This window comes from Natrix helvetica, assembly GCF_964273705.1.
Source record: "Natrix helvetica genome assembly, chromosome: 3".
Lineage (NCBI taxonomy): Eukaryota > Metazoa > Chordata > Lepidosauria > Squamata > Natricidae > Natrix > Natrix helvetica.
Genome location: NC_138549.1, coordinates 35824251 through 36112608, shown reverse-complemented (window position 1 = coordinate 36112608; position 288358 = coordinate 35824251). Strand labels below are relative to the sequence as shown.

Below are 288358 nucleotides of genomic sequence, written 5' to 3'. Positions count from 1 at the left end.
CCTCTAATCTTCCAGTTTCAAATGGATTGAACAAAAACTTACAATAGTCTGCTGCTTATCTGTTAACGATGATTAAGGAGGTTAGGGCGGATCTCTCCACACCGGCACTTCAGCCGCTCTTCTTTCGCTTAACTCTTTCCTCCCAGAGCCCATTCGGCAAAAGGGCAGACAGCCAGCAGCTGTTTCATGCCCCCCCTCCGCTCCCCGGCTCCTGGGGTGAGGCTGGAAACATCCCCGCCAGCTGCCGCCAAGTCTGGGGGATTCCAGCAAGCCGCCCTGTGGCAGGAGACCCCTCCAGGGCCCCCTGTACTCCTGAAAGGAGCCCACCGGGGGGACGAGCAGCGGACAACACGTCCGTCACCTACAGGAACCGGAAGTGATCATAGCACTCTTTCTAAAGTCTCATCTTTAGTTGACAAATTTCAGGGAGCAATTCAAGTATCTTGTACTAATGGAGTTAGAAGAAAATTATACAAATGAATCATTTTTTTGAAGCTACATATGTACATCTATCTTTTGGAAAACAGAAGCTGTGAATTCCTAGTACAGAGAGAAATGTAAGAATGCAACTTCTCATATTCTAGAATAAATCCAAAGAGAGAGTCAGATCATGTCTTCTTTCTCTTTTGCAGTTTCAGGATGCTATTTCCTAATGGAATGATAGAATGCAGGGACAACAAATCAAAACTGTTTCACAGAGAAAGCAATTCGTATCAGGTAAACCAGGATCAATTCACTTACATCTGGGCCTATCTTGTTCCTAAAATGTACTCAGAGTTATTTTAAGTGGGAGGATTATGACAGGATTAAGAAGAGTTAAATTTCCCTTACGAAGCAGAGCTTCTCTGAAAGTGCTATTTGCATAATAATTTGAATTGCCATTTGCAATACCACAATTAATCTTACTTTTAGTTCTTTCCCCCTTCTAAACTTTTGAATTGGGTTTTTCTTTCTCTAAACAGCTTCAGAGAATTTGCTAGATTCAAAATGTTCAGTGGAATTTAATGGAATTCCTGGTTCCATGTTAACTGTTACAGGAATCAATTCAGGATATAAATATGAGCTGACTCTAGCTACTTAGCTATATTTTCTGTCTATACAGAACATGCTGAAAACATGAAATTATTCATAATTTGATAAATTACTGACTTGTGTAACCCTAGGTTACTAATATAAAATTCTTCTTGTCCTCATCTCTCCCCCCTATCATTGTTGATTAAATAAATGTTTCATAGCATTTACCTAAAGGAATACCGTAACAGCTAATTATACAGACACAGTCCAAGTTTGGATTCAAGGAAAAAGCAATTTGATCACAATTTGCAAGGCTAGAAAAGATAACCATAGAAACATGTTTACCTCTTGATCTGCTGCATATACAGACATGTTAATTGGGTGATCAAATATGGTGATACATATTAACTGTGCCAGAGATATAATTTCTATTGTTCCTCTTCATCTGAGATATATATTATAGGTAACCTGCGGAAGGAAAGATGGACATGCAATTATTCTGCACTAGCGTGAATATTAAATTCAGTAATTTTGATGACTCAATGAACAACATAATTTATTTTCAATAATTGATTGACGCAAAATCATACATATTATTTACTGTTCCCTATTTTCTGATAAACATACAAAGGACATGTTGAAGAACATATGAAATATAATCATGAATACTATTACTCTTAAGAAAGGAAGGCTCATGAAGGCAAAAGTGCCCAGGGGCCACAAAATTCAAAATGTAGCCCTACCCAAGCAGGTGCTATAAAATGGAGAGCTCCAGGCTTATTTTTCTCAATCATTCATTATTGTGCTGCACTTGATTCGTGACATCCTTAGTATCATTAATTTGGGATATATCTCTGGCTCATGATATTAATGTAATGGGATGTAGGAATGACCTTGAGAGGGGGGAAGAGATGATGCTTAGAGAGTGAGAAACAAGAAAGAGAGGAGCCTGCAGTTGCTTAAGGAAGAAATTTTGAAGGACCCGCTGTAATTGATCAAGCTGTAAAAAGAAGTTGGTGGTTTATACTTTGAGACTTGCAAACCTACCTTACAATAAAGTAGAATCTGATTGTGTTTCCTGTCTAGTTTATCTGGGAGGGTTGACAGTTAATGAAGAAAGCAACTACCGGTAATATGATATATAAAAGGTATTGAGCAGTTGGGAAAAGAATTATAAATATCTTGATTGTAATTGTTGTTATTCCCAGCATCTTTAGATGTAAAATAATAGCCGTTTTATTCTTCTATGGCCACTTAAGTTAGCATTGGGTTTGTTTGTTTTTTGGATAGAAAATAGAGAAGTAGGTTTTGTTCAACTTGGAAATTAAACGACTTCTAGAATCTGAAAAAAGACTGCACAGAGTAGCTAAATTTTAATTGGCATTCCAGGCAATGCAGTCCAAAAATGGAGGTGGTGGGTGGGGTGAAGAATATTAAATTAATATTAGCAAAAAATAAATAATGTATGTAATTCATATCAACTAATGAGTTGACTACTAAACACCCAGTCAGTGGAATAATCAGTAGCAAGTGTGAACATTTATATAACACTCTTATACATAACCTCTTGTACACAGAAACATGCCTTCTCTCTCATTATGCATCAATGTACATTTAATAAGCAAAGTAGTTATCTGTACTCCCTGCCAGAAAATTATCTGTAAATTTTTGGTTTCTCACAATGGAAAAACAGATCATTTCAGATAGAGTACTAGGAAGGGGTGAAAAGCTAGCCTATTTTTTCCTCATCTTGACTTTTCCACTTGTTAAATTGAAGTGCTGTTCACCCATCCTTAGATTGACAGAAGACCATGCTGGCATGAAATTTGCTTTTATTGCCTTTATTCTATGAAACCAGCTAGGGTGATAATGATGGAGGAAGAGGAGGAGAAGCAGAAAGAGGAGGAGAAGGAGAAGAAGAAGAAGGAATTTCCAGGGACAGAAATCTCCAAGAAAGATTTTCCTCCCCCCGCCCCCCCAAATATTTTTATGAATTAAATACACAAAATAAACAATAAAATTGCAAAGAAAGAAAGAAAAAGTTGAAACAAAAGCAAAAACCATATATGGCATATAGTCATAAACACACACACATGTATAAAAGTTGTAAAATAAACATTTCAATAAATAGAAGAAATGATTCATTTTGATCATCCATTTTCAATCTATATCAATAGGTTATTGGTTTGTAAATTGCTTATAACTTCAGTTCTGCAGTCTACTTGATAGCTGGGCCATAAGTTTATCTTCCTAATAAAGATCAATAAATCTTTCAGCTGTAAGTATGGTACTGAAAATCAACTTTCTTGGTCCAGATAGGATTAGGTTACAAGTTGCTTGGGTAAGTGTCCTTCATTCACACACTCTCCCCAGCATGTTTATGCTCACACTGAAGTGTCCACCTGCACATCCCCATACAACCTTCCCAGGGGTGGGTTCTGGATTCTTTTACTGCTGGTTCGCTCAGGGATGCGCTTTGGGTGCACGCACTTGATGCATGCGCATGCATGCGCAGTAGTGAAAAAATGCTTTTGCGCATGTGCAGAACAAAAAACAAGATGGCGGTGCCTATGGCACTGCTGATAAAACTAGTTCAGGGGCGTGGGCAGTTGAGTTACTAACTACTCAGCTGAACCAGTCAGAACCAGTAGGAACCCACCTCTGAACCTTCCCAATGCATGCAGCCCCCCCTCCAATGCCCTCTTCTACTCCTACTGATTTCTCGCACACTCCCATGATGCTTTCTAATTTGTACCACACCCCTGGACATCCTCCCTGACCCACAATGCACCTCTTGATCACTCCATTTACTTTTTCTGATTTGTGCTGTACCACTTATGATTCATTATGCACTCCCCAGCATCAATCTGGATTGGTCTCTTTCACTCAGTCCTAGGAAGAAGTAATCCATGGCAAACCACATTCAAAATCTTTCCAAGTAAACTTCAGGGATTTTTTCCAGGAAATCTAGAAGTCAAGATTAATACACAAATACCCACAAAAAAGCCTCCTAAGAATGTTGGAAAACTTTGGTGGAGAATATTAGTGTTAAAAGCATTTGGAGACAGCAATTTGTCTAACCCAGCATTAGTTTGACATTGTCAAAATATAGTTTGGAAGTTTTTGAAGGGCTTTTACTTCTCTTTTGAAGTCTTTTGACTTTTAATAGTTTACTGTTTAAACATATACATAATGAATGAGAATATTGTAATCCTATATAATAATGGAGAGTCCCCAATATTACATATTGCTTGCTTGCTTAGTAGTTAAGCACAGGTTTAATAGGAAATGGGAATCAATGCATGTATGTGATTGTTTCATTCAGTTTTGATTTTACATTTAAAATGGTACACCAATAAAGTTTCAAGGCTGACATTTACAGAGTTTTAAGAAATCATATTTTACCCTGCATTAGACACATAAATTAATAAACTTTCAGTTCTTGCTTTACCTCATACTTTATTTTTTGGCACATATTTAGTTCTCTAAAGGATTATTTAATCACGACTGTTAATCTCCAGCAAGGGGGGGGGAGAAGAGTTTCAGCTGAAGAAATAAAATACGTTCTTTTTAATATGTTTAAATACTAGATTTAATCTGATTATGATTATAACTTGATTCTCAAAGCAAGGGACAAAGGATGCAAAAAACAACAAAAGGCCTATATTTTTGTGCTACAGACAGAAATAATTAAACATGATATTCCAAATTCTTTGTAACATGAACAAAATCCACTTCATTCATTTGAACTGCAAGTTAATTATATAGCTTTGCAGCACACACTGTATGTTGGCTAGCTTTCAAAAGGAATATTAGTAACAAATAATACAAGTGAGAAATACAGATATTGACCTATTTTTCTTCTTCTTCAAAATAACTGTGAGAAAGCATTTACTCAAACTGACAATGTGACATTGCATAGCCAAATAAAGTTACTATTTATGCTTTGAGGAAAGGCAACAGAGAATCCTGCAGTTTTGCATTCTGCTGGGATACACATCAACACCTCCAATCACTTCTACCCATTGAGTTCAGATGAGGAAGGTTTTTAAAGTAAACAACTCCCCTTGCTAAACTTATAAATAATTTAACCACTAATTGTATATGCATCTAACTAGAGTTAAATCCTACTGAATTCAGTGTTCCCAAGAATATATAGCTAATTATAATTTGAGTCAGGAGAATCACACACACACACACACACACACACACACACACCTAAATTTATGTAGCAAACCGTTTTATAATTCAAGAAGTACACTGGTTAAAACTATATAGAAATTCCCGTTGGGCATTTTGTAATAGTTGAGGTTTAGTTTTTGCCACCTCCATTTTCAGATGAAGCTCATAAATTCTGAATCATCTTACCTGCTTGAGTAGGCTACAAATATCTTTGTGCAACCAAGAATCACATAAAGCCCTCTTATGAAGAATTTATGGGTGCGTTTTCCCTCTGTCTCCACCCTTTTTAATGGAGAATAACCATACTGGAAATATGTATGAGGTTGGAAACAACCTCATATGACTCAAAATCCTAAATAATAAGCAATAAAGAAGGAAGATCCCAAAAATGGCATCTTGAAATAATTCACAAACAAGCTGAGAAACAAAAAGAAGATATATAGTATAGGAAACAAAAGAGAAACTAATAACAAAGGAGGAGTCTAAAGGATAACTAAAACCTATAGGTGGAATCAAAAAGGCTGAAATTCAGAGATAAATCTGATTTGACGCTTTCAAAATACATATAGTAAAAAAAAATTGGATTGTCTAAAATAAAATATTGCAGTAAATGACTGTTAATTTATTGTGCAGAGAAGTAGTAATAGAAAGTAAGGAGAAAGAAAAACTACTTAATATATTCTTTATGAGACAGCGAGCTATTTTTAATATTTCTGAGGAAAGGATATTAATACACCTCAACGATGATAAATGAAAAAAAACAACACCTTAAATCAAAATGTCAAGTCTGTAGGGACAGGTGAATCAGTTGCTAGGCTTTGGAGTAGTGGTGGAACTTTTTTTAAAAAGACTAGTGATATAATGAAAAACCAGACAACAGAAACAAAATCCCAACATTCAAAAAGAAGAAGAAAGAAGATGGAAGAGAATAAAGAACAGTCAGTTTGATGTTTGCACTCTGCAAGGTTCCAAAACAGATTGTCAAGTAGCAGGTTTGTTTGTATTTAGAAAAGGATGTCGTTATAAGGAGGGAACAAAGATTTGTCAAAAACAAGGTACACACAAACACGTAAATAAAAATATTAATTTCTACAGTATAGGCTATGTGTGGTGTGGTGTGCGTGTGTATGAAAACCAGTTTATTTCAATGTGTGATTGGATTTGATAAATTACACATATATTTTAGCAGTGCTTGGCAGCCATCACAGTGTATGAAGGAGAAAGAAGAGGCAGGTATTTAACCCCAGCAGCTAATGTCTCCCTCTCCCACCTCTCAGTGCAGTTGACTTGGAAGAGGAATTGCTGGTGATGACAAGCACAGAATTCAGTAGAGATGAGGAATTCAAATATTTCTTCTTTGCATAATCCTGCTCTGATTCTGTCACTCCTTCTATGTTTTACAAAATGCGACTTCTATAATAAATGTGTTCATTCATCCTTACTTTTCCTTGAGGAAACCTGAGTTGATGTGTTGCAGAATGGCAGTGGAGGTGGTGTGGCTATGGGCATAGTAAGTACTCATTGTTTACTTGCTATCTATTATATATGAGTAATGCAGGACTATGGCATCATAAACATAGCACCAGCAGTTGTGATACCTGCTTTTCTTGCAATGGGTACTCAACTATAGCTACCAAATAACTTAATCGGATTGGAGATTGCGTCTAGTACCATACTAAATATTCTTATTATACAGGTAGTCCTCAACTTATGACCACAATTGAGGTGAAAATTTATGTCGTTAAGTGAAAAAATTGTTAACTGAATTTATCCCATTTTACGACTTATCTTGCCACATTTGTTAAGTGAAACACTGCAGTTGTTAAATTAGTAACATGGTTGTTAAAGGAATCTGAGTTCTCCATTGACTTTGCTTGTCAGAAGGTCACAAAATGATTCCTGAATACTGCAACCGTCATCTATATGAGTCAGTTGTCAAGCATTTGAATGTAAATCACATGACCATTGAGATGCTGCAATGGTCATAAGTGTGAAATATGGTAATAAATCACTATTTTCAGTGCGGTTGTAACTTCAACAGTCACTAAATGAACTGTTGTAAATTGAGGACTCTCTTTACTTCAGGTAGATGATTACATTTTCAAACAACTCTTTGACTTTAACTTATATACTTTTTTAGACTATTCACTGCAGCTCTACCCTTGGTCTGTAATGTTGAGGCTGATCATATTTCCTGGAGCTTAATGTAAATTTCAATTAATCTTATTTCTAGGCAAACCATGATACCTGTGGGAAATTATATCTTGTAAAAAAGTAAGGATCTTGTAAGCTCCATTTTTAATACTAGAATTTAGTGACCTCACCTTTTATAAACAACATTAGAATGCATAATACTAGAATGAAATCTGAAAGCAATTAGTCCTAATGTTACAGAGTTATTTTATTTTTAATTGCTTTTCTTCAGATTATGCATATCTTGTAGCTTGCTCCCTTTTCTTTTGCTGTCTTTATTTCTCACTATCTTTTTTACTTGCTGGATATGAATATGAAAGAAGTGTGGGGATATTGTATTTCAATAATAATAAAACATTTTAATCAAGTTTTTAGTGTTAAAAGTGTCACATAATTTGAATCCAGCAATTGTTGGGATTTGTTTAAAAACTTCTCAAATTAGTTTTGTATACAAAACTGATTCATTAAAAAAAACCACAGCACTTTTAATCTCACAGATGAGCTCAACCTATTATAATTATATTTTGTGAGTGTACTAGTTGTCTAACAGCAGAGAAATTTAATTCATCTTGAAACTTTTTACCAAAATTAGGAAACTTATCCCTGGAAGTTTAATAGAAAGTCCAGAATCTGAAGTTTTTTAAAAAATGAAACCTGAATTTTGAATTTAAAAAAATAAATAAATTAAAAACCCAATTCATTTTCTCAGGGTCATAATCTGGAAGGACAAACAGATAAATTGGTTAGTTCATCTGAAAAAGTTTGCAATATTTCAAAGGAGGCTCCCTACAGACATCTTAAACTTCTCAAAGCCAGCAGTCCTTTCTGATAGAAAAGGTACCTTTTTTCCCCAAGAGGCAACTGGACTTTCTGGTTTTGCTTTGAAGATGTTTTCGCTTCTCATCCAAGCAGTTTCTTCAGCTTCTTCAGAGGTGAAGATGCTTCTTGGATGAGAAGTCTAAGTCTTCAAAGAAAAACCAGACAGTCTAGTTGCCTCTTGGAAAAGAAAAGAAAAAGCACCTTTTGGGACAACCATGACCTGGATGACTGAGAATCTCCATAGATTTTCTGATACAAAGCTCGCGCGTTAAATCCCAGTATGTCCTCCTGATCAGCGCATCAGAAGCCTTTTATGCAAATCACAGGTACCTGTTTGACTTCCTCTCTGTACTCAGCGTTGAAAAGAAAACACCCCCCCCCCCCACGCTCCATTTATATTACCCAGGATTTTGTCTTCGCTCGAGCCTTCATCCTCGAACCCAAAGACACTTTCTTTTTAGATCCTCCCTTTTCTCCTCCTCCCGGGGGAGGTCACGGATGTTTGGGAAAATATGTAGGTCAGTGGAGCATTTCCTGCACTTCTGCAAAAACAAGAGAAGCGGGAAGGCACCGTCGGGTGGGAGCCCTCCTTCAGCCGCCAACCCTCGGCAACTTTCTCTCTTGCCGCGCAAGGAAGCGAAGCCTACTTTATTTATTTATTGGGTTGGTCGGTTCCCGGACCGTGGGAGGCGATCCGACGGCGCTTTTTATGCCCGCGGTGACCCATTTCGTCGCTTGCGTCTCGCCCCGCGGCTCTCGCTCGTCTCCGGCTAGAGATTCCGGCTGATATTTTCCCAAGCAGCGGCCGCGGCCGCGAGCACCAGGGAACCTCCCGCTCCAAGCCTCCCCCGCCCTACTACATTAAGATCCCCGCGCTTCCCATTCCCGCTGGAAGCACGCAGGCCACGCGCGAGCGAGCAAGCGCGCGAGGCCCCCCGGATGATTTGAGGGGAGCCGGGAAGCGCCCAACTGCGCCCAGCCGTCCTTACTCCCTCCCGACTAAGGGTGGGAGCGCCTGAGACGCCGCTGGGAGAATGTCCCCTTCGGGTCGCCGGGACAGCAAGTTTCAAGGCAAAACGCAGCTGCTGGAATCGGTGCGCCTGCAACTTAATGCTCTCCGAGAAGCCTGCGTTACCGGGAGCAGCAGAAACAGCAGCGGACGCCACCGCCACCCTCCGGTGTCCAGCGTCCTCCTCGGGAGGCTCGCGGCCGTTTGCGCGTCTTTCCCGAGCTTCTCTTTCCGTCCCTCACGGGACTGCGCTGCCGGCGCTGGGAGGAAGCCGGAGCCCGGCATGCTGCGTTCCCTCACACCATGAGAAACAGCGGCCGCAGAAGTAGCCGCGGCGACAAGTCCGAGTTCAAAAAAGCACCGGAGCCTCATTTCCCCGACGCCTTGGCGTGCGCCAGAGAGCGTTTACCCGGCCTTTGGCAAGAGGGAACGAGCCGCAGAAGCTCAGGGGACAGTGGCCGTATCAAACTCGAGAGCGGCGGGAAGGACAGCCCGCGCACCCTGGTCGCCACCGCGGATAGCAGCAGCAGCAGCGGTAGCAGCGGCGTTTGGCGCCTCCTGGGCACACGTGCCCACCTCTCCTCCCGGCACGGGCACCTCAGGTAAGCCGCGCAGGCGGCGCTTGGCACAGTGACACAGATAAACAATCGCCCTGGCGGCTCCCGGGACCTTTGGTCCGCTTTTTTCCGATCATAAGCATGGGGGGGGGGGACTCTGTCAGGGGACAATTGCAGGGTGCACCGCCATCCCGGATGCCCACCACCCGCCTTCCCATCGCATCTCCCCTGCAGAGTGGACCAAGAATTGTTCTAGTTTGGAGATTGCCTTTGACTGTTAGCTCAGAAATAATAAGATGTTGATAGCTAGATCCTGGAGGATGCATAAGGAACCCCAGTATTGTTGACTCATTTGACGGGGTGGCGTAAGGTCACCTGCCTTGAGCAGAGGGTTGGACTAGAAGAGTACTTTTCTATCCCTATGATTCTACTTCTATTTATATGTGCAAAACTCGAACCAACAAGTGTAGAGATTGAAAATTAACTGAATTGCTCATTTGAGTTAGTTGATAGCTTTTCTTTCCACGCTGTTCTTTAATGCAAGGCTAATGCCAGTTTTGGATTACATATTGCAATTTTAAATGTAACTCTTTTAAAAAGATGATATTCAGGTGATAAAAAAGCTTTAGGTTGTGAGACTTAAAAGATCTCTCTGTATTTATTTATTTTTTTTGCAAATCCAGTATTGGCCAATAGTTATCTAGTGTTTCAGATGCATTATATCCACCACAGCAGCCATGTAATGCAGACCAGTACTGTTAATGTTATTATTATGGAGAATTTGAGTCAGAGATAAAGTGGGAATGAAGAACTTCCTTTTTTTAGCCTTTGTGACCACCAATGTTCTGAAATCAAATTCAATCAAATTAGGAACAATATAATATTTGAAAGCTATGGCTGATTCAGTAGTGCCATTAAGATCAAGTGAACTTTCCTTCCTTTTCATAGTAACAAATAAGGAACAGGTTTTTTAAAAGGCTGATAAAAGTAGATATTTTTTAAATTACAGATAAGATATTCCAAGTATTAACTGTTAAAAAAGAATAAACGTATTACTGACATTATCCATCGTGTTTATTAGAATTAAAGTAGTAGCATAGATTTGAAAAATTGATATATACTCATGATTGAATTGTTGAAACTTTACCTTTAAGCCTGTTTTGGATAACATTTCTGAAAGATAAAAGCCCATACATACCAGGCTAAATTCAGTATTTCATGAATAAACTTTAGCTTACACAATACGACTGACTTACCTTTGCTCTTCTCTTTTCCTACATAAGTCCTTTCAAAGGCTCTCCCAGTGCTTTGGAGCATATTTGGCACACAAAGAGGAAGCCTGTTTCAGTTGCAAAAGTGTTTTGCAGAAATTGAGACAACCAATTATTATTTGTATCTATATGCCAGTCGCTGGAACTATGGCATTAGATAATAGGTAATGTTTCTGATTCATTGCATCTCTTTCTAGGAGAAAGATTTTGTGAACTTACTATCCAAAGATAAATTTAAGCATTTCTTCTTGTGATTAGTTACCATAAATTCTGTGCCAATGTTATGAATAACATGAAGATGAACTACCAATATTCTCTTATAATCATAGGGTTGAAAGAGAACTTGGAGATCTTCTAGTCCAACTTCCTGGCCGGTCAGGAATCTTCATACCATGTTGGGCAAATGGCTGGCTGGTCTTTTCTTGAAAATCTCCAGTGATAGATAGAGCACCCACAATTTCAGGAGGCAGCCTGTTCCATTACTTAAGAGTTGTCACAGTTAGGAAACTCTGATATCTTGAACTTGATTCAAGTTTGGATTTTTTCACTATAAAGCTTTCTTCCATTGGTTTTTGTCTTACCTTCAGATGTCAGAAAATCAATCAGTTCCCTTTTCCCTGTGATATCCTTTCATGTATCAGAAGTGTGCTATCATGTCTCTCCTAACATTCTCTTCTTTAAACTAACATACCAAGTTCCTTTACTTGCTGTTCATAGGATTTGACATCAGGCACCTTACTGTCTTTGTTTGACTTCTCTGAACTGTTTATATTTCCTCAGCATCTTTTTGTATAATGATGGCATCTTTTTTTATACATTTCAGAAGTTTTCTATGAATAGGTTCAAGATCTAATATTGAATCAACAAAGGGCATGTATGGTATCAGATCATTATTTGTTGTTCAGACTGGAAGAGATATGTGGATGGCTAGAGCAGGGGTCTCCAACCTTGGCATCTGTAAGACTTGTGAACTTCAACTCCCAGAACTCTGGGACTTGAAGTCTGCAAGTCTTAAAGTTACCAAGGTTGGAGACCTCTGGGCTAGAGAATTCTGGAAATTGAAGTCCACGCAACTTAAAGTTGTCAAGTTGAAAAACACTGATTTAAATACTGTTGCCTTCTTTATGAGGCAATAGCATGTTCAGCTTGCTGTGTTCTGTGGTTTTTAATTTATGTTAAGAGATATTAAAATTACATTTCCCAATGTAGAAACCTCTAGCTTTCTTTAAGTTCAAGTCTCATCAACAACCAGTTGGCCTATATATTTGTTTATGAAAAATTAAGTTTTGCAAATGGCTCGAATAATATGTATTTATATGATATAAATAGTACATTAATGTGATTAAAGGTAAATTACTTTTATAAGAAAGAAAATATTGTATATTACAACTCTATGCAATATATCATACATATTGAAATATTTGCAATATAGTATTTATTTTGGAAGGTCTTATTTTACATAGTATATCTAAAGCCAGTCTACAAAATGCAATTGCTTAAGCTGTAACCCTTGAACACTTTTCCAAAGTATAACCCACAAAATTTAATGAGTCAATTTACTTTCGACTAGACCTGCATAGATTTGCACTGTAAAACCTCTAACCCTACTACTAGTACAAAGCTTTACTGAACTCACTGGTACTTACTTCTCAAAGGGTAGAAATAGATTTTAGAAGAATCATTTTATTTCAGCAGCATGCAGTATAGGTTTTGATATTTGGAGTCTTTTATGTTTGGAGTAGGTGGTGCGATAGCTCAGTGGTTAAAGATGCTAAGCTTGTCAGCTGGAAAGCTGACAGTCCGGGTTTGAGATATGAGCGCTATGCAAGGGGTAAGATCCCATTCTTGTCCCAGCTCCTGCCCACTTAGCAATTTGTAAGCATGAAAATGTGAGTAGATAAATAGATACCACTTTGGTGGGAAGATAACAGTGTGTTCTGTGCACTTTGGCGTATAATCAAGTTAGCTACATGACCACGGAAATGTCTTGCTGACTCCCTTGGCTAAGAAACCAACCCCTAGAGTTGGAAACAACTGGACAGAGGAAACCTTTACCTTTACATATATTTGGAGTACAGGACAATAATAATAAAATCAAAGAAAATATTTCTACCAAATATTCAGAGTTTAGAAAATTTTGAAATCAAAGCTAAATGGTGGAAACATCATTAAAGCAATTAATACCTATTATTCCATATGCAGCAGGAATGGATCCAGATGCAACTTAGTAATGTGGATTGGAAGATGAGTAAAGTAATGAAAGTGCACAATGCTTTGCAACCAAAAATTGATATTGATCATATCTATTTGCCTAGAGCTTATATGAGAAACAAACTATGGAGGAAGAGAAGAATGGTCTGAATGAGCCAAAAACTCTTATTGAAGAAGTCAATCAAGGAAGGCTCTTGAAAACAGGAAAGGTGAAAGCTGAATATAGAAAAGAGACAACTGAAAACTGATTTGTTAATTGGAAGAACAAGCCAAATGTTTAGTCAATACTTGAAAGATGTAGAAAGAAAAGCCAATAAAAACCAAGCGTGGAATTGTTTAAGATGAGAAGTGCTAAAGAAAGAAATTGAAGCTTTTATTAAAGTGGCTCAAGAAAAAACTTTGCTAATAAATTGCATGGATGAAAATTCATACTATGACGCACAACAGCAAATGTTGCCTTTGTAGTAAAACACATGAAACAATTGATTATTTGATGAATGACTACAGTAAAATTTCACAAGCTGATTACAAGCATCATCATGACAGAACTGCCAGAATTATTCACTGGAAATGTTGCCAGTCGTTTGGATTTGAAGGTAGGAAAAACTACTGGGACCATCAAGTTGAAAAGGTTTTGGAAAATGAGCAGGTTAATACCTTGTGGGCCTTTAAGATTCAAACAGAACTGGCATCTTATTCAAAACATGCCTGATATAAGAGTCATTGAAAACAAAGTCTGTTTAATTGTTGTTGCTGGGACTGGGACTCACAGATTTAAACTGAATATTTATGAAAATATAAATCCATTGTATAGCAATTGTGGTTGGAGCCCTCAAAGCAATATTTAAAGTATTTTCTTAATATCTGGAAATATTGAATTATCATACCTGAACATCCGAATTTTCAAAAAAAGCTACCCTGCTTGGACCTGTTTATATTCTTAAATGCTACCTTAATAATTTTTAGGTCCTTGGTTTGGACTTGAATTTTCATTACATTTCTACCAGTCCTACATTGTGAATTTAACTGAACATAAACCAGGTGTGGTGGTCCGAGTGGTTATCATCATACTGGGTGCCATAACAAAAAAATTGGATGGCACTTAGAAAATATGCACATTGGCAACATTTCCATATTACAAAAGGCCACATTTTGGATCTGCATATATGTATATGCTGATACGTTATGACATCCTACTTTGTTGGGAAGAACTTGATGTGTGTGAAGGCCAAGAGCAGTTAAAAAACTGGTAGCTGTGATTTTATGATTTCACAATTTTGTTTATGTAATAGTAAATCACCACCAATCAATTGCAAAAGGCAGCTTTCCGTGCGGTAATACCTTTAATACAATCAAACAACAATATTTGTCTATTGCAGATCCTCGAGAAGGTGTCAATAGGTGGATAAAATTCCAAATTTAATATAAATATCTCACTGACTGTGCAATGAACCATAATCATAGTAATAATTGCACAGGCTGATTACAAACAATGCCATGACAATGAGCAACAATGGTGCTTTGGAATATCTGCAAGAAATAATAATAATAATAATAATAATAATAATAATAATAATAATAATAATAATAATTTGAATTTATTAGCCGCTCCCTTTCCAGACAGGACTCGGGGCGGCGTACAATGGAGCATATAGAACATAAAACATGTGTACAAACACATAAACATACATATATACCAAGACACACATGCACGGAGGAGGTAACAAATTACAACATTTAGACAGTTAAAAATCACCATTAAAATACCCCAATTGTAAGAAACCCAATGTACAATTAAAATTTAAAATTTAAAAAGACAGTCAGGAGGAGTAAGAAAAATTACGGTTGAGCCAGGCCAGATAATTGAAAGAGGTGGGTCTTCAGCTGTACACGGAAGGAGCGGAGATCGGAAGTAATCCTGATGTCACGGGGGAGGTCATTCCACAGGGCTGGGCCCATCACAGAGAAGGTAGTATTTGCTTGGACTTCCAGTCCAGTTCCAGACTGACCAGTTCAGAAAGCTCTTTCCAGACTTAAACTTTTTCAATTTAAAAACAAGGGACTGAGTTTATATGACTCCTGGATTAGGGGGAGTCCTGGAATAATCCTTCAATATCCTCGATACAGGGTTGGTCTGCAAGGAGAGACTGGAGCACTGCTCTAAAGTAACTGGGTGAGTTGACCATAAGCTGAGAGATGGACTGGAATTATTTTGTTGTTGAAAAAGCAGCCATTTTGGAATTTAGTTTTCAAACAGACAGTAGGTCATGGCTTTCACTACTCAAATACTTTATTTAATTATTATCTTTACTTAGCTAAAAGAGATTCTTTTCAGTCATAGCCTGTTACTCTTTTTGAAGATCTGCATTATTTTGGGACATTGTTATTATTGAATGAAGAAGAGAAGGGTTGCTGGAGCTGAGCTAAAATAAAGAACTGTGGACTATTTTTTTCTTTCTAATGTTGATGGAAAAATGTAAAGATTTTAAAAGTTATGGTTTTATTTTGTTATTTTCATGAATTTGCCATTTGAGATTGTTAGTTTGCAATTTAGGATTGTTTGTTGTGGTTGGCTGAAATCTTCCAATTTTAATGGGTTCTGATTAGCCAAGTGATACCAGCTGATCTACAAAAAAGATTTATTCTTTGACCACAAGAAGGGGCAAAAAAAACCCACCCAGATGATGATGAAGCGACATCAAAGCCAGAAGGAAATTGCAAAAATTATTTTGGAGAACTATTTTAAAACAACAGTTCACTTTATAAATCAATTATATTCCAAAGATGTCATGAAAGAGGAGCAAGACAAACAAATTACTCAAGTAATTGAAAGAAGATGAGTAATCAAGAGATGCAGCCAAATGCAGAAAGTTATCAAACCAATAAGGCTACTGCACAAGTAGTTGACCATATAAAGAATTTAGGTGTAATTTTGGGATATAAATCTGACACCAACAGTGCCCACTTTGAAGATGGTTTAATTACAAGTCCCCCAATGCATTTGAAAAATACATTTGCCTGTAAGCAAGAACTGTTGGAACTAAAAAACAGGCAAAATAACAGAAAATGAAGTGCTCTGGGACTTTGTAGTTCATAGAAACACCTACAACAATTGTCAATAAGAAAGACAAAAAAATCGGAACAGCAGACATGGCAATACCTGGAGACAGCAGAATAGAAGAGAAAGTACTGGGGAAAAAATAACAGAATACAGAATAAAAATATAACAACTGTAGCAAAATAAAGCAAAGATAATACCAATAGTAATAGGTGCCTTGGGTGCAATCATCTGGAATACCACTTGAACATCATTAGCATTGATAAAATTACCGTCAATTGCAAATTGTAGCTTTGCTTGGAACAGCCTACATCCTTGCAATGATAACTTTAATAAAACTCAATAGATGGATAAAAATGCCACATCTAGTCTAAACATCTGTCCAGTGTGAGAGATTTAATGGGAAGGAAGCAAACATTATTTATTTATTTTTTTAAATAACATTTTCTGTGTACTCAAAGTGTTTTTGACCCATTAATAATTTAGGGCAGATTAATTAATTAATGTCCTTTGCATATTAATCTGCTTTAGCTGATCTCAATGGAAAAATATCTCAATGGAAATAAGGGTTTCTTTCATTGTTACTAAAGACTATACAAATACTGTTGTATATTAGTTTCATTATCCTGAAACACAAAAAAATAATATGATAAGGTTCAGATAGGGAAATGGCAACTAGGAATCTTTATAGATCTAAAATTCTGGAATTTCAGGGATAAAGAAGAGAAACACACCCCAGTGGGTGTGCTCATAATGGCGGGTGCTCATAATTACTACTCAGGGAAAAATGGATAGATCATAGAAGACAGGTGAGGTTCATGGGATCATTCTTAATAAATATTTCACAAAAATCAATTGTGTGGACACTTAATTGCAGTTTCGTAAACTACCTAAGCTTACATACAACATAACGAGAAAGAATATTAATGTATGTCCAGTCTCTATTTATGTGTTGATTTTCCTTTTTAAATGAGAAAGAAAAGCTGTTGTTGAAAACAGGAAATAGAAAAGTAATTTCACATGATTGTTTTCAATGATAAGGTACATTATTAAAGATGTTTACTTACTTCAGAGCACCTTCCACAATAAGTGGATTATGACTCCCTTAGTATTCATGCAATTGGTATGATTCCTAAAATCCAACCCTAAAATCCACCATTGTAATGGTATGACTATATGTATATAGCTATAGCTATATAATGTTTGCTGGGAGAAATATCAACAACCTTAGATATGCAGATGATACCACTCTAATGACAGAAAGTGAAGAGGAACTAAAGAGCCTCCTGATGCGGGTGAAGAAGGAGAGTGCAAAAGTTGGCTAGAAACTCAACATTAAGAAAACTAAGATGATGGAATCTGGGCCTCTCGACTCCTGGCAAATAGATGGGGACAAAATGGAGGTAGTGACAGATGTTATTTTCCTGGGCTCCAAGTTCACCGCAGATGGGGACTGCAGCCAAGAAATTAAAAGACGCTTGCTCCCAGGGAGGAAAGCTATGGCAAATCTAGACAGCATACTAAAAAGCAGAGGCATTACCCTGCCAACAAAAGTGTGTATGGTCAAGGCTATGGTTTTCCCAGTTGCAATGTATGGCTGTGAAAGTTGGACCATAAGAAAGGCTGAGCGCCAAAGAATTGGGGCCTTTGAACTATGATGCTGGAGAAAACTCCTAGAAGTCCCTTGGACTGCAAGGCGATCAAACCGATCAGTCCTAGAGGAGATCAACCCTGACTGCTCTTTAGAAGGCCAAATCCTTAAGATTAAATTCAAATACTTTGGTCACCTAATGAGAAGGAAGGACTCCTTGGAGAAGAGCCTAATGCCGGGAAAGATTGAGGGCAAAAGAAGAAGGGGGCGACAGAGAATGAGGTGGCTGGCTGGAGTCACTGAAGCAGTAGGTGTGAGCTTAAATGGACTCCAGGGGATGGTAGGGGACAGGAAGGCCTGGGGGAACGTTGTCCATGGGGTTGTGATGGGTTGGACAAGACTTCGCAACTAACAACAACAACAACAACATAATGTGCAACCAGTACAAAGCAAGCATGGATTAGGTAGCTGTTATGCTAGGAGCGTGGATGCTGCCTTGTACATAGTGAGATTATTAATCCATCAAGATCACTTCTACTTGCACTATTGTGAAGCAACTTCCTACTAAGCATTTCTTTTCCATCCTACTTCAAGATAAACTGCCTTGAAACTATGCCCCTTTGACTGTAAAACATTTTACATTCAAACATGTGCTGTATCAATGAACTATAATTTTCCCACCCATTTACTGTATATCTCATGTAGTACAAGTTACTCAAAGTCACGAATACACATAATGGCTGTTGAATTTTATCTTGGTACTCACTTTGAGATAGAATTGAAAATTCCAGAATGTTGCCTCAGGACTATTCTTTGATGGAAAAAAGGTACATGACTTGGTGTTTTAGGCCTTTGTGGTTTTAGTCTTAATTTTTCACATTGCCTTATTTCTGTCTCCTACATATGTAGTCCTCAATTTACAACTGTAATTGAGTTCAAAATTGCAGTCATGTCATGTTGGTCATTAATTGGGTTATCATATGACCAACCCAATTTTGTGTTCTTCTTTTTGCAGCAGGTGCCAGAAATCAAAAATAAATGCTGGTTTTCTAGCAAAAAACATTTAAAATTGTGGTTACTTGAACACAGGATTTTTCCAATGGCTGTAAATGTGGGCTGAATGCAATCGCATGACTCTGGGTGTGTGTGGCTGTCAGAACTTTGAATCTAGTGTGAAAGTACCTTTTGGGGGTCTGTTGTAACTTTGAACAGTTGCTAAGTAACAGGTTGTATGGTATAGGATTTCCTGTATCATACGCTGGGAAATTGCATGTTGATAGTGTTCTATAGTCACTTGGATTGTGTTTATTAAATACTTTTTTTATCTGAATGAATTTTATAAGCTTCTGCATTCAACTTCCAGTGCCCAGTTTCATCATGGGACCTCCAGGCTGAAAAATGTACAGTAAGAAACAAAATAAAAGTGGTCTTCAGTGAAAAAAAAGTTAGAAAAAGAATGAGACAAATAAGACTTCCTTGTTTGATCTCCAGATTTGCATCAAAAGAATTTAATTCTAATATTTCTTATCAATCCACAGAAATAGTGAGACCTGAATATTAATTACTCATACTTTTCAGATTTCAAATCAGCTTCTGGTTTTACTTTAAGAGAAATTCTATGGAAGAAATTGTTGACTACCACTATCAACATAAGAAGACTTCTTTACCTAATCATATTCTTTACAGTAACATCAGCCGGGGGTTAAATGCAGTGTGAAGACGATTAATTGATTTATTTCTCTAGTCCCACTAATTTTTAATTTTTATATAAATTTAGTGATCTCATATTTTAACGTGGGTTCATCCATTGGCCAAGAGGCCAATCTTTCTTGATGCCGATGATACAATCATCCTCTTTGCTCAGTCATAGGGCTGAGAAGAGTCTTAAAAGAACTCACACTCTACTATGAAAACTAGATACTAGCTAATTAATTACAAGAAAACAAAAGCTATAACCCTTACTAGAAAAGTATAAAAAAGCATAATGACCACAAAATATATAATCCGGACCTTTCACTATTTAGGCATAACCTTTCATGCAACTGTGAGATGAAAAGTACATCTAGTTATCTATCTCAAGTGGAGTCATAGAGTTATTCCCTTGTATTTATTTAGGATAGATACTATGAAATCCTTTATTTGAAAAGTCTCCGCCCGTGTAACTCTCCAGCAATTGACTTAGAATTAGAATAACTTTATTGTCACTTTAAATGTACACTAATTGACATATATTAAAATAAAATTTCGTTGCATGCAGCTCTCAAAGGGTCACCACCTCCAATATTCACTATACAAACATGACAAATAAATAAATACATATTTATACACCTACATACCCACATATATTATATGACACCAAGAAACAACACACTCTAGCTTGTTTAACATAAACACAGTCTAACCAGAGGTAGTATTCAGCAGGTTCTGACCAGTTCTGGAGAACTGGTAGCGGAAATTTTGAGTAGTTCAGAGAACTGGTAAATATCACCTCTGACTGGCCCCACCCCCATCTATTCTCTGTCTCCTGAGTCCCAGCTGATTGGGAGGAAATGGGGATTTTGCAGTAACATTTCCCTGGAGTAGGGAGGCAATGGAGATTTTACAGTATCCTTCCCCTGCCACCAAGCCACGCCCACAGAAAGGTAGTAAATTTTTTTTGAATCCCATCACTGAGTCTAACCTACAATCAGTCCTCGCATTTACAACCGTTGCAGCATCCCCACAGTCACATGATCAAAATTCAAATGCTTGGCAACCAGCATGTATTTATGATGGTTGCAGCATTGTGGCTCATGTGTTCACCATTTGCAACAGTGGTGGGTTACAGGTGGTACGCCCCGGTATGGGCGTACTGGAGCCTGCCCAGAGCACCGGATACCGTTCTGGTATGATGCTCCAGAGGGCCCACCCGCCTGCCCGAGCTCCTTACCAGTCTTTTAAGTCTTTGGCGCTTCCATGCACAGCGCCTGCACTCCACTCCGCTGAGCAGCTGGAGCATCGCGGAGGCTAGCAGAGGCGCTAAGATGCATGTGTGCGCTGTGCGTGTGTGCACGTTGCTGTGTGAGTCCATGTCGATGACGTCGGTATGTTTGGAACGGGATCTGGAACCCACCACTGATTTGCAACCTTCCCAGCCAGCTTCTAATAAGCAAAGATCAGTGGGAGAAACCAGGTTTACCGAATGACTGCATGATTCACTTAACAATTGCAGTGATTTACTTTAAAACTATGGCAAAAAAGGACATAAAAGCAGGCGTGACTCACTTAACTGTCTTGCTTAGCAATGAAAATTCTGGGCTCAATTTTGGCCAGAACTACCTGTATTGAATTACTTTTCAAAATACACTGGCAAATAACCAGTCACTGCGAAGGACCTTTGGCCACACTTTGAGAAATCCTGTATTAGATTAATGTTATTCATTCCATAGCTAGAATTTTTTGTTGCAGCTCTCAAAAAATTAATCTCAGTATTTGACACATTGGAACCCTTGCCAAATTCATGGCACCACCACTGTTACATGTCCCATTTTGTTCCTTCTGTTACATTTTACTACATTTGTTTTATTACATTTTATGGACCATTTTAAAATACAGTTTGTAATAAGCAACATTTTACCTTACTCTGCAACAGTTTTAATTATAGGTTACAGCTGAGGGACATGTTTTGAATATTTCACGGAGGTCACACCTTCTGTTTTGATTATTTCCTATGTATTTTATTTCTTTTATTGTTCACTGTATTATAATTTTCTGCCACTTTGGTTGGTAAACAATAAAATAAAATGTTAATTACTTAGCAGTTACCATTACAAACTATATAGTCTGCTGTTTAGATCATTGGAAGCTTTTCAAAGAAGATGAGTTCATTTTTTAAACAGTGCAATACAGTAGCTATAACTTCAGTTGTATTGTTGTCATGGTAATACATTGGTCAAGCTTGAAATGGGAAAATATTCTTACTGTGTTATGCTTTCTGGAAGCAAGATATGAAGAAAAATACATAATTGCTATTTGACTTCTGTAAAAAAACTGTTTTCCTGTTTATCAGTGATGTCAGTCAATGACACACAGTTCTTTGTTTAGGAAGGGACATTTTTGCCTACAATATTTGTCCACCCTGGATGGAATTGATAGCTGCAATTCAGAAATCTAGATTATGGGAGGGCGTTGCTTGGTGTATATGTGATTAGTCAGGAGTGTCTAATTTGTAATATTTCTAATTGTAATCTTTTAAATATTGGTGATTTTTCTGGATTCATAAATATCAAATAATATTTTTCTGTCAAATGATTATTGCTGAATAGAAGCAGGATATTGGATGAGACACAAAATTATACCAACTCCGTTATCTTCCTGGGAGACCAGAAAAAAGGCCAGTATGCGACAATCCTGCAGTGACACACATTGCATTGATTATTTAGATGAAAAGGATAAAATGGATTGTAACATGGAATCCATTAAGGGATGGCATGATGAATTATATTTTTATATGTCTTCCAAAGTCACAAAGCTGTGAGATGGGCGTCTCCATAAATGGCTTAAATAGAATAAAATAAATAACTTTATTTCTGGTACAAATGGGGTATAACAGAAAGAAAGGCTAAATTCTATGTTTCTTCTTGGATGAATCTGCCTTCTCCTTTTTGGACAAGATGCTAAGATGTGGAGTGGTGTGCCCAGAAGCCAGTATCTTAATCATGTATTATAAATAATTCTGTTTGGGAAATGCCTAAGATCAGGGTCTATCCTACAAATCAAATAAGAACAACACATGTTAAGTGTAACATTAAGTAATGCCAAACTTTATGTTATGAAATGTTCAAGAGAGAGACTGACAGACATCGAGAGAGCAAAGTTTACTCCAAATCCTATTCAAGTATAGGTGGTCCTAGATGAGTCTTGGCAAAACTTTTCATCATCTAGTGCCGAAACAGGATTGCGTGCATGCCCAAAACCAGAATAAACATGCGCCGAGCAATTGCTCTTCTGGTTTCCAGCGCTCATGCGCACCTGAAGACCAGCTGTTCGGCTCGCCGGAACCCAGAAGAGCAACGGGTGACAGCTCGCAGACCTGGAGAGATGGCTCTGCATGCCACTTCTGGCACACATGCCATATATTCACCATCACGTTCCTAGGTTAATGAATGCTTCTTAAGTTAAACTTACAGCAGTGCTGAACAAATGGTACTTACAACTGGTCTTCAAAGTCCTGTCTGTTGCAGCATTCCCATGGTCACACACCATGATCTGAATACCTCTGGATTTCTAGCCATTGCACTGTCATGAAATCAAGATTTGCAACCTTCCTTGCTGGCTTCCCACAAGCAAGTTAATGAGGAAACCATTAGGAAGTCACAGTCATGTGAGGTCTTCACATAACAATTTTCATCATTTGCTTAACAACAGTAACCAGGGATTTTCTAAAACTTCCATCACTAAGTGGCCTAGTTATGGGACATCATACTTATATTCATTTTGCTTAGTGATGGAAATTCTAGTTCAGCCCAGTCCTGTTCAGTCCAATCAAATCAACAAACTTAAAGTCTCTGAAACTGACCTCCTGTGGGATAAAAAAAAAATATCCCGACAATTTTAACCAAACCCATATAGGTACCTTATGGTTGATATCTAACACATATCCAGCACACTTTCCTCCTTCTACATTCCCCATAACAACAACCCTGTAAGGTGGGTTGGGCTGAGAGAGTGTATGGCCCAAAGTCACACAGATGGCTTTCATGGTTATGGTAGGACTTGAACTCACACTCTCCTGCTTTCTAACTGGTGCCTTAACCATTACTCCAAACTGGCTCCCAGATCAACTTGCTGTGTGTGGATTGTATGTTGTTATAAGACTGATAAAGTTGTAACATTATATATTAATTTAGTATTGTAGTTTTTTCATTGTTCTTGTGATTATTTGCTTTTTACCATGGGCAAATTGCTTTATTGTATACTGTTATAAGGAGCCAAAATTTGCTGCAATCACACATGTGATAAATGTATAGAATTTTTCATAACTTATCAGCAAAATTCCAAAATTGCAAACATAATAGTAATTCCTGCAGTGTGCTTTACAGCAAGCTTTTGTGTCACAAAAAGTACACCATGTGTGCTATATTTATTTATGTTACATTTAGTTTAATGAATGATCCTGGAAGTGAAAGTATTCATTTTAAGAAAAGAATTATTGTATGTTTGTTATATTAAATTATTGTATGTTTGTTAAATTTGCATAATTTAGTCCTGGCTTATATAATGTGTAATAGCTCTAAGCATATTTTGTGACCTAAACAAAAAGCGGGCAACTGTGGCTCCATGTTTACTTGGGAATTGCACCAAGGCACTGGCATAACAGGACTTTGATGTCATGTCAGGACTTCCATGATCAGATAATGCCAGTTAGCTTTAGGGAAGCTAATGACTTGTTGCATAGAACAAAACCACTCAGTTTTTAATTAAATTGATTTTTAAAATAATATGTGTACGTCTCTGAAAATGAGAAATACATCTTTATTTCTTGAAGTTTATTGATCTGTAGAGTAATGAACAAAATATTCCATTTTCAACAAATTTATACTACATACCAACACATTCACTGATAAAGTGTGTGGGGGGGGGAGGTATTTGTGTGATCATCCACACACTTCTAATCTTTCTGACTTCTCTCTCCTAGCTTTGCATATATGCATATACATATTTATATGAATGTGCATGCACATTAATTTGATCTCAGAAGACTTCCTTTAAAACATTTCCTTTAAAAACATTTAAATTACATGACAAACAGTCTCTTAATAATCAGCCTTAGTTACCAAATCTGCTGAATCCAGATAGAATATAATAATAGGTTTACGAGGTTTACTTTTGATTTATATTTTAAAGTGAATTTTCAGTATATTTGGACAGATTTCTGTTGCTATCTAAATCTAATTTTACACACTAACATTTTGGGTAATATTGATGGCCTTTTTATTTGATGATAATATATCTTCCTGAGTATCTGAAAATATTCAGAGTAACATTAACAATAAATAATAAGATAAACATAACTCTCCATATTTTTAGCCATTGCCGTTTCTGCTTAACCAAGATTGTCTGCCTTTCCTTTCCTTTTAAAAGATAAACCTGAATTAAAAAGAAATCTGGTAACACAAGGCTCACTTCAGGAAACACACTGAAGGAAAAAGCTTCCTTCTTTCTGCCACTCACACAGTGGTCTGCACACAAATAAAATGAAATTATGAAATAATATACAAGCTAAACATAACTTTGCAAGAATGGCCTAAAAGGTTCAAGTACCTACAGGTGAAACTCGAAAAATTAGAATATCGTGCAAAAGTTCATTTATTTCAGTAATGCAACTTAAAAGGTGAAACTAATATATGAGATAACTCATTATATGCAAAGCAAGACGGTTCAAGCCGTGATTTGTCATAATTGTGATGATTATGGCTTACAGCTCATGAAAACCCCAAATCCACCATCTCAGAAAATTAGAATATTACATGCAATCAATAAAACAAGGATTGTACATAGAACAATATCGGACCTCTGAAAAGTATAAGCATGCATATATACTCAGTACTCTTTTCGGCCCCTTTTGCAGCAATTACTGCCTCAATGTGGTGTGGCATGGAAGGTATCAGACTGTGGCACTGCTGAGGTGTTATGGAAGACCAGGATGCCTCAATAGCGGCCTTCAGCTCTTCTGCATTGTTCGGTCTCATGTCTCTCATCTTTCTCTCTGCAATGCCCCATAGATTCTCTATGGGGTTTAGGTCAGGCGAGTTTGCTGGCCAGTCAAGCACAGTGATCCCACGGTCATTGAACCAGGTTTTGGTGATTTTGGCAGTGTGGGCAGGTGCCAAGTCTTGCTGGAAAATGAAGTCAGCATCCCCATAAAGCTCGTCTGCAAAGGAAGCATGAAGTGCTCCAAAATCTCCTGGTAGATGGCTGCGTTGAGGGAGGCGGGGCTGACGTCGCTACAACACGACATGCAATCTTGGTGCTCCAGGATTGCTGTCGATATCTCTGCTGCTGGATGGTCCTTTTTGGACCTAAACCATCCCGAAGAGACGGTGATAGAGAAGGGCACGTCCTGCGGATCTCAGGGGCATCGCAAAGCCTTTGATTGATCCAGGAGAAGCTCTTTCCTCCAGCTACAAGAGAAGCAACCATTGAAGCTGCACAAGGTTGGGACAGAACCCTGAAACGGAAGCAGAGCAGGAGAGAGAGTGTGTCGAAATTGGTGTGGTGGCTCTTGATGCACTGACTCCAGACTCTGTCCACTCCTTGTGAAAGTCCCCAACACTTTTGAATGGCCTTTTCCTGACAATCCTCTCCAGGCTCCGGTCATCCCTGCTGCTTGTGCACCTTTTTTTCCCACCTTTTCCCTTCCACATAACTTTCTATTAATGTGCTTTGATACAGCACTTTGGGAACATCTAACTTCTTTTGCCATTTCCTTTTGAGGCTTTCCCTCCTTATGGAGGGTGTCAATGATGGTTTCCTGCCAACTGTCAGGTCAGCTGTCTTTCCCATGATTGTGATTCCTACTGAACCAGACTGAGAGACCATTTAAAGGCTCAGGAACTCTTTGCAGGTGTTATGGCTTAATTAGCTGATTAGAGTGGGACACTTTGAGCCTAGAATATTGCATCTTTTCACAATATTCTAATTTTCTGAGATTGTGGATTTGGGGTTTTCATGAGCTGTAAGACAAAATCATCACAATTATGACAAATATTTGCTTTGCATGTAATGAATCTACCTCATATATTAGTTTCACCTTTTAAGTTGCATTACTGAAATAAATGAACTTTTGCACGATATTCTAATTTTTTGAGTTTCACCTGTACTTCCAAAGGCCAACTGAGGAGCTGTGAATCCCACTACAGGTCAAATCCATTAGAAGGCTAAAATTATCTTAACTTAAATTGTGCGATATGAGAGGGTCTTACCATCTGATTATTTTGTCCTTTCCCTCCTTATTGCTCAGGAATCTAGGGAGGTATCTAGGTGAGCTGCTTCTAATGTTATCTTGTAGTTCTGGACTTTAAAAATGCTTCATTCTCTTTTGTGTAAGTAACAATTTATGCATATCACGGTTAAGGTAATCTTTCATACTTTATACAAAAGCTTTCTTGGAATACTTTTTGTTTCTATACATGTCCACACTTGTTGAACATAGTTTGTTTTCTGTTTCCCAACAATGGTATCTGGCAGATAGGGAAACCAATGTAAAATATGCACGGATTGATGGATAAAATTGCAATGTTGACTGATTATTGATTAGTTCAGACTTGGTGTGGTGTTAATCTTTATTGGGGTTTTTTTTTTGTTCTTCTTCCAGAATAATCATAAACCAAATCAGATTTTAATGTAATCATATTTCAAAGAAATATTGGGAAGTATCCCAAGAGACAATCAATATTAATTATATAAGGAAAACATGTGTTACGAATATCAGAGCTTACACTACAGTATAGGAATTCCCTGTGTAACATTGAAGGGAAGTTAATTTTGTCTTTTTTATATAAATTCTTGGTTTCTTTCTAGCAATAAAAATAACTTTGCTTTTTCTCTAAGCAATATCATATGCTAAATAGTAAAGGAATAGTAAGATCATCAACAAGAAAAAAACAAGTAATAGGAATTTTGTCTAATCTGAGAAAGCCTGTCTTTACCAAATCACAGATTAGGTAAAGTGCAACATTTTAAAGGCATATGTTAAAGTAAATTCAAACTTTGGATGTGCTACAGGCCTTATGCAGAGTTAAAATCTGTAAATGGTTAATTTAACTACAGTTAACTTAATAGCAATAGTACTTAGGCTTATATACTACTGCACAGTGCTTTACAGCACTCTCTTAGCCAGGGGTGTCAAACTCAAGGCCTGGGTCTGGCCTGCACGGTATTATAGATCTGGCTCGCAAGACCACCCTGGAAACAGTGAAGGACCGGCCCGCAGTGCCTCTGCCAGCAAAAACAGAGCTCGGAAGGGCTGCGTGTGGCCCTCCTGAGCTCCATTTTCACTGGCAGAGGGTTGCAGGAGGCCGTCACACCTGGACATGGAGCTATATCACTTATTTGAAGGACTGGAAATAATTAAGCATTTCTGAAAATTAAAGTTGTTATCCTGCAAGCTGTATACTATTACGGTATATTCTGTGGTCAATATACTGATCAGTTTTTTGTATGTATGTGCATTCATGAAAATAAATATATGATTAGTTTGGAGTTCTACTGTCTAGACCCTATTCTTTTAGTACACTATTTATTTATTGTTATTTATTTGTATCCTGTCTTTATTATTTTTACAAATAACTCGAGGTTGTGAACATGTCTACATACCTTCTTCCTCTTATACATATAAAATAGGAATTTTAAAAAATAGGCTAACTACTTCTTTTTATATGTGACACAGCTACTTATGCCTGTCTTCTGGAAGTCCTGCTCCTTCAGTAGAGATAACTCAGTCATGTGTTAACAGTGTGCATTCTGTAATCCAAGTAAAACATCTGGTTTGACAGTATAGTTTATGGTTTGACACAGCCAGTCTTCCTCCAACATTTTGCAATATCCTTATTTTAATCCTTGATCTTTTATTTGGCAAAATGTAGTTAGTTAGTTATTATTATCATTGATACCTTTGGTTTGATTCTTGTTGGAACCATTTGTCCTCAGGACAAAAACTTATTCCAAAAGGAAAAAGCATACATTAAAGGTATTCTGATTTTGATATTGTGGATTTATTTAAGAAATAATAAAGATTACAGGGTCATTAAAAGGAAAAAAATACTTTTTAAGTTAAATACATTTGTTTAATAAATAATAAATCATTTCATTTTTTAAAAATCCAGCATGATACAAGAACTTGTGAAATAAGATTTTCCCCATTTGTACTAGCCTTGATTTCAAACTACCGTATTTTTCGGAGTATAAGACGTACTGGAGTATAAGACGCACCACAATTTTGAAGAGGCAAATTAAAAAAAAACTTTTTGCACTCTGCAGACCTCCCAAAAACGGTCCTTTTTTTTGTGAAAATGGCCCCATTTGTTTTTCAAAAAAGGGCATGAATAGCCTATAGGAGGCTTGTAGAGTGCTCCTGGGAGGGTGGCTCCCCCCAAATGAGCAAAAACCAGCCCATTTTTCATGAAAACAGGCCCAATTTTTGTCAAAGAAAGGGCATGCATAGCCTTTAGGAGGCTTATAGAGTGCTCCTGGGGGCTGGGGGGGGGGGGGGAAATTGAGCAAAAAAACAGCCCGTTTTTGCTCATTTCTGCCCTACCCAGCCACCAGGAGCACTCTATAGGCCTCCTAAAGGCTATGCATGGCCATTTTGGTGAAGGGAGCAGGGTTTCGGGAAGCAAAAATGCTGTATTGAATGTATAAGACACACACAGATTTTCAACCTCTTTTTTGAGAGAAAAAGGTGCATCTTAAACTCCCCAAAATACGGTATTCATTTAACAATGATTGAAAGTAAAGTTGGAAAAATGTTAAAATATGAAGTTTTTGTACCATTTTTATAACATGTGTTTGAAGATTGCTCTATGCCTGATAGTGATGATTATTTTCTTACAATAAAGCATAAAACCAGTTTAATGTGGTCACAAAAACTAAGATAAACATATTAAGAGATATATAGTTAATACAACTAATATCAAACTATATACAGATGGGCATAAATCAGCCAGTAAATATTTCCAGTCTTAAATCCAAAATTTAGATCCAATAATTGCTGTGTTACAGCAATTATGGTAGCATAGCAGAACCCTACTTTTAAATATTTTTGGAGGGCTAGTTGCTAATGAAGAAAACAAGAGTTCATTTGACCTAAATGATTAATTAACAAGGGTGTCATTAGATGCGGATGCCAGATGACACAAAGGGAAGCACAACAACGCATGAAATATTATGACCCAACACAGGGATATTACCTTGATCCAATACAGGAACTTTAAACTTTCCTTCTAAAACCCTAGGTAGCAGAATACTGTGCTAAGCAAAATAGATTGATTGATGTTAAAGAGAATGTAGAAACTTACTACACAGGCCACTTTACAAAGGTGAGGAACTTTACTCCTATATCTTCTATATCCTATATCTTCTAGATCAGTGGTTCTCAACCTTCCCAATGCCACAACCCTTTAATACAGTTTCTCATGTTGTGGTGACCCCCAACCATAAAATTGGTGTCTCGGTTCCTAAGACCATCGAAAATATGTGTTTTCCGATGGTCTTAGGCGACCCCTGTGAAAGGGTTATTCGACCCCCAAAGGAGTTCCGACCCACAGGTTGAGAACCACTGTTCTAGATTCAAGTGAAGAACAGGTTGCTTTAGAGCCGCGGTGATGCAGTGGTTAGAGTGCAGTACTGCAGGCTGCTTCTGCTGACTGCCGACTGCCTGCAATTTGGCAGTTCAAATCTCACAGGGCTCAAGGTTGGCTCAGCCTTCTATCCTTCTGAGGTCGGTAAAATGGGGGTGTATCCCCAGATTGTTGGGGCAATATGCTGACTCTGTAAAATTAGAGAGGGCTGTCAAGCACTGTAAAGCAGGATATAAGTCTAACGGCTATTGCTATCAGTAAAGTAGCTTTCTTAAATCTCAGTGACAGTAACCATTGTGGTGAGAAACCAACATGATTTAAATGGTTTGGGAGGAAAATGAAGATATGATTGAATGGAACAGATAATAACCTCAAAAGATAATGTATGAAATGTTGTTCGGATGTGGGAGAAGCAAGGATAGTTTATAAGGGTAGAAAGAAAGGTATGGCGAAGCATAATGAATGGTGTTGGGATAAATTAGATTTAGCTATATTTTCTTTTCTTTCCCTCCAAGTTTCTTTTGCCCACTGTTTTTACTTTTATTTTTACTTGGCGTAACATTCTTTATCATGAAACATAACAGTGTGATAGATTTCCACTATATGTATACACGATTAATTAGATTAATTAATTGGGGATTTTGCAGTAACCTTCCCCTGGAGTGGAGTGGGAATGGAGATTTTGCAGTATCCTTCCCCTGCCACGCCCATCAAGCCATGCCACATCCACCAGGCCATGCCCAAAGAACCGGTAGTAAAAAAATTTGAATCCCACCACTGCCTCTGACCCTGTTTCCCCCTCCTCCCAAGATGTGTCAGCTGTCTTGGTAATAACCAGAGTGCTGATGTGATTTCATCTTCTGGTATTAGAGGTTCCTGCAAACAGAGACTACCTTCTGATATAGCTCAGATTTTGACATCTTCTCCAACTGCATTTTAACATCTGAGGGCAAAGTGATTCAAAGTGAGCTGCTTTGATAACAGAGTTCAAAGAAAATAGGTATTTATCTACAGGGTATAATGGAACAATTAAAAAAAAAAAGTGTCTCAGGGCATCCAGAGGAGCAGTCAGTGCTATCAAACATAGCTGATCTGACATGTCCACTACATGATTGAAGCCATATCCCTTTTTGGTCATAAACGGATTAATGCTTTGATTGCTTAGGCATACTTGCCATTTTTTATACCGTTGACACATCTCTAGACTTGCAGCTGATTCATTTTTGACAAAGTGGGATGAAAATAGTTGGGATAGCATACCATTTATAGTACATATATAACATGCCAACTTTTAGTTCTATGCATTCAGGAGTTTCATTACAATAAGGTTTTGAAATATTCCTCTGGTATCTCTTTTAATGTAGAAATAGCAGTACAGCATCATCCTAAGTATTGAGCAAAGAATCCAAATTTTGCTGCTATGTGCAATGTAAAAATAAAAATGTTTAAAAACAAATCTTTCCTTTTTTAGACTGTTCAGTCTCTGCATTCTGTGTAGTTTAGTTTAGTTTGGTCTATATGTATAATTTGTCTAAACATTTTATTTTTATCATAATCTCTGTATCTCTTCATAAAACTGTCTATAATTTAAGAAACATGTTTTAAAACACTTTTTCAAATGCTTCTCTAAGGACAGACCTTCTATTGCTGTGTGGGCGAACCTTTTCGTCACCAAGTGCCGAAACGGGAGCGTCAGCTCTTCTGATTTCTAATGCGTGCATGCACACTGGCCACGTGGTGTCTGGTTTCTGGTGCACATGCAATGACTAGCTGGCCGGTGCGTATGCAGAAATCAAAACAGCAGCCGCCCGGTGTGCATGCGTGTGTCAGCTGGTCTTCGGGAATTTTGCAGCATGCACGCACCGGAAACCAGAAGAACAACTGCCTGGCGCGTGCATGCTCTCCGGGCGGTTGTTTTTCCGGTTTCTGGCGCTCTCTCACATACGTGAAGACCAGCTGGGCAGCAACAGGCGACGGCTCGTGTGCCTGGAGAAATGGCTCTCTCCACTTCCGGCACGCGTACCATAGGTTCACTATCCCAGTTCTATAGAATAAAGCAGGGTCTATTGGTTCTCATTGCAGAGAAAAACACACAGATCAAGCAGTCTTGTTGATTACAATCTGGAGGTGGTTGTTGATTACCTTTTATGATGATTTTTTTTTTAAAAAATTCCCAATCTAATCTATAGCCCTGGGATTTATGACCATTTCAGATTCAAATCATAATTTGTTCTGACCCTGTTTAATCTTTTCAGTGTCAACTAGATGTTACCATCTTATTGCTATGTAGGCAGAATGTATTTCTGAACTATTAGATCATGCCTGGAAATGATAAACTATATTGCTACAGTTTAAGTCAGTGTTTCTCAAACTTGGTGACTTTAAGTCCTGTGGACTTCAACTCCCAGAATTCCCCAGCCAGCTATGCTGGCTGGGGGATTCTGGGAGTTGAAGTCCACAGGACTTAAAGTTGCCAAGTTTGAGAAACACTGGTTTAAGTGGTTGAGTATACATGCAAAACATATTTTATTCATAATGCATCAGAAGAATTAACATTGCATGTCTTGTCAAATATCCTGTCGTGAATTAACCTGCATAATATTTTCTTCATGGCCGGCTTTGATTTTAATATTCCTGTTTGATCTCATATTGTAATATATTTTAACTATCCCTCTAGCTGTAGTTTCTGTTTTTATTTCATCTCTTTTATTTGTTTCTAATATTTTTTTGGGGGGACCTCTGGCTATCATTTATAATCATTTAGTTTTAGATTTATTGCTTTTTAATAATTGATTATCTTAAACCTGTTGTATATGTGAAAACTATATGGATAGATGAAGACTCATGGAAACAATAGATTTTCTAATTTTATCTTTTAGAAAACTAAATGAACATAAAGATCCTGCATGATGTCAATGCCTTAATTTAAAACTTAACTCACGTATGTTATAGTTATCTACCAAATCGAATTTATGTCAATGAAGAATCAAGCATCACTTTTAAGTTGAACTTTAAGAAAAAAATTTGACATAGTAATTTTGAAACTTTACCAGAGAAAATACTGGAATTATTTCAAATGCAATAAAGTAGAATAATTTTTAATTTGTTACCTCCTGTGCTACAGGACAGTGTATATCTAAAAATAATAATGAGAAGTTGTAAAGAGGTTGTGCTTATTGACAATATACTGAGATATATTTGTTTCTGGTGGAAGGATAAACTGAATTCAACATTTCCTGATAGAATTTGATTTAAGGATGTAGCAAATGTGGATTAAAACTATGAAAACAAACATTTGTTGGACAATTGTTCTGAAGAGCACTGATGACTTACAAGTAAAATAAGAGAGGCCACCCCTCTGTCTGCTGTCCATCTATCCATGAGTTATCCTGCCTCTACTGATACTACTGTGGCTTGCCACCAAATTGTGATTTCTGGATTCTGGGTAGACAGGACAGTTTAATTCAATCATTTAGAAAGACATAATATTTTATTAAGTTACCCAATATTTTTGGGTCAGTGTTTCTAAATCATTATTTCTCTGGCTATGTCTGCCAGGAGAGATGTAGTAGAGATGTAGTATTAGTGAAAAACACTTTCACTGGAAATTCTTTGGTGTGAAATATTTATGTATTTGTTTGTTTATTTATTTATTTTTCGTTTTTCTAAACTGCCCCTCTCCCTTAAATAAGAATAAATTATTGCAGCAAAAAAGGTCATAAAAGAAGGTGCAACTGAATAACCACGTTGCTGATCGACAAGTCTTGTCCTAACCGTGGTCATAACTTGAAGACTACCTGTAATTTATTAAAATTAAAGAGGAATGGATCTAGCATGTTCTTGAATGTCCATGTTCTGCAACACATGTGAAATTAGGTGCTTGTTTCTTTGTATGTTTGTTTATCAAACATCTCAATCACAGAGAGGCTCTGTATGTATTCCTATAGTTATTTGGAAATGAATATAATGAGCAAAAATTTTGGTGCATGAGCTTTCATCAAGCTTTATACCCTTCTCGTAACCATTTCACAGGCTGCTATTCTTGTTTTTGTATTAGTGTAAAAGCTAAACCTGTACCACGTTAATGAAATATATCATCAAAGACAATCTTCATAGAGTCTTCATTGCTGCAATGAACTCAGGAAGTGTTGACTGCAAAACAACCATTACAATTGCATCACAAGAACAGTGTTGCCCAACTGACCTACTTTTTCTCTTGTGTTCAGAAGGTTGTTTGCCATTACTGGATGGGGATAGGCATACTTTGAAGTGTACAGATGGTTATCTTTATTCATATTCGTTTACCATGTTTGCTACTCTCTTTTTGGTAAAAGCTTAATTAGAAGATAAGAAAACTATTCCATTTTCCACAAACCTGACTTCACAGCTTTATTTATATTTTAATCCTTTGTATTAGAGAATGTTTTAAAATATAGAGTTTATACAACTGCAACTAATAAATATATACAGTATTATTAAATATACAGTTACAGAAGTAGATGTCCTTGTGGAAAGCAGCCAGCTGTATTTTTGACTATACAAAATTGGAAATAGAAAAAAATGATAACATAAATGAAATAATATAAAACAGGCAAGTCTTTCCTAAACTAAAGAGATCTAATATTTCAATCAGTCAACAAAGACCCAAATTTGGACCCACTTGATTTTAATCAAAAGGCTAGTTCTTTCTTCAAAGAGTTCCAATGCCATTGGCAAAAGGATAAAAACAAGCAGGATTTTTATCAGAATATCTGCTTGCTTGTCCAGGTCTTACATTGGTATCACCGTCTGTGAAAGCACTACATTATAAATCACTTTATTTACTACTAACTAATATTCAGAAATAATAATTGCCATTTAGTATTTCAAAATAATTATATTTCAATCACAATCAAATATTTCAAAATATTTCAGTGGAAAATATAAACATGTTTTTTTTGTTTAGTTAGGTAATATTTTTTGCCACATGCACAACTCCTTGGGGATGTAAGAAGTAATACAGAAACGTTTTTTTTTCATGTGGATGGGAGTCTACTACATGGTTGGGATAAACAAGTTGTTAAGCCAAGTACTTGGGAAACAAATGTGTTACTAAAACACACAGTGGCTGAAATTTATTCTAACAGATGATGCAGAAATAAGGTGATATATAGGCTAGTTTAGATTGAAAGAAATGTCATCATAACTATATTTGGTTTGGATTGTTGAAAATACAGGTAATCCTCAACGTATGACCACAGTTGAACCCAAAATTCATGTTGCTAAGTGAGACAGTTGTTAAATGAATTTTGCCCATTTTAAGACCTTTTTTTGCCACATCTGTTAAGTGAATCACTTGTAGCTGTTAAGTTATAACATGGTTGTTAAGTGAATCTGGCTTCCCCATTGACTATACTTGTTAGAAAGTCGCAAAACATCATCCCAGGATACTGTAACCATCATAAATATGAGTCAGTTGCCAAGCCTCCAGATTTTGCTCACATGACCATGGGGATCTACAATAGTTGTAAGTGTGAAAAACAGTCATGAATCACTTTTTTCAGTGATGATGTAACTTCGAACGGTCACTAAATGAACTAGTGTAAGTCGAGGATACCTGTATATACCTGTAGATATATATTGGATTGTTGGGCTGGCAATAGTGAAATCATTTTGTGAATCTCTGATGGCATGGTCAGTTTGGATGTAAGCAAGAGCCCAGGAAAATTTTGAAGCTGATTTGCTGCATTATGAATGAGTGCTTTGATTTTTTTTTTTTTTAGCAGAACAAATCCTCAATTTATGAATAATTAAATTGTTAATTATTAGATATTATAAGACCTTATGTATTTGCTTGTTTGCATCTATCTGAAAACAACAAAGTATCCCAATAAACAATTATACTTACGTTAACGTTTTTGAGGTGTCTTAATTGTGTAGGAGAGCCAGTTTGGTGTAGAGGTTGAAGGCACGGGGATGAAAAATGGAAGAGCATGAGTTCTATTGTTACCTTAAACTTGAAGCTAACTGTGTAATTTAGGGTCAGTAACTCTCTCTGACTTGTAGGAAGAAGGCAATGGCAAATCACTTCCAAAAACATTGTATGGACTTGTATCTTATGTTGAATATGCAAGAGCTGATTCCTCCCCAGGGTCTCATACTGCATGTTTTCACTTCTGTAATGCTATTTTGCAAGTAGCCTTTGCATTGGAACTTTGGGGAAAAGTTACATTCTATATGCATCAAGATATTTCTGGGGCATTCTTCCAAAACCATGGATGGATGGATGGATGGATGGATGGATGGATGGATGGATGGATGGATGGATGGATGGATGGAAATTATTGTTCAGAAATGGCTGTAATGTGACTAAAACAAGAAAACAAGAGTACTGATTGATGATTCCTAGAGCTACTGACTTAAATATAGTGTCACAATAAATTAAGTTATGGCACATTTATTTTGTTTGAAATACAAGCATAAAGGAAATCTAGTGAAATTACATATTGAAATTATTCGTAATTCTTTCAACAGAAAACGCTGTTCAGACAATCTGATGGATGAGGATGAGAAAGACAGGGCAAAGAGGTAAGTAGCCAGTTTTTTGGGAAATGTATTTGTATATTTAACATAGTTTTTTAAGGAAGAAAAACAGCAAGAAGCAAAGAAACCTGGTAGTACAAATATCTATAATTGTTTTCTGCTTTTCTTTTTTGCATTTTTGCATTGAACATGGGTATGTGAGAAATGCAGGATTCTTTCCTTCATATGTTAGCTTTAGGAATTTGAATTTACAACACTAGGGCATACTTTCAACCAAAGCAGTTTTGTTCTCTTAGCACTCTGTTGTCTTTTAGTTTACGTATATCATTCTAATGTAAAGAATTAATTTTCTTAAGAACAGATCACAGTAATAAATAAACATGAGTGATTCCATGTCTACTAACAATTTAATTCTGTTCATAGGGCTTCACGTAATAAGTCTGAAAAGAAGAGACGTGACCAGTTCAATGTTCTCATTAAGGAACTCAGCTCAATGCTTCCTGGAAACACACGTAAAATGGACAAAACAACAGTTCTTGAAAAAGTCATTGGCTTTCTCCAGAAACATAATGGTAATTCTTGTGTTATCTTTAAAACTAACAATGACTCTATTTCAGTGATGGCAAAGCTTTCTTGGCTTGCGTGCCAAAAGCAGGCAGAGTGCAGGGGGTTCATGCGCGGGCGTGCCACACCCATAATTCTATGCGCACAACCACAGCGCACACGCCTGCATGCACGACCAGCATTCCCCCTATTTTTGGTGTGCTTTTTTTGCCCTCCCCAGGCTCCAGAGGCTTTATAGGAGCCTGGGGAGGATGAAAACAGCCCCCCCGCCCCCCCAAGAGGCCATCCAGAGGTTTCAGGAGCTTCCCTGAAGCCTCTGGAGCACGAAAAACCAGCCCTACCGGCAAACCGGTAGTTTGGGAACGGACTTCCAGTTTGTCCTTATTTGTCCTTAGAGCCAGCTCTAAAACCAGCTCTATGAGCAACCCAGAAGTGACTTCTGGTTTGCTTGTAGGGTCATTTTTTGCCCTCCGGAGCCTTCAGGGAAGCCTCCTGAGGGCTCCGGAGGGCTAAAACTGGCCCTACGAGCAAACTGGAAGTCCGTCCTTAAAGTTCCGGTTTGCCCATAGGGCTGGTTTTTCGCACTCCGGAGGCTTCAGGGAAACCTCCGGAGGGTGAAAAGTGGCTTCAAACGAAGGCTAAAGTCAGCTGGCCAGCGTGTGCACGTGCGCTGGCCAGGTGACAGGGCAAGCCTTGCATGCCCTGACAAATGGCTCCGCTGGCCACCTGTGGGATGCGTGCCATAGGTTTCCCATCATGGCTCTGTTGAGTTGTCTCAATATCCATTGCTTTGTAATTAAGAGTTGAATGTAAATCATTTACTGCAACAGGTTGTTATTTAGCTGAAAACAACTATTTTCCTTTGAAATCAGTTTGAGATCTTTTAGTTTCTAATTGCTCTGCTTTGAAACACTTCATTAACATCAGGGTATCTAAAACTTAAGATGGGTTAAATTTTAAATGTTTTACAATTGTTCTATTATTTAAATTATTTAAAAAACACATTTTAACAAACCCCCATTTAGCCAATTTGCCAGAAATAAGAATTTAAGCAAATATGAATCATGGGAAGTTTGAGAGAGTTATAGCCTGCAACTCTCCACTGTTTTTAAAAAAGATTCTGAAAATACCTTTGACACTTGGTAAAGGCCACACACATTAATGAAAATAACAGTCGCAGCGGGAGTGGAAGTTTGATTGTCCCATATAGTAATCTCCCATTTAGTTAAACTAATTAATTAATGAAAATATCAGGATGTGCAAGGAATCTGATGGGTACAAAACATGCTGTGTGTAATCCTTTTGGAAATACATGGCTTTGATATAAAGCCAAAATATGAATTATTAATTATAATTATTATATATTTACAGTAATTACATTCCAGGGATCCTTCACAAATGATAGGGGACAATATGTTTTTAAAAACAAATAATATGTAAGTGAAAGTATTGACTTTCCATTGAAAGATATAGCGATAGATAGATGGATGGATGGATAGATAGATAGATAGATAGATAGATAGATGATAGATAGATAGATAGATAGATAGATAGATAGATAGATAGATAGATATAGTTCTTTGGAAGATAATAGCTTTTCCATGTGTCTTTCAAAATATGTGTACTTACCTGTGTTATATGTTTAATGTGTATAAAGATATGCAGTACCCAACAATTATAACAGGATCAAGATCAAATAATGAAAATCAAATAATCGAAATGCAACACAATGTCCTAGAATATTACCCCATGTGTGGCAGGTATTAATAAACACCCAGAATTTAATTTAAGAAAGTTTTTATCATTATAATAAACTTCAGGTTTGAAAGGTTGATGAAAGAGAATAAAGATCACTCTGTGTGATTTTCTCCTTTAAGGGGAAGTAAAGAAAAAAATGAGACTTTGTATGTTAAAAGATAAAATTGTATATTGTGGAAACCAAGGGCCACTTTAAAGAGAAGATACATTCTGCAAATTAATCATTCTGCAATTGAACTCAAAATCCTTCTCTTTGTAAATTCCTTATAGAAGTCAAGATAAACTTGTTAAATAAATCTTATAGCAGTTGTGCTGTGGCCTAGTCATTAGTGGATTTATAATAAGATATTTTAATTTGTTTAGAATTTTCAGCACAGACAGAACTTTGTGATATTCATCAGGAATGGAAGCCCTCTTTTCTCAGCAATGAAGAATTCACTCAACTGATGTTGGAGGTGAAAATTGCAATTTTTACAAAACTTTGAATATGAATGGTTTTCTAAAGAAATGTCCCCTCCAGATATGTTGACTTCAACAGAGTTATCAGTGGTGGCTTTTGAATTGATCAGCATGTCTGGAATATTTCCAGTTTTGGAATATTTCATTCAAAAAATTTGATGGTATTCTATAAGATGGATATTTCAATCTGTAACTATAATTGTTGATGGATCTCTGTAAAAGACAAATAACTAAAAAGCTATTATCTATGCATGCCAAGTAATTATATAAAATGATTGACAAGAAGAGAAAACGAAATATAAACTACCTGTAGTCCTTGGGTCATAATTGCAACTGGGAAGGACATTTCTTGTCACAATATAGTCATAATACACAATTTTACATGACCATATTGGCTATTTATAGAATATCTATCTGTTATATAAACCTTTTGGGGTAGGTAGAAATAAATAAATGCTCCAAAGAGCTCACATTTTAGCTTGAAGGAATAGGCAGTTTATAATTGAGGTTTGGATATAAATTGTGTACAGGCCGCATATAGTTTACATGTATTTTGGATCAATTCATAAAATCTGTCCAAAATCTCTTTTTCTTCATAGTCTCTGGAATTCACATATCTGGCTTCTATGCCATATTCAAAGTCTTCTGTAACTTCCTGTTCTCAATAGCAATACAAGCATCATCATTTTATTACCTCTTTTAGAGAATTACCATACTTTTTTCCCTGTAGGCACTGGATGGGTTTGTTATAGCAGTTACCACTGATGGAAGCATCATGTATGTTTCTGATAGCATCACACCTCTTCTTGGGCACTTGCCGGTGAGTGGTTCAAATACATTCATTTTGTATCTTACTTACCGTGCACTAACACTCTCAAAGGGACTCTTTAAAAAGCCATAAATATTGTTAAGTGCCATCATGAAATTTATTTTGACCAATTTAAGAAAAATTAGTAGATAAAATCTTGGACAGGAATTTGCCTTTTATGTGTATTCAATGTCGTGATTCATGTAAAAGAGATGGAGTGTGCATTAGAATGCCATAACTCTGATTAAATCTCTTTGCTGTCCTCTTGTGACTATGTAGAATTTTGCAATCCAAACTTGGAAGCGCTTTGAAAAGAGGCAACATTATGGAACTGTTATTAGAAAGGAATGTGACATCTGAGGGTGTATGCAAGGATTTTGAAAAACTAAACATTCTATACTAGGAGTGAAAAAAAATGTGATAATGTAATTCTGACAATTAAATTACTAAAGGCACAGACTATTCCAAGTGGATGAGAAACTGGAAATATGATTACACAGGAAATCGAGAGATAAGATTTAAAAGAGTATAAAATGAAAAATGAGGCAAGAATACAGTAGAGTTGCCCAGATTTGTTAGACTTGTCTCAGGAAAGCTAAAGTCCAAAATGACAGAAAATTCCTGAGGCAACCTAACAAAAATACTTCTTTGACTTTGATTCAATGCCATGAAAAAACAAAGGAAGACTTGGTGTGCCAATGTGTTAAATAAGATACATCAATTATCTCCCTTTTGGCTGTGCCTTCTCCCATTACTTTTCTATACAGGAAAAGTAAAAGTAAGAAGGAACTTACAGCCCAGAATAAGTAAGGAGATGCTACTTCAAGTTTCCAGGCACAGATGAATTATATCCCAGAGTGATAATGGCGTTTTCTGGAGTTGTTAAGGATTTTTGGAGAACAGGTGAGATGTGAGAAGATGGATACAAGCAAATGTTCTTGTTGTTCGTTTAAGAATAAGAGATGGACTTGGAAGTCTGCTGTCAATATTAACCAGATTCAGAAAAGTTTCATCATTTCTGAAATTTAGGGAGACAATCACCTTGATCATGAAATCAAATTATCCATTTTGGTTATTGCCTATATATAGGATAAAAGCAGATTTGATGTAAAAATTAAAAATTTAATATTTTCAAAATGATTGCAAAGAATGGGGATGCCTATTTTCTATCTTCGTTTTAATAGAGTTTTGTCATTTTACAGTCTGAAGTCATGGATCAAAATTTGTTAAAATTCCTCCCTGAACAAGAACATTCCGATATTTTTAAAATATTATCCTCTCATATGCTTCTAATGGATACTGTTTCATCGGATTATCTAAAATGTGAGTGATTTAAAAAAGTTTGTAAATAACTTTTTAAATTGGCTTAAAATATTGTGATCAATGCAAAATGAAATAAGACAATAAAGAAGGAGTTGATTAGCCATTTAACTTTTAATTTTCAAATTAAAGATATCTGTAGGCAATATTTCCATCTGTACAATTTAACACAATTATAACTTAAAATGGAATTGATTTCAGCTATAGTAATTGTAGTCTTAGAGAAATTAGACATGTTAATAAAATACTTTATGATTATATATTGAATTCCTTTAATATGACTCTTCTCAAAGTCTCAAAATTTATGTTTCTTTAGTACAAAATGATTTTTGAAACAAAATATTATAAGAAAAATATTATATGGGAAATAGATAAAGGTTTCACTATAACAAGTGTAGATTTTAAAATTTATTTTTTATTTTTGAAAACGAGACATTGCAAAGAAAAGGGAAATGCCTTTTACATTCCATTGCTTTTCATTATCTTTAAGTCTGTGTGATTTATTTCATAAAATGATACTGAATAATGGGAAAAGTGTTAATCTCAATTCTTGATTTAAATATGCATGAGAAATATCTATTTATAGTTCTGAACAACCTAGATTCATGCAAAGCTTCATCAAAACTTTGAGATATGAATCTTGTGCATCACTGAATTCATTGGGGGGTTTTCTTTTTGTGTAATTATATAACTCATAAGAAACTGTATAATTAACAAATAATGATTATTTCACTAATGTCTTGTAGTATTTTATTTAAATTTTAGGTAATGAGGATTTAGAATTTTATTGCCATCTTCTACGAGGAAGTCCGAATCCAAAGGATTTTCCAACATATGAATACATAAAATTTGTAGGGAATTTTCTATCTTACAATCATGGTAAGAACTTTTCAGTTCTATAGGAAGAAATTATGACCACATTTACATGGTGAAATATAATTCTAAAAAGAAACTATTTTAAAAATACTTAAAAGGTATTAAAAAAGATGACTTGCTGACTTTCAGTGCTTGGATTAAAAATGTTTCAGAGGTCAGCATTAACATTACTGGCACAACAAAGAATATTTTCTAAATGCAATTAGCATTTCATAGTTCAAATTGAAATTCCTAACATTTTGCTAAGGAAGCAAAAAATATTGAGCTTTATAGGAATTAATTCAAAATGCATATGGTTATGGCTGGAACTCACCCTGCAGATCAAAACAGATAGTCCATTGGCCACATGATCTTCTTTAATCAAACAGTATTTTCTACATGCTGTCCATGTCATTCCTCAAGGACATCTTTCTTTCATCTGCTTCAGACATCTAACATTCTTTTAGTCATAATTTAAATGCAGGAAAAATTAACAATTTCTCAGAATAACCCATTAATTAATCTTGTTTGGGGAGCACTTTTGCTGCATTACTATTAGTCTTCTCATTGTTCCTATCACCCATCTCCTCCCACTTATGACTGCATGACTGTAACTTTGTTGCTTGTATCCTTACAATTTATATTGATATTGTTTCCTGATTACTTATTTGCACCCTATGACTATCATTAAGTGTTGTACCTTATGATTCTTGATGAATGTATCTTGTCTTTTTATGTACACTGAGAGCATATGCACCAAAGACAAATTCCTTATGTGTCCAATCACACTTGGCCAATAAAGAATTCTATTCTATTGTGTTCAGTTTTTTGAATCTGTCATATTTGTATAATTAGCAGCTCAGTAAAAACTCATTTTCCGACATTGGCATTCACAGCAAAGTCTAGCTATCATATTTATCTTTTATTCAATATTTTTCTTCCATTATTTTTCTTCTTAGGAATCATATGTTCTCTGTCTTCTGGTCTAGAATGCACAATTAACCATTTTAAAATTACTGACATCTTTCTATTAGAAATCTGTATCTTCCATTCTCATTTTATGAGAGAAGTAAATTCCTCCATACTACATCTTTTCTCCTTTCTTTACATCAATGATTATTGCCCAATAAACATATAGTAACTGAAAACCCCCATGTAAAAGGGCCACAAATACTTCTTGCTAAATTGCCTTCATGTAATTATTGTTTATCTTCTATTCATTTATTTATTAAAATGCACCTAAGGTGTAGTAGTGGCAGTACCTACCAGATTTCAAATGGCCAAGTTGGATAGGAGGTCAAATACTAGAACTGGAAATCATTAATATCAGGGCTATAGGCAAGATTGGGAAGTTAATGAAGCATCCCAGAATAAGGCAAACTATACTGTTCCTGAAAAAACAAGATGAACATGTCAGTATACTGAATATCAGAAGTCAAGTTCAGCTTGAGAGCAATTTTATCTTTCAGATGTCAGAATTAGAATTAGAACCAACATAGTTGGCACCAGCAGGATAATTTCCTAGTTTTTCCTCTGGTTTATTTATTTATTGGCATTTTATTGATTTCTGTTTATTCTTTACACAAAAAATGTGATCTTTATCTAATTAAGTTGCATTAGTATTAATTGGTAAAATAGTGGCTTACTAATTTTAAATTGGTAAGAGAAAAGGATTGCTCATTTTAAAAGCTGCTGTTGGACATTTCAAAAGATTTTGGATAAGAACCATCTATCCAAAATATGCACTGATGAGAACATAGATGTCCTGTTTATGACTAATGACTCATCATGATAGAAGCCTATAAATGCCTGTCCTTCCTAGAGAATATATTAAAAGGCAAGACAGGCATTTTTGAGTCACATATCTCCTGAAACATTCCAGTTAGTCCTTAACATTTAAAATGTGCTGCAAGTCGAAATAAAACTTTATGATTGGTAAATTGGTGAAGGTTGAACTTTGTGGATTACATATGAAATAAATGACACCTCCTAGCCAAGCCCCCCAAGATAAAACAGGGAATTTAGAAATGACCCAAACAGGGCCATTGCATGGTGTTTTGGAATAGCAAATTAGTACCTTTCCAATTACAGTACTATTCTGATTCAGTTGACTTATTTTCACAGCCGAATCTCACTTTTCCTGTCCACATTAGAAGACACGGGGCATTTACTATCTTAGCACACGGCCTAGCTTTCTTATATATACATTCATGCATGCATGCATGCATGCAGCCAGAAAAGTGCATTCAGATATAATGATGTGGGATGTTCCATATTAGTACATTTCATGTGTATAAAAGAGTTAGCTAAATTTGCCAGAAAGGCATAATCCTTTGCCTTCTAATTTTCTTATCCAGTGCCTCTATCTGACTGTCACAGTGCTGAAGAAGCTGTTCCTAGGGGTTACAGAACACCACAAGGAAAACAAATCTGTTTTGTTGCTACTGTTCGGCTGGCCACGCCTCAGCTTTTAAAGGCAAGTTTGTCTGTCTTAGAATCTTACCAATAACATTGATATCTAGGATTGTGCATGCCTTGGAAATGATTGAGAAGAAATACTGCAGATCATTTCTAATGAGAGAATTAGCTCAGCACTTCTTCCTTTCGTTAAAGCAGCCTGAAAGATGTGGCAACATTTTGAAAGTTATCTTGATACTGCCTAGCAATTCTGGAAGTTGTAGTACCAGCCTCCCTACAGAAAACCAAAGCAGGGAAGGCTGATATATATGCTCCTGAATGGAAATAAATATAAATACAGGGAGTGTTAAAAGGAAAACAAGTTATTATCTGCAGATGCTATTTCCAATCAAATTATGAACATTGTTTGGCTTTTTCTCTTAGAGATTACTTTTTTCTTACATATGTCGCTGCAATTAATTAAGTCCTTTGTCCAATATTTTTGCATGTATAGGCAAAACCAGAAATTAGTTTTGACTATGATCAAGTATGCAAAAGAAATTTTTTTAATGCAATACATTAATTAGGTCAATAGGAATAAGACTCCTATTGGAGAATAATCTTTACTTGGTCATAATGTATAGCAAGACATTTTTCATGCATTCAGTCAACTCCTTTAATTTTAGCTGAGTTAAGTTGTATACCATAAAAGAAAAGGGATTGCGTCAGCATTTATCTTCTACAGGGTCTGCTAGGTTGTGTGTGGGGATGTGAGTGCTTCAGTTAAGCAGATCTGGCAGATCTGGCATGCTGTAAACAAAATGCAAACCTAGAATACTTTCCACTTCACAATGGAATTTCTTCTTCTTTTGTTGCTCTTGAGTCCGATAATTGGTTTTTTTTAGCCTTTTATTGTCATTCTTTCCTGTGCTTTAAGGAATGAATGGAATGGGAGGAAAGGCACTACTACCACTTAACAGAATTTAATTCTAATGTAGGAAATGTGCATAGTTGAAGAATCTTTAGAGGAATTCACTTCAAGACACAGTTTGGAATGGAAATTTTTATTTCTGGATCACAGGTTAGTATAAACTGTGCCCCCTCCCCTGATTATTGTTGTTGACATGAATTAAGTTTTATAAAGTGGTGTTTGTTCTATAAATAATTGCATAATGGCATAAGTTATTAAAATAATCATTAAATCGACATAAATTAATTTTTGTAATTTTGGAAGTATATGGTGTATATTGAATGGGCTATTTGTATACATCAGTGATTCCCAAAGTGTGCGCCGCGGCTCCCTGGGGAGCCGCGCTATCATCATAAGGGCGCCGTGAAATATTCAATTAATACCTGCGCCCGCTGGGTCTAACGCTGACGTCCCTCTCGGGCTTTGGAGGGAAGCTTCTGCAAAAGCCCGGGCATGACAAGTTTCCCAGGCTGAAATTTGCCGAGCTGTACGCGCGCGCCTGATTTCCACGGTGTGGAGCAGCGGCGAGATTCTGGGCGGCGAGCGATGATTCCGGGGGGCATCAGTGGGGGGGGGCAGGGTCCCCCCCACGTTCCTCATCTTCCCGGATGGCCCCTGGAATCATCGCTCGCCACCCAGAATCTCGCCGCTGCTCCACGCCGTGGAAAACAGGCCCGTGCGCACAGCTCGGCAAATTAAAGCCTGGGAGACTTGTTGCCACTCGCCTTTGCAGAAGCTTCCCTCCGAAGCGTTCCGAGGGAGGGCTGTAAACTTCCCTCTGAAGTCTTGGGAAGTTCTGAGAAGTCCCCCAAGGCAAAACGCCGCTGCCAGGTAGCTAAAAGTACGTCTCTGATTCGTCTCTGTCAGTCTCTCTCTGATTCCCTCTCTCACTCCCTCTCTCTGTTCCTCTCTCTGTCTGTCTGTCTCACTCACACACACACACACACACACACAGAGGGAGTGAGGGAGGGAATCAGGGAGGGAATCAGAGAGAGACTGACAGACAGACAGACACACACACACACAGAGAGGGGGAGGGAGGGAGAGAAAGATAGACAGACAGAGAGAGAGACACACACAGAGTGAGTGATTAAGTGAATGAGTGAGAGACAGACACACCCACATACACAGAGTGACAGAGAGAGAGGAAGGGAGGGGAGAGAGACAGAGGGAGAGACAGACACACACACACACACACACACACACACAGAGTGAGTGAGAGACAGACAGACACACACACACACACAGAGTGACAGAGATGGGGGAAGGAGGAGAGAGAGACAGAGATACAGAGAGAGAGAGAGACAGATAGACACCCAGAGAAAATGATACAGGGAGACAGAGACAGAGAGGGAGGGAGGGAGAGAGAGACAAAGAGCCAGAGAGAGAGAGAGAAAGAAAAAGAAAAAAGAAAGAAAATGGGAGAGAGAGATGAAAGAAAGAAAGAAAAACAACATATGACCACAATTGAGCCCAAAATTTTGGTTGCTAAGCAAGAGCGGCTCTCCAAATAAATTTCAATCGTGGTTTTGGCGAGATTTGGCTCAGTTGAAAAAAAGGGTTGCCCACCACTGGGCTAGTGTGGTGGTTAAGTTACTTTTCAAAAGCTATTTTTCTGATCCAAGATTTGAGAAGTTGTGCAGCGAACAACAAGCCCATCCATCCCATTAATAATTTTAAATCATTAAACGATGTTCAATAAATTGTGAATTTAAAGCTCGTGTTTAATTTATTTTTCAATTAACCTAACCTTAACGAACTAAAAAGTAGATTTCCAAATCCTTAAAAAGTCAAAAATTAAAAAAAATCGGATGTACCTATTAAGGGAGCCGCGGAAAAAATCTGAAGTGTTATGGGAGCCGCAAACCGAAAAAGATTGGGAACCTCTGGTATACATTGATATAAAGTGGAATATATATTGTAAAAAAATTAACCAATGTGGTTGCATTGGACTTTTAGTCAGACAATATGCAGAATATAGATATATACTGAATTCCTAAAGTTCATGCAAAAACTAGAATCAAGAAAAATTTAAAAACAATATAATTCTGTATTCATAAGGGTATATTTTCTTAAATAAACAAAGAAATCACATTGAATTGAATTTTCCAAGGTAATCTAATTAGGAGAAACATGGGACCAAGTATTTGCTACTTAAACTTACTCATATAAGAAGCCTATCTTTCAAAAGCTGCTCTTTAGAACTGGGCACCCTCCAAAATTGTATTCTTTTATTTATTTTGAACATTTATAAGGTTGCCAACTGGGTAGGCAGAAAATGATGCAAAAGATTTGTCAGAGGAAGGCAGATTGTAAAAAAATTAGCTCCCACTTTAATTTTGATTAATTATAACTTTCAGTTTTGACCCAGGTAGTACTGCATAGTCTTAATAATGGAACCATTATTAATTTATATGCATCCTGTTTTTAATGAGTTATATCTAGAATATGGTAGTCTCAAAATTGTATATGAGATTGTTACGTATACTCTTAATGTTCGGTTTTAAAATCAACAACCACAACCAAAAAACCCTTACCACACATTTTCTTGTCTTTCAATGTGTGATATCAAATTATATAGACAGGGTATATGATAGCCTTTGAGACATGGCTATCATTCTATCAGTACTTTCACCAATCTATTGCAGTAGTGTTGCCTAAAACTATTTACATTGTTTTTTCCTTATCACTGTATTTTTCTTTTTAAAATTCAACCTGGAATTTAGTTGTTTTTGTTTGATACCAGTCTTGTACAGTAGCTTGTATTGCTCCCAGTCATAAATTAGTTAACTTTTTCCCACTGATTTTGCTTTTAACTCCTCTGCTTTTTTTCCTTATTCCAATATTTAAAAATGATTTGGTAAGATTTTTGCAAGGTATTTGTATATATTCTTCCTGTCTTCTGATAGGTGTGTCATTGCTTCCTGTCACAGCAATGACACACCTATCCCTTTGAGTTAGTTGTGCTTCTGTATGTTGGAATTTTCTCTGTTGGACCACAGAACTCAAATGCTGTTCTTCATATTTGCAAAACGCAAACAAAATTATTTATCTTTAATACAGAGCCCCACCAATTATAGGATATTTGCCTTTTGAAGTGCTGGGGACTTCTGGATATGATTACTATCATATAGATGACTTGCAGCTCTTGGCACGATGCCATGAACATTGTGAGTATTGCTTTCCTGTGGGCATGAGAATCCAAGGAGACAGCTGTTGCCCTGTGTTGTATTAAAAATAAAAAAACAGGTGGTGAGTGGATGTCAATGTAAATCTGTATTCTATGAAACTTTACATAATATTTACAAAATTATGCAGATATTAAATATCTGTAATTTGGAATTTAAGGAGTATTGTTGGAAAAGCGATTACGGTATTTAAGACAAGTGATTGAGATAATGTGAGTTAATTTTGGCTACACTTTATTCTTCATTCATTTTATTAAATCTCAGAAGCAATAGGCATAAAATACTACAGATATAGCACTTGGCAATTACTAATTAGCAAAACCTCAAATGCAGAAAAGCTAATTTGTAAAACTGAACATTGCCCACTCCTTGTAATATTAATCCTAAATCTGCGGGTCAGGCTTAAGTCAATTGGTCTATACTATCTGTCTAAAATTCAGTTAAAACCTTTCAATTTGACAAGTTAGATTTGTGCTTCATTCTCCTCTGTTAGAAAGAAAACCTAAGGCCCAATTCCTTCTCATTTAATAAATCACAGACATCAGCATGCAAGCAGTTTTCCTTTTACTGCTGCTACATTATCAAATTTTGCTTACATTCTCAAAGCAAAAGAAAATATAAAATAATAACAAATATGTAATATAAATTATAATAGAGCAATAAAACTCAGCTACTCTCAAAGATTATGATTGAACAAATAGTTCACACATTTTGCACACTAATAATGCAATTAAATTATAGTATAAGTTGTACAGGATTTTTATTCATTTGGGGAACATACTGGAGATAGAAATCTATAAGCACATCCTACTTAAAATGTTCCTATCAGCTTGATAATCCATATAATCATGTAATCAAATAAATTTATGTACTTTAAATATTTAGATATTATGCATTATTTCACTTTTAGCAAGAGAATTCTTGTATCCTTATAGAAATTTGAGAGTGCTGGGGAATTCATAAATCTCCCAGAATAATTTTTAACTGACATATTTGAAATTTTTGCAATTTTCTTTCTATCCACCAATAGTGATGCAATTTGGCAAAGGGAAATCTTGCTGCTATCGATTTCTGACCAAAGGACAGCAATGGATCTGGCTACAAACGCATTACTATATCACCTACCATCAATGGAACTCAAAACCAGAATTCATTGTGTGCACCCATACAGTATTGAGGTATGGAAAATCAATTAACATGCTATCAGGAGAGTAAGAAGCTCTAGCTTAAGGGCCACTCAATCTAGAATAATGTCTGTCTGTTTCTCTAAATCATGGGTGTCAAACTTGCCATGTCATGTTGCTGTCACGTGACATTTCACAACATTTTCCCCAGTCACGGAGCTGGGGTGGGCGTGTCCTGCACATGACGCATCCAACATGTGGGCCGCCAGTTTGAACCCCTGTTCTAAATGATATGGAAAACTGCAGCCAATACTTTGAGTTTTCAGGAATTATAAATAAACATAATAATTAACTTTAATAAGTTATTTGCTATAATATTTTATGTTACTTCATTTAATAATTGTAAAATAAATCGTAAATGACTTTAATAAGATATTTGGCTTCTCTGTGGCAGTAATAGAAATGAAAAAGTTAAAAGTGGTATAGTGACTGCTTCTTAAATCTATGAAATAATTCAAAAAGTTCTGAGAGTAGGCAGAGAAATAACTATTAGAAATGTAACAAATTGTGTCTTTTCAGTTTTCTGGTAAAATAGCTAGATGAGGATAATCTTGTTGATTGCATTTAGCGTGTGGTGTGACACTGGAAATAACAGCCGGGTTGGCTCAAAATAGGGAATAAAAATAGGAATTCTAATGTTTATTATGAACTGAACATAGTGACATGTTAACTGGATTCCAAAGAAAATATCAAAGTTAAATCTGACGGTACACTGTCTGTTTGGAAAGTAGAGCAGCTTTGTAGTTTATATAATACATTTGGAGCAGCCTGTTGTAGAAATATGGCCAGTGACAGCAGAAAGCAACCCATATCATCAAATTTTATGTATTAGTTATATGTACTTATGAAACTTGTAGTTATGGATCTAAAGAACCAGTAATGGTCTCCAAAGCTATGTTCTTTGCCTGAAACCTAGTCCTATCAAGGTATACGCTGTGATTAGAGACAATATTTTCTTTTTATTTTGCATATTTGGATAAACTTATTGCAGATATAAAATGTAATCCATTATACATGTTTGAATTAGATAAAACTTCATGTTTTAATTACATAATACATTCAGGTTTCATGTAATAAATAATTTATTACATGCATTAGAGCTTGAAAATGATAGAATGGATATAATTCCCCATGGAAAATTATAATGTTCAATCAGTTATGCAGATGTTCGAGTGGAAAGGCAGCAAAATCTGATTTTAGAAGATGCACCTACAGATATCATCTCTTCAATATTAAAGGTATAACAGCCTACCTTTTTTTTTCATCAGCAGTTATAAAGTATTTGGACTGGATTAATGTGAATTTATGTACATGCACAAAATTTTTCTCCAATGTTTTGGCCCAAATGTTTTTTTTTAGTTTAACTCTCAAATTTTAGGTAATTTTTGAATGATATTGTATTATATTAGTTGGTGCGATGAATCAGCAATTAAGATGCTAGGCTCATTGGCTGGAAAGGGTTTGCATGATGGGGTGAGCACCTGTTTTTGCCTAGCTCCTGCCCACCTGGCAGTTAGAAAGCATGCAAATGCACGTAGATAAATAGGTGCCACTTCTGTGGAGAGGAAAAAGTGCTCCACAACATCATGCTGGCTACATGACTCGGGAAACACCTTCTGACAGCACTAGCTCATAATCTCCAAATGGACATGAGCCTATACTTGACAATGACTAGTGAAGTTAAATCCCCAGGGACAACTTCCCTTTCTTGTATTACATTATCTAGAGAAAAATCAGAGCAATGAATGAAGTTACATGTTGACTGCAGCTAGTGCTACATAATTTAGATAATATACAAGTGGGGCTACTGTTGTGGAAGACAGTGGGAAGGAAGTGGAGAAGAAAGTTTGTGGTTGTGAGAAGATCCTAACTTTAACCCTACTCCAGGCTTTGTGCAGGTCTGCCTAGGAATTTACAGTTTTCAAAATTATATTTTTATCCCTGAAAAGTGCAAAAAATGCTTTTCTGAAATTCATGTGGTTTTTTCATCTTGGGTTTGCCAACCAACTTGGGGCTTGACTACTGTAACTTGCAGTGACCTATTGTATTTTGATACATACCTGTTGTGTATTCATCTTTTCATCTCGAAGAAGCATGTTGGAATGCTTGAAATGCAAAGGGAGGATTGATTCTGGGGTCACTCTTGTTTGTGTTCATGGGACATATGGAGCTCCATATGCACTTCTGAAAGGCTACAGAAGTGTTGTGTTCAAAAGAATATGTGACTAATACTTTCTTCCTTTGTACACTCTTTCAAGGTTTTTCTGTCCACATTTATACTTAGCATGATAAATATTTTTGCTTTATTTTCAAGGACAATGTCCCAGATTTGAATCCTCAACAGCATTTTAAATCACTTCAATTAGACACAACGTTACTCAACAGCCAGATATTTTCTATGTCTTCTCATGGTTTACACAAATCTTTGCCTTCATCCTTGCCTGAAATGTCATGTAAGTTATGGTTTTTCTCAAAATGCTAATTTGGAGTGAAGAACTGAAATGTATTATTTGACCCAGTATAGGATAAATTATAAATATTATAATATAATTTGTATAAAAGAAAATTGAAAGATTAAACCAAGATAATATAATGGGTATCATGATAATTTTTTAAATTATTATTTTATATAACATTGACTACCACTGGCCATCATAATGTCATATCAAATCTACTCCTACTAATAATCACTTGGCCCTTATGATTAGATTGCCTGTTTTTTGCCTATATTCAGCTACATTGTTTCCATAAAGCCATCTAGTAAATTGAAAGGTTTGAACCAAGTCAACAGTTCAGAATGAAATATTTGGATGAACAGTATCCCTCAGAATGTTGCTTCAATAAATGCTAACCTATTTGCATTGTAAAGCTATGATAATATAGTAGTAGAAAAAAACCATGTGAAACATTTGGTTCAAATATTTTAAGTTGAATATTATTACAAAAATTTGGATTAGTTTTTAAAATTTATCTTACCCTGAACACCCTCCAAAAGAAAGCTTAATGAAAAGACCCGAAACACACAAGAAGATATTTTATTCTATTGTAACCAAAAATATGATTATAAACACTCAGTCCCTACCTATGATATTATTACAACTGTCTTTCTTTCTAATTCGTGTCTTCTGTATCAATTGGTCAAAATTCAAAAATCCACCCTTACTTTCACATTTATTTAGAACTTTGCGGATAAATGAACCCAAAGCTGCAAATAAATAAAGCACACAAGAAGATATTTTATTCTATTGTAATCAAAAATATGATTATAAACACTCAGTCCCTACCTATGATATTATTACAACTGTCTTTCTTTCTAATTCGTGTCTTCTGTATCAATTGGTCAAAATTCAAAAATCCACCCTTTCACATTTATTTAGAACTTTGCGGATAAATGAACCCAAAGCTGCAAATAAATAAAGCAAAAGAATGAATAAGGTTTCAAGCTAGTTCTTAGAGATTTACAAAGTAACCTTAAACTACTTATCCAGCATGCCTTTAAGAAGCACTATTTTAAAATACCTGTTATTTTAAAAAGGCCATGCAAGTTGCCAGACCATTAAAGTAATAGTTATACAGAAGCTGCATTTTACAGAAAAAGTTTTTAAAAGTCTGTTAAATTCAGGCCTTGAGGTGAGATGGATGGCAAATAAATCTAATAAATAATAAAATTATAAATAAATAAATAATGAATACTGGCCATGTAAGTAATCCAGAATCACTTGGATAAGTTGCAGTTATAGAAATTGAATTAATTGTTATTCATTAATCAATGAATTATAACAATAGCAACAACACTTAGACTTATATACTGCTTCATGGTGCTTTACAGCACTCTCTGAGTGGTTTATACTGTAAATGTCAGCATATTGCCACTAACAATCTGGGTTCTCATTTCACTGACCTTATAAAGATGGAAGCTGAGTCAATTTGAACTGGCCAGGATTGAATTGATGGATGTGGGCAGAGTTAGCTTGCAATACTGCATTCTAACCACTGTGCCACCATGGCACACGTTCAGTTCTGTTGTGAATGTATGTCTTCTCATCCAGCAGTGAACAAGAAGAAACCAAGTACATCCTTATTCTCAGTTCAGCATAAAACCATAAATATATTTTAAAAAGCAAATGGCATGATTTATCCTGTGATAACATCCGTAATGCATTTTGCTACACAAGATATTTTTTAAAAATAGGTATAAAAAGGCAGAACCAAGGAGCTAGGGATAACTCAATCAGATTGCTTGATCAATGTGGTCTATTTGCTGTATAGCTGGCTATGTAAGGGATGTAGATGTATGTAAAAACATTAAATATTGTCATTTAATGATGATTTACTATGAATATATCTTACAGCCACAGTAACAAAGCCTATCCTGGAGTCTTCCACATTGCAAATATCGCAGCAGAACTTACCAAAACAGAGGTCTAACCTACCTGCTACAGCTGAAGTAAGGCGTAACAATAAATGTATATATTTCTATTGACATTTTAAGATATATTTTTAGAGTTTACATATGAAGAAAAATCTGCTCCAAACAAGGAGGAAGCATAAAATGTATGTGAAATTTTTATTTTTAATTGAATTTGCAAGATTATGTAACAACAGTTTTATTCACACTGTTTTTTTGGCAAGAAGTAATTCTCTGAGCATGCCCTGCCCTTTAAACCAACTCATTTTGCTACACCTAGGAGTTTTATTTTCCATTGGTTTCCCCAGTGCTAAATGGATAGAAACATCTGGACATCAAGATCTCTGCTGCTAACATTATGTAATGGAACTCATGAACACAAAGTGAACAATTAGACAAATGTATCACTGATCATCAATTAGAAAAAGGACTCACTGGAGAAGAGCTAGTTCTACTTTCAAGAAAAAGGAACAAAACTTACATATTTCAGTATTAAATATTATTTTCCTATTTATCTTTTTTTTAAAAAAAGCCACTCTAAAACAGACTCAACTCTCTATGCCAGAAGTAACAAGTTGAATGATTCTGGCAACAGAAATCTCTATGTAGACCAGTGTTCCTTAATCCTGAAAGCTCTAAAACAGGTGGATTTCAGCCTGGGGAATTCTGGGAGTTGATGTCCACTAATCTCAAGATTGAAACACTGATGTTCATCCAGGAGTGCTAAAATGCCCTGCGCTGTTCTGCTCTGTCCTGTCCATGTAACAGCTGGGGTATCATTCTCTACCCCAGCTGTAATAAGGCAATACAATGGAGACAAGTCGGGCTCCAACAACATGCTAATGCAGCACTGAGTTTGGAGCCTAGCTGTCCTTCGAGCCCAAGGGAGAACACTCTGCACAGCTGAGCTTGATAAACCCAGGCCCACGCTGGCCCATTCCTTCCCAAGAAGTACTCTAAGTCCCCCCAAAATGATTGCATGTTTGAGATCCATGGCTTTCATGATATTGACCAAACCTAGTAAAAAGAGACTCAGAAATCTTTATTTCTTGCTTAAGCTCTCTGCCCAGTTTACTACGTTCCAAACCATCAAGAACCAACTTGAGCAGCGGACTCGTGTACTACAAGCCAACATTCAGTGGCAGCAAGAAGAGCTGCAGAAAATCCAAGAACAGCTCTGCCTGGTACAAGATTCTAGTACACAGGTAAGCAGAACACCCCAAAGTATATATTATTTAAACACATTATTTTATCCAGCAAATTGCAATTACTGAATTGAAAATATGCAGAAGACTTATCACAAGATTATTCGATGGATGGACAAACACACACACACACACACACACACACACACACACACACTGCATATGTATGTATGTATGTATGTATGTATGTATGTATGTATGTATGTGTGTGTGTGTGTGTTACAACCCCTGGTATGCCCAAATATGGGAGGGAACTCACTACTCCCCCTTCCTGTCTATTGGCTCACTGCAGGAGACCATCCAGGCAGAAAACCATATTTTTAATGTTGCCTTTTTATATTTGTGTTGTATTTGTGCTGATAAATAAAGGGAGACTAGTATAGATCTATTTCAAGCTATTTAGCTCTCATCAGCTAGCCATACCCTTACTGGGATTCGAACCTGGGCTGTATTACATATTAGGCAGATGTATTAGCCACTAAGCCACAGGCTCTCCTCCTTATCAGCTGAGCCAGGGAAATAGGTATGTATTTGTGTTACAACCCCTGGTATGTCCACATATGGGAGGGAACTCACTACTCCCCCTTTCTGTCTATCAGCTCACTGCAGGAGACCATCCAGGCAGAAAACCATATTTTTAATGTTGCCTTTTTATATTTGTGTTGTATTTGTGTTGGATCTATACTAGTCTCCCTTTATTTATTTATCAGCACACATACAACACACACACACACATACACAGCTTATATATATTATTTATAATTTCAGGGAAGAAACATTTACTGATAAATTTCTAATAAAGCCTATATATTTCATCAGATTTTGAATATTCCATTACATTAGTTCCTATAATATTCTAATGTTTGATCTTAAAGATTTTTGCATGCCATAATTATGCACAAAGGGTTTTTATCCCAGGGCTATCTAGAGCTTCACTTTACTAGAGATTTGCAATTTCTTAATTATGAATTATTCATAATTATCTGTTTTAGAATAAATAGAAAATGCTTCATAATAGAGAACAATATATTGAAATTTAAACCAGAACTTGATTTAGAATAAGATATTTCATGTGTTCTCAAGGAAAAACCCTTTGTTCTAGCCTCAGATGTGCAATAATACAATTTCCTATGCAATTCTAATACTTAATTTGATAATAATAAGAAAACTGCTGATAAATACTAGATTAGGCTTGCTATTTATTTATTTAAGAAAATTTATACGTAATAACAACAACCCCGAGGCATTTATCAAACTTGGTACCGTGACTTTTGCTGTGGTCATGAGACCTGACCCTGGCTCAGTGTAACATGACTCTGGGATGGGAATTGAAAGTCTGAGGTTCCCACAGTTTTGCAGGTATGTGAAGACTCCATTCCCCTCCTCCCTTTCTCCTTTATTCAGCAGTCAAGAGTGAAAAACAGGCAGGTTAGCTCAGAATAAGCTCTATCTATGCTTCTAGGCTCAGTATGAAGGAGAAATCAAAACATGTCACTTAACTCCTCGAAATAAAAAAAAAAGTTTGTGGCAGAGCCACTGCACCTGATTATGACTTTATACTGTTCTAGGATAAGAAAACTGTGAGAACCTCGGAAGAGATTCAAGATAATTGTCATTCTTCTGGCAATTTAACATCGCCCTTGAGCAATTCTTCTGTGCTCTCACCATCTTTGGCGATAGCACCATCTCCTGCTATTTCACAGGATAGCAGCCTCCAGCACAGCCTTACAGAGCTGGGCCATGATCAACAACTAAGGTAAAAGAAATGCAGTAAGCTTGTGGCTTTCTTTTTTTAAGACAGATATCCATCTTTATTTGCAATAGTATAGTTACAAATTTTATGAGAGGTTTAGATTATTACTGTAACAGACATATAGACATGCATGCATAACCTACCCTGCTATTTTGTTTCATGGTAAGCAATATTACGCAGAGCACAGAAAAGCTATACATTTTTAAAAAGTTATGCCGCAGGTTAAAATCATAAATATGTAGAAAGTTATATTCTTTTATCAGGAAGGTTTTTTTAAAACAAAATAATAAAAACTAAGAAGAAATTACATGAGGTCACGTTGGTCGATGATCTCTGGAGGGCCAGAGATAGAGGTTATTCCTCTATCCTGGTCCTATTAGATCTCTCAGCGGCTTTTGATACCATCGACCATGGTATCCTACTGCGCCGGCTGGAGGGGATGGGAGTCGGAGGCACTGTTTTGCGGTGGTTCGGCTCCTACCTCTCCGGCCGGATGCAATATGTGTTGACAGGGGGGCAGAGATCGACCCTGAGGCCACTCTCTTGTGGAGTGCCGCAGGGGTTGGTCCTCTCGCCCCTTCTGTTCAATGCATATGTGAAGCCGCTGGGCGAGATCATCCGTGGTTTTGGGGTTGAATACCATCTGTACGCTGACGACACCCAGCTGTACATTTCAACCCCAAGCCACCCCAACGAGGCTGTCGAAGTGATGTCCCGGTGTTTGGAAGCCGTCGGGGTCTGGATGGGGGACAACAGACTCAAACTCAACCCCTCCAAGACTGAGTGGCTGTGGCTACCGGCACCTCGGTTCAGCCAGCTGATTCCATTGCTGGCCATAGGGGACGAGCGATTGCCCCCTGTGGAACGGGCGCGCAATTTGGGCGTCCTCCTAGATGCCCGGCTGTCAATGGATGACCATGTGGCAGCCGTGGCAAGGGGGGCATTCCACCAGGTTCGCCTGGTGCGCCAATTGCGCCCCCTACTGGACCGGGATGCCCTACGCACAGTCACTCATGCGCTGGTCACGTCTCGCCTAGACTACTGTAACGCTCTCTACATGGGGCTTCCCTTGGGACGCGCCCGGAGACTGCAGCTAGTCCAGAACGCGGCCGCGCGGGTTGTCATGGGGAGTTCCAGATACTCCCACGTAACACCACTCCTGCGCGAGCTGCACTGGCTACCTGTGGTTTTCCGGGTGCGTTTCAAGGTTCTGATTACCATCTTTAAAGCGCTCCATGGCACAGGACCTAGTTACTTGCGGGATCGCATCCTCCCACATACATCCCTGCGGCCAATCCGCTATCACAGGGAGGGGCTTCTCCAGGTGCCGTCCACTAGGCAATGCCAGCGGGCGGCGCCAAGGAGTAGGGCCTTCTCTGTGATGGGCCCAACCCTCTGGAATGAACTCCCCCCCGATATTAGAACCACCACAGACTTCCGCTCCTTCCGACAAAAATTGAAGACTCACCTGTTTCGACTAGCTGGCCTGGCATAATTATAATTATAACTGTTACAACTGTTACCTCCTGGAAATATATTCTCATCTGGTATTTTAAGGGTATGGTTTTAAATTTAATTGATTTTAGGTCTTTTAGAACCATATTTATTCTTCTGTACAGCTCTTTTAATTTTTTAACCTCCTCCATATGTATATTTATATCTATATTTATATCTGTATTTAGTATTTGTTATTTGCTGTGTGGACTGTACACCGCCCCGAGTCCTTTTTGGGAGAGGGGGCGGTCTAGAAATGCGAAGAATAAATAAAAAATAAATAAATTCACAGTGCTCTGTTTCGCATGACTGATTAATGTTGAGATATTAACCTTCTGACTGTCTAACATGCAAATCCCTCCTTCCTTCCTCTGTTCAATTTATTTGTTCTGGCATTAAATATGTTCTTTAATTTCTGGTTGTCTAGACTGCTACTTAGTCAACCTGTTCAGCCAATGGTGCCTGGATCCTGTCATGTAAGGATAACAGATGTTGATGCAGCTGGACACAGTGAAAAGTATGTCTCCTGAAACTGTTGGTGGGGGAAGTTTCAAAATATATGAGAGAAACAGCATTCACCATTAAATCATGAATCTACATGAATCTACATATAATTTAGTGGTGCCACATAGACTAAACAAACAGTAACTATGGAACAACAGTTTTAGTCCTTATGCAGTCCCTGCTATACATTAGACATTGTTATCCATGGTTCTGTGTATGCATGTCCTCTGTTGCTAAAAAGACACCAGCCCTCAGAATCCAAAGGAAACATTTTAATGGGTCTGCAAAATTTGGAGAATTTTGTTTTTATATGCTTGTGCAAAATGGTGACAGGTTTTTCCTTATGCTTAAAATGATTTTTTCTTGTCTTGATGACAGTGGTTTGGTTATCACGGCTTGCTTATTGGACTGTAACCCCAATAAATAATGACAGCTATTTGTATAGTTCACGTCCTCCCGCTTCCCCCATTAAACTTTCACATCTCAATTCTGCAGGTAGACTATTTTTTTCCTATTCAAGTCATGTAGCAATCTCTGTTTTGTGTGTAAGCTGATTCCGTGATACTTAGAATATAGAAATATATGTGTTGCCATAATAGGACTGTACCACTAGTAATTTTTTCCATGTCTTTTACTCAGTATTGACTTGTGGCAAATACCTGGACAAGTCCCTGCAGTTTTCTTGTCAGCATTTCCAGAAGTGGTTTGTCATTACCCTCTTCTTCCTAGGAATGACAAAGAGTGACTGGGCCATAGGATTTCATGCCTAAGGGAGGACCAAAACTCACAGACTCCTGGTTTCTACAGTTATGGTCCACTTCATGGTCTTTGCCACATGATTAATGGATGTCACATGATGAATGGGAGGCAGGGCTGAGATGGTTGTCATGAATTCACATTTTAGCGAAATTTAAAGAGTTGAGGTCCACGTTTAAGCAGAACAATATATCCAGGCAAGATGTAAATTCTAATAGAACAAAATCAAGACCATCAAAGATTGGATTCATAATGATGAAGCTCATGGCTCAGGAGAACTTCAAGTAAAACTGCTACAGAGTCATCCAGCAAATGCAAATATTGCTTAGCAACAGGCTTATCAAATGTAGTCACTAACAGAGCTGCAGTTCCAGTTAGGAAATGAAACCTTTGTACATCTTTCATCCAGCATATGGCTTTCTCACAACTGAAGGCTTATGTAGAAAACATGGGCTTCATAGGATGTATTATCCAGGATATAGTAATATCTAAACTTCTGGAGAAAATAGCTCTCTCCTACTGATACATCCGCAACAAATCTTCTTTAGTCATTTGAAGATGTTTTTCTTTAATTTTCTTTGTAATGTCCAAATCCTCAATTTCTAATTTAAATACAATTCCATAGTTTCCAACTCTTCTATCTCTGAATGGGAGAAGCAGAGGTCATCTTATTAGCACCAAAACAAAAGTAGCATAACATTAAATCAGTTTCTGACTTCACAACATTGCTGTAATCCCTGCTTAGCTTCTGTCATGCTGGGACACCCATCAAAAGGATTTTAGATACGCAGACTCTTCATGAAGAGTAGAAATGAATAGGGTTGGTTGCTTAATGCTTCATATTTTCATCTGTTGTTCTAATCAATAAAATTTAGATTTTGCTGTACAGAGTTTTTTTTTTACTGAAAATCGCAAGACTGTTTATTTCATAGGTATTTTCAAAAAATACAATCTTGCCAAGGTTTGGAAGCACAAACTTCTAGCAACGGTACACCAGTGGTGCTTATGAGACAACCAGGATTACATCCGGGATTCTCTGGAGTACTATCATCTCAACCCTCATCTTTGCAATCTATGCATCAACATCTTCCACAGCAATGCTACCTTCAGGTGGGCTGGAACAAATAAATTTTGATGTAAATCTGACTTAAATGTCCTTTTAGCTGGAGGGGCAACAGAAACCTCGCTTAAGAAAAAGTAATAAAAGTTTCTTCATTGTTCTTTATATAGCAATGAAGGGAATTTATTTCTCAGTTGCAAAAATTGATTTTGGCCATTAGCATTTAGCATTTAGACTTATATGCCGCTTCACAGTGCTTTACAGTCTTCTCTAAGCGGTTTACAGAGTCAGCATATTGCCTCCAACAATCTGGGTTCTCATCTTACCAACCTCAAAAGGACGGAAGGCTGAATCAACCTGGTGAGATTAAAACTGCTGGCAATCAGCAGTCAGCAGAATTAGCCTGCAATACTGTATTCTAACAACTGTGCCCCCACAGCTAGAATTACTTATTAGTTACTGACTTAGTTACTGACATCCGATTAGTTTCTGACATCAACATCTACCAGTACATAGATATTTGGGGGGGGCATGTTCCTACTGTACAGGAAGGCCTTGACTTACAACAGTTCCTTTAGTGACTGTTCAAAGTTACAACAGCACTGAAACAAGTGATGTATGACTGTTTTTCACACTTATGACCATTGTAGCATTCCCATGGTCACATGATCAAAATTCAGATGCTTGGCAACTGACTCATTTATGACGGTTGCTGTGTCCCAGGGGTCGTGTGATCCCCTTTTGTGACCTTCTGACAACCTAAGTCAATAGGAAAGCCAGATTCACTTAATTGTATTACGAACTTAACAACTGCAGTGATTCACTTAAAAACTGTGAGAAGAAAGGTTATACAATGGGGCAAAATTCACTTAACAAATGTTTCATTTAGCAATAAAAATTTTGGGCTCAATTGTGACGTAAGTCAAGGACTACCTATATATGCAGGAAAAACATCCTAGCTTTTAAAAATAATTCCTATAGCAGACTTATTGCAAATACAATTTCTTGATTTACATTATATATCTATTTTATACCATATTGAACCCCAGGTTTTATTTATATTCATTGTCATTTGATTTGATATTATGCCTGATTGCATTTAGGGCCTTTCTTGACCTACTGTATATCTTTTTTTGTTTTTAGTAAGGTACAAATGGAGGTTTTTTTATTGCATCAACACAATCACATTTAAATTAGTCTTTCATATTAATCTTTAAACTATCTCCATCAATAATGTATTCCAATTGCTATATTGTGATGTTTGCATTCTGAAGGATCCTTTCTTTGGTCAACATATTACTATAGGTGCTGATTCTATTGTAATCAAAATATTTATTATCTTCAGATAAAATATGATACATGTAGAAAAATTCATAATTATTGCCTGTACTATGATATTCATAATGACTGCCAGCCAAAATCCCTAACACATTGCAGTTAACTTTGAATCATATTAAAACTTTGTAAAATTTAAGTATTGTTTCACCAAAATGTTAACAAAATGTTCAGATAATTCTGCAGTTTATATATGCAGTTTAAATGATAACGGAACTCAACCATCCCATAATAACTCTCATCAATCAATTAAGCAAAGTTTTCTTACCAAATAAAAATGAACAGAAATCAAAAATCTAAGTTTTTCAAGACTAATCCACACACTTACTATCTATATTCCCTAATACCATCTTTCTGCTAAAGCTATCTAATTTTGTAGTCTAGCATACAAGGAGGATAATTTGGAATGTTTTTTGATAAAACAACAGTACGGTATGTCTACAGAAATGTTATATCATCCAAAGGATATCTGCAAATGCCCTTTGAGCCAAATTATTAAGAGTGTAATTTGTGAACTTCCTCTTTCACATATGCATGTAGCTTTTTGTTATGTTTATAGGAGATATAGGAGTTGTTTTTCATTCTTATTGATTGATGCAAGGATTAAGAAAAACCCTCTTAGGTAACTTACTCTAATTAAAGTTTTTCTTTGATATTATGTATTTTGTTTTCTGAGCTCCTGCTGTTCAAACTCTCTCTCCTTTATATTTAAAGATTTCAACTGATTTAAAATAGTTTCATTTTGAAGTACATTTACTTACTGTATTCTACTAATAGTTCAAAATTTTAGCATGAGAGCAAAAAGAAGGGCATTCTCTATTAGACATATTTCAAATGTTTCTAAACATAGAAGGAAGCTAACTGTAAATTAGAATTTCAGAACTGTATATAGCTATTTTTTATGTACATCATACAAGCATCAATATGTTTATTTTTCATATTTCTTAATCACCCACCTCCCTCAGTTTGTTATCTGGAACAAACTGTTTTCCAGGGCGCTGCTCTGGAGAGTCCAAAGAAGGGTTAAACACAGCCAATCTGCCCAGAACTGAATTGAAACTTTAAGCCACGCCTCTGGTGCCGACTCTCCTCAGATTTTTTCAATTCAGCTAGCCCAGTGGACGCTTTAAGATTTTCTCCAGTTCTAAGATTGATTCCTTGGACTCTCCAGAGGAAGAATAATTTTTAAAACAGCATATTTAAGGATTTTTAGAGCAGGCTGGTGAGTTTAAATTTAAGTTTGTTTTTTTCCCTTTTTAATTGGGTTTTTCTCACCCTTTTGGCTCTCCTGGAGTCCGGGGCTTTGCTCTGGCTCCTAGAAGCCGCAGGCAGCTGTTGGGGGAAGCGCGTGGGTCGGAGTGCCGACGCCAGCGCTGTTGGGGCACCCCTACTGGGGGCCGATTCCCGCTGGAAGCCCTCTGTTGCAATTTGTGCTTCTAGCAAGTCAAATTGCTGCGTGGGCTTTCAGGGCAGCCATTTTGGCTTCTTCCCTCTTTAAATTTGGTGCGAAAAGCTCCGGTGAGTTCCGGCCGCCATTTTGGATTGCGCAATCTTCCGGCTTTACTTTTAAAAGTTTTTTGCCGCAGCTGCCTGGTGCCTGGCTCTTTGCAGGAGCCGCGTGGAGTCAGACTTGCCCGGTGTGACCGGCGACCTGGGCCCCAATCCAAGCAAGTGATAGCGGCGTGGGATCGTGGCCTGCTGGGTCGCCTCCTTTACTCTCCTGCAGGTGCTGGGAGCGAATTCTGCTCGCGCCTAAGAAATTCCAAGCTACTTCAGGCCTTGCAGTTTCTCTGTCTCCTCAGGAGCATCGTGCTACGGTGGGCTTTCTGGAGGTGGTGAGTGGTGGTTTTCCCATCCCCCTACTGCCCCAACCAGTGATTGTTACCATGGCAGATCAGGCCCCTGAGACTTCTGAGGGTGTCTCTTCCAGAGCCCCTGTAAGACAGGTCGGGAAAGCTGCCAGGGAGGCCATTAGAGGGAATAAGCCTTACTCCAGGCATGGCCCCAAGCAGGGCTCAGGCCTAGACAAAGATGCATTAAGGCGACAGAAGGCCTTAGAAAAACAGGTTTCCAAAGCCCAACAGCAGGCCCAATCTTCCCTTTCGGTGTCTCCTGGGGAGCCCTCCAGGGAAATTCCTCCAGCCCAGGGAGGCCCCATTTCTGATAGTGAAGAGGAAGGGGATTCCTTGGCCATGGCAACTTCTCCAGGCCATTCCATGGCTGATCAGGCTGATCTCTTTGCCTGTCCCTCTGATATGGAGGAGGGACCAGCTCCAATGGGGCCCTTAGCCCCTCAACAGCCGATCCCCGGGCCCACTCAAAGGGTTCGCCCCATTGAGGACCAAGGGCCTAACCTATCCACTGAAATGCAGGAAATAATTAACAGGGCCATTTCCCAGGGCATTGAGGCAGGCATGCGAAAAGGTGGCAAGCGCACTCGCAAGACCCACCATTTGCAACCCCAGGAGGATTCCAGAGAGATGACTCCTAGCCTTCCACCTCCGTCCCTGCATTCTTCAGTGGCCTCCGATGAGTCAGACTGGGAGGAAGAAGAGGATTTTCTTCCTAGGCAGGAAGCTGAATTCTCTGGGGATGAGGCAAGCCCCGCCAAAAAGCCGGCCTTTTCAGGCTTATTTAATTTGGATAATTTCAAAACCATTTTAGATAAGGCTAAGATCTCAACTCACATGGGGTCCACCCCCCCAGCTCGGGTGGTTGTAGACCCTGATGATCTATCTGGGGATCTCTTTGAGGAACCCATTTCGGTCCAGGAAATAGTTCCTGTACCCAAGATGTTCCTCAATTTAGTTCAAAGACAGTGGGCGCAGCCAGCTACCATGGCTACCCCCAGCAGCCATGACAAGAAGCTATATACGGTGGATGCCAGCCTGGAGGAGCTGCTCAAGCTCCCTCCTATCGATCCCCCTGTAGCGGCTCTTACCTCCTCTTCTGTGCTCCCTCCTGACCTGTTGGAGGGGCTCAAGGCTGAGGACAAGAGAACCGAAACTGCTTGTCACAAGACCCATCAGGCAGCTGCATGGGCCATTAAGTCCTCCGCTTCAGCCTCCTTTTTCTCCAGGGCGGCTCTCCTGTGGCTGAGGCAGTTGTTGAGGAAGATACCTGCCAAGGACGTTAAAGTCAGGCAGGATATCAATAAAATCATGGCAGCCACAGAGTACACTGCTGATGCCACTCTGAATGCTGCTAAGTTTGCCTCACGTGCCCTAGCGTCTAATGTTACTTCCAGACGCCTCCTGTGGCTTAGGCACTGGAATGTGGATATGCGCTCCAAATGGAAGCTTGTTACTGCCCCGTTTAAAGGGGACAAGCTGTTTGGTGAGGTCCTTGATCCAGTCCTTGTGGAAAACAAGGACAAAAAGAAAATGATGCCATCAGTCACCAAAAAGCCTGATCGTAAAGGTCCTGGCTCTTACAGGAGGCAGGCCTTTCGGAACAATGAGCCCTCGACCAGCTCCGCCCCCTATCATCGGGCGTATCCCCAGCAGAGTGAGCGGTCTCAGGACCGTCAGTCCTTTCGAGACAGAGGTCGCCAGCAGCCCTTCTCCAAGCGGCCATTTCGGGGGGGCTCCGGCTCCCGACCCTTTAGGAGGTATAAATTACCATCACAGGTCAGCTCCCATAGGAGGGCGGTTGCAGTTGTTCCACGCCAAATGGGAGCAGACCATGTCGGACCAGTGGGTTCTTCAAACGGTCCGCATGGGTCTCACTTTAGAATTCTGGTCCCCCCCTCCCCGCCACTTCATCCGGTGTCCAGTTCCCTCAGGGTTAGTCAAAAGATCCCTCATGGAACAGGAGATAAGGCACCTCAAGGAGATCAGGGCCATAGAACCTGTCCCAGCAGGCCAGGAAGGAAGAGGGTTTTACTCCATCCTGTTTCTGGTCCCCAAAAACTCAGGAGGGTGGAGGCGGATATTAGATCTAAAGAGGTTCAATCACCACGTGACATATCGCAGGTTCAAAATGCAGTCCCTCCAGTCCATCTTGGGGTGCATCAGGCCAGGCGATATACTAACGTCCATAGACCTCAAAGAGGCCTACCTCCACATCCCTATCCGCAAAGCCCACCGCAAGTTCCTGAGGTTCTCTTATGCGGGCCTCCATTACCAGTACCGGGCAATGCCATTCGGCCTGTCATCGGCGCCCAGGACATTCACAAAGGTTCTCGCAGCTGTGGCGGCTTTTCTACGGTCACGTCCGGTCAGACTCCACTGTTACCTAGACGATGTTCTCATTCTGTCATCATCGCATCAACAAGCTGTCAGCGACCTAGAACACACCATGCAGGCGCTCCGGGACCACGGGTTCACCATCAACCTGGAAAAAAGTCATCTCGTTCCCACGACCAGACTGAAGCATCTAGGGGCCGTCATCGACACCACCTCGTGCACGGTATCCCTGTCTCCGGAAAGGGTGGCCAGCCTTCGGGAGATGGTCGTTCAGGTGCAGCAGTCACGTCTAGTCAAGGTGGTTCAGCTCTCACAGCTCCTCGGCAAGATGATCTCGTGCCTGTCAATCGTGCCTTGGGCGAGACTTCACTCCCGTCCCCTTCAGTGGCTCCTGCTTCCATATCAAAGAACAAACGAAAGCAGCTCAACAAGACTGATTCCAGTTCCAGCAGAGGTACGTCGCTCTCTAAAGTGGTGGTTGTCTCCGGCCCTGTTAAAGGGGTCGCCATTCAAGGAGCCATCAGGCTCACCATCACAACGGATGCCAGCCTGTTCGGTTGGGGGGCCCACTGCCACAACCAGCTCGCACAGGGCAGGTGGTCCCCTTCCGAAGCCACTCACAGCATCAACTGGCTGGAGCTGAGGGCAGTCAGGCTTGCGCTGAAGCGCTTCCAGAGCACCGTTCAGGGCCACCACGTGCGCATCATGACAGACAATGTCGCCACCAAGGCGCACATCAATCGACGGGGGAACGCGCTCCAGATCCCTGATGAAGGAGGCGGAGCTCTTGGGTCGATGGGCGGAGAGGTATCTCCTTTCTCTTCAGGCGGAGCACATCTCGGGCACGAGCAACACCCAGGCGGACTGGCTGAGCAGATCCACAGTCGACCACTCGGAGTGGCGTCTACATCCGCTGCTGTTCCAGCAACTGTACCAGAGGTTCGGCCTCCCGCTGGTGGACCTGTTCGCCACCGCAGCCAACGCGCATCTTCCGCGGTTCTTCACAAGGTTCCACGACCCGAGGGCGGAAGGAGTCAACGCGCTGCACGGCCCGTGGCCGAAAGGTCTGCTTTACGCTTTTCCCCCGCTACCTCTTCTTCCCAGAGTCATCAGGAAGATCCTAGCAGAGGAGGCGGAGGTGCTGTTGGTAGCACCGTACTGGCCCAGGAGAACCTGGTTTGCAGACTTGGTGAGTCTTTCGATCACACCACCGTGGCGGATTCCTCCACAGGACATCTCTCTCAGCCAGGGGGCCCTTCAACATCCAGAACCCCAGTGGCTGCAGCTGGCCGTCTGGCACTTGAGAGGGATCTCCTAAGCAGAGGCAAGTTGTCAGACAAGGTGATTGGCACCATCCAAGCGTCACGACGGCAGTCCACGACGCGCATCTACGACGCCACTTGGAAATCCTTCGCCAGCTGGTGCACGGCTCATGGTACGTCTGCGCCCCTTGCTTCGGTTCCTGTCATCCTGGACTTCCTGCAGGAAGGTTTGGACAAGAGCCTGGCACCTAACACTCTGAGGCGCCAGGCGGCAGCCCTGTCAACCATCCTCTCAGTTGAGGGCTACGCATCTCTTGGCCGGAATCCGACCATCCGCAGTTTCCTCAGGGGAGCGACCAACCTGAGACCCCCAGTGGTCCACAGATACCCATCTTGGGATCTCAATGTAGTGTTGCGGTCCCTCATCGGGCCCCCGTTTGAGCCCATTAAGACGGCCAGTCTCAGACACCTCACATTCAAGACGGTTTTTCTGGTCGCTATCATGTCTGCTCGTCGCATATCGGAACTGGCTGCCTTGTCAGTCAGAGAGGACTTGTGTCTCATTCGTAACGACAGAGTAATCCTGAGGCTGGACCCTTCCTTCATTCCGAAGGTCAATTCCTGGTTTCATCGGGCGCAGGAGGTGGTCCTTCCGGATTTTTGTCCGCATCCTCGGCACCCGAGGGAAAAGCGCTGGCACATGCTGGATGTGCGCAGGACTATTCGCAGATACATCAAGCGCACGGCCAGTTTTCGGAAATCCGAATCTCTATTCGTCTCCTTTCAACCAGCTTCTCAAGGCAAGAAGGTCTCTTCATCTACCATCGGCGGATGGCTGCGAGCCTGCATTGCGCTTGCCCACGTTTTACAGTCCGTTCCTGTGCCTCGCAATATCACAGCACATTCGACTAGAAGCGCCGCCACCACAGCGGCCTGGTCTACACAGGCACCGATTGAAGAGATCTGCAAGGCGGCCACCTGGACTTCTCTGTCTCCATTTGTCCGAAATTACAAACTGGACAGTTTTGCATCGGCGGAAGAGGCCTTTGGGAGGCGTGTTCTTCAGGGCATCCATACCAGCGGAGCGACCCTGATGGCTGAGCCTTCCCGCCCTAGTGACAGTTAGCTTGGGCATGTCCCTTCTTTGGACTCTCCAGAGCAGCGCCCTGGAAAATGACCATTGTCTTACCTGAAGGGTCCTTTTCAGGGCGCTGCAACGGAGAGTCCACCCCGCCCTGGGGTCTATTCTCCGCTGGTGTTTGTGAAGTCACAGTGTTGTTTGTTGTTCTGTTATTGTTGTTGGACTATTTTTGACTTGTTCCATATTAGACTTCCAGTTGAAGTTTCAGCGCGCAACTGTTCCACGTCTTCATTGAATAAATCTGAGGAGAGTCGGCACCAGAGGCGTGGCTTAAAGTTTCAATTCAGTTCTGGGCAGATTGGCTGTGTTTAACCCTTCTTTGGACTCTCCGTTGCAGCGCCCTGAAAAGGACCCTTCAGGTAAGACAATGGTCATTTTAATGTGACTATTGTGCAGGAAAATGGGCAGTGTACATGAGGTCATTATTTCTAAATCTGACTTTAGCACATTGTCTTTGCCAAGTGCACTTCCTTTTGTTTAATACATCATAATAACTTCCCTGTTCCTTTTGTTTTTTCCTTTTGTTACATGGGAACTCCCAGTATGATGACTTGATTTGTTTTTGATACTATAGCCAGTTACCTGGTATTTAAAATAAGTTATTTTTTCATGGTGAACTTAATGTAGGAGATGATATGAACCCACTTTAACAGTAATAGTCTATTAATAGATGCTATCCATCACTGGGCAGAAAACACGTCTAGTTTTTATAACAACTTTGAAAGTTTAATATGAGAAATATAGGTAGTAAGGCCCAAGAACTCAGTTGGACTGATTTTCCAAATGTACATGCACTTGAAAATGCAATTAAACTGAAATATTAATGCCAAACAAGTTCGTCTTAGAAAGATTTGAAATTGTTGCAAAATATAATAGAAAACTATGTTTGTACAAAATAGAATTTAAGAGAGAATCCTTGATTAATTAGCTGTTTACTGTCCAAGCCATTGATTAAATCAAAGAATTTCAATTTAATTAAGCCTTTGGTCTATAATTATATCAAACCTGGACCATGATTAGTATAGTTGAATTGATTAAAAAAAATCACACATTTTGCAATAAAAATTGAGTTATTTTTGACTTATTGAACCATTTTTAACTGCATTACATTTTGTTTCTTATGTATAGGTACCACCGGCAGACTCTTTGCACAGGGAGCAAGCAGATTCTCTGCCTGCGACTCCCTACTCTCTACAGGAAGGAGGTATCGAGTACCACCACATGCCAATGAAGCACCAACCTGCTGCTAGAAGTACCATGAGCTTATCTGAAAATTTAAATGTGCAACATCGGCAATAGATTCTGCCTTCTCTGTCAATGCACACTTAACTTTGTTAGTGGGAGGGAAATGTTTGTGTTATAAAGAATACTAGGACCTTGGTGAAATAGTGCAATAAAATGGAAAGGGAACATTTTGCAGGTATTTGCACTATTTTGTAGTTATGCTATGAAATAATAAGACTGTGGTGTTTTGGATTCCATTTACAAAGAGTGTTTCACAGTTATGTGGGAGCATGAATGTAGCACCTGTTTGCAACATCTGAATGGAACTGTGTCTTTTCCTAGGAAAAATGTACCTAATTTAAGGTTTTTCATACCCTAAACACTCATGTTTAGAAGAGCAACAAAGATGATTAGGGGACTGGAGACTAAAACATATGAAGAACAGTTGCAGGAACTGGGTATGTTTAGCTTAAGAGAAAGAAGGACTAGGGGAGACATGATAGCAGTGTTCCAATATCTCAGGGGTTGCCACAAAGAAGAGGGAGTCAAACTATTTCCCAAGGCACCTGAGGGTAGAACAAGAAGCAATGGGTGGAAACTAATCAAGGAGAGAAGCAACTTAGAACTGAGGAGAAATTTCCTGACAGTTAGAACAATTAATCAGTGGAACAGCTTGCCTCCAGAAGTTGTGAATGCCCCAACACTGGAAGTCTTTAAGAAGATGTTGGATAGCCATTTGTTTGAAATGGTATAGGGTTTCCTACCTAGGCAGGGGGTTGGACTAGAAGACCTCCAAGGTCCCTTCCAACTCTACTATTGTATTGTATTGTATTGTATGTGTTGCTACACATACTCTTAACACTTTGGTAGATGGTGTTTAAAATGCTGCACAGCAATAAGGAACACTAATACTAATATGTACCATTACTTTGACACTGGGGCACTAACTGGTACATTTTTCCTAGATGACTCAGTTGGATAGTTTGGGCAGAAAGTGTTCTGACTTCTCTAGAAAAATCAAGAAGCGGGAAAAACACTTGGCTTTCATTATTTTTGATCATTTAAAATGAAAACCATGGGTTAGAAAAATATATTCAGATTTTATTTTTTATTATGACTAATTGTTAATTGTTTTGCACAACTGCACAACGAGCATAACTTGGCACTTTGACTTAGGAAAATTCCTGTTTCAGCGGCCAAATAAGCAGTGAGATAGATCATGCTGTCACTTCTTTAGAACAATCAACACATCTTTAGTCTGTACCCTTTGGACTCATAAATTGCAAGTATTAAACTTGTTATCGTCACCCCACCCAATGTTTCTACTGTCAAGGAATTACAATGGATAGCTTCCTATTCATTTAGTATAATATAAACAGTTAACCTAAGCACAATCATGCAACTATTTATTCCAACATAAAATCACGCTGTCCAAACTCTTTATATTTTTCTCTCATAATGGAAGAGTTTCTTCGCTAGTCACAGAACAAGCATTGGAAGAATATGCACTGTGTCACAGCCCATTAAGTGGAAAAATGCTGCAACTCTATTACATATCTATTTCATGATTATATTTAAGGTGGAATTTTTCCTGAAAGCGTTGCACTTTGTATGCTTTACATTAATGTTTCTAAGAGATATTTTATGTTATTATAGAATAAGTAGTGTAAAAATGTTGTTGTTAAAAAAACCAAAACTGACCAATTTCTATATAAAATAAAAGTATATGAGAATATGTGGAGATTATTTTGTGTATGGAAGATGAACTGCTCTTAGTTTTTTTGTAACAATTTTTATTAGAGTTTGCAAATACAAAGACTAATACAAATGGAGAAAAATATAAAAATTAAAGAAGAGAGAAAGAGAAATAAAGAGATAGAAAAAAGAAAATAAAAAGGAAAAAACAAAGATATATAAAAGATGACTCCTTCTTTCTCCAGTAATATAAATAACTTCAGTAACTTACCATATTTTTCAGAGTATAAGACGCACCTGTTTTCCTCAAAAAAGAGGCTGAAAATCTGGGTGCGTCTTATACATTGAATACAGCATTTTTTTGCTTCCCAAAGCCCCGCCCCCTTCACCAAAATGGCTGTGCATACCCTTATGGAGATTTTCAGAGAGCTCCTGTGGGCTAGGAAGGGCAAAAAGGAAGCCCAGCAGCACTCTATAAGCCTCCGTAAGGCTATACATGCAAGCTTTTTGTCAAAAAATGGGCCCGTTTTCATGCAAAACAGGATGTTTTTTGCTTGGTTTTGCCCCCACCCCCAGGAGCTCCCTGCAAGCCCCCCCAAGGCTATTCATGCCTTTAAAAAAGGGCCCATTTTCATGTAAAACGGGCCATTTTGGGGAGGTTTGCAGAGTGCAAAAACTTTTTTTTTCCTTTTGGAAAGCTCTTTAACTGATTGATGAGAATTATATTGATAAAGTGCTGTGCCAGCAGAAACAAAGCCTTAGGTGCTGCAGATTGTTAGCGATTTTCTTCTTCAGCAAAGGGATAAATGCACCTGGAAACATCTACCTACTCTCTCTCCCTACCTACCTACTGTATTTCTCTCTCTCTCTTTCTCTCTATCCCTCTATCTACCTACTCTCTCTCCCTGCCTATCTACTGTATTTCTCTCTCTCTCTCTCTCTCTCTCTCTCTCTCTCTCTCTCTCTCTCTCTCTCTCTCTCTCTCTCTCTCTCTCTCTCTCTCTCTCTGTCCCCCCCTTCTATCTACCTATGTACCTACCTACTCTCTCTCTCTCCCTATCTACTGTATTTCTCTCTCCCTCCCTCCCCCTCTATCTACCTATGTACCTACTCTCTCTCTCCCTACCTATCTAATGTATTTCTCTCCCTCTATTTCTCTCTCTCTCTCCCTCTACCTACCAACCTACCTACTCTCTCTCTCCCCCCCTACCTATCTACTGTATTTCTTTCCCTCTCTATTTCTCTCTCTCTATCCGTCTACCTATCTACTGTATTTTTCTCTCTCTTTCTATTACTCTCTCTCTATCCCTCTACCTACCTACCTATCTACCCTCTCTCCCTACCTACCCTCTCCCTTCCTCCCTACTGTATTTCTCTCTCTCTCTATCTACCTACCTACCTACTCTCTCTCTCCCTCTCTACCTACTGTATTTCTCTCTCTTTCTCTCCCTCTATCCCTCTATCTACCTACCTACTTTAAAAAAAAATTGCCTCTTCAAAACCTTGGTGCATCTTATACTCCAGTGCATCTTATACTCCGAAAAATACGGTAACTTCAGGTCTTCTTTCCGTATCTCATCCCTTAGTAATAATCAAATTATAAAAGCCATTTTTTCAGTTCTAATCGGCAAAAGTCTATTAAAAGCTACCAGAAATAGTAGTATATATTTTAATAAACCTATTTTATATTCCAATTTATTACTTTATCATCTAAGTGATGAACTCTTTTTAGAATTCTCATTTTTAAACTTTTTTGTGGGTGAGAATTTAGATATAGCAAGACAGTTTCAGAGTTATAGGTTTAATACACGTGTCGACAGTATGCTCTTGATAAGACATATGCTCTGATCAGAAACATAAGACTGCCAAACCAGCCTGTGATTTGTTGTAACTTAGCCATTGCCTATGGCTTCCATCCTTTGTATTCCTTTTCTCAGTCTTTTCCCTTGAGACAAGTAGCAGCATTCAAAGTATTGTATTCAGCAAGGTTAATTAAGTTAACTATTCAGTGTGTAGTACAACATGTACAGTATGTAGGAAATGCAGGGGCTCATTTACCAAGTATTAACTTACTAAGGCATATAGGAAATATTCCTCTGTAGCTTTTCCCCCATATAATCAGGATAATTATCCTACACTTCTATTGTTTACAGATAACTCAGTTATACATATTCAATGCTATTTAAATGTCTGATATTTAGAGGCCAATAGGATAATACAGGTTGTTTTCGTTAACAACAACTTGTTCAGCGACCATTCAAAGTTGCAGTGCCACTGAATGAGTGATAGCCTGAATAGTCTTCAAAGTTCCAGCCCCCCCTACGGTCATGTGATTGTGATCTGAGCACTTGGCTTGCACTTATGATAGTTGCAGCATTCACCAGTCACGTGATACAACTTTTCTTACTGGCTTCTCACAAGAAAAGTGATTGGGGAAGCCAGCAGAGAAAGTTGGAAGGTGGTCCTGCCAGTATTTCTCCAGGGATCTCACACTTTGTGCTACAATATGCCCTCTCCAGACCCATGCACTCCAGACTCATGCACTTTTGCAGCACTGCAGCACTTCCTCCTAAGCCTGCATGCACTCGTGCGGTGCCAGAGAATTTCCTGATTCACTTTGGAATACTCATCCATTCTCAGACCACTCAGGACTTGCAACTTCCAGCCAGCTTCCCCATTGACTTTGCTTAGAGCAGGGGTGTCCAAACTTGGGAACTTTAAGACTTGTGGACTTCAACTCCCAGAATTCCCCAGCCAGCCAGGCTGGCTGGGGAATTCTGGGAGTTGAAGTCCACATGCCTTAAAGTTCCCAAGTTTGGACACCCCTGGCTTAGAGGAAGCCTGCAGGAATTTGCAAATCATAATTACTTGAAGTTCTTGCTTAATGATTCATGATTTTTGGTTGGCAATAGGGACTGCCAGGATTGCTCTCACTAAGCAATGTGGTCAGGTAACATCATGCTTTATGATTGTAGCGCTTAGCAACAGAAATTCTGATTGCAATTACCATTGTTAAGTGAAGACTACTTGTAGGTTTAATCAAATTATATTATTTTTTCTATTTAATGCTTAAGGTCATGATCAAAACTTTATCTATTCTCACGATGTTGCTATGGATGCAAAATAGCTTGTTGCTACAAATGGTATACCTTGAAAATAGCCAAGTTTCTCAAAATGTAGCATTACAGCAAACCTTGCCCTTTAAGATTAGTTACTGGAGAGTTCCTGTACATACCATGGTGAGCTGACACCTTGCTGGCTTTTGTTGGTTAGCAAGATAGCTTTTCCAAGGTGCCGCTGGATCCTAACTGGCATAATTTCTCCAGAACAAAGGAAATGTAACTGAGATTATCCATGTGGTTCTGGATATGAGCAGACTGGATACTGCTATTTTAAAATGCCTATAGGTAATATGGCTTATAATCGGGATTAAGCTCATACTCAAAGCAGCCTTCATGGATATTAAATTATATCAAGCCTTATAACTTAATCATGTTTTTGATTGGGGGGATTGCATATGAAGACTCTTCAGACTGGCAAGGTTTTATTGTATTCATTGTTTGAGTTTCCACCTCCTTAAAAAACTATGGTGTAAATTTGATTTTAAAAGTTTTAGAACTATATTATATTTGGAGCAAAAAAGAACTTTGGAGATAGATTTTGAAAGTTGGTAATGGATTAAGGGGCTAGAGGGAGTTGGAATTATAATTCTGAATTATTTAGAATATATTTTCTCAATGGAAAATAGATTGCTTTAATTTTTTTTAATGATAAGGAGACCTTGAAGGCTGGACACACTAGAACCAGAGGATAAAGAATTGAAATTAGGGCATTTTAGTTAATAGAATGGATCAAATGATTAAAAAATTGACAGAGTTTATTCTAATGAAGTTGTAAAACAACTGTGAGTTGCAATGGATGTCTATGAAATTAATATGAAGATTATTTAAATGTAATACAAATGGATGAGATAGATGAATCATTCTTCAAAGGAGATGAACAGCCATTAAACCAGGAATCTGATCTGGTTTTTTTTTTATTCTGAATAGAGCTCTGCTAAGATTTGGAAGGATTTTTTTTTAAGTGACGAAGAATAATTTTACTTATTGATATAAAAGAAATGTGTAAGTTTTGAAGGATTTTTGCTTTGAAACACAGATGAGCAGCACACTGAAACTTTAAAAAGAAAGTTATAAAGAATAATTCTAAAAATTAGAAAAGATGCATAAACTTATTCAAACACGTTTAAAATGGTTGCCCTTATTGGACTTTTGCTGACAAAGATAGATTTATGTACCATTTGGATCTTATTTTCCTTATCTAAGAGATGAGACATGGGGAGAAGAGAGATTATGTTTTATTCAGAGATAGTGGTAAATTATTAAAATTATTTTTACCTGCTGGGATGAAGTTTTTTCTTTTTTCTTTCTCTTTTCCTTTCTCCTTTTTTTAAAAATACACCACCTCGTTTTTATATTTTTCTGTTTGTATTTTTTGTAGTTTGTATTGACTTTTACTCTCTTCATGTATAATTCTTAATAAAAAATATTTGAAAAAGAATCTTAGGTCCAATAATCTGTAATCAATAAAATTATTTTGAAACTCTGTTTTTCCCCCTGGCTGAACTACTTCTCTTCATGTTCACATGAAACCCAGTTTATCATCTGGCTTTATCTTATTCCTATGTAACAAATCAGAGTAGACTGCTGTAACACAGTGGTTCTCAATCTGTGGTCTGCGGACACCTGGGGGGGAGGGCATGATGTCATCATGGCCGCAAAGCTTTGAAGAAATTTTATTATTTAAACCATGATATAAGTTTTGGGGGTCTGCGGCCATGGTCCATGGCCACAAAAGGGATTTAAAGGGGGTTGAGAACCCTGCTGTAACACATTCTATACTGCCCTTAAAGAGCATCAGGAAGATTCAGCTGGTGCAGAGTATAACTGTGCAGGCAGTTATGTGTGGCTACAGGATGGCATCTCTGTAGCATCTCTGGATAGCATCTCTGCTCCTTCAGCTGCACTTAAGGTGGGGAGGGGAAGCAGGCTTATACATGCTTATCTGAAAACAAGCCACATTAAAACTTTTGAAACTCACTTCAGAGTAGGTTTGCAAAGAAGAAACTGATACTTTATTAAATGTGTATGCCACCCATCTCACTATTACAGCAGCTCTGGGCAATTACAGAATAATCTTGTCTACTTCAAGGTGCTATGCAAGGAAAAGGCACATGGAAGTACAAATCTGTTTACTTCTAAAAAAGCATACAGGGGAGGTATTTGTAATGGATACTGCTCCTTATTTAGGATGTTGGTTTTATTCAGGGGTGAAATCAACTTACCTTCGCTACCGGTTTGCAAATGTGAGCATTGTTAGGGTGTAACCAACAAGTTGGGTAGACAATATATTGCACAAGGCATGTTATGTATCTTTAAGAGAGGAGCTCTGCTAATTAGTAGATTACAGCCTTTAAATTGCAGCTGATGTTGTTGCTCTCTCTCTCTCTCTCTCTCTCTTGATTGCTGTATGATAACTGCTGCCTAACTGTTACTACTGTTGCTACTACTTACTGTGTGTAAGTTATTTGCTACTTGTATCCAAGTTATCTTGGTAGTATTGGACTGTTTTTTCTGTGTATGACTTTTTGGCTGTGTTTATGGATTTTGCTATATTCTTCAAAAAGTAAAGATTTATTTTGTTACTTTACTATCCATTATTCAGTGTGGTTGCTTTATCTATCGCACGCTGCGTATACTTTACAGGGTTGCTCTGTTATAACCTCGACCTGGGGTTCATTGCTAGTGCTTAATCGCACCAGTACCTAACAAGCATGCGTGCAGGACCTTCTGCGCATGCGCAGAGCGTCAAAAACAGGACATGATGATGTCTGGACGGGTGGGTGGAGCCTCTCTTTGCCACCGCTACCAGTTTGCCCAAACCAGATAGAACCAGCTGAATTGCACCACTGGTTTTATTTCATGTATTCTATCTGCTTTACTTTCCTCCATCAACATTGGAATATGATTCTTGAAATCGTACTCAGTATTGGAATGTAAAGTTTTTTCATCTCTACTGTAAACACACAATAAAGTAAACACATATAATTAGTCTTTTTGACACACAGTATATGTATTGGGTATAAAATATTTTTAATATACACTATGCTATGTCAGGAATGCTGAAATAATCATACTGCTATTATTCTGAAATACTGGCAGCTACAAAGTGATTCCAAATAGAAAGGATTTTAAATCAACAAGTTGCACATCCATTGTATTTAAATTGTTATTTGTAGATGTTCTTCCTCCTGTGGATGCCCAAGAAAAAAATAAAATGAGATTATATTCCTGTTTAACAAGCTATCATTTGACGTGCAGATGTCAAATGTTACCAGGCAAAAGAATACATGGTGGTCTGCAGAATTAATACAGTATTACATTTTTCTCAGCACTTCATTAGTCATGCTGGCTGGTCTATGGTAATTAAAAGTCCCGAATATCTGGGAATTCCCAGACTGGCTTATCTCTTATTTAAATTTGATTTCTTCTCAGGCAGGATCTTTCCTTCTAATTGCAAAAGACTGCAAAATCCCACACTAAGCCATTTTTTTAATTCCCAAAATGGGAAATCAGAACAAACAGTTGAAGATTGAGAAGCAACGTGTGAGAGTAGAGAATAAAAAGGCGGTTTTACATGATATACAATTGGCTTGGGTCCTCTTCGTTCCTCTTTTTCTCACCCAACCTCAATCGAGAATTTTTCAATGGGAGAAGGATACAGTTTACAACTTTTTATTCTGTTTTAAGAATATTTAAAAGCCAATCGAGTCTCTTGCCTTAGCAAAAACCCAATTGCTACCGTATCTCCAGGACTAATGTATCCTTTCTTCTTTTCACTGCCTCTTATGAACATTTATAATTTCCACTTAACCGCGGAAAACAAAAAAATGGATAAAACTGCAGGTCGCCCGTCCAAACAAACAATCCACCCCTCAACATCCGCCTTTTAACCCGGAAGCTAGCTATTCTTTTCGTTGCTCTTTTTCGATCTCTATGATACTTCCGGTTTCTGTGATTTCCTCCCATAATTCCTGTGGCTCTTCCTTTCCGAGCTTGTCCTAAGCAGGGTGAGTAGCCGTAATGTGGGTTTTGGTTGTTATCCGACTCCATCCGTAGCGGTGGACCTTTTTAGGGCCGGAGTTCCGAGCCATCCTGGCTGTTGGAATGATATCGCTCACGGAGGGCTGCATGTTTTCGCGCTGACGTTGAAAGATTCCCCATAAGTGCCCGAAATGTTTTTCTCTCTCTCGCAATGCCGGCCTTCACGCAGGGCCGTTTCGCTTGAATGTGTGAAAATAGAGATGATTGGAAGCAACAGGAATGGCTAATATAAAACAGGCTGGGAGGCAGATATTGCTCTATAATATATGTGTATTATTCTAAAGAAGTCCCTAGGAAGATATATAGAAAGTGTCAAAAATCCCAGGCTGTAAGCCACATCATCTTTTTGCCCACCTAATGCTTTGACATGGGCAAAAATATGATTCTCATCTTTAGTACTAATGAATAAAATTGCATTCAAAAAGTTTTAACTCATCGCCCAAATATGAATCGTGGATCAGTGTATTCTTGTCCGTAGACGTAGACTCACTTGTTGGGAATCACTTCCATGATGGACTGTTTCTCCAGTGCATCAGCCATTTGTGCTCTCCTTTAGCTGCTGTGTAAAAAGCCCAGGATGTGCTTTGTAGCTAAATTCTAAGTTGTAATGCTTCCCCCCTAAGTAATACCTCGACATACTGTAGCTGTAGAGAACTGCACCATTGAATGCTATTCTAGAGTTTTGCTGAGATAGGATTTCTTAGGCAGTATTTGGGTCCATAGGATATACCAATTATCAGTTGTATCTTAGTTGCAACAGTTATTGATAGAACAATACTCAGTACCCCAAGATTTGAAGGGACTGAATGCAGTGCTATGACAGAGATTCTGTGATGGACATTGTTAAGGTCTCTAAACTTATTTTGCCACTATTTTTAGTCCCATAGCTGTCTTTCAAATTGTTATTGGATGAGCTCCCGTCAATTTGTCCCAGCTCCTGCCCATCTAGCATTTCAAAATCGTGGGAATGCAAGTAGATAAATAAGTATGGTACCACTTCCTTGGGCATCCCCTGGGCAATGGTGATCTCATCGGCTAATCCTTTCAACCTGGAAGTGCCTTGGAAAAAGGTACTTCCGACACGAATGTAGTAGTAGTTAGATACTTCATATTCTAATGAAATAATTGTGTAATTGGTGTAAATGAAAGTATATTGGACAAAAAACTAACATTGCCTGTACACTTGTTCAAAAGGAATATTGCCCCAAACTGCTTTTGAGTTCTCCCAAAATTTGGGATCAGATTTTGTAGATGACATATGATTGCTGTGTGTGCGTGTGCGCGCATTGTGTGAAACTTGATGTTATGCTATTCTACAAAAGTCTGTACAATATTCTATTTTTGTTGCATGTTGTAAACAGATGGCCCCTGCAAAGAAAGGTGGTGAAAAGAAGAAAGGCCGATCAGCCATCAATGAGGTGGTTACTCGAGAATATACTATAAATATTCACAAAAGGATCCATGGCGTGTGAGTGGTTTTTCCTCTGTTTTAATTTTGATCAGACTGTTTTAATTTTCCAGTAGAGTGGAGGGAGGGGTCACTGAAGGGTTATTACAGCCTGATTGGTCCATTTGACTGAGAGAAAACTTCTTAGCCTTCGGCTTCTCCCGTTGGCTCCCAGTTTCCTCTCAGTCAACAAGGTCCAAAAGACTCAAATTTGGTTCCCAGTGATTGTGAGTACTAAATTTAAAAAAATTAATTGGTTCAATTGGACACTCTAAATCAAACAAATTGCTTCGTAAAATAGAGCTGGCCCAATAGGACAAGCTATCGCAGTCCTAAATAGGCAGGGAAAGCAGCGCGGAGCAAAGCTCTTCCCACCTTACTCCCTGCGGGCTCTTTTCCCCCCCGACTGATTCCTGGTGACTCGGGCGTGCCGGGGGGCTTGCAGCTCATTTATCCTCCCCCGAGACGATTCCTTGCCTTGAAGCCGCAGCGCCGGCGGCCCTTTGCCGCGCGTGAAGACCGGCAGTCATTAAACGAGACCGCGCCGTCTCTACCGAGTCGGCGGTGCCCTCGGCGGCGGCGCGGGAACGAGACCGGAGCGCCAGCGGCTATTGCCGGGCGTGAAGACCGGCGGAAGTAGCTAAAGGGCCGAGATCACTTGCCTTTTTAAACGGCGAGCCCTACAAAGTGCGGGGGAGGCAAGCGGCAAGCTCGGGCGCCATTTTAAACGGCCGCTCGAGAAGAAGACCAGCAAGCCTCAGCGGCGGCCATTTTGAACACGTGTTGGGCCTAGCCCTTCCACCCTCTACCGAGCCTCCGTCATTATTCAAAGCTCAAGTTGAGAGTTTCTCCCAGCAAGAGGCTTCTAACTGCGACTGCTTCTTCTTCTATAATCATCGGAGCACGTGAGTGGGGCGATGGCAGCGAGATCTGAGGCAGTTCAAACCGCAACTCCCCAGGCCCAGGAAGATAAGTCAGGCCCCACTGCCCCAGCCAGGCCTCGTGTTTCTAGGCCTTCTGCGGAGGATCGCCCCTCCAGAACCCTACAAAGGGATGAGCTTAGGCGTTCCAGGGCAATCGAGAAAGCGATTGAGAGGGCAGAAAAGAAGAAGGTCAGGGATCCCAGACCTAGATCTAGATCTCCCAGACCTGAGGCTCATAGTCATTCCCCTTCTGTCAACAGGGGGTTCAGCCCTTCCTCTCCCTCTTCCTCTTCATCCAGATCTGTTAGGAGTGAAAAACGGGGGGCTTCTCCCCCTCCCCCAACTTCCCCTGGGACAGGGGGCTTGGATAGAAATGATCCTTTAGAGGGCCCCTCTGCAGGCCCCTCCCGTGGTAGGAGATCCCACAGGGATTCAATTCCTCATGACTATGATTCTGATTATGACGAGGAGGATCTAGAACACCTCCCTGAAAATCTAAAAAGATTAATTTCTGCAGCCATTTCTAGGGGAATAGCTCAAAGAGACAGACCTTCCCGGCATAATAGGATTACTCCGTTCAGCAGGGCCAGGTCTAGGAATTCTTCCCCCTCCCTCATGAGCGAGGTCTCTTCTAGGGGGGAGGCCGGTCGTCAAGACGACTGGGGTTTCTCTGAGGAAGAGGATGCGGCCACTGATCAGCCCACCTCTTCTAACTTATTCATTCAGGCCATGTTTAAACCCCTACTGAAGAAGGCTAGGAGAACCACCAAGGTGGGCACAGGGGACCCCACAGTGCCCCCGCCCAGGGATCCAGACATGGTGATGTTCTCAAACACGGCCACCAACAAGGAGGAGATCCCTGCTCCTCCTCTGTTCTTGGAGGTGGCCACCAGTCAGTGGGCCCGACCTTCGAATTTTTCCCCTCCTGGCAGCAATGATAGGCGGGCTTATAATATGGAGAAGGCCTTTTTACAGGCAATTCAACTTCCGGCTATAGACCAACCCATAGCTGCCCTGGTCTCATCCTCCCCGGTGGTCTCCGGGGATGCTGCGGACAAACTTAAGCCGGAGGATAAGAGGGCGGAGCTTACCCTGCGGAAAAATTATAAGGCTTCCGCTTGGGCAATGCGAGCGGCGGCTGCCGCCTCGTATTTTAATCGCACAACAGTGATGTGGCTCCGCCAACTCCAGGATCGTATCCCGATCCAGGATGATCGAATCCATCAAGATCTGACCAAAATTATGGCGGCCTGCCAGTATTCGGCCGACGCGACCTTGGATGCCATGCGTTTTGGCTCCAGCGCCTTGGCCACCTCTGTGGCCTCACGCCGGCTCCTTTGGCTTAGAAATTGGCAGATCGATAATAAAGCCAAATGGGATTTGATAGCTGCCCCCTTCACGGGTCCAAATTTGTTTGGGTCTGCCCTAGACCCAATTCTAGTGGAGAATAAGGAAAAGAAAAAGGTAATGCCTACTTCCACTAAGAAATCCGAGACACGCAGTCACCCATATCGCAGGCCTCCTTTCAGAAACTATGACAGGGACCAGGAGTCCCGTTTCCAACAGTACAGGCAGGATAGGCCATTCAATAGACAAGGCTTCCAAGACCGCTCCAGATACCAGTCTCAGTCCAAGCGGCCCTTTCGCGGGGGGGGCGGCCGCCCCTTCCGCAGAGGGAAATGACTCAAATCCGAGTCATCCCATAGGCAGCCGCCTGGCATTATATGCGGACAAGTGGGACCAGATTACAACAGACGGTTGGGTCCGGGCGACCATTCGCCACGGCCTAAGGTTAGAGTTCCTCTCCTATCCCCCGAGGCGCTTCAAAGTTTTCTCCCCATCCCGGGATCCGGAACGCCGTCATCTCATGGACCTCGCCGTTTCACACCTTCTGGAAATCAGAGCGGTGGAGGTCGTTCCGGAAACGGAGAGGGGGCGGGGCTACTATTCAAATCTATTTGTAGTCCCGAAGGTCTCGGGGGGTTGGAGGGCTATTCTCGACCTGAAACGCCTGAATCAGTATCTAGTTTACAGGCGCTTCAAGATGGCCTCCCTAAAATCAATCTTGCAGGGCATTCGAAAGGGGGATTACATGGCCTCGGTAGACCTGACGGAGGCCTACCTACACATCCCCATCCTTCGGTCTCACCGTCAATTTCTGAGATTTTCCCACAAAGGCAGACACTATCAGTACCGGGCCCTGCCATTCGGCCTGGCCTCGGCCCCTCGGACGTTCACCAAAGTCCTGGCGGCACTGGCCGCTTACCTGAGATCCATCCCAGTCAGGCTCCAGTGTTACCTGGACGACGTCTTGGTGCAGGCAGGGTCTCTTCCCAGGGCCAGGGCAGACCTCCAGCTGACCATCCAATGGCTCCAGACACTAGGCTTCTCAGTGAATTTCCCCAAGAGCCATCTATCCCCATCCAGACAGATTCTGCACCTAGGGACAGTGATAGATTCCCAGTCGGGGTGGGTCCGCCTGTCCCCAGACCGCTTAGACAGTCTGACGCAGTTGATCAGGTCAATCAGGACAAAAAGGTCCGTTTCCACCCTGACATTATCACGACTCCTGGGGAAGATGGTATCCTGCATAGGGATAGTTCCCTGGGCCCGCCTGCATCTGCGTCCCCTTCAGTGGGCCTTAATACCAGCCCAAAGGAGAATGTTGAGCAACTCTCTACGACCGCTTCGCTTAACGTCGGAAGTGAGACGCTCGCTCAAGTGGTGGATGTCCCCAGCATTGCGACAGGGGGCCTCTATTTGGGAGCCGGAGAGAGTACAAGTCACGACGGACGCGAGCCTTTACGGCTGGGGGGCCGTGATGGGGTCCAACATGGCCCAGGGACGTTGGACTGCCTCGGACCTCAGACACAATATAAATTGGCTCGAACTCAAGGCCGCGAGACTGGCCCTCCGGACTTTCAACCGCCAGCTACAGGGGCGACATGTCCTACTACTTACGGACAATGTAGCGACGAAAGCTCATGTAAATCGGCAAGGCGGGACTCACTCCCGAGCCCTCTGGCGGGAGGCACAGACATTAGGCCTATGGGCGGAGAGACACTTGGCCTCCATTATGGCAGAACATATTGCGGGGACGTCCAATCACCAGGCAGACTGGTTGAGCCGGGCGACTCTGGACAACGGCGAGTGGCAGCTAGATCCAGAGTTGTTTCGAAAGATCTGCCTCAGGTTCGGCAACCCCCTTGTGGACCTGTTTGCCTCCCCCAGCAACACGCAGCTGCCGAGATTTTTCACCAGATTCCAGACCCCAGCTGCAGAAGGAGCGGATGCTCTCAGGACCCGGTGGCCTCCGGGTCTCCTCTACGCCTTCCCTCCCCTTCCCCTCATTCCCAGAACCATTCGGAAGGTAGTCACAGAGAGGGCTTCCGTCATTCTGTTAGCCCCATATTGGCCGAGGAGACCATGGTTTGCGGACCTGGTCCAGCTCTCGGTCGTAGATCCCTGGAGAATTCCACCGGAAGAGGTAGTCTTGTATCAGGGGGTCTTAGTTCACCCAGAGCCGCAGTGGCTGCATCTGACCGCGTGGCTCTTGAGAGGGGATTGCTGAAACGGAGGAAGCTGTCATCGGGGGTCATAGCCACCTTAGAGGCAGCTAGGAAACCGTCCACAGTGAGGATCTATAACGCCACCTGGTCGGCCTTCGCGAAGTGGTGTAGCCCCAGGGGGGTGGATCCAGCCAGGGCCACGGTTCCAGACGTTCTAGAATTTCTTCAAAAAGGATTAGAGGATGGGTTGTCCCATAATACCCTCAGGCGACAGGTAGCGGCCCTATCCACTATATTGGGAGGGGAGGGTCCCTCTACCCTCTCTCGCTCTCCGTTGGTGAAGAGGTTCCTTAAAGGGGCGGCCAACATCCGTCCGCCTCCGGTCCATAGGTTCCCTACATGGGACCTTACCATCGTCCTGAAGGCACTGACGGGGTCTCCCTTTGAACCGCTCAGGTCGGTCCACATGCGCCTCCTATCACTGAAGGTAGTATTTTTAGTGGCCATTACATCGGCCAGGCGTATCTCTGAGCTGGGGGCCCTTTCTGTTAGAAGCGACCTTTGCATGATTCACCAGGACAGGGTGGTATTGCGTTTAGATCCTTCGTTCATACCGAAGGTCAATACTATTTTTCATAGGGCCCAGGAAATTGTCCTACCAAATTTTTGCCCCAATCCAACAAGGGAGAGAGAACAGGCGTGGCATCGGTTGGATGTACGCAGGGCCCTCCGTATTTATCTGAAACGGACGGAAGGCATTCGTAAGACCGAGGCGTTGTTTGTCTCGTTTCACCCAGGTTCCCTAGGCAATAAGGTCTCGTCCTCAACTATTGGGAGGTGGATCAGGTTGGCCATCGTTGAGGCCTATGGAGCCTCAGGCAAATCTCCCCCGTCGGGGATTACGGCTCACTCTACTCGTAGTGCGGCCTCCTCAGCGGCCTGGGCCACAAGGGCGCCCTTCGAGGACATCTGTCGCGCGGCCACCTGGGCCTCCCCTACTCCTTTCATAAGACACTACCGCCTGGACGCTTATGCCTCGGCTGAGGCATCCTTTGGGCGGAGGGTTCTCCAGCGGGTGGTGGCCGATCCTCCCCCTGAGACCCAGTCTCCCCTCCCTGGGACGTAGCGTGGGTATGTCCCTTCAGTGACCCCTCCCTCCACTCTACTGGAAAAAGAACGTTGGTCTTACCTGAACGTTTTTTTCGGGAGAGTGGAGGGAGGGGTCACTCTCCCACCCTAGTTAGATAGACAGGGTCTGGGAGGGGTAGGATCGGGTGGCCCGGGGCGGCTTTCCCTTGTCTTCTTACATCATGCAGACGCTGACCTGACATCGCGGAAACTGGGAGCCAACGGGAGAAGCCGAAGGCTAAGAAGTTTTCTCTCAGTCAAATGGACCAATCAGGCTGTAATAACCCTTCAGTGACCCCTCCCTCCACTCTCCCGAAAAAAACGTTCAGGTAAGACCAACGTTCTTTTTCAGCATTTTGTTAATTCCCTTTTGAAATAGCTTTAATATTTTAAATTCAGAAATAGATCAGTGATTGCTAAGGTTGGTTCATAAGATGTACTTATTGGATTTATTTGAAGAGAAATAAGAATGTAGAATGGCACAGATATTAGAAGCACTTAGTCCCACAGGGCCAGTTAAATTTCTGGGGTATTATGGACTGGCTCAGTAAAAGCCCTGAAAGGTGGTATTTAGTATTGCCATAATCTCTCCAATTTATAGAAAAGCCTGAAATGAAAATATTGGCCCGCCAGCTGTAATATTTTTTATCAGATATGACATCACTATTGTCAAAGTGCTGCTACCAAGCTTGTAGTTTGAGAGCCCTCTAGAGCTTCCTGAATTTGCCCTTTTTTGCCCTGTTTAGGGCAAAATACCTTTTTAGAACACTAAAGTTTCTGAATTTTGCTGCTGCAAATTGTTTCTAAAACATAACAAAAGTATCGTCGTCACAATGAAGGTGACAAGATTCTGCGCACTTGCATTAAAGATTTGCCGGAACCTGATGAACAATCCATTATAACCATTGTATACAATTAATGCACTAAATCTTTTGATATTATGTTATGTTCTAGTACCTGATAACTATAGGCCTTCACAATATGACTAATATTACATTATAGCTTAGTCTGTCCTCTTGTTTACATGCAACTAATAGATAGGCTGTCAAATTATGATTTCAGCATAGATTTTATTTGTTATTTCTTACTATTTTTTTCTAGAACTTTTAATTAGATACTCATTTTTAATTTACTGGTCTTTGTAATAAATATTTGAATATACCAAAAGTATGTAATAGTGAATGTAATAGTTTTTTTTTAAAAAAATAGAGATTTATAGATTTATATCCATTATATTCAGGCTGTACAAGCATTTTCAAAAACTGACTGGATGTGTTAGAAAGAATGAATCACCCTTTACAGCTTTAAAGCAGCTGTGTCTTAGCATGTATAATTGCTTCAAAGTCTGCTTCTGCTTTGTGTGTGTGAAGGCAGCTGTGTGCATTCACAATGAAAATATTGAATGTAGATTCGCACATATAGCTGTGTGAAAAGATATGTATGAAATGTTCCTTTGAATGTGCATACCTTTTATATTATTTAAAGCTGATGTGAAAATATAAAAGCAGAACCTCTGACTCGATGGCACAGTCTTTATTTATTTTTGTACTCTTAGGGGCTTCAAGAAACGGGCTCCTCGTGCTCTTAAGGAGATTCGAAAATTTGCCATGAAGGAAATGGGTACTCCTGATGTACGCATTGATACCCGTTTGAACAAGGCTGTCTGGACAAAAGGAATAAGGTATCATCAGATTGTTTTCCTTGATCAAGGTGCTCTCCTGTTCTTTGCTCAGTGCAAAGGAATACTCAATGTTTGCACAAGTAAGACTGGGTATGATGAGAGGCATTCAACTACTAAACTGGCTGGTGAAATTTTTTTAGAACTGGTAAGGAAGAAAGCCATGGCCAACCACTTCTGAAAAAACCTTACCAAGAAAAAGGACTTATCCATAGAGACTCTGAATATTGCACATGATTGAAGGGTAAAAAAGAAACTATACTATGTTATTTGTTGGTTTTTTCATCCTTTCACACAAATGCAAGGCTCTTCCTAATATAATACTTTTATTTATCATTTTTTCTCCATAACCCTATGGAGTAGGGTAGATTGAGAATGACTGGTGCTTCTTAATGTACAGCTAGTCCTCTAGTTGCAACATTTCATTTAATGATTGTTCAGTTAAAGCGGCACTGAAAAAAGTGACATGACTTTTTTTCACACTTACAACCATTGCAAGCCTCCCCATGGTCACATGATCAAAATTCAGATGCTTGACAACTGACTCACATTTATGACAGTTGCAATGTCCTGGAATCATGTGGTCTGCTTTTGCGACTTTCTGGCAAGCAAAGTCAATGGGGAATCCAGATTCACTTAACAACCATGTTAGTAACTTAACCAACGCAATGATTCACTTAACTGTAGAAAGAAAAGTGGTAAAATGGGGCAGTCACTTTATAAATGTTTCACTTAGCAACACAAATTTTGGGGTCAATTATGGGTCATAACTCAAGGCCTATCTGTTCTAATAATCAGATGCAGTTATAAATCCAAGTGATTGAGGTCATTCTCTTGAAGAATATAAGTCACAGGTGGTCCTTGCATACTGTCTTTTTTAATGACTGCTGGAAATTACAATAATCTAAAACACAAACTCCAGCTTTGTGATCAATCCTTACATTTACTTGCATCACAGAATTACTACCAGATGGATTTGTAACAGGCTGACAAGCTACTCAATGAATAGTCCTACATCTATATGGAGGGAAGGAACCTTGTGGGGTACCACAAGGTTCCGTTTTAGGCCCAGTACTTTTCAATATCTTCATAAATGACTTAGATGACAAAGGGGAACTCATCAAATTTTCAGATAACACTAAGCTGGCAGGAATAGCCAACACTCCAGAAGACAAGCTCAGGATCCAAAAAGACTTGAACAATGAGCCTTATCCAGCAACATGAAATGTAATGTGGAGAAAAACAACATTATACACTTAGGCAGGAAAGACCCAAGGTGTAAGCACAGGTTAGGTGAAATCTGACTCAAAAACAGTAACTGTGAGAGGGACCTTGGAGTCCTAGTGGATGATCACTTAAACATGATTTAGTAGTGTGCCGCAGCAGCCAAAAACGCTACTACGATCCTTGGTTGTCTAAACAGAGGCATAAAATCAAAAGCATGTGAAGTATTAATACTGCTTTATAAATCCTTAGTAAGATCACACTTGGAATACTGCATCCCATTTTGCTCACATTTTGCTACAAAAAATATGTTGTGATTTTGGAAACAATGCAAAGTTGATTAAAAGCCTCAAGATAAAAACATGAACGGCTGCAGGAATTGGGTGTGGCCAGTCTAGAGAAAGAAGGACTAGGGGTGACACGATAGCAATGTTTCAGTATTTGAGGGGTTGCCACAAACAAGAGGAGTCAATTTATTTTCCAAAGCAGCAGAAGGCAAGACAAGAAACAATGGATGGAAACTAGTCAAGGAGAGCAGCAACCTGGAATTAAGGAGAAACTTCCTAATAGAATAATTAACCAGTGGAACAGCTTGCCTTCAGAAGTTGTACGTGCTTCATCACTGGAGGTTTCTAAGAAGAGACTGGATAGCCACTTGTTTTCCTATTTGAGCAGGGAGTTGGACTAGACGACCTCCAAGGTCTCTTCCAGCTCTCTTCTGATTGATTGATCAGTCTGTGGTCATGTGAGTGCCGTTTGTATGCTTCACGTCAGGCTTTCTACTAACAGTTATGCGGATATTACAATTACAGTTTATAATATGTTTATTGTAAGAATTACAATCGTGATGTCTCGCATAATGACCAAACAGGAAGTGGTGTAACCCTACCATTACTAGCTGATTTTCTGCTTAGCAACAGTGCTTAGTGGAGTTACCAGTTTAAATTGTAATTAAGCCAGGACTGCTTTAATTAACATTACTTTAAATAAACCCAGCAGCTTTATTTAGAAATAAAGCTAAATTTTTACGTTGGAGTTTTTTACTTAAAAATAAAAGTAAAAAAAATACTGCTATTATACATAACGTGCCTACCTTTTAGAGAGCAAAGTACTAGCATAAAAGAAAGAAAAAACATGCTTCTAAACGTTGCAAATATTTTACAGGAATGTTCCTTATCGTATCAGAGTACGCTTATCCCGAAAGCGCAATGAAGATGAAGATTCACCCAATAAGTTGTATACACTGGTTACTTATGTGCCAGTCACCACCTTCAAAGGTAAATTGTATTCTATATTAAAAGAGATCCATATTTCTTTAAATGTGATTGTACCAGTGCTTAGAAGTAATTGCACCATTTTCAAGAAAAACAAGTTACATATATAATTGCACGTTACCCTGTTTCCCCGAAAATAAGACCTCCCCCGATAATAAGCCCAATCGGACTTTTGAGCGCATGCGCTACAATAAGCCTTCTCCTGAAAATATTGCAACACAGCAGCAGCCATGAAGTGACGATGTTCACCGCCTCCTGCACCTCAAACATAAAACCTCCCTGAAAATAAGGCCAAGTATTTATTTTGGAGGGCAGTTCAAAAGAAAATAAGACCCTGTCTTATTTTCAGGGAAACACAGTATATTATATTAGTACAGGTAACTTTCAATTTACAACAATTGAGCCCAACTAAGGGAGCTTTGCCCCATTTTATGACATTTCTTGCCACTGTTGTTAAAGTCAATACCATAGTTAAATGAATCTGGCTTCCCCTTTGATTTTGCTTATCAAAAGGTTGCAAAAGGTGATCATGTGATCTTGTGACACCACAGCAGTCATAAATATGAATTAGTGGGACTGCTACAAAGGTCATAAGTGTGAAAAATGGTCATGTCACTTTCAGTGTCGTAACTTTGTACGATCACTAAATAGAACTGTTGTAAATTGAGGACTAGTATATTCAGCTCTCAATAACTTATGGTTTGTCTTTTTTTCCTTTGCAGGTCTACAGACTGTTAATGTAGATGAAAACTAAGCTTTTATTACAATAAAAATACTAAATTGGTATTAAACATTTTGCAATCAGATTACTCTGGGTTACTGATCAGCAATTGAATTCCACAATTGCTCAAAAGTGAAATAAGACTTCCAATTGCCTGGTAGGTCAGTGTTTCTGGATAATTCTAATGACATGAAGAAAAACAAGGGCAACATTGTCTTCTTTCTTGGAATGTGATATATGAGAAGCCAAATTTTATAATGACCTCTTGTCAGATAGTGAAACAAAGTGAGAGCTTTTTCACACTTCCTGTTTTTCTTGCAAAACAATTTCCCTTGCAAGCTCTGGAATGAAATAAATGTATTGGACAATTATAGAACATGTCAAGATTGGAGGAAAATAAATATAATGCCCCCCTTCAGATCAACAGTTAAGACTGCAAGAATTTCGCAATGAAGATGCTGTTGGCAGGAATCTCTTTCTCCCCCCCCCCCCCCCCGTTGGGTAGAGAGAAAAAGAGATTGTATGTAAGTTTCCAAACAAGTTCCAATGATGATTTATTGCTTCCTTTTGTTTATACAATATTTACCTGATCAGGTAGTGCATCAGATTTGCAGTCCATAGAGTGGTAGTACCAAGCAAGCATTTAATTTTTGTTTTTGTTTTTTTAAAAATGGGGGATTCTAGAAGTAAACTGAACTTCTTAAGTCATCAATTTTACCCCTTGAAAATGACTGACTTGACCAAAACAGGCCTTTTTCCAGTTTTCCTTTGGAGTACACCTGGCATTCCTGTGCTAGACGGGTATCTAAAGGCCTTTTTGGAAGAAAACAAAATGAGTAAGGTAACCACCATACATCATAATTTGAAACTTTTCCAATCATACTCTCTTCTAAATTGCCTAATGCATTCACATGACACTTAAAATGGGAGTAATCTGAAAAGCAACAGATACAAAAATCTTTTATTGAAAAGTGCACACACAGAAAAAAGAAAGTCATAGTTCATGTACATAGAACATTGAAAGCAAGACATACAAACTTTGATTCAAATATATTAATAGTTTCAATTACCAGCATTGAAACAAGCATTAGTGCAAAAAAGGCAACAATTCATAAAACCTGTAGTTGGCCAAAGTTGTCAACAGGGAGTTGTTTTATTTTTACTTTTTGGTAGAATTGCTTAAATAGCTCAGCATCTTTTTCAAAGTGAAGATGGGAGTTTTAAATTACATTCAAAAATAAAACAGATGGTCTCCTTACCACGAAACCACATTTTAAGTTATGTTTTGGCTTTAAAGCTCCCCAAGAGTATTAAATATTTGTGTTGGTCCAAAAGCCCTAAAATTACATTATGTATTTTGAAAGTACATAACTGTTGCTTGCTACTGTACATTTGGCTGCTCAGTTTCACTTCGTGACGGCTGGCTTGCACCACTTGATTTGGAGTTACACTGGGTCAGCTTTGCAGTCTCTAGTTTTTGTTTCAATTCTAAGGATTTCTCAAAGAAATTGACCAAGGATTGTTCAGTTAATAGGGAAGCCAAGATTTGTTCAAAAGAAACAATCCAGTCTCCTGCTGCAGGTGAGGGCACATTCTTTGAGATCTTCAAAGTGTCTGTAAAAACTTGATCCTGCTCTGAAGTAGATGCCTCCGTCTGGAAATCCTCACTGAAATCATCGGAGCCTGAGCTGCTGCTTCTTTGGCCAACTTCTCCAATCTGAAGTAACAATGTAGTCACCGTAGCAATAGCTTGATACAACTCATTTTCTTCAGGATCTTCATGGAACATGCTGTACAAGGTCTTACAAAACTGGATAAATTCTCGCTACAAAGGGAGATGACATCAAAATAATGCAATTTTAGTGGCTTATTTTCCAAAATATGTAGCGTATTAAAGCTTCTTTAATGGAAGTTCAATCTTCCATGTTTGTTTTCCCATCTGCCTAAGAAAAGACTTCAACTTGACTACTTTAGTGTTCATCATTCGTGTTATTCTAAGGAGGGACTATGGAGATAGCATTAAAGCAATATCTTAATATTTTCCTTGGGGTTATAAGAAAGCATTTTAGCTAAGTTGTTATCTCAAGTGTATGAATGTTGAAGATAAAGTGTTGAAAGAAAAATCACCCAGATTGGCACAAATGGATGTAGCAAAGGGGAAATGCTGCAACATTCTGGGGGAGTAAAGTTGGGAATTGTAGCAGTGCAGCTCTTCACCTCTTAGCATAGATTAATACTACGGTCTGGCATCTTCTGTTTCACATTACTAGTAGAAATCTATAGGCTGAGTTAACTGAATCTTTGTTTGCCTCCTTAGAATCAAAAGTAATGCATATTACAATTCATCTTGTACCTGGCTCATTTTAGGTAGTTCTTTTTCACCCTTGGTATCTTTTTCTTTGGCTAAATCCTTCAGCATCTGTTTCAACTGCTTCTGATAATCTATGCCATCACCTAGGTAATAGATATATATGATGAAGTGAACATAAAAAAGTAACATTGAATGACACTGGACAAATGTTTTTTTTACTTTTCTTATTCAGAAATGTCAACTGTATTGTCTCTGAAACAAGTCAGTGAAATTGCTTTTGGAATCTAAATTCATTACAGCCATTGCTGCTATGACTTCATATCTTATGGCAGCAAACCTTATTAATTTGTTAAAATTTAGATCCTACCTTATGCTCATGAGCTTAAGTATGCAATATTCCCTCCCATCTTCCTCCATAACAAGAAGTTTGACTACAGGCTAGTTCCTGAACATGGGTCTCACCATTCCTATCCCCAGCTTAGCCAACACATTTTACTATTCATTTTATTATCATAATTACAGAAAAAAAATTCGTATTTGGAATTAGATTACTTACTGTTTGATTTTCCAATTACTAGTGGCCTTGAAGTTGATAACAAAGAATTCTTTAGTGGTGACTGACTGTCCCTTTCATTTTCTGTGAGAGCTATAATGGCAAAGTTATGCTATTGTTACATTTAGCAGAATGTATTGAATTAAATCATAGAACCATATGAAATCTGATTCAATTCCCCCTCAACTGTCCAGGCGACATTCAGATACACAGCTCTCAGGGAAAGTTGCGTCAGATGTCTCTACTAATCAGACAAGTGAGTTTGTGGGGTTCTTTCCTTTAAAACGCATACACATTAAATGCCGCCCTAGGAGTCTTGTGTGGCCATGCCACAAGCATAAAATCTTGGGACCTGATTAAAAGGTTTAATGCTCATGAGATTTAGGATTGCAAATCCATTGCTAAAAAGCCTGCTTTTTAATCATTTTCTGGTCAGAAAGATGTTTTATAGAGGAGAGAGCACAATGGGTATGCCAAGATTGATCATTTAGCAAAATCACTCCCAAGAGCTAAGTGTACAAAAATTCTAAAGGTCAGGCTAAGAGCAAGAATGTGAATTTTGAATCCAGGTGTTCAAGAAAGATTTGATAACAATAGATTGGTACTGTTGTTTAACCAGAATCAATTTAGCTAATTAATAGGTATTAGAGGAATTTCTGATAACACTATAAGGTACAGAATTGGAAGTGAACAGATTTAAAGAGTTCACAATTTTCTTTTTCCAATCTGCTCCAATGACAGTTATATACAGATGAAGTAAGCTAAACCAAAAGGAAAGGATATTAAATGTAGCTTGAAAATTCTTACCAGGAGGAATATGTAATCTGTACAACAGTTTAATTTTTTCATTCATTTCTCCATTGTACATAATATCTGTAGGAGGAAGAAAGTATACCAGAGACTTGACTTCCTTTCTCTTTAAGCATAACAAACTTGTAATTTATGTGAAAAATTATAATAAGGAAAAGGTCTGTATTTAAACTTCAATTAAAAATTCAATCATTTACAATTCTGTGCTGATAGTATTTGAAAACAGTTAAGTTTATTATAGAACCGTGATGGCAAACCTGTGGCACGTGTGCCACAGATGGCACACAGAGCCATTTGTTAGGGCACATAAGGCATTGTCCTGTCAGCTGCAGCGCACACACGTGCGCTGGCCAGCTAATTTCGGCCTTCTTTTGAGGCCGTTTTTTGCCCTCTGTAGGCTTCCTTGAAGCCTCTGGAGTGCGAAAAATTGGCCCTAAGGGAAGTTTGGAAAGGACTTCCGGTTTGCTCGTAGGGCTGTTTTTCGCCCTCTGTAGCCTTCGGGAGGCTTCCCTGAAAGCTCTGGAGGGCAAAAACAGCCCTATGGCCAAACCAGAAGTCACTTATTTTTTGTCTATGGCATATGCATCTTTTGTGCAACAACCCAATGGCATTTGCACTGATTAGATACAGTACATAACTTTCCTGAAATCTTGCTGCAGTAGAAAATCAGTATAAATTGAATACCCACCTAAGCAGCTAACAAATGCTTTGAATTCAATCAGATGGTCCATGTTTTCATCCAAAAGGCGGAATGTTCTTTCTGCTAGAACCTGAGTATGTTCACCACATATCCAAGGTGAAACAAGTTTTAAGAGGTTAGTAAATTGCTGAGAATCAATTCTATATTGCTCAGCATAGGGTCTACTTGGATCATGACGCTGAATTACAACAGCACTATTCCATTCCCAGTAACAGCTTATTAAATGCTCTTTCTGGAAAAAAAAAAGAACAAATATTAGAATGAAAATTTTATCCAGGAAGATTTTAGTAGTGGGCAACTGCATATTCATTTGTTTATATGAACATTTGCATAATGTCAACATTACATATTGCTCTTAGTGCATACAAACTTAACTGCTCAATATATCTGGTAGACAGGAAAAAAATACATGTCTATTTTAATTTCAATAATTTTTTATAATATTAAATGTCCTGGGACTCAAGTATTTTTAGTTCTTATCATTGGCAGGTTAACATAATAACAACATGGACACTATTATACTGTTAGAGCTTGGAAAAGCATGGTATCTTTGCAATGTGTGTTACAGAAGAATGAAATAAAAGTGTAACCAGGTTAGTATTTGGTGGTGGCACCCTTCTTTTGCTACTCTATGCTCTTAGCTATATTCTTATTTCAGAAATAGATTTCTTTTCTGTGTCATAATTTGCCAAAAAGAAACATAATTTATTTGTATTGTAACAACATCTTGAAAAGATATGATCAAAATCTAATTCAAGAATTCTTAGATTTTTGGAAAAACTAAAATCTAAAGTACCTAGATGCCATTAAAATATTGCAAAACATTACACCTTTATTGATCTTTTTTAAATATTTTTTTAATTTTAAAAAACACAACACATCCTTCTTTACATATTGTAGAAAGTGTATCGGTTACAAAAAGGCTTTCGTGCATCTCTTCCACAGTCAACAAACAATTCATATTAACTCAAGTATTTTAACTCAAGATATTTATACATGTTACCATCATCATACCTCCATTTTCATTTCACTATAATTGTTTAAACGTCCTTCATCATAAAATATACCAAGATTTAATACATAGCGACATACTGGCATTTCATTTACTATTTCTAAAATCCTCCAATAACACTGAATCCTTATGTCCTATTCTAGCTAAACACCCATAATATTTAACAACAAAATTTTTTAATCCTCCTTTCCAAATCACTGTTTACAATTTACATCCAGTTTCCTTATGTTGTACCCATACCTCTATATACATTGTTATCATTATCCCTCTTTTATTTAACTATATCCTGCATCATAACATTTCCCCCCTAGTAATCAAGACTTAATTGTATCTAACTCAGTTCTTTTTTATTAACCTTTATATATAATCCAAAAGGATTTCTAATCTTCCTTTCATGGGTAACATTCAATATTCATATCCAATTATTACTTATCATAGTACTACACATTGTATACATTATTATCATTATCAATTATTTATTTAACTATATTGTCACTAAATTTCAGTAAGTTTAACTAGTTTTAAATTATACTCTTCCATCTATCAATCTTTCCAGTAGCAAAACAGTCTCATATCTTCTGCCATTTGTGGTGTCAGTCCTCTAATCATCTCCTTAATCAACTTTGTATGGACTCCTTAGCAACTCCTTGCTTCTAAAATCTCTCATGTAATTTCAATGCCCTTCTGTTTCCTTAATCAGTTTATCTTTGATTGTTTGTAGTGTTATCAATGATATTGCTAATAAAATTTCTCTCTTTAAATCCATAAATTCATTTGTTTTTTCTTCTTCTGTATCTTGCCATCTGGGGTAGATCCCCCCCCATTTAATTCCTCTTTCAGTATTCCACTCTTTCCATTTTCAGAGACAAACATCTCCAGCTTCTTCATCATATTTTGCTGTTAGATGCTCTAAGTCTTCCAACTTCTTCTCTATCCTCTCATATGTGTTTGATAATTTCTGTATTTCTGAGAATATCTTTTGCAGACTTAAAATTTCATTCTGTTGTTGAAATTGTGCCATTATCTCCAGCTAACAAACACTGCTGCTCTAGCTTGGAAGGTTTTAACAAGATTAAGCATAGATTCACAATAACGTTTTATTTTCACCTTTCTCTGGTTAAAGATATACTTCAAAGGGACATCTGTATGCTTTTCTTATTATCACTCTCTATAAACAAGCAGTGAGATCTTGGAGTGCCAAGCCAGGATAATCAGTGAGAAAAGTAAGAGTGTTTCGTTTCCAATACACAAACCTCCAGCTTCCGAGTAGCAGTGTCATTGTTGCAATTTTCTTTGTTTCTTTTTTGTATTTCAAGTTTTAAAAAAAGTCCGATTCTTGAATGAGTTAGAACACCCACAGTAATGAAAGACGAGAATTTTAGTCCATAGGTTACAAAGAATAATTTAAAAAAATAGAAGAAAACTTAATCCATTCGTTTTAAAAGGCTTGCATAAATTCCATCCATGAAGATAGCATTTAAAAATACAATCCACTGTCCAAAACCATTCCAAATTTAATTCTGCCGCTTATTTCTTCTGTTCTCCAATTTAAATTAATTTTAGGTTTTTTATAGGTGGTATTTTAAAACAGTAAAAATTCCTCACCAGCTGGAAACACTTTCTCTTTGCGTATCCTTCCGTTTTGGAGCCGCCCCGACTTCATCAGCCTAATGGCTGGATTCTTTGTCGCTGGCTTGAAGAACTTCTCTTGGATTGATCAGGGACTTTGCAATGTCCCTGAGATCAGCAAGACGTATTCTTCCTGTTCACTGTCTCTGCGGGACGGTTTAGGTCCGTTTGGACCACCCAGCAGCAAAAGTATCGACGGCGATCTCAGCGCATTGAGATTGCATGTCGTCTCGTCACGACATTGGCTCCTTCTCCCCCATTACACCTTTATTGATCTTTGAATATAAACTATACACAATATCTATCTGATTATTCATCTAATCTAATCTAATGCAAAACTTTTCTGAAAAAGGTGCATACCTTAAATAAATCATATAGTTCCTCCAAATCTTCTGGAATAATAGAAACATCTGGAATAACCACTCTGAGCTAAAGAGAAAACAGGAGTATTTTTATCAGAAGGCATACAAAAGGCATACAAAAAAACCTGTTGAGCTAAATGCTCCCAAATCTGCCTCATCTGAAGTATTTTTGCCTACTTTTCATCGTTTGAGCATAAAGACAAAAGAACACATTTGCATTCCATTCAGTAACATCCGAAGAGTCATAAGTTGCACACCTGTGCTTCAGTTGCTTTGTATTTCAAAATGCATTTTTTTGTTTCTTTAGAAATTATTTTTAAATGTCTTATACTTCTTTAAAGTTTAAAACTAAGATTTAAAAAACTTACCACATTCTGTTTAGTGGTTTCTTCATGACACTGGAGTACACGGATCCTGTGTTTGTACCGCATATGCTCAATCTGTTCTACAGAATGGTCTCCAAATTTCTACAACAAGAAAAGGTGTTCTTTATTTGAAATGTTGAATACTTCAAAATTCCAATTAAAATCACTACCTGGTACGTTGGACACTACCTCATATGAATCCCGTATTAGATCTGCTATTTCTGTTATAGGACAAGGTTCCATATCATCGCTGAAAAAGGCATGTTGGTTCCCAATTGGTGGCAAAGGGCTTTCCTCATTTTTAACATGATCTAGAAATCTAAAATAGAGATATATTTAAATCTACTGTCAAATATGCAATGTGATGCAAACCTTTATTCCTCCCTGCATATTCTGACATGCTCTCATTTTTCTGTCAAAAAAAATCATACTGAACTTAATGCATCTCTTTATACAATAGGACTTAGATTTCCTTAACAATGAAGAAAGCTTATTTTCAAGCAGTGCCAAGAGAATTTCTAGAAGAAACAGTGTTTGGGGCTGAAAACAGTTCAGCCCAGCAGTGAGTTATTACACATCCTATTAAACATTCCTGTCTGTTGCTCTGTCTTGCTGAAGAAATCTATTAATGTCAATAAAGCAACAGATGAATTAAACCGGCAGTTTAAACTATTAGGATATCAACCTTAGATAAAACAATCAGAACCTGAAGAGTACCTGCTAAGAATCATCAAAGCATGCCCGTCATCTTTGCTGCTGCACAGTTCCACAGCATTGGCTTCGAGAACAGCTAAGCCCAATTGGAAAATGGCCTTTATCCCATCAAAGAAGAAACAGTCTACAACGTTAACAGCACTTTCAAGGGGCATGATACTAAGGAAAAGTGTTAAGAACCATGACAAAGAAACGGAAGCTAGTGTGGAGAGGTCTTTAAAATGTTCAGCTAATTCAGGAAGTCTCTCTCTGATTAACTCTTCAAATACTGACTGGTCCACTTGAGCACCTGTAAAAATCACAGCAAGCCAGGTTACTCAAGGTGGAAGGAATCTGCTACTTTAGCTTTATTTAAAATACAATTCACAATGTAAGACAATTAAAAATAAATCTAGTTTACCACTACCTATACAAAAATGCTGCTTCTATGAATTTAAGCTTGGAACATCATTTGAGTTCTCAAGCATTTTAGCCTATTACAGCCTTGGGGGGGGGGGGGGAATATGGGATGCCAAGTACTGGAAGGAAGGGTATTCTGTAGAATTACTTTCACTTTAAACATCACAATATAATTAAATATAATACTTTTTTAAAGATGTCCACTAAATGGTAACGCTGCTCCGAAGAAAAAGACCCCAGAGTACATTTCACCCCTACTCTGATTATTTTTCAGAAAGCCTTAAAAACTTGGCTGTTGTCGCAGGACTTGGAATGTGGTGTTTGCAGATACCATGTTTCCCTGAAAATAAGACCAGGTTTTATATTTTGGGGGCTCCAAAATAAGCATTAGGACTTATTTTTGGGAAAACACGATATCAGGGTGATCAGCCCGGCTGGGCGCCCTGTGCCCAGCGCGCACACAAGAGGCAACACATGCATGGACCAATGGTATCCAGGAGCAGCTGCAGGCAACTTGGTCAGCGCACTCTGGGGCTGTGCAGCTTATTTTTGGGGTAGGGCTTATAATTAGGAACACTAAAAATTAAGCTAGGCTTATTTTCGGGGTAGGTCTTATTTTTGGGGAAACACGATCTTTTCTTAGAGGGAGTGGATTTGTCCAAATGCACAGTTTTCTGGCTCTTTTTCTTGTTTTAACTTGATGTAAACTACACAGTAGTTTTGGAATTGTGGGGCCTCTAAATCTCAGAAATAAATTAATCTCCAAAACAATAATAAATAAATAAATAAAAAGATCACTGATGACAAATAGCAATAACAAAGAGAAAGAAAGAGAAAGCAACTCACCAATTACCCGGTGATTAAAATAATCTGGGAGCATCCTTTCACAAACTGATACAAGGAGCCAAAAAGCTTCCTCTTCTTTAGCATATAGCAGTAAAACTGAGGTCAATATATTCATGGACTATTAGGAAGCAAGGGGGAGGGGAAATATAAGTGACTTTGGTATTACACATCCTGATTATTATATCATTATGTATTGATTATTAAATATCCTGTATATATCAGTGTTTAAATCAAAGATACTGGTTTCCACAGAAAAAATGTAAGTGTGACTATGGTAAAACTGAAGTTTGGTTGTGTTTTTGGCATGCTGGCAAAACTGTTCTAACAGCAGAAAAACCTATATGAAGCAGAGTTAGGATTAGGATAGGTAAAGTAGCCCGCTTTATTGTATTAAAAAGTATTACTAGCCCTTAACTGAACAAGCAAGAGGGATAATAGAGGTCAACAGACTCGCAATTCTCAAGCAAAGAAAAGTCATTTAAAAGTTAATGTTATAAGAAAACTTTACCTGGCAATACCCAATTTTGGGGTTTCTGTGTGCATAAGCTGTTAAGACCCTTCTCAATGCAGCTATGCCTGTTTCACTTTGGAAGGCTGGGTGTTCAGGTAGGGAACGATGCAAGTCGCGCTCTATTTCCTCTGTCGCTATGCAATACATACCCATGGACATTTCCACTAAATCTTCATAGTAACCAGGATGTGAATACAGATCAGACATAGCATCTGACCCAGGAATAAATGAAAAATGGATACTTTAGCAATACAAACTCAGTTAGATAAATGTTTATTTCTTCACAAATATGAGGTGATTTCTCTTGTTAACACCTATAAAAACTAAGTTTAACTGTAGCCCGCATGCAACATACTGCAGGGTGATAAATAAATCACCCTTAATCAGTATATTGGAAAAATCCTAATTTAAATATTCAAATCTCACAACCTACTAATCAATTACTTGGGCCAAGTATAACATCTCTGCAGTTTCTAGTGTATAACGTAATATTTTGGTATTCAATCTTTAAACCAGTGTTAAACCATATAAATTGTACTGTTATAGCAAATATAGAAGTAAATATATTTATTATATTGCATAAAAGAATAGCCGGCATTTAAATGTTTACACACTGCTAAATCAACTAAAAATGTAGCATTTTCTTATGCTGAAATATAATCTTTTTATACATTAGATCAGGGATGCCTGCAGATCCAGCACATGGGGTGCTTAAATCTGGCCCACAGGACTGGCCTGGAAATATCAAAGGACTGCCCCGTGATGCTTCTGCCAGCCAAAACGGGCCATGGGAGGGGGGGGGGGCATATCCAGAAATGGCCCAGCAGAGAGCTGTTGGAGACTATGGAGGCCAAAAATGTGTTCCATGGGGGCCTCATTGGGCGTCCACTCAGCCTGTTTTCGGCTGGCAGAGTGCTGCAGGAGGCCGTGGAGGTCAAAAACAGGCCTCGCAGGAACCTCATGGGGGCTTCGCACAGCTCATTTTTGGCCAGCAGAGTGCTGCAGGAGGACTTGATTGGACTGGATTACAATTATGTGGCCTTACGTAAATCCCTAATCTGGATAGAAAACAAGCAACATCCTATATTAATACTACAATTTAATGCCAGATTTTATATACTGTAGGTCCATTTAATCTATAATCAATAATCTATAATTGATAGCCATTTTTATTTATCCTTGTGGAAATTTACCTCTACTGTTAGATCTTGTATTATCATGTTATTTATGCTATTGTATTTTTATTATTAGTTGAATAATAAAAATACAATAATATAAATAGCCTTTCTGCCTGGAAAAACAATTTACTATTAAACAATAGGGTATAAATTTAGAAATAAAAAGTTTAGTGGAATATGAAGAATATGTAATAAATGTAGTAATATCTGGTAGAAGAGATAGGTAAATGTTTATAATAAAGAACTGGAAAGAAAGAAGAGAAGGTGCTCTCGAGCCCGTGCAAACACCCATCATGACCATGCCCGTATATGGCCCTCCAAGGTCAAACAAACCCTGATGCGGCCCTCAATAAAATCAAGTTTGACACCCCTGCATTAGATAGTCGATTCCTTCTTCTTTTTGATCCTATTCTTCTAACCAGCACAGAAAAACAGACATCTCCTTGTGCTTTTCCTTTCTTATATGATGAAATGACATCCTTGGGGGAATAGTGAACAAGTGAATTCTCACCTGAGAAAATGAGCCATAGTTTGCCTCGTAATGATTCTGGGATTCCCATAGCAACCAGTTTCCTAATTTTCTCTGTTCGAAACATACAAACAGTTCGGCCATACTCAGCAAAATGATCATCCCACAGCCTCTCTTTTATTTGCTCTCTAGACTAAAAGCAAAGGATATAAATTTTATATATATTGTTGGGAAATAGCTTCTCATTCTAAAAAGCAGTTTTATTTAATACAGAAGACAGTATGAAAAAAAAGGAAATGGATTAAATCCTCTTAATTTGATCAATATATAAGATTATAATGGAATGATATGTACAATCTGGCTGTCATTTAGAAAGACTGAAAGAAATCCCCTATCATTTTACATGAAACACAGCTGGCAAAAATCAATGAAACCATTGATTCCATTTGGTTCCGTTTCATTTTTTTCAATACGAGCTTGACTGGAGGAAAACCAATTGATTTTTACAAAGCTAATACATGCAATACAATATTGCTGTAATTAACAGAAAATTACAATCATTAAAATTATTATAAAAATTTGAATAAATTAGTTAATAACTGTAAATGATTGGAAACATTATCAATTAATCTCTTATTTCTAATCTCTAATTTCAATTAATGGATCCATTATATGAATTTGCTAAACTTTTTGAAAATTCTGGGTTCTAAAGATGAATGATAAACCACAGTGTAGTTTATAATTAATGATAAACTTAACAATTGAGTAAATACTATATGGGTATTTATTCATATGTATATACCGGTATGTGTATTATGTGTATAATTGAAAGGCACAACGAGTACACCATGCCTCTGTTCATGACTTTCATTGATTACAAAAAGGCATTTGATTTCGTGTTTCCACTAAACACTACCAACGTGTTGACACTACTTACATAAACTTACTTCAATCAATATAGGAAAAAGCAATAGTGACAATTTGCCTTAATGAGTTTAATGTGGAAATCAACGCAGAATAAGGTGTATGACAATGTGATACAATATCACCTATCCTTTTCTCAGCCGGCCTTGAAGAAGTATTTTGCAAAGTAGACTGGGCAAAAGATAAAATAAAAATCAATGGCATCTATTTAAATCATTTCAGATTTGCAGATGATGTTGTTCTCTTCTCACAAGATCCAGAAGAGCTACGAAGAGTTACAAAGACACATACAAGAGCTGCACAAAACAGAGGGACCATTTGGCTTAAAAATAAACATGAAACAGAGCCAGGTAATATTTAATAAAGTCATCAAAGAAAGAAAAAAATTGTATCTGGAGAAGAACTAGACATAGGAGACAACTACATATACCTTGGCTAACATATCGCAATAGAAGGTGATACAATGAAGGAAATTAAACTGTTAAACTGTTAAATGTGATTGGCAGGCATTCGGCAAGCTAAGCTTAATTTTCAAGAACAACCACCCCTACGTCCGAAAAGAAAAGTTTGCAATCATTGTGTGCTACCTGCTCTAACATATGCCAGTGAAACATGGACACTAACTTCACAATCTATACAAAAGCTACGAGTGGCGCAAAGAGCCATGAAAATATACATGCTCGGCATTACAAGACAAGACAGAAAGACCTGCACACAAGCACCCCATTTCCATGAAGATAAAGTTTCCAGAGTCTGTCAGGGCGACAAGTGTTTAAGCGAATTGCTTTCAACTGCCCTAACACTTGATGTGTTTGAGCTTGCAAATTTTGCAATCTGATGGAGATTGTAAACTTTGTCTGAATGGAAATGGGGCGCTTGAAAATGGAGCTTCTGTTCAGCAAAGACCTTGAGGAAAGGCCTTTCCTGGCAAAACAAGAGCTCCAGAGCGACATGCGCTTCCTCCAGCGGCTCCGTTCTTGGCAGCAAAGGCTTTTTGAAAATATGGCAAAAGGCTTTGCAAGCAGAGGGATAGCTTCAATGTTTCAGGCCTTCCCTCCATTTGAAAGCCTTTTGCTGCAGTTCTCATCCAGGCCTCCATTTGCAGAAAACAAAGGCCTAAAGTACCGTGAGATCATGCAAATCAATAGCTGAAGTTCTCGCGCTGCTAATCTAGTGTGATCTTGTGGTACTTTAGGCCTCCATTCTCTGTGTACACACCAAAGGTGAAGAAAGTGAAGGCTCTCTAAATCTTTGCAAAGTGAATATCCACAGGCCTAGTCCCCATGGAGATCTGGTGTAGGGGCAGGGGGGAATAGGCAGGGCAAATGTTGCAGAGCCTCTGTGAGTCATTCATAAGAGGGAACAACTGCAGTGGTGCTGCAACATTCGTAGTTTTGGGATTTGTTTGTAAACACTAGGGGGCGCTTATCACAAAATTTCGAACATTTGCTAAGCAAACGCTCCTAACCCATGAATTACCTGTACAGCTCATATATTTACTCCAATTTGCAGATGCAGGAGTATGACTGATAGAGGAAAAGGAAATAATTAGGAAAACCCTTTAACTTTTTTGGGGGGGGGGAGGATAAAAGAATTTCATCAAACTAAAAACTATTCAATGTAATAGAATCGTGTTTAAAATATATTAGTAAATATGATAATAAGCAGTAGCTATTACTGATAAATATTTTCCAAAGATAGCTTCCAAAAATCTTCCAACATACCATTCTGAACTCAAGGCCATCCATTCCAGAAGGGTGAAATGCTGAACTCAGAGCTTCTGTATTCGGCAGGTGTCTTCTGTTTCTGTCATTTTCACATTTATTATTACTCTGAGAAGCTGTTCCAAATGCCTCCAATTCGTAGTCAGAATGTATTACATGAGAGTTGTGCTGCGTAAATATAAAAAATAATAGACAATTCTGTATCACACCAAACAATCTAGATCTAGTTGAATGCTCCTAATATAGTCATTAATATATTTTCTTGCAATATGACAAGAATTATTCAGTTACTGAATGATAAAGTTCACATTAACTGGATGTAATCTTTGCATAAAATGAACAAACAGTAAACATAGATATTAGTTTACTCCGCTATCTTTTTGGATGTTATTCTCAAATAATTACTTTCATCAACTGCAGTATTTTCAACTTCAGGGAATGTTACAATTATACCATGTTTCTCTGAAAATATGACCTGTCCTGACAACGCCTTGCCACATTTTTCGCGTGGGCAAAAATATAAGCCCACCCCAGAAAATAAGCCCCCTGGACAAACTTGGCCGCTGAATCTTCCAGCAGCGGCCGCTCTAGGAGTGCGCTCCATGGTTGTGAGCTGGCTGCTGGAAGACTCTCTGTCCGGAAGACTCTCTGTCCAGCAGCGGGCCCACAACCACAGAGCGCACTCCTAGAGCGGCCGCTGCTGGAAGACTCGGCAGCCAAGTTTTGGAGTTTGGAAGCCGGAGAAGAAGTTATGCTCGGAGCGCGGCAGCAGTGGTGCCCTGGCCCTGCAGATAGAGCTAGGCCAGGGTATGGTGAGGCTGGGAGGCATGCTTGCTGGGGGCGGAACAGGCACTCGGGCAATCCCCCTCTCCAGCCGGGCAGAGCTCCATGCACTGACCTAGGGGGTATCCCTAATGTGCCAAGCCGCGGGAGCTGGGGAATGGGAAGAGCGCCACGTGCTTTGGTGCCTTAGGGATACCCCTTAGGTCAGTGCATGGAGCTCTGCCCAGCTGGAGAGGGGGTTTGCCGGGTGGCTGCTCGTGAGGGCGGTCACCTCATGGCTGCTTCGCCTCTGAGGCTGTGCCCGACTCTTTGGGAGCCAGTTCGCAAGGGAGCAGCTGCCCAGCAACCCCAAAACAATAACCCCTCCCCCTAAAATAAGTCCAAGGCCATATTTCGTGGGGCAAAAGAAAATAAGACCCTGTCTTATTTTGTGGAAAACACGGTATATATTTTATAGTGCAATACCAAATCAATATAATGCAATTGCTGAATCACATTAAGATACGATTTGCTTAAGAAACCATAAGAACTAGGTCCATAATCATGTAAGAACAAAACGAAAAAGCTTTTCATGTAACATGCAAATTCTATCAATATGAGCAAATGTAGAGCTCCACTATCAATTATTATTCTGAATATAATCTAAGTATAATACATTAGTTGGAAATAAATAAAAGATGGAATCATCTTGCAAATTCTTCTCTGATCCCACTTTGAATACTACAGTGAAACCTCTGGTCACGATGGTCATCCTTTCCAGGACTTCGGTCGGCACCCGATTTGGTCTTGACTGGAAGCAAGACTGACTGTGCATGCGCACACAAAAAAAAAGGCGCGGAAGGGGAAATCACTGCGGCAGAGAAAATCACTGCGGCTGTGATTGATCGCCATCCAGTGATATGTTCGTGAACAGAGTGAAACATTTAGCTGATTTTTTGGTCGACACCCAATTTGGTGGTCAGAAGCATTCGTGACCCAAGGTTCCACTGTACATCTGGAAAGTCAGCAACTTTAAATTGTAGTATATAATCCTTATTTTAAACAACAATGCTACAACATATTTCTATTACTATTATAACTACAACTACTACAACAAGTACTACTATTAAGTTTTTTTTTTTTACTTTATTAAGTTTTTATCAATGAGCCAAAAATAGAATAAGTTGAACAAGAACTACCATATCTTTGCTTTTCAAAGCATTCTGGAGCACAAGGTTATTTGCCTTCACTTGTTTCAGTCTTAAGCATAGATTTTCCACCAGAGTATCCCTGTCCTTCAATTCAATGAACTGAAAAGCTGTCTTGCTTTTTACACTAATAATGATGGGATTGGGTAGAAGACTTGTGTCCTCCATTTTCTCGATACTAGCAACCTGTGAACAAAAATTATCCACAAAAGTGAGGAAAAAGTTCTGATATTGATGTACCAACATACCCAAAGCTATTGTTTCATTCTAGAAATGCAAATGCAAACATTATTTAAGATTGTAATCTGCAGTATGAACTGAATTTGTTACGCTTTTATAATGAATAAATAAATCACAACTGATGCTAGCATTTTAGCAAAAATGTTTCATCTTCACGATAGTTATTAGTTTTTATTTGGAAATTGCATTAATGTAAGTAATTGTGAAATGACTTATTACATTGATTGGGATAAATAGGTATACCTCTAAGAATTTCCCCCTCCCACACGGATACTTTAATTAATGGTCAAAGTATTTCAACTTATGGATCATATTAATTTAATTAATTTAATTTAATTTATTAAACTTCTAGACCGCCCCCGCTCCCCGAAGGGACTCGGGGCGGTGTACAGGTACAAATTTAAAAACCATACAATCGATAATATACATAACTAAAATTGAATTAAATATCCCCTGTACAAATTTGTAAGAATTAAAAACTTAAACCTTAGAACAAACCATAAAGTTTAAAAATACAAACTGAGGTGGGAAAGCTGGAATTAGGCCAGGCCGGCTAGATGAAACAGGTGGGTTTTAAGTTTCCGGCGGAAGGAGCGGAGGTCCGTAGTCGTTCTAATGTCAGGGGGAAGGTCATTCCAGCGGGTCGGGCCCATCACAGAGAAGGCCCTTCCCCTGGGCGTCGCCCGCTGGCACAGCCTAGTGGACGGCACCCGGAGGAGTCCCTCTCTGTGTGAGCGAATCGGCCGAAGGGATGTATGGGGCAGGATACGATCCCGCAAATAGCTAGGTCCTGTGCCATGGAGCGCTTTGAAGATGATAATCAACACCAATATTAATTCTTTCAGAGGCATAATGGATTTTAAAACCAAACATATGAGTGAATGGCATACTAACCTCGGTAAGCGGAATAAGAATATTACAGCATCCATCTTCTTTGCTAGCAAAACAAATATAACCATCAGAAGCATACAGCTTCCCAGCTGTGTGACAACGGCTGAAGGGTGTCCATAAGGAACAATCCACAATTTCATGCAACCTCTCCTTCTTTGGTAACCTAAAAAAGGCTCTGAAGTATTCATTTTGGGCTCTTGTCTCCAAATCCCTATTAAAAAATATATAGCCATTTACAGACAATTTAAGTGCCCTTTTTAATACAATAGGATCTCCTGAGTAGAAGAAATATATGCAAGAGAGAGAAAATAGATGCTTGTGTGGTTGGTTTCAAATTTAATCATATTATTTGAAGAAACTCTGCATCACAAGCCTGTTAAAAACAATTCATTCATAGGTCAGCTTCCACTGCTGGGTGCTGTCTACCCATCTTTGAACATGGCAATATATCAGAAAATAGAATGTTATTTACTATATTAAACAACTATATTATATGCATTCCTTGTTGCTAACAACTTCCCTACATACCATTTGAAAATAGTTAACAGAAAGACAGGAATAAAACTCTTACAAATGGATACACCTGTCAGAGAAGAAGGTTGGTTTTAGCTCAAAAGGTGTCTAATGAGATGGATACAATATGGTTAAATATTCTCTTTTTGTTATTTTTAGAATGTAACTGATATTGTTTTAGATATGCAATTAACTTCGCCAAGGATTCAGCATGAGCAAGTTAGTGGGTAATATGCATGCCTTTGTAAGAGTTTAGCTGACTGCGGTTGCAACCAAGCCAATCTGAAATATTTTTTCCCAATCCTTAGAAACAACATAGTACCAAAAGACTTCTATAAATAGTTTGTTACTTAAGTTATGCTATTTGTTTCATGATATATAGGATTTTCAAATACTATTATTGTTTTTATTATGCGATTATATTATACTATTTATTAAAAAAAAAAAAACCAAAGAAGTTGTTCCTACTGCTCTACTAAAGAATGTAATGTGTGGGCTAGAAAAATCTAAGGACTATCTTCTGGCAATCTATGGTTTCCAACACTCACACGTTTTATTTCGTTAAAAAACAAACAAACATCCAAAGGAAAAAAACATTAGGTTAATGATACAAATATACCGCTGGGAAAATCTGCCATGAATAAGACTGTAACTGGCTCAACATAATATTTTTCATTGCATCCAACATAGATAAACTAGTAATATACTCTCTAATTTGAAGAGGTCCTTTTGACAAAATGCAAATAGATGTGAGCCATTAAGTTTTTAAAACATATATGCACATATTTTTTTTAAAAAAACGATGCATCTATACCTAATGTATATATAAAAGCAACCTATAGAATATTGGGATTTTAGTAGGTTCTATTTAATAAAGATCACAGACATCAGAACTGTGCTGCAGCTCAGATTCCATCTCCAAAAAGTGCTTTAGAATATTTGGGAATGCAAAATGGTTTATTTTTTTTCCCAGGACCATCCAATCCTTAGAATAGGCCAGCTCCTTTAAGATACTGCAGACAAGTGCTATGTTCATGCTCCAGCATGCAGCATTAAAACAAAATCTGTAATATTGTACTGCCCTAATAAATACTGTTGTACTGTTAAATAAAAGCCACAATGTCTTTTCAGCTTATAGAGATGCATATGTTTGAGCATTAAAATTTTATATTAAGTGTGTTCCCAATAGTAGTAACAGTAACTACTGTACTAATAATTGGTTGCAATGCCCAACACTGATGGCTCTTGATTCCATGTCTATACCTCATTCCTTGGCTCATACAATTTTGACTGTTCTAGCCCTTATTTCTCTTGCCTTTTAAGTTTGTGGTCATAAAGGATCACAACATCTAAAGAATTGGGTTGGGGGGAACTATAGCTCTGACAAGAACTTTGGACTCAGACAAAAACCTACATTGTAGAAAAAGTAGAACAGTGAAAATATGAAATCATCGAGCTAAAGAACATACTTTTCTTAAACATGGGGCTGAAGGATGTACTTCTTCCTGCTGTATTTCCAACGTGTTCCTACCACTTCCATAAACCAGAATCTCTAATGTCCCCATTAATTTTGGAAAGGATAACTAAAGTTCTAAAGTTGCTCAAAATGCTTCTGAAATGCAGTAGAGCTGAAAGACATAAGCCCCCTCCATCTCATCCTGTAAAATAAGGAAGGTATTTTTTTGAAAACGCATTTCCGGTTTCAGGTTGAAAGCAGCTCCAGATAGTCCTTGACTTTTGACCGTAATAGAAATTGCCCTTTACAACTGTAAGTTGTGATGGTCATTAAGTGACTCACCACTTAATCGACTCAATTTTACTATGTTTTTTTTGCAGTGGTCATTAAGCAAATCACCATTGTTCTTAAGTGAGTCCAGTGTTGTTAAGTAAATACCATGGTGGTTAAATAAATCCATTGTTTCTATGGGGCTGTTTTGCCAAAAATTAGATGTAAATAAGTAAATTTTTACTTAGATGTGCTGCAGAGACAGAATAAAAAACTGACTGATGAAATGAAAGCTAATTTTAAAGAAACAGTTAAACACAACGAGAAGAATTATCGAATAAATCTGTATAGTTGCACCATGTTAAAATGAAGAAAAATTGGTATAAAACATTCTACTGATGGTATAAAACTCCATCAATAATATTTATGATGGACAAACCATATAGTAATAAATATTGGAAATGCCATAAAACAGAAGGAAAGTTTTAATCATATTCTGTGCATATAAAAAAATCCAAAATACTGGAAAGATATTTGTAATAGGATGCAGGAAAATTTGGAATGCAAACTAAAATGAGTTTACAATTTTTAATTAGGTATAATCTTAAAAACAACGAGGAATCTTAATTTAATCAGACATGCTTACAGTAACAATAAATTTTGCTCAGCACTGGAAGAAAGATACAATTCTGACAATATCTGATTGGAAATTTACACCTAGAAAATACCACCAGTGGCAAAATTAACACTATACAGTATATACACAATAGGTCACCAAATTTAAGTAAGAATGATTCCTATATGTACATCACACAGGATGTAAAATGCAGTCACTTATCAGATTTTGCGGGCCTGAAATGTCTGCCATGCTATAAATTAATATAAGTACAAAAATGGGGAAGTAAGATTTTTTCCTTGTCTTTTTTCCTTCTTTTTAAAAACTATTTTAGTACCATATTTTTTGCACTATAACACACTGGACCATAAGACGCACCTAGCTTTGGGGGAGGAAAACAAGAAAAAAATCTGCCTCAGCTACCCATCACCGCTTCTGTGCATCCTGTTTCTGGCCTCTGCATGCCCCGTTTTCGACCTCCACGCATCCCTGTTCCAGGCAGCAGGGATTGCCACTGCTGCTGGTTGCCAACATTCGCTACCACTGCTCGCCACCACTAGTGGTGATAGGCAGTGCTGGCAATCAGTGGCAGCGATCCCCACAGCCTGAATGGGCCGAATGACCGTTGTCTTACCTGAACGGTCGTTCTCGGGGCGCTGCGGGAGAGTCCAAGGAAGGGTTATCACAGCCTGTTTGCCCAAGGACTGAGTAGATTTTTCCCCTCTGGTCATGCCTCCTTTGCCTCTCCAGGATCAGTTTTAAAAACGAGGTCTTGTCCGACGAAGACGCCCTCAGCTCGCACCTGTGTACAAAAATAGTCTCGGTGCTATCCAACAACCCTGGGCGGGTCTTGGACTCTCCCGCAGCGCCCCGAGAACGACCGTTCAGGTAAGACAACGGTCATTCTCCAGTGCGCTGCTTGGAGAGTCCAAGGAAGGGACATGCCCAAGCTATTGTGTCCCAGGGCGGGAAGAAGTAGCATTGTCCGGAGCCTCAATAACTTTCTGCAACACTCTTCGGCCAAAGGAGGCTTCGGCAGAGGCAAAGGAATCGATCTTGTAGTTTCTAATAAAAGCTGTGAGTGACGCCCACGTGGCTGCTCTACAAATGTCCAGAATAGATGCCTGGGTCGCCCAGGCCGCAGTTGTGGCTGCACTTCTGGTGGAGTGGGCCGTTACACGTGCTGGAACCGGCTTGCCCTGAAGGTCATATGTCATCTTAATGCAAGCCCGCAGCCATCGTCCGATGGTTGAAGATGATACTTTTCGGCCCAGTGTGCCCGGTTGAAAGGACACAAAGAAAGCCTCAGAGTGTCTGATGTCCTTAGTCCGTTTTAGGTAAAGGCGAACCGCCCTTCGCACGTCCAATTTGTGCCACCTGCGCTCCTTGGAGTGTTGCGGACTGGGACAGAAATTCGGGAGAATCACCTCCTGAGATCTATGAAAGTGGGAATTTACCTTCGGTAAGAAGGCTGGGTCCAGACGCAAGATGACCCAGTCTGGATGGATGATGCACAGCTCCTCCCTGACCGAGAAGGCAGCAATCTCAGACACCCTTCTGGCAGAAGTAATTGCTATGAGGAAAGCGGTTTTAAGAGTCAGATGTCGTAGAGAAACTTTCCTCAAAGGTTCAAAGGGAGCAGCCGTTAATGCCTGTAAGACAAAAGGTAAGTTCCAGGTCGGGTACCTATGTACCACCTGAGGCCATATGTTGGAGGCTCCCTTCAAAAAACTCTTGACCTGAGGATGGTGACTCAGGGACTGAGATTGATGTCTAGACAAGATGGTGGACAACGCAGCAACCTGACGCCGGAGGGTAGCCGGAGCCAGGCCCTTGTCCAAACCCTCCTGAAGAAAGTCCAACAACTGTGGGATGGATGCCCCAACACTGTCAATGTCCCGTTGCCTATACCAAGCAGAAAAGGCAGACCAAGTCGCATCATAAATGCGAGTTGTGGCCGGACGTCTGGAAGCCTGAATGGTCTTGATGACTTTGTCTGAGAGGCGTTGATCTTTCAGGAGCTGCCCCTCAAGCGCCAAACGGCTAATTGTAACCACTGGGGCTCCGGATGGTCGATGGCCCCGACGCAAGGATATCTGGTCTGGAGGGATCTTCCACGGTTTCTCCACAGACAGATCGACCAGATCCGCAAACCAGGATCTCCTGGGCCAATGTGGAGCCACCAGAATGAGCTCCGCCCCCTCCCTTAGCAGCTTGTTGATCACCTGCGGAATCAGAGGGAGGGGCGGAAACGCATAAAGTAGGCCCGAAGGCCAGTTGGACCTCAGGGCATCCGTCCCCTCTGCTTGCGTTGACTTGTAGCAGGAGAAGAACCGCTGGAGTTGCGTGTTTGCCACCGTGGCAAACAAGTCGACCTGTGGGAGGCCGAACCGTCTTACCACCTGAGCGAACAAGTCCGGATGTAGTTGCCACTCCGAGTTGTCGATGGTCTGACGACTCAACCAATCCGCGCTCACGTTGCTGGTGCTGGAGATGTGATCCGCCCTCAGCGACGCTAAGTGGATCTCCGCCCATCGACCCAGGGCTTCTTCCTCTGACATGAGCCCTCTGGAGTGGGTTCCGCCTTGTCGGTTCACATGGGCCTTTGTGGCCACATTGTCAGTAAGCAGCAGGACGTGGTGACCCTTCAGCTGACCTGCAAATCTCCTCAGCGCAAGACGAGCTGCCCTGAGCTCCAGCCAATTGATGCTCTGGGCTGCCTCTGCGCTTGACCACCTGCCTTGCGCCAACTGTCCCTCGCAATGCGCTCCCCAACTGTACAGACTGGCATCGGTCGTTACCACAATTCTGTCGGGCTCCCTGAATAGACAGCCCTTCTCCACCGCTCGTGACTGCCACCAACTCAGAGAACGTGTCACCTTGGGTGGAATACGGACTTTCCTGGTGGAGTTGCTGATCTTTGCTCTTTGCATTGGGAGCAAGAACCATTGTAGCTCCCTTGCGTGGAGACGTGCCCAGGGAACTATGTTGAGGCTGGAAATCATGATCCCTAACAGTTGGGATAGTTGCACTATCTGCCAGGTCTTGTTCCTGTGACACAACCGGATTCTGCTCCTGAGGTTGCGGAGTCTTTCCGGAGACAGAGACACCTGGCATGAAACAGAGTCGATTATGGCGCCCAGGTGTTGGATGTGCGTAGCAGGATTCATGTTGCTTTTTTCCACATTTACAGAAAAACCGTGGTCCTGCAAGGTGCGAACTGTGATGTTTACATCTCTCACCGCTTGTGGACGAGTTCTCGAGTGAATGATGATGTCGTCCAAATAGCACTCCAGACGGACGGGAAGCTTGCGCAGGTGGGCCACCACAGCCGCAAGAAGTTTCGTGAACGTTCTGGGTGCAGACAAAAGTCCGAACGGAAGAGCCCTGTACTGGAAGTGCTTCCCGTTGTAGTACAGCCGCAGGAACTTCCTGTGTGAGGGATGAATGGGCACATGCAGATATGCCTCCTTGAGATCGATGGAGGTGAGCACATCTCCTTGTCGTATGCAGCTTAGGATCGACTGAAGGGACTGCATTTTGAAGCGTTTGTAGGCCAGATGTCTGTTCAGGCACTTCAGATCTAATATGGCCCTCCACCCCCCTGAGCTTTTGGGAACCAGGAAGAGAATGGAATAGAACCCCCTCCCTTCCTGTTCCGGGGGAACTGGCTCTATTGCGTTGATTTGCAGAAGATGATCTATTTCTGCCTGCATGAGTGACCTTTTTACCGGGTTCTTGGCTAGGGGACAGCGAACAAAGGTTCGCGGAGGGAAAGACAAAAACTCCAAGGTTAGTCCCCTCCTTATGGTGTTTAAAATCCACCTGTCTGAGGTTATTTCCTCCCAACGGTCTGCATAGAATTGCAGGCGGCCCCCGATGGGAGGAGAACCCTGGCGGTCACTTCCCACGTCTAAATTGATAATTGTGGGAACCTCCACGAAAGGGCTTCCGAAAGGACCCCTGATTGAACTGTCTGCCCCTGGAAGCATAGTTGTTTCGCTCCTGGTTTCTGTCAGTAGCCTGGTTGTATGGTCTCTGGGCAGAGTAAGTCAAAGTGGAGGCCTGGGCACTGTCCTGCGCCCGAAAGGCCTGCTTTCTGAATGAACCTTGTCCCTTTTTGTCATTTTTCTTGAAGGAGGACGGAAGGATTTTCCTCTTATCCTTCGTCTCGATCAAGAATTTCTCTAGGGAGTCCCCAAAGAGATTGCCCCCCTTGAATGGAGCTGAAGCTAGCTTCCATTTCGCCTTCATGTCCGCCTGCCAGTGCCGGAGCCATAGCAGGCGGCGAGAAGTAACGTTAGACGCTAGCGCTCTGGAAGCAAACTTCGCTGCATGCAGGGAGGCATCGGCGGAATATTCCACCGCCGTAATGATCTTATTAAGATCATGTCGCCATCGAGACGCTTCAGATGGAGGCTGAGATCTGAGTTGGCGCAGCCCCAGTAAGGAGGCCCTCGTAAAAAATGAGGCAGAGGTGGAGGTCTTGATTGCCCAGGCGGCCGCCTGGTGCGTTTTGAGACAGGCCTTTTCTGATCTCTTATCTTCTGCTTTTAATCCCTCTAAGAGCTCAGCAGGAAGATTTGAGTTGGAGGTCAGAGAGACCACGGGGGCATCCACCTCTGGTAATTTCAAAACATCCTCCAACTTTGGCTCTAAGGGGTACAAGACTTTGTCTGCGCCACTGGGGTTGGCCAGGGTGCCTGGCTGCGCCCATTGGCGTTGGATAACCTCCATGAACATGTCAGGGACTGGTACCAGTTCAGGGTCTGGGGTTGTTTCGCTGAACAGCCCTGCCATGAGGTCCTGAGATGCAGAGGGAACTGCCTTGTCCTTAGGCTTGGCCCCAAGCTCAGTGGAAGCTCTGGCCTTGTGTAAAATAGCCTTGAACAAGGATGGTTTGAAGAGGCCAGTGAAGGAAGGTTTGTCTGGAGGCATGTCCTCATCCTCCGAGAGAGCAAATTCATCAGCGGCCTCTTCCTCCCACGTAGACACCTCCGTGGTGACAGAAGTGCCCGGGGAATCTAGGGTTCGGGCCTGTTTTTCCCCAGGGGGACGAACAGCCCTAGAGGCCTTGCCACCCTTGCCTTCCTGTAGCCTCATGGCCTCCACCACTCCCTGGGAAATGGCCTGCGTAATGAGCTCCCTCATTTCTGCTGACATAGCCGGGCCTTTGTCCTCCTCAGGCCTGGATCGGGAATAGGCCTGACCCTTGCCACCCCTAGAGGGATCCCTATGATCCTCTGCATGGAAACAACACTGGAATGAGGGCAGATCCTCCCTGACTGAAGAGCTAGGAGAATCTGGGTAACCTAGAGAGGCTGCAGGAGATCCTGACATCGAGTCCCTGTCACAGAAGGAAGGAGACCTATCCTCCATATCATCTCCCTGCTCTACCTCCCTCTGAATGGGTGGGGAAGGAACTGGCCCAGCCTCGCATGGCAAAGAAGACAGGGGAACCTGGGGCCTAGCAGATTTTTCTCTCAGAGATTCCTGCCCCTTGTCCCCTTGGAGTTTGGGGGCCTTGCTCCCAGCTGAAGAATGGGAAGCTTTCCCCCCTGTGCCCTTATTTCCCTTTCTCCCTTGGCCTGAGAGATCTGGCCTACTGCACTTTGCAGATGGCCCTGCCAGCTCCTCCCTTCGCTCCAAACCTTCATCAGCCATCTGAAGTGGTTAGCTTGAATAGAAGAGGTCGCTGCTGAGGGAAGGGCAATGGACGCTGGCCAGATGGCTCCAAAGCGTCTGCAGATCTTGCTAGGAGGCTGAATTCAACACCAGGACACTCCTTGCCGCTCCCCCTAACGTTGAGAGGGACTTTAGGCCTGCTGGAGACCCAGTCAGGCCCTTGCAATCCTCCGCGGCGATCTGCTGTGAGGCGGAGAGGCTCTGTGAGCTGCTGTTGCTGTTCGGTAAAAAAGCAGCAATAAAATGGCCGCCGCGCTCTTTCGCGCGCCAAAAAAGGCAGCCCAGAACGTCAGGGGTCTCCTATTGGCCGGCGCTGAAAAGCGCGCCAATTTAGCACTTTCCAAAATGGCCGCCGCTCTCCCGATCGGCAAAAGACACCGCCTGAGGAAGCAAGGGCTTCGTAAAACCCCTTCCCCAAGGCGGCCAGGGACGAACGGGGGATTACCGTCTTCCCTGCGCTTGCCAGCAGATGCCGGACAAGCGGCCTCGCTCGTTCTACCAGCTGCGACTAGGAGCAGCTGTAGAACACGATCGCAGCCTCAGCCTTTAAGTACCATTAACGATCCACACGTAGATAACAAGTAAAATACAAAATAAGAAATTCAGGGAAAAATCCTAACACTAACAACTAACTGTTTTTAAAAAATCTATTGAGGAACTCAGCCTATCTACCCAAAAACTGAGAGCTCCCCAAAACTAGTCCTATCGGGCGGACTGAGTTTTTAAAACTGATCCTGGAGAGGCAAAGGAGGCGTGACCAGAAGGGAAAAATCTACTCAGTCCTTGGGCAAACAGGCTGTGTTAACCCTTCCTTGGACTCTCCAAGCAGCGCACTGGAGAAAACAGGAAGCACAGAAGCCAAAAATGGGGCACATGGAAGCCAAAAATGGGGTGCGTGGAGGCCAAAAATGGCTGAAGGGTGAGGGTCAGGGATTCAGCGGGATTTTGGCAACATTCACTCTACAAGATGCACAGACATTTCCAACCACTTTTTTTGGGATGGGATGTGTCTTATAGTGCAAAAAAAAGAGGTTATTTAATTCCTGTTAAATTTGTGATTTGTATCTATTTTTCCTTTTATTAATATATATACAACACACACACACACAAAGTAGCTTCACAATGTGAACTTTAACACTAAATATTAATTCAAGATTGAAACTTTTGTTGTATTATACATACTTCAATTCGATTTGCAGTTGTCTTTTTCTTTATGTAACATTTAATTTTAGATAAAACTGTCAAATCATTTTATGCTTGTAATATTAACTAATATTGACAGAATATTTTTCTCTTTGCTAATACCCTAAAAATGCCAATAAACTTTAATTATTTTTTTATTTTATTTTATTTTATTTCTAGACCGCCCCCTCTCCCCGAAGGGACTCGGGGCGGTGAATTAATATTGTATAAATATCCTTATATCAAAACAATAACATATATTAAGATTCAAAATAATAGAAAGAAAAGAAACAAGATTAGTTGTAATTTAGTATTATTTTTGCTGAACAGCATTTGATAGAATAAAATATAAATCACAGTGAGGAATAGTTTTTCTATGTAGGCATGGCCACTCTCACTTGTTCAATCAATTAAAAAATGGAACTGGGAACTATACAAATCTTGTTACATAGGTAGTTAGGATATAAGTCTACTCACCATTAAAATTACTTTCTACCTATGCACACAACATGTATAATAATGTTGCAAGTGCACTATAAAGGAACAGTCTCTCTTAAAGCAAATTTGTTAATAATGCACCAAAAGAATAATTCAATTAGGGAAAAAAGCACTACTGAGCTATTTAAAAAACAATATAGTCTGATGCTGAAATTCAAAATTTACATCAACTATTTTAAAGTATCTGTACTGGTCTAGAACCAGTTGTGAGTATAAAAATAATAGAAAATATTTAAAAACTATTTTTCTTTCATTTGTTGTTTTCTCATAAAAGATGATCTTTTATTTAGACATGGTTATGCTACAATAGCATTGAGTGGGAGAAATTCTCCAATAAACAATAAAAGCAAGCTTATGTTTTACCTCTTGGTGATTTGAGTAGGGTCCTGCAGACCTGGATCCAGTTCAAAAACCTCATTATCTAGTAACCTGCGGAGAGTTACATCTGCCAACTGTTCCATTATCCTGAATGCCTCATCAATATTAAGAAACATCGAGAAATCTCGTTCTTTATTTTGAGTGGTGATACGGATAATGTCAGTCATAAATATATTGGAGGTTCTTTCCAGTTTCTGAATATCAACCCAGGATATAGTAAGTTTTACTGAAATTAAAAGTAACAAAAGTATCGGTTCAAAAAAATCATCAAAATCCAAAAAGTCTCACAAAAATACCAATATTCTCTTAATGTTTCGTTAAAAGTGAATCCTACTACAATCATTCTTTGGGAGAAAAGAGTATACATAAATCTCCATCCGCTGTAACACAGAAGAAGCATTAATCTATGTAGTGTATTTTAATCACTATGCTTTGTTCTTATAGGCAATGTAAGAAAACTACTCTAAGCACATTCTGGTTTCTCTGCAAACTGTATGAAACTGTCCTTTTCTTCCTAAAGATTTCTTTGGAGAAAAAAAGTTATTCTAAACAAGGCACATGGCAAAACAAATATGCAATTTCTGAATGTAAAGTTAAAAATGTTAATGTTGTGTGTGTATGTAAACATGCTTGTATATGTATATACATATATGCAAAATAATATATAGAAAAATGTTTATAGAATTCTTTATAGAACAGAATTCTTTATTGGCCAAGTATGATCGGACACACAAGGAATGTGTCTCCAATGCATAAGCTCACAGTGTATATATAAACAGCAAGTAATAGAGCATAAGGTCATAAATCATAGTTACAATCATTAATCATAACTTAAAAACAATTGATAAATCATAAAAACCAATAGGAGATAGTAGGAAAGATGAGAAGATGAGAAGTGATGAGAAGTGAGATAAAGCTGCAGGGGGAAATCTTTATCTCTAGTTGTTTTGGCATGTAATGCTCTATAGTGGTATCCTGAAGGGAGATGATGAAATAGATTATGTCCAGGGTGTGAGAAGTCTGTAGAAATTTTCTCAACCCGCTTTATGGTTTGTGCAGTATTCAGATCCTCAATGGAAGGCAGGCTGGTTAGTGATTGTTTTTTTTTTTTTTTTGCAGTCCTAACTATCCATTGAAGACTATATCTGTCCTGTTTGGTTGCTGTGCCAAACCAGACAGTTATTGAGGTACAAATGCCAGACTCAATAATCCCTCTGGAGAACTGTATCAGCAGATTGTTGGGTGATCTGAGCTTTCTGAGATGACGCAGGAAGAATATTCTTTGTTGTGCCTTTTTAATGATGGTTCTAAAGTTAGTTCATCATTTCAACACCTTACTGATAATAGGTATCTTAGATAATAGAACCTAGAAACTTGAAGGTCTCTACTGTTGATACTTTGTTACCTAATATTGTAAGTGGTCGTAGGAGAGTTTCTTCTAAAATCTACTATCATCTCTACAGTTTTAAGAGTGTTCAGCTCCAGAATGTTCTGGCTGCACCACAGGGCCAGTTGATCTACCTCTTATCTATATGCAGACCAGGGGTGGGTTCCTGCCAGTTCTAACCTCTTCTATAGAAGAGATTCCAGAAATCTACAGTGCCATTTAGAACCGGTTCCAGCTCCCTCCCTCTGCCCGTACGCATATCATCAAGATGAAGAGCGAGAGGAGGAATTCTGGGAGTTGAAGTCCACAAGTCTTAAAGCTGTCAAGTTTGAACACCCCTGGGTTTTTTTTTTCTAAAGGGTTAGGGGTGCAAGGGTCTTGTAATTTGACAGCTTTAAGACTTGCATGCTTCAAATACCAGAGTTTCTGAGCCAACATTTTGGTTGCTAAGCAAGAGCGTTGTTAAGTGAGTTTCACCACATTTCACAAGTTGGCCATGCCCACCCAGTCACACGACTGCCAAGCCACTCTCACCCGGTCAAATGGCTGGCAAGCCACTCCCACAAAGCAGGCCACACCTACAGAAGAGGTTCTAAAACTAGAGAGTGCCTGGGGACGGTGCCCAGGAGTAGGGCCTTCTCTGTGGTGGGCCCTACCCTTTGGAATGACCTCCCCCCAGACATCCGGACAACAACCGATCTTCGCTCCTTCCGTATGAAGCTGAAGACCTACCTGTTTTGTCAAGCCGGCCTGGCATAACGTTACTATCTTGCCACCCCAGGTCATTTTACAATGGGAAATTTTGTTTTTAATATTTTTGGGGTTTTAAACTTTGTAAGTATGCTTATTTATGGACTTATTTTTACCTCCTCTGCACGATTTTATGGTGCTATCTTGATTATTGCTCTGTACGTCGCCCCGAGTCCCTGTGGGGAGAGGGGGCGACTAATAAGTTCAATAAAATAAATAAATAAATAAATAAATAAATTTAAAACCCACCACTGATGCAGACTCATCATTGTCTCGAATGAGACCAATAGCTGTTGTATCATCTGCAAACTTCAGTACTTTAACAGACGGCTCCTTCAAGATGCAGTCATTGGTATATATGTAATAATACATAAAGATTAATACAGGTTGCCACTGATGTGGTAGACACAGTCCCCAGATTAAGAACATCTGACTTAAAGATAGTCCCTAGACATGAACAGGACTGTTTATAACAAATGCAGACAGTTGACCTGTTACATTACTTAAAAGGGTGGATTGCTGACCAGCAACATGATCTGACTCAATGGTGGACAGCATTCTCATTCTTTGAGCCGATTAACTGCTGAAGCCACAAAATGTTTTCAAGAGAGTCACAAAGTAGAGTGTGCAGTTTTAATATAGTTTTAACTTGTTTTCAGCAATTCATGAAAGGAAGAGGTGCAAAAGTAATCAAATTGAAAACACATCAAATTTGCAGATGATACCAAGCTGGCAGGAATAGACAACACTCTGGAAAGTAGGCTTAAGATAGAGAAGGCTCTGGATAGATTTGAACATCTAACAAAATGAAATTTAGTGGCGACAAAAAATAAGGTTCTACATTTAGCCAAGAAAAACAAAACACAAAGGGACAGGACATGTGGTACATTGCTCAATAATAGTAACTGTAAGTGGGATCTTGGAGTCCTAGGGACAATCACTTAAATATGAGCCAGCAGTGTGCAACAGCTGCCTAAAACAAAGCAGTTCTAAGCTGCATTAACAGAGGGATAGAATCAAGATCACTTTATAATGTCTTGATAAAACCACACTTGGAATACTGCATCTGATTTTGGTTGTCTGTGTACAATGTAAAAAAGATGTGGAGACTCTAGAAACAGTGCAGAAACGAACAACAAAGATAATTAGGGGCTGGAGGCCAAAACATATAAAGAACGGTTGCTGGAATTGGATATGTAGAATTTAATGAAAAGGACTAAGGAGATATGATAGCAGTGTTCCGATATCTCAGGGGTTGCCGCAAAGAAGAGGGAGTCAAACTATTCTCCAAAGCACTTGACCGCAGAACAAGAAGCAATGGATGGAAACTAATCAAAGAGAGAAGCAACCTAGAATTAAGGAGACATTTCCTGACAGTTAGAACAATTAATTAGTGGAACAATTTGCCATCAGAAGTTGTTGATGTTCCAACACTGGAATTTCTTAAGAAGAGATTGGACAAGCATTTGTCTGAAATGGAATAGGGCTTCCTGCTTGAGCAGAGGGTTGGACTAGAAGGCCTCCAATGTCCCTTCCAAATCTGTTATTCTGTTAAAAAAGGAACTATCTGACTATTTGAGTCAGATCACTTTGTCTTCAGTACAGTTAGAGATTGAATTCCAGTGGGTTTTCCTTGAAATGCATTTTCCTTGCTGGAATTCTCTCTCCCCATTTTACGTGTTGGTCAAATCCCATTCTCATTTTATGTCTACTGTATGTAAAATTCATAGAATTCAGCTCTCTGTATAAAATACCATTTGCTATTTAAGAGATCCACAAAATCTCATTCTCATTTAACAGTCACTTGTGTCTATGCCTTTCCATTACTCTTTTCTAAAGCAATTTGAAACTCAGAAAGCCCTACCGGTTAGTTACATGCTTTCCACTCCAGACTGCCACTATCCAAACATGCTTCCCTTTAACTTTTGCTTTATTTAACAAACCTATTCAGTGGTTTGAAAGGTGTGCTGGCTTTACCACATTATCAGATGTTGATACTTACATTCCTTGCCCAAAAAGAAGGAATAGAAACAGAGGTGATTAATGCTCAGATAAAGCCATCCTTGGCGAGGAACTTTCCCTTTCCAGCAGCAACATGAGTAATACGTAATCAATTTTTCTACTTCAGGGAAGTTAAATCTGGTCTCAAATTTTACTAGTGCTTCTCTGAACTTCTCAGGGTCCTCTTCCTGTTCTGCTAGCTTGCTGCTGGTCTCTTCCGCTATTAATGCCTAAATCAATGAAAAATGAATGTGTTAGAGATGTGTAGCTTAATAGTTATGTGCAGACAAATGCTTCTAACACTTGTTGCTAGATTTAAAAAAATGTACAAATTAAAAATAAATACTGCAGTTTTTAGTGTACAAGCCATTCTGTGTTTTAAACTCCTGATGGCTTAGTTAACATTTATTCAAATATTTTACAATACATCAAAATGCACTACAAAACTATAGCAAAATTAGCTGTTTTATTTACTCACTTTCAAAAGTCAACTTACCAGTTAATTATATTTCCATGTTTCGAATGTCTTTGCAAATAATTTATTAAAAAATAAACAAAATTAAAATGAAATAACTCAGTACACAGTGATATGCTATTGCTTTTATTAACTAGCTCATCAGATTAGCTAATAAATGATACCTGTTCATAAATAAAAAAGACTGGAGTTGGGAAGTCAGATGATGAACCTAAAACAAACATCTAGTTCCATGCAGTTATTCATTGCCAAATATTTCACTGAAGTCATGGTACCAAATTTCTCTTTTATGATACACAAGTAGAGGAAAACTTTCAAGAAAATAAAGCCATGATCCCAACACGTATTAACTTTTCTTATAAATTTTGGGCTCCTAAAGATATCCAGAAAAAATACCTGCAACATTTTTACTTATCTTAACACCAATGCAAATGATGGAAAAACAGCGAATATTTTCTTACCTTTATTTTACCTCTGACAAAGCTGACAATATCTTCTTTATTATCAAACACAGACAAGGTATGGAGCAGGTTTTGTTCCAGCCATTCCCAGTGATGGTTTATCTCCTCAACTGTGGCACCTAGTCCAAGACAGTACACTTGTGGGAGAAAGTTTTCCACAAAGACAACCTTTTTTTGTATACTTGTTATATTTTTATTATATCAAGTATACTTTTGCTTTCTTTTTCCATAAAGAGAAATCAAAGTCAGATCCTCTTATTTAATTACAGATGACGATCTTATTGTGATTTTTGCTACAATCACACTTCGCCTGCATCATACAGACTCACCAGTCACAAGTTTTTTCTGATAAGTTAAAGCTAAAGCAAATGGAGATTAACATTCCACAAGAGTTAAGTTGTTTTGGGTTCAGTTCTGAGAAGAATCAGAAACTAGCATTCTCTCAGCTAACTTAAATACTAGTTTATCTCTGGCCTGTCCACAAGTGTAACAAAATGATATGAAAATCATTCAGAGTCTCTTTATAAGCTATTAAATTTTGCATCCTTTAAATATTTTTAATTGTTAAAAAAGTACAAACAAAACAACCACAAGAAATATAAACAGATTAAAAAAATACATCAGAAAATGAACAGTTCTGATCATTTGCTTTTTTTTCTGCCTCCAAGGAATCTATCTATCTATCTGTGTGTGCCTTGGATATGTGATTACAAACATTTAAATATGTGAGCTCTTATTTACATTTGCCATTTGAAAGTTCTGTATCTTAGTCTGATACACACATAGATAGCCCTCACATACTGTATAGTGTATCACAATGCAAATACTTTAAAAATAGATTTAAATAATCTAGAATATACTCTCTCTCTGTGTGTATATGTGTGTGTGTGTGTGTGTGTGTGTGTTTCCTCAAAAATAAGACAGGGTCTTATTTTCTTTTGACCCCCTGAAATAAGCACTTGCCCTTATTTTCGGGGAGGTCTTATTATATTTGAGGTGCAGGAGGTAGTGAGCGTGGTCACCTCATGGCTGCTGTTGTGTTGCAATATTTTCAGGGAGGGCTTATTTTGGGGGGATGGCTTATTTTAGCGCATGTGCTCGAAAGCCCTATTGGGCTTATTATCCGGGGAGGTCTTATTTTCAGGGAAATTGTGTGTGTGTGTGTGTGTGTGTGTGTGTGTGTACACACATACATACATATGTTCACATTAATTAAACAAACAATACCTGAATAGTGATATATACTTAGTATGTTTGCTTGAATTTGTCCGTGTAATACTAGACAATCATACAAATAGAGCCCTCATAACACCAGTAAACAGTTCACTTAGATTCTATTTCAGTTATGTATGGTTTTGCTAACATATTTAAGAGAAAGAAGGACTAGGGGAGACATGATAGCAGTGTTCCAATATCTCAGGGGTTGCCGCAAAGAAGAGGGAGTCAAACTATTCTCCAAGGCACCTGAGGGTAGAACAAGAAGCAATGGGTGGAAACTAATCAAAGAGAGAAGCAACCTAGAACTAAGGAGAAATTTCCTGACAGTTAGAACAATTAATCAGTGGAACAGCTTGCCTCCAGAAGTTGTGAATGCCCCAACACTGGAAGTCTTTAAGAAGTTGTTGGATAGCCATCTGTCTGAAACGGTATAGGGTTTCCTGCTTTGCAGGGGGTTGGGCTAGAAGACCTCCAAGGTCCCTTCCAACTCTACTACTATTGTATTGTATTGTATTGTATATCGCATTTTTAAAAAACCACTCAGAAAATAAAGAACTATGTAATGGCCTGGAAAGCTCTGTCCCCTCCTCTTTCTGAAAATAAATCATGAAAAAGAATGCAGTGCTTTCAGTTGGAGGCATTCCTTAATCTCTAATTTCTATCTGGAAGTCAAAAGAAACATTAATCACAGAATGATCCTTCAAACCTATCTCTAGATCAAAGGAAGAGGCCAGTAAGAAAATGTGCAACTAATTTTGGGTAAAAACTGGTAAAATTCTGTAACTCAGAAATTTTATCGTAAGCATAGTTTGAGAGTGTTCTGAGTTCAGACAGCACATTATGCCTACACTGATAGTTTAATTTCCTTTGTTGTGCAAAAGTGGTCTATAAATTAAAAATAAAAAGAATATGGAGGAATGCTTACAGGTAAATAAATTAAGATTGTTTGATTTCTTAATCTTGAAATAATGAATCCATTGTCACAAGAGCAAAGACTATTACTTCAGCAAGTGATTTAAAAACTTTGTGGGTAGAAATAAAAATAATAATATAATTCCTATATTGTTTTATATGGAATTATATAGAAATAAGAAAGAGAACATATTTCCAAATTTTGTTAAGGTGTGATTTGTTAGTAATAAGGTAATGAGTACACATGCTTTGCTATAATATGGTAACATGAAGATCTAACAATCACAATGGCTGCGTTCATGGAACATGGCTAATATAACCTTTGAAGCTGATCAGGATATGTTAAGAACGTGATTCCTGGAAAGGAAAAAAAACAAGGGAAAAAACCCCCTATTTAATTACTCTTTCCAGTTCTTCACAATGGAGAGAGGAAACCGAGATCAGCAAAAAACCTATAAACATACTGCAGTCAAACCTGATGTTGGTACCATTAAAGAGACTGCATACTACCTCTTACAAGAGAGAGATAAACACAGCTAAATATGTTTTCCATTTTCAATGGCTAAATTTCCCATACAGAATGCCAACTGCCAGGGAAACTGTCCAAGAGTTAACTGTCCTCAACAGGAAGACCTTGTGTATCTCGATAAACACAAGTAATCAAGATAAGGTCTGTTTCAGCACAATGAACAGATTATTAACTTCATCTCTACTTACAGCTTGAAAACAAGGCTGCAAAATACCCCTACAGGCTGTAAAATCCACAGCTGCCCATACTCAGGCATTTTGACTAAGCAATAAAACTGAAGCCAAATTTTAAAAAGTAAAGTTTCTTTCAAGTCAAGTTTGATTCCTGGTATACAGTGTGTAAGTGGTTTGTCACTGCCTTCTACTCTGTGTGTTTTTTGGGTTTTTTTTGCTTCCCAATCTAGCCTATAGCTCTAGTATTCCTGGCCAAGTCTCATCTATATATCTTTTTTTTAAATACTGCATTTTGCTCACCTGTTTTATAAACAGCTGTGGCTCTCTGAAAAGGGAAGAGAGTGGAACTAAACTTTTCTAACGAGTGATTTACGTTACATGAATATTGTTACAGGATATTAATGAAAATGGGAACAAGCACAAAATGACTTCTGAGTGTTAAAGGAAAAGAAATGGAAATATTTGATTACAAGTATAAATATTTATCTTACAGCGATCACTTAATAATCACAAAAAATGATCACTCTAGATTTAGTTTTAATAAAATGATACAATTGCTTGAGACATGTAATCTTGTAAATAAACCTATGAGTAGATATATAGCAAGGTGTAAGTTTGATTTCAAATCTGTTTATATATTTAAACAAAAGGTCCTTGAAGACAAAAAAAATACCCTGGCTATTCCTATAAATATCAGACTTCATTTGCAAATCTTCATTCTGTTTTCACTTTATGAGTCAATATTCTAAATATTTTGTTTCATCAAAGCTTATAGTACTCACACAGGTACATTTTACTGCATGATTACAGGTAGTCATTGACTTACAACCATTTGTTTAAGGTCTGTACAAAATTACAGTGGCACTGAAAAGTTAGTTACAGCCAATCCTTGCACTTATGGCTATTGTAGTGTTCCCCCCAACATTTGGGCTCTTGGGAAGTTGTCATGCACTTATGACAACTGCAGAGTCCTGGGATTGCCATCTGCAACCTTCCCAGGGGATTTCCAACAAGCAAAGTCAATGGGGAAAGCCAGATTCGCTTAACGACCTGGTGATTCATTTAATGACTATGGCAAAAAAGTTGTAAAATTGGGTGCTTATTGACAGTACTGGACTTCCAGTTCCAATTATGGTTATAACTTAAAAACTACCTGCATTAATGAACATAGAACCACCAAATTAAACATATCCCTTTTTTCTCTGATATTAATGTGACAGAAAAATCTCACAAGGTCAGAATATGCAGCTTATCATATGTGGCAGTTTTTACCTACAAACTAAATTCTAATTGAGTAAAAACACTGTAGCCTTCATTAGTGTGTCCACCAAACAATATGACTAACAGTAAGAAAACTGACACAAATTTATTGCATGAAAGATTTACTGACAGTTGATTGCTACGAAAAATAGAATATTGTGTTGGCCACTTTTTAAAATGTGTACTTTCTGAATAAGTATGTTACAAGAACAGTGCAAGATAATCTTAGCATTTTTACTCTTCATTTTCTGCAAGGTGAAAGAAACTGTAGGCAAAAATCAATTGCTGTGAGCAAGAGAGAGTCCACCTGTTGTTTTCCTGACTTCTGTTGTCAAGCCTAGATAACTATTTCCATGCTTTGGCAGCATGCCTTGGAAAGCTGATCTAAATAATTTATTTATTTTTTCTCCAGAGTATGTTATTAATCTTTCTTTATAGAGCTATGAAATGCTTCAGTTGCATGCTGAGATTAATATTTTATTATTTAAAACATTTATATAGCAGTCCATCTTGTAGCAAATGCTGGCAGCTCACAACAAAAACCGATCCTGCAAATATCAATAATCATCCTACTAACTAGACAAAATGATTTATTTTATATATGTCATTCTTCTCTAATTAAAAAAAGGTTTTCAATTCTGAACCAATCAGTATTAAAGTTTGGAAAAGAAAGGAGGCAGACTAAGGAGGAGGATGAAATACAAGGCAGAATTCAATAAGGTGAATGTTTGTACAAGATTATCAAGCTTTCTAATTGTTCACCCTAAAAAAGAAACTGAATCACATCAATAAACTGGTAATAAAAATCTCACAGCTTTCTCAATACTAGGGAAAACACTATTAACTGCAAAAAAGAAAAATAAACAAAGCTGCACTCTGCTAATCAAGGAATATGTTGGGGTGTTTTTTGGGGGGGGGATCAGCACTTGAGTTATACATCTACATTTTTTCCATTTTAATGTTACAAACAAAAGGACTCAATCTTCAAATTTTAAGTACTGACTTTTTAAAGTGTCTACAATTCCTCTACCAAGCAGCAAGAAAGAATGTTAAGATCTTTACAATGTTTTTCTCATCTTCTTAGAATTAGCTGCCTGTGAACAGAAAAAAGCAAGAAAAAATTTCCTTCCTCACACTTCCAACAGCAGGGTATCCACCTACTCACATCTTTTAAGGATTGAGGAATTTTATTCACCACCGCCCCCACCACAACAAAGAATGCAGGAGCAACACTATATATACACACAGTCTACTCAGAATTGAAACTGAAAACTGCTGCTCTGAAAATCAAAACAGGATCCAGGTGACAATCCCTATGCAGTTTTGTGGAAATGCATCCAATCACATTTCAATTTTGTGTATTCTCAACAATATTGTTAATATTGTTAATATTTTATTCACACCTACACACAGCATACAAATAAATGCATACACACATATGTATTTGCTAAATATTTAAAAGTTGCCACCCCCTCCCTCATTTGTAGAACAGGGAGACCATAGTAGAGTATTTTTTAATTGTTAGAAAAAAAGCAAATAATGCATTTGAGTTCCAGTATGAAAAGCCATGCTCATGTCTTTTAGTTTCCACAATGGCATAATTAGAACATTTAATACTGGGTCATCCACTCTTAATATTATCCAAACCTGGAAACATTACAAAATATGAAAATTGTTAATTATGGCTTACCCAAACAGTAGTGTTACTTATTTCACACAGTAATATTACCTTCAACTTTCTTTGACATGCAAATCACAGCATGCTCAGAGTTCACTTTTGTGTGATATATGACTCACCAATGGCAATGGCCCAGTAAAGTTCTGATCCATTCAATAACTCACCACATGCAATGGCAGAATAAGTAGGTGATCCTGGTACTTGTAGCAAAATCCGAAATGGAGCAACACGTGCATTAGAATCAAGTACAGCATCCAGAGCTCCTACTAGACGACCTACACAAATATATAACAGGAGGAAAAGGATAGTTGAAAAATAGGCTTCACTCGCAATGTATGTCAATCAACTTGCAGTCATCCACTTTCGAACTGCTGGGTCGGCAGAAGCTGGAGAGTGTAGTAGGAGCTCATCCTGCCCTGCAGCAGCAATGAGGTCTCGAATGCAAGCCTGCCAGTACAGATGACACAGGCCAATTCCAATGGGCTGAGACGGTCTCTCAAGTAGCCTGGACCCATGCCATGAAGGGCTTTAAAGGCGATTACTAACATCTTGAATTGCACCCGGATGCAGACTGACAGCAAATGCAGCTCACGGAGCAGTAGTATTAAATGGGCCATTCTTGGGGCTCCAAGAACTGCCCGTGCTATTGCACTCTGCACCAGCTTGGGCTTCAAATGTTCTTCAAGGGTAGCTCCATGTAGAGCGCATTACAGTAGTTCAGCCATGAGATGACTAGGGCCTGAATGACTGAGTACAGGGACTTGTGATCCAGGAAAGCCACAACTGGTGCACAAGCTGAAGTTGAGTAAAGACTGCCTGGTCTTTGAAGAGGAATCACAAGTCCAGGAGAACCCCCAAATTGCGGGGCAGGTATATTATTTATTAATTATATTGCTCATAAGCACTGTTTAATGGAGAAAAAAGTGGGAAAGAGTTTTTGCAACACAGAGCTTTCCCAAAGAGAGAGGCCCAGATTAAGAGACTTTGTAGTGCTGAGTTGAATATACCTAGTAGGTTAAAAAGTTACAGCTTTAGTTCAGCAGGATTCTGTCCACTAGGTGTGAGCAAATAAGGACTGAACTAGGTTGGACTTTCCTGTGTTGTCTCTGGGCTTGGTTTGACACTAAGGTCTTATATCTAACAAGGATAGAGGTCTGGAATGGGCCAAATATCTAAAATAGGTTTCAATATATAACTAAAAAGAAAATGAATGGCATAGATGAGATGAAGCAATATTGTTGAAAGTATTATTTACTTCAAGAAAATAATACAGCATCTATTACAAGAAATCTTAGTGCCAAACAAGAGTTGTCAATTTATTTAAGTAGGGTAGGAGAATCAGTACCTCAATCTGCATGAGCCTACGACTTGTATATGAAAATGAAATTAAACAACTCTTAACAATGAATCCAATAGAGAATATCACATATGCGTACTTCTTGTTTCATACTGTGTTCAATTCCTCTTTCACAGCTGAATTTCTGGTCTCATAATCCAGTTCCTTGTTTTGCTTTAACCTTTCCATCACATTTATTTAATATATAACAAACAAAACAAACTAAAACAAACAAATGAGTTCTACACTGTAAATACTAAATTCATCTTTAAATTTATTTATTTTATCTATTTTAATGTCTGTTCTACAATTAATTTCAACACAGTGATTTTTTTTTTAAAAAAGAGTAATGCAAACTAAATATAGAACATCTCAGTTGTTGACAAGCACCTGGATAGTCCCAGCTGGGTTCAGAAGCCAAGCAATGTGGGATTTTTTAAATAATTGGATGTAAAACTTCCGTAATCCACACTGTCAACAGGAGTTGTAACAAAAACATTGTTAAAAATCTCATAACAAAAACCTACATCCTAGTAAATACCAGCCTAATATAGAAACTGATGAAGATAACCCATAACAACCAAGAAATATCAAATCATAAAAGAAAAACAGTGGTAGATGAAAAGCAGTGGGCCCATTCTCCCATGCTTCTGTGGATATTTAAAAATACATAAACCTAATATATCTCTTCATCCAATTGCATTATTATCAGGAAGCCCAATATACAACATAGCTACTTACAAAACAGCTTGGACATCTCACAGAGGGGAACAAGTATTCTATCGACTCCCCTTCAGAAAATCAAAGATCCAACAATAGAAGAATAGGAGATTATGGTTTCATTCGATGTCATAGTACTATTTATATCCATAGACATGAAACTACTAAAAGAATCCCTGTCAGCAGCACTACACAACACATCTAACTAATCAAGTACACTAAGATCAAAATACTCAGAATCATGGATTTCATCAATTTCTGCCTCACTATCTAGTTTCAGTTTGATATACAAATATACCAACGGATCAGAGGAACACTCATGAAATGACCATTTTTGGGAGTTATAGCAGACACCATAATACAGCATGTAGAAACTATAATTCTCCCACTTACACTGCCAAAAATATGGATCTGTTGTGTAGATAACTTTGTCTTTATAAAAAAACAGAAACAACAGAATACAGAGGAAACAATCAACATCTGCAAAGGAATAAAATCCACAAGGGAAGACGAAAACAACACATTCCCTTCCTGGATATCCTCATCAGCAGAGGAAATGGTAGCAAATCAGAAACACAGATCTATCAAAAAACCATCCACACTAACCAAATGCTCCGTTACCAAAGTAACAACTGAAACTCCCACAGGAGAATCTGTGTAATAACAGTATTCAAATGAGCATTAATGCACTGCAATTGCATTAAGAATACAAAAAACAAAACAAAAACAGACTGCTTATACAACATCTTGCAACAAAATGGATACCCATGCAATTTTATCAAAAAGTATCTGATCATTCAAGTCACAATAGCACAACTAACACATTAAAAGGATAATACTGCCATACATTAAAAACATCTCAGAAACAACTAAAACACTAGTATAACCAGAGTATCACTGTAGCACAGAAACCAACTAAAGCCCTGCAAAACAGCTTTAACATCTTAAAGATCCTGTAGCTCAAGAAGAAGAAGAAAAAAAAGAAAAAACACACTTCAAACACACAATGGAAGGACAGGAACAGCCACTACAGGTAGTCCTTGATATACAGTATGACTGTAATGAAGCCTGGCCATTGGAGTTAAATGTCAGAGGGGTCATAAAACCCAATCTGATTTTTGCAATGGTCATTAGCCATGTTTGTTATGAGAGGATTTTGCTGAAAAATGGAGGTATCTTCCATGTTTATCAAAGCCATCATAAAATGTAGTCATCTGACTGTGGGACATTACAAATGTCTTTAAATGGAATCATGTTGCTGAGCGATTGAAGTGCAGTCATGTGACTGTATTTTCAACCATCGGAACTGGGTTATAACTCTTTTTCAGATAGGTTGGAACTTTGAGTGGTTGTAGGACAGACAGGCAAGAGACTATCAGAGCGCATCCATGAACACCAATATCCATCAGAAAACATGATGAAAACTCTTAATTTCACAAGGTATGGACAGACTTAGCTATCGTTTCAACTGAGAAGCTGTGAACATCCTAGATCAAGGTAAATCTAAAAAAAAATGCTAGAGAATTCCTGGAAGCCTGACACTCAGACAAATCAGCCATCAACAGGTACATAGAACTAAACATTAGATAATTAAAATATCTAAAAAAGAAACAAAAAGACCAGAACAAGCTCATCAGCAATCAACGCCTAGATGAGTAGGATTAACCCAAGATTAACATCAGATCAAGCAGTAAACACCAGCCTAATCAAATACCTACCAAGAAGAAAACAATACACATACTAATACAGCAAGCTGCTGTATATAACATAACTGAAGATGTTACCTAGTCTGGTAATGAAATATCTGCAAGCAAAGGACCAAATTCAGAGAGCACCAAAGATTTCACAAATCAAGAAGCTTGAAGGCAATTTGATTTTATTTACATGGAAAATATAAAATGTAAAGACTCATAAAGAAGATGATTTCATAAAAATTGTTATATAAATTACTATTCTACCAAGGCCAACAATGGAAGAGGAATTAGGTGCCAGATGGCATAACCAATATCAAATTCCCTCTAGGTGAAGTGAAGTAGACGACCGGCCAGTCTGTTGCCTGGGCTGAAGCAACTGTCAATTAACAGTTTGTGCAACTGAAAGGAAATTTCTGTAAGATGTGCAAATCAGGAAATAATCAGGAAATAAGTCTTGCTAAATTCCCCTAAATACCCATGCGGAGGATTGTAGCTATGTCTTTACAGTGTAGCTGCTATATAATACTGCTTGTACAAGTAATTTTTCATAGTTTTAGTCAAATACGGTTTCTAAACTTTGTCCTTACTCTCTGGGACATTTGGAATGGAGAGCTGCTGCTGTACTCAGAAAAGAAAAAAGGAATTCTTAAAGTAAGAATGTCCTTTCACTAATATTAAAATGGGAAATGCTATTTATTTATTTATATACTGCATTTAATGTTTTCATAAATATCTCAAGGCAGTAAATATAGCTAACACTCCTTCCTCTTCATATTTTCCTCACAGCAACAAACCTGTGAGGTGGATTGGGTTGAGAGACAATTAAAGGATCCTATTCACCTAGCTGACTTTTATGCTTAAGGCGAGATTAGAACTCACTTTATATTTGTACAATCTTTCCTATGACTCTTCCTGAAATAGATTATTTTGCAAGACAGGACATATCTTTAGCAGATAATAGTCATGAATCCGAAGGAAAACTTAATTCATAAATAATTTTAGTATGATCAAAAAGTTTTACGCTTTAAAAAAAAAATCAAAATAATATTTTAAAATCCAAGCTATTAAGAGCAGAAAATCTGGGAGGTCTCCACCTTCTGAGTGTGTTAACACATACAAAACAATTCTTACTTTTAAAAAGGGAATCTAATTTGTACTGCTTACTGATTCATTCACCTATCTGCAGCAAAAAAAAACCTCTAACATCAAATTTCTTTTCATATACAAACTTTAAAGATTCCTCTATGATTGAATATCTTTCCATATGCTTATTTTAGGTGCTTTGAATCAAGAGGTTAGGGAACAGCAATCAAACTCTTAGCATTGCCAGCTGTCACTCTACCCTCCCCACTTTTTACAGCCTGGTAAATGTCCTGCCGATTGAAAATGGTGGAAAAGGTTATTTAGTAGAGAGAAGCTGAACAGCATTATACTATTGTTGTGGGTTTTTTTAAAAAAAGCCTGTGATATTTGCTTCATCATTTGCACTGACTTCTAAAGATGATAGCCGTATTTGCATGTTTATATCTTGATTGAATATGCATAAAACCTCTCTACTGCTCCTTTTGTAACAAACCCAAACTTTTTAAATTAATCAGTTTCCCATTTTTTCCCTAAACTGTTGTTAACTGTTAGTAATTTTTGAATAAGTCAATACACTTCAACATAGTTTCAGATTGGCTTGTTATCTTGCTTGTTCCTAAACCATGGCTTCCCAATTTGGATTAACTTAATTAAAGTCTTCTTGGGCTATTTGTCTGCTTGCATAAAGGCACAGGGGTCGTGATGTTTTCCCCTTCGCGGAGCTGGAGTGGGTGTGGCCTATGCGTGATGCATTCGGCCCACGGGTCGCCAGTTTGACACCCCTGCATAAAGGGATTGCTAAAACATTTATCTGAATACAGTAGTGAAATATTGAAAAGTGTGGCTAGATAAAGAATGGATAAGTATTTTCATGCTTTATTTCTGGGTCATATACAGGTAGTCCTCGACCTATGACCACTTTTGAGCCCAAAATTTCCATTGTTAAATAAGACAGTTGTTAAGTCAGCTGTGCCCCATTTTACAACCTTTTGGCCATGGTTGTTAAGTGAATCATGTGGTTGTTAAGCAAATCTGGCTTCCTCAATTGATTTTGCTTCTCAGAAGCTGTCTAGAAAAGTTGCAAATGGTGATTATGTGACCCCCCAGGACAGTGCAATCAACTGTGACCATGGGGATGCTGCAACAGGTCATAAATCAGTTTTTGTAGTGCTCTTGTAACTTCGAACAGTCACTATTTACAAATGGTCATAAGTTGAGAACTACCTCTATGTTTTATATACATATATGCATGCATGCTTTTTCACATCAGCCAGCAATTGTCCTGTGCCTTGTTTTCATTTGTATATTATCATTCTGAATGGATGGAAAGGAGTTGCTATATAAAACCAAATGACTCTTAGCTGAGATTGTACCTGAGAAGTCTAAAAATATAGATTTCAATTATCCTAAAATAATAATTGGGATGAGAAGTCTGACCTTTCAGGATGATCTGAATTGAGTTGACATTACTTTCATTGCTAAGGATGTGCTTATAATAATAATAAAAAAGGAAAACACTTCCCTGAATGATTGGTTGAAATAATAATGGATTTGTTTACATAAAATTTAAAGATATAACAAAGACCTGAAACATTTACTAGAAAGCTGATAAGCAACAGATTCTAGAGATTTGAATTGCAATATTGTTCTTGTTTTAGAGTCTAGGAAATATTAAACATACGATATTTTGCTGAAAAGAATAATTATATCTGATATAAATAATCTGCAGAAAAATATGAGAAACCTGATAATATAACTAAAGAAGTGATGTAGAATATGGAATCATCAGAAACAGTGAAAGCTGAAAATAAATAAAAAATTATCACTTCCATCTCAATGTTAACATTTTCCTATTGCTTAATATTAGCACATGGTATTTATAAGTATATTGTTAATATATTCTTTTTGCTACCAGGACAAATAGGGATTTCTTTATTAGTAAAGATATCAGATAGAATAAATAGGAAAGCTGGATAGATGTAGCCAAGTGGGTATTACAAGTGGCTTGAAAGGATCAATGAAATTTGAAAACTTCAGTTTTGAAATCCACAGACTATCACTTCTATATCTGGAATTGTATTTTAATTATAAGTATAGAGGTAATTTGGCTACTGAAGTATACTGTAGAATTATTACTACTTATATTTGAGTAATAAATTCAAAGTGCAAAATTGTATTTTTAATAATCAGGACAAAATTGACACTTCTAGCTTAGGAATTTCTGGTGTTTTCAGCATAGTTAATTCATAGAGGTACACTGTGTTCAAACATCATTGTTAAGTCATAATGAGATTTGTCTGGCTTTGACGTATACTATACGGATCAAACATCATTAAAATAAGAGCGCAGTTTAATAATTGAACCTAACTAAAATATATATTGAAACTGGTTTATAGACAAAAGAAAATGCAGGTAAGTTAGTGAATAACTTATTTCACAACTAGTTGGCTGGCTGTGAACCAAGTCATTGTGGATTCTTAGTGACCACACAATTATGTAGAAAACTATCATGCCATCATTGTAATAAAATAATTGTCAACAATATTAAAAATGATGGAACAGTTTGTTTCTGCAATTAGCATACTGCAGATAGTTTCACCATGACTATTCTGAACCATGACTGTTGTAGCAGTTAAATAATAAATATTATTTAGTACATTATTATTAAGATGCATATTTTCAGATATATTTGAACTGCTTTGTTGAAGAATATTTTTGTAATCTCCAAGCAAAATCAATTAAGAAAAAGTGCTTATATATATTTGTTTAAAATAAATTTCTATATCAATAATTATACCTTCAAAACCTATACTAGAAGTTATAGAAATGAATGTCAGATTTACTTAAGTTTAGTATTTAAAAACGGTGTATCCATTGCTCTACTGTATAGGTGGTGGAGAGGTTTACATATGGTAATTCTTGAAAATGTTTACCTGCTTTGTTCCATGCTACAACCCATCTTAAATACAGCTATTATTTCCGTCCAAATAGTTTCAAGTTCAATTTCAAGTTCTCTCTCCAATTTCCCTCCTTTTCCCCCTCAACAGCTGTGAGGTACCCAAACAACACATCCTAGATTTTATGTTTTAGTGTCTTGCAAGAATCAGATTTTCAGAAACCACAAAGTTTTCTTTTATATTCTGTGTTTTTACAAATGGACTTTACACTGCGAGGCAGTATAGACAGACAGAATTAGGTATCTATACCATCCCCAACCCACCCGCCTCCTTCGGAGGAAAAGGAAAGCCACTATTTACAGACCAAGCCTAGGAAAAGTATTCCGCTTCGACATTCTTTTGCGGGGTTTCCTGGCGGAGTCTGCCTAAGCAGGGGCTTCTTTTTCCTCCTGCTCTCCTTTCCCACTTTGGGCACAGGAGCGGCGGCCTTTCCCTCCTCATCCTCCGCGGAAGTTCCTTCCTCCGCCTCCGCCTCGCTGCCCCTCAAGAGGGCGTCGGGATGTACACATGGGGAGGCAGCAGAAGCTCTCTTGCGGCACCTCGAAGTCCAGGAGACCCCTTGGTGGGACAGCAAGGGAAGCCCGATGGGCCTCCCTCTGGAAGAGGGCGAAGGAATGGGGTCGTCTTCCCACCACCCGCTCCTCTTGCACCTGAGGGGTTCACAAGCAACTCCTACGCCTTTCCCTGTAGGTTTGTGTGCGGCTGCCTGGAAGGACTCGTCCTCCCTCCGCCTCTCCACCCAGGGCCCGGTTCTGCCCCTTCCCTCCCCAGTCCGGCGGGATCGGCCGAACGACACCCCCCCCCCGGGAGATCCGTACCGGTGAACCGACCGCTACCGTCGCCGTGTCCCCGCCGGCGCTGCAGTACGAAGTAGCCGCTATTTTTCTGGGTCACCCAGAGCTTGAGGGCGTTTTTCAGGAGCACCTCCTCGGGCTTCAGCCACATCTTCCCGCCGAGCTGTAGCTCGCCCCGCTACCAGGATCACATCGCCCGCCACCGCTCCAGCTGCGTCCACGAGAGAGAAAGCGAGAGAGCGGTTCAGTCCCTCTCCCTGCCTCCCTCCGCCCCGGGTCCGGGGGAGGAGCCGCCGCTCCGGGTCTTTCCCTCTCGAGGGGATGGACGCTCCTTGCCCGGAAGGCTGCCTGGGAGAGCGAACGAGGCGCTGTTCTGGATCGATCGGGCTACAGCCGAAGCGGCCCGGTCGCCTTTCCACCCCCCGCCCCCGTAGGTGCGCCTCCGCCTGAGAGAGAGAAGTCTGGCCTCCGCGGAGGGGGAACAACGAAAAGAGCCCGCCTGGGTGGTTCGTCTACTAGCCGACTGAGAATAGGCCAGGCAGAGCTTCCACGCAATCTTGCCTGCTGTCCCAGGGGATAAACCTCTTGGAAACAAGGTTTGGTCGCACCCAGTAAAGAGCGACTCTGAACACGGGTAGAAAACAGCTTCCTTTCCCTTCCCTGGGATTCAGCTCTTAACGATCGGGAGAAGAGTGGGAGAGCTCTTCTTTCCCAAAGTCAGGAAGGTGTTTTATCAAATGGTTGTCATACTTCTTGGTTAAGAAATGAACCACTGGGAATAGGATCATTATAATCAGGAACTTAAATTTCCTGATTCAATAGATTTTTCCATATTCGTATTAGTGATTCAGATGGATTATCTGTTGTGTATACTAGAGGAGGAGTTTAAAAAGAGAGACTGTGTCACTAACAGTAAGAAGAAATAGTGAGGGCCAGGCTCAGAAGTCCCAAATGGCCAACCAACCCACATCAAGAAATTGCGTCTGCAATAGATCAATACTCGAACCAAGATGATAAGTATGAATGTTGGAAATAATAAGTAAAGTTATTGAAATTATTAGCAGGGAAACATTGTAAAAAAATTTCAACCGGACTGCATTTTATATGGTGGGAAAAGCTTGCAAAAACAACATGATTAAAAATGTTGTGGCAGTTGGGGCAGAGTCTTGGAAGTTGGTGACCACTCCATTCTAAGTTCTGAGATCAGTTCAGCTTGTACCTGTCAATGCATGTAAACATGTATTATATGCAACAGAAGGAGAGACCAGGGGGATACAGATGCAGACAGACATATTAATTTAGTTACATGGAAGAAAACAGAGATCCAATTTACAGTTATTGCTGGTAAAGGGTTTGGGAAGAAGTTCAGAAGAAGCCAAGCTGGGCATGCTTCTGCCCACTCAAAAGCAGCTCAGGGCTGTATCTGATTGTCTGTCAGCAGGATGACTTTGCAGAAATCGAAAAGAATGAGGCCAAATTTGGGATGGTGTGAGAAGCCAAAAAAAGGAAGAATTCAAAAGTTTGCTAGATCCAGGGAAAGACTGCAGTGGGAAAAGATCGGGGGAGGGGGGATCCTTCAGTGCATCTCTATAGAAGTTGGTTGGGGAATTCTTGAAGTTGAAGTCCACACATCTTCAAGTTGCCAAGGTTGAGAAACACTGGTATCATATTGGAATACCTATTCCATTCTGAAGTCCCTTCTTTCCATGTAATCTAGATTGGAGCTGCTATTAAGAGGTTAAGAATGTCCTACTTTGTTTAAATATAACATTCTATTTAAATAAAAATACCCCAAATACTGTTTGTATTTTAAATCAACATATACCTAGTTACATATGCACACATTATTTTTACTAACTCCCCCCGCCCCAAAAAAGATGTTGACATGGTTTATGCAGTGCTTTAGATGCTTCAAAAGCATAAAGAATTGCAAATGTCCCACCTATCTACTCCTTAAAGCAGTAGAGCCTTTTCCAGACTTGGGGGGAAGGGGGATTCCAAGAATTTTGAGAATATGGAATAAGAACTCAAAATGTCTGCTGAGAGAGCTTGCATTTCCCAGCACATTTGCCACTGAAAGACATGATTGGTTATAGATTTCTACCTGCCATTCTCTTCATTGCTTTTTCCATGAGATTCTTACCTGTACTTGCGTTTGTCTTTTTTTCTAGAAAGGGAAATTCATTTCCACATTAAGTATTAAGTTGCAAACATGTGTAATTTGTGTGTCTATGTGGGATTAACACTACGGTAACTTTTGAAAATAAAATAAATTCTGGAAGCTGAACTTCTGCTTTATATCATATTAACTTCCCACTTTTAAAATCTGAAAATATTTATCTGTAAATGTCAGTAGCCTACAATTACCGGGGGTGGTAGCAGTAGGAGATGTCCTTAAGAAAGAATAGGATTTTTGAAATAACATTTATCTCAGTTACTTTTTACCCCCTGAATGCTTACATAGTATTGCCTTTTTCATAGATTGTTCTGACCATGGATAATTTTAATTGCGCTTCTCTTAGCTGCCTTTTGAGCTGCAGTGCCTCAAACAATAAACAGTAATTAATCATTTGTTTGTTTGTTTATTATCATATTTAGAAACTGCCCATATCCTTTAAAGAGGGATCCTGGGTGGTATACAGATAAAAAAAACAAAGTATTAAAACATAAAAAAGTGAATATAAAACTTTAAAATAGGGCAAGAATAGTTTAAAACATGACATTAAAAGTTAATTAAAAGGCAGGGGGAAGAGTTTCAGGGTACTAACCAGCCCCAAGGGTGCATTCTCTTCTGTGAGCCCCAGGCAAGCTGGCAGAGCCAGGTGTTTAGATATGTTTGAAATGCCAGGAATTGGGAGCCTGCCTTGCCTGGGTGGGTGGGGGAGAATATTCTAAATGGGGGTGGGGGGGGGCAACGACAGAGAAGGCTGTCTTCTTGGACCATGCCAGTGTGTGAATAACTGACTGACAGGTCCGCAGCATATCTTTCCTGCTTGACCAGCTAAAATAGCCTGATGTGATGGGGCAAAGATGGTCCCTAGTAGCCTGAAGGCATTGCCATGTAGAACTTTGAAGTTCATAACCAACATCTTGAATTGGCCCCAGAAACACACTGGCTCACATAATAAAGGTGTTACATCCGCCATTCTTTGGACACCTAAGATTCCTTGGGCGTCCACATTTTGTACAAGCTGAAGTTTCTGGTTACTTTTCAAGGGTAGCCCTATGCATTGCAATAGTCCAAACTGGAGATGATAATAAATGTGATTACATCATAGTTGTGAGTAAAATCATTATGTTTACATTACGATACTTTTTGTCTTTCTCACAACAGCTGCTCATGGAGTTATTTTACTTGAGATCTCCAAAAACATTCAAGATTAGTTCGGTCCATAACTCCATTGGTGTTTATGTGAAGTGAGGATATTTTTTACACAAATGTGGCATTTTCCCTATCCATTTATTTTTTCTCTTTTTACTGCTTTAATTAGTAAGCAGCAGGAGGGAATTAAACATGCAGATGGTTGGCCTCATGCTTGGAAGGATCCCGCCTATTTCTTCAGACGAAAAGATTATTATAGTATTCTAAAAGGATAACCAAAGGCTACACATTTTGTGTCCTATGATTTTGATTATGTTTTTTCTTAGAACATTAATATGCTATTGAGTTGTTAACTAGAGGCCTTCTACAAACATATTGCATAGTTTTGCGGTAGAAGAGGCTCCAGCAGAGTGATAGCTGTTGTCAGATGAATATTTCTGAAGTACAAGGCTGTGTTAATTTTGCTACTGAGGAGAAAACCTAATGACTTTCCCTCCCCTTAGCCCTTAAGGTGCTTCATTATTCATTTATTCAGTCCTACATTCAATTGTTATGTTATTTTAAGTGACCTTTATTTTGCTAATTCATTATTTAAACAGCATCCTTATCATTCTCCTAAGTTCATATCTAAAAAATATGAAGTGTGTTCATATGTAAAATATGCAGTTTTGGGGCACTTAATTTGCTCAAAGATATGAATAGAAACTGAAAACTGAAAGTTTGCTACAATGACTCCTTTCCAATAAAATTTAAAGCACTCTAAATTATGCTTACTTTTGTCTCATAAATTAACAAGTAACTAGCATTTTTTCACATTTCTCCTTACAAAATAAAGTAATTATTTGAAACACATCCAGACTAGTTGTAGCATGATCAATTGATTTCAAAGCTTGTCTTTTTTCTTTACTTTTGTATTCTTTGTTTGGGATAATTTATACATACATACATACATACAACAAATTATATTAGGAAGCATCAATTTAGGAAAATGTTGAAAGCAGATGATTACTTTAATGGCAACTTTAAAAGCCTCATTTCATACAGCCTCGGAAAGATAATATAAACCATTGCTGTATTTTACCAGGAAAGCCCCATAGACAGATAAGATAAAATGACTGATAATATAGTTTCATATAATGGGCCCCTTGGATAAGATAGACTCAATGTGCTATTGAGGAAGAGCTGGGACTCTTTTAAAGTGCTAAAGGTATTTATGACGTAGCAAGATTAAAACCTTTGGAATGTTTAGTTGCTGAAGTTGCCAGGCAGGAAAGAAATCCAAAGTTGCAGAGATAGATTTAGAGTGAGAACACAGAATGTAAGAAGCACGGATTCAAGAGCACTTTGAAATATGAAATGAATAGACCACATGTTGAAATTTTAGACATTAGTGAATCAAAGTGGCTTGGAATTGGACAGTTGTGCCTGTCAATCTCACTCACGAAAGAGAAGGAAGAAGAGAAGGAAGAATTAACGTTGTTTGCATAATCAGGAAGGATATAGCAGTAACAGTAACCAGAACTTCGTCACAATGTAACCAATAACCAAACAATATTAATTAGACTGCTGATGATCCTTTAGTATCACAGTCAGTCTTGGAACTGACAATGAAGATAATGAAGTGGTGAATAAATTCTGCTTCTAGGATCCATCATCTTAAAAAATCAGAAGACAAGAAATATTCTGCAAACTTCCAGATTAAGAATATAATTTTGATTTTTATGAATCAACTGTAGTTGGTTGGTGTTGGCACATATGCTATGTCAAAACCAAGCAAACCACATTATGGTTTCGCCTCGTGTCATACAACCTATTTACCTCAACTACAGTCCGCTACTTACAAACCGATGAGGTAATACTGAGTTGTAAACTGAAGTTATTCCAATATGATACAGCAGGACAGTTGAATCCTCCCTCCCCTTTACAGTTTACATGTAGTAAATCATGGGTCCCATTCAGCTTCTTTCTTGCACTTTGATTAGGGATATTTCTATCCATTTATCTTATTTCAACTTTCTGTTTTAGAATTTAAATAGCATAAATTGTATACGCTTTAGGCCTATTCGTTGAATAAGAACTGTCTCCCAGATATCAACTCCTGCTTTATATACCTTTCATTATAGAATTCAGATGGATTCTGAGCGCTTAGAGCAGGGGTGTGGGACTCTGGCCTTTTTACAATCTGTGAACTTCAACTCCTAGAATTCTGTAAATTCTGTAAAAGAGCCAGAGTTCCCCACCTGTCTTAGAGAAAAATCACCATTTTTTGTTTTATCAAAATGTACATCCTTCTATTGTTTCTACAGTAAAAAGATCTAAACTATTCTCTTTAACCCTACTGATGATGGAGAAAGAATTACCGTGTTACGGGATCAGTATTTAATATAGGTGACATATCATCATCATCATGTGCAGTTTTATATAGATGAAATTCCAGCTGAAAGTTTATATTTGTGAATGTGACTGACAGCTTGCTTAAGATTGACAAAAGCTGCATATAAAACAGACATCGACTTTTGTGTATATTTTCCTTCTAGGTGATTTAATATTAGGCAGTAATCAACTGATGTCTAAAGCTTGCTTGTCTCCCTGTAAGGGCAATGTCTGAGTTCAACCCGTTTGGCAACTTCCACTACAGCTGTCTGGCATAGATTCTGCTGAATAGGCTGAATGGATGATAATCAGTAAAGTAGCCTGTTACACTTCTATAAATAGGAATACTAAGTCTGATCTTTTGGAATTCCATCAGTGCTATCAATATACATAAAAAGCAGTCTGAACAGTAATTGACCATTTAGGATTGCTTTTAATCAGCCCAGGAGGGACAGTCTATTCTGGCCACCTAAGCAGGTTTTAGCTGGCTGATCAGTCTTGATTCAGTTTCTATCATGTGGGAGGGTTTTTTTGCTGAGCACGTAGCTTATACAAGTGACTTTCTCATGTTGCTTATGGGATATGGCACTCTAACTGTGATTCAGAGGTAGAGCCAATCTCCAAAATAAAATAGAATTATGAAATTTGGCTGCTGAAATCAACTGCATTCATCTTTCCTTTAAAATACTTCTTTATTTTGTTGCTAACAGTTGCAGGTTATGGATGATGTGAATGGTAGTAACAGGCAGCAACCAGAACTTTCTCTATTTTAATTTAGCCATGATAAACTGGGGCTCTGAATTATATAAAAATATGTCTGGTAGTAACTGTACTTATTTATTATCTCCTGAAGTGATGATCAAAACACAAAATTACATCTGTATGTACATAATCATTTGAGTATAGGTCCTTGTGGTTGATATTTATTTTTCTTTAATTGCATGGTCTGGTTCTTTCTGCTGCTGCTTTCTTGTCTATATTTACAAATGGGCCACCATGTGAATTGTTCAAATAAATAAAATTTTCAGATAAATTTTGGATAGGGAGATGGATAGCATATAAATAAATAAATAAATAAATAAATAAATAAATAAATAAATAAATAAATAAATAAATAAATAAATAAATAAATAAATAAATAAATAAATAAATAAATAAATAAATAAATAAATAAATAAATAAATAAATAAATAAATAAATAAATAAACAAACAAACAAACAAACAAATAAATAAATAAATATAAATAGCAATTAAAATTTGATGTCTAACTGATTTGGGCATTGCCAAGTTGCAACAATTTGGATCCGAGCCTTGTATCTTCATGATGTTTATGTCAAATTCACGTGAATCCCAAAATAATATACACAATTCATTTTATCATTAACGCAAGGTTGCGTAATGGATAAGAAGAATGTGATCTTCTGGTTTCTTAAATATCTTTTAAGTGCATGCTACATCTTCAACCATCATATTATTCTATATCATTTCTCTACCTTGGAACATAGGACAGAGTGTTAATTTGGAAAATGAAATCTGGAAGAAAGTATTGCTAATGATTAATGCCTTTTCAGTCCTCTGGACCATGAAATCCGGGGGGGGGGGGGGGATCCCAGAATGATTTTGAGAGATGTATCCACTGGCAGATGTACTTGTTCCTTACTGCAGTGGTCTCAGCTGTATATCCCACTGATCTGCCACCTATTTCCCAATCTTCCCAGTGTGTTTCTTTCTCTTCCTCTCTCACTTATCTTTGCTTCCCCTCCTCCCACACTAATGCTAATCTTTGAATTTTTAATCTTCTTTCTCCCTTGCAATATCAAATGCATTTTCAGTATGTTTTATAGAAGACATATAACTACCCTGTTCCTCTGAAAATAAGACTTCCCCGGATAATAAGCCCAATTGGGCTTTTGAGCCCATGTGCTAAGATAAGCCCTCCTCCCAAAATAAGCGCTCCCCAAAAATATTGCAACACAGCAGCAGCCACGAGGTGACCACGCTTGACGCTTCCTGCACCTCAAAAATAATACCTCCCTGAAAATAAGACCAAGGGGGGTCAAAAGAAAATATGACCCTGTTTTATTTTTCGGGAAACATGATATTGCTCTGTTTATATAGGTCCAATACCTTCTTCACCCCACTAACTGATTACATAGGGATTTTGCCCTATAATGTTATGGTCAAATACATGAAATATTATCTTCTTATCCATTGTTTTGATGTCATTCTTTCTCCATTAAATTATGTTTATATGACTCCTTTTACGAAACATGTTGCATTCAGTTAGAATTTCTGTATGTTGCTGAGTATGGTCTCTTTCAAAACGGTAGCATTATGGGTTTAAATTGTGGGATGCTGCTAAAGCAAGGAACACACTATATTATATATATTTAAAAGTTTTGTAAGCAATCTAGAGTCGCCACTTGGTAAAATGGTTGGCATATAAATTATATATTTAAATTATTTAAATATTTAAAAACTTTTTTTAATCCTGTTTGTAAAATTGATTAAAAATGATGAAGCTCTAGCTAACATCTAAACCTGAGATCAATTAGCAAATGGCAATTCATAATATTTATGCAAATATTTACATCTAGGTGCTGATAAAGGAAGAAGGCAGAGTTTCCATATGGAATTAGGACAGAGAAATACCTATAAACTATGGTTACTTTTTAAATGTTACTTTGCATATTTGCATAATTGCATAAAATTAAGGGACTTGAAAACAGAGTCCTCTTTTGTGATATTATCAGTTATTTTAGAAACAAAAAATAAGGTTTATATCCATCTACTTCTTCTTTACTACAACACTATGAATTGGTATGTGTTTTTTATTCACATTTTAAACAGTGTAGATATTGCACTATTTCCCTTGGACAGCCGTTCTGTATGAAATCAATTCTGTTACTGCTGTGCTTCAGTCATAAAATGAGTTTCAGGAAATATACTATAGATTTTCTGGTGACAATTCTGGAGAGAAATAAACTGAAACCTCATATAGTTAAAGTGGGTGCCTTATAGCCAATGGTGGGTTCCGGATCCCATTGCAACCGGTACGGTTGCAACTGGGCCTGGCGTGCACCACATGAACGCGCTCAGCACGCACATGCGTACTTACCTCTTGCGATGCCTCCGTGACGCTCCAGCTGCTCAGCAGTGTTGTGCAGGCGCCGAAGAGCTCAATAAGGAACTCAGGTAGGCAGGTGGGCCCTCCGGAGCATCGTACCGGAACGGTACCCAGTGCTCCGGGCAGGCACCGGTATGCCCGTACCGCTTGCAATACACCACTGCTTAAAGCTCAGGGTTCGGGTAATCGATAAAATCATCTTAGATGAGATTTTAGTCTTCTATCATGATCAAACTCGTGAGACAATTTTAATTTCTTCAGCTATACAATATGATTCTAGTACAAATATTGAAAAATATTTTAAAATGGATATAGTACTTAAGGTAAAGGTTCCCGCGCACATGTGTGTTAGTTGTTTCCAGCTTTAGGGGAGGTGCTCATCTCCGTTTCTAAGCTGAGGAGCCAGTGCTGTCCAAAGACGTCTCTGTGGTCATGTGGCCGGCATCACTAAACGCTGGGCGCACGGAGCTGGGACAAGTAACGGGAGCTCACTCTGTTACATGGCATTAGGGATTCAAACCGCTGAACTGCCTACCTTCTGATCGACAAGTTCAGGGTCTAAGCCACTGAGCCACCGTGTCCCTCACATATAGTACTTAATATCTATTTATTATAACTTTTATATCTCCCAGAATTTATGAATCCTATGCCCTTTGGGATTAAATAGTATTGTGCAAATAGTGAGTGGTAGTAAATAAAAGAGAGTAAAAAAAATAGAAAAGACATACAATATTTAATCTTCTCAATTTACAGTATCACACTAGACTAGGCATTGCAGTTAAATCAACTGGGCTGCAGACTCTTGTTAATTTCTCTATCAAAAACCCCTACCTAGTACATTTATCAGATAATCCATTCCAGAATTTATATTCAGTTTCACAATGTCTTTTAAAAATTCCCTACTTTGATTTCCCCCTCTTTATTTTTATATTTAGTTTCACAATGTCTTTTAATTTCCTACTTTGAGTTTCCCTGTTTATTTTCATGTTCACTTTCACATATTATTAGCAAATTTTCTAGTTTGATTTTATATGCTTCATTTCTTCCTAACAGTGTAAAGTAAAACAAGTTATATTGTCTTTGAAATGAATTAAACTTGGCAGATGGATGTGATTTTTAATTTGACTTTTTTCAGTTAGACTTTTTTATCCAATATAAAACCATCAGATCTACACTTCTGTATCATAGTAGTGACAATGATTATTAGCCAAGATATAATTATCTCATTCTGAACAGACAAATGTGAGTTGTATTTTAATAATTTCAGTTGTATATTATGGGAAAAAATCCTGAAGATATGAAGGGATACATACTTCATCCAGACCCCAAAAGTAGTAGGAAGATGCATTCATTAATGCATTAATGAGACATTAAGGCATTCAAAGTACAAATTTTGTTTATTTTTGGATTTTATGCTTATGGGATTTGAACTAATTTTGCACTAGAGCACAGAACTAGTTTAAATCTTCCACAGAATCAAATGTGCAGATAATATATTCAGACCAGATAGCCATAAAAATATTTGTCTCAGCTTAACTATACATCAGATTTGCTTTAAATTAAATGGATAAAATAAGATAAAAACTCAGGATGAAATCAGAGAAATAAACTCTGTTAAATCTCACAGAATGTACCTGTTAACATAAAGGGAAAAGTCTCCTTGAACTGAGTTTGACTTGTGGTGACTTTATAAATACCTCTATGTAGATTTCTGGTAACACGTCCTGAAGTAGTGTTGTCATTGTCTTCTTGGGGTTTCCCTCCCCAATATTCAGATATAGTCTACAATCTATTTATTTCTTCATAGCCATCCCAAAAAGTACTAACCAGGTCTGACCCAGCTTAGCTTTTCAAGATCAAGGAAGATGCCAAATGGAGAGTAGTTAAACTCACATATTTTACATTGCATGGTGCAATAAAAGTACGTCATTCTTACCTCTAAATATTAAAATGAGATTGACTGAGTTCTCTACTTTTAAGTTCCATTTGGAACTTAAACTTCCAATGTATTAACAAAGCAACGTATTCGTTCCAGATTTCAAAAATCAACACGCAAGGAAAACAATTTCTTCCTTTTGTTTTCCTGAGATGACGTCTTTAAACAGCTAATGAAATAGTTCCTAGTTTCCATTCTTATTCGGCAGTGTTTCATAACCCTTGGCAACTTTTAAGATGTGTAGACTTCAAATCCCGGACATCCCCAGCCAGCATGGCTAGCTAGGGATTTCTGGGAGTTGAAGTCCATACGTCTTAAATTTGCCAAGCTTGAGAAACACCGTTCTATCGATATCCTTCTCCTCCTCCTCCTCCTTCCCTGGCTTTCCGGCAGTACTGAAAAAGAGCGATCATTTCAAATGCCACGAGTCGCTTTACGGTAGCAGCGGCAGGGGGGAAAAATCCGGAGGACGCGGAAGGAAAGGGAAAAAAAAGAGAATCGGATTGGTGGGGGAGAGTAGCGGCTCGTTGAGGCACGCGCGCGGGGAAGGGAAAACAAAATAATGAGGGGAGGAGTCGCTAGGTAGGTCGAGTGCACGGGCGCGCGCAGAAAGCCGCCGAGAGCGGGAAGGGTGGAGCTGGATGCTAGCGAGCGGGGTCCGCCTCAGTCCCGACCCTGGCCGTGCTGTGGAAGCGGCGGCAGGTTCGATTCCCGGTGGTGGGGCCGGCGCTGCTTCCGTCGCCGGTTTTAGTACTAACAGTAGCGGCGGCGGCAGCAGCAACAGCAACAACAGTAGTGAGACCGTCGCCTCGCTGCCGGGAAAGATGAGCCTTTCTCCGAAGGAGCTGACGAGCCTGCTGAGCATCGTCTCTGAGGAGGCCGGAGGCAGCACCTTCGAGGGCCTCTCCACCGCCTTCCATCACTACTTCGGAAAGGCCGAGCATTTCCGCGTAGGCTCCGTTTTGGTGTTGCTGCTGCAGCAGCCGGATCTGCTGCCCACGCCGCCGCAGCGCCTGACTGCCCTCTACCTACTCTGGGAGATGTACCGCACCGAGCCGCTCGCTGCCAACCCTTTCGCCGCCATCTTCGCCCACCTCCTGAATCCGGCGCCCCCTGAGCGCGCCCCCGCCGGCTCGGGCCCCGGAGCGGCAGGGAGCGGTGGCGGTGGCGGGGACGACAACGAAAGGCCGCCGCTCTCAGGTAGCTCCTTCACCTGGCCTCCGGTTGGGCCTGGGCGAATGATTATTGGGGTCGTCGGCGCCCTTTTGCCATTTCGGTAAAAGCCTGGACCTCCCAGGGTGTACTTGAAAAAAGATGAAACTTGTTTTGAATTTGGGTAGGTGGGGGGGAGTAGGAGGCAACATGGATTCTTTGAAGGCTGGCCCAAAGGTGCTTTTTCTGGAGGCAACTGAAACTTTCTTGTTTTTTTCTTTGAAGAGTTTTCGCTTCTCATCCAAGAAGCTTCTTCAGCTCAGAGCTTCCCCAGAGCTGAAGAAGTTTCTTGGATGAGAAGCGAAACGTCTTCAAAGAAAAAAAGAAGAAAGTTTCAGTTGCCTCCAAAAAAAAAGCACCTTTGGGACAACCATGACTACCTGGATGATTGAGAATCTCTATAGAGACTCTGAAGGCTGGGTTGTAATGTTTGAGTATTTTGCAACTTGGGGTTTCTTCCTCCCCTCTTTTAAACTGAGCGGGCAACCCTAGTTCAGTTGCTTCAACCAGTTTGAGAGGAATAATTTCTCTGTAATCAGGGGTTCAATATATCCTCTTGCCTTTTGTTGTGTGACATAATCTTAAATCTAACTGCAATAACTGCTCCTCCTGTAATCCTTCCTTAATTCTTTTCAGATATCTCAGTTCCCAACCTTTGATTGTTGTTGAGACTGATATCCCCAGTTTAATGCTAAATGTTATCCTGATGAAAGATTGGAAAACATTCCTATTCTGTTCTAATTTAACCATCTATGCCTTAACATAGTTTATTAACCTGCAGGTTTTGGTATAAAAATGTCCACACAAAATGAAAGTAGACAGTTAATGAATAGACAGCATGTATTCTGTGTTTATCAGCATGCTCTTTGTTAACAAGTATTTGTGCAGCAACCTTGGTATACATAAATATCAAACATGACTTTCAGCTATGTAAGTCTCATACTGGAAGTAATGTTTCCTCTGTCCTTTCTATGTAATTGTTGACTAGAAAGATTAATAACAGCTAATGATTTGTTTAGATAAATAACAAACTTCCAGTATTTGATTTGGTTTTATATATGGATAAGATCAATGAATTGTGGCAATAAATGAAAGTAGTGTTTTGTATTTGTTTATATGGAAGTCTTAAATGTGGAGCGTATGAAAATAGCCAATGATATATGCATTATTATGGTCATGTGAGCAGCATTCCCTTCAAATTGGGAAAGATGATGGTGGACTTTTTCCTGCCTTATTTACATTTTGTCATCCATTATTTCTATTGCTTCTCTATGCTTCTGGTTCTCTTAGCTGAACAGAAGCTTTGTATTTCATTTTATTGTATGATTTAGCATACAAAAAAAGGAGATGTCGCTTTGTGAAAAGCTAACCTAGTATTTTCTTAATGGGCACTTCTACTCTGCTTACTTGGTAGTCTTGAAGACAGAAGGAAAAATGTATTTTCACAATTCCCTCAGTCCAGAACCTCACTTTTAGCACTGCTAGAGTCTCTTCTCCCAAATTTTCCCGAATGGATTTTGGACAGCCTAGGAAGCCTGGACTATCAGATGGGTGGTTGCATGGTGAGAATCCCCTTCCCCTGCTTTTACCTGCAAGAATACTAATTTCACTGAATTCATACCTTTCTGGATTGAGCTCATAACAATAGAAATGCTATAACTTCTTTGAAAATTGCTGGTACTATAAAATAACTTTTTTTTTTTAAAGGCTTTTTGCCCGCAATTACTCCACCAGAAAGATTCTTTCTTTCCCAGCTGATGTTGGCCCCTCCCAGAGAACTATTCAAAAAGACTCCAAGACAGATTGTATCGATGGATGTAGGAAATATGGGCCAATCTGTAGATATAAGCGGTCTTCAGTTAGCATTAGCAGGTAACAAACAAATCATTCCTACAGACCTCTGTTTTAATGAAATATAAAATGTGTTTAAACTTGCATGTGAATATTTTTCTTTTTCCTCATAACTCCATAGCACATTTTTAGTTTTGCCTGAAAAATTATAAAATGAGTTTCTGCAATGTTAATTACCGGTATGTATAGTTTTGGAGAAATAATTTATGATATATTAGAAGGTAAAACAAAGATATCCAATTTGCTATGGAGTCACCGTGTATTTTTATTCAGAAATCAACAAAGCACATAAGTCAGTGGTTCTCAACCTGTGGGTCAGGACCCCTTTGGGGGTCGAATGACCCTTTCACAGGGGTTGCCTAAGACCATCGGAAAACACATATTTTTGAAAAAATACAGAAAACATGAAATAATTTTATGGTTGGGGGTCACCACAACATGAGGAACTGTATTAAAGGGTCACGGCATTAGGAAGGTTGAGACCCACTGACATAAGCAATACTTCATTATTTTGTCGTTACTTGAAAATCAACATCCTATACTTAAAATAAAAAAATCCCTATAAAATAAAGTATCCTTTTATAGAAATATTGAATCTATATATGAAGTGACATTTGTGCATAGTGAGAATTGCAAATCCAGTCAAAGTTCTAAGCCTTTGCTATGTTAATATCTATTACTGAAGAGACAAATACTCTGAAATACAATGTGCTTCTATAAGAGCTATGGTAGTAATTCAAAACATTGCCTTTTTGTATGGTTCAGTGTGTGTGTTTGTGTGTGAACAAGCTTTTAATGAAAATGAATATATGTGTGTGTGTCTGTGTCTATGTATACGTGTATATATATATATGTATGTATGTATGTATGTATGTATGTATGTATGTATGTATGTATGTATGTTTTTGTAGATTTTCACGGGTGTAGGTATGCTGGTCTTGTTGTATTCGGGTCTTTTCCTGTGTAAGATTGAGATTGTCTTGGCAACGTTTCAGCGAGGTCTCACTCGCCATCTTCAGGCTGGGTTTTGGGCTTAAAGTGTGATTGGAGCTGCCGTCTTTCTATAAATCTTGGTGGGGTGTGTGGAGTGCTGGCTTTGTTTCAGTAAGTGGAATGATTGGTTGTGTGGTTGTATCATGATTGGTAGATTGGTGCTGGCTGTGTGTCTATTGTTGTTTCGTGTTGTAACAGCCTGGGTGGTGAGTGGGGCTCGTGTGTTGACTAGGGCTGGTTTCCAGATGTCTGGTAGGCAGGAGGTATGGTCACATTTATTCATGTTGTGGGGGTGTTTATTTCGATAGCTTCCATAATTATTCTCTTGTTGAAGTGTTCAGTTTTGGAGATTAACCTGGTTCCTTCAAAATTAATTTCATGTCCTGTAGCTTTAAGGTGCTGGAAAAGGGAGGAAGTTTTTTCTTTTTTTCTTACTGCATTCTTGTATTCTGCGATGCGTGCATTTATTCTCCTGTTTGTTTGTCCTATGTATGTTACAGGGCAGATTTTGCATGGTATTTTGTAGACTCCTTGGTTTTCTAGCTGGATTTTGTCTTTGGGGTTTCTTAAGATGTTGGCTATTTTTTGGTCAGTGTTGAAGGCTGTCTTGATATTGTGTATGTGGAGAATTTTGTTGATTTTATCTGTGGTGCCTTTGATGTAAGGCAGGGCGATGCCGTTGTCCTGTTCTGTGTCTTGGTTTTTGGGGGGAGTCTCCCTTTGGATTAGGTTGGTAATTGTTTTTCTTTGCAATCCGTTGGAGATTAATGAGAGTGTGTAATTCAGTTTTCAGGTGGTCTTTGTCGGCTAGGCGTTTGGTTCTGGAGATGAGGGTCTTGGCTATAGAGTTGATCTGTGGAGGAGGGTGGTGATGGGATTGTGAGTTTAAGTAGTGGTTGGTGTGTTTTTTTCCCGGTAGATGGTGTATCCTAGGGAGCCATTGGGTTTCTTGTAGATTAAGACATCCAGAAAGGGAAGTTGGCTGTTTGCTTCTATTTCCATGGTGAATTGTATTTTGGGGTGTAGGTTGTTGAGATGTGTGAGGAAGTTGTCCAGTTTTTCTTTCCTATGGGCCAAATCACGAAAGTGTCAAGATGACACTTGTTCCCACTCCCCCAGAACTCATTTATATATGGAATTTTATGCTAATATTGTTGAATATAGAGATACTTCATGGGTGCAAAGTGAGACTCACTTCATTTTCCCTGCTTAGAAAAGAGAGAATTATAATTGAACTGGTTCTGAGGTTGCATCCTTAGATTAAAAAAAATAGCTTTTGAAGCTTTCTATAAACTTGAAGTTTTCCAACTCTTCCTTGTAGCAAACTGACTTGAAACTCATATCAATCAATACTATGGGCATACTGAGATTAGAATCTATTCTCATAATATTTTAATAAAGGTGAATGAAACTATGAACAACTTTAATTTTTAATCTGCTTCTTATATTATTAGTTAGATATTTTAATAGACCTGGTCATTTGAAAATCAGACACTTTCCTCTTTATTTGTTCTATTTACCTTCTTGCTCTCAGAGCTGTAGAGAACTTGAAAATTTCCATGCTTCTTTTGTGGCCTTAAGGACCTAGTAAAAGAAATTGCTCTGATGATTTTTTTCCTGAAGGCTAACATGGCTACTTGCTTTTCACCTAAAGAAAATATAGTGTAAGTAATTGGGCTTAATTTTTTTCTAATCTTTATCAGAAGTGTGAGAAAGGCATGGATAATAGTGTCACGCCATTTATATCAATGAGCATAGCTCATTATAATAGTAAATTAGATTTTATGGACCATTCTATAAGCAGTTATTTGCAATATACATTATAGGATGCGGGCTAAATTTATTCTCTTTCTTTTGAGGTTTAAAAAAGTAACTGTGGTCACTGTATCTTGGGATGAGTGATCTAAGCTTAATATTTAGAACTTAATTCCATAGGAATTAACTTCAAAATAATATATTGAATGTTAGAATGAAACTGACACAATCAAAACCCTTCTTACAAATTAACCCTGAACATGGACACTACAGAAATTACATGCTTGCATTTTATTTTTTTATATTTAAGTCTGTCCTTTTAAAAGTAAATGTTGTTATAAACAGTAGTGGTATATAAGTCTGTCTCCAGACAGTAAAAATTAGATTTTTTTTCTATATCTAGCTGTCAGAAAATTGGTTACCATTAAACTGCTACTGTGGTACCTCAGCACTCATAATTAATTGGTTCTGAGAGGTGCGATGACTACTAAAAACGATGAATACCAAACAATTTTTCCCTGTAAGGAATAATGTAGAGTGTCACAAGACAACTGACATTAAAGTTCTAGCTTGTGCGTTGATGTTAAACAAAGAGTACTGTGATAAATCTTTTGCATCAAAATGCCTTGAGTACCAAATTCAATTAGTTTCAAAGAGTTGGGTAACAAGGTACCGCTTTATTCAGAAACTTTGGCTCTGGGACTGACTGATTCTCAGATGCCAAGTTTACAGTTTAAAAAGTATAGTGGAATGATTTGATGTTTTATAAATATAATAGGTGGAGACAAAATGTTTTCTTTTCAGCTATGAAGAATGTTGTATGAAGGCTAAGAATAACATTGTTGCTTAATAGGAACCACAGGGTTTTCAGGTCTTAAGAGGTATAAACAAGAGAACAAGAGAACATGCAGGATGTGTTATGGAACTCAAAATACTAATAGTGATGTGATAATGAATCGTCTTGTTAATCCAAATAACTGAGTATTTATGGAATAATTTGTGTAAACTATTTTGTCCACCAATAATCGCTTGTTGGAAACTCAGCTTTATCTTTAAAAATAATGTAGTATGGTCAAAGAGCTGCTAGAGTTTAAGAGCTTTGGATTTTAAAAGAAGGAATGATTTGTTTATTTGTATTTGTAGTTATTTTACAAATATCTCAAGGTGGTAAACAGACCTGCCGCCTCCTAATTTCCCCACAACAACAATCCTGTGAGGTGATGTGGACTCAGAGAGTGACTGGCACAAGGTCCCCCAGCTGGCTTTCTTGGCTAAGGTGGGACTAGAATTCACGGTCTCCTATTTTCTAGCCTGGTGTCTAATTTTTACAGATAATCCTAATTTCTCATTAACAGAAATAGTGTAGATTTGTCAACCAGTTTATTCTTCTTGTGATTCAAGATTTTGGATGCTGAAATTGAATTAATCTAATTTTTCTTTCAGAACGTCAGTCTGAGCTACCAACACAAAGTAAAGCTAGCTTTCCTAGCATTCTCAGTGATCCTGATCCAGATTCTTCAAATTCTGGTTTTGACAGCTCTGTTGCATCCCAGATTATTGAAGCCTTAGTGAGTGGACCAAAACCACCTATTGAAAGTATGCATCATTTTGGGTTACCTTTTACAGAGTTACAACATAAGAATTAAATAATCATATTATTTTCCATTCCTTATTTCTGTTCATTTCTATATCTGAAATTGGTATTTATAGTTAGTGTTTGTTCATATGAATGTAATCCTTCAGTTTGAAAAGCAGGGTGTAAGAAAAAGATGGTTTCATGTTTCATGGAACAGTGTCTTAGCTACTATATTGACTTTGCATGAACCTGCACTATATTCTACCGTTCATATTTTATATTGTATAATATTTTGTTTAGAATCATAAGTTGGTTTTTTTAATGGTCTTAAATTCTGTTCCTTATGCTTTACTTTTCCAAAATATAGCTTTGTTTGACACAATGGCATGGTGACATATTACTATTTTATTACTATTCCAATTGGCATTGGAGAGTTCTGTAAAAAATATCTTTGCAAAAAATATGCTATTTTATATAAATTAGGTTCAATAGATATGCTGGTCTAGATGCTTGATTTTGTCAATTTATAGAATAGATAAGTACGCTATACTATATATTGCAACTATAAAGAATAATATAATGCATTATATACAATATAACATATAGAAACAGATAATATATTTGGGAATATTTTGATTGTTGGATAAATATTTTGACTTTTAAGAGATATTTTTAAAAAGAATGTAATATATTTTTCAGGTCATTTTCGACCAGAATTTATCCGCCCACCACCACCTCTCCATATTTGTGAAGATGAGTTAGCTTGGTTAAATCCAATAGAGCCAGATCATACAGTTCAGTGGGATAAGTCAATGTGTGTTAAAAATAGTGCCGGAGTGGAAATCAAACGAATCATGGCCAAAGCATTCAAAAGTCCTTTGTCATCACAGCAACAAACGCAGGTATGAAGTCAACTGCTGACTTGTTTAATTCTATTATTAAAATAATATCTTAATTTTAACTAAATTAAAGCTAGCTCAAGTTTACTAGAACCCTAAAATTATGATATAAGATTAACAGTTCAGTAACCACATCAAAAAGTAAAAACATTTCCTACGCAGATCTTCTCTGCAAGATCATTCATGTATTTCATCACAGTGACTCATGACTTCTGCTCAAACAGCAGGTGGTACTTGAGTTAAGACCTTTACTGAAATTTGTATTGGGTGCCAATTGTACCCATTCCTAGGTTGAGAGGTTCTACTCAGTCACTTAGACAACCTAGTCACCATCTAGTTCAGGGGTGTCAAACCAGCTTGCATCGCAGGCCGTATCATGATGTATCACAATGTTTTTTGCCATTGCGGAGCTGGGGTGGGTATGGTCTCTGTAGGCCATATCTGGGCCAGGGGGGCGCCAGTTTGACAGGCCAGATCTGGTTGGATTACTGTAATGTAATCTACATGCAGCTAAATTTGATGAATGAATGAATAAACAATTGCAGAAAAAGCCATTTTCTTTGTATCCTGTAAACAGTCTCTAAACACAGGGGCATCTTCAAGAACAGCTTTTCTACAGTCCTTCATATCCTGATAGGTTTATAATTGAGAGGTTGTATCTCAGGTTACCAAGCTGTACTGTTTTATGGCTTAATGTCAACATAAAATGTGTCAAAAAAGAAATCCATAGTTGAGATCATGAATCCAGAGCAGCACTATCTTACACTAATTTCTAGTCTAGCAGCCACTTTGTGAAGCAATTGCAGTTTCCTAAATTTTTCAGAATGCCAGAATGCCATAGCTACAACCTGCAAAGTTAGGAGTATACTCTGGCTATAGTGAGCACAATCATCCAGATAAGACTAAAACCCAGTTAATAACTTGAAATGTTTTATTTATTGAAATAAAAATTTTGTTTTTTATTTAATTTCATATTGACTGAGTTTAAATTCAAAATATCTATGGCACATCTCTAAAGCTTCATATGACTCTTATTGGCTTCAGATGGGGGATAGAATAGAGTCCTGAGGGACTCTATTTAAATTGCTGACTTGTAGATTTTTGTACTTGTTTAATGTTTGAACCTTGGGTTCATTTTATCAAATAGAATATGAATGCTTAAATTATTAGCTCAACAGAAATCACTTTTACAAGCAATAGAATTTAAAATCTTTACTGCCAATCTCCCTCATTTTTGTACATCATGCCATATTGGCTGTCAATAATTACTGTGATTTTTCTATAATTTTATTTTAACTAGCAATTTAGATAAATAAACTAAGTTGGAAGTATTCTCTTAATTGTTAATAGTTAAACTGTTTTACATTTTTAAATGCAGCTTCTTGGAGAATTGGAGAAAGATCCTAAGCTTGTTTACCATATTGGTCTCACTCCTGCCAAATTGCCTGATCTGGTGGAAAACAATCCTTTAGTAGCTATAGAAATGCTGCTTAAATTAATGCAATCAAGTCAGATAACTGAGTACTTTTCAGTATTAGTCAACATGGACATGTCTCTACATTCAATGGAAGTTGTAAATCGGTAAGTAAAATGCTTTTTTACTATATATAAATTTTTAGTTAAACAAGCTTGATTTTTCAACTTTTACATGAACATTTACAAAATTCCATCACAGTTTTCCCCCATTAAAAAATTATACTTTGAATGATTGTATTAGTGGAGTACAGGTAGTCCTCAACTTACCACTGGAACCATAATTTCAGTTGCTAAGTAAGTCAATTGGTAAGTTAATTTCACCCAATTTTATGACTGGTGATCCAGTTGTTAAGTGAATCATATGGTTGTTAAGTGAATATGTTATTGGAAGCTGGCTGGGAAAGTCACAGATGTTGGTATGACCTTGAGACGCTGCAACTATCATAAAAACATACTGGTTGCTAAGCAGCTGAATTTTGATCATATGACCATGGGGATGCTGCATAAGTGTAAGGACCAGTTATCATATTTTTTAGTGTCGTCGTAACTTCAAACAGTCACTAAATGAATGGTTGTAAGCCGAAGACTACCTATAATTTGATTTTCACAGGTTGTGTGGAAAAGTAAGTTGCAGTTTAGAATATAATCTAAAGTCCTAAACCCTAGACCCTTTGAGATATTAGGACAACTATAGGTTAATTTACTATCCACCCTAGTAATGTCCTTGTTTTCCTATATACATGGCTAATTGTGATTATGGGAGGTATTTTATAATTATGCTTTCATTGGTGTTCTGATTGCAGTTTTAGATACTATAATAGGATAGAGCAGATCTTGTATATATGCATGGGAGGAAGAATATTGGGGGAATGAAAATTTATAAGAAAGAGTCTTGCTTGGCAGTGATGTCCTAATAAGGCACATGCAGTTATTTAATTGGACTCAAAGACAGTTAACTTAGTGTAATTTTTATAATATCAGGACAATTTGTATTGGTGAGTCTTTGAGATAAATTTCAGGGATATTTACTCTTTTTGGTACCATGATTAACACAGTAACTATTCATATGTAATATTTGACTACATTCAGTTTATAAAATGCCAATACTCAAACATGCTGTAGAGGTAATGGCATCGTATGGTGTGTCTGAAAACAATTGTTCATTCTTTTAAAGATTGCAAAGTTTCCTTTCTCTTGATGAAGGGAAAGATAACATTTTAAATATAATATTTTGATGTGAACTATATTCATATATCCACAATCTAACCAATAATTATTATTTAGTTGCATTCTGAGGAAGGATGGATGTAGAGATATTACATTTACTCCATGTCCTCTAGCACAGCATATTATTTTGGTACATTTAACTATTTAACATTTTATGTATAGTAACATTTAATAATAGTATTGCTAGTCATGCTAGATACTTTATTTTAACACAAAAGAGATATAGCAAGTATTTTGAAGGAAATATGACAACAGTCACATACAATCACTCAGAATTTCTTTTCTAGTTGAAAATGATTAGCTCTTCACTTGTTAGGACCTATAAACTTTTTATGTATTTTGTATAAATTGGGCAAGATAATTGGCAATAGATGAATTCTTTTATTAGTGGACAAACATAAACAGCCCAAAATGGCTTAAAGCAGGAGTCCTCAAACTATGGCCCGCCGAAGCCATTAATTCAGCCGCGCAGGACCAAGAATTGCTGCAAAACTGAGTTTCTTGTAGTGGACCACTAGACTCCTAAACAATCTAAAAAACAATCTAGTAAAAAGAAAAGTCAACCAAAAGAGCAACATGCAAACAAAAGCAAATAAAATACCCCCAGGAGCAAAAGTAAAGTTTAATTTCTGTGTATTGTTTAATGGATTGCTAAATTGGCCACATCCACCCAATCACATGACCACCTAGCCACACTCACCCAGTCACATAACCACCTAGCCATGCCTACGCAGCCAATCTGGCCCCACAACAATGTATATATTAATAAAAAACCAAAATACAGGTTTAACAATATTTTTATATCATGCCTTTATTAGTTTATAAACAACACAAGATGATGAACATTTCTAATATTCCTTCCTTCTCCTATTTTACCCATAACAACAATCCTGTGAGGTGAGTTAGGTTGAGAGAGACTAACTGGCTCAAAGTCACATGAGGGACTAGAACTCATAGTCTTATGATTTCTAGGTTGATGCCTTAATCACTATGCAAACTGGTTATCTGTTATGATAGAACTGAAGTGACAGATGAGATATTAGCAAAGATGGCCAATTCAAAAATAATTAAATTTTAAATATTCAACAGGCTCACTACAGCAGTTGATCTTCCTCCAGAATTTATTCATCTTTATATATCCAATTGCATTTCTACTTGTGAACAAATTAAGGATAAGTATATGCAGGTAAGTGTCCAAAAAGAAACTATAGTCTTTTAGAATCAAGTAATTGAAAATACAGTAAAATACTTGGGGAACCAAAAAAATATTTTTGCAGAGTTTTAAGAATTGCAAAACCTTCTTGACTAAAAAAAAGTTAGTTGCTTATGTTTTTAGCATACTTCACATACATCATATTATGCCTAACATACATATTGTTGCATACATAGAAGACCAAGGGCATAAACAAAAATCACAGAAATAGTCATCAGTTTTTTCAAAATGTAAACATGATAGCAAAATTCTGTTCATCACTATACTTTAAATACTTTAAATATTTGTCTACAATGAATAGAGCAGATTATCCCATCATCTCTGTATTCATTTGTTTATTCGTATGCTTGAATATGTTGTTTATCGACAGCTTAAATACAAAAAGTCATTGCTGCAAAGAAATTTCTGGTTGGATGGGAATGTTGCTTTGATGGATGAATGTAGCCCTGTAGTTTCTGGATATTTTTAACAACTCAAGGGCCCATAACTCTGTTGGTTCTACATTTGAAGGAGGATTTTAACCTTTTGAAATATTTATATTTGTATTGATATTTATCTCTTCCCGTTTGAGGAAAGATTTCTCCAGACTTTTTCCCTTTTAAAGGGTGAGCTGTTGAGCCTATGTTCCACTTGCATGTCAGATTTTATTAATATGCCATTTTCCTGACTTTGATGAATGCAGACATTCCTTAACTGAAGGGAAAAAGGAAGAGGACTTTGATGGAAACATGCAAAATCCATTGCCTACAGAAAACAGGGTGAAACATTTGTTAAAATCCACAATGAGACAACATTCAGAAGTAGTTCAGGCAGATGCCTCCCTATTTCAGAATTTGTTGCAAGATTTTATTATAACCTATCTCAATAAAAGTAGCCTACCTGTGGAGTTGATTTCTACCTATTGGGCTGACATCAGGTGACCAATCAGTTGGTATCTATTACAATGGCAGTGCTCTCAAGGTGAAACTAAATTGGAAATTGGATGAAAAAACAACTTAATCTATTCCTGCTTTTTCCCAATCTTAAAACTTCAGATAATGGTGCAATTGGCGCATTTCATTGTGGGATAAATGAGTCATTTGCTGCTTTCACCATCTTTATAGGAGTCACTATGTAGATAATTAGTAGCTTTTTGAAATTTCACATAAACTAGTAGATCTATAGAGACTTTGCTATTAGCTACTCTGCTTATCATGGAAGAAACTCGTTTTTGATAATTCCTATTTTACACTAATTCCCTGCTCCAGAGATAACATTTCTGACGAAAGTCAATCGGCACGTATTCTTGTACAAATCTTCCATTTTGTTAAATAACTTCACTGGGATATAATTATGGGTCTAAGTACTCTGGAATCACTTCTTTGATTTGTAAACTCTAACAAAAAAATAGGGAAAATTTGGGAAAAAGCCATTAGAAACAGCAGCCTTTAGTCATACTTTGAGATCATTGGGTCCTATAGGAGGAGCCCTAATGGTCACTGGTTAGAATGCAGTAATGCAGGCTACTTCTGCTGACTGCCGGCTGCCAGCAGTTTGACAGTTTGATGCTGAGTGGCCCAAGGTTGACTCAGCCTTCCGAGGTGGGTAAAAGGGGGACCCAAATTATTGGGGGCAATATGCTGACTCTGTAAACCGCTTAGAGAGGGCTGTAAAGCACTGTGAAGCGGTATATAAATCTAAATGCTATGGCTATCTTATCGGTTTCTTTTTTCTTGTCACTTGAGTGAAGAGAAAAAACAACTAAATGGGAAATGTAATGCTTTGCTGTTGGAATCTAGGCAGGAACACAACTTGTTTTCTTTTATAAAAACATTTATTAGCCTGTTTACCATAGCCTGGATTATTAAAGAGTAGAAAGAACAACCCACCATTAAATTGTGAGAAAGCTACTAATGTAGCATTTGCATATATTAATTATAGTCTCTTGTAGTTGTATGTAGTGAATATAAAAAGGGAAATATAACGGCTTATTTTCAGAACAGTAGAACAAAAGAATTCTATTTCACTTTGTCAATTCCTTTGATACAGGTAGTCCCCAATTTACAATCCCAATTGAGACCAAAATTCTGTTACGCAAGGTGATTGAGCCTCACCTTTTATTTTTTTTTTGCCATGGTTGTTAAGTGAATCATTGCTATTAAGTGAATCATGGTATCATTAAGCAAATATAGCTTTCCACATTGACTTGGCTTGTTGGAAGCCAGCTAGGAAGGCTGCAAATGGTGACACATAGACTTCAAGATGCAGTTGTCCTAAAATACATGCTGTTTACCAAGTGCCTAAATTTTAATCATGTGACTGTGGAGATGCCAAAACGATTGTAAATATGAGAACTGGCTATCACTTTTCAGTGGCATAACTTTGAAATAATGACATTTCAATAAATACTTATGTTCTATTAGGAGTATCAGTTAATTGCAGAATTTAAAATTTTCAAATTTGGATAAATTATGAAATGACTTGGCTTCTTTAAAGATTTTTTTTGCCATAATAATATCAAGATTATTCTAACCTATTTTTTAAAATAATCCATTATTTGTTTGCTTTAGAATCGGCTGGTACGTCTTGTTTGTGTATTCCTGCAATCCTTGATCCGAAACAAAATAATTAATGTACAGGACTTATTTATAGAGGTACAAGCCTTTTGTATTGAATTCAGCCGGATAAGAGAAGCAGCTGGACTTTTTCGACTGCTGAAAACACTTGACACTGGTGAAAATCCTTCAGAAACAAAGACATCCAAATAAGACTGATTTGGAACTTTTTTTTTTTTACTTGATTAGTGTGAAAAAAATTCTGTATAGTTTTTTTGTTGCTTGCAATTAAAATGTTTGTGCTTTATTAAATAATGCCTTTATGTTGAAACTTTTGTTGATGATGGAACAACTTGAACTAATTTGAACTTCAAGTAAATTAACCTGATGTTAAACCTGGAACTAAATGGGTGCCAACCTTCCTAGCAAAATATTTTTTTCTTGTCTGCGCCCCAGATAATTTTTATTTTTAATCAATAGATTTAATTTTTTTTTGAAAAACTTGGGAGCTTGCATATTGCCAATTAATAGATCACCCACTAAAAATGATAAATTGTGGACTCGTCATTCTTGTAAAGGGCTGCTATTGAGCTTTAGAATATGCCAAAATCACCCTTTGAAGATGCTTCTTTTTCAAAGTGCTACTGAAATGTTACGAGTAGATCGCTTTGCTCATTGGAAGTTTTGTAGAGGTATATGTTTTATTTAATCAAGTGCTTGATCTAGAATTGTTTTAAGCAAGCTTAAGATCAATGGCATTAAACTCCCAGGAATTTCCAGTCAATATGAAATTGCTGAGAATACTGGGAATTTAACTTTATGCATTAGGAAATAGTGGGTGTCAGTAATAGATCATGGCAGTGATCTTGCTAATGTGAAATACTATATTTGGTTCTGATAATTGAGAAACGGCATTTAAAAAGTGATTTCTTAAGTCTTATTTCACTGTCTAAAATAGTTAAACCTTTTACTTTCTGAGGAATCTCCTCAATTACTATAGTCCATAATAAAGCTTCACAAAAAATAAGAAAGGGTATCTGTAAACGTAATGGGAGAAATTAATGCTATTTTGGGGCAAAACATTTATTTTTAAGGCACTCCTTGGATAACTTAAAATAAAAGATTGTTTTAAAGATATACAAGCAGTAATAAGTTCTAATAGTATAAACCATCAGATTAATAATTAAGCCTTACATGTCACAGATTAGAAAAAGATTATACTATAAAGATTTAATCAGTTTTGTATAACAAAAACAGATGTTTTGGTATCTAATAAATATTCAGTTTAAAATATTTTGACACTTCAAATCTTGTCAGAAAAAACAAATGTAATTCAAGATACTTCCGTTTCATCTCCCAGGTATTTTTGTAGTCAATTGTCTTCTGAAAATGGATGTTCAAAAACACATTCAATTCTATTTCCAGAAGACACTTTCAGTGTGTCATCAAATGGTAATCATTTTGACTTAATTACTGTTTCCCCCCAAATAAGACCATCTTTTTTTTGTCTTCAAGAGACATTAGGTCTTATTTTGGGGGGAAGCCTTCCATTGTTTCTCCTCACTGCAGTGGCATCACCAGCCCCACCCAGCAGGAGCCCATGTGGCCTGTGCTGACCCACTTCTGCGGGTGTTTGCCGTTGCCCACACGTGGTACCCCTGCCCTGTTTCACCGTCAGAGGCCTTCAGGAAGAACCTCTGCAGCCGAGAAACGAACTCTGACAGCGCCTCTGATGGTGAAATGGAGGTCAGGGACAGTGTGCGCCAATGTGGAATTTGTTTCTGCTGCAGAGGCTTCCTGAAAGCCTGTGACAGCGAAATGAAGGCTTGGAGGGGGGGATCTGCGACAATTTCGTGGCTGAAAAGGCTTCAGTAAAGGCCTGATGGTGAAACGGGGGCTGGGGCAATGTACGCAAGTGGCTGCAGGAGTGTGCCAGCAAAGCAGGTGGCGGGGTGTGCAAGGCCTGGCTGCAACTGTCCTAAGGTAAGTGGGTGCAGGGCACATGGTGCAGCTCACCACCCCATTCCCACCCTAGCTTTTTACCCATGGGCCTCGTCCCACCTCATGCAACTGGGTGCAATGGGGGTCTTAACTAGGGCTTATTTTTTGGGTTGGGACTCTTTGGGCATATGTGTAAAAATCAAGCTAGATTTGGGGGAACAGTCCCCTCCTCCCGGTCATGAGGACTTATTGATCAATGCTGGCCTGCATACAATAACGGTGCCTAAATTTGTGATTCACTTATAGTATTCTAGAACAGATTAAGGAACATCTTAATGAGAATCCCCTTCGTGTTAATATAAAAATGTAGCAGAAATGTAAGTTTTGAAAAAATGTTTTTTATACAAAGGCAGAAATGGCATATTTCTACCAATATTCTCTCTAGATCCCTGAAAAACTAAGGCTGGGAAACAAGGGATGGCTAATACCCTGCAAAATCATAAAGTAGTTTAAAATAATTTTCTTGGAAAAAACAATCTTTAACACTTGATTCCTAATCCTTTATAGAACCTAGGAGTGCAATCAATAGAATCTTAAAAATGGCCTAATGGTAAATATAGCAAAAAACCCAAGAAATTTGCAAATACCAGAATCTGTTCCTAGGGATTTTGTTCTAAAACTAAGTAGACACAAGCAGTTAACAATATAGATAAAAGGATTTATTTGAATAGTAGCATTAGTCCACTTATTAACAGTGATTCTATTGAGATCTCTCTATTCTGGGCATGGGGGGCATCAAGGCTTCATGGTTAATCCTGTGCCTAAATGCAACAGCTGTTTACTTTGTAAACATTTAGAAAAGGACTAGCTGCAGAAAGCATAGACTTTTGTCTTTTTATGGTGCTGCCAAGGTCAGATAAAAAGGTCGCTTCAGGAACTTTTGTCATCGTGCCTCGAGAGTAAACTGTTAAGAGGCACTGCAATTCGGCCTTTCATTGTCATCACTCCTCAGCAGCAACCAGGGTATAATTTTTTTATAGATATACTTTTCAGTTTATGCAAGATAAATTTCAGTTAGTTCTAACTTGTAATTGAATATATTGTAAATATATATATATTCTTAAAATTCTATCTAAATCCTCAATTAAGAACACAAGCGTTTATCTATATTGCTGAAGCACGTTTAGTTTAGCAACTAAAAATCAACTTAAAGTTTCATAGGTTCTGGGGAAAACATATTTTTTCCCAGAATACAATTTCACCATGTTTTCATACATTACTTTTAAAATTCTTAAAAAGATAAACCCAGATATAAATATGCAAAATAGTTGTTACAGGACAAAATGGCTGATACTTAAGGCATTGCAAATGCTCCACTTTAAAACAGAATTTTAAGATTGGCTTAAGAATTTATGGCTTTGCTCCAGCCCCTTGACATTAAAAGTACTGACAAGTAACATACCATTATGTGCATGGGCAAACTCAGACTACACACACTGAAGATGTGAGAAGTTGCTTTAACCCTGGCATAACATTTCTTGGAAGACAGCTGCGGGCTTAGATATTAACATTGATAAGGTGGCATATATCTAGCTTGTTTTTACCCTACGTGACATCTTCAGAACATATATTTTTCAGAATTCTTTATTAAATATCACTGGAGGCTTTTTAAAAGAGTCTAGTCTAGACAGTCACTTATCTGAAATGGTGTAGGCTCTCCTGCTTGAGCAAGGGATGGACTAGACGACCTCCAAGGTCCTGTCCTGTCCTATTCTATTCATAACTAATGCAGTGGTCTGAATTTGATATACCATATTTTTCGGAGTGTACAATGCATCTTTTTCCCTCAAAAAAGAGGCTGAAAATCTGGGTGCGTCTTATACACTGAATAGCATTTTTTGCCTCCTGGAACCTCAGCTCCTTCACCAAAATGGCCATGCATAACCTTTAGGCAGCTTTCAAAGTGCTCCTTGGGGCTGGGGAGGGCAGAAATGAGCAAAAAACGGGCCGTTTTTTGCACAATTTTGGACCCCCCCCCCCAGCAGCACTCTATAAGCCTCCTAAAGACTATGCATGCTCCTTTTAAAAACAAAAATGGGCCGTTTTCTGCTCGTTTTTGGCCCCCACACTCCCCAGGAGCACTCTACAAGCCTCCTAAAGGCTATTTATGCCCTTTTTTGAAAAAAACCAAGCCCATTTTTGTGAAAAACGGGCCATTTTTGGGAGATCAGAGTGCAAAAATGGTTTTTTTAATTTGCCTCTTCAAAATCTTGGAGCGCCTTATACTCCGGTGCATCTAATACTCTGAAAAATACGGTATATAGTTTAGTTGATGTGCTTCTCAGTTTCTGTATAAAGGTACCCTTGTGCTCTCTAGCACATTAAACCAATTAAGCAATGTTCCAAATATTGAAATAGAAAAATAATTCTACAAGTACCCAATATAGAATTCTGACAAAGAAAAAGCAAGAAACATCTAAAATAGAAGACAATTATGTAGCACTACACCCCCCGCCATATGTATTCTTTCACTCAGATGTATATCAAAAGACTTTTAGAACCGCTTATATTTTACATGTTTAAGTTAAGCCACATTTTACAAGAAAATAATTCTTAATTATGCATATATAACATAATATATCCCATATAGTTTATTTGTGCTGTTTATACTTGTATTAGTTTTCCAAATGTATTTTTGAAATAGTTATAACTTATTTTTTCCCGATAAGATTTCTATTTTGTTACAAACAAAGAGGACAAAAGGGATAGAAAGAGGTAGGAATGTCATTCTATGAAAGGCACCATTTGTTTCTGAGAATAAGAGTAACAATCGGTCACTGTCAGATAATTTTTTAAAAAAGCAGGTTTTTTTCTCTTCCTCTCTTCTTCTCGTAGATCAAAAACAGAACGAGTGTATTTTATCTTGAATAGAGAAAAGCTCTGTAACCAAAACTAACAGGAAGTATATATTTATTAAGCTAGATTCAAGTCTGTAAAGATTTTTGAAAAACATTTTTTTACTATCAGTTCCAAGTTTCTCAAATTTCATTAAATTTGTAGTGATCCAGAAGACAAATGATCATGTTGATTATCTCCACTTTCCAGTTCTATAAAAAGAAATATGAAATTGATGTTGAACTACACTCTAAATGTAAGAATTATAACAAGTAATATTTGCTTATAATATGCATTGCATGAGAACTTAATCAAAAATATTAAGTTTAGCATACTTTGAACAATAAAAAACATCCCAATGTGGCCTATAATCAGTATTAAAGACAAGTGAAATAAATCTCTAAATACATTAAATTTGAATTTTCAAAACAGTTAAGGGTTTCCTAGAACAAAATACAATTTGTATTCATGGTTTTTTCCAATCTTTTCTCTAGCCCATTTTTAACAGACTCATTCTGCCTTCCATGTATCACATTTATTTCTTTTGGAACTATTTGTAATTATTGTTCTGATGAAAGAAAATAGTACAAAATAGTACTGTACTGAATTCTAATGATAATTATGTCATAAATTATTTTCTAATCTAGAAAAGACTCAAACTGTGTAATTTTGAGATCAATGTTCTATGCAAACAAGAATGATATAAGAGCTTATGTAAATTACAAAGATATTTAAATGATATAAAGGTAAAGGTAAAACATATCTTAAGTCTAGATTTAGTAATATTTTGTTCCTAGAAAAAGAAAAATCTCCAAAATTTCTTACCAAGTAAAATTGTTGTTTCACACAGATTTTCTTTTAAAACATTATTTAATGCAATTGAGCTAGAATTGGCTGCTGATAAGCCACTTGTTTCATTATTATCTTCTTCCATAGAAATATTCCCATTTTCAGTTGGTATGTTACTCATTGATTCAGGCACTGCAACTTTTTTAGATCTTTCCTTTAAAGTTAGAGAAAAACTCATTAATTACTATGGAAGGGATAGAACTAGAGGAAAATAAGTTTAATTGATAAATTCCAATAATAAAGTAAAATAAAATAAAATAAATTTGATTGAATCAGACTTTGTAGTATTTGAAACCAGCTAAGTAAAAGTTCATCTCTGAAGAAAATTAAGTATTTTAGCAACAAGCATGGTTCAGAGAACCACATACAGTATTACAGAAGCACACACAGTATTACATACCAGGGAAGAATAACATTTGAACTTTAGCTCACATGCAGCTCCCGAATTGTTTTTCTATACCCCCACCCAGTCTGCTTTCCAAACCTCAATGGCAAACTTGAAAATCTGAGATCTCTTACTCATTTGATCGGCTAATAACACAAGTTATTTTCTACTTTCTATTTTTTACACGCAAGTTGTAGAAAACTAAATTAAATATATTTTATTACATATGTTTGCAACATACCCAATATTCTAGTGCTTTCATGATATCTAATTTACACATTGGACATGTTCTCTGTTCCAGCAACCAGGGATCAAGGCACAGCTTATGGAAGATATGTCTAAAGATAGAGACACTACCATCAAAATCAAGTATAAGGACATTCTAATTTATATTTATAGAATTAGTATTATAAATACAAAATCATATTCATAGATTAAAATTAGATCGTCAAAAAGTGATAAAACTTAATATAGGAAGTCTATTTTTATCTTGGGTTTGACAAACTCTGAATAAAGTAATGCCTCACTTGCCAATAAATATATTTATTGGCAAGTATATATAGGCTCATAATTCATTTACAACATGCTACATACAATAACAGCAAAATTATAAACTAACACAAAAATGTAACATGCAATGAAAGCAATAAGTGGAATTCAGAGAGCTGTTGCAGAATACATATCAATTATCATTCCTTGTTTGTGCAAGGCAAAATCTACAGGTGTGTTGAATTTCTCTTTTAATTCAGAAGATTTCAAATACCATGATAGTTTCTGCCTATCCCAGAAGACCAGACAAAAACTATACGCCCCATCACTTAAGCTACATTGGTGAGTGGCTCCTCAGAAATGTCCCTTTTCTATCATGGTGCCCATCTTATAGAATTAACTTCCTCCCTGAAATACACAGTCAGCCTAGCTGGTTTCTGCAAACCCATAAAAACCTGGCTATACTGAGGGGCTCATGGTGGCCTCTGAGCTTGTTACCACTAATGTTATCTAGTATGGTAATGATATGTCTGCAAGAAAACAACCAAACTCAGAGAACACCAAAGACCTCACAGTTCAATGCATTATTATCTTCTATTGGGACTTGGTTATACCTCCAGGCATTGGGGCCAAGGTACTACTGGAGCTCTTATTTATTTAGCACTAGACGATAACCCGGCATTGCCTGGGTATTTATTTATAGGGGGAAAATGTCCGGACCAAACGTAATTTCTAATGTTGGATTTTCCCCCTTACCAGAGGGAATACTGTGAAGCCATAAAGCAATACAATAGAAGCCATTTTAAGGCACAACAGGCTGTATCTTAACAGGACACACATCTCAAGGGGTATCTTACCTACACAGTATTTTTTTTTCAGTCATCTGTGTACCATGTTGGTTGAAATTATGAGGCATTCCAGAATTATGCTGGGGTGTATAGGTGTACACACACACACACACACACACACACGGCAACTGGAGCTCTGATGAGGGTACTATTATTTTTATGAGACTTGCTATTCATTTTAAGCCATTTAAGCTATCTCACATTGTGAGATAGATTTAATGACTCCAACCTTGTACTTGAATGAACTACATATTGGATAATAGCTTTAATGTGTGTACCCCCCTTTAAACATTCTTTTTTCATTGAATATTTTTAATCAAGACCCACTGAAACAAAGTTAAGAAGTTTAATAATCTTACCTGCAAGGCAGAAGTCGAATAGTATCTTTGGCTTTGTAGTTTTCGATGCATATAGCACAATTTTCTGTATCAATAGCACAACACTTTAAAAAAAAAAATAAAGCCACATTTAAGTATATTGTATATTAAATATATTGGCAAAACAAAGTAGTTTATAGAGTATATATACAGTATATATAGTTTGAAGTATATATTATACTCGATGCCAACTCTGAGAAGATGCAATCAATGTATTCAGTCAGGCAATAGAACTAAAACTTTTGGAAAAATGAAAGACTAGGATAATTGTGTGCAATGCTGCCATCTTCTGCTGTTTTTATTAAAACTCTGAAGTCCATTAGTTGGAACTTTGTACAAAGGAAATAGGATTTGAAATTAAATTCTAAGATCCAGAAATAAATAATTGTCAGTTGCTTCAATTCAGTAGCCAATTATGTTTGGAAGAGCACCGAGTTGATGGTATTTAAAACCAAGATGGCTAACTCCTTGTCATACAAAGATCTACCAGACTTTGTAACTCTGGTACATAGTCTAATAGGACTAGGATATGGCAGATATATTAGTATTGAAGTAAGTTTTTTTTCTTTCTGAAAACATATTTAAATCAAATTATTTTGCCATTACAGAAATGTGTTAACTCTAAGCCAAGGAAGCTTTGATGCAACTCACTTGACTGTCTTGCTTAGCAACAGAAATTTGGGGCTCATTATGTTCCTAAGTCAAGAACTATCTGTAGGGAGCTGTCTCCGGGGATCAAATCTGCAATTCGTCCAAGATGCAGCGTCAAATACAATGGCAAAGCAGGATCATTACATTCATATAACAGCCATATAGGTAGTTGTCAACTTACAACTGCACAAAACTATGCCGGACCTACTAAAAGATACTTACAACCCAAATTCCAAGTTATAACAGCTGCACACTATTCCCCTCCCATGGTCATGTGATCAGATTTAGGGAGCTTGGCAACTGCCTTACTTTTATGGCTGTTTGCAGCCTCCCATAGTCGTGTGACCATGATTTTTGACTTTTGCTGGTTCCTCACGTTTATTACTGGTTTCTGGCAAAAAATGTCTATTGGGTAAAATTGAATTGCTTAATGACTGCAGCAAAAAAGTTGTAAAAATATTATAAAATCAGGTCTGGTCATATGGTGACCTGCTTTATGACTTAAAAACCACAATTCCTTAAATCCAGAATAAAGAGTTGAAAGGGAGTCAAGTCAAACCCCTTGCTCAAGCAAGAAACCCTATAACATTTCAGACAAATGCTCAATTACAAAGGTTGAGGTCTATCAGTAGTCACTGCACTGGTTGCCAATAGGTATCTGGGTACAATTCAAAAATTGTTTTTAATCTATAAATCCCTGTATGTGTTGTTTATACAAATAGGACCACCTCTTCTGCACAGAAATAACCAGTCTGCATTGTTTGGTATGTACACTCCACCTACATTTTCTAGCGTTTGCTTGAGGTGAAAGGAACATGGGCCTGCAAATAATTTTTTTTATTAGTGGCACTTATACTTTGGAACAGCACCGTCCCAGATTAGGGAAACACCTATATTTTTGGAGTTCCAAAAACTAATTAAAACTTGATTAGTTTGGAAGGCATTTGGATACAAGGATGTTGTCACTGAGTAAAATGTATTTAGCATATTTTTATTATACTAGGATTATTTCTTTTATTAGTTTACGGTTTAGATACATTTAATGATTTTAACAATGCAAATCATGAGAAACCTACTTAGATTACAGTATATTGAAACACAACATAAAAGCTCAAATGTCATAAAAAGATATGAAGGAATTTGTCTGTGAAATATGTGAGATGCAACTGTCAGTTTAATTAGTTAGCTGATTAATCTCAAATTGAAAAAAATATAGTAAATTATGATGAAGAGATCTATTAATCCCACTAAACGTCCACTGATATTTGTATGGCGTAGAAAATGCATTCATCTTGAAAGGAATTGCAAATATTAAAAAAAAATAGAAAAGTAAAGTTTATTATTCCCAATGTCAAATTTATGTAATTACCTCATCTTCATCTTTCAGAGTATACAGTGGCAGCTGGGCAATTGCACCAATAGTTTCTTCTCTTTGACCCTTAAAAAAATAAGATATATAAATATGCGTGTTACAAAGACACATCTTTCTGAGCAACAAACACTTATCTAAGATCTGTCATAGCACAAGTAAGTCTGTACATGAGAGATCCTTGGTGCTCTCTGAGCTTGGTAGTTTTCTTGCAAATGTTTCATTATCAAAAAAGGGTTTAGCATCAGTGTTTGAAGGGAGTTAGGTTTGCTTTTATTTTTATATACTAATGGCTTGCTTTGTCAGTGTTACTGGGAGTGTTCTTGGTGGTTCTTTGAGTAGGCTGTTGTTTACTATTAGTATGCTTCTTTGTGTTTGTGATGTGATATATCTGCCAAAAAAAACCAAACAAAAAACAAAAGGCATCCTGGATACTTTACAGGCAGTCCAGAACACTGAAAGTAATTGTCCCATTTGACACAGGCATGTCCAACCCCCAGGCTGCACGCACCTTGGACAGCTAGTAACACAGCCCCACAAGATTGTTAATAAAAATATAAAAAATAAAGTAAGTTTGTTATATATCAACTATATACATATTTTAATGTGGTCCAAGACAACTCCTCTTCACTCAATATGGCCTAGGTAAGCCAAAGGTTTGGACACTCATGCTCTAGTGGACTCTACCTAGATGAGGGCTGAGTAAGGTGACTTTGAGTTATACTAGTATAGACAAATAGACTAATATAGACAAACAGACAAAGAAAGGGAAAGAACAAGCAGCAAAAGACAAACATGAGAAAAAAGATAATTAAAAAAAAAATCACATTAAGCTTTTCCATATCTGGATTTATGCCTAATTTATGTAAATTTGTACTAGAGAAACCGAAGTTGCAAGGACTAAAATCATGAGCTTATTTGACTGTGTTTGCTCAGCAGAGCCATGCAAAGCTTTTGAAATATAATGCATAGAAACATGGACAAAACATTATTTTAAAATATTGTTAAAGCAGTTGTGCTGGAAGTAGCTCAGGAGCAGCTGTTTCAACAATTGGAATTCTGTTAAGTGTTTATACAACACCTGCTTGTTGAAAAACATTTGACAGTTCTGTACAGCCTCACCTTGTAAGGATATTGTTAAATTAATTAAAGAGGCAGTTCAACTTGGTTACACCTCCACAGATAATAGAAAAATAAGGATAAGTATAACAATTAGTTTCATCAACTGAAAATTACTGCTACCTAATTCTAGCTTAAAGTACTAATCTAAACTATAATTTTCAGGTATATCTAGTTCTGGAAACAAGTTATAACATATAGAAACAGGCAGCACATTAAGATAACTTTTCAGGTTAAACAGCATTCAAAGATTGGGCAGAGAAATGCACTTACATTACACAAGGTGAAAAGATAATCAGCACCAGTAATTACCTGGCTTCTAAATTGTGATCCAGTATAGAGAAAACGTTGCACATAAAAAAAAATAAGCCATGCTAAAGATATAATCATCATTGTGATAAATGCAATTGCTACAAACACAACTGACTGTCCATTGATATATTCTTGTACATGTTGTTTACCAACACTAATAGTCATTTTCACTGGAATTCCTCTTAGGACTGGATCCAGGATCTCCATTCCTTTTGGATACCCAACCATAATTACAACTGTATCAGCAGTACCTATTGAAAAAAAGACAAACAGGAATCAGATGCATTCTTCTACAACTCTTATTTGCTGAAGGAAACTCAAGCCATCTTGCTGATAGTTATAAGTAGATTAAAATTGTTCTTGCCATAGTTTTACTTCCAAGATCTCTTGGTCCCAAGAATATGACTAGGAACTAAAGGAGAGTAGGCAAGGTAATATTTCCTACTAAAGATTCATGTTAAAATTAATTGATTTTTGCAGCATTTTTTCTGCCACATTTGTTCAAAATATTTAAGCTGCTGGTCCATGATCCATTCCTAGTATTAAAGGCAACAATGGGACAGATTTAAAGAAAAAAATCCACTAAGGTCTGAAAGGAACAGGGCAATGATATAATTTCTACTAAATGGACATTGGGAATTTTTACAGCCCAGTTTATTGGGGTTTCACACTACTGGAATAAAATAATTGCATTTAAATGGGTCTGTAGTTTCAAAAAAAACATAAAACTATAAACATAAAGGCATTTTAATGAAAAAAATCCAGTTTCATAGTTTAATATTTAACAGCATTTTATCAAGAATGCATTCCAAATGTGGGAATGTGACACATGGTTTAATCTTACTTTTCCCAGTTTTTCCCATGACCTCTGCCTCCCACCAATTTCCACATGTATTACATCTTCTCTGGCTTCAGAACTAACAACTGGAAGCTCATATATTTTGGTTTTCTGATGGAACAGATATGTTTATCATTAAATAAGCAACATGCAGTTTTTCTATTATCATAGCTGCATGTCCTTAACACTGTATATATAGCAAGTACTGAAAAATCCACAGTAAAGCTACCTGGTGTTTCAACACTTTCACTGTAGCCCAGTGGTATTTTGTATTCCTCTGCCTCCAGCATACCCCTCCAGAATACATGTAGCCATTCTGAGATAGACTAGGAATCTCAACAATAAAACAAACAAAACTAAATGAAAAGAAAAGTTATAGAAAAAAAACATAAAAACATAAAGCCTTTGCAAGTTTTATAGGAATCACATTTGCTTCAGCAATGAGACCACTGGAAGCAGTTAAGACACTAATCTTCTCATAAACTAATTTGGCAAACCAAAAATTAAAAAGTTTAATAAAATTCAAGAAAAATGGCCTAAGATAGAGAGGGTCCTCCAGATGTTACTGAACTATAACCCCCAGCAGTCCAGACAAAAATAGACAATGAGCATTCAGCAACAACTGTAAGGCCAAAATCCAATTTCATCCATAAACAGCTTTAGTTTCTTTCTCAGCAAGAATATCCAAAGTTGACTTCATATCATATAAAGACAATCTGCAATCCTAGAATTTACACAAAATATTGATCAGAACTTTTACAGTTCTTAGACAATCTGCAGCAATCAATATTAATCTACCTAAAATTGAAAGGCGTAATCATCATCAAAACCAATATAATGGGCATAACGAATTCTTCATATAAAAATTTGTTAAATAGCATTAATCTAATTAGCCTAATTTTCTTTGATACTTGAAACAGGATTACTTTTTTTCTATAAAAGAGCAGCAGAATTTTGCTACCTCCTATCCAGTTTCTTGACGCAACCAATAGCTCCTTGTTATCGCATTACAGAAGAAGCCCTGTAATTACATCTAATTTGCAACCTACTTCTGAATCGGTGTCTTTAAAATGAATTTGCTTCATTTTAAAGAGAAGACTAAGCTCTTGATTTTGCACTCCAGAAATAAAATATTTCCTCGTTTGGGCTGAAACTAGTTTCATCCTAGTTTGGATGAAATATGATACTTTCCACGTGGGCTTTTGAGATATTTGGCAAATAACTGGTAGGAAAAGAAGTTTGAACCCACTTTTTTTAAAAAAAACCTTCCCAGCCCCTTACCATCGCTGGGCACCCACCCACTCAACCACCTTCGCAACAAAAATAAGGTAGTTTTCAAATTACTTTCCTCATTTCTCCCCTCACTACACTGACCGAGGTACGATACAGAGGTAAGAGTGGAGTTGCCGAACCGAGGCTCGTTGTAGATGACCACGGCGGCCGCTTTCCTCCTTGCTGCGTTGGCGACTTTGTCCTTCAAGTGGCAGCCTCCATGGGCCACTAAGGCGATCCAGGTCTGAGGCGGCGAGAAGGGCGCTCCAGCCTCTTTGTCTCCCGAGGAGCTTCCGGGCGCCATTGGGATCTGATATTCCACCTTGGGATCGCAGCCCTCCATGTGGCGGCCCGTCCCGCCAAAAGGGATGCCGACTAGGCCCTGCGCGCTCTCCTTGGGCGAGCTGTTTCCGTAGCGTCCGCTTTCCGCGCTGTCCCGCACCGTGCGGTTGGTGGCCGGCTCGGTGTACACCGTGCTCACCCAGGCTGTGTACCAGACCAGCGACCGGGAGACCCGCGGCCATCCCCCCGCCGCCAGGAAAAGCAGCGGCAGCGTCACGCGGTGCGACAGCATCCCCATCGCTTCCTCGATGCACAAGGCGAACGCTCCAGCCGGCGTCTGAAGGCGGAATAGTCACGGCTGCTCACCTGGGTCGCGAGTTTCGGCAGCTTAAGCAGGCGCTTCTGGATTCCCGCCTCTGCCTAAGAGGCGGGCAGACCGGCGCCTGAGCCTGGGAGAAAGAGGCGGCGACTGAGCTCGCTCGGGTTGTCCTTGTTCTCCTCCTTCTCCGAGACAGGTTTCCGCGCGCTTCGGCCGCGCGCTTTTACGCGCGACCATTTCTAGGCAGGCTTCCAAAGAGGATCAGAAGGCTCGGGGTTCCTCAAGTGCAGCTGAGCGAAATCGGGTGGCTCAGGACTCCAACCCCGAACGCTTATTGCACCTCTTGCTTCCAACTCGAGACTCTTTTCCATCTTGACCTACGATTCAAGCCTCTTAAGTCTTTCCCCGTAGAGCAGGGGTGGGGAACTACCATGGCCTCTTTACGGTCTGTGAACTTCAACTCCCAGAATTCCTGAGCCAGCCATGCCATTCAATTCAATTCTGGGAGTTGAAGTGCACAGATCGTAAAAGGTCCGTAGTAGTTCCCACCCCTGCCGTAGAGCAAGCCGGCTAGAAACAAAAAGGCCTCTTTCTGGAGAAAAAGCGTGGGACGAAACCTGGGAGAGAGAGAGAGAGAGGCTTTATTCCTGCTTTGGAGTCCAGAGTTACATTTCGATGCGTGAAAGAAGCTCTTTCACGAGCCGTTAAGAAGGCCAGGTTCCTCGTGAAAGCTTTTTTATTCGTTAGCAGGGCTTTATTTAGCATTTCGGCAGCACTTTCAAGAATTACGTTGGTGTTTCTCAACCTAGGCAAATTTAAATGTAGCTGAACTGATGAATTCTAGCAGTTGAAGTCCTCACATATAAACTTGCCGAGGATGATAATTACTGAATTACACTAAAATCCCTATTCCCTCCACCTTTTCAGTTTTTGATTGAAAGCTAGATTTTGTAGAAAAGTTGATTTGGGGCTTAATTGCAGAAATAATTAAATCATTTGAAAATCTTGGTACACACGTGACAACATTTTTCATCAAGCATAAATTTGTTCCCCCCTCCCAACCCTTATTGAATCTTCACATTCTTAAAGCCATGATAGATGTATTTTTTTTAAACTGAGGACAGGCCTTGCACTTTCTGTTTTGAAACTGACTTGCTCTTGTCACATTAAAAGTTTGTAGTTAGTCTACATTAAAAGGAAGCAAGTATAAATGATTACATATTAAAGGAAATACCACAAGTATGTTAAAGGCTGCATCCTTTTTTTTGCTTTTATGAAAAAAATACCATATAAGATTATGATACTATACCCTCATTTATTGTTTTCTTGTTTTTACATTGCATGCCTGCTTTTGGCACTCAATCCTCTTAACTGTTTTATTTTTCAATGATCTTGAATTGTGATTACAATTCTCAGATTTCCAAGCCAACATATATACAGTACTACTGGAAAAAATGGTTAGACTTAAAAGATAAATGGCTGAGTTCTTACATTACACCAGGCAATAATTATTATAATTTCCATTTCCATTAGTACTTTATTTTATTAATATTTGATTTTATTAACACATAATGTTTGATAAGTGTGTTACAATGATCAAGTCATTCATAAGTGTAAATGGACAAGCAGGGCGAAATAAGGAAAATATTTTTATCCAGTTGAGGAAAATATTTTGAAATACATTCTTTGGTAAAGTTGCATATAAAACAATGCTTAGTTCTTCCACAGGTACTGTATTACTCGTGTAATTGTACGGAGTTGAAATTATATTTTTAATTTTTTTTTTCACCGAAGATATAGCAGATATAAAATATGGTTATGGAACTGTTTTGTTAGAAAGAGAGCTTAATGCCTGCTAAACTTTGAAATATTAATATCAGAGATAATATAAGTATATTAAAATACTGTACAAGTTAAGTCTCTGATTCTGAATACCCTTTTTATGATTGAATACATAATAATTTTACTTTGCCAGTCAAAATCAACAAGATTAAGATCTCCGTAGGAAATTTTATAATCATCACTAAATCACAACTAGGGAAATGTTTAGCTGAAGAAAATCTCACTGAGGAGTTTAGCAAACATTTATTCTGACTTCTATATTTTAATAGATATTATAAAAACAAAATGGGAATCTCTTTAAGGTGGAAAGCTTTATGTGGATGGATGCAACCTTCAATTGAAGTGGGGGAAATGCCTCCACCACTGGTCCAAAAAGAATGGCTCTGAGAGATGGGCAGTCGCTAAATCTCTAAAATTGATAAATTAAATAAACACATGAATAAATAAACAAATCGTTCATTAGCAGGTGGCATGGTGGCTCAGAGATTAATACACTGAGGTTGTCAGCTGGAAAGGTGGTAGTTAGGTTCCAGACCTGAGCTGCACATGACAGGATGAGCTCTTGTCCTCACCTTAGCTCCTGCTAACCTAACAGTTCGAAAGCATACAAATGCAAGTAGATCAATAGGCACCACTTCAGTGGGAAGGTAACAGTGCTCCAATGATCCATGATGTCATGCTGGCCACATGACCACAGAAATGTCTTTGGACAGTGCTGGTTCAATCGCCTTGAGACAGATGAGCACTGCCCCCTATACTTGACAATGACTAGCGGAGTCAGACTCCTACCTTTAGTAGCTCTTTTATATTTCCTAAAGCTTGCAAAGTAGAAAGGACTCAAACTTTGCATATGGGAAGATGAGGAAGCAAAATAGATTCTTCACACATTACAGATGTGTAAGGCCCCTATTTCTCTTTCAAAACTATTGAAACACCTCCCAAAATGCAATTCACAACTCACTTTGCTGTCAATAAACCACATAAATCCTGTGTTGCCCATATGCAAATAGCATGTACCTCCAACAGGTAATTGAAGGCATATGTGTTGCTCTTATCTTGGCACTATGAAAACCATATTTGTGTGAAATACCAAGACATTTTTACAAAATATAAAGACAACTCAGAATACTTAAATCACATTAAATTTGGGGCATAAATTAATATTGTCCTATTTACAGTAATTATACCATTGCTAAAGATCTGTTGTATAATGCTGTCTATAAAATAATTGACAAACACAATCTTCTATGACATGTTAAAAGATTTATGTTGCTCTTCCAAAAGTATTTTTGCTTTGTGATTGTAAATCATTTGTTTAATGCATGATCATGCTAGATTGTTTTTGATTGATCTAGTGTTTGGTATGATAGATCTGAATGGAATTCTTAAGACCAACTTGATGATGTCCTTTGTTTATCACTCTAGAAATACATGATATTACACAAAAATGCATCACTTTCAATATACAGTACTAGTGAAGCACAATCAAACCAATACATGTCATTCTGTTTTACTCTGAACAAGTGCATGCACATTACAATATTTTACTATTCTTCATAAATAAGAATAAAATCTATTGATCCATCTTTTGCTTGCCATATGGCATCTTCAAATAATAATTCCAGTACAGAAAAGCCATCTGAAATTTACTATGGGACGTAATAAATTTACAAGTTTCCGGTGACCTCTTGGATACAAGCAAAATAAAATAGCTAAAATATGTAATTTAGAGCATTTCTAGATGTAACAAGCCATTATTGTCAGTTCTGATCATCATGAACATAATGTTGCAGTATGAAAAGGTGTTATAAATGTAATAAATGACACTATTGGGAGGTGTAGGAGAAACATGTACACTTGAAACTGGTCTGGCTCTAAAACCAATCCCACATATCAGGTGATGCAGGAATTATAAATTATATTACAGAGGTTATTTAAGAATGTCTAGTCTGTTCTTCTATATCCGTGATCGCGAACTTATGGCACGTGTGCTGGAAGTGGCACGCAGAGCCATCTTTCTGGGCACATGAGCTGTCGCTCGTTGCTCTTCTGTGTTCCGGCGTGCCGGTCAGCTGTCTTCACGCATGCAGGAGCACCGGAAACTGGAAGAGCAGCCACCGGAAAGATGATCTTCTGGTTTCTTCTGCGTAAATGCGCACCGGCCAGCTAGTCTTCGTGCACACATGCGCACCAGAAACCGGAAAACCAATTGGCCGGGGTACATGCATGCGCCAGAAATCTGAGCATCATTTTCCCAGTGCGGGCATGCGCACCGGATGGCTGCTCTCTGGTTTCTGACACGCATGCACGCACTCCCATTTCAGCACCCAGTGCCAAAAAGGTTCACCAATACTCTTCTATATTAACTGGTCCCAAAATAAAACAAATTATCCCTTAACTTTTAAAAAGGGGTGGTTTTTTGACATTTTAAAACATCAGCATAAAAAAGATGAATGCCTTATTGTGGGCTAGTGATATCTTCAACCTGGCTGTGTTGAAGGTGCCGCATTTAATATATATGAGAGTTTCAGATTCACCTAGTACGATACCTCTTCTCTATTCAGGTCTCTGGGAATTCAGTGACAAAGCTTAGGTTTCTATTTTTAATTATGTGTAGTATCTCATTGTGTCCAAATGACAGGGCTACACTTCCCCAAGAGACTAAATTTGTATTGTGGGAGGACTTGCTCAGTTTTAGCTGTCTTAAGTTTGTAGGCATTTGATTTAAAACCTGCTACAGTGAAGAATGCTTTTTCACAATGACACACCTGTTATGCCAGCCATAGCAATTCATGAGCCACTAGGATTGGAGTTGAAGTTTTGTGCCTTGATTGTGTCCCATCTCAACTAGTACAGTACACAATCGTGGGCAATTCTTGAAAAAAATAGAACTGCAAATTAAAAAGAGAACTGATACAAATATGGTTGCTAGAATGTTGTCAAGATACCAGAATCACACTATGCCTTTAGTGAAAGATCTACATTGGTTGCCAGTGCTTTAAAGTGTTGAAATTGTCCTATAAATCCTAAACAGCTCAGGATCTTTCTCTCTAACATAACACTTGCCCTGTTATGTATAAGTGTGCATAAGTGCACCACTGTGCCTAATGTCCCTGTACTACTGTCCCCATTTATTTGTACCCATTTCCTAGTGTTGTTCTTGATGTTTATTCTTATTCCTGTTATCTTGTATATGAGTGACAAACTAAATAAATAAAATAAAAATATTACCATGCATACTAAAAAGGAACCAGCAGGAATAGCCTTCTTGAAGATATTCTCACTGGTTTATCTTTCTGACATGCAGGAAATGGCCTTTTGTTTATTTCCAGGCCCTCATAAATTGTGCTTGGCCTCTACTCCTGGAATTAATATTTCTAGTGATTCATATTGTATCAAAAAATTTAGTTGATTACAGCTTAAATTTTAGTGCTGGTTTTAAATGATCAGCTAGCTAATGCTGTCTTTTATAACTTTTCTTGGTCACCTTCAGAATTCACAAATGTAAAATGGAGGGATACAAGTCAATAAATCGATTGATCAATAAATCAATTAAATCAATCAATCAATAAACAAACAAACATAAACCATTATTTAAAATTCACAGTTAACACTGAATATTGTTAACACTCTCTGCAGCTTGTTCAGACTTAAACAATAGCAAAAGTATAATATTGGAAATGAAGTAATAACTTCAGATCTCTTTTTCCTGAAGCAAGGAAGTTCTGAGAAGAAGTAAGGGTTTCGTGCAATAGCTTAATATTTACGTGCAGAACAATAACTGCCAGCTGTATTTGTTGGTCTGAGATAATGAAGTGAAGTAAATTATCTAATCATTTCTGGAAAGTTTCAGATCTTAGCTTTTTTCTTTTTTTTTTTTCATAAAGCTCTTTCTAAACCATTCATTTAAAAGATAAATCTGTATGGAAAAATTAAATCTGTAATATAAATTTAATTAAAATGCAACATATATAAAATATATTATTAGATGTTTGATTAAAAGCAGTTAGGGACATTAATATATCAATCATTATACCGCTCATTACATATAGGTTTACAATTTCTGCCTAGTTTTAGGTTGTATTATTTCAATAGATCTTGTGAGATTCGTATTTATAAAAATCCAAAAGTATTCAAAACATCTTAAACAATAACTTAGTATGATCTGTCTCCAGACTGTTTAACATCTGCAGCTTTTTTTCTAATGCTCAACAGTAATTTTGCTTCAGTTAAGATGGAGCCACATTCAAAACTTTGCACAAAAATATTAAATAAATACCTGATAACGTGGTATATAAAACTCTTTGTTCTGAATTAAATATGAAAATGCTGAATTCTCATACTTAAAAATTCAATTACGTTTCACTAGGAACTGCTTTGAAATATTCCTCCAAAGTAATAATTGTAATTCCTCCATACCAGTCCTGTAGCCATATATGTTCAATATTCATTTTCATAAAGAACCATTCATAATTGCGAGGCCATTTTCTCATTATGGGGTGCCTGGAAGAACAACCAAACAGCTAGAAATGATTGGCTGACATTATTTTATAGATTTGCCTATGACTTAGCAGCAGTTAAATTTTATATTTAGAAAATACAACAGTGAACATTTAAACAGTGATTGAACGGCAAGATTGGCTAATTATTGCACAATGCCTCTTGAAAATGTATCTTTTTTGCTTTTCACTACATATCCATAGGTCATGTCATGTCATGGCTTGGAAAGAATGGAGGGAAGGAACTCAAAACAAATACTCTACTTCTATTATAATATGGGATGCATGCAGAGAGAAACTGAAGAATAAATAGAAGTAATGTATGTCACAGGGTCTAGGAAATTCAATCTTTGGACAGTTTAATTTTGATAATCCTAAAACAGACTATCTCAGAGTAAGAAAAAACTATTTAATTTGGTCACTTACTTTGTTATTTATTATTTCCTCATGCTGAACTTGTGATATTAGGAGAACTGAATTTTTGACCAAAGGAATTCAAAATAGCTTAATAATGGCTGGAATGGATTTTTGCTTTCAATTACAGGTAGTCTTTTACTTGCAACCATTCATTTAGTGACTATTCAAAGTTACAATGAGGCTGAATCATGCGATCCTTGCACTTATTAACTTTTGCAGCATCTCCGTGGTCACATGATTAAAATGCAGGCATTTTATAATTGGCATGTGTTTACAACGGTTTTGGGGTCACATAATTGCCATTTGAGCTTCAAACAAGCAAAGTCAACGGGAGAAGCCACTTAAGAATTGGGCGATTCATTTAACAACTGCAATGATTTTCTTAACAACTGTGGCAAAAAAGGTCATAAAATTGGGTGAAATTCACTTAACAATTGCCTTGCTTAGCAACAAAAATTCTGGGCTCAATTGTGATCATAAGTTAAGGACTACCTATACAATCTGATTAGTAAGCAATTTCTTCCAAAGACTTTTTGGTATTAAGGAACACAGTGCTTACATTTTCCAATAATACTCCAAATGCTTATTTTATATTCTCTCCCCCTCTTCCCACCAGACACACTTCAGAGGATAACAATAGATTCATACAGACCTAGAAAACAGAGCTTGCTTGACAGATTCCAGTTCTTCTGGAGGCACTGTAACCATCTTTCCCATAAAAGTTACCCTGGTACACCTTGGGTCATCAGGGTCAACAATTGATTTTCTATAAACATAGACATGTATAATAATTAATATCTTAATAAATGCAAAACAAAATTATTATTTAGTTAGTAAAGTCCTTTCCATAAGAAAGACATTTGCTTACAAATGCATTTTATTTGCTTAATTGTAGGTGCTCACCTTTAACTGAGAAAAAAAAACAATATTATAAATATTTTTATTTCAATTTCTGTATAATATTGCAAATTCTTTTTGTCCCAGACTATGTAACAGTAACATTTGTATGACGATAGTTTAAAAGAATCAGCTGAAGCTCAAATGTATTTTTCAAGTATTGTTTCAGAGTCCTTTGATGAGTCCTGATGCAACCAGAAACTAGACATTTCCAGGCAAAAATAGATGCTGCTCCCAAGTTTTATTTTTGACTCAACTGTGGTTCTTTCGTTGGGGGTGTTAGTTGGAACCCTGACATTGGACATTTTCCAGGATTTTCTTTACAATTTTTTTGAGATGTTATTGCTTGCTTGCAGATAGTTTCCCCTTGACAGAAACTTTTACCTTGATGTGAATACCAAACCCAGATAGTCTGTAGTGCTTCAAAGTGAACCACTGTCTTGTATAACTAGATAAGATTTATATGCAAATAATACATTCTCCAGGGATGGAATGGAAAAGGAAGTTGTACGTGTAGAGCATTCCTAAGCAAGCAAAAAAAAATCATGTGCTTTGTCATATGATCCACTTTTTCAGTTTTGTTAGGCAGGTTGCTTGTATCATTGCCACCAATTTACTAGTTTGTGAAATGGGTGCTTTGTGACCAACCACATTCACTATAGTAGGCATTCAGTGAATGGGCATCTGTTTGGGACTATACTCTTCTTAAAGAAGTCAGTAAAAATCCCAGATATTCTCCTTAATGGAAGAGATGGAAATTCCTATAAAATGGCTCCCAGAGGTAAGATGCATCTGAAAGCTTATAGATTTTTCCTCTCCTCCCAGTCCCTTTCTATACCATTCAACAGAACAATTTACTAAAATTAGCAGATAGATTTACAGATAAGCAGGAAATGTATACAGAAAAAAGACCAGTGTTTTTATCATTAATACCACAATATTTTCGGTAAGGGCTGAGGACAGGTTACATTGGCAAGGAAGGGAAAACAAAAGAATGTAATGTATTTTTGTAGGAAAGGGTTATTGTAATAATTTTTCTAATGTGCTTACCTTGCAGAGAGGTTTGGTTCAATAAAACCTGAACTGTCACTACATAAGGTTATTAATAGAAATTATCTATATTCTACATAATGTAAATTAATAGAAATAAACTAATAGAAATAAACTGATATGCTGATACTTGAAAATATATTTATTATATGCACAGTATATTCAGTCATCTCAAAACAAAATGCTTGTATGCAATAAATGGAGATTATGAGGACACAAAGTCTTATGTAATTCCAAGTGAATCATATGCTGATAATTTTTTCATCCAACCTACTTTCTGGTTTTTTTTATTCAACAGAAATTCCCAGTTTAAAATGGCTGAGAGACAAGCAACCCGCTTATTAAAATATATGTCTCTGTAACAATACTGCCAGCATAAAATTTGGATTAACAATTTTATCTGTTCTGTATCTTCTCATTCACAGTTGTCAAGAAAATAAAAAGAATTACATTGATACACTACAGCAAACTTCAAGAGTGTAGCTTATCTAACAAGTTGTTTCATGATAAGCTTCATCTGGCGTATACCTTTAAAAAAACTAGCTATATGTTTCAGCCAATGAAGTACTATCTCTTACTTGTGGCAGATAAACATCTAATAAATACTTTTATACAGAAACAAACACAAACGAACTCAACTCTGTGCAGCTGAATTCTGAGCACAAGTTTCTTGTTACACCATGAATGTAATATCTCAGGTTTATTTGGCAGAAACCATGACTGCTCAATTTAAATATTTCTACCATGTAGAGTAGACATTAGATATTGATACTTAAGATTAAACAAGGCAAGCAGAATTATGATCAGTAACAAGATTGTTAGTAATGAAAAAATAAAATATGGTGGTGTTTGTCTTTCAGTAAATAGCAATAGCACCTAGACTTATATACCACTTCACAGTGCTTTACAGCCCTCTCTAAGTGGTTTACAGAGTCAGCATATTGCTCCCAACAATTTGGGTTCTCATTTTACCCACCTGGGAAGGATGGAAGGCTGAGTCAACCTTGAGCCTAGTGAAATTTGAAGTGCCAAATTGTAGGCAGCTGGCAGTCAGCAGAAGTAGCCTGTGATACTGCACTCTAATCACTGCACCATAGATTGGCTATGAAAAAAGGGAATTAAACAATTTTGTAGGATTGGAGACATTGGATACCAATGCCCATCCCCTCACAATAATAAAATAAGCTTAAAAAACCTCTTTCCCCAAAAGATTCTAAATTATCCTGAAAATGAGCTACAAAAGCGAAAGCGTATTTTGATATAACTAATTGACTTAATATTAAGAATCTGACCCAGTGGGAACTTTTAATTCATGATTCTACTGTATAATTACCAATAGGTGGTCATATGTGGAATAGAGCTTGAATGTATTATTTTTTTAATAGCAACCACTAGTTTCAAAGATGGCCATGATTATCTCTTGTTCTCTGCATCATTTGTTTTTTAGATAGGTATTGTGGCAATAAGATCCAGGAAATCTACTTGCTCCTACTTTTTTTTGTTTTGCTATTGTCAAGTGGGTAGCTATCTGATTAAATATATAATAACAATACACTTTTCAGAGAGGATGGCTAGAAGCAGAAAAGTAATGAGAAAGTTAATGCTTAATTGTCACCTTTTTGGGTCATTACATCATTTGATATCCTCCCTTTGTGTTTTTAACATCCCTGCCTTCAATTTTCCTATGATATCCATCTATCATAGGAAAATTGAAATTCAATTTGGTAAGAATAAAGCAACTTAAGAAGGTAGTATATGGAATAGAAAACTTGTTGGTAGAGAAAGGGCCGAGCATCTCTTGTGCTGACTATTTAGGGCCACATATTTTTGAAATTCCTCCAAGAAACAGCTGTTCAATCTTTAGTATATACCAGTGTTCTCAAACATGGAGACTGGGGAATTCTGTGAGTTGAAATCCACACATTATAAAGTTGCTAATGTTGAGAAAACTGATCAATATATCGGCATGTAATTTTGTGCCTAGTTAAGAGACTCCAGGTTGAGTTCCATCTCCTGCTGACTGCATCCATGAAAAATTGTTTGACAATTTTATGTAGCAAAACAAGTTTGATGTTATTTTATTCCAGAAAATGTTTTTTTGACTTCTCAGTCTTGCTTTCTACCCTAAAATGCTCCCTCATCCAACCATTAATTAGATGTGATGCTGCTTAGTTTCTGAGAAAAGCTAAGTGCTGCCACCTGCTGAGGTAAATATGTTAATAGAACTACAAACTGTTTTCCTATTACATTCCCCAACCTTTCAGGCTCTGTGGACTGGAGGTGGTGGGAGGGGATGGTTTTGTGTCCATACCTGCCACCTGCAGAAATGGAGCTTTGTGTGCTTGCCTGCTTGCTTGCCATTTCTGTGGTCCAGTTCCCAATGGATACGGGGTCATGGACCCAGGGTTATGTACCCTCACCTTAGAGTACAAATACAATAAAATTAAAAGTTCAGCATTCTGTCATAACTCCAAACATCCACCTTTTGAGGTGGCAAAATGTTTTTCCAGCTTTCTGAACACTCTGTACAATTGTATTAGCTATAGAACAGTGCATCATTGGTAATATAGATCAGTCTAAGGCAGTATTTTGAACTTCAAGCTCAGTAACTGTTAGCTGTTGAAATGGGTCAAATGGAGCCCACCAGTCCTATAAATTAGACTATCATCCTTTTGCCCAGATCACAATTCTTGTACCCTGCTTGGTATAATTTGCTTAAAATTTGCAAATCTCATCTGCCACTTCTTCATATCAGAAACTCAAGAAAAGGTATATGACTTCATTTAAGAAGTCAACTTTGTACTTGGCAAATATATAGTTTTCTGTGTTAGTAAATATATGAGTCTGCAAAACTAAATAATTGAATAAGTGGACTGCACATAATTATGTAGCAAAGTTATTGCTAAAGCTACTCAATTGGAAAAAATACATTGCCATTTGCTTCTCTTTTGGAAAATATAGCTATGACTTGCTATTCTACATACATAATTGAAATGAGATTTTCTGATCTTATTTCTTTCACATCTTTGGATTAAATTTTGGAGTTGATGGAGTTCAAACAACCACTTTCAACAAAAGTGCCAAAAGATATATATGCAACTCACAAAGCAAATGAAGAGTAACAACACATTTATTGTGATGAATTGCTATCTAGAAAGAGTTAACTGTTGAAGTTTTGAAAAAGAGTCACTTTCATCTAGTGATTAAGGCACCAGTTTAGAAAGCATGTGACTGGGAGTTCTAGTCCCACTTTAGCCATGAAAGTCAGTTGGATGACTTTGGGCCAGTCTCTTAGCCCAATCCACCTCACAAGGTTTGTTGTGTGGGGAAAATAGGAGGAGGAAAGTGTGTTAGATATGTTCACTGCCAACAACCAGAATGCAAATAACTAAGAAAGTGAAATACTTGGGGATCTGGGTGTCGGCAAAATGTTCCACAATTAAAGATGATAACTATAATAAATTAGTGATACAAATAAAGAAAGAGTTAGAAAATTGGAAAAATATTCAACTATCACTCATGGGACGTATAGCGACAATTAAAATGTATATTTTATCAAGAATCTTATTCCTGTTGCAAGCCGCACCTATTAATCCGGGTAAAAAATTCTTTCAAGAATTAAACAAAATAACCGCTAGGTTTATTTGGCAGGGACGAAAAGCGAGGATTAAACTAAAGTCAATGCAAGACAGCAAGGAGAGGGGAGGTTTAGCATTACCAAATTGGGATCTATATGCATCGGCAGTATCAATAACATGGGTGAAGGATTGGATAGAGCTAAAGAATAAAATAATTTTGACCTTGGAAGGCCATGATTTGCAAGCAGGCTGGCACACATTCCTATGGGATGATAAAAATAAAACGCACAAATACTTTCAAAATCATTTAATTAGAAGAGCATTATTGCAAAAATGGCTCAAAATAAAAAAAAAACCCCACTATGTGAAAATTCCGAATTGGCTATCACCGACAGAAAGTACGACACATCCACATTTTATAGATTTGAACAAAATGCTAAGATATAGAGACTTAATTGATAGACAGGGAAACTTAAAAACAATTGAAGAATTGGCAGAACAGAACATGAAAGTTGACTGGCTCACTTACCTTCAAATCAAAATTAAATACAATAAAGATACCAAATTATATGACATTGAAACAGAACCACACAAATTGGATAAAATTATTCAAAGCTCAGATAGAAAAATGATAGGGAGAATATATAAATTTCTCCTGAAGTATAAAATGGAAGAGGAAATTGTGAAAGAACAAATGATAAAATGGGCGCAGAACTTTGGATATAATATTGAATTAGACAAATGGGAAAAAGTTGGGGGAACAAACTTAAAAATGACACTCTCAGTTGCATACAAGGAAAACCAGTACAAAATGTTTTATAGATGGCACCTGGCACCAACAAGGTTGGCTAAAATATCAACAAATACCTCCCCAAAATGTTGGAAATGTGTATCGATACACGGAACGTATTACCATTTATGGTGGACCTGTGAGGAGGCTAAAAAGTTTTGGAAAAAGATCAAAAATTGGCTGGAGGCAATAACGGGAGTTAAAATAGAATGGAAACCAGAAATCTTCTAATTAGGAATAATGTCTGCGAAATACAAAAAAGAAATCCAGTATTTAATACTACATATAATAACGGCGGCAAGGATTGCCTATGCCCAGAAATGGAAAAACAAACTAACTCCAAGTGAAGATGAAATAATAAGAAAGGTTATGGACTGTGCGGTAATGGACAAACTAACTAAAGAAATTCAGGGAAAGGAAGAATCAGAATTCTACCAGATGTGGGATAAATGGTATAGGTGGATGGAGGAAAGAAACAAGAATCAATGAAGGAATGTAACAAAACTCAAAAATAATAGTTATGAGTAAAATAAGAAAGTTAAGAATGGTGAAACTCAAATAAAATACAATTGAATGGGAAATAATATAAGGTGAATGCTATCGATTGATAATTGCTACTAGAAAGAACAGGAAGCTCCTGTTTGTATTGTACTGTGTAAATGTGTTCTACGTCTAAGTTTTGTGTGTGTGTATTTTATATGTTTGTTAATAAAATATTTTTTTTTAAAAAAAAGATGTTCACTGCCTTTAGTTACCGTATTTTTCGGAGTATAAGACGCACCTTTTTTCCTCAAAAAAGAGGCTGAAGATCTGGATGAGTCTTATACACTGAATACAGCATTTTTTTGCCCCCCGAAGCCCCGCCCCTTCATCAAAATGGCCGTGCCTTATGGAAGCTTTCAGAGAGCTCCTGGGGGCTGTTTTTGCCCCCACCCAGTCCCCTATAAGCCTCCATAAGGCTATGCATGCAATTCTTTTGACAAAAAACAAGCCCGTTTTTTTGGCAAAAAACGGGCCATTTTTTGCTCATTTTTGGTCCCCCCACCCTCCCAGGAGCACTCTGCAAGCCCCCCAAGGCTATTCATGCCTTTTCTTAAAGAAAAAACAGACCCGTTTTTGTGAAAAATGGGCCGTTTTGGGGAGGTGTGCAAAGTGCAAAACCTTTTTCCCCCCTTTGGATTGCTCTTTAACTGATTGATGAGAATTACATTGATCAAGTACTGTGCCAGCAGAAACACCTACTTACCTACTGTATTTCTCTCTATCTCTATTTCTCTCTCTCTATCCCTTTATCTACCTATCTACCTACCTACACACACACACACTCTCTCCCTACCTACCTAAGGTATTTATCTCTCTTTCTCTCTCTATCCCTTTATCTACCTACCTATCTACATACCTACCTAACTACTCTCTGTCTCTCTCCCTACCTAACTACTGTATTTCTCTCTCTATTGCTCTCTCTCTATTCCTCTACGTACCTACTCTCTCTCTCTACCTACCTAACTACTGTATTTCTCTCTCTCTCCCTTTCTCCACCTACCTACCTACCTAACTACTCTTTCTCTCCCTACCTATCTACTGTATTTCTCTCTCTCTCTTTCTATTTCTCTCTCTCTATCCCTCTACCTACCTACCCTCTTTCTATTTCTTTCTCTCCCTCTCTCTCCCTCTATCTACCTACCTACATTTTTTTAAATTTGCCTCTTCAAAACCTTGGTGCATCTTATACTCTGAAAAATACGGTATTTATAAAAATAATAAAGGTGAGATACAAAGAAATATCATTATGCAGTAAAAGTTACCAAATTATTGTACCTGCAAAAATCTCCTTCTGCTTCAGGTAATGTCAATGAAGCAATTGAATTTTTCACCAGATCAGCTACAGTTTTATCCTTTGGAGTCATGTAAAAGTAAGGAATCCCAGTGCTGTTGTCTGTGGGGCCATCACTGATAGATAAACAAGTCCCAAATGGTGCCCCCTGGATCTGAAAAAATTCAAATGATTAGCTCTTATAAAGCATCCATGGTGCAAATATTTTTGAAGCAAGTTTAAATCTAAATATCAGTATTATTCTAAACTTTACTGGATATCAGAAGTGATTTGCAATTCATCATATTTAATCTGAAATACTAAGAAGGAAAAAGAAAACGTTTCTATTGAAGAGAATGGGAGTTTCATTCTGTTACTCATAGTTTTTTTTAACTTTTTGTTCAATGTTTCAGATTAAAATGAGTATTTTTATCACACTGTTTAGAAACTAATAAAAGAATAGTTGTAGTGCAGAAGCAAATATATTACTGCATACCTTCCTAGTATTGTGATAATTTTATAAAGTCATATTGTTTTGGGAGCAATAATTCTATGCAGAGAGCTAAATATTTCTAACAGAATTCTGAGCAATTTAAGGAAGCTATATTTTTATTATTCACAAAAGCCAATTACTTTTATTTATAAGTATTATACCCCATTTATTAACTGCAAGTTGAATAAAACAGAATGGCACAAACATAATTAAAATCAAATAACAATGTTTTAAACAACAGTATAAAGGCAGGTACAGATACAAATACCTTATGGGTATGTTGTATATGAAGAGCTACTTATAACAAGATCTGAAGGTAATATTTTACTTTGATCTTTAAGCATGAATGGCAAAATATTTAATGCAATAATTTTTTAATGTAACTTTTCAAGATGAAACATTCCCTTGAAGTGATCTTGATCTTTGGCGTGTGTATGCATATCTTTCTAAGTACAGTTAGTCCCCTTTGGTGGTGGGACTAACAATAGAGTAGTAGCGGATTGTATTATTTTTTGGACTTTCCAGATTAACCTACATCTCTGAGATTTATTGGTGATCCATCAAACAAATATTAATTATTATAGATGCAGTCTTACTTCACCTTCTGAGTTAGTATTCTGCTGTGACTTCAAGGTTACACTTGCTAGAAAGAAAATCAAATTAGGATTTATTTTGGCATGTATAATAGTGTGTGGTAAGAATGTTAAGAGTCAGCTATAATAGCCTCCAGTTCTGCATGAATTTTAACAATATTGTTGTAAATAACAAAGATATTAATTAGGGTAGAGCAGTATGGGGTGACTGAAGCAGTGTACAGCCCTAACATTAATTAATGAATTTAAAATTTGAGGGCAAAGTAAATTGCTCATGAATCACACAAACAAAATGCTGACTTGAGCTGTGCCCTGGAGAAATCCTAACTTTTTCTTTTCTCCTTTGAAGCATAATCCCTATTTTTCCTTGAGCTGTATCCAAAAATGCTGCTATACTTCTCTTACTTTCAAAGAGAGTTTGCTCTAGGACAAAAGAAAACAGCATTTAAAATAAACATTGGACTTGTTTGGTCCATGGGGCTAATTGTGAATTACAGTATGTTCTTTGGTTCTTGACCTACAGTCTGGTAACAAACGCTTCTGACCATGACCAAACTGAGTTCCAACCAAAAAAATTCACAATCCCCCCCCCCCCCCCCCGTGGCCGATTTCCCCTTCCGCACCATTGTTTTTTGTATGCGCCAAATTTTCAAAATTAGATTCGGGTCACAACCAAATTGGTTTGTGACCAAAGTTATGGAACGAATTATGATTGTGACCAGAGGTTTTACTGTATATGTTATATACAGTAAAGGCATACAACAGGCATGTTAATAATAATAATAATAATAATAATAATAATAATAATAATAATAATAATAATAATAATAATATTTTTATTTGATTAGCCGCAACCCTCTCCCGAAGGACTCGGGGCGGCGTACAATCAAAACGGATAAAAATACACATAAGACAAACATATATACAAAAAGAACAGAGACATATACATATGTGCATGGAGGAGAGTTGACTTATAAGTGAAAGACAATTAAAAACACAATTTAAGATCCCCTAATTTTAATAGTACTATTAAAAATATTGCAAGGATAGAAGCAACAATTAAAACTTCATCGTTCAAGCATGACATTTATAGGGCTGAATTGTAAGCTTCCAAAAGTAATGAAAGTTACTTTTGTTAGCAAGCAAACCTCCCCAATCCAATATTCCTCATTACCCTAGACTACAAGGAATGAAATGAAAAGGAATGAAAAGGCTATCCTGCCTAGCTTTTCATGATTAGGTCAGGTGAACTGATTGGTGACACCTGCTCAGATACCTACATGAAATAAGTTAGATTACAGGTTGTTGTGGCTGTTGTCCCTTCGATCTCTGTAGCGTATTATACTTTGCTTAATTTCTTTAGATCCTCAAAACATGTAATCTCTTATTTTCTTTTAAAGTTAAAATTCATCCAAGTCACCTCATTCTTAGCATTAATTTATGTGAGCCAACTTATGAATCATATACTGTATATTGCATTATTAAAATAGTTAAATAGGAGCTCGATGGCACAACTGATGACTTCATAACCAGTTGATTGACCCTATCCAGAGAATACTCATAAATGATTCTGTCAATTTGCAGAACAGTATCAAATAAAGGGGCCGATGCTATTCAACATTTTAATTAATGACCTGTGTGAAGCAATTGAGGGGACAATTATCTGATATGCAGATGTCCCCAAACTAAGAGGCTTAATACTTGGAAGAGATGGAGAAGATTCTAAGTGATCTAGGCAGCTTGATATTTGTTGTGGAAAGCCAGTATATGAAAAGGCATACTTCTAAATTTAAAAGTAGGATAAGATAAAGATTAGAATTATATGCACAAGAGATAAATTCCTTTTATGTCCAATCATACTTGGCCAATAAAGAATTCTATTCTATATGAATTCCAGGTATGCCCAAAGTCTATGTAAAAACGAAGTTCATATTTTAAAAATGACATACTGTATATAGGAAACTGAAGTCACAATTGACTCTTCTTTCACAATTCAATTACAGGAAGCATCTTGAACATTGTGGACATGTAATATTTCATCTCAGAATTAAATGTGTAACTTTATTGAAATCCTATAATTATATCATTGGATTTTGGGAATTGCAGTCAAGTTTTGACTCCTGCAGGTTTCTTAACAAGATTTCAGGAGTGGTTTACCATTGGTTTCTTCCTAGGGCTGAGAAAAAGAGCGACTGGTCCAACATCACTCAGATGCCTATACACCTGAGCTGGGACAAGAACACCTCGTCTTTGGGTCTTTAACCTGGTGCCTTATAACCATTACAACAAAATGAATCTCATTGTTGAAATAATCATGCATAAAAGGCTCTTCTGGAAAGTTCCTACATATGCCTAATCTCCAAGTTATAAGAAGAGTAAACATGCAAACAGACATTTCATTTTTGCAGCAGCAATTCTTAAAAGTGCATTTTAAATTATTTCAAACTTGGATTTTCTTCTCCCATTTATCACAGCCAGTTTGAAATTAGTACATTACAAGCATCTTCTGGCACCATTGTTGGTGAACTGGAATTATCAGGACTCTTTTAAGTAATGAGGGGAAAATACATTTCAATGTTAGTGTTGTACTAGTAAATTTTAAGTAAAGTACAATAGATAAATGAAATCTTTATGCAACTGTTAATATTGTGGTCCCCATGTTTAAATCGTAAAGAAAGGAAGACCAAATTTGAATCTGCCTATTATGATTGCAAGCAATTATCCGACATTATTGGAGATTGGACACCTCCTTCCTCTGATTGATTGGTTTCGGATTTGTTTTTTCTTTGTAGCCACGTTGCAGGTGTCACTAAAGAGACAAAATGGTCCTTCTGTTTTTCAGGACGGGGGAAGGAAGCCCATTAAACCATCTCATTCAAGCCACTATTCAATTGTGGTGGATTTGTCCCCAAATGACAACCGCATGGCTCAGTAGAGCCAGTGCCTGGCCGGACAGAGCTGAATAGCAGCAACAAGGCTCGAAAAGAGGGAAACACGGCAGCGCTTGTTGCAGAGCCGCGCTCGGAGGGAGAAAACGCAAACGCCTCCTTTCCCGGCTTACGGTGGTGGTGGTGGTACCTTTTCTTGGGTTGATATCGTGGCCAAGAAGCCCCAGCCGTGGCGATGCATCAAGAACCGGGCCGTTCTGGCTGCTTGCTCCAGAGGAAGCGCTGGGCTGTCTGCTCCTTTGGAGCTCTCTCTCCGGTAAGAAAACATCCGCGACGGCGAAGAGATTTGCTTCGATCTCCCCGTTCCCGGCCGGGTTCGCATCTCCTCCTCTTCTTTGTACACCGAGGCCGGGTAGCTCTGTTTCCAAATACTGCTTGTGTCTTCAAGGAGAGCGGGGAGAGCCTCTTCGTTGGAGGAGCTGTCCAGCTCTTCTTCCACCTCGTTGGGCACCGACCAGGAGACCGAATTCACGATCACGTACCCGCAAGCCGGAGCCAGGGCCAAGCTGCCCCAGAGGGTCCAGGACAGCCAGGAGACGCATAGAGCTCTTCCCCGCAGCTTGATCTCCGAGCAGGACCCGGGCATTTTGGGCCAAGATGCTGAGCTTGGCAATTGAGATGCCGGAAGGTTTTGGCTGTGGGAGCGGCGCCCTCCTGTGGCCAGCAGTTGCGGAACTCCGAGCCCGTGACGACGGTTTCTTTTCGTCTGCCTGCCCCCGCGGCGTTTTCGTTCCCTTGATTCAACGTTACGGTTAGGGAGTCTTGGGGCGTAATCAGGAATACTTCCCCCCTGATATTATCAGCACATGATAGATTTTAAAAAGGCTTACCACGAAAAATAAAATTTAAAATCACATGAGCCTGCCTAACAATGTTCCCTCTAATTTTTTTTCAATGTGAGCAGAAAAGTATAGTGTTTGAGCGGCACATTTTCATGCCTGAGCACCTGAATTTTTTTCACAGATGTCACCTAAGACAACAACGAAATCAGAATTATTTGAAACTCAAAGTTATGTTTCTTCAAGGTACCCGCTTAATTCAAATAATATCAGTATCACTTAACAACGCTCCTGCTTAGCAACCAAAATGTTGGCTCAGAAACTCTGGCCAACAGAGCACGCAAGTCTTAAAGCTGTCAAGTTACAAGACCCTTGTACCCCTAATCCTTTAGGGAAAAAAACCCCAGGGGTCTTCAAACCTGACAGCTTTAAGACTTGTGGACTTCAACTCCCAGAATTCCTCCTCCAATCACGTTGGCTCAGGATCTCTGGCATTGAAGCATGCAAATCTTAAAGCTGTCAAGTTACAAGACCCTTGTACTCCTAATCCTTTAGGGGAAAAAACCCCAGGGGTCTTCAAACCTGACAGCTTTAAGACTTGTGGACTTCAACTCCCAGAATTCCTCCTCCAGTCCTGTTGGCTCAGGAACTCTGGCATTTGAAGCATGGAAGTCTTAAAGCTGTCAAGTTACAAGACCCTTCCACCCCTAGAAAAAAACCGCAGAGGTCTTCAAATCTGACAGCTTTAAGACTTGTGGACTTCAACTCCCATAATTCCTCCACCAGTCATGTTGCAGCGATGTCATCTGCGTGGATCTGCTCCATCTTTGGTTTCTTCGTCGTGGGCAGGGCTGCTGCTGAAGATGCCAATGAGCTGCTACCAGAATAACTGCTACTACCTCCTCCTCCTCCAACAGCACCACCAGATTTGCACCTGAGCTCAGCGCCGCGTTACCCCTGCCCCCTCCTCCTCTTCCATGCTTTTGAGGAGCCGTGAGGCTTTTTTCCCCCTGCTCCCCCCGCCTTCCTACTGGCTCCTGCAGCCTCATGGCTCCTCAAAAGCACGGCGGAGGAGGAGGGGGCAGGGGTAATGCAACGCTGAGCTCAGGTGCTCCGAGCGGAGGGGAGGCGGTGCTGCCACGTGCGGGGATGCCAGCTGGAGCTTTGCCGGCTTCAAGTCAGTCGCAGCCCCGGGCGCCAAATCCGGCAGTGCTGTTAGAGGAGGAGGAGGAGGTGGCAGCAGTTCTTCTGATGGCAGCGGGGGCATTGGGGCTTCACAGCTACCCTCAGTCGCCCTGTGCTCCTCAAAGCAAGTCCGGGGAAGTCCTTTGTAGGCGGCCTGTTCTAGCTGCCTGCAAAGGACCTCCCCAGCTTCCGGAGCCTATGGCAATAGAAATCACTGTGCAGCAGTTGAAAACTGCTGCGCGGTGTTTTCTTGCCACCTGCACGGCCGCGCAGCCGCGCACCTTAGAGGGAACATTGCTGCCTAATACAGGTATTTTTTAATTGATTATGTGCAGTCAAGACAGCATCCGGGCTTGCCAATCACATAATTCCACCCTCTCAGAATAGTATATGGAGTTAGCGCATATAAATAGTATGTGATGCAAGATCGGATTTTATCTGGACTCTTTCTTCTCTTTGAGGAGAAGCATGCTGGTTCCTCTATGCCAGGGGTTTTAAAAATATGAGATGTTACCTCCTTTGTGGTGGTGCAGAGTCAAAAGGAGGTATAAAGAACCTTCTATGAATAGTCTTCGGTTAATGACCATTTGTTCAGTCATGGTTTAAAGTTATGACAGTTCTGAATAGGAAACATATGGCCGGTCCTCAAAATTGTGACTGTTGCAGCATTCAGTGATCACGCAACCATCATTTGCACCTTCTTTGCTAACTGCCTACAAACAATGTCAATGGAGTTGCACATGGCACTCATGTGATGTCACGCCTAAGGACTGCATAGGATTTGCCCAACAATGGCAACTGGACTGCTGGAATTGCCATCACAAGTCAGCTCCATCACACAAAGGCACTCTTTATAGCCTTGTCAATTTAGTGATGGAGACCTGGTCCAGTCATTAATCAAGGGGCAACATACGATTACATTCTTACAATAAATCCACTTTTCCTAAAGTTTCATTGTTCATTTGTGTTCACTTTGGTGTTTTGATTTTTAAGGGAGGAGTATACATTAAGATTAACCTAAAGGAGGTACAATGGCAAAATATTTAGGAGCTCCTGCCCTATGTACTGTATGTAGAAAAAGAGAAATACAACTGACCATGTGAATAAAGCCAGAGATTAATTGTAGCTATTGACCAAAACACTCAGCTGAAGCCAAATTGTGCAATATTATCCCGTATATCTAATATCAGATGATAAATAAATCCTGTTATCTAGCATGTCATTCATGTGCAATATAAAATTGTGGTGGTTTCTTTTGCAGAAAGAAAGAGTTTTGCAACTCTTGCCTTTGCAAGAGTTCCCAATGGTATAATACATTGAGATGTCCTGTAGAAACATGTTAAATATATTAATATCACACATATCTTTGGCAAGAGAAGACAAGCTGAACACAGTCTAGGGGATAAAGCATAGAACACAAACACATTTCATGTTTCCGCTCTGTAAACGGCACCGCAATCATTAATCCTGTGCAACAATCTAGTTTATATATATATAAACAGATTATTCAAATCACCTGTGGACATTCAGGGGTGTCTGTTGGGAAATTTGGGAACATTCTGTACTTTCTCTTCCCAGGGAATGATCACATGAAACAATGTTTAATTGTGGGTGCCAGAAGATGCTCAAAATATTTTTTCCCCCTACCAAATCTGGATTGCTCCATCACTGATTGGTGAACATCAAAGGACCTGCTCTGATTGGATGTATAAAAAGGGCAGGAATTTTCAAAGCTGTTAAGAACTTTATGAAATGCCTTCTAGATTAAAACCTCCTCCCTTGATTTAATTGAACAGCTCAATAATTCTTTTCATGCCAAGAGACTAGGAAAAACCCTGGGGAAAACTACTCGAACAATAACATTAAAAGTGAGAAAAAGGATTTAGAAGAAAATATACAATAATTATAAAAAGAAAAAAAAGAAGAAAATGGGATAAGAGAATGGGATAAAAGAAGAAAATTAATAAGAAGTGGAATCTTTGAGAGACCAAGAGAAATGGTTAAAGAGGAGGAGGAAGGGAAATAATGTACATATTAGTAGATTAAAGGGAATTGTATTAATATTATTAATATTGGGTAGTTAATTAAGATGTAAGGTAGTACTCCAAAATTATTAATTGTGTATAATTAATTAAGTTAAATGTTCTTTATGTAAAAAATTAATTTTGATGATGTATGTTGCTTACAGCAAAACAGGCTAACAATGTGAAATGGCAATTTGGTTTAACTTTGAAGATAATTTAAATTAAGAGATGAAGATGAACTGTTAAAGAGTGGGATGGGGAATTTGAGAAACATATTTAGCAATGGAGTTGATTTTATTGTAAGAGATTAGAAATTAAGGACAATTAGTGATATTGTTTATGAACTAAGAAGAAAATAAGTTTAAGATAAATATGGAAAGAGAATAATATGGCTGAAATTGGAAACAGAGATATGATGTAAAATAGATTATGTATATGGGAAGATGTAAAAGAAATGATCCGGACAACACTTCGTTCGTAAAATATGTAAAAATCTGCAATAAAAAAATAAAAACCTTGGAAAAAAAGAGAATTCTTTTCATGCCCTCCTTTTAATTCTTTAAAGTTACATTAATCTAAGAGCCGCTTTAGACTGGAGTAGATAGAAAAATAAACAAATCTGTAAAATTGAGATGGAAGTAAATTTGTTTCAAGAATGGCAGCCGTCTACCAGGAGATTTTGGAGCACTTCATGCTTTCTTCTGCAGACGAGATTTATGCTGACTTCATTTTCCAGCTGCCCATACTGCCAAAAGCACCAAAACCTAGTTCAATGACTGTTGGGTTACTGTGAGAATCTATGGGGTATTGCCAAGAGAAAGACGTTTCCCATGAATTCTGGGAAGATGTTCTGTTTTAAACTCCTATTTCTAACAAAGGATCAGCAAAGTACTTTGAGGGAGAGCCTCTTATTTTATTTATTTATTTATTTATTTATTTATTTATTTATTTATTTGAACTTATTAGTCGCCCCCTCTCCCCACAGGGACTCGGGGCGACGTACACAAGCAACAATCAGCACAGTGTCATACAGAGGAGGTAAAAAATAAATAAATAATTACAATACTCAAAAAGGTTAAAACCCCAATAACATTTATAGTTTAAAAACTAAAATTAACAATTAAAAAATGACCTAGGGGTGGAAAAGTTGTCGAGTTATGCCAGGCCGGCTAGCCGAAACAGGTGGGTCTTCAGTTTACTGCGGAAGGAGCGGAGATCGGTTGTTGTTCTAATGTCTGGGGGGAGGTCGTTCCAAAGGGTAGGGCCCGCCACAGAGAAGGACCTACTCCTGGGCACCGCCCTCTGACAATCTCTAGAGGACGGCACCCGGAGGAGACCCTCTCTGTGTGAGCAAATGGGCCGCAGGGATGTATGGGCCAGGACATGATCCCGCAGGTAACTAGGCCCTATGCCATGGAGCGCTTTGAAGATGGTAACTAACACCTTGAAGCGCACCCGGTAGGCCACAGGAAGCCAGTGCAGCTCGCGCAGGAGAGGTGTTATATGGGAGAACCTCGATCTCCCCATAATTACCCGCGTGGCTGCATTCTGGACCAACTGCAGTCTCCGGGTGCACCTCAAGGGGAGCCCCATGTAGAGAGCATTACAGTAGTCCAGGCGAGACGTCAACAGTGCGTGAGTGACTGTGCGCAGGGCCTCCCGGTCCAAAAGGGGTCGCAATTGGCGCACCAGGCGAACCTGGTGGAACATCCCCCTCGCCACGGCTGCCACATGATCTTCCATAGCCAGCCGGGCATCAAGGAGGACGCCCAAATTGCGTGCCCGTTCCACCGGGACTAATTGTTCATCCCCGATGGCCAGCGATGGAATGTGCAGGTTGTACCGGGGAGCCGGAAGCCACAGCCACTCTGTCTTGGAGGGGTTGAGCCTGAGCCTGTTGTCACCCATCCAGACCCGCACGGCTTCCAGACAACGGGACATCACTTCGACAGCCTCGTTGGGGTGGTTTGGGGTGGAAATATACAGCTGGGTGTCATCAGCGTACAGATGATATCCCACCCCGAAACCACGGATGATCTCGCCCAGCGGTTTCATATATGTGTTGAACAGGAGAGGTGAGAGGATCGACCCCTGTGGGACCCCACAAGTAAGGGGCCTCGGGGTTGACCTCTGCTCCCCTGTCAACACACATTGCATCCGGCCAGAGAGGTAGGAGCAGAACCACCGCAATATGGTGCCCCCGATCCCCAACCCCTCCTGACGGCGCAATAGGATACCATGGTCGATGGTATCGAAAGCCGCCGAGAGGTCTAATAGGACAAGGATGGAGGAACAACCCCCATCCTTTGCCCTCCAGAGATCATCCACCAACGCGACCAAGGCCGTCTCCGTGCTGTGACCTGGCCGGAAGCCGGACTGGCGCTGGTCTAGATAATCATCTTCCTCCAGGTGACGCAGGAACTGCTGAGCCACCACACTCTCAACAACCTTCGCTAAAAAAGGAAGGTTGGAGACAGGACGATAATTTGCTAGCTCTATTGGGTCCAGAGAAGGCTTCTTGAGCAGGGGTCTCACCACCGCCTCTTTCAAGGCGGTTGGTAAAAGGCCCTCACCCAGTGAAGCGTTCACCAGTCCCAGTAGCCAGCCTCGTGAACCCTCCCAGGAAGCCAGTACCAACCAGGAAGGACACGGGTCCAATAAACATGTGGTGGCTCGCAGTTGCCCGCGCAACCTGTCCAAATCTTCAGTGACAACAGGGTCAAACTCCTCCCAGTGTGGAATCTCAAGACTAGCCTTGGACGCCCCCTCTGGAGTACTGGAGTGGGTCCACCCCCTCCGGATCTGATCAATTTTATCCTGCAGGTATTCCCCAAACTCCTCTGCCCTGCCCTGCAATGGGGGGTCCCGCTGTCCCTGCGACAGCAGGGAGCGGGTCACCCGAAACAGGGCGGCAGGGCGGTTCTCTGCGGACGCTATAAGGGTGGCACAATATTGATGTTTGGCCACCCTTATTGTCACAAGGTAGGTCCTTAAGTAGGCTCTTACCTGTGTTCGATCGGATTCAGAGCGGGAGGATCTCCACTTGTTCTCTAGGCGTCTCCTGTGGCGTTTCATCGCCCTTAGCTCTCCGTTAAACCAGGGGGCCCGGGTCGATCATTGCCATCGGAGAGGCCGCAAAGGCGCAACCCGGTCCAAGGCTCCGGCGGCCGCACTGTTCCACGCGGCCACCAGGTCCTCTGCCCGGGAGGTGGCCCAAGCTCCGCCTGGAACCTATCTGGTTCCATCAGACGCCTGGGGCAGAACCATCTGGGACAATCTGGTTCCGCCTCTCCGCGGCGGGGAGTAGCGCCAGGGAAGTCCAGCTGGAGAAGTGAGTGATCTGACCATGACAGGGGCGTGATGACTAAATTCCCTCTTCCCAGATCACTCGTCGACTGGTCGGAGACAAACACAAGATCCAGTATGTGGCCTCTTTCGTGTGTGGGGTCCCGAACTACTTGAGTCAGATCCATGGCTGTCATGGAAGCCATGAATTCCCGGGCTGCCTCGGATGCCTCTCCCGTCGACGGCAGATTGAAATCCCCCATCACTAATAGCTTGGGGGTCTCAACCGCCATCTCCGCGATCAGCTCGAGGAGTCCGGGCAGGGCCGTTGATGTATGGCGGGGAGCCAGGTATACTATCAACAGACCCAACTGACTCCCTGGGCCCCATTTCACGCCCAGAGACTCACAACCAGATGTCTGCGACACAGTGAATTCTCTCACTGTGAATTCTTGCCATAACAATATTTTAAAATGCACCTCATCCCTCTAGCCTCTTCTGGAGATTTGGAATTTGAATACTTTATCTGTAGCCTACTAAAAGCACTGTCTCCAGAGAAGATATTTTGTGATTCTTCTGTGGTATCCAAAAGACAAGCAAAAAGAGACAGTGACCATCCCAGAAAATATGTTGCTGTCTAATCCTGAAGAAGGCAACTCATTTAATCATAGAATTGTTAATGCCACCTTCCATTAATGCATGAAAATGCTTCTCTGCATTCTTAAGAAATGGACTCCCTACGTAATAGTCAGAGTTTGCTGATCTTTGGGAAAATCAGTTCCAAAGTTCCCAAATATATAGATGGCAGAACTGATGCTGCAGAATTTTATATTTGGTCCTGATTTCTTAGTGCATATTTAATGCTATGATTCCATTTAGCTTGATATTTTAACCCATTAAAAAGTACCAGGTTGTATGTAATTGTATAACCCTTGAGATAAATGATGATAATAACAAAAATGAAAAGAATTCAGCAATTATAGAAAAAAACAATGCCTTCAAGAGCCAAGCCATCATGCAGCATTAATATTCTTGATTACACAGGAAAGTTTAAGCACAGAAATAGCATCTTGAATTGCACCTGGAAGCCATCTAAAAGCCAGGAAAGCTTGCATAGAAATGATGCCTCATGGGAGTAATGAGAAACACATATTACTGCTGACATATCTGAAGCATAATCCAACACATGCCACACAAATACTTCAATATACCCATGAAAGAGGTTTTCCAAGTCCTCCCTCCCTCCCGAAATCTAGCTGTTTTTCTCACTTAAAAGGCCACAAGATCAGAATGTAATGGATAAGGTAAGACCAGAAGATTATAGGTAAGAAGATTCTGGGTGAATATTTGACATACAGGATTTAGATATATGAGCTTGCCGTTCTGCCCTCAATGTGTTACACATCAATATTTATTACATCTACGTATTTGTGCTGACCAAGGGAAGGCAGAGACATCACTAAAGAATCAACTAACAAACTTCAGATAATCAACTCTAACAATTTTTTAAAATGTGCCCAACCTCTTCTGCAGATGTGGAATTTGCATATTTTATCTGTAGCTTACTACATTTGTGGAAACTACAAAAGCAGTCTCTATAGAGAATACTTTTGGATTCTTCTTTGGAACCCAAAGGACAGGTAAAAAGAAGTTGGGATCATCAAAGAAAATGGCAGTGTCTGATTGGGATGGGAAGAAATGAAAAGGACCTGAGGAAGAGGACTCTGGTTGATGGTGGTGTTGTGGGGAAAGCCGGGCTGTCTTTGCTGCCTTGACATGCTATTATGTCTACCCTGCTCCTTTCACATATACTATGAATGGATGACTACTGATGCCATTGGAACACAAATTATTCCTATAATTGTTTTCATTAATCTTGACCCTGAGGAGTTCCTAGAACTTTATTTAGCTTCTCCCTTATACTTTCAAGTAGTTGTGTGCATAGACAGGCGACAGACTTGTAAAGCACATATTCACTGAGATCATAATGACATCAACTACATGGCCCTGTGATTTCTGCCTTTTCTGGTTTATGATATTGAACCCATGAATATGTTTAGTAGGTTTTTCTCCAGATTTTAAAAAAGTATACATATATTCCATATATGCTCATGAATAAGGCAATCTGTGAATAATAGACCTGCAAATATTTAATTCATGCAGCCATTAACATTCCTGATTACCCAGGAAAGTGTAAGCAGAGAAAAAGCACCTTGAATCGCACCTGGAAACTATCAGGCAACCAGGACAGTTTGCATAGTAGTGATGATTCATGGGAGTAACGAGACACTGCTGGGACCTCTGCGATTTAATCCAACAGATGCTAGACATATATTTCAATATACCCACGGAAAAAATTCTCCAAATCCTCCTTACCAAAGAGGGCCGGTGTCTCACAAAATAGGAGTGTGGAATAGCATTCTGCAGATACAGTAAAGGTGGAGAAGTACTGACCCTTTACCACCCTTACAACCACAATCAAAAGAATTGATTAATAGTGGTTTCCACCTGTTTTCAGTAGAGTTCATACCTACTGAACACCAGCAATACTCTAAATATCTCTTCTCCTATTTGATCTCTCAACTTTTCTGTAAAGCATGGGGAGTGACAAAAAGGAAGGAGATGGGTGCAATCTAATCCAAGGCCTCAGTAGCCACTTTATTCCAAGCAACAATCAATCAACCTTGGATGGACATTGCAGCAACAGGGATAGTCCCCAGCATCCTCTGAAACAGCTCATCAAGTAGTCATTAAAGCAGACCAATTTACAGTTTTGTACTCAGTTTCCCTGTGGGGATTATGGTATTGGAGAATCCTTAGGAAATCAGGCTGTGATTTGATCATGACAAGGGGACAGCTTAAAGCCAGGCTCTTAATGATCTAGTGGACACTCATGGCTGTTAGGGAAGCCCTGAACTCCTGAGTCACCTTAGACTGCATTCCCAGACAAGGACATCCACTGCTGATCTGGAGTCAAGGAGATCATGCAAGGAGGTTGCAGTGTAGGAGGTAGGTAAGTACAATAGCAATAGTCCCAATTGATCCCTAGAGCCCAATGTAATGAACAGGTTGTCACAAGCAGGAACCTGTGGGTCCCTGGAAGCCACAAGGGATCCTATGATATCATAAACCCAGGAGAGTGAAACATCCAAGGCCACTCAGTCTTCATTGAACTGGTCTCTTCCTCCCCATCCAGATACAAAGGTCTTGAGGTACTGACTAATAGATTGACAGCTTCATCTATACAGCCTGGGGTTGAGATATAGAACTAGGTATATTTCACGTACTGATAACAGAAAATCTAGCTGTTTTTCCCACTTAAAAGGTCACAAAGTAAGAATGTAATTGATAAGATAAGACAAGAATGTTGCAGGTAAGAAGATAGAGTATTCTGGGTGAATATTTGACCTGCAGGGTTTAGATATGTGAGCTTGCTGTTCTGCCCTCAATGTGTTACACATCAATATTTATTATACCTAAGTATTTGTGCTGACCAATGGAAGGCAGAGACATCACTAAAGAATCAACTAACAAACTTCAGGGAATCAACTCTAACAATATTTTAAAATGCCTCCTATCACCCCAGCCTCTTCTGCAGATGTGGAATTTGCATATTTTATCTGTAGCTTACTACGTTTGTGGAAACTATAAAAGCACAGTCCCCAGAGAGAATACTTTTGGATTCTTCTTTGGAACCCAAAGGACAGGTAAAAAGAAACTGGGACCATCAAAGAAAATGGCAGTGTCTGATTGGGATGGGAAGAAATGAAAAGGACCTGAGGAAGAGGACTTTGGTTGATGGTGGTGTTTTGGGGAAAGCTGGGCTATCTTTGCTGCCTTGAGGGGGGAGGAAGTAGAAAACTAACAATATGAACAAACAAATTTGTGACTTTCAGAGTTTTATGAAGGAAATTATGGAAAGATTTGGTTGCCAGATCCTCCATTATTGTAGCAAATTGCTTCTCTGGCATTGTTGATTTTATTAATTTATTAGATTTTTATCCTGGTGGTGAATATATATATATATATATATATATATGCTGGTTTTGTTGTATTCGGGTCTTTTCCCGTGTAAGGTTGAGATTGTCTTTGCAACGTTTCGGCAGGATCTCACCTGCCATCTTCAAGCTGTGGGTATGAAGATGGCAGGTGAGATCCTGCCGAAACGTTGCAAAGACAATCTCAACCTTACACGGGAAAAGACCCGAATACAACAAAACCAGCATACCTACACCCGTGAAAATCTACGAAAACAAATTTTATATATATATATATAATTTGTTTTCATATATATTACATCTTCCTCCTCTTATTTTCCACCAAAAAAAACCCTCTGAGGTGAGTTTAGCTGAGGGAGAGTGGACATCCCACTTAACAGTCTAATGGTGGACAGGCCGGAAGTGGGGGGTTGTCCAGGGAGCTTATATGAGGGGGGTTATATTTTTGCCCACCAGAAAAATGTGGCATGGCTGCATTATGAGGACATGTCATATTTTTGGGGAAACATGGTAGTATAAAGAGAATCAGATGCACATGTGGATCTTATAACATATATTTTCCTTCTTAACAGATTTTTCATTTCTAGTAAGGACACAGCTGAAGCAGATTTTGGAAAAATACAGAAGAAACACAATGCTGTCTAAATACTTGCAAAATATTGTTTTCAGTGGTAATTGCACAATATTGTGTTTAGGAAGACAACACGAATGTCTATAGAGTCAGAAGTAGTCAAGGTCAATGCATGGCTTTACTTTTTAAAACAGAATACATAAGAATCTGAAGATGATAATACTTAGTAGAGCATTCACCCTGACTCCTTTCTGGTTAATAATTTTATTAGTTCTTTTTCCTTTTTTCGTCTGCTTTCACTTATCATTGCATTCTAGGAGAAGGAGAAAGGCAAGAACTGACCTTGGGGGCTGGAAGGATTTGATTTAATATGGAAAAGACTACTGTACAAGTTTCTGGGGCCACAATGAGTTCACCTGAACAGGCTGAAAATATTAATATGATGTTTCATCATCAACATTCGTTTGTAACCTCAAAGGTAAGACATGTAATATGCGTACAAATAGTATATTAAGCAGTGAAACTTACAAAACAAATTTCTTTCACTTCCTTCTTTTTGTGGTATGACTTGCATGCTGATAACTCCCTGGACAGGTATCTGGATTTTTTGGACAACATGTTTAGAAATAGTTAGCCCTTGCCTTCTTCCTTGACCAGAGAGAGAATGACTGAGATGGGTTCAGGCCTAAGGCAGGACTGAAACTCAGCTCTCCTGTTTTGTAGCCTGGTGCCTTAACCACGACTCCAAACCAGCTTTCTTTGTCTTCTTCGTGGAGGTGAAAACCACTGAATGCTAAACACTTTGTTATAATGAAAGTTGTATAAATGCCACAAAGTGTTCTGCTGCACACGTTAAGTGAGCTCCAAAAGATGAATTGTGGATGTATTAAAAACATTCCTCCCCTTTATTTTGCTTTCCTATTGATGCCAGTTCCAGCGACCCAGGCCGCCATATCAATACCGGTTCAGCTGAACCGAGCCAAACTGTTAGGAACCCACCTCTGGTGTGGTTCAGTGGTGGGTTCTGGATCCTGTTCCAACCGGTTCAGTTGGAATGGGCCCGGCGTCACCACATGGTTGCGATTGGCATGCGCGCCCACATGCACGGTACGTGCATGCCTTGTAGATGCAAATGATGCTTCTGCAAGCCTCTGCGATGCTCCAGCTGCTCGGTGGAGCATCACACAGGCGCTTTATGTGCCATGCACGTGCGCAGAAGCACTGAAAGCTTTTAAACACAGTAAGGAGCTCGGGCAGGTGAGTGGGCCCTCCGGAGCACCGTACTGAACGGTATCCGTTGCTCTGGAGAGGCTCCTGTACGCCTGTACTGGGGCATACCGCCTGCAACCCACCACTGGTGTGGTTGCACAAATGAACAGATCCCTGTCCTGCCGACTTCTTATCTTGCTCATCAGCAACAGGTGCAATGGACAGGAATAGTTGCCATACGTAATCATTCTTGATCCTAGAGCAGGATTGTCAAACTCATGGCATCATGGTGGCGTCATGTGATGTATCAGAACTTTCCCCCGCTTTGCTAAACCGGGTGTGGGCGTGGCCAGCACATGATGCATCTGGCCCACGGGTCGGAAGTTTGGCAGCCCTGTCCTAGAGCAATAGTTATTTATTTTACTTATTTATATATCCCACCTTTATTATTTTTTACAAATAACTCAATATAGCAAACGTATCCACCAGACATCCATTGTGGTATTTTCCCCACAACAGCCCTGTGAGGTGAGTTGTGTCGAGAGGAAGTGACTGACCTAAGGCGAAACTGCTGGCTTTAATGGTTAAGGCTATCATTGTCTTGAGTTGAGCTCTGAGTAGGATCTAGAAAAAAACACAAATCTGTACTCACATTTAAAGTGATGCAGTAATGCTTCCTTTTGTACATTTGCCCATGTCCTTCCAGATCATATTTACTGCAAGTGAACTGGGTGTCTTTGATTTGCTGAGAGAGTCGGAGGAACTGCTGTCATCTGCGACTGTGGCTGAGCGTTTGGAGACCAGTGTCACCGGGATGCAGATGCTGCTGGAGGCCTGCGTGGGGTTAAAGGTCCTGAGAGTGGAATGGAAGGAGGGCAAAGGTGATCCTTTTATCAGGAGGAAGCAGTTACAGCTGTTTTACAAAGTAGTCAACAAAATAATATTTTCCATAGAGTTAGCAGCTCCATTCTTTTCTCCTTCAGTTTATTCAGCATAAAATATTTCTAGATAGCTAATGAGTTTTGCTCACTAATTAGTTCTGTTGTAAAACATCCTTCTGGACAACTCAGCCACTTTTCCAGCCTGTCACTTGTTTCACTATTGTCAGCAATTCTTTTTGTAGTGCCAGATCAAATGTTTTTGGTTTCATGATTGAAATAAACCGAAGTGCAATCATTTATATTGCTAAAAGCATTATTATGTTTTAGTCATCTCAGAATTCCATGGAATTCAGCAAAGGGGTTTTGAAGTAATTGTCTTATCATATCTTTCATTTTCAGGTCTTTATGGAAACACAGAATTTGCTGATCTCTTTCTGGCTAAATCAAGCCCAAAGTCTCAGTTTTATTCCATGAAGTACTATTCAGAAATTGTATATCCAGCAATGCAATATTTGTCTGAAGCTGTGAGGTAAGAAGGGAGTGTTGGTAAATTAAAACTTTTTCTCAAAGACAATAATAGAGACCAGCACTATTTGGCAACAAGTAAGTGGGATTAGTGCTTTTACCCTGTGGTTGTGTTTGCATTTGCTGATTACTTTAGAATCATCATTGCTCAATACCACCTTCCATTTTCTCAGTTGTCTCTCCTGAGATAAAAGAAGTAATTATTCTTCAACACTTCAAGAAGATACTGGACTGCCATTTGTCAGAAATGGTGTAGGGTCTCCTGCTTGGGTGGGGTTGGGGGGTTGGACTAGAAGACCTACAAGGTCTCTTCCCATTCTGTTAATCTGTATGTCTAGATCTGTTTAATTCTCTGTTGCTTACAAGACACAGAGTTTCAGAAGATGCAATTGTAGTGAACTGATCCCCCCCCCCAATTTCCTTTTGGACTTTCCAGTGGTGTTATTTATCCACTTAATCAAAATTTAATTGTTGCTCAATGTCTTTGCCTTTGCAACCCACAGACATGCCTGCACAGATAGATAGAAAAACAACTTGTAAAAATTAGGACTAAGATTTCTAATCTGATTAAAAACATAGTCTTAGCATTTTAATTTAGAAAGATACTTTGATGATTAAAGCAAAACTCAGTTCATTAAATATCAGAATTGAGAGAGTCTAATAATCAAAATGATTAAAAAAATTCCTGCAAAAGGATTAGCTAAAGGAATTTGTTTGTTCTTCATATTATTTAATAATAAAAAACCACAGTGAAACAAGATGGACATCATGACAGGATGGAGTCAGTTTCTATTAGGTCCTCTCACTTCATAGGTTTCCATTACTGTTTGGGGGCTGGTGATATTTTTGGAGTAACTTTTGCAAGTAATATTATTATGCTATTTGACTAGAAGCTCTATTTTGATGCTAGGGAAGTAGAAGAATATAAAAGGTAATGGTATTTTTGTTGTTTTCAATTTTAAAAAAACCCCAAAATCCACTACAGGGACGGGAAATCTCAGATTGTATCAATATTTGGCATTCCTTCAAAGGACTTTTATGAACCTCTATACAGGTAAAGTAGCATTTTTATGACTTTGGTTTGTAAAGATTGGGTAGTAAAATTTTGCTTTTATTTTCCTTATCAAATCTCAATTTGCAACTCTGCAAATATTTTCATGGAAGTTTTTTTTTTTACTAAACAAGCCTAGACTTGCAGCACTACCCACCAATGAGCATTGATTTTGAGCAATCTGCCAGAAAGAGAACTAAAGCCCAGTTTTATTCTAATGATCCTCCAACTATCCTCCCACCATCCACCCTACAACCACAGATTTGGAGCCTAGGATGCAAACCAGTCCATCAGCCAATTTATCACCACTGGATAGTTTGCAAGGAGAAGAAGGTATAGAGAGATGTGCTGAATATTGTTTTCATAATCTTGGTTTGTGTGTTTTTTCTTGTTCTACTTCCCAGCTCATCTATTCATTGCTACCTGTTCTTTGCATAAAGTTGATTGCCCTAAAAAGGAATAGTATTAGAGGTAGCTGTGTTTGGATCTCAGCAAAGCATGAATATTATATGTTCTTTTTATATATATATTATTATTATTTTTCTTTAAAAAAGACAAAACAACACATAGAGAACAAGAGCAAGGAGAAAAAAAAAGAAACACAATTTCATCAAGCATGTCATTTGGTTACAAGTTTTTGTGCAACGGTTTTTACAATTAAGAATAAAGTCACTGATTATCCATTAAACATAGTTAAATGTTTCATTGAGCATTGTGTGTTCAAGTTACCATTAATATTCTTTCATTTGTGACAACCCTTATTTCCTTACATCCATAATTATCTACTAGGTAACAATAAGTCTTTATAAAATTATATCACCAATCTCTAAGAAATAAGAATAAAGATTAAGTCAAAAAATTCCCATTAATTCATATTACACATTTCTACTTTCCGTTAACCATAGAATTTCCAATCATCCACAACTCCAAATATTATTTTCCATTATTAATTATCAATCCATGTGGTCATTAAGTATTTCAATCTATATTTATACCCATTATTCATTACATCATCATTATTCCATTTTATAAAATAGTCACCACCTACAATCATACCTAACAATTTAAATCATCTCACTCTTATATATTAAGTACATTATTATTCTTATATCTTATAAGTAAGTAGTCTGTTTCATAGTAAAAAATTAACATATATAAAAAGAGAAAAAAGAAAAAAATTTTTTTTCACAACATTAAGTATAGCTTTCTATTATTATTACATATAAGATAAGATAAAGGAAAAAAAATCATTTCCAGGTTTTTTTATCCAGCCATTGATACAACAAATCCCATACTTTATAGAATTGCTCATCCTCTTGTTCTCTAATTTCAAATGTAAGTTTACTCACTTCAGCACAGTCCGTTATTTTCCGAATAATTTCTTCCTCTGTTGGTAATTTCTCATTTTTCCAGTTTTTGGCAAATACAATTCTAGCAGCTGTTAACACATTTATGATCAAATATTTGAAGTCCTTGTTGTATATTTCTGGTATTATTCCCAATAAAAAGAGTTCTGGTTTCAAGTCTATATGTTTATGTATCATTTTCTCCAACCACATGTGTATTTTAGTCCAGTATCTTTTAGCTTCCGGACAAGTCCACCATATGTGGTAGAATGTGCCCGGCGTATGTTGACATTTCCAGCATTTTTCAGACTTATCCTTAGACATTCTTGCTATTCTCGATGGGGATAAGTGCCATCTATAAAACATTTTATACAAATTCTCTTTATATGCAGTTGACACTGTCATTTTATAGTTTTGAGTCCACAGTTTTTGCCATTTTTCTAAGTCAATCCCATGTCCAAAGTTTTTTCCCCAAGCTAACATAGTTCCTTTAACTTGTTCTTCATTTAATTTCACCTCTAGTAAATAGGCGTAAAATTTTTGAATTACTTTTTCATCATTTCTTGTTAAGATTTTATCTAATTCAGTCATTTTATCATAAAAGCCCTCATTTTTTCGATCTTCATTATATCTAGAATGTATTTGCATATATGAATACCAATTCAGTTCAATACCTTCCTGTTTCAATTCTTGTATGGATTTGAGTTCACCCTCTGTATTCAATAATTCAGCATATCTAACTGTTTCTTCCCTTTTATATATTATTGAGTATGAAAAAGCTTCAATAGTTGATATCCAGACTAGAATTTTCAAGTAATGCAACCTCTTAACCTTCTCCCAATTTAATAACAGAGCCTCTCTTATAAGATGCCTTCTGAAATAACCATGCCTTTTAGTTCTCTTATACCATAAGTATGCATGCCATCCCAACAACAGGTCATGACCCTCTAGATTCAAAAGCCTAGCATTTCTTAGCATTATCCATTCCTTAATCCACATCAGGCTAGCTGCCTGATAATATAACTCCCAATCGGGTAGGCCCCACCCTCCTCTTGATTTAGCATCTTGTAATAATTTACATTTTATTCTTGCTTTTTTCCCTTGCCATATGAATTTCAACACCATTTTATTTAATTCTTCAAAATAGTCTTTCCCCAGCTTAATTGGAATGGTCTGAAACAAATATAGCATTCTAGGTAGGATATTCATTTTGATTGTTGCGATTCTCCCAATCATTGATAATTGAAGATTCTCCCATTTCGCCAGATCTATTGCAATTTGTTGCTTCAATCTAAGATAATTATCTTCTTTAAGAGTGCTGCATCTGGCTGTTAGATAGATCCCCAAATATTTAACTTTATTTGTAATTTGCATTTCCAAAATTTCCGCCAATTCTTCTTTTTGTTTTGAGGGTATATTTTTTGTCAAGATCTTTGTTTTGTCTTTATTTATTTTTAAACCAGCAACTTCTCCATACGCCTCAATTTTTCCTATCAATTTAGGTGCAGATTGAAGTGGCTCCTCAAAAATAAAGACTAGATCATCTGCAAATGCTTGCAGCTTATATTCTTCCTTTTTAATAGTCATTCCCTTTATTTCTTCCTCTTCTCTAATCTTTCTGTTTAGTACTTCTAATGTTAAAACAAAGAGTAGTGGTGATAGTGGACAGCCTTGTCTCGTGCCTCTTTTTATCTTGATGGGATCCGTCAGTTCTCCATTTATCATTATCTTAGCTGTTTGCTTGTGGTATATCGTTTGTATGGCTTGAATAAAGTTCTTACGAAAGTTCATTTGTTCCATCTGTTGTATCATAAACATCCAATTCACATTATCAAAGGCTTTCTGCGCATCCAGGAACATCAAAGCCATTTGCTTCCCAGAGTGGACCTCATAATATTACAAGGTATCCAAAATTGTCCTTATATTGTCTCTAATTTGCCTCTTTGGTAAAAAGCCATTTTGGTCCGGGTGAATAAACCCATTTAAATATTTTTTCAGTCTCTCCGCCAATATAGAAGCAAATAACTTGTAGTCTGAATTCAACAAAGAGATAGGTCTGTAATTCTTAATTTGCGTATGGTCTGCCTCCTCTTTGGGTAGCAATGTAATATATGCCTCCAGCCATGAGTTAGGTATTTTGCTTTCAGTCATTACTTCATTCATAACTTCTAGTAGGGGAATGGCCAAGGATTTCTCTAGTGTTCTATAGAATTCCACAGGAAGGCCATCCGGTCCCGGGGCCTTCCCATTATTTTGTCTTTTAAGGGCCTCGGTTAGTTCCATCATTTTTATTTTATCTTCTAATATAGTTCTAGTATCACTTGGTATTTGGGGGAGTTTGGCATTTTGTAAATGTTGTTTCACTTCTTCCTCTTTTATGTTCTCTTGTTCATACAACTTAGCATAGTAATCTTGTATAATTTTCTTCTTTTCCATATTTCCATAGTGCAATTGTCCTTGTTCATCTCTTAGTTGTTGAATTTTCTTGGTCTCTCTTTCTTTTCTCAGTTTATATGCCAGCCATCTGCCTGGTTTATTTGCATTTTCAAAATAGTTCTGTTTAGCGCCTCTGATTTTTTGAGCCAAGTCCTCCTTTTCCAGTATGTCCATTTTGTGTTTTATTGTGTCCATCTTTATTTTAATCTCTTTCTTTTGTGGGAGTTTCTGTAGTTCATTTTCCAATGTGCTGTAGTCTTTTTCTAAGTCCTTAGTCACTTGTCTTTTCTTTAAATTTCTCTTTCTTGCATAGTCTATTATCAAACCTCTAGAAAAGGCCTTCGTTGTATCCCAGAGATTCTGAAAGGATGTATCTTCTTTTTTGTTTTCTTTAAAGAAGAAAGTCAATTCTTTTTCCATTTTCTTTACAAATTCTTTCTCTTTCAATATCATATTATTTAGTGTCCATCTAGATCTTATTCTTTGTTGTCTCCATCCTATTGTCGTTGGGTTGTGATCTGCCCAAGTATTCGACTCAATTTCCACTTCTTGTGCACTGCTGGATATGTCGGTTGAGGCCCAAATCATATCAATTCTAGAGAGTGATAAGTGTCTGTTTGAGTAGAAGGTGTATTGTTTTTTAGTGGGGTTCCTTTCTCTCCAAACATCTTTTAGGTTTATTTCATCCATCATCCTGAAGAAGGACTTTGGGAGTGTTTTTCTATTTAATTTTGTTGTTTTATGGGTTTTATAGTCCATGTTCTGGTCTACAGTGCCAATGAAGTCTCCCATCATACAAATATCAACATAGTCTAGGTCAGAAATTTTCTTGTGAATTCTTTTATAAAATTCATCTTGTTTTTCATTAGGTGCGTAAATTCCAATTAAAAGTATTTTCCTAACATTATCCATTATTTCCACCATTAAAATTCTTCCATCTTCATCTGTATAGATTTGTTTCGCAGGAATTTTATCTTTAATGTAAAAGGTCATTCCTCTTTTCTTACAATCCGCTAACGAAGTGAAATTTTTCCCCAGTTTTGGTTGTACTAATAGGTGGCCATTTCTTTGCTGGATATGTACTTCTTGTAGGCAAATTATGTCTAATTTTAATTTTCCTAATTTATGAAATATTTTCTTTCTTTTATTTGGCGAATTAAGTCCATTTATATTAATTGAGAGTAATTTTATTCCTTCCATCCTTATGTTTTATATATAGGATTTATAGCTCTAGTTGATCTTGGTTCCCATTGTGCTCTAATCTCTACACCCCCAACAGCACCTTCTTCAATGTCAATTCCACCTGCAGCACCCTCTATCTTCTCAGTTTCAATTATAGGTATATCTAGCAGTTGCACCGGTAGTTCTTCGTTTCCAGGCTTCGCTGCCTTTCCTCTCAAATGTTCTGCATAGAAAGCTTCTGCCTTCTCAATTGTATCAATTCTGTATCTCTGTCCTTTCCATAAAAATATTAGGCCTTCCGGAATCAGCCATCTATAGTTAACTCCTATTTTAAGTAAAATTGTAGTCAAGAATTGGTACTTTCTTCTCTTCTCTCTCACCCTTCTTGATATTTACTTTAGAATTGCAATCTCCTTGCCTTTATATTCCAGTTTTCTATCTCTTGTATTTTGCAGAATTTGTAGTTTTAATGCTTTTTTAGTAAATCTTACGTGGACTTCCCTTGGGAGGGAGTTTCTCATTGCCTATCTTGTATTAACTCGAAATGTCTCATCTATACCGTCCAGTATCTTCTCTTCAGGTATCTCTAATATTTCTATGAGAATTTCAGATATTATTTGTGGCAAATTTTCTCCCTTTTCTTCTACTATATTTTGAAACCTCAGAAAGTATTCAGAACGTTCCATCTCCCATCCGATTATTGCACTGCTTTCTGTTTCCACTTCACTCAATCTAGAATCAAATTCTTCATCCCTCTTTTCTCTTTGCTTCTCTCTTTCAGCAATTTTTTGCATATTATCTTCTTGTTTTTTGACCCACTGTTGTATATCTTCTATATTTCTCTCTGCTTTATCTGTTTTTTTCTATGTTACCAATTCGCTGATCCATTGTCTCCATCTTCATTTCCATATTGCCCAATTTCTTTATAAGTGTATCAAATTTTTAATCGGAGCTTGTTTGTAGTTTCTGTATTGATTGCATAATTGAATCTAATGATATGGTCTTCTCTTTTTTCCTGTTGAATCATAGATTGTATTGACCTTTGTCCTCCTGCCGGTGAGGAGGTAGGGGTTGTTGTTGTAGGGCCCACTGGTGTCGGCTTTCTACTCAGCTTGCTAATTTATTCTCTCTTCTTCTTCTTCTTCTTCTTCTTCTTCTTCTTCTTCTTCTTCTTCTTCTTCTTCTTCTTCTTCTTCTTCTTCTTCTTCTTCTTCTTCTTCTTCTTCTTCTTCTTGTTCGTTTTGTAGTTCAATCCAATTGCAATAAGCTCTAGGAGAAAAAAAAGATTAAAAAAAGGAAGAGGAAGGGAGGAGGAAAGAAGCAGAAAGACTATATAGTAGTTAGGTAGAAATAGTAAGCAGAGAGGTCAAGATTAAAATAGAAAGCACAGAATATGAAAAGTATGATAAAGGGTACGGAAAAGAGGTAGGAGAAAGAAAAGGGCAAAAAAAGGAAAAAAGGAAAAAAGCAATCTATATAAGAAAAATAAGGGTAGATGAAGGGAGTGAGAGGAGAGAAAGAAAAATTGTATCTCTGTTATTTCAAAAAGGAGAGAGAGAAAAAAGAAATGGAAAAAAAATTTAAGGACCAAGAAAAAAAAGGAAAAATTATTCAGCGCTTCCAGGCTTCAGGACTTCAAGAGAAAAAAAAGAAATTTAGAGTGTGACAAACAGCACACGCACCAACCAAGAAAAAGAAAAATCATCACATCCCCAGCAGAGTAGTATAAACACTTGATGTAGTTTCCAAAATCACTCCAATTTTCTCTTATAAGTCTTCTAAGATAGGTTTCCAGAACTTAAAGCTCCACAAGAAACAGCCTGCAGTAAACAGCTGTACTTCTTGCCTCTTATCAGGTCTTGACCTTGAGTAGGAGGTTTTTTTTCAAAATAGTCCCAGCAGTAGGAATTAGTAACAATGTTTCAAAGTCCATTAGATGGCAGTGTTAAAATGTATCCAGTCCCTAGCCCCTTAAAGCGCTGCCTTTAGTAAAGGGAAAGTTAGACTAAGCAAAAAAAAAAAAAAAAGATCTTTCAGGCATTAAAAAGAATAAGGTGAAGTAATAGCTCTAATCAAGTCACTTCTAAAAAAAGAAAGTTAAAAGTAAAGAGAAGGCTTCAACAACAATTGTAACAGCTGTAACAAGAGTCCAGTCTGGCTTCCGGTAAATAAAAGGGGGAAAAAAAACCCAAATGGTTTCAATTAACTCTATTCAAACCCGCCTCTAAGTCTCTGGTTATTTTCTATTTTCCTTAAGTCTCCAATTTAAGGGTGTCCTCTGTATAATTTAAACAAACAAAAAAACTTTTTCAAATAGTCTCACCAAAAAGCGGCATGCTTCTTTCTCTCCTGCTCTTGCTTTGCGGAGCTGTCAGCAGCTTCGGCAGCCTGGGGGCTGGCTTTTGATCGCCGGCAAAAAGGGGGTTCCCCTGGGTTTCCAGAGACTTTGCGAGTGTCTCTGGATCCCCTGGAATTTACCCTTACCTCCCACCGTCTCTGCGGGATGGCTTGGGTCCAATCGGACCGTCCAAACGATCGGAATTCAGCGGCTCATCTGAGTAACCAGAAAAGCCGTGGTAATGCTGCGACGCATAGCTCCTCCTCCATGAATATTATATGTTCTGTTGTCAGTGCACATTATTCTGTGTGCAGCTTGACATGCAGCTCAACCACCTATCCTCCAATAAAACAGACTGTGTGCATAGATCTGGATGCTTTATTGAAAGAACAGGATATGGTGAAAACAGGGAAAATAGGAATACATACAATGAGAACCAAACACAAGATAGGCAGTATTAAGTTACTGCTGAACATAATAATTAATGAATACAAGTACCACAGATTAAGATGGATTCTTCTTTGTGGTTCTGCCTTCTCCAAATGCAAAAGGAAATGGAGTCTGGCTTCCCAGCATGCACTTGTTTTGAGAGTACAGGCTGATGGGTTGGGTCAGCTTCAAACAATATAAATGATATTTGTCTCTCTGGCCACTAGTTGGGACTAGAGAGCAGCAGCAGTATATAAAACTTATATGCTGGGGCATGACACTCCCTGCCTGGTATCAACTGATACCACCATTTAGATGAGTGGCCATTGCTTTTTTGGTGGTAAGGTCACTGATGTGGTGGTGCCATTGCAGTTTGCAATGAGGCTTCTGGGAACTTGACAGTGATCTAAGCCTGGAATATAACATCCCATTGCTAGCTTCTCCCTTAGAATTGCTGAGGTCATCTGATATATATTCAGAACCATTCTGTTGAACAGATATCATGGGAGATATTGCAGAAGATTAGTTCAATTGTTTTTTGAGGCTTGCTGTTGTTTGTGGTGTGGCTGTAGATTGCCGCGCCGTTTGAGCTCTGGTGTTGCCCGCAGGTTCTGAGGTATGAATGGCATAGATGGACTCTGGAGACTGTGGCAAGGAGCAGGCTACGGCTCATTCTTTATTGTTAGGTAGGCGGCATCTCTGTGGTCTGAAGGGAAGAGAGGTAACCTGGTTGTCACTATCTTCTTTGACTAACCCATGCTCTGTCTTTTCTAAAGAGAGTTTTTCCTCAGTAGATGCTGCCACCTAATTGTCATCTTCCATCTTTTGGAAGACTGTGCACCTTGAATGAACTTGGTCACTGTCACAGGTGAGGTTGTCACTAAAGGAGCCTATGAAGGGACAAGGCGAATGTGCCTTAATGTGTGATGATTCCTTTAAGAGGAATTGGTTGTGGTTTGGCTGAAAAATAGAAGGATGTCCATTTTCTAATGTGCTTGTCAGCATGCTGCTTACCGAGGTTGATTTGTGTAGGCTTCCTAAACAGATACCTCCTATAATGACCCACCTTAGGTCTAATTTCTGAGAGTATGGAGCATTGTGGGGACCATTGATCTGAGCTCTCACTTTGTGGACTCATAAAATATCTCTCCCGAGGAGCAAGACTATCTGAGCCTGAGGATTGAGTTCTGGTATCAGATACACTATGCCGTTCAAATGTGGGTGATGAATTGCTGCATCTGGTGTAGGGATTACAGATCTTTGGTCAGGGATCTGGTTTCATTCAATAAGAGTTGGTAAAGTCAGGCATGTTTTCCCATCGACTGACTTGACTTGGTAACCAGATGCTCTTCTCTCTGCGGACTCCATAATTCCTGCACATGTTTTTAAGGAATATGGAATGCTGGGGCCTTTAATGCCAAAAGCATCAACGTTGGCTGAACTGGCCAAAGGACTGTTACTTTGGTTGTCTAGAATAGCATAAAGCTTAATGGCTTTGTCCCTTTGGCTTGCTGGGTAGACCTGGACTAAACAGATTTTGGAGCAGGACTGCCGCCTGCAGTCCCTTTGCAGACCTCTATGCATTTTGCATTGATTTCTATTGTGGTTGTAGCAGTGTGTTCTGCCATACTCACTGATACTGAAAAGTGTGTTGTAACATTCATGGTCCTGGTCCTGGTGCAAAGCAGTGTTGTGGCTTGTGCTGTCACATTCCATGCATTTTACACTGACCCTACAGTTGTTGGCAAAGTGAGGGACCGATGAGCAGCACTTGTAGCAATGTTGTTTGCTTTGTGGTTCTCCATGAACTTCTCCCTGAAGGCTCGGCATTTTAGGAGAAAATGTGGTTTCTGGTGTAGAGGATACTGCTTACCAGGATCTCCGATCTCAGTTTCTGTGTGAGTGGAGCTGGCAGACCTGCGAAGGGATTTGGAGGAGCCACATTAGTTTTGTGGAGTGCTACTGAAGACTTGCGAGGATTATGTTCTGAACAGTGGCGGGTTTCAAAAGTTTTTAGAACCTATTCTGCAGGTGTGGCCTGTTTTGTGGGAGTGGCTCGGTGGTCATGTGACCGGGTGGGCGTGGTCAAATTGGAAAATGTGTGAAACTCACTTAACAACACTCTTGCTTAGCAACCAAATCTTTGGGCTCAAATGTTCTCTTCCTTCCTTCCTTCCTTCCTTCCTTCTTGTCTCTCTCTCTCCAACTCTCTTTCTCTTTCTTTCTTTCTTTCTTTCTTTCTTTCTCTCTCTCTCTCTCTCTCTCTCTCTCTCTCTCTCTCTCTCTCTCTCTCTCTCACACACACACACACACACACATACACACACACACCATTTCTGTCTGCCACTGACAGCTCTCAAAGAGAAGGAAGTATAAGGACTGCCTTGGAAAGGGGTTGGACTAGATTACCTCCATGTTCCCTTGCATCCCTCTATGTTCTCTGTCCCATTTAGTCACAAACAGCCCCATTCACTTTAAAGTTGGTCGCAAACTCTACTCACCCTGCGCGTGCCCTGGCCCCACCCAAGGAGGTAAGTACTGCGGTGAGGTAAAGTGAGGAATCTGTGGCTAACCCCTCAGGCCAGCGGTCGGGTACGCAGGGGGGGCACGGCGACAGAGAGGGCAGCTGAGCAGGGGCAGTGCTTTGGTGGGCGCTAAGAGAAGGAACAAATTGCAGGTGGGAGGTGCTGCTGCTAAGGCAGCGCGGCATTGGTGGCGGCGTTGGTGGAGTCGGGGCGCTGCCCGCTGAGCAGCATAACCCACAGCGAGCCCAGGAGCAGTAGCCACTGCCAGCCGCCCCGCACCATCATCACTCCCTCCCTGGAAATGAGGTGGCTGTGAAAGACAAGGGAACGCACCCCGCATGGCTTCTTCAAACAGCAGAAGAAGGAACAGGAGGGGAGTTTGGCTGTTTGAAAAGCCCTGCATGGAACTCTACTCCTGTTCCTTCTTCTGCTGTTTGAAGAAGCCACATAGGGCATGCTCCCTTGTCTTTGACAGCCACCTCATTTACAATTGGGGGGAATCCATGCAGAGGGAGGAAAAACATGGATTTCTCCCCCCCAATTGGAAACGAGGAGGCTGTCAAAGACAAGGGAGCGTGCCCTGCATGGCTTCTTCAAATAGCAGAAGAAAAAAGAGGAGGCGAGGATTCGTTGGACAAGCTCAGGGGTGAGTGCTGCTCTCTCCTCTGACAGCCGTCACATTTCCAATAAAGGGGGTGGGGAATCCATGCGATTTCCTCCCTCTGCATAGATTTTCCACCACCTTCATTGGAAACGAGGTGGCTATCAAAGAGAAGAGGGCAGTGCACACCATGTGGGCTTGTTGGGGCCTCCAGATGAATGGGTACGTAAAAGCAGGCTAAATTTCACCAACCGGTATGCCCGTACCGGTCCGTACCAGCTGAAACCCACCCCTGGTTCTGAAGGAGCAGCACATGACAATGTGAAGTCAAAGCTGCTTGTTGGCACATGAAGTTCACAAAGACAGAGAAGGGGGGAAATGGAACATTTTACTCTCTTTTGTATTTGGAGCCATGTGTGATCCACTGCCCTTGTAAGTTATAGGATAACTTTTGTACAATGGGGTTGACACATCTGGCTGTGCCAAGGAATGCAAGTCCGTGCAAGTCCCCTTCTGACTTGCCTACTTGAAATTCCATTAGTAAGTCGCTAAGTTCCCTAAGGTTCTGATAGGCTTTGTTAGGTATTTGGGGAAAGCTACCCAATCTTTTGGACAGTGAATTTGCCACTGCTACTGCTGAGCCATAGCACTCATCAAGTCTGTCCCAGATTGTTTTAAGGAAGGCCTGTTTCAGGGTAGTTTATGTTTATTGTCCTGATTCATTTTGCATGCTCAGCAGATTCAATTCTGAGCCATTTAATTATTAAATCTATCTCCTCACTACATGACAAATCTAAGCTGCTGATGGCATTTTGAAAGGAAAATCGCCAGGCTCTATAGCTTTCAGGACGATCATTAAACTTTTCAAATCCTTGTGTGACTAGTTCACGTTGTGCAAGGAACATGGCAAGCTCTATGGTGGCTTGATTAGCCGATTGTGCATTGTTGTAGTGAAAAGGTGTTGTGTAGTCATACCTTTTAGGAGTTTCTGATTTCAGTTGGTCCTTTCTATGCTGCTCTGGTATGAAGGCTGATCCTTAGGATAATTTGCAGACTCAAGTACCTTGGATGTAGGGGGTCTGCTGTTAGTCTGTCGTAGTGCTGAGTTGCATCTTTGGCTTGTTTCTTGTAGGTTGTCTTTTCCATCGAGGTGAGCATTGCTGCTTGACCTGGAGTGCTTATAGATGTACTTTGAAGTGTGTTGCAGAGGATCTTGGGTTCAGTTTCTGTCTCAAGCACATTGCTGCATTTACTGCATTCATCATCAGAATATACAGCTCTATCTAAGGCATGCCTTTCACAGGTGGCACGTGGAGCCCTTTCTGCAGGCATGTGGGCCGTCACCCAGCTCAGCTCCACCACGCATGTGCGTGCACCTCCCATCGGCCAGCTGATTTTCAGGTCTATGCCGTGCATACGGGAGACGCACACACGTGCACAGTGTGTATGTGTGAAGTGCCCCCTCCATGCCCCATTTTTGGTTTCAGGAGGCCTGCTAGGTCCAAAATAGGCTGCGGGGAGGTGCAGTGTGCCCCCCCCAACATCCCATTTTTGGTTTCAGGAGGCTTCAGGGAGGCCTGCTAGGTCTGTTTTTTTTTTTTGGTCCCTGAAGGCTTTGGGGAGGCCTGCTAGGCCAAAAACAGGCCACAGGGAGTTGCACGGATGTGCAGGGGTGGGGCGCATTGCAATATTGGTGTGGGCATGCGCACATGATTTGGGCGTGTGAGGAGAAAAAGATTAGCCATCACTGGTCTAGAGGCTAGTGTATGGCCATATGCAGGTAGTTGCATTGGCAGAGTAGGTCTCTGTATAGTCATTATCCTGTATCACACTTGCTGGGTAGCCACTGTTTCACTATTCTGTCCCCGCTACATGTTAGTCTCTGTGCAGCTCGACATGCAGCTAAACCCACCTATCCCCCATTAAAACAGCAGAATATAAAGATTGTCTCTTGAGGCATATTTGTTCCTCTGGCCACTAGATAGGGCTAGAGAGCAACAACAGTACATAAAAGTTATATGCTGGGGCATGACAATATACATATTTTCACATGTCTTTTCGGTCTTATGATGTTATCCACCCCCCCCCCACCAAGTCTTCAGTCTCTCTTTGCTGGAATTGGAATATTCTTACAACCTGTGTCATTGAGTGAGAATTAATTTTCAAAATGGAGAATTGGAATCTAGAGCTAGATCATCTACAGATCAATTGCTACCCTGTTTCCCCAAAAATAAGACCTCCCTGGATAATAAGTCCAATCGGGTTTTTGAGCTCATGTGCTAAAATAAGCCCTCCCCTGAAAATAAACCCTCCTTGAAAATATTACAACGCAGCAGCAGCCATGAGGTGACCATGCTTGTTGCGTCCTGCACCTCAAAAATAATAAGACCTCCCCTAAAATAAGGCCAAGTGCTTATTTTGGCAGTTAAAAGAAAATAGACCCTGTCTTATTTTGGGAGAAAAAAGTAGAAGATGCAGCATGGTCCAGTCTAGGAACATTTAATTCTTTAATTCTTTATCCATTAACCAGAGATTCTTCCAAATCCTTGTCAGATATTTTCTGTTGTTCAAATGCCAATCCACAAGAATGTTGGTTATTTTTGAGATCCTTCCAGGACAGCTAATCCTAAGGCAAATATTGGCATACAGTATCCAGCAATTCCACTCAGGAATTGCTCAGGGTATGAATTGGATGAAATGAGAATAATTCATCTAGGTCATATGGATTACTAATGCCATCAAACTTCAAGACAAATATTAAAACTAGATAATTAACACAAAAGCTTGCAGAAACCATGGCTACATAATGAAAAATATAATTCTAGATTTATGATCAGATGTTAATCATACTGTATTTCATGTGTTTGTTAATCATCCACCAATGCAAATTTCAATTCTAGTTCACAGGAAGGTGTTGAAAACTTTTTAAGGTTCATGAGTGAGGGTTGGAATCTGCATGGGAAAGATGTGGTCTCTGCTTTTGATCTTTCTGGTTTTCAGCTCATTTGTGATCTGGGTGGTAAGTACCTGAAGGTTTTCATCATGCACCTTACTATCAATTTGATACTGTGTGATATTCTGGTAAAATTGGATTGAAAGATGTCTCTGGCTCTGTCAAGACCTTGTAACTTGTTGGACAGTTTGCCTTCAGAAGTTGTGGATGCTTCATCACTGGAGGGTCTCCTACTTGAACAGGAGGTTGGACTAGAATATCTCCAAGGTCCCTTCCAGCTCTATTGTGATTGATCGATCAATTAATTCCCTGATCGCAAAAGTAGAGTTGTAGGATCCTATCCTGTGATCTTTTTTGTTCTAGAGTGTTGAACCTTATTTTTAAATATCTAATTTTAAATGGTTTAACTGATCAGAATTATTGGATGTCTCACAATAAGTAGCAATCCTGAGACTGTTTGGAAAGAGGTGGGGGCATTTTTGAAGATGAAAACACTTTTTCTTCATTTTCTCTCCCTTGCCTGGGATGATATTGCCATGATGCATTGAATGAAGATTAAGCCAGCTGGTGTAGTGGTTAAGGCCCTCAATTTCATTGAGGGTCGCATCAGGGCTGTGATTGACCTCGCATGCTGACTGGGTGGGCATGACCAGCTTGATGCCACTCACTGGGTGTGGCCGACTGGGTGGGCATGGCAAGCTTGATGTCAGTCCCCAAACTACTGGCATATTTCCTCTTTGCATTGGGTAGACCAGGCCGAAGCCACACTGGGCTGATGTTTCCTCTTAGCATTGGGTAGACTGGACCAAAGTGACATGGGCTGGCCCCTTACATTTTTCAGGATGGTCCCACAGGCCAGATCCAACCATATTGCAGGCTGCATACAGCCCACGGGCCTTCAGTTTGACACCCCTGGGTTAAGGACATGGGAGACCAGAAGTTCTAATCCACCTCTAGACATAAACCTAGATGGGTGACCTTGGGCCAGTCATTTTTTCTCAACCCTAAGAAGAAAGAAATCACAAACCTGTACTGAAGTCTTGCAACCCCCCCCCAAAAAAACACACCAAAACCCCCATCCCACCCTGCAAGGGCTTATCCAGGATGGAATGGAATAACTAGCCATTGCCACCTGGCCATGGGACCGCTCCTCTATGGCAATTCGCCAAGGGTACAACTTGCCATGGGCCTGGACATTCTCCTCTGGTTTCCAAAGCCGGCCTGGCTTGAGTGAGGCGAACACAGACACGGACATACTGACACAGGGACGTGTGGTCAGGGGAGGCAGGGGAGGCAGAGCCTCACCTCTCATCATGAAATAATAATATATAATAATAATATATATTTCCTCCCATCCCTTTTACACGTCTCCCGCTAAGCTCCAGTAAGGAGAAGAGCCTTTGGGGAGTGAAGAGGAAGAGGAGGAAGGAGGAGGAGGAGGTGCGCGCATGGGGCGGTGCCAGCTGGGCAACCAGCGGAGGCAGGAGGGTTCTCGGAAGCGCCAATAACCTTCCTGCCTCCACTGTACTTTGCGCGCTCCTCACGACTGCAATAGAAGTCCAGAAGTGGCAGGGGCTGTTGGGCTAGAAGCCCAAACCCCCTTGGCCACAAAATCCGCTTCTGGATGTATATTGCAGTCGTGAGGAGCGCACGAAGTCCAGCAGAGGGAGGAAGGTTCTTGTCCTTCCCCAGTCGCTTTCGTGGCTTCATCATCAAGACGAAGTCCGGGAGCACCGACAACATTTCTGCCTCCGCTGGACTTCATCTTGATGATGTCGCCGCAGCTGCCGGGCGCGGACGGACGGAGGTAGCCAGAGTGGTGCTCAGGCAGTCCGGCGGACGAGCGACCGAGGATCAGGCTGCCTGATCCTCCATCACTCGCTCGCTCGCTCGCTCGCTCTTTCGTCCACTGGACTCCTCGGTGCCGCTCTGGCTACCTCTGTCCGACCATGCCCAGCAACTGCGGCGACATCATCAAGACGAAGTGGCTTGGAGGCGAAGTACCTTTCAGTGCTTTTCTGTGCGTCTGGTGTTTAGGTAGATAGCCGGATGTCCTAAACGCCAGACGCACAGAAAAGCACTGAAAAGCAGCTGCTGTTGGGGACCACGGAGCGCGAGCCGGCGGAGCGCGCTCAGGAAGGCGGGAATGGGATCACGTGTGCTGGAGGCTGAGGCAGCCTCAGCCTCCAGCACACATGGTCCCATTCTCCGCCTTCCTGATGACCTCACCAGCCTCACCAGCCATAAACCTCACCGCACGTCACTGTACTGACATACTGACACAGAGACACCAGCACAGATACAGACTGTTCTCACCCAGCTCCCCAAACATGACAAACCTTCTGAACTTAACGCAAAGATTCCTTTATTAGGAGTGGCAGCAGCCCCAGCAAAAAGTTTCTCTCTCACCGCAGGCTAACAAATCTGTCCATCTGGAAGATGAATAGCTGTCTGCCACATCTATTCATCTCCGTCCCCTGCCTTTTATCCCCAGAGTTAGGGTGGGGCTTTGCTAGCAGTGGTGGCTCTTCCTTCCCAAGGATCGGCCCATGGTTTTCCACTGCTCTCCTCTCCTCTGCCTTCTGTGGATCCGTGCATCAGGCACTGGACCCAGCTGTTCGTCCTCTTCCTCATCAGCCACCTCCAGACCTGGGAGCTGTTGACTGTCCATCTGAGGGCTGATGACTGGCCCAGGCTCTGCCTCTGTATCTCTCTCTGCCAGTTCCATTCCCTCTCCCCCCACCTCGGAGCTCCGAGGTTGCCTTGATGATCTGTCTCCTAGCCTCCCACAGCTCCTTCTCATCTGATTTGGGTGCCGGAGGGGCCAATGGCTGACAGGTCACAACACGGAGACACAGACACACCCCATTCCATCCTTGGAAACTATTATCAGCATCCAAGCTGGCAAGCTGGCAATTGCACCCTGGCCTTGGGTAGAAGGACCTCTCTGTCATGTTGCATGCACATACATACCCCTCCCCAATTCCAAGCTTGGGAACTATTATCTCCATCGAAGCAGGCAAGCTGCCAATTGCACCTGGGCTTGTGGGGAAGAACCTCACCTTTGGGCTGCTGTATATGTGCTACAGAATCTGTCAGTGAGATAATTCTGATTGGCAGGGTCAAGGAAGATGGCTTTTTCTGCCGTTGTTCCTGCTTTGTGGAACCTTTGCCCCTAGAGGTTAGGAAAGCTTCCAATCTTTTGTCTTTCTGCAAAGGTCAAAACCTGGCTGTGTAGGCATATGTGTGGGACATTAGAGCCTACACATCCATAAGAGAGAATCAATGATGCTCCCTCCCCCACTCACACCTGTATTTTCTTTAAGTCTCCCATCTCTTGCAATTTTATAATGTTGTTTTACATTTTAACCTTAAATTATTCATTTTTAATATGTTATTATATTAAGTGACGTGCTGGCCCAGAGGTGAAGTTGCTGGCTTCCACTCAGAAGGTTGAGAGTCCAATCATAGGGAGTGATATATGTTTCTCTATCAGGGTGCAAAGAGAAAATATCTGCTGCAAACTGCACATAGGGCATCGGCCAGTAAAAGCTCAATTCTATTCAGTTGCCCTGTTTCCCTCTGCATAAAAGGGATTACAGGGTTGTAAAATGTTTATTTATTGATTAAATTGTACATCCCTCTGTTGGGAAGATGCACATTTAATAAGTTTGATAATATAACAAACATATGTTAATGAATACCCTTCTTTAAATGACAATATTATGTCTGTTTAGCAAGCTATATGAAAAATAAAACAACGAGGTAAGCTAAAAATCATAACAAATGTTCTAATAAATTATTAAAAATGTTGATAAACACAATATTACATAGTTTCTTTTTTCCATTGTGTACTTTTTTTCAAGGAAGCAGTGGTGGCTTTGCTAAGGAATTGGTTTCAGTATATCCAAATTGTACCGTGAAACTTTTTGATCTTCCTGGAGTTGTGGAAATATCAAAAAAATATAATGCATTTTCAGATGACTCTCGGATCTCTTTCCATGAAGGTAATATGCGCTTTGAATCAATATCTCTGTCATTTCAAAGCAGTAGTTGAAAAAAAGCCAGTATACTTTTAGAGCAAGCTTTATGAACAGAGGAGTAAATTGTTTCTCCAAGTTGTTAGTAGAATTAAAAAATTCCTACCTTAAGAAGAGATTTGTTTTTAATACAGGGGATTTTTTTAAAGATCCAATTCCTGAAGCAGATCTTTACATCATTTCAAGAGTCTTGTTTAACTGGAGTGATGAAAAGTGCATCCAGCTGCTAACAAAAGTGTTTACAGCCTGTAAGCCAGGTAGGTATTGCTAGAAGAGAAAAATTGACATTTGTGAATGGGAAGACAAGCAAGCCAACCAGAGCGATGCATAGCTTTTTTATGTATTTGCAACAACCTGTGACAAGTGAGATAGTGCTCACTTATGACCTAAAAGGGGCTCAGAAGTTTAGTTGTAGGTCATTGCAGTCATTAAGTGATGCAGGTAGTCCTCAACTTACAGTGACTGTTCGAAGTTGCATGGGCATATTATCAAAATTCAGATGCTTGGCAACTGGTTTCTATTTGTGATGTTTGTGGTGTTCTGGGGTCATTTGATCACCTTTTGCAACCTTCTGACAATGAAAGTCAATGGGGAAGCCAGATTCACTTTATAACTGTGTTACTAACTTAACAACTGCAGAGATTTATTTAACAACTGTGGCAAGAAAAATCATAAAATGGAGCAAAACCCATTTAACACCTATCTGGCTTAACATCGGAATTTTGAGCCCAATTGGGTTGTAAGTCAAGGACTACCCGTAAAGCATGTGACCACATTGCTCAATGACCATAATCCTGGGTCTTTCAGTTGTGACTGTTAAGCAGTTGTGTGGCTCATTAAGTGAGGGGAGCTGAAAAACAGCATGCCAAAAGAGGGCAGGCAATTTCTCTTCATGCATGGAAGGGGACCTTTGCACTAGGAAGCTTTGAAAAGAAGCTTGGATCCCAAAGGTTTGATAAGTGATGGAATGTAGTTGGGCAGGTTCCCAGGAAGGGGGTGGGGTGGCATTCCAGAGAAGTTAAAGACAACTTAGTTCAGATAGTTTGTGTAAGAGAAAGAGGATGAAGCCAACTCTCCCCTAATTGTCCCCAGACTTACACTTCATGAAGGTAGTAGTCTGCTTCAGTTTGGCAAGATTCTGTCTGTTCATGTAGAACAATAAAGACATCTGTTTGGAAGAATCACTCTATATCTTTCTTGGAGACTGACAGAGCTTTCTTTTCCTGATCCACAGCAGGCCTTCCCCTGCAGAAGGGAATCACTTTGTTGGGCCAGAGAAAGGAAGCTCAGGTCTTGGTGGCACAGTGGTTAGAGTGCAGTACTGTAGGCTACTTCTGCTGCCTGCAATTTACAAGTTCAAATCTCACCAGGCTCAAGGTTGACTCAGCCTTCCATCCAGTGATAAAATTCATTTTTTTTCTTCTGGTACTGTGAACGTGGCTTGGTGGGTGTGGCAGGGGAAGGGTACTGCAAAATCCCCATTCCATCCCCACTCCTGGGGGAAGGATATTGCAAAATCTCCATTCCCACCCCACTCTGGGGCCAGACAGAGGTCGTATTTGATGGTTCTCCGAACTACTCAAAATTTCTGCTGCCGGTTCTCCAGAACCTGACAGAACATGCTGAATTTCACCCCTGCTTCCATCCTTCTGAGGTAGGTAAAATGAGGACCCAAATTATTGGGGGCAATATGCTGACACTGTAAACCGCTTAGAGAGAGCTGTAAAGCACTATAAAGCAATATATACGTCTTAAGTGCTATTGCTATTGCTATCTCCACTATCCCAATTTCCTTTTTCCAGCCCACACATGAGTTCCCCTCTACTCCATGTGCTAGCCTTTCTATCCTTCGGAACATTGTGTTTGCTTGCTGTCTGGCAAACATTGGCTTGACATAGTTGTCAGCAGCTGCACAAAAAGGTCAATAGAGTACACCAGGAGACGATGGCGCAAGGAGAAGGCTTGGAACTTGTAAGTCTGGTCGGTTGGGGAGAACAAGGCAGGGAGCAAACTGAAGCCTCCTGGGCCACAGAAGCTTTTTGTGCGCTCCCTAACCAACATTGAAGTATTACTATACTATGGAAACCAGTTCCTTCCATAGGTGCCTATGAAACCTATGTTATGAAAACTGTTTCTTTCTTACTCTTCCAAGACAGAGAAATGCCACGTGTTGGATTTAAATAAAGTCCAGTTGTGGAAAGATTTCTTAGAACTTTCCTGATGTTTCAGTCATAAAACGTCGGCAGAGTCTGGGAAGCAATCCTGTGGTAAATGGGCTTAAGGGGCTTATGTTATGATGAAGGATCCAGAGTCGGCATAATATTTTATATATCTTTAAGGATTCTCAGGAGACTAAAATGGAGCATGGAGTTAGCCTAGGGAAAAAGAGCCCAAAGCAATATTTTCAGAAGAGAGAAAAAAGTTGGGAGAAAGGTCACAGCCATAAACATGAAAATGAGATGAAGGACATCATCTCTTTTGTAGGCAACCTATTCCTGATTTAATAAATTACTTTGCAACAGGTGGTGGCATCTTGGCAGTGGACCCAATTATTGATGACAAAATACATGAGTCGCTTCCTGCTCATTTGTACTGCATCATAATGTTGGTTGTATCTGAAGGAAAATCACGGAAAGAATCGGAGCATCGAATGCTCTTCCAAACTGCTGGCTTTCAAGATATTCAGTTTAAGAAAGGAAATGTCTTTGATGTCATTTTGGCCAGAAAATAATATTAAACATGCTTAATTCTGACTAAATGTTAAATAATTCAAATAATAAAAAATGCTTTTACTATTGTATTGATTCTAATTTGTGAGTGTATGCATCTATTTACCATGTTAATCTTATTGTTTGATTTCTCCTCACTGGAAGAAAGTAATTTACGCTGAATACCTCTTGAGATTTTTCCATTCTGAGGGAACAACCTGTTGCCCAAGAGGTAGATTAGATCAGAAAACCGACTTCATAAGAACACAAGAACTATACAGGAGACTATAAAAGCATTATCTCTGAGAGGAAATATTACCAATTCTTCTAAGGGACAGGAAAAAAGGAATGGTGACAATCCCAAAAGTGACAGAATCTAATGTGGGGTGGGAAAAAATGAAACGTACTTGATGAAGGGTGCCAACACACTGGAGTATTATATACAATACAACACTGCATTGTGAATGGATTTATACTTGTACCAGATGTTGGACGTTCAAGTCTCCTTCAGCAAAGGAAGCTCTTAAAAACCACATGAAGAAGGTTGGGCAGAAAGAGTGACAACAATTCCCCCGTTTTCTAAAATTCTGCTCTCGCCCCCAGGGGAAGGAGGAGGGGGGAGAGCCAACTAATGATGCCTCACCCCAGTAAAAGTGTTTTTCATGGGACTTAGTTCCGGAACTTATTGATGACCTGAGAACTTTTTGAACTTTTAAAATTTTTCCTATGCCTCTGAGCCCAAAGCTGGCAGGGCAAGATGGCACACTTCCGTTGTCTTCATGAACTGTGAAACCTGACTCCACCTTTAAAATTCAGGCGTCCGGTCTTTGTCTCCGTGTCACCCAGAGGAATCTCTTGTGGATTGTTATTTCCTGAACTCTTTGGAGAAAAAACTTTCATCTATTGCTAGATTGACTAAAGAAACTCCCACCTGTTTGGATCCTCTGCCTTCTGGACTCATCTGCCTGCTCTACTTCTCCAGCTGCCCAGTCTCTACACTGACTGATCTCTTTGTTTCATAAACCATGTCTCCAAAAAGACCACCCCCTGGAAAACCTGGCTTTTCTACTTCTGCACCGACATCTGCAACATCCAGTCCTGCCACCCAGTCAAAGATTACAGAATTGATGCAACCTAAGAATACAGAGATGGATTTGCAACAAATGCTCCAGCAACTCATACAGGGCCAGGAAGAAATTAAGAAACAATTAAAAGAAATGAAGGAAGAAATTAAAGAGAATCAAGTCCAAATTTATAAGAACTCACAGAGACTGGACCTTGTGGAGGGTGGGGTGGCGGAGGCGAGAGGGGGGGGGTAGAGGCTTTACAGAAGGGAAACAAAGAACTCGATATCCAACAAATGAAAACAGAGTTTGAGAGAATGTCCTTTTATCTTAGATTTCAAAATGTAATAGAAGCAGATGGGGAAAATATAAGGGACATTATGACTAACATTTTAGCTGAATACATACACAAAGATAAACAGCAGATGGAATGGGAGATAGATCTGGTCTATAGAGTGAATTCAGCATATGCCAGAACACACAATGTACCCAGGGAGGTTCATATTAAATTCCTTAGGAAAAGCACAAGAGATGAAATTCTGGGTGTACAAAGGGGGCAAACATTGACATATCATGACAGGGAGATAACCATCCTGAAGCAGATCCCCCAAAAAATTAGGGAGAAAAGGAAAAACTATTCGCAATTGGTGAATAAACTATACCAGAAGGGGGTGTGGTTTAGATGGTTGATGCCTGAAGGTATGCTGATATTCTGGGAGGAGACAAGAATCAGAATCAATACACCCATAGAGGCACAGGCCTTTATGGAAAAAAATAAAGCGAACCTAGAAAAAACAGAAGACACCACAATGGTCACACAGGACACGGGAGGGGCGGGAGCTCTGCCAGCGGGGGGTGAAGGGGCAACACCAAGAAAGCTCAGATCACAAAAATGAATAAGAAAACCACAATGTTATAAACAGACCGAAAGTAATAATGAAATTATATCTAGACTATATATCATAACTATATAAACTGATTGAAAACTATTTTTTCTAGAATTAATATGCTGATTTTTTATGATTATGTATTAATGTTTTATATTTAGATGTATCCTATGAGTTTGGAGGGAGGGGGCGTCTGCCATACTTGCAACTGCCAAAATTTGTAACCATTCCACTTACCCTTTTCCTTATAAATGTTTTAAAAAACCAATAAAACTTTTTGAAAAAAAAAACAATTCCCCTTTTCACTGAGCTATTATGGAGCAAACTGACTGCTATGTATGCTACTTTATGTCTAATAACAAATAAACAAACAGCAAATATGTTGCTACCTGAGCCTGAAGGAGACAACTCAATCAATCATAGAATTGGAAATGATTTTTTTGTCAACTTTCCATTAGTGCATGAAAATGCTTCTCCTGCATCTTTAAGAAATGGCCTTTCCATATAGCAGTCAGAGTTTGCTGATATTTGTCTGGGAAACTAAGTCCCAAAGCGACCATAAATAGGTGGTATAACCCTACCTTGTCGTATCTGTTGGATTGGGTAATGGATAGGCACACACAGGCTTAACGATAACAACAGCTCTTTATTATAACACAGCAAGTAAGAACAATCTATGGAAGGTTGAGTCTGACAGCAGCCCTTTTATCGGGAGCTGTCAGACCCTTCGACCAATAGGATTACAGTGGAAACCACTGTAGTTGGTATAGGTATCTAACACCCCTCCCCTCTTAGATGGAATAATCCTACTGGTAACGTAGTCACGCAGGTAGGTGGGCTTTTGGGTAGCTCTGCCTGACCTGCGCAGTTCAGTAGGAGGGGTTTCCTTGGACAGGTTGGACAGACCTGTTTGCTCCGCAGCTCCGCTCTTGGAACCTTTCACAGGCCGCGGCTGGAGCTTCTGGAGCCGGTTTGCTCAGAGCTCGCTGCGGGCCTGCAACAAAACCAGATAAGTTTCCCAGTACCCTCAGACTTGAGCTGACTGTGGAAGGAGTGAGCGTTTGCTCCATTTGGGTAGGGCTTTGGCTAACTCATGCAGGAGTTACCTCTGGTTGTCTAAGAGTGGAGTTGGAGAGGCAGCCACGGAGTTGGTCAATATGCCTTCTCCAATTCCTACCGTCCTCCAGCTCTAGGAGGTAAGAGCGAGGGCCGGTGATGCCTATCACTGTGGCAGGAATCCACAGAGTTTCCTCGGCATAGTTGTGGGCGTATACTGAATCCCCCACGCTAAAAGTCCGAATCTTGCTTTTGGAGTCTGGGGCGATGAGGCAGAATAATTGGAGTGTAGCCGGTCTAAGTGGGACCTTAGCCAGTGCCCCATGAGAAACTCGGAGGGGCTTCTCCCAGTAGTGGCACTGGGCGTGATGTGCTGAATTAGTAAGTAATGATCAACCCGTGTTTGCCAATCTCCTGGGCCCATCCTAGAGAGGGCCTCTTTTGCAGATCTCACCATTCTCTCCGCCTGACCATTGGAGGCTGGATGGAATGGTGTGACAAGGGCATGCCGAAAGAATTTGCCGACAGGAGTCGTTTTACCGCGGCAAATGTGGCAGCCCCAGGACCACTTCATGTTTTTGGACGGGAGAACAACCCAGCGAAGGTTGAGTCTGACAGCAGCCCTTTAATAGGGAGCTGTCAGACCCTTCGACCAATAGGATTAAACCTCTGTTCCCTCCGGAATATAGGACCTTGGTGGAAACCACTGTAGTTGGTATAAGTATCTAACAGTATCCATCTACTGTCCCATCCACACTGGAAGAAAGTAATTTAGTTGAAAAGAGAGATTTGGGGATAATGTGTGGCTATCAAAAATCAAATGGAACCTAGGCCTCTAGAACTACACATTGGCATTAGGGATTTCTGTTACCTTACAATTTGTAGCTGTACTCCAAGATAGCTGTAGGCTTCCTTTTTTCCTTCCTTCCTTCCTTCCTTCCTTCCTTCCTTCCTTCCTTCCTTCCTTCCTTCCTTCCTTCCTTCCTTTCTCTCTTTCTTTTCCTTCCCTTCCCTTACTTTTCTTCATTAAATATTTTACACTGTGCATCTCTAGGCAATGTGTGATTCTAGGCAATTTATACAATATCATAAATACAGAATAAAACTATTATATGATTAAAACATTAAAATATCAACTAAAACATTAAAATTAATATTAAAATGGATAAAAAACCAATGTGTAGACTAGGTGGAGATATTGTACTAGTCTACCGCCACCTCCAAAATGGGATTCTCCATTGGGGTCACAAGCCAGTTGGCAAAGCCGGGCTTTAGGGTCTTTGGGAAGGCCAAGATGGTGGAAGTGGAATTTACTTTGGAAACATGATATTCCAAAGGGTGGAGGCCATGGCAGAAATGGCGGTCTTCCAGGACTTTGAATAATTGATTTGGGCATGATAGCAATTTTATTAAACCATGCACTACATACTAATATGACATGCTGTTATGTCTACCCTGCTCCTTTCACATATACTATGAATGGATGACTATTGATGCCATTGGAACACAAATTATTCCTATAATTGTTTTCATTAATCTTGACCCTGAGGAGTTCCTAGAACTTTATTTAGCTTCTCCCTTATACTTTCAAGTAGTTGTGTGCGTGGACAGGCAACAGACTTGTAAAGCACATATTCACTGAGATCATAATAACATCAACTACACAGCCCTGTGATTTCTAGCTTTTCTGGTTTATTTTTTTTAATTAAAAGTTTTTAATGGTTTTTACAGAATTTTAAGGGAAAAGGTAATGGTTATGGAAGAAAAAAATTTGATAGCTACATCATGCAGGAAATGGTATTCCCCCCAAGTCTCATAACTTTTACTAAATAATAAACAAAATATTATTGCTTAAATAAATCTTAACAGCTTATTTTTACATTGTATCTTTCAGTAGTTTCAATCATTTACTTTGTATCTAACAAAGAATTCATTGTATCAACAATTGCAATATTTTTCCAGCTTACTTTTGTGATCTGAGTCTTCTCATTGTTGCCTCCCCCCCCCACCTGCTAGCAAAGCCTTGGCCCCTCCCTCCTTCATATCATGTATACTGTCCTCTATTTTGTCTAGGAGTGCTTTGTTTTTTTCCATGAAGGCCTCCGCCTCCATAATTGTATTAATTCTAACTCTGCTGCCCTCCCAGAAAATCAACATACCTTCTGGCAATAGCCACCTGAACCAAAAACCCTTATCAAATAGTGTTTTTTTTTTTTGCTAAAGAGGAATATTTTTTCCTCTTATCTCTTACTTTCTTTGGGATCTGTTTTAGGATGGCTATCTCTTTGTCCTTGTATTTTAATGTTTCCCCCCTTTGTGCCCCCAGAATCTCATCTCTTGTAGCCTTTCTAAGACATTTGCTATGAACCTCTCTTGGAACATTGTGGGTTCTAGCATAAGCTGAATTAACTCTATACACCAAATCAATATCCCACCCTAACTGTTGTTTGTCTTTTTTAATGTATTTAGCTAACAATGTTGTCATAATCTTCCTTCAAATCTCCGACCGGAAGCAATGTGTGTTGACAGGGGGGCAGAGGTCGTCCCTGAGGCCACTCACTTGTGGGGTGCCACAGGGGTCGGTCCTCTCGCCTCTCCTGTTCAACGCATATGTGAAGCCGCTGGGTGAGATCATCCGTGGTTTTGGGGTTGAGTACCATCTGTATGTTGATGACACTCAGCTGTACATTTCAACCCCAAACCACCCCAACGAGGCTGTCGAAGTGATGTCCCGGTGTTTGGAAGCCGTCGGGGTCTGGATGGGGGACAACAGACTCAAACTCAACCCCTTCAAGACCGAGTGGCTGTGGATACCGGCACCTCGGTTCAGCCAGCTGACACCATCGCTGGCCATAGGGGGCGAACAACTGTCCCCTGTGGAACGGGCGCGCAATTTGGGCATCCTCCTTGATGCCCGGCTGTCAATGGAGGACCATGTGGCAGCCGTGGCAAGGGGGGCATTCCACCAGGTTCGCCTGGTGCGCCAATTGCGCCCCCTACTTGACCGGAGTGCCCTGCACATGGTCACTCATGCGCTGGTGACGTCTCGCCTGGACTACTGCAATGCCCTCTACATGGGGCTTCCCTTGGGATGCATCCGGAGACTGCAGCTAGTTCAGAACGCAGCCGCGCGGGTTATCATGGGGAGTACACGATACTCCCACGTAACACCCCTCCTGCGCGAGCTGCACTGGCTACCTGTGGCCTTTCGGGTGCGTTTCAAGGTATTGATTACCATCTTTAAAGCGCTCCATGCCATAGGACCTAGTTATCTGCAGGATCGCATCCTACCACACACGTCCCTACGACCAATCCGCTCACACAGGGAGGGACTCCTCCTGGTGCCATCCGCTAGGCAATGCCAGTGGGCGACACCTAGGAGTAGGTCCTTCTCTGTGATGGGCCCAACCCTCTGGAATGACCTCCCCCCCGACATCCGAATTACCACCGACCTCCGCTCCTTCCGTCAAAAATTAAAGACTCACCTGTTTCAATCAGCTGGCCTGGCACTCTCTTAGTTTTGCCTCCCGGGGATATATTTTAATTGGGTTTGGGTATTTTAATTGGGGATGTTTTTTAGGGTTTCTATAGTATATTTATTTCTTGTACAGTCCTATCTCCTCCAGCCAAATGTCTAGTATTTAATTGTTTTATATTATTGTATTTTATCTGCATTTTATTTGACTGTACACCGCCCCGAGTCCCTTTTTGGGAGAGGGGGCGGTTTAGAAATCCAAGAAATAAATAAATAAATAAATAAATTATCAATCTCAATTACGTTTTGAAATCTAAGGAAAAAAGACATCCTTTCAAATTCCATTTTTATCATGTGGTTTTCAAGTTCTAAGTTTCCTCTCTGAACCATCTTCACCTCCCTCCCTCATCTCAGTTGCCCCCTCCTCCAGAACGTCTATTCTTTGTTTATTTGTGCAGTTTGATTTTGATTTTCTCTGAGTTGTTCATTCATTTCTGTCAGTTGTTTTTTCAATTCATCCTGCCCTTTTAAAATCTTTTGAAGCATCTGGTGAATTACTGAGTCCCCTTCAGCGGCTTTTGCTTGTAAAAATGAAGTCAATGGCTGTTGTCCAATTGGGCTGGATGTTGAAGATGTTGGATCCTGGCTTCCCAGGTGGTGGTTTCTTCAGAGCCATCATAAAAACTCAGAGATATTTATGTCCATACAAAGAAATGGCGACTGTGGAAAAGCACAACCAAGAGAGACCACGAGGCAGACAGTCCAGACAGGAATAGAGACCTTCTGTATAGTTCAAATCCAATCAATTAAATCAGTTATTCCAAGTCCAAGATACTATACGACAAGAGATGCTTCTGGGTGTCATGGAGGTATAAGTACAGTGCCAGCAAGATTTTTCAAAAGAGGAGTCTGATTTCAAAAAGCATGAAGAAAGAGGAAGTATGCCATCTTGCTCTGTCAGCACCGGAGATCAGGAAACAACAGATCAAAAGTTTTCAAAGTTTTTAAAGGAGTCAGATCACCACTTTTCTTTCACAATTGCATTGAGAAAGTCATTTTGCCATTGCTTATAAAGAGTGGGATTCTTTTTTAAAACTCTCCCTCTCTCCTCCGAGAGAGAGGAGATAAGTCCAAAGCCGCTTTTCCGAGGGAGGGGAAAATCCCCCCCCTTCAATCACACTTCCCAAAAAGAGATTGAAAGTCTTATAAAAAGCTGATATTCTTTCATTTAAATGTCAAAGAGAATTGTGGAGGATTCCCATCTCACCACACTTCAGCTGTAGCCTTCAAATTGCCGATCATCCAGCCGCCTCACAGCGAGCACCGGTGGGCTCCTCTGGGCTCCCAACTTCCCAAAGCGCGTCCCTGTTTTTGTGGAAAGCAAAAGAATGGAGAAGAAACGGGGAAGCTTTGGATGTGAAATGAGGCCACGTTCACCAGCAAAGGGCAAAACTCTCTTCCACGGCGTCATTTCACACCTGAAGCTTCCCTGTTTCTTCTCCATTCTTTTGCTTTCTCCAGAAACAGGGACACAATTTGGGAAGGCGGGAGCCCAGAGGAGCCCACCGGTACTTGCACCGCCCACTCTGGAAGCCAAACTGCCAGCTGGGATTCCCCAGCTCAGCTGCTTCCTGGGCCAGCGGCACCTGCCAGATGGGGCGACGGGAGCTGTGTGGGAGTACCATGCTCGGCGGAAGGGCTCCCGGGGCTCTGAGCGTCCACCTGCCACCACCCGCTTTCGCTCCACAGAGAAGAGCCAAGCGGTGCTGGCCTGGCTCCCCCAACCGCGCCCTTGGCACCCAAGCACTCCGGTCAGAGTCAACAAAGGCTGGTCCAGCTCGGGGGAGGCCAGCCACCCCATGAAGGGTCCGGCCCAGCCTCCCTGCTGCCCTCCCCAGTGGGATTCAGCCACGGCACCACCCGCCAGAGCTGTGCGGCATCCGTGGTGCGCTTGTCGGGCGAGGGCAGCACAGGTGGGGTGTGGACAGAGCGGAGGAAGCCTCCCCACCCACTTCCCCCGCCCAATAGAACAAAGGGAACCTCTGCCACCACCCGGCAACCTGGCTGGCCTCTCTCGCGGCGGCTCTCCAACGCCTACCTGGGAGTCCCTGGAGGAGCTGGCAGGGGCTGCAAGCACTGCAGGCTGGACTGGAGCCGGAGGTGATGTCCCTCCGCCCGGGTAAGGTGAGCTGCCCTCCCTGCATCTCTTACCCCCTTCCGTCTCTCACTCAAACAAACTCTCAAACGAACACACACACATGAGCGGGCACACACACACACACACACACACACACACACAGCTTCTCTGAAGAAGCCCCACCCAAACGAGCACCCTCTACTATGAGGCAGGAGAACTGGGTGCCTCCCCTACATCAGGAATTTTTAGGCTTTTAACCCTTGTTTAACTTAAGGGTTAAAAGCCTAAAAATTCCTGACATAGGAGAGGCACACAGTTCTCCTGCCTCATAGTAGAGGGCGGTTTTTGGAGGCTTTTTAAAACAGTTAAGCAGTCATCCATGGTGAGGCAGGCTCAAGCAGCAACTAGCTCAAAGTGACCTCAGCTCTCGCCTTTTTCCTTTTCCTTTTTTTTCTTTTCATGATGACAGTGGTGAGGCTGTGCCTCCCCTACCTCCCCTGACTGCACGTCACTGATGCCACCTTACATCATAGAAATCTAATAAAACTAATAAACAAAGAGCAAATATGTTGTTGTCTGCGCCTGAAGGAGGCAACTCGCTGAATCATAGAATTGGAAATACTGTTTTGTCCACGTTCCATTAATGCATGAAAATGCTTCTCCTGCATCCTTAAGAAGTGGCCTTCCTTTATAACAGTCAGAGTTTGCTGATCTTTGGAAAAATTCATCTTAATGTTCCCAAATTTATAAATGATGGAACTGATGCTGTTGAATTTGATACTTGATCCTGATTTCTTAGTGCAGCCACATTTCATGCTATGATTCCATCTATTTTGATACTTTAATCCACTAAAAGCTATCAAGAGTTGTATGTAATTGTGCAACCCTTCAGATAGATGATGATCATAACAAAAGTGAAAAGAATTCAGCAATTATAGAAAAAACAATGCCTTCAAGAGCCAAGCCATCATGCAGCCATTAACATTCCTGATTACCCAGGAAAGTGTAAGCACAGAAATAGCATCTTGAATTGCACCTGGAAACCATCAGGCAACCAAGACAGCTTGCATAGTACTGATGATTCATGGGAGTAATGAGACACTGCTGGGACCTCTGCGATTTAATCCAACAGATGCCACACACATATTTCAATATACCCATGGAAAAAGTTCTCCAAATCCTCTTTACCAAAGAGGGTTGGTATTTCACAAAATAGGGGTGTGGGGTAGCATTCTGCAAATACAGTAAAGGTGGAGAAGTACTGACACTTTACCACCCTTACAACCACAATCAAGTCCTTAATAGTGGTTTCCACCTGTTTTCAGTAGAGTTCATACCTACTAAACACCAGCAATGCTCTAAATATCTCTTCTCCTATTTGATCTCTCAACTTTTCTGTAAAGCATGGAGAGTGACAAAAAGGAAGGAGATGGGTGCAATCCAATCCAAGGCCTCAGCACCCACTTTATTCCAAGGAACAATCAAGACCTTGGATAGACATTGCAGCAGGCCAACAGGGATAGTCCCCAGCAACCTCTGAAACAGTTCACTAAGTAGTTGTTAAAGCAGACCAATTTACAGTTTTGGACTTAGTTTTCCTGTGGGGGTCATGATATTGGAGAATCCCTAAGAAATCATGCTGTGATTTGATCATCACAAAGTGACAGCATAAGCGTTCTCAATTTCAAATCATATTGCCACTGCTCTGGCAGAATACTAAATCTGAAGCCAGACTCGTGAAGACCTAGTGGATACTCATGGCTGTTATGGAAACCACTTCAGACTGCATTCCTAGAGAAGGACATCCACCGCCAACCAGGAGTCAAGGAGATCAGGCAAGGAGGTTGCAGTGTAGGAGGTAGGTAGGTACAAAGCAACAATCCCAATGGATCTCTAGAGCCCAATGTAATGATCAGGTTGTCACAACCAGGAACTTGTGGGGCAAGGTCCCTGGAAGCCACAAGAGAATGAAACATCCAAGGCCACTCAGTCTTCATTGAACTGGTCTCTTCCTCACCATCCAGATACAAAGGTCTTGAGGTACTGTCTAGTAGATTGACAGCTTCATCCATACATCCTGGGGTTGAGATGTAGAACTAGGTATATTTCACATACTGATAACAGAAAATCTAGCTGATTTTCCCACTTAAAAGGCCACAAGATGAGAAAGTAATTGATAAGGTAGGAGCAGAAGATTATAGATAAGATTCTGGGTGAATATTTGACATGCAGGATTTAGATATGTGAGTTTGCTGTTCTGCCCTCAATGTGTTATACATTAGTATTTATTACGTCTAAGTATTTGTGCTTATCAATGGAAGGCAGAGACATCAGTAAAGAATCAACCAACAAACTTCAGGTACTCAATAGGGAGAAAAGCTTTGAAATGAAATGAAAGATTACACTTTTTATCTACTTGCATCTTAGAACAATATTTACCATAATTAGCAAAAGAAGCATTTTACTCTCTTTGTAGAAGAGTTTGTTATTGCACATTTTGAATTACAACAAATCAGTAAAAGTACATATGAGTATATATGCCTTAATGTGCAAGTTTAAAGGGAAAACTCTTCAACGTCTCCCATGAATTTTGGGAAGATCTTCTGTTTTAAACTCCTATGTCTAACAAAGGATCAGCAAAGTACTTTGAGGGAGAGCCTCTTGCCATAACAATATTTTAAAATGCATCTCATCCCTCTAGCCTCTTCTGGAGATTTGGAATTTGAATACTTTATCTGTAGCCTACTAAAAGCACTGTCTCCAGAGAAGATATTTTGTGATTCTTCTGTGGTATCCAAAAGACAAGCAAAAAGAGACAGTGACCATCCAAGAAAATATGTTGCTGTCTAATCCTGAAGAAGGCAACTCGTTTAATCATAGAATTGTAAATGCCACCTTCCATTAATGCATGAAAATGCTTCTCTGCATTCTTAAGAAATGGACTCCCTATGTAATAGTCAGAGTTTGCTGATCTTTGGGAAAATCAGTTCCAAAGTTCCCAAATATATAGATGGCAGAACTGATGCTGCAGAATTTTATATTTGGTCCTGATTTCTTAGTGCATATTTAATGCTATGATTCCATCTAGCTTGATATTTTAACCCATTAAAAAGTACCAAGTTGTATGTAATTGTATAACCCTTGAGATAAATGATGATAATAACAAAAATGAAAAGAATTTAGCAATTATAGAAAAAAACAATGCCTTCAAGAGCCAAGCCATCATACAGCATTAATATTCTTGATTACACAGGAAAGTTTAAGCACAGAAATAGCATCTTGAATTGCACCTGGAAACCATCTAAAAGCCAGGAAAGCTTGCATAGTAATGATGCCTCATGGGAGTAATGAGAAACACATATTACTGCTGACATCTCTGAAACATAATCCAACACATGCCACACAAATACTTCAACATACCCATGAAAGAAGTTTTCCAAGTCCTCCCTACCTCCCTAAATCTAGCTGTTTTTCTCACTTAAAAGGCCACAAGATCAGAATGTAATGGATAAGGTAAGACCAGAAGATTATAGGTAAGAAGATTCTGGGTGAATATTTGACATACAGGATTTAGATATATGAGCTTGCCGTTCTGCCCTCAATGTGTTACACATCAATATTTATTACATCTAAGTATTTGTGCTGACCAAGGGAAGGCAGAGACATCACTAAAGAATCAACTAACAAACTTCAGATAATCAACTCTAACAATTTTTTAAAATGTGCCCAACCTCTTCTGCAGATGTGGAATTTGCATATTTTATCTGTAGCTTACTACATTTGTGGAAACTATAAAAGCACAGTCCCCAGAGAGAATACTTTTGGATTCTTCTTTGGAACCCAAAGGACAGGTAAAAAGAAGTTGGGATCATCAAAGAAAATGGCAGTGTCTGATTGGGATGGGAAGAAATGAAAAGGACCTGAGGAAGAGGACTCTGGTTGATGGTGGTGTTGTGGGGAAAGCCGGGCTGTCTTTGCTGCCTTGACATGCTATTATGTCTACCCTGCTCCTTTCACATATATTATGAATGGATGACTACTGATGCCATTGGAACACAAATTATTCCTATAATTGTTTTCATTAATCTTGACCCTGAGGAGTTCCTAGAACTTTATTTAGCTTCTCCCTTATACTTTCAAGTAGTTGTGTGCATAGACAGGCGACAGACTTGTAAAGCACATATTCACTGAGATCACAATGACATCAACTACACAGCCCTGTGATTTCTGCCTTTTCTGGTTTATGATATTGAACCCATGAATATGTTTAGTAGGTTTTTCTTCAGATTTTAAAAAAGTATCCATATATTCCATATATGCTCATGAATAAGACAATCTGTGGATAATAGACCTGCAAATATTTAATTCTGTACTTGAAAAATGTGCCACCTAAAGATAAGCCAATTTTGAAAATTAAAATGTATCATGAGTTCATATATTTTAACTGTCTTGCCAATACTGCAGAGACGATAAAAGCATTGTCTATGAGAAGAAGCTTTCTCGGTCCGTCTAAGGAGTGGTGTGGTGGGAAGAAATGAAAAAAGCTTAAGGAAGAGTACCAAGGTACTACTAGGGTATTATGTAAACCAACACTGTGTTGTGATGAATTTAGAGGTTCATGTGTTGTACAAGATGCTGTAGGTTCAAGTATACCTCAGCAAAGGAAAAAGGTTATGAAGAAGGTTTGGCTAGAGAGCAAGAACAATTCCCCTTTTCATTGGGTTATTACAGAGCAAACTGACTGCCATGTATGCCATTTTAAGTCATAGAAATCTAATAAAACAAATAAACAAATAGCAAATATGTTGTTGTCTGTGCCTGAAGGAGGCAACTCACTGAATCATAGAATTGGAAATACTGTTTTGTCCATGTTCCATTAATGCATGAAAATGCTTCTCCTGCATTCTTAAGAAGTGGCCTTCCTTTATAACAGTCAGAGTTTGCTGATCTTTGGAAAAATCCATCCCAAAGTTCCCAAATTTATGGATGATGGAACTGATGCTGTTGAATTTGATACTTGATCCTGATTTCTTAGTGCAGCCCTATATCATGCTATGATTCCATCTATTTTGGTACTTTAATCCACTAAAAGCTATCAAGAGTTGTATGTAATTGTGCAACCTTTCAGATAGATGATGATCATAACAAAAATGAAAAGAATTCAGCAATTATAGAAAAACAATGCCTTCAAGAGCCAAGCCATCATGCAGCCATTAACATTCCTGATTACCCAGGAAAGTGTAAGCACAGAAATAGCACCTTGAATTGCACCTGGAAACCATCAGGCAACCAGGACAGCTTGCATAGTACTGATGATTCATGGGAGTAATGAGACACTGCTGGGACCTCTGCGATTTAATCCAACAGATGCCACACACATATTTCAATATACCCATGGAAAAAGTTCTCCAAATCCTCCTTACCAAAGAGGGTTGGTATTTCACAAAATAGGGGTGTGGGGTAGCATTCTGCAGATACAGTAAAGGTGGAGAAGTACTGACTCTTTACCACCCTTACAACCACAATCAAAAGAATGGATTAATAGTGGTTTCCACCTGTTTTCAGTAGAGTTCATGCCTACTGAACACCAGTAATACTCTAAATATCTCTTCTCCTATTTGATCTCTCAACTTTTCTGTAAAGCATGGGGAGTGACGAAAAGGAAGGAGATGGGTGCAATCTAATCCAAGGCCTCAGTAGCCACTTTATTCCAAACAACAATCAATCAACCTGGGATGGACCTTGCAGCAACAGGGATTGTCTCCAGCATCCCCGGAAACAGCTCATCAAGTAGTCATTAAAGCAGACCAATTTACAGTTTTGTACTCAGTTTCCCTGTGGGGATCATGGTATTGGAGAATCCCTAGGGAATCAGGCTGCGATTTGATCATGACAAGGGGACAGCTTAAGATCTCTCAATTTCAAACCACATTGCCACTGCTCTGGCAGAATACTAAATCTGAAGCCAGGCTCTTGATGACCTAGTGGACACGCATGGCTGTTATGGAAGCCCTGAGCTCCTAGCCACCTTAGACTGCATTCCCAGAGAAGGACATCCACTGCTGATCTGGAGTCAAGGAGAACAGGCAAGGAGGTTGCAGTGTAGGAGGTAGGTAAGTACAATAGCAATAGTCCCAATTGATCCTTAGAGCCCAATGTAATGAACAGGTTGTCACAAGCAGGAACCTGTGGGTCCCTGGAAGCCACAAGGGATCCTATGATATCATAAACCCAGGAGAGTGAAACATCCAAGGCCACTCAGTCTTCATTGAACTGGTCTCTTCCTCCCCATCCAGATACAAAGGTCTTGAGGTACTGATTAATAGATTGACAGCTTCATCTACACAGCCTGGGGTTGAGATATAGAACTAGGTATATTTCACGTACTGATAACAGAAAATCTTGTTTTTTTTCCCACTTAAAAGGCCACAAAGTAAGAATGTAATTGATAAGATAAGACAAGAATGTTGCAGGTAAGAAGATAGAGTATTCTGGGTGAATATTTGACCTGCAGGGTTTAGATATGTGAGGTTGCTGTTCTGCCCTCAATGTGTTACACATCAATATTTATTATACCTAAGTATTTGTGCTGACCACTGGAAGGCAGAGACATCACTAAAGAATCAACTAACAAACTTCAGGGAATCAACTCTAACAATATTTTAAAATGCCTCCTATCACCCCAGCCTCTTCTGCAGATGTGGAATTTGCATATTTTATCTGTAGCTTACTACGTTTGTGGAAACTATAAAAGCACAGTCCCCAGAGAGAATACTTTTGGATTCTTCTTTGGAACCCAAAGGACAGGTAAAAAGAAACTGGGACCATCAAAGAAAATGGCAGTGTCTGATTGGGATGGGAAGAAATGAAAAGGACCTGAGGAAGAGGACTTTGGTTGATGGTGGTGTTGTGGGGAAAGCTGGGCTATCTTTGCTGCCTTGAGGGGGGAGGAAGTAGAAAACTAACAATATGAACAAACAAATTTGTGACTTTCAGAGTTTTATGAAGGAAATTATGGAAAGGTTTGGTTGCCAGTTCCTCCATTATTGTAGCAAATTGCTTCTCTGGCATCCTTGATTTTATTAATATTTTTGCCCACTAGAAAAATGTGGCATGGCTGTATTATGAGAACATGTTGTATTTTCGGGGAAACACGGTAGTATAAAGAGAATCAGATGCACATGTGGATGGTTTGTAACGTATTCTTATAACATATATTTTGAGGTTCTTTGAACATGAAACATTCTAGGGCTAGGCAGTATAAATGGAAAGAAATTGAGTAGTTACCTTGTTCTTTCTTTTCCTCCTTAACAGATTTTTCATTTCTAGTAAGGACACAGCTGAAGCAGATTTTGGAAAAATACAGAAGAAACACAATGCTGTCTAAATACTTGCAAAATATTGTTTTCAGTGGTAATTGCACAATATTGTGTTTAGGAAGACAACACGAATGTCTATAGAGTCAGAAGTAGTCAAGGTCAATGCATGGCTTTACTTTTTAAAACAGAATACATAAGAATATGAAGATGATAATAATTATTAGAGCATTCACCCTGACTCCTTTCTGGTTAATAATTTTATTAGTTCTTTTTCCTCTTTTCGTCTGCTTTCACTTATAATTGCACTCTAGGCATCTAGGAGAAGGAGAAAGGCAAGAACTGGTCTTGTGAGCTGGAGAGATTTGATTTAATATGGAAAAGACTACTGTACAAGTTTCTGGGGCCACAATGAGTTCACCTGAACAGGCTGAAAATATTAATATGATGTTTCATCATCAACATTCATTTGTAACCTCAAAGGTAAGACATGTAATATGTGTAAAAATAGTATATTAAGTAGTAAGATTTACAAAACAAATTTCTTTCACATCCTTCTTTTTGTGGTATGACTTGTATGCTGATAACTTCCTAGACAGGTGTCTGTGGATTTTTTGGACAACATGTTTAGAAATAGTTTGCCCTTGCCTTCTTCCTTGACCAGAGAGAGAATGACTAAGATGGCTTCAGGCCTAAGGCAGGACTGAAACTCAGCTCTCCTGTTTTGTAGCCTGGTGCCTTAACCACGACTCCAAACCAGCTTTCTTTGTCTTCTTCATGGAGGTGAAAACCACTGAATGCTAAACACTTTGCTATAATGAAAGCCTACATATAAGTTGTATAAATGCCACAAGGTGTTCTGCTGCACTCGTTAAGTGAGCTCCAAAAGATGAATTGTGGATGTATTAAAAAACATTCCTCCCCTTTATTTTGCTTTCCTATTGATTTATCGCTACTGGTTCCAGCGACCCAGGCCGCCATACCATTATCAGTTTGGCTGAACCAAGCTGAACTGTTAGGGACCCACTTCTGGTATGGTTGGAACGGGCCCGGTGTCACCCACATGGATGCGCTTGGTGCGCGCACCCACATGCGTGGCACACACATGCGTTGTAGCTGCAAATGATGCTTCTGCAAGACTCTGCGATGCTCCAGCTGCTTGGTGGAGCATCGCGCTGGTGCTGTATGCACCATGCCCGTGCGCAGAAGCACCAAAAGTTTTAAAACACAGTAAGGAGCTCGGGCGGGTGAGTGGGTCCTCTGGAGCACCGTACCGGAATGGTATCCGGTGCTCTTGGCAGGCTCCAATACGCCCGTATCGGGGCGTACCGCCTGCAACCCACCACTGGTGTGGTTGCACAAATGAGCAGATCCCTGTACCTCTGATTTCTTATCTTGTTCATCAGCAATAGGTGCAATGGACAGGAATAGTTGCCATACATAATCATTCTTGATCCTAGAGCAGGATTGTCAAACTCATGGCATCATGGTGGCGTCATGTGATGTATCAGAACTTTCCCCCGCTTTGCTAAACCGGGTGTGGGCGTGACCAGCACATGATGCATCTGGCCCACGGGTCGGAAGTTTGGCAGCCCTGTCCTAGAGCAATAGTTATTTATTTTACTTATTTATATATCCCACCTTTATTATTTTTTACAAATAACTCAATGTAGCAAACGTATCCACCAGACCTCCATTGTGGTATTTTTCCCACAACAGCCCTGTGAGGTGAGTTGTGTCGACAGGAAGTGACCAAGGCCAAACAGCTGGCTTTCATGGTTAAGGCTATCATTGTCTTGAGTTGAGTTCTGAGTAGGATCTAGAAAAAAACACAAATCTGTACTCACATTTAAAGTGATGCAGTAATGCTTCCTTTTGTACATTTGCCCATGTCCTTCCAGATCATATTTACTGCAAGTGAACTGGGTGTCTTTGATTTGCTGAGAGAGTCGGAGGAACTGCTGTCATCTGCGACTGTGGCTGAGCGCTTGGAGACCAGTCTCACCGGGATGCAGATGCTGCTGGAGGCCTGCGTGGGGTTAAAGGTCCTGAGAGTGGAATGGAAGGAGGGCAAAGGTGATCCTTTTATCAGGAGGAAGCAGTTACAGCTGTTTTACAAAGTAGTCAACAAAATAATATTTTCCATAGAGTTAGCAGCTACATTCTTTTCTCCTTCAGTTTATTCAGCATAAAATATTTCTAGATAGCTAATGAGTTTTGCTCACTAATTAGTTCTGTTGCAAAACATCCTTCTGGACAATTCAGCCACTTTTCCAGCCTGTCACTTGTTTCACTATTGTCAGCAATTCTTTTTGGAGTGCCAGATCAAATGTTTTTGGTTTCATGATTGAAATAAACCGAAGTGCAATCATTTATATTGCTAAAAGCATTATTATGTTTTAGTCATCTCAGAATTCCATGGAATTCAGCAAAGGGGTTTTGAAGTAATTGTCTTATCATATCTTTCATTTTCAGGTCTTTATGGAAACACAGAGTTTGCTGATCTCTTTCTGGCTAAATCAAGCCCAAAGTCTCAGTTTTATTCCATGAAGTTCTATTCAGAAATTGTATATCCAGCAATGCAATATTTGTCTGAAGCTGTGAGGTAAGAAGGGAGTGTTGGTAAATTAAAACTTTTTCTCAAAGACAATATTGGAGACCAGGACTGTTTGGCAACAAGTAAGTGGGATTAGTGTTTTTACCCTGTGGTTGTGTTTGTGTTTGCTCATTACTTTAGAATCATCATTGCTCAATACCACCTGTCCGTTTTCTCAGTTGTCTCTCCTGAGATAAAAGAAGTAATTATTGCTTCATCACTTCAAGAAGATACTGGACTGCCATTTGTCAGAAATGGTGTAGGGTCTCCTGCTTGAGTGGTGTTGGGGGGTTGGACTAGAAGACCTACAAGGTCCCTTCCCATTCTGTTAATCTGTTAACCATGGGAGATCTGTTTAATTCTCTGTTGCTTACAAGACACAGAGTTTCAGAAGATCCATTTGTAGTGAACTGATCCCCCCACCCCAATTTCCTTTTGGACTTTCCAGTGGTGTTATTTATCCAGTTAATCAAAATTTAATTGTTGCTCAATGTCTTTGCCTTTGCAACCCACAGACATGCCTGTACAGATACATAGAAAAACAAGTTGTAAAAATTAGGATTAAGATTTCTAATCTGATTAAAAACATAGTCTTAGCATTTTAATTTAGAAAGACACTTTGATGATTAAAGCAAAACTCAGTTCATTAAATATCAGAATTGAGAGAGTCTAATAATCAAAATGATTAAAAAAATCCTGCAAAAGGATTAGCTAAAGGAATTTGTTTGTTCTTTATATTATTTAATAATAAAAAACCACAGTGAAACAAGATGGACATCATGACAGGATGGAGTCAGTTTCTATTAGGTCCACTCACTTCTTAGGTTTCCATTACTGTTTGGGGCTGGTGATATTTTTGGAGTAACTTTTGCAAGTAATATTATTATGCTATTTGACTAGAAGTTCTATTTTGATGCTAGGGAAGTAGAAGAATATAAAAGGTAATGGTATTTTTGTTGTTTCAATTTAAAAAACCCCCAAAAATCCACTACAGGGATGGGAAATCTCAGATTGTATCAATATATGGCATTCCTTCAAAGGACATTTATGAACATCTATACAGGTAAAGTAGCATTTTTATTACTTTGGTTTGTAAAGATTGGGTAGTAAATTTTTGCTTTTATTTTCCTTATCAAATCTCAATTTGCAACTCTGCAAATATTTTCATGGAAGTTTTTTTTTTTTTACTAAACAAGCCTAGACTTGCAGCACTACCCACCAATGAGCATTGATTTTGAGCAATCTGCCAGAAAGAGAACTAAAGCCCAGTTTTATTCTAATGATCCTTTCACTATTTCATCCACCCTACAACCACAAATTTGGAGCCTAGGATGCAACCCAGTCCATCAGCCAATTTATCACCACTGGATAGTTTGCAAGGAGAAGCAGGTATAGAGAGATGTGCTGAATATTGTTTTCATAATCTTGGTTTGTGTGTTTTTTCTTGTTCTACTTCCCAGCTCATCTATTCATTGCTACCTGTTCTTTGCATAAAGTTGATTGCCCTAAAAAGGAATAGTATTAGAGGTAGCTGTGTTTGGATCTTAGCAAAGCATGAATATTATATATTCTGTTGTCAGTACACATTATTCTGTGTGCAGCTTGACATGCAGCTCAACCACCTATCCTCCAATAAAACAGACTGTGTTCGTAGATCTGGATGCTTTATTGAAAGAAAAGGATATGGTGAAAACAGGGAAAATAGGAATACATACAATGAGAACAAATACAAGATAGGCAGTATTAAGTTACTGCTGAACATAACAATTAATGAATACAAGTATCACAGATTAAGATGGATTCTTCTTTGTGGTTCTGCCTTCTCCAAATGCAAAAGGAAATGGAGTCTGGCTTCCCAGCATGCACTTGTTTTGAGAGTGCAGGCTGATGGGTTGGGTCAGCTTCAAACAATATAAATGGTATTTGTCTCTCTGGCCACTAGTTGGGACTAGAGAGCAGCAGCAGTATATAAAAGTTATATGCTGGGGCATGACACTCCCTGCCCGGTATCAACTGATACCACCATTTAGATGAGCGGCCATTGCTTTTTTGGTGGTAAGGTCACTGATGTGGTGGCGCCATTGCAGTTTGCAACGAGGCTTCTGGGAATTTGACAGTGATCTAAGCCTGGAATATAACATCCCATTGCTAGCTTCTCCCTTAGAATTGCTGACGTCATCTGATATATATTCAGAACCATTCTGTTGAACAGAGAGATGGGAGATATTGCAGAAGACTAGTTCAATTGTTTTTTGAGGCTTGCTGTTGTTTGTGGTGTGGCTGTAGATTGCTGCACCGTTTGAGCTGTGGTGTTGCCCGCAGGTTCTGAGGTATGAATGGCATAGATGGACTCTGGAGACTGTGGCAAGGAGCAGGCTACGGCTCATTCTTTATTGTTAGGTAGGCGGCATCTCTGTGGTCTGAAGGGAAGAGGGGTAACCTGGTTGTCACTATCTTCTTTGACTAACCCATGCTCTGTCTTTTCTAAAGAGAGTTTTTCCTCAGTAGATGCTGCCACCTAATTGTCATCTTCCATCTTTTGGAAGACTGTGCACCTTGAATGAACTTGGTCACTGTCACAGGTGAGGTTGTCACTAAAGGAGCCTATGAAGGGACAAGGCGAATGTGCCTTAATGTGTGATGATTCCTTTAAGAGGAATTGGTTGTGGTTTGGCTGAAAAATAGAAGGATGTCCATTTTCTAATGTGCTTGTCAGCATGTGATTTGTGTATGCTTCCTAAAAAGATATCTCCTATAATGACCCACCTTAGGTCTAATTTCTGAGAGTATGGAGCATTGTGGGGACCATTGATCTGAGCTCTCACTTTGTGGACTCATAAAATATCTCTCCTGAGGAGCAAGATTATCTGAGCCTGAGGATTGAGTTCTGGTATCAGATACACTATGCCGTTCAAATGTGGGTGATGAATTGCTGCATGTAAAGCCTCTAATACTGCAATGTACAGTTTGGGTGGAACAACAACTCTTCCCCCCACAATAGACAGCCATTTACCACCAATAATTTGTCACGTTTAGCAAAGTACATTTTAAAATCAGCCCCAATAGGCCTCTTGAGCCACCCCCTCCACACCCAGTTCAAAATTTGCTTGATGGTGGAGTCCTTCACAGAGTGACGGGCAATGTCAGTGGACGAGACAGGCCCAGTCTCCAGAGAGTCAACGAGGAGGACTGGAGTCTCGGGGGTAGGATCAGCAAGATGTTTGGTCAGGGATCTGGTTTCATTCAATAAGAGTTGGTAAAGTCAGGCATGTTTTCCCATCGACTGACTTGACTTGGTAACCAGATGCTCTTCTCTCTGCAGACTCCATAATTCATGCACATGTTTTTTAGGAATATGGAATGCTGGGGCCTTTAATGCCAAAAGCATCAACGTTGGCTGAACTGGCCAAAGGACTGTTACTTTGGTTGTCTAGAATAGCATAAAGCTTAATGGCTTTGTCCCTTTGGCTTGCTGCGTAGACCTGGACTCAACAGATTTTGGAGCAGGACTGCCGCCTGCAGTCCCTTTGCAGACCTCTATGCATTTTGCATTGATTTCTATTGTGGTTGTAGCAGTGTGTTCTTCCTCCCTGCCATATTCACTGATACTGAAAAGTGTGTTGTAACATTCATGGTCCTGGTCCTGGTGCAAAGCAGTGTTGTGGCTTGTGCTGTCACATTCCATGCATTTTACACTGACCCTACAGTTGTTGGCAAAGTGAGGGACCGATGAGCAGCACTTGTAGCAATGTTGTTTGCTTTGTGGTTTTCCATGATCTTCTCCCTGAAGACTCGGCATTTTAGGAAAAATTTGGTTTCTGGTGTAGAGGATGCTGCTTACCAGGATCTCTGATCTCAGTTTCTGTGTGAGAGGAACTGGCAGACTTGCGAAGGGAATCTGGAGGAGCCACTTTAGTTTTGTGGAGTGCTACTGAAGACTTGCGAGGATTATGTTCTGAACAGTGGTGGGTTTTAAAAGTTTTTAGAACCTATTCTGCAGGTGTGGCCTATTTTGTGGGAGTGGCTCGGCGGTCATGTGACAGGCATAGCCAAGTTGGAAAATGTGTGAAACTCACTTAACAACACTCTTGCTTAGCAACCAAAATTTTGGGCTCAAATGTGATCATAAATTCTCTTTCTTTCTTTCTTTCTTTCTTTCTTTCTTTCTTTCTTTCTTTCTTTCTTCCTTCCTTCCTTCCTTCCTTCCTTCCTTCCTTCCTTCCTTCCTTCTTGTCCCTCTCTCTCCAACTCTCTTTCTCTTTCTTTCTTTCTTTCTTTCTTTCTTTCTTTCTTTCTTTCTTTCTTTCTTTCTTTCTTTCTTTCTTGTGTCCCTGTCCCTACTTATTTTCTTTCTTTTCCTTCCTTCCTTCCTTCCTTCCTTCCTTCCTTCCTTCCTTCCTTCCTTCCTTCCTTCCTTCCTTCCTTCCTTCCTTCCTTCCTTCCTTCCTTCCTTCCTTCTTGTCTCTCTCTCTCCAACTTTCTTTCTTTCTTTCTTTCTCTCTCTCTCTCTCTCTCTCTCTCTCTCTCTCTCTCTCTCTCTCTCACACACACACACACACACACACACACCATTTCTGTCTGCCACTGACAGCTCTCAAAGAGAAGGAAGTATAAGGACGGCCTTGGAAAGGGGTTGGACTAGATTACCTCCATGTTTCCTTGCATCCCTCTATGTTCTCTGTCCCATTTAGTCACAAACAGCCCCATTCATTTTAAAGTTGGTCACAAACTCCACTCACCCTGTGCGTGCTCAGGTCCCACCCAAGGAGGTGAGTAGTGGGCTGAGGTAAAGTGGGGAATCTGTGGCTCCACGTATCTCGATCTTCTTCCTTGCCTCGGTACTGCAAGTGGGAGGTGTTGCTGTTGAGGTGGCGAGGCGGCGGCAGCAGGGATTCGAGGCACTGCCTGCTGAGCAGCATGACCCACAGCCAGCCCAGGAGCAGTAGCCGTCACCAGCTATCCCACACGGCCATCACTCACTGCCCCTCAGGCCAGCGGTCGGGTACGCAGGGAGGGCATGGCGGCAGAGAGGGCAGCTGAGCAGGGGCAGTGCTTTGGTGGGCGCTAAGAGAAGGAACAAATTGCAGGTGGGAGGTGCTGCTGCTGAGGCTGGAATTGGAATATTCTTACAACCTGTGTCATTGAGTGAGAATTAATTTTCAAAATGGAGAACTGGAATCTAAAAGTAGAACTAGATCATCTACAGATCAATTGCTACCCTGTTTCCCCCAAAATAAGACCTCCCTGGATAATAAGTCCAATCGGGTTTTTGAGCTCAAGTGCTAAAATAAGCCCTCCCCTGAAAATAAGGGGAGCCATGAGGTGACCATGCTCGAAAATATTGCAATGGAGCAGCAACCATGAGGTGACCATGCTTGCTACTTCCTGCACCTCAAAAATAATAAGACCTCCCCTAAAATAAGGCCAAGTGCTTATTTTTGGAGTCAAAAGAAAATAGACCCTGTCTTATTTTGGGAGAAAAAAGTAGAAGATGCAGCATGGTCCAGTCTAGGAACATTTAATTCTTTAATTCTTTATCCATTAACCAGAGATTCTTCCAAATCCTTGTCAGATATTTTCTATTGTTCAAATGCCAATCCACAAGAATGTTGGTTATTTTTGAGATCCTTCCAGGACAGCTAATCCTAAGGCAAATATTGGCATACAGTATCCAGCAATTCTGCCCAGGAATTGCTCAGGGTATGAATTGGATGAAATGAGAATAATTCATCTAGGTCATATGGATTACTAATGCCATCAAACGTCAAGACAAATATTAAATAATCTGCTCTTTAAAACCAGATAATTAACACAAAAGCTTGCAGAAACCATGGCTACATAATGAAAAATATAATTCTAGATTTATGATCAGATGTTAATCATACTGTATTTCATGTGTTTGTTAATCATCCACCAATGCAAATTTCAATTCTAGTTCACAGGAAGGTGTTGAAAACTTTTTAAGGTTCATGAGTGAGGGTTGGAATCTGCATGGGAAAGATGTGGTCTCTGCTTTTGATCTTTCTGGTTTTCAGCTCATTTGTGATCTGGGTGGTAAGTACCCGAAGGTTTTCATCATGCACCTTACTATCAATTTGATACTGTGTAATATTCTGGTAAAATTGGATTGAAAGATGTCTCTGGCTCTGTCAAGACCTTGTAACTTGTGGGACAGTTTGCCTTCAGAAGTTGTGGATGCTTCATCACTGGAGGGTCTCCTACTTGAACAGGAGGTTGGACTAGAATATCTCCAAGGTCCCTTCCAGCTCTATTGTGATTGATTGATCGATTAATTCCCTGATCGCAAAAGTAGAGTTGTAGGATGCTATCGTATGATCTTTTTTGTTCTAGAGTGTTGAACCTTATTTTTAAATATCTAATTTTAAATGGTTTAACTGATCAGAATTATTGGATGTCTCACAATAAGTAGCAATCCTGGGACTGTTTGGAAAGAGGTGGGGGCATTTTTGAAGATGAAAACACTTTTTCTTCATTTTCTCTCCCTTGCCTGGGATGATATTGCCATGATGCATTGAATGAAGATTAAGCCAGCTGGGTAGACTGGACCAAAGTGACATGGGCTGGACCCTTACATTTTTCAGAATGGTCCCACGGGCCAGATCCAACCATATTGCAGGCTGCATACAGCCCACGGGCCTTCAGTTTGACACCCCTGTGTTAAGGACATTCAGTCTAGAAACTGGGAGACCAGAAGTTCTAATCCATCTCTAGAGATAAACCTAGATGGGTGACCTTGGGCCAATCATTTTTTCTCAACCCTAAGAAGAAGGAAATCACAAATCTGTACTGAAGTCTTGCAAACCCGCCCCCCCCCCCAAAACACCAAAAAAACCATCCCACCCTGCAAGGGCTTATCCAGAATGGAATGGAATAACTAGACATTGCCACCTGGCCATGGGACAGCTCCTCTTGGGCAATTCGCCAAGGGTACAACTTGCCATGGGCCTGGACATTCTCCTCTGGTTTCCAAAGCCAGCCTGGCCTGAGTGAGGCGAACATAGACACGGACATACTGACATACTGACATAGAGACACCAGCACAGATACAGACTGTTCTGACCCAGCTCCCCAAACATGACAAATCTTCTCAGGTTAACGCAAAGATTCCTTTATTAGGAGTGGCAGCAGCCCCAGCAAAAAGTTTCTCTCTCACCGCAGGCTAACAAATCTGTCCATCTGTAAGATGAATAGCTGTCTGCCACATCTATTCATCTTCGTCCCCTGCCTTTTATCCCCAGAGTTAGGGTGGGGCTTTGCTAGCAGTGGTGGCTCTTCCTTCCCAAGGATCGGCCCATGGTTTTCCACTGCTCTCCTCTCCTCTGCCTTCTGTGGATCCGTGCATCAGGCACTGGACCCAGCTGTTCGTCCTCTTCCTCATCAGCCACCTCCAGACCTGGGAGCTGTTGACTGTCCATCTGAGGGCTGATGACTGGCCCAGGCTCTGCCTCTGTATCTCTCTCTGCCAGTTCCATTCCCTCTCCCCCCACCTCGGAGCTCCGAGGTTGCCTTGATGATCTGCCTCCTAGCCTCCCACAGCTCCTTCTCATCTGATTTGGCTGCCGGAGGGGCCAATGGCTGACAGGTCACAACACGGAGACACAGACACACCCCATTCCATCCTTGGGAACTTTTATCAGCATCCAAGCTGGCAAAATGTCAATTGCACCCTGGCCTTGGGGAGAAGGACCTCTCTGTCATGTTGCATACCCCTCCCCAATTCCAAGCTTGGGAACTATTATCTGCATCGAAGCAGGCAAGCTGCCAATTGCACCAGGGCTTGTGGGGAAGAACCTCACCTTCGGGCTGCTGTATATCTGCTACAGAATCTGTCAGTGAGATAATTCTGATTGGCAGCGTCAAGGAAGATGGCTTTTTCTGCCGTTGTTCCTGCTTTGTGGAACCTTTGCCCCTAGAGGTTAGGAAAGCTTCCAATCTTTTGTCTTTCTGCAAAGGTCAAAACCTGGCTGTGTAGGCATATGTGTGGGACATTAGAGCCTACACATCCATAAGAGAGAATCAATGACGCTCCCTCCCCCACTCACACCTGTATTTTCTTTAAGTCTCCCATCTCTTGCAATTTTAAATTTAAAAATTATTCATTTTTAATATGTTATTATATTAAGTGACGTGCTGGCCCAGAGGTGAAGTTGCTGGCTTCCACTCAGAAGGTTGAGAGTCCAATCATAGGGAGCGATATATGTTTCTCTATCAGGGTGCAAAGAGAAAATATCTGCTGCAAACTCCACATAGGGCATCGGCCAGTAAAAGCTCAACTCTATTCAGTTGCCCTGATTCCCTCTGGATAAAAGGGATTACAGGGTTGTAAAATGTTTATTTATTGATTAAATTGTACATCCCTCTGTTGGGAAGATGCACATTTAATAAGTTTGATATATGCACATTTATTAAAAATGTTGATAAACAGAATATTACATGGTTTCTTTTTTCCATTGTGTACTTTTTTTCAAGGAAGCAGTGGTGGCTTTGCTAAGGAATTGGTTTCAGTATATCCAAATTGTACCATGAAACTTTTTGATCTTCCTGGAGTTGTGGAAATATCAAAAAAATATAATACGTTTTCAGATGACTCTCGGATCTCTTTCCATGAAGGTAATATGCGCTTTGAATCAATATCTCTGTCATTTCAAAGCAGTAGTTGAAAAAAAGCCAGTATACTTTTAGAGCAAGCTTTATGAACAGAGGAGTAAATTGTTTCTCCAAGTTGTTAGTAGAATTAAAAATTTCCTACCTTATGAAGAGATTTGTTTTTATTACAGGGGATTTTTTTAAAGATCCAATTCCTGAAGCAGATCTTTACATCATTTCAAGAGTCTTGTTTAACTGGAGTGATGAAAAGTGCATCCAGCTGCTAACAAAAGTGTTTACAGCCTGTAAGCCAGGTAGGTATTGCTAGAAAAAGAAAAATTGACATTTGTGAATGGGAAGACAAGCAAGCCAACAAGAGCGATGCATAGCTTTTTTTTATGTATTTGCAACAACCTGTGACAAGTGAGATAGTGCTCACTTATGACCTAAAAGGGGCTCAGAAGTTTGGCTGTAGGTCATTGCAGTCATTAAGTGATGCAGGTAGTCTTCAACTTACAACTATTCTTTTAGTGACTGTTTGAAGTTACATGGGCATATTATCAAAATTCAGATGCTTGGCAACTGGTTTCTATTTGTGATGTTTGTGGTGTTCTGGGGTCATTTGATCACCTTTTTCAACCTTCTGACAATGAAAGTCAATGGGGAAGCCAGATTCACTTTATAACTGTGTTACTAACTTAACAACTGCAGAGATTTATTTAACAACTGTGGCAAGAAAAATCATAAAATGGAGCAAAACTCATTTAACACCTATCTGGCTTAACATCAGGAATTTTGAGCCCAATTGGGTTGTAAGTCAAGGATTACACGTAAAGCATGTGACCACATTGCTCAATGACCACAATCCTGGGTCTTTTAGTTGTGACTGTTAAGCAGTTGTGTGGCTCATTAAGTGAGGGGAGCTGAAAAACTGCATGCCAAAAAAGGGCAGGCAATTTCTCTTCATGCATGGAAGGGGACCTTTGCACTAGGAAGCTTTGAAAGGAAGCTTGGATCCCAAAGGTTTGATAAGTGATGGAATGTAGTTGGGCAGGTTCCCAGGAAGGGGGCGGGGTGTCATTCCAGAGAATTAAAGACAACTTAGTTCAGATAGTTTGTGTAAGAGAAAGAGGATGAAACCAACTCTCCCCTAATCGTCCCCAGACTTACACTTCATGAAGGTAGTAGTCTGCTTCAGTTTGGCAAGATTCTGTCTGTACATGTAGAACAATAAAGACATCTGTTTGGAAGAATCACTCTATATCTTTCTTGGAGACTGACAGAGCTTTCTTTTCCTGATCCACAGCAGGCCTTCCCCTGCAGAAGGGAATCACTTTGTTGGGCCAGAGAAAGGAAGCTCAGGTCTTGGTGGCACAGTGGTTAGAGTGTAGTACTGTAGGCTACTTCTGCTGCCTGCAATTTACAAGTTCAAATCTCACCAGGCTCAAGGTTGACTCAGCCTTCCATCCAGTGATGAAATTCATTTTTTTTCTTCTGGTTCTGTGAACGTGGCTTGGTGGGTGTGGCAGGGGAAGGGTACTGCAAAATCCCCATTCCGTCCCCACTCCTGGGGGAAGGATATTGCAAAATCTCCATTCCCACCCCACTCTGGGGCCAGACAGAGGTCGTATTTGATGGTTCTCCGAACTACTCAAAATTTCTGCTACTGGTTGTCCAGAACCTGACAGAACATGCTGAATTTCACCCCTGCTTCCATCCTTCTGAGGTGGGTAAAATGAGGACCCAAATTGTTGGGGGCAATATGCTGACACTGTAAACCGCTTAGAGAGAGCTGTAAAGCACTATAAAGCAATATATAAGTCTTAAGTGCTATTGCTATTGCTATCTCCACTATCCCAATTTCCTTTTTCCAGCCCACACATGAGTTCCCCTCTACTCCATGTGCTAGCCTTTCTATCCTTCAGAACATTGTGTTTGCTAGCTGTCTGGCAAACATTGGCTTGACATAGTTGTCAGCAGCTGCACAAAAAGGTCAATAGAGTAGACCAGGAGACGATGGCTCAAGGAGAAGCCTGGAACTTGTAAGTCTGGTGGGTTGGGGAGAACAAGGCAGGGAGCAAACTGAAGCCTCCTGGGCCACAGAAGCTTTTTGTGCGCTCCCTAACCAACATTGAAGTATTACTATACTATGGAAACCAGTTCCTTCCATAGGTGCCTATGAAACCTATGCTATGAAAACTGTTTCTTTCTTACTCTTCCAAGACAGAGAAATGCCACGTGTTGGATTTAAATAAAGTCCAGTTGTGGAAAGATTTCTTAGAACTTTCCTGATGCTTCAGTCATAAAACGTCGGCAGAGTCTGGGAAGCAATCCTGTGGTAAATGGGCTAAAGTGGCATATGTTATGATGAAGGATCCAGGGTCGGCATAATATTTTATATATCTTTAAGGATTCTCAGGAGACTAAAATGGAGCATGGAGTTTGCCTAGGGCAGCGATGGTGAACCTTTTTTGGCTCACGTGCCACAAGTGGGTGGAGCGCAGGGGGGTTGTGTGTGGGCGTGCCGCACCCATAATGCAATGCGTGACCCCCCCAGTGTGCATGCACGCATAACGCGTGACCCCCTATTTTTAAATGCTTTTTTCACCCTTCCCAGGCTCCAGAAGCTTTATAGGAGCCTTGGGAGGGCGAAAAGAGCCTCCCCCCCCGAAGGCCTTCCCAGGCTCCAGAAGCTTTATAGGAGCCTTGGGAGGGCGAAAAGAGCCTCCCCCCCCGAAGGCCTTCCGGAGGCTTCAGGGACCATCCAGAGGCTTCCTGAAGCCTTCGGAGTGCTCAAAACGACCCTCCGAGGATCCTTTTGAGTGCTCTGAAGGCTTCAGGGAAGCCTCCGGATGGTCCCTGAAGCCTCCAGAGGCCCTCTGGGAGGGCGGGGGAGGCTCTTTTCGCCCTCCCCAGGCTCCTATAAAGCCTCTGGAGCCTGGGGAGGGCAAAAAATGGCTTTTAAAAAGGTGAACTTAGCGGGCCAGTGCACGCATGCGCGCTGGTCAGCTGACAGGGCAGCGCCTCACGTGCCCTGACAAATGGCTCTGCGTGACACCTGTGGCACGCGTGCCATAGATTCGCCATCACTGGCTTAGGGAAAAAGAGCCCACAGCAATATTTTCAGAAGAGAGGAAAAAAGTTGAGAGAAAGGTCACAGCCATAAACATGAAAATGAGATGAAGGACATCATCTCTTTTGTAGGTAGCCTATTCCTGATTTAATAAATTACTTTGCAACAGGTGGTGGCATCTTGGCAGTGGACCCAGTTGTTGATGACAAAATACGTGAGTCGCTTCCTGCTCATTTGTACTGCATCATAATGTTGGTTATATCTGAAGGAAAATCACGGAAAGAATCGGAGCATCGAATGCTCTTCCAAACTGCTGGCTTTCAAGATATTCAGTTTAAGAAAGGAAATGTCTTTGATGTCATTTTGGCCAGAAAATAATATTAAACATGCTTAATTCTGACTAAATGTTAAATAATTCAAATAATAAAAAATGCTTTTACTATTGTATTGATTCTAATTTGTGAGTGTATGCATCTATTTACCATGTTAATCTTATTGCTTGATTTTTCCTCACTGGAAGAAAGTAATTTACGCTGAATACCTCTTGAGATTTTTCCATTCTGAGGGAACAACCTGTTGCCCAAGAGGTAGATTAGATCAGAAAACCGACTTCATAAGAACACAAGAACTATACAGGAGACTATAAAAGCATTATCTCTGAGAGGAAATATTACCAATTCTTCTAAGGGACAGGAAAAAAGGAATGGTGACAATCCCAAAAGTGACAGAATCTAATGTGGGGTGGGAAAAAATGAAACGTACTTGATGAAGGGTGCCAACACACTGGAGTATTATATTCAATACAACACTGCATTGTGAATGGATTTATACTTGTACCAGATGTTGAACGTTCAAGTCTCCTTCAGCAAAGGAAGCTCTTAAAAACCACATGAAGAAGATTGAGCAGAAAGAGTGAGAACAATTCCCCTTTTCACTGAGCTATTATGGAGCAAACTGACTGCTATGTATGCTACTTTATGTCTAATAACAAATAAACAAAGAGCAAATATGTTGCTACCTGAGCCTGAAGGAGACAACTCAATCAATCATAGAATTGGAAATGATTTTTTGTCAACCTTCCATTAGTGCATGAAAATGCTTCTCCTGCATCTTTAAGAAATGGCCTTTCCATATAGCAGTCAGAGTTTGCTGATATTTGTCTGGGAAACTATGTCCTAAAGCGACCATAAATAGGTGGTACAACCCTACCTTGTCGTATCTGTTGGATTGGGTAATGGATAGGCACACACAGGCTTAACAATAACAACAGCTCTTTATTATAACACAGCAAGTAAGAACAATCTATTGAAGGTTGAGTCTGACAGCAGCCCTTTTATCGGGAGCTGTCAGACCCTTCGACCAATAGGATTAAACCTCTGTTCCTGCCGGAACAGAGGACCTTGGTGGAAACCACTGTAGTTGGTATAGGTATCTAACACCCCTCCCCTCTTAGATGGAATAATCCTACTGGTAACGTAGTCAGGCAGGTAGGTGGGCTTTTGGGTAGCTCTGCCTGACCTGTGCAGTTCAGTAGGAGGGGTTTCCTTGGACAGGTTGGACAGACCTGTTTGCTCCGCAGCTCCGCTTCGTGGAAGCTCTTGGAACCTTTCACAGGCCGCAGCTGGACCTTCTGGAGCTGGTTTGCTCGGAGCTCACTGCAGGCCTGCAACAAAACCAGATAAGTTTCCCGGTACCTTCAGACTTGAGATGACTGTGGAAGTTTGTTCCATTTGGGAAGGGCTTTGGCTAACTCATGCAGGAGTTACCTCTGGTTGTCTAAGAGTGGAGTTGGAGAGGCAGCCACGGAGTTGGTCAATATGCTTTCTCACTGGGGTAGGACAGTCCCCAGCCAGTAAACCCAACAATGGCTTGTGGTCTGTAATCAGTTCGAAGTCCCGTCCATAGAGGTACTCGTGAAACCTTTTTACTCCTGTCACAGCAGCCAAAGCCTCACAGTCCATCTGGCTGTAGTTCCTCTCTGCGGCGGATAGGGTCCTGGAGTAAAATGCAATAGGGGCTTCAGTTCTGTTGGGAATATGGTGGCTGATGATGGCACCGACACTGAACAGTGAAGAGTTGCAGGTCAGCAACAATGGCAGGGTCTGGCTGTACTGGACAAGGAAAGAATCTGCTGACAGGAGTCATTTTACCACGGCAAATCCGGCAGCCTCAGCTTTTCCCCAGGACCACTTCGCGTTTTTACACAGGAGACGATGTAGCAACAGTGGCTTTCTGTTTAAGAAAGACGCTGTAGAAATTAAGGAGCCCGAGGAACGCCTGCAGCTCGGTTTGATTGCAAGGTGTGGGGGCGTCCTGAATTGCTTTGATTTTTTGTGTGGTCGAGTGAATCCCAGAATCATCGATCAGGTACCATAGGAATTCAACCCTTGGCATGTTAATTTGGCATTTCTCCTTTTTGAGACGGAGGCCTTTGTCTCTAATTCTAGCTAAAACTGCTCGTACTCGTTTTAAAAGTTGTGCCTCATTTGCAGCCGATACCAAGATGTCGTCAAAATAGCTGATGACTCCTGGAATCCATTGTTCCATGATGCTTTGGAACAGTCTAGGGGTGATACTAATGCCGAATTGCAGGCGGTGACATTTGAATGCAGCCCTGTGCATCACAATGGTTTGGGCCTCTGCCATAGCTCCATCTACAGGCAATTATTGGTATGCCTGCGCCAAGTCCAATTTAGCAAAAAATTTTCCAGGGCCTAATAAATGGAGGAGGTGCTGTACAATGGGTACAGGGTAGGTGCTTTTTTGCAGCGCTTTATTAATTGTGCATTTGTAGTCCGTGCAGATGTGGACTGACCCATCAGATTTGATAGGTGTCACTATAGGAATCTCCCAGCATGCATGATCGACTGGCTCTAGGATTCCCTGGCCCATGACCTTGTCAATTTCCCTGTCAATTTTGGGGCAGAGAGCAAAAGGTACTCTCCTGGGTTTTAGCCTTATTGGGGCTATGTTGGGGTCCAAATTAAATGAAATTGGGGTCCCCACATACTTACCCAGACTGGTGCCAAAGACGTCCTCGAACTCCTTAAAGATGGCTTCAGCTCCGTCATCTTTCAAAGCATTGATACCGGTCACCTCTAGGCCCAGGGCTTGGAACCAATCTAGCCCTAAGAGGCTCTGCAGGTTGCTGCTGACCACTGTCACTGGGAGTTTCCCGCTGAACTGTTTGAAGTTCACCTTTGAAGGTGCAGTAGCCCATGATGGGGACTCAGTTTCCCTGGTAATCACGTAGGCGGATGTCAGGGGTGCGAAGGTGCTGCTTCTTGAGGCTAGGGATAGCCTGTTTCAGGGTAGACCATGGTATGATGGTCAGTGATGACCCGGTGTCGATCTTCATCTCACATGGAGAGTACTCAATGAGGACTATGACCTTCAGCATTTTTGGCCGCCTGGTGTGGACTTGTCCGATTGATGTGTGGTGGGTGACTCTGTCGTTGCCCTCTAAGCGCCATGGTAGCTTCTTCCAGGCCCCTTGGCTGGGCCTCAGTTGGCAGCTTGGTGCACCTCTAGGCTGCCAGGCAGTGGCAGGGAATTCGCTCCAGCACACACACCTTTGTGATGTGCCCCTTTTGCTCGCAGAGCTGGCAGGTTGCATCACGGAAAAGGCAAGCCGATCTGACATGGTCTCCTCCACAGCTTGCACAAGGTGGGAGATGCTGTTTGAATGTGCATGCCTGGCTACTGCGCATGTGGCAACTGTCATCTTCTCCTTCAGAACTCTCGGGCTCTGCGGCCTTGCGATGAATGTATGTGCTTTTCCGCGCTTCTTGGGGTGCGCATTGCCACTGCAGAGTTTCAGTCAATTTGACGGTTGATTCTGATGCCCTGCCTTCGTCCAAGGCAATCTGCAGAGTGAAGTTTGATTTTGCGAGCAACCTCCTCTGTAAATTGATATCCCATACATCACATAGTATGCGGTCCTGAATCAGCTCATCTAAGTCTCTGAATTTGCAATACACTGCGGCCTTAGGGAGTGCAGCAACGTACTTGTTAATGGATTCACCCTCCTTCTGATTCCTGATATTGAATTCATGCCGGCGAACGTGCTTGGACGGCTTATGCACGTAATAAGTCCTAAGTGTCTGCTGTAGCATGGACCAGGCAACCGATTGGAGCGGTGTCGGCTCAGAGAGGTCTTTTGCCATCTCGAAACTTCCTGGCTGCAGTACCCGAGGAACATGTTGTTCTTGTGGCCTTCAGAAAGGCCCATAAGGTTGTTTGCCTTGAGGAAGCAGTCAAATTGTAGCATTTATGAGTCCCAGTGCTCAGTGACTGGGTCACACGGAGTCAGAGGGTGTTTTGAGATTGCCGCTCAAAAATGGCTGCTTGAAGCTGGGCTGAGCTTGCTGGATCGCTACGTTCTTTTCAGTTCACCTAGTTGCCTTCCAATCCCACCTTCGTCACCAGTGTTGGATTGGTAATGGATAGGCACACACAGGCTTAACGGTAACAACAGCTCTTTATTATAACACAACAAGTAAGAACAACCCAGCGAAGGTTGAGTCTGACAGCAGCCCTTTTATAGGAAGCTGTCAGACCCTTCAACCAATAGAATTAAACCTCTGTTCCCGCTGGAATATAGGACCTTGGTGGAAACCACTGTAGTTGGTATAAGTATCTAACAGATCCATCTACTGTCCCATCCACACTGGAAGAAAGTAATTTAGTTGAAAAGAGATTTGGGGATAATGTGTGGCTATCAAAAATCAAATGGAACCTAGGCCTCTAGAACTACACATTGGCATTAGGGATTTCTGTTACCTTACAATTTCTAGCTGTACTCCAAGATAGCTGTAGGCTTCCTTTTTTCCTTCCTTCCTTCCATCCTTCCTTCCTTCCTTCCTTCCTTTCTTCCTTCCTTCCTTTCTCTCTTTCCATTCCTTCCCTTCCCTTCCTTCCTTTCCTTCATTAAATATTTTACACTGTGCATCTCTAGGCAATGTGTGATTCTAGGCAATTTATACAATATCATAAATACAGAATAAAACTATTATAGGATTAAAACATTAAAATATCAGCCATTAAAAACTAAAACATTAAAATTAATATTAAAATGGATAAAAAACCAATGTGTAGACTAGGTGGAGATATTGTACTAGTCTACCGCCACCTCCAAAATGGGATTCCCCATCAGGGTCACAAGCCAGTTGGCAAAGCTGGGCTTTAGGGTCTTTGGGAAGGCCAAGATGGTGGAAGTGGAATTTACTTTGGAAACATGATATTCCAAAGGGTGGGGGCCATGGCAGAAATGGCGGTCTTCAAGGACTTTGAATAATTGATTTGGGCATGATAGCAATTTTATTAAACCATGCACTACATACTAATATGACATGCTGTTATGTCTACCCTGCTCCTTTCACATATACTATGAATGGATGACTATTGATGCCGTTGGAACACAAATTATTCCTATAATTGTTTTCATTAATCTTGACCCTGAGGAGTTCCTAGAACTTTATTTAGCTTCTCCCTTATACTTTCAAGTAGTTGTGTGCGTGGAGAGGCAACAGACTTGTAAAGCACATATTCACTAAGATCATAATAACATCAACTACACAGCCCTGTGATTTCTAGCTTTTCTGGTTTATGATATTGAGCCCATGAATATGTTTGGTAGGTTTTTCTTCAGATTTTAAAAAAAGTATCCATATATTCCATATATGCTCATGAATAAGGCAATCTGTGAATAATAATCACGTTGAGCTAGTTGCTGCTTGAGCCTGCCTCACCATGGATGACTGCATAACTGTTTTAAAAAGCCTCCAAAAACCGCCCTCTACTATGAGGCAGGAGAACTGGGTGCCTCCCCTACATCAGTAATTTTTAGGCTTTTAACCCTTGCTTAACTTAAGGGTTAAAAGCCTAAAAATTCCTGACATAGGAGCGGCACACAGTTCTCCTGCCTCATAGTAGAGGGCGGTTTTTGGAGGCTTTTTAAAACAGTTAAGCAGTCATCCATGGTGAGGCAGGCTCAAGCAGCAACTAGCTCAACGTGACCTCAGCTCTCGCCTTTTTCCTTTTCCTTTTTTTTTTCATGATGACAGTGGTGAGGCTGTGCCTCCCCTGCCTCACCTGACTGCACATCACTGATGCCACCTTACGTCATAGAAAACTAATAAAACTAATAAACAAAGAGCAAATATGTTGTTGTCTGCGCCTGAAGGAGGCAACTCACTGAATCATAGAATTGGAAATACTGTTTTGTCCACGTTCCATTAATGCATGAAAATGCTTCTCCTGCATCCTTAAGAAGTGGACTTCCTTTATAACAGTCAGAGTTTGCTGATCTTTGGAAAAATTCATCCCAAAGTCCCCAAATTTATAAATGATGGAACTGATGCTGTTGAATTTGATACTTGATCCTGATTTCTTAGTGCATCCATATTTCATGCTATGATTCCATCTATTTTGGTACTTTAATCCACTAAAAGCTATAAAGAGTAGTATGTAATTGTGCAACCCTTCAGATAGATGATGATCATAACAAAAATGAAAAGAATTCAACAATCTTAGAAAAAGCAATGCCTTCAAAGAGCCAAGCCATCATGCAGCCATTAACATTCCTGATTATCCAGGAAAGTGTAAGCACAGAAATAGCACCTTGAATTACACCTGGAAACCATCAGGCAACCAGGACAGCTTGCATAGTACTGATGACTCATGGGAGTAATGAGACACTGCTGGGACCTCTGCGATTTAATCCAACAGATGCCACACACATATTTCAATAAACCCATGGAAAAAGTTCTCCAAATCCTCCTTACCAAAGAGGGTCGGTGTCTCACAAAATAGTGGTGTGGAATAGCATTCTGCAGATACAGTAAAGGTGGAGAAGTACTGACACTTTACCACCCTTACAACCACAATCAAAAGAATTCATTAATAGTGGTTTCCACCTGTTTTCAGTAGAGTTCATACCTACTGAACACCAGCAATGCTCTAAATATCTCTTCTCCTATTTGATATCTCAACTCTTCTGTAAAGCATGGGGAGTGATGAAAAGGAAAGAGATGGGTGCAATCCAATCCAATGCCTCAGCAGCCACTTTATTCCAAGCAACAATCAAGACCTTGGATGGACATTGCAGCAGACCAACAGGGATAGTCCCTAGCATCAAAGAAAATGGTAGTATCTGATTGGATTGGGAAGAAATGAAAAGAACCTGAGGAAGAGGACTCTGGTTGATGGTGATGTTGTGGGAAAAGCCAGTTTATCTTTGCTGCCTTGACATGCTATTATTTCTACCCTGCTCCTTTCACATATAATGGATGACTATTGATGCCATTGGAACACAAATTATTCCTATAATTGTTTTCATTAATCTTGACCCTGAGGAGTTCCTAGAACCTTATTTAGCTTCTCCCTTATACTTTCAAGTAGTTGTGTGCTTGGACAGGCAACAGACTTGTAACGCACATATTCACTGAGATCATAATGCCGTCAACAACACGGCCCTGTGATTTCTGCCTTTTCTGGTTTATGATATTGACCCCATGAATATGTTTGGTAGGTTTTTCTTCAGATTTTAAAAAAAGTATCCATATATTCCATATATGCTCATGAATAAGGCAATCTGTGAATAATAGACCTGCAAATATTTAATTCTGTCATTACTGGATGAGTGTTATGATGATTTTGTATCATCCCTCGAGGTCCTAACCCGAAATGAACTAACATTGACTGACATAACTGCACGCTTGTTGGAAGAGTCCAGAAGGAGGTTGGAAAGAGAACAACTGAGAGAGAAACCACCACAACATGAAGAGTCACCTTCAACTGCTTATACTGTTAGAAAATGTTTTTCTTGCGGGGCAAAGGGGCATATAGCTAGATTCTGTAAAAATGAAAAAATGACAGAATACTAGAAAGGCTAAGAAAAATGATAATGTCAACTTAGGTATGTCTACTTTGACTATATCTAGAAATGCACCAATAAGCCATGATTCATGGGTTGTTGATAGTGGAGCATCACAATGCATTACTAGAAATAAGAATTGTTTTATAAAAATGTCCGCCAGCAAGCAACATGTATCTTTGGCAAATGGATGGAGGTTGAAAGCATCTGGTGAAAGTATGGCAAGGTGTTCATTTGTAAATGAGTATTTATCCATGTTGTATATACCTAAACTGAAATTTAATTTATTATCAGTAAGAGCTCTTGTTAAGATTGGCTATGTAGTAACCTTTAGGGGAGATAAATGTCTCATAGAGAAAGCAGGTAAAATGATTACTGCTAATTTAAAGAATGGTTTGTATGTAATGGCTGATGAAAGTGTAGTTAATTCTGTGTATACAAATGCTAAACAGCACGATGAATGCATGCATTTGTTACACAGGCACCTGGAGCATATTAACTTTAAAACATTACAACAAACAGCTAAAATAGTGGAAGGTATTAAGTTGAAGCCATGTACTAAGTGTTTGAACTGTAACATTTGCAGTAAGGAAAAGAGTAAGGCTAATCCTGCAAACAGGCTAGACAGCTTTAAGACTGAGAAACCTCTATAAGTAGTATTTGCTGATCTAATTGGATCTATAAAACCCAGTTTGGGAGGTGCCTGTTTTGAGTATCATGGATCATTACTCAAGATATGGTTTCTGCTACTGAATGAAAGACAAGACAGAAACATTTCAACATTTTTTTAATTGGCTGAGGTTTGCGGAAAGGAAGATAAAAGCCAAGGTTATTACTGTAGTTACTGATAATGGGACGAAGTTTACAAATTATAAATTCCAAAGTATGTTAAAAACAGCTGGTATTGAGCATAAACGTTCTGCTCCTTATAGACCTCAACATAATTTGTTTGTAGAACAAAGGGGGCAAACGTTACAAGCTTTGACTAAAACCATGTTAGCCGATTCAGGATTGCCTGAAACATTATGGGGTGACGCCATGATGGGTGGTAATCATTTACTGAACAACGTTGTAAATGCTTCTACTGGAGAGGTACCATTTACTCGTTGGCATGGTAGGAAACCTGATTTGAGCTATTTGCACACGTTTGGAGTTCCTGCATGGGTGCATATTCCTGCACAGATTAGGTTAAAGGGACAAACTCATGCAAGGCAGTTAATATTTGTTGGTTATGACTCAAATCATAGATCTTATAGGTTCTGGGAACGTGGGACAATTAAGATCCATCACAGTGCAAATGCTAAGTTTTTAGAGCATGTTGGTTGGGATAAACTGGAAATAAGCAATGATGAGGTAGTAATTGAAACCCGAGTAGATCAAAATAATGTATCAGGAATACCAGAAACGTGTGATGAAGTGAAGGAGTCTACTCAGGAGGAGGAAGTGAAAAGTCAGGATGAAGTGATAAAGCAGGAGGACATTCAGGATAGTCCACCTATAAGCCCTGAGTTACCCAGAAGGTCAACCCATGTAATGCGGCCACCTGATAGGTATCGGGCATCTGTTGCATGTAAGGTGGATAAGTTACCTGCTGCATACCATGAGCTGACAATGTATCCAACTGAGGATGGAAAGGTAGGACAAGCCGCAATGAATAGAGAGTGTAAATCATTGCAGGATTTGGGAGTGCTTGATAAGACTGATCTACCTTCAAGTAAATATGCAAGGGGACACAAAGGGTTATATAAGTGTAAAACTGGAGTGAATAGGAATTATGTAAACCATTATGGATGGAAATTATGTAAACCCCGATGAGTTAGATGATGTTGATATAAAAGATTCTATGTGTGATAATGGATGCATTTTGCAATGTATCTTGAACCTACATTATGTACTGTATTGTGTGTTAAAGAAATACAGAAATCATTACTGTGATGTTTATGAATTAAGAATGTGAAGTTGTGTGTAAATACATTGACAACCCAAGAGGGGAGAGTGTTAGGGATGTAGCCCTAGGCTTGGCTTGGCAATGTATATTAAGCTATGATTATGTTACTGTTACTTTAAATGTTAGAGAAATGTAATTGGTTTGTTACCTCAAGCAGCTATAAGAGGGAGCCAGAATGGCTGTTAGCTCTCTCTCTGTTTGTTAGATGCTGATCGTGGACACTGTTTGTTACTGAGCCTTGCTACTGTTAGCTACTTTGTGTGTTAAACTGAGAATATAGATAACTGACTGACTGAACCATGTATGACTTGGACTGTTAACTGAACTCTGAATACTTCTATATTTCTACATAGTAAACTACTATATTTTTATACTATTCAGTGTCTCTGTATGCTGGTTTGTGCGTGTTATTCCATATCACTCTCATTACGCTTCTCTGCATACTCACTCTCCCAACGGGGAGCTTAATTACTTAACAAAAACCATAGTAACATACTGTGTTTCCCTGAAAATACGACAGGGTCTTATTTTCTTTTTACCTACAAAATATGGCTTGGGCTTTATTATGGGGGGAGGGCTTATTGTTTTGGGGTTGCCATGTGGCTGCTCTCTTGTGAGCGGGCTCCCAAAGAGCTGGGCACAGCCTCATGGGCGAATGGCTCTGTTGCGCTGTCATGGAGGTGCCCTGGCTCTGTAATGATAGCTGGGCCATGCATTGGGAGGTGGGTAAGCGAGAGCAGAACAGCCACTCATGCACCCCCCCCCTCTCCAGCCGTGTAGAGCAGCATTCACTGGCATTTGGAAGTTGCCAAGCCGCGGGAGCCAGGTGGCGGTGAATAGGCGCTCATGCGGCTTGGCGATACCCCTAGGTCAGTGAATGGCACAGTGCCTGGCTGTAAAGGGGGTTTGCCGGGTGGCTACTCATGAGTGTGGTCACTTAATGGTTGTTGTGTTGCGCTGCTGCGACAGCGCAACACAGCCATTCGTCCAGGAGGCTGTGCCCGGCTCTTTGGGAGCCTGCTCACAAGAGAGCAACTGCCCTGCAACCCCCCTCTTCAGTTGGACACAGCTCTGCTCACCAACCTAGCAGAATCCTGAAGGCACCAAGCAATGCGATCACCTTTGCCTCCCCCCAGGTTCCCACAGCTTTGCACCTTCGGGATACTGCTAGGTTGGTGAGCGGCGCTCTGCCTAGCCGGAGGTCAGGGGTTGTCCAGGGGGCTTATATGCAGGGGGAGTGGGCTTATATTTTTGCCCACCAGAAAAATGTGGCATGGCTGTATTATGAGGACATGTTGTATTTTTGGGGAAACACGGCAGTATAAAGAGAATCAGATGCACATGTGGATGGTTTGTAACATATTCTTATAACATATATTTTGGAGGTTCTTTGAACCTGAAACATTCTAGGCAGTATAAATGGAAAGAAATTGAGTAGTTACCTTGTTCTTTCTTTTCCTCCTTAACAGATTTTTCATTTCTAGTAAGGACACAGCTGAAGCAGATTTTGGAAAAATACAGAAGAAACACAATGCTGTCTAAATACTTGCAAAATATTGTTTTCAGTGGTAATTGCACAATATTGTGTTTAGGAAGACAACATGAATGTCTATAGAGTCAGAAGCAGTCAAGGTCAATGCATGGCTTTACTTTTTAAAATGGAATACATAAGAATCTGAAGATGATAATACTTATTAGAGCATTCACCCTGACTCCTTTCTGGTTAATAATTTTATTAGTTCTTTTTCCTCTTTTCATCTGCTTCCACTTATAATTGCACTCTAGGCATCTAGGAGAAGGAGAAAGGCAAGAAATGGCCTTGTGAGCTGTAGAGATTTGATTTAATATGGAAAAGACTACTGTACAAGTTTCTGGGGCCACAATGAGTTCACCTGAACAGGCTGAAAATATCAATATGATGTTTCATCATCAACATTCATTTGTAACCTCAAAGGTAAGACATGCAATATGCGTACAAATAGTATATTAAGTAGTGAAACTTACAAAACAAATTTCTTTCACTTCCTTCTTTTTGTGGTATGACTTGCATGCTGATAACTTCCTAGACAGGTGTCTGTGGATTTTTTGGACAACATGTTTAGAAATAGTTTGCCCTTGCCTTCTTCCTTGACCAGAGAGAGAATGACTGAGATGGCTTCAGGCCTAAGGCAGGACTGAAACTCAGCTCTCCTGTTTTGTAGCCTGGTGCCTTAACCACGATGCTGAACCAAGCTGAACTGTTAGGAACCCACCTCTGGTATGGTTGGAACGGGCCCGGTGTCACCCACATGGATGCGCTTGGTGCGCGGACCCACAAGTGTGGCACGCACATGCGTTGTAGCTGCAAATGATGCTTCTGCAAGACTCTGCGATGCTCCAGCTGCTTGGTGGAGCATCGCGCTGGTGCTGTATGCACCATGCGCGTGCGCAGAAGCACCAAAAGCTTTAAAACACAGTAAGGAGCTCGGGCGGGTGAGTGGGTCCTTTGGAGCACTGTACCGGAACGGTATCTGGTGCTCTTGGCAGGCTCCAAAACGCCCATACTGGGGCGTACCGCCTGCAACCCACCACTGGTGTAGTTGCACAAATGAGCAGATCCCTGTACCTCTGATTTCTTATCTTGCTCATCAGCAATAGGTGCAATGGACAGGAATAGTTGCCATACATAATCATTCTTGATCCTAAAGCAGGATTGTCAAACTCATGGCATCATGGTGGCATCACGCGATGTATTGGGCTTTCCCCCGCTTTGCTAAACCGTGGGTGTGGCCAGCACTTGATGTGTCAGGAAGTTTGATAGCCCTGCCTAGAGTGATAGTTATTTATTTTACTTATTTATATATTCCACTTTTATTATTTTTTACAAATAAGTCAATGTAGCAAACATATCCAACAGACCTCAATTCTGGTATTTTTCCCACAACAGCCTTGTGAGCTGAGTTGTGTTGAGAGGAAGTGACCAAGGCCAAACAGCTGGCTTTCATGGTTAAGGCTATCATTATTTTAGTTCAGCTCTGAGTAGGATCTAGAAAAAAACACAAATCTGTACTCACATTTAAAGTGATGCAGTAATGCTTCCTTTTGTACATTTGCCCATGTCTTTCTGCGACTGTCATCTGCGACTGTGGCCGAGCACTTGAAGACCAGTCTCACCGGGATGCAGATGCTGCTGGAAGCCTGCGTGGGGTTAAAGGTCTTGAAAGTGGAATGGAAGGAGGGCAAAGGTGATCCTTTTTTTTTAAACAAAATTTTATTGGTTTTATAAAAAATAATCAGGAGAGAGGATGGTGGATAAAATTTTGACAGCCACATTATGCAGGAAATGGCCCTCCCCCCTATTCTCATAACTTTCATTTATTATTACATTAAGTTGTTACTACTTAATAGTATTTTGTCAGCATATAACCTTTTATCTTCAAATAATTTCAATCATTTTATATCAAACAGATTTTCAGTTCATTTTTGTGATCTGAGTTTTCTCGATGTTGCCTTTTTTCCCCCCTCTGGCAGGGCTCCGGCACCTCCCGTGTCCTGCGTATCCCGTGTAGTGTCATCAGATTTATTTCCATGAAGGCCTCAGCCTCCATAGTTGTGTTGATTCTAACTCTCGTGTCCTCCCAGAATATTAACATACCTTCTGGCATAAGCCATCTGAACCACACCCCGTTCTGGTATAATTTCTTCGCTAGAAGCGAATAATTTTTTCTTTTATCGCTAACTTTCTTTGGGATTTGTTTCAGAATGGCTATTTCTCTATCCTTGTATTTTAATACTTGCCCCCTTTGTGCACTCAGAATTTCATCTCTTGTAGTCTTTCTAAGAAATTTAATGTGAACCTCCCTTGGAACATTATGTGTTCTGGCATATGCTGAGTTTACTCTATAGACCAGGTCAATATCCCACCCCATCTGTAGTCTGTCTTTTGGATGTATTCAGCCAGTAGATTTGTCATAATATCCCTCAGGTCTTCATCATCAGCCTTGATTACATTTTGAAATCTAAGGAAAAAGGACATCCTTTCAAATTCCATTTTTATCTGATGGTTCCCAAGTTCTTGTTTTCCTCTCTGAACCCCCTTCACCTCCCCCCTCATCTCAGCCGTCCCCTCCTCCAACAGTTCCAGTCTCTGTGAATTTCGAATCGCTAGATCTTGATTCTCTCTCAGCTGTTCGTTCATTTCTTTCAATTGATTTTTTAAATCCTCCTGCCCCTTTAAAAGTTGTTGAAACATCTGTTGAAAGTCCACCTCAGGGGGCTTAGGCTGGAACAAAGAAGGTAGTGTCTGTTGTCCGCTGGGGCTCGACATTGAAGATGCCGGGGTGGAGCCAGCAAAACCCTGTTTCCCCGGTGGTGGTCTTTTAGGTGGCATTGTGATAAACAGAGCTCAGAGATGACAATGTCAGTACAGAGAAGTTCTGGTTCTCTCTGAGCTGTTCGTTCATTTCTTTCAATTGGTTTTTCAAGTCCTCCTGCCCCTTTAAGAGTTGTTGAAACATCTGTTGAAAGTCCACCTCCAAGGGCTTAGGCTGGAACAAAGATGTTAAAGTCTGTTGTCCACTGGGGCTTGACGTTGAAGATGCTGGGGCAGAGCCAGCAAAACCCGGTTTCTCCGGTGGTGGTCTTTTGGGTGGCATTGTAGTAAGAAGAGCTCAGAGGTGGCTGTGTCAATACAGGGAAGAAACAGTTGTAAAGCCTGCGTGGGGTTAAAGGTCTTGAAAGTGGAATGGAAGGAGGGCAAAGGTGATCCTTTTATCAGGAGGAAGCAGTTACAGCTGTTTTACAAAGTAGTCAACAAAATAATATTTTCCATAGAGTTAGCAGCTACATTCTTTTCTCCTTCAGTTTATTCATCATAAAATATTTCTAGATAGTGTTGAAAATTTTTTGTCCTTCTGGGTTCGGCTCCAAGTGGGGAAAAAGACACTGGAGACATGGAGGCTGCTTGGAAAGATGGTTTTAATGGTGGACAGGACCACATGGCTTGAGTCCTGAACAGAAAAGGTGATCACATGCTTCAATGTTGGTGGAGAAGAAGAGAAGGGAAGAAGAAAAGCTGAGTCCCTGGTTTAATGCCCTCTCTGGCCTTTGATCTTGAGCTTGTTTTCTAATTCACTGTCAGACTCCCATGGGGAGGGGCAACTCTCTAGGCTGCATTTTGAATCCAGGTTTGGTTGAGTTCTCAGATGCCATGTGGGGAGTTGGGTAAAGGGCCAATATTATCGTGCCTTAATCCCATCATTCTGGAGCTGAAGGGGCGAACTCTTTATTATGTAAAGTGAACTAGCTCAGGCCTTAATGGCTCATTGACAAAGGGGGATGGGCAGGAAGCTACAGGGAGCTATTCTGTCTTTATAATATGTTTCTTCCTTTTCACATCCAGAGAAATATTCTGCCTTCTCAATATTTCCTAGGATATTTTATTTTTCTGGGAGAGGGCTGGGTGATAACTTTCCACAATCCCTCCTTTTTTTCCCCCAAAACATGTGAGTGGAATGCACATGTTCTTGACAAAAGATAAAAATTGGTCAGATCAGGGAGAATTAATTTTTCTGATGGAAAGGCATTGAGAGAAACAGCAGAAGGATCCCTTTAGTGGCTCCCAGAGAGCTTTCAACCATGAAGGTCTTGCAACCAAGGCACAGTTTCTAGAAAGAAATTTACAATATCCAATTTACCATGCCAATTAATATCAGATATCACTTACTATGAGCTTCCAGACAGGTTTCAAGCAAGCAGAAATCCCAAAATTATTCGCAGCTATGGTTTTGCCTTTTAAAAAACTACAGGCTGCCCATTTCCAAGAGATGGTTCTTGAAACTGCCCTAGCTCTTATTTAATGAGGCCAAATTGAGGTTAGCTAGGGTGCAATCCAGGCTATTTAGTATTTTTTAAAATTACACACAATGAGCCCAGGGAGTCCTACTCACGAGACCACCAGTGCAACATATCCTGCAGTACTGGGCAACTGGGCAGCATCATTTTTTTTGAGTCACAGTTAGGGTTTGAGTTTTGAAGATCCTTTCTGGTATTCTTCAAGTGTGCCAAACAGACACAAAGTAAAGACTCTCCCCACCTTCACTTAGTTTTCTGGGTCCAACAAGCTGAGCGAAGGCAATTTCTGCCAGTTTACTCTTTTTTTTTCATTGAACAATTTAAAATTATTGTCTTTTGGATTGGAGACATCTTAGTTACAATTACCTTGAGGGTGCACAAAGAATTGCCTGAGGGGAATTGACCCTCACCCATGGGATTAAAAGGGAGATATCGCTGCTTAGGCTTTTTTTTTGTCAGGGAAAAAAATCAACCTAAGAGAAGCTTTGTGTGGAGGGGATAATTTCAATCTAATTCTGAATGGGATCTCTCTCTCTCTCTCTCTCTCTCTCTCTCTCTCTCTCTCTCTCTCTCTCTCTCTCTCTCTCTCTCTCTCTCTCTCTTTCTCTCGGTCTCTCTGTGTAGCTGCTTCTACAATATAAAAAATACAAACATTTTGGACAAAATTTCCCTCCTACTAGATAGAAATCTAAGGTGTTCAGAACTTGCTGTGTTAGCCATTCTCAAATGCAATTCTTACATGAATACATTCAACTGATTACAATATAAATGAGACAGGAAAGAAAACCTTACAATAAATTTCTGTGAAGGAGGCAAAGAAAGAAAACTTTACAATCAATTTCCACCCTTCCCCGTAGTCTTTACAGCTGTCTTCTAGGAATTGAACAGTCTTTTGGTCTTTACTTCATCTCAGCGTACCTTTTCATGCCTGCTGGATGGCATTAGGTTTGACTTGCTGGTAAGAGTGGTCAATCAGTCTTGGTAGTCTGTCCCAGGCGTGGCTAAGTTTTTTTTTTCTCATGTCAGGTTTTATCAGGAGGCAATCACCAGCAGCCAATTCAAGAGTTATGGTTTGAGCTAGCAGTCCTTTGTTTCTGAGGTAAAAAAAGAGGCCAAGAATACAGTTCTTTACAGACATATCTTTAGTCTCATGTTGTGGAATCACACCCATTCTGTTCAAGTGTGGAAATCCAAACATTATTTCAGAAGGCAGACAATGTAAATTTCATGGAACATGACATTCCCACTGCCTCTATGATTGAAACACTTTTGCAATGATGAGTAAATTTCCAAGAGGGACAACAACTTGTGTTGCAAACAAACAAACAAATAAAATATCATTGGGTAGAGCATCTTGACTCATAAGCATTTAAAAATGCACTCAGGCATAAAAGAGGGAGGGAAGAAGAACAGCTTTTTTAAAAAAATTGCAATTAAAAAAAAGAGGTACTTTGAGTCAACACTCCAAAATATCAGGTTCCATTCAGATGGAAGCAAATTCTCATCAAGTATGTTAAAACATTTACAAATGTAAGCAAAATATCTCAAAATCATTTCTTTTTATAGGTTTAATTTAGCATTTTAAACCTCAAAAATTTCCAGAAGAAAAAAAAATCAAAATTGTATTCAGAACAGACAAGGAACTGTAACTGCATAACTTTTATATGCAGATGAAAATATTACAACAGTGAAAGGTAAAGGTGCAGGAGCAGGTCACCCATTTACTCTAAATTTCTCAGAAGAGAGAGAGAAAAGCCTCCATCAGCCTCGGGCCCTGGGTAAGGGTGGTGGGGTGGCGGTGGTTATGCGGGAATGTTTAGAGCCGAGGGAGTTCACTGTTCCTCAGATACCCGGGTGTGAGTCCCTTGGTGTGAGCTGGGGCCCAGGGAGGCAGTGGGGCTTGCTGATTGTATACTTGGCTCCTCGCTATGCATCAGCAGCCCTGTCCGAGCTCCTCGAGCTAATCTCAGCGACGGCAGTTGAGACTCCCAGACTTTTGGTCATGGGGGACTTCAACTTGCCGTCAACGGGAGCGGCTTCCGAGGTGGCTCGGGAGTTCATGGCTTCCATGACGGCCATGGACCTGACCCAATTAGTGCAGGGCCCCACTCACGAAGGGGGCCACACACTGGACCTCATTTTTGTATCTGAACAGTGGACGAGTGATCTGGAAATAGGGGATTTAGTTATCACGCCCCTGTCATGGTCAGACCACTCATCCCTCCGGCTGGACTTCCCTGGCGCTATCCCCCACCGCGAGGAGGCGGAACCAGACTCTATAAACTGGTACCGCCCCAGGCACCTGATGGAATCTGATAGATTCCTGACGGAGCTTGGGCCAATACCTGTAGCCTTGTCCCGCTCCCGTTCCGAGGACCTAGTGACTGCCTGGAATAGGGCGACGACTGGGGCCTTGGACCGGGTTGCGCCTTTGCGACCTCTCCTGCGGCATCGACCCACCCGGGCTCCTTGGTTTACTGAGGAGCTCAGGGTGATGAAGCGCCACAGGAGACGTCTAGAGAGCAGGTGGAGATCCTCGTGCTCCGAATCTGACCGAACACAGGTAAGAGCCTATTTGCGGACTTACCTTGTGGCAATAAGAGCGGCCAAACGTAGACATTGTGCTGCTCTTATTGCGTCCGCGGATAACCGCCCTGCCGCCCTGTTTAGGGTGACTCGCTCCCTTTTATCGCAGGGGGCGCGGGAGACACCCTTACAGGGTAGAGCAGAGGAGTTTGGAGAATATCTTCAGGACAAAATCGATCAGATCCGGAGCGGGTGGACCTCCGTCAGTGGACCAGACGAGCCGCCAACAGCGAGTCTTGAGAGACCATTCTGGGAGGAGTTTGACTCTGTTGCCCCCGAGGATTTGGACAGGTTGCGTGGACGGCTGCGACCCACCACTTGTTTAACGGACCCGTGCCCCTCCTGGCTGGTACTGGCAGCCTGGGAGGTGACACGAGGCTGGCTCCTGGGCCTGGTGAGCGCCTCACTGAGTGAGGGATACTTACCAACCGCCTTGAAAGAGGCGGTGGTGAGACCCTTGCTCAAGAGGCCTGCGCTCGACCCAATGGAGCTAGCTAACTATCGTCCAGTCTCCAACCTTCCCTTCTTGGCGAAGGTTGTCGAGAATGTGGTGGCGCAGCAGCTCCCGCGACACCTAGACGAATCCGATTATCTAGACCCACGCCAGTCCGGCTTCCGACCCGGGCACAGCACTGAGACAGCCTTGGTCGCGTTGGTTGATGATCTCTGGAGGGCCAGAGATAGGGGTTGCTCCTCTATCCTGGTCCTATTAGACCTCTCGGCGGCTTTTGATACCATCGACCATGGTATCCTATTGCGCCGGTTGGAGGGGATGGGAGTCGGAGGCACCGTTTTGCGGTGGTTCGGCTCCTACCTCTCCGACCGGAAGCAATGTGTGTTGACAGGGGGGCAGAGATCATCCCTGAGGCCACTCACTTGTGGGGTGCCACAGGGGTCGGTCCTCTCGCCTCTCCTGTTCAACGCATATGTGAAGCCGCTGGGTGAGATCATCCGTGGTTTTGGGGTTGAGTACCATCTTTACGCTGATGATACTCAGCTGTATATTTCAACCCCAAACCACCCCAACGAGGCTGTCGAAGTGATGTCCCGGTGTTTGGAAGCCGTCGGGGTCTGGATGGGGGACAACAGACTCAAACTCAACCCCTCCAAGACCGAGTGGCTGTGGTTACCGGCACCTCGGTTCAGCCAGCTGACTCCATCGCTGGCCATAGGGGGCGAACAATTGTCCCCTGTGGAGCGGGCGCGCAATTTGGGCGTCCTCCTTGATGCCCTGCTGTCAATGGAGGACCATGTGGCAGCCGTGGCAAGGGGGGCGTTCCACCAGGTTCGCCTGGTGTGCCAATTGCGCCCCCTACTGGACCGGAGTGCCCTGCGCACGGTCACTCATGCGCTGGTGACGTCTCGCCTGGACTACTGCAATGCCCTCTACATGGGGCTTCCCTTGGGACGCATCCGGAGACTGCAGCTAGTTCAGAACGCAGCCGCGCGGGTTATTATGGGAAGTACACGTTACTCCCACGTAACACCTCTCCTGCGCGAGCTGCACTGGCTACCTGTGGCCTTTCGGGTGCGTTTCAAGGTATTGATCACCATCTTTAAAGCGCTCCATGGCAGAGGACCTAGTTACCTGCAGGATCGCATCCTACCACACACGTCCCTGCGACCTATCCGCTCACACAGAGAGGGGCTCCTCCTGGTGCCGTCTGCTAGGCAATGCCAGCGGGCGACACCTAGGAGTAGATCCTTCTCTGTGATGGGCCCAACCCTCTGGAATGACCTCCCCCCAGACATTCGAACTACCACCGACCTCCGTTCCTTCCAGCAAAAGTTAAAGACTCACCTGTTTCAATCAGCTGGCCTGGCACTTTCTTAGTTTTACCTCCCAGGGATTTATTTTATCTTAGGGTTTGGGGTTTTAATTGTGATGTTTTAAGATTAGAATTATTTATTTCTTAGTACAGCCTATCTCCCCCTCCAAATGTATCTTAAATGTAGTTTAAATGTATTTAATTATTATGACTGATTTTATTATATTGACTGTACACCGCCCCGAGTCCCTTTTTGGGAGAGGGGCGGTCTAGAAATCTAAGAAATAAATAAATAAATTAAAAAAGTAGTTAAAGTGAGCAGAAAAACTTCAGCCGCCTTTAATGATCTAAAAGGAAGGAGGGAAAGAAGTTGAGGGGAATGCACAGAGGCATTCACAGGTATCACTGGGGGCATTTCATACACACACTCATGGTAAAAATGAACAGACACTCACTCTCCCCACCTTTCCTGCTTCCCTCCAAAGAATGACCCAGAAGGAAGAGGGAGGAAATACATGCAGGCAATCACAGGTCTCTGATCCCTTCCCTTATCACTCCCTGGGGCATCGGGGATACATATTCACATTCATACTGCAATCAGACCTTCATGCTTGCTCATGCCAACAAATCATAATAATTATTTCAGGAAGTTCTTTTCACAAGCCACCAAGCTTCATTTTCTTTTGTTAGAGGATCTCACCCTCCCTTCAGGTTGGAAAATGATAACACACATGCATACAAACACATACCATTAAACAACCATGCAACTTACTGTTTCTTTATATGAAAGGGAATCAAAGTACATTCATACCAATTTTTGCCATCAACATACTCACATTTGCACTGCAATCAGACTGCTTGTGTAAATTAATTTCACATACAAAAATCCCTTTTCATTCTTTCTTCATGTAAAGCAGTTATTACAATTATTTCAGAGAGCTGTACATAAGCCAATGAGCTCCATTTTCTATTATTAAGGGATCTCAACTTCCCTCCAGGTCCAGAAATGATTACACAGACACACACATACATGCACTAATACCATGGAACAACACTTTCAGCCTGGGGGAGGTCCTGTCCCTTTAAATCTTCAATTTTCTTTCCTTGGGAAACATGTGGCTCATTCTCCAAGCATGGGAAAACTCAGAGAGCAGTTTAAATTCTAACTACCCTCCCGTTCCCCACAGCTTCAAGCCCAAGCTGAGAAGCTTACTTATTTTGCCATCTGGTCAAACATATCACAATCAATTCAATGCCATTTAATTCTACACATTATTAATATAGATGCACGCCTAAGAATTTTAACAGATATTACAACAAATTAATCAAATCCAATTACCTAGGTCTTCCCATTCAGACAGGCTTTAACTTTTATTACCTGCTAAATTTCTTCCTTTTGCTCGAAGTTACCCCTGTTGTTCTATCTCCTTAAGCACTAGATTGTTAATACCTGTCTCTGCTCTGGGGGTGTTCATTTCTAATTTGGATCTGCCAGCAGCGCTGGCTAATTTTTAAAGATCCAAATTCTTCTATCTTGATCTCCCAGCGAGCGTGAGTATATTTTTAAAGATCAAGTTGTATAGAGACAATGTATAGAGATGTTTGTCCACACATTGTTTGCATTCGGCCAGGGTTCTAGATTGGATATTTTTAAAGATCCAGCTGTATGGAGACTTTCATTAACACATCGTTTGCATCTGGGTGGGGCTCTTGATTCATCTGATGGTGGCCAGAAATCAGCAATTTGTTGACAAAATCTAAATCAAAACTGCCTTCTGGAGGCCAGGTTTTTACTTTAGGACCAATAGAGTAGGTTGGCCAGATAGATGTGCAAAGGGTTTTTACTCAGGTTGAAGGCAAACCTCTAGTAGGAATTTCCTTCATCTCATACATGCACACACAAGGCAACACTCTCCTCCTCCCCACAAAAAGGAAAAAAATCTATACTCACCTGAAGAGTACAATCTTCTAAGGCTGAAAGACATGAGAACAAGGTTCCCTCCCCCACAGAAAAGGCATTGTTGAGGATTAGAGGTAAGGAAGGGTGTGTGTGTGTGTGTGGGATAGATAGCTTGCAGGCAGAGTTTGAAAAATAAAACCAAATAGATAAACTGGTAACATTATGGGGATATCACAGATGAGAAATGGGGTCTGGATTCACATGCTTCAGGAAATAAATGAACAAGTAAAATCATTTAAACACACAATAAATGCAAGGATGAAACTTTTCTTGTAAATGAATTTAAAACATTTCCTGGGTTGTTACTCCAAGGTATAGGGAAGGAAGGAAAGAAAAAAAAAACTTCTCTTTACTCTGTTTCTGCTGGCCAAACAGACACAACGTAAAGACTCTCTTCACCTTCACTTAGTTTTCTGGGTCCAACAAGCTGAGCGAAGGCAATTTCTGCCAGTTTACTCTTTTCTTTCATTGAACAATTTAAAATTCTTGTCTTTTGGATTGGAGACATCTTAGTTACAATTACCTTGAGGGTGCACAAAGACTTAGACACACATTTACACAAGGACAAGGAGAAAATAAGAGGGGGGGGGGAGAGAACTCTCAGGTTTACACATCCTAGTCATTCCCAGCACAAATCTGTTAAATTAGGGAAGGCACAAATCTTAACAAACCACGTGGTTGCATAGAAGACAGAGAAAGAGACAAACAGATAAGAGACAAAAAGAAGAAACATTTCAACATTTCCCCTTTCTTTTAAGTACCTTTATGTTGCCAAATTAGTTTTCATGTATCATCTTTCAGAAAAGCCCATTTCTCACACAATTTCCTTGCTCTCTTTTTACTCAAGTCAGCCAAAATCTTGGCATCTAAGGAAATCTCCGAGGGCACTTCTAGCCACCCACGAGGTAATGCTTCCCATGACCCTTTACATGCAAGGCTCACTTTGGCCTAGCTGGGTGCCACCCACCATAAGTTTCAGGAAAAAAAAGGTTCTAGGAAGGACTTTGATTCCCCCACAAAGTATTCGGCCCCTCCTCTCAGAGAATCACCTGGGTTTTGAGGATCAAAAAGGTAATCCTTGAGGACCTCTGCCCCTCTACAGTTAGTACCAGGCAACTCTCCTCTTTTCATATACCATGGGCCTTTGCTTTTTTTTTTTTTTTTTTGCTTTCGCAGGACAAAAGCAAGAACAACAACCAAAATTTTCATTCACTTTTCCATCCATTTTCACACTCTCCTTTCCCTAACAGAAGGTCCTGTGCTCTGGCCTGACCCTAATACTTTCCAGGCTCTCTTGGTAAAACACACAGAGGAACCAGGATCCAGCTGTGATTGGGAGAAAGCATCACTCTCACACATGCAGGCATACACACATTTCCCATGTTTTGCTATGCTTTAAAGTTAAATTTTAGAGAATTAAAATTTAGAGGTACTCACCTTCTTTCCAGGCAGCCTTTGAACTAAAACTCAAAACCTCTTTAAAACCTAGATCCAAATGGCTAAGGCCAAAATAAAGTCCGCCCACACACTCAATGGGGTCTGTGCCGGCATGGGTGGCTTACCTGGGCCATATCCATTGGTTAGACTAGCTTGGAGTCCCTTCGTGGTCGCCAATTGTTGAAAGAAATGTCCTTTTGGGTTCAGCTCCAAGTGGGGAAAAAGACACTGGAGACATGGAGGCTGCTTGGAAAGATGGTTTTAATGGTGGACAGGACCACATGGTTTGAGTCCTGAACAGAAAAGGTGATCGCATGCTTCAATGTTGGTGGAGAAGAAGAGAAGGAAAGAAGAGAAGCTGAGTCCCTGGTTTAATGCCCTCTCTGGCCTTTGATCTTGAGCTTGTTTTCTAATTCATTGTCAGACTCCCATGGGGTCATGCAGGGGCAACTCTCTAGGCTGCGTTTTGAATCCAAGTTTGGTTGAGTTCTCAGATGCCATGTGGGGAGTTGGGTAAAGGGCCAATATTATCGTGCCTTAATCCCATCACTCTGGAGCTGCAGGGGAGAACTCTTTATTATGTAAAGTGAACTAGCTCAGGCTTTAATGACTCATTGACAAAGGGGGATGGGCAGGAAGCTACAGGGAGCTATTCTGTTTTTATAATATGTTACTTCCTTTTCACATCCAGAGAAATATTCTGCCTTCTCAATATTTCCTAGGATATTTTATTTTTCTGGGAGAGGGCTGGATGATAACTTTCCACAATAGCTAATGAGTTTTGCTCACTAATTAGTTCTGTTGTAAAACATCCTTCTGGACAACTCAGCCACTTTTCCAGCCTGTCACTTGTTTCACTATTGTCAGCAATTCTTTTTGTAGTGCCAGATCAAATGTTTTTGGTTTCATGATTGAAATAAACCGAAGTGCAATCATTTATATTGCTAAAAGCATTATTATGTTTTAGTCATCTCAGAATTCCATGGAATTCAGCAAAGGGGTTTTGAAGTAATTGTCTTATCATATCTTTCATTTTCAGGTCTTTATGGAAACACAGAATTTGCTGATCTCTTTCTGGCTAAATCAAGCCCAAAGTCTCAGTTTTATTCCATGAAGTTCTATTCAGAAATTGTATATCCAGCAATGCAATATTTGTCTGAAGCTGTGAGGTAAGAAGGGAGTGTTGGTAAATTAAAACTTTTTCTCAAAGACAATATTGGAGACCAGGACTGATTGGCAACAAGGAAGTGGGATTAGTGTTTTTACCCTGTGGTTGTGTTTGTGTTTGCTGATTACTTTAGAATCATCATTGTTCAAAT

General features: G+C 39.6%; 8 protein-coding genes across 13 annotated transcripts; 5 read left to right on the top strand and 3 right to left on the bottom strand.

Moving 5' to 3' along the window:
- The first annotated feature begins 9262 nt into the window (after nt 1–9262).
- Nucleotides 9263–71203, top strand: NPAS2 (neuronal PAS domain protein 2). Its single transcript, XM_081949123.1, has 19 exons — nt 9263–9819; nt 36757–36810; nt 37189–37337; nt 39451–39542; nt 40277–40366; nt 41557–41677; nt 42440–42553; nt 44887–45005; nt 45925–46007; nt 48960–49066; nt 50115–50262; nt 51425–51506; nt 52583–52721; nt 54621–54715; nt 55735–55881; nt 57450–57637; nt 59556–59645; nt 61321–61498; nt 70502–71203. The coding sequence occupies exons 1-19, from the start codon at nt 9521–9523 to the stop codon at nt 70670–70672; spliced, it is 2466 nt and encodes an 821-aa protein (XP_081805249.1). The 5' UTR covers nt 9263–9520; the 3' UTR covers nt 70673–71203.
- An 8166-nt stretch (nt 71204–79369) lies between these two features.
- On the top strand, nt 79370–91429 carry RPL31 (ribosomal protein L31). Its single transcript, XM_081946011.1, has 5 exons — nt 79370–79421; nt 80817–80923; nt 88018–88143; nt 90529–90641; nt 91361–91429. The coding sequence occupies exons 2-5, from the start codon at nt 80817–80819 to the stop codon at nt 91390–91392; spliced, it is 378 nt and encodes a 125-aa protein (XP_081802137.1). The 5' UTR covers nt 79370–79421; the 3' UTR covers nt 91393–91429.
- Nucleotides 91430–92294: 865 nt separating this feature from the next.
- TBC1D8 (TBC1 domain family member 8) lies at nt 92295–140061 on the bottom strand. Of its 5 annotated transcripts, none has more exons than XM_081946006.1 (20): nt 139018–140061; nt 130529–130684; nt 124640–124758; nt 123705–123933; nt 119551–119791; nt 108971–109178; nt 107828–108022; nt 105867–106034; nt 103261–103411; nt 101569–101783; nt 101061–101178; nt 99819–100104; nt 99291–99420; nt 99105–99203; nt 98735–98803; nt 95722–95965; nt 95031–95096; nt 94227–94316; nt 93713–93813; nt 92295–93184 (listed from the first exon to the last, which is right to left on the bottom strand). In XM_081946006.1, the coding sequence occupies exons 1-20, from the start codon at nt 139142–139144 to the stop codon at nt 92741–92743; spliced, it is 3456 nt and encodes a 1151-aa protein (XP_081802132.1). In that variant the 5' UTR covers nt 139145–140061; the 3' UTR covers nt 92295–92740. The 5 variants fall into 5 exon arrangements, with proteins under 5 accessions (XP_081802132.1, XP_081802133.1, XP_081802134.1 ...); XM_081946007.1 differs by having other exon boundaries at nt 130574–130684; nt 139018–140055; XM_081946008.1 differs by lacking the exon at nt 139018–140061 and adding an exon at nt 138504–138549.
- A 10217-nt stretch (nt 140062–150278) lies between these two features.
- CNOT11 (CCR4-NOT transcription complex subunit 11) lies at nt 150279–165519 on the top strand. The gene is made up of 7 exons (XM_081947310.1): nt 150279–150952; nt 152672–152836; nt 157007–157159; nt 157839–158041; nt 159417–159619; nt 161831–161927; nt 164504–165519. Exons 1-7 carry the CDS (start codon nt 150394–150396, stop codon nt 164699–164701), a joined length of 1578 nt encoding a protein of 525 aa, XP_081803436.1. The 5' UTR covers nt 150279–150393; the 3' UTR covers nt 164702–165519.
- A 1607-nt stretch (nt 165520–167126) lies between these two features.
- On the bottom strand, nt 167127–178907 carry RNF149 (ring finger protein 149). 2 transcript variants are annotated; one of them, XM_081947311.1, is made up of 7 exons: nt 177936–178907; nt 175724–175974; nt 174293–174361; nt 172255–172337; nt 170800–170896; nt 170150–170327; nt 167127–169536 (listed from the first exon to the last, which is right to left on the bottom strand). In XM_081947311.1, exons 1-7 carry the CDS (start codon nt 178411–178413, stop codon nt 169478–169480), a joined length of 1215 nt encoding a protein of 404 aa, XP_081803437.1. In that variant the 5' UTR covers nt 178414–178907; the 3' UTR covers nt 167127–169477. The 2 variants fall into 2 exon arrangements, with proteins under 2 accessions (XP_081803437.1, XP_081803438.1); XM_081947312.1 differs by having other exon boundaries at nt 175877–175974.
- Nucleotides 178908–179748: 841 nt separating this feature from the next.
- On the bottom strand, nt 179749–197951 carry CREG2 (cellular repressor of E1A stimulated genes 2). Its single transcript, XM_081946284.1, has 5 exons — nt 197485–197951; nt 193326–193495; nt 185845–185958; nt 184636–184779; nt 179749–182447 (listed from the first exon to the last, which is right to left on the bottom strand). The coding sequence occupies exons 1-5, from the start codon at nt 197938–197940 to the stop codon at nt 182345–182347; spliced, it is 987 nt and encodes a 328-aa protein (XP_081802410.1). The 5' UTR covers nt 197941–197951; the 3' UTR covers nt 179749–182344.
- An 11651-nt stretch (nt 197952–209602) lies between these two features.
- On the top strand, nt 209603–233443 carry LOC309390285 (acetylserotonin O-methyltransferase-like; the record flags this gene model as incomplete). The annotated part of the gene is made up of 8 exons (XM_081949464.1): nt 209603–209674; nt 211112–211286; nt 211686–211815; nt 212797–212865; nt 226620–226742; nt 230543–230679; nt 230847–230969; nt 233235–233443. The coding sequence occupies 8 exons, from the start codon at nt 209603–209605 to the stop codon at nt 233441–233443; spliced, it is 1038 nt and encodes a 345-aa protein (XP_081805590.1).
- Nucleotides 233444–249702: 16259 nt separating this feature from the next.
- LOC309389366 (acetylserotonin O-methyltransferase-like) lies at nt 249703–264011 on the top strand. Its single transcript, XM_081947637.1, has 8 exons — nt 249703–249838; nt 251257–251431; nt 251831–251960; nt 252946–253014; nt 257887–258009; nt 260446–260582; nt 260750–260872; nt 263801–264011. The coding sequence occupies exons 1-8, from the start codon at nt 249731–249733 to the stop codon at nt 264007–264009; spliced, it is 1074 nt and encodes a 357-aa protein (XP_081803763.1). The 5' UTR covers nt 249703–249730; the 3' UTR covers nt 264010–264011.
- Nucleotides 264012–288358: the final 24347 nt, after the last annotated feature.

Coding starts and splice junctions, on each gene's coding strand:
- NPAS2 (XM_081949123.1), top strand. CDS start 9,521: ATGAGAAACAGCGGCCGCAGAAGTAGCCGCGGCGACAAGTCCGAGTTC. Junction 45,006..45,924: donor CCACGCCTCAGCTTTTAAAG/GCAAGTTTGTCT, acceptor ATTCTAATGTAG/GAAATGTGCATAGTTGAAGA. Junction 54,716..55,734: donor ACCTACCTGCTACAGCTGAA/GTAAGGCGTAAC, acceptor TTCTTGCTTAAG/CTCTCTGCCCAGTTTACTAC.
- RPL31 (XM_081946011.1), top strand. CDS start 80,817: ATGGCCCCTGCAAAGAAAGGTGGTGAAAAGAAGAAAGGCCGATCAGCC. Junction 80,924..88,017: donor CACAAAAGGATCCATGGCGT/GTGAGTGGTTTT, acceptor TTGTACTCTTAG/GGGCTTCAAGAAACGGGCTC. Junction 90,642..91,360: donor GCCAGTCACCACCTTCAAAG/GTAAATTGTATT, acceptor TTTCCTTTGCAG/GTCTACAGACTGTTAATGTA.
- TBC1D8 (XM_081946006.1), bottom strand. CDS start 139,144: ATGTGGCTGAAGCCCGAGGAGGTGCTCCTGAAAAACGCCCTCAAGCTC. Junction 106,035..107,827: donor CTTTGAAAAGCAAAGATATG/GTAGTTCTTGTT, acceptor ATATTTACGCAG/CACAACTCTCATGTAATACA. Junction 100,105..101,060: donor TTTTAATCACCGGGTAATTG/GTGAGTTGCTTT, acceptor TGATTTTTACAG/GTGCTCAAGTGGACCAGTCA.
- CNOT11 (XM_081947310.1), top strand. CDS start 150,394: ATGCTAGCGAGCGGGGTCCGCCTCAGTCCCGACCCTGGCCGTGCTGTG. Junction 152,837..157,006: donor TCTTCAGTTAGCATTAGCAG/GTAACAAACAAA, acceptor TTTTTCTTTCAG/AACGTCAGTCTGAGCTACCA. Junction 157,160..157,838: donor ACCAAAACCACCTATTGAAA/GTATGCATCATT, acceptor TATATTTTTCAG/GTCATTTTCGACCAGAATTT.
- RNF149 (XM_081947311.1), bottom strand. CDS start 178,413: ATGGGGATGCTGTCGCACCGCGTGACGCTGCCGCTGCTTTTCCTGGCG. Junction 170,897..172,254: donor ATTCGACTTCTGCCTTGCAG/GTAAGATTATTA, acceptor CTCTATCTTTAG/ACATATCTTCCATAAGCTGT. Junction 170,328..170,799: donor TGAAAGCACTAGAATATTGG/GTATGTTGCAAA, acceptor CTAACTTTAAAG/GAAAGATCTAAAAAAGTTGC.
- CREG2 (XM_081946284.1), bottom strand. CDS start 197,940: ATGCCCGGGTCCTGCTCGGAGATCAAGCTGCGGGGAAGAGCTCTATGC. Junction 193,496..197,484: donor CGATATCAACCCAAGAAAAG/GTACCACCACCA, acceptor GAATTTTTTCAG/ATCCAGGGGGCACCATTTGG. Junction 184,780..185,844: donor AAGCAAGCTCTGTTTTCTAG/GTCTGTATGAAT, acceptor TTGTTCTTCCAG/GCACCCCATAATGAGAAAAT.
- LOC309389366 (XM_081947637.1), top strand. CDS start 249,731: ATGGAAAAGACTACTGTACAAGTTTCTGGGGCCACAATGAGTTCACCT. Junction 253,015..257,886: donor ATTTATGAACATCTATACAG/GTAAAGTAGCAT, acceptor TTTCAATTCTAG/TTCACAGGAAGGTGTTGAAA. Junction 260,873..263,800: donor GTTTACAGCCTGTAAGCCAG/GTAGGTATTGCT, acceptor ACTTTGCAACAG/GTGGTGGCATCTTGGCAGTG.